At 40.5% G+C, this 288,358-nt stretch overlaps 4 protein-coding genes and 2 long non-coding RNA genes across 17 annotated transcripts in view; 3 read left to right on the top strand and 3 right to left on the bottom strand.

The window, feature by feature from the left end:
- Positions 1-85,429, bottom strand: part of ATE1 (arginyltransferase 1) — an 86,797-nt gene extending 1,368 nt beyond the window's left edge. The window contains exons 1-12 of one of the 7 annotated variants that reach the window (XM_037399180.1): positions 85,287-85,428; positions 83,837-83,900; positions 83,432-83,494; positions 82,621-82,724; positions 81,532-81,804; positions 75,560-75,789; positions 72,622-72,750; positions 60,877-60,909; positions 54,206-54,387; positions 49,438-49,537; positions 22,176-22,296; positions 1-1,733 (exon numbers count right to left, since the gene is read on the bottom strand). The exon at positions 1-1,733 is cut by the window's left edge and continues 1,368 nt beyond it. In XM_037399180.1, coding sequence (XP_037255077.1) covers positions 1,555-1,733; positions 22,176-22,296; positions 49,438-49,537; positions 54,206-54,387; positions 60,877-60,909; positions 72,622-72,750; positions 75,560-75,789; positions 81,532-81,804; positions 82,621-82,724; positions 83,432-83,494; positions 83,837-83,900; positions 85,287-85,374 — 1,566 coding nt within the window. In that variant the 5' untranslated portion in view covers positions 85,375-85,428 and the 3' untranslated portion in view covers positions 1-1,554. Of the gene's footprint in view, positions 1,734-18,825; positions 18,849-22,175; positions 22,297-49,437; positions 49,538-54,205; positions 54,388-60,876; positions 60,910-72,621; positions 72,751-73,801; positions 73,931-75,559; positions 75,790-81,531; positions 81,805-82,620; positions 82,725-83,431; positions 83,495-83,836; positions 83,901-84,893; positions 85,088-85,286 lie in introns of those variants that run through there. The other 6 variants (XM_037399179.1, XM_037399181.1, XM_037399185.1 and 3 more) reach the window with 6 other exon arrangements.
- A 725-nt stretch (positions 85,430-86,154) lies between these two features.
- On the bottom strand, positions 86,155-96,714 carry NSMCE4A (NSE4 homolog A, SMC5-SMC6 complex component). 2 transcript variants are annotated; one of them, XM_037399187.1, is made up of 11 exons: positions 96,068-96,714; positions 94,801-94,881; positions 94,082-94,212; positions 92,866-93,023; positions 90,915-91,014; positions 89,511-89,601; positions 88,956-89,050; positions 88,123-88,171; positions 87,304-87,395; positions 86,661-86,746; positions 86,155-86,324 (listed from the first exon to the last, which is right to left on the bottom strand). In XM_037399187.1, the coding sequence occupies exons 1-10, from the start codon at positions 96,348-96,350 to the stop codon at positions 86,666-86,668; spliced, it is 1,161 nt and encodes a 386-aa protein (XP_037255084.1). In that variant the 5' UTR covers positions 96,351-96,714; the 3' UTR covers positions 86,155-86,324; positions 86,661-86,665. The 2 variants fall into 2 exon arrangements, with proteins under 2 accessions (XP_037255084.1, XP_037255083.1); XM_037399186.1 differs by lacking the exon at positions 86,155-86,324 and having other exon boundaries at positions 86,629-86,746; positions 96,068-96,713.
- A 23,718-nt stretch (positions 96,715-120,432) lies between these two features.
- On the top strand, positions 120,433-250,054 carry TACC2 (transforming acidic coiled-coil containing protein 2). Of its 2 annotated transcripts, XM_037399281.1 has the most exons (21): positions 120,433-120,504; positions 133,110-133,282; positions 143,990-149,761; positions 167,420-167,545; positions 175,230-175,361; positions 205,550-205,713; positions 213,268-214,585; positions 217,996-218,031; positions 219,494-219,554; positions 220,599-220,806; positions 224,649-224,710; positions 225,548-225,663; positions 226,422-226,593; positions 228,030-228,170; positions 234,733-234,876; positions 235,819-235,895; positions 240,374-240,417; positions 246,504-246,664; positions 247,256-247,362; positions 248,456-248,576; positions 249,498-250,054. In XM_037399281.1, the coding sequence occupies exons 1-21, from the start codon at positions 120,472-120,474 to the stop codon at positions 249,561-249,563; spliced, it is 9,234 nt and encodes a 3,077-aa protein (XP_037255178.1). In that variant the 5' UTR covers positions 120,433-120,471; the 3' UTR covers positions 249,564-250,054. The 2 variants fall into 2 exon arrangements, with proteins under 2 accessions (XP_037255178.1, XP_037255179.1); XM_037399282.1 differs by lacking the exons at positions 217,996-218,031; positions 228,030-228,170 and having other exon boundaries at positions 249,498-250,009.
- LOC119153195 lies at positions 229,471-234,724 on the bottom strand. Its single transcript, XR_005106086.1, has 3 exons — positions 231,037-234,724; positions 230,270-230,413; positions 229,471-230,182 (listed from the first exon to the last, which is right to left on the bottom strand). It is a non-coding gene; the product is annotated as an uncharacterized LOC119153195 (long non-coding RNA).
- A 284-nt stretch (positions 250,055-250,338) lies between the features above and the next one.
- Positions 250,339-254,524, top strand: LOC119154164 (CD59 glycoprotein-like). Of its 4 annotated transcripts, none has more exons than XM_037401428.1 (4): positions 250,339-250,470; positions 250,688-250,729; positions 251,573-251,689; positions 252,322-252,435. In XM_037401428.1, the coding sequence occupies exons 1-4, from the start codon at positions 250,395-250,397 to the stop codon at positions 252,369-252,371; spliced, it is 285 nt and encodes a 94-aa protein (XP_037257325.1). In that variant the 5' UTR covers positions 250,339-250,394; the 3' UTR covers positions 252,372-252,435. The 4 variants fall into 4 exon arrangements, with proteins under 4 accessions (XP_037257325.1, XP_037257323.1, XP_037257322.1 ...); XM_037401425.1 differs by having other exon boundaries at positions 250,380-250,470; positions 252,294-254,524; XM_037401426.1 differs by lacking the exon at positions 250,688-250,729 and having other exon boundaries at positions 250,352-250,470; positions 252,294-254,524.
- A 25,238-nt stretch (positions 254,525-279,762) lies between these two features.
- On the top strand, positions 279,763-282,602 carry LOC119153707. The gene is made up of 3 exons (XR_005106197.1): positions 279,763-279,986; positions 280,932-281,030; positions 281,515-282,602. It is a non-coding gene; the product is annotated as an uncharacterized LOC119153707 (long non-coding RNA).
- Positions 282,603-288,358: the final 5,756 nt, after the last annotated feature.

Raw genomic sequence — 288,358 nt, 5'->3', positions numbered from 1 at the left:
ATAAAATTACTCTTCAAAATTATCGTCGAAGCTGTACTCTGTATCAATAATACTACAATGATCAAACAGATACAGGAAAAAAAAAAGTTAAATCTGCAATGCACTTGAATCCCCAAATTCTTACATCTGTTCCACATAAAAATCAATGATTAATAACGTTGACCAAGTGTTTAAAATTAAATCAAGCCCATGAATGATAGGAGGTGTAACCCTCAGAGTAAGACTGAATTTGGTTCCTTTCTAGGGGAAAACATCTACACATGTATCCTTGAATAAGAATCTTTCTTCAAAGGTTAACAGGAAACTTCAAGTTGATTCAAGGTAAATACTAGCTCTCGTTATCCAAGAAGATAAGAAACAAACACACCGGTATTCTTACGATGTCGTAATAAATTACTGAATTACCTAACAGTGTTATTTCCCCAAACTCCCGTAACTTATATGACTTGAGAGGGACACAGACTACTAATGACAACATTCATATATCAGATAATAAAGTGCTTTCATGAAGCATCACAACTTCCTGTATTTCCAACAGAAGTATTTAGTAAAATGTTATTAAAGATGTTACCTGTGAACTACTGCACCATAAATAAAACAGTCAGTAAAAACTCAGGAACGTGATATTTAAGTCTTCCCAAAAAATTCGGCAGAGAAAAAAATCACAACAAAACCCAGCAGTGGTACCTCACGTCTTTTTTTGAGCATAGTTCTGAAATGTGCACCGAAGAGCTATAGAATAAACCTTCCAAGCTCTATTTCACATTAGTGATGTGCATTAAAATACTCATCGTTTTAGACAAAGGATAAGGCTTATACCAAAAAAACACTGTGCCACTTGGCTACATATCTTTGGTATATTTCTAGTGCAACTATTCTGTTTCATCTCTAAAGGGGAAAGTTTTCCAAAGCATTGCATCCCCTGCCACTAAGAATCGACTATGAACTCCTGCACTCACTAGGACCTCAGACACCATCCTACTGCTTTAAACAAATGAAGAATGTGCAGTGAAAATAATTTCTTCCTGTTTTTAAATATGCTATTGAAAAAATTAAACCATGCCAGATTTCACATTAGAAAGCAACAGCACGTTTCAATTCTCTTGCAAGAGTTTAGAAGCGTACAAATGCGAGCAAAAAAGTCATGGCAATTTTGAACGACAGATATCCAAGGTGCTATTTGAAAACATTTCTAAGTTAATTATTGTTTATCTAGATTTAGTCAATGTTTTTCTCTACAAAAAAAGACACCTGTTTTTCATTTTGCTTAGATACTTAGAATTATTCAAAATGCATAGAAAGACTAGAACTACTTAATTAAAATATATTGCAAGCATGTTTTTCTAAATGTATATTGCTAAAGCCTTGCTGTATTGTAAGTTTTATTGGAGTTGGCCTTCAAACACAGTACCATGTATTGACACACGCCTAGATAGATACCTGTATTTCATACTGCTACTTGAGTAGGCATACCGACACACAACTATAGTACATATCACCCAGTGGCAGTGCAATAAAACGTAGCGCCATTGAAATGCCATTTAATGATTTTTTTCAACTTCTAAACAACAACATTCTTTCAGAACAGGTCTGTCCAACCAAACTTGCATATTGCTGAACGCTGGCTTCATCGCTTGGCCCCTTCCTTCTTTTCTTATACACACTGTAAGGCATCACGGTTCTCTTGTGAAGTACCCTCACTCTGCCCAGTTCCTTCATGCGACCTTCATCAACTGCAAAGAGAATCAGAGAACATAAAACCTAGTTATGTATGTTGTCCATATGATCCTAATTTATGCAACTAACTTAAATATGCATAATGAAAAGTATACGAAGTAATAAAGCTAATCTGCAGATGGACAGCAGATGAAAGCAGAGCTGATCTATAGAGCAGTCTTCTTGAATCATGGCCGAAAACAAAACCTAGCTTGCAAAGTAACTATATTTGCCATCTGCAAAAAAATAAATCATGCATCACACATTTCTAATGGTGATATACAGCATTTCTCAAGATAACTCTACTGGTGTATTTTAAAATTCACATTCATTTAATGCTCGCTGGAGCCCACTGCCAGAAGTGAAACTCTATCTGGGAAATACTTTCAAATGCAACCGATCAGAAGAGACTTGCTGTTATTACCATATCGCACTTAATTACTACACCGCTTGCAGAACCCACCAGCACGGAGCCCTCCCTCTCCCCCATTGTGGAAAGTGTATTAAACCCAGCGAGAAGTCTCCGCACTGTTTGCCTTAGGTAAGCATCAGGCAATAAACTACCTTCCCAGGTGAAACTCCCCGGCCCTCCAGCCCCCACCTTTTCCCCCCTCATTTATACAGGTCTATGAGTTTCTCCAGTAGAATGAAGTTAAACGCATGCCCTCACTCAGAGTCTGACCCCCAAGCTCTGCAGACTGACAGAGAGAAGAGCAGTGCAAGCGCTAGCTGGGTGGGCATGACTAAATTCCTCAAGCTTTCAAAGACACACGCACCATAGTTGAATCTTATTAACCTCATCTATAGACCCCTTGTGACTTAATTTAACCAGAACCATACACGTAAGAGCATCGTTGAGCAAGTTAATATTTCCTTATTTTTAAGAATCCAATTGATGCTACTATTGCTGAACAATAATGTTATATAGCCGCTGCATGTCAGAAAAATTGGCTCTGTAATGCTGGAAAACTCTTTAAAGGAAGGGAGAGAACATGCCACACACCTGGGTCCCCTGCAGGATAAATGAAATTAAAGTTATTACAAAATACTGATATAAAATTTGGGGATTTTCTGAACCTCAGGTTTAAAAAGCCACCAAGGTAAGAGTCAACTGAAACACAGGATCTGTAAGATGAGTTTGAGAATAGAATCATATAAATTCAAACAGTAACAGAGAAGAGATGCTTACTAGAACGTCAGCATTTGGGGACGTGAACTATGCAAAGACTCGATCTTCTGTCCCCATTGTCGAGGTTTATCCCCGGCCGGCAACCGAGCCCAGGCAGCTGCTCGCCCGCGCATCCCGCATCGGGGCCAGGGAAAGGATCGGAAGGGTAAAAGTGAGGAAAGCGGTGGGCTGAGACGGAGACAGCGTACCCGGCCAGGCAACACCGCGCACAGGAGCAAAGCAAAGCCCGGCACTGGTTCCCCGCTGCCCGTGGCAGGCAGGTGCTCGGCCATCCCAGGGGAGCAGGGCTCCAGCACGCCCAGCGGGGACTGGGAAGGCCAACGCCATCGCTCCCAGCGTCCCCCCGTCCCCCTTCGTCCCCAGCTCCATATGCCGAGCGTGACGGCGCACGGCACGGGGTATCCCTGGGGTCGGTCGGGGTCAGCTCCCCCGGCTGTGCCCCCCCAGCTCCCCGTGCCCCCCAGCCCGCTCGCTGTGGGGTGGGGGAGGAGCAGGAACGGCCTCGGCTCCGTGTAGGCACCGCTTAGCGGTCACGGAAACATCCCTGTGTCATCAGCACGGCTTCCAGCACAGACCCAAATTGTGGCCCGCACCAGCTATTGGGAAGAAAATTACCTTTATCCCAGCCCAAACCAGCACAGGCATCAGGACATTATCCAGACTGAAGAGCCAGCCCAGGTGAGTATAACCGCTTAACTGCTGCATCACTCTGCCCCAGACTAAAATAGTTCACATGTTCATGTACTTGCTTCGTTTAGGTTAGAGTATTTTAGGATCTGAATGGCATCCACCTACACCGCTCCCCACTCACAACGCCCGCAGCGAAGCCTTCTGCTGATCATCGCTTGCTCGACTCAAAATCAAGCCAACTGCTGTGGGAAACCGGGTACCTCGAACAGCTGCTTCATGGGGAGCACCAGGTTTTATTTGTAAGAGAATAAACAGGGGTAGCACTTTCTCAGCAAGTTTCACAAACGGCAATAGGTGCAAAGTGCCACGGATGTGACACTGCCTCTGGGAAGCAAATTGGTCACCAAGGTCATCAAGTCCTGCCTTCCTCCCCCGCCCCCACCTGCTCAGTAGACTTGCCACACGTAAGCTAAGCAACTCATCCAGAAGAATCTGAAGAAATCCATTTGACAAATTTCTATTCAAATGTAGCCCGTACTACGGAAAAGCTGAAGACCCCCTTTTGGGCATTCTTTATGCTTTAATAAAGACAAAGGGGGTCACAGATTGCTTTTCTTTGCAAGGCATTCTTAAGAACCTGCCCCTATTCATCCACAGAAGTGGTTTATAAACATTTTTCTGCTGATTGCCTGAATTTAGTACGTGCAACACAAGGAAGCCTGCTTTACAAAGTTTAGAATGACTTCATTACTTTTATCTGTGTTTTGATTCCTAACATGAAAGCACAATGTATTTCTTAAGACTTAACTAGGAAAACATGGTTTGAAGGAAGAAAATCTGAACAGTACTTGCTAAGATTGCATTCTCCACTAATTATTGTTGGCAATCGCTATAGATAAACACCAAGTCAAAAACACTTTATGGCTTTCTCTCCCTCTTTGAAATCCTTGAGGTTTTTGATGTGTGGCCAACACCTTCCTGATATCCCAATGGGTTGGTTTTACTACCAGCCCTACTGCCTCTTCTATTGGATCCTCCTTCCATTCCAAATGTTCACCAAGGAAAAATTTGCAAGCTTAGCTTCTGGAGGTGACACAAGTGTAAAGTTATTTTAACTTCTTAAATTGGAAAGTTTATATTTACTGCACCTCTAGGCTGACTATAAGTTTGTGTCCCGCAGTGGATTTGCGCCAAGCCTAGCCTTCATAGCCTCGTGCCAAGAGCACTTTCAAAGCCGTTCACTGCTCACTGTTTGATACTCATTGCTTTCAAATAATACTGAAGCTTGATACTCCGGATGAGTTCATCTTTTGGCTTGTAGCGTTTCTGGCTCCAGATTCAATTTCTTACAGTAACTACAGCTACCGTACCTTCAGTTTCACTATAGCCTTACTGGCTCAGCAGAGCTCTTGTTCTTGTTGCTCAGCATTTACAGCCTTACTCCGCTTTTACTCATTACATCAACCGCAGTCGGCGGATCATCCTCCTTGCAATCAGGCCCACGCTAGCTCTAGCTTTACAGCCTTATGAAACTGTTACTACAACCCAGCGTTTTAGCAAATTTGCTAAGCACCGCAGCCAAGTGTTTCCGGGGAGGAGTAAGGCTTGCCAAACCACGCTGCAGATCAGTCCCTTCTTGGACAGGTTCGTGGCACAGGTTCTCAACACAACCCTCAGGCAGGAGAAGGCTCCCCCAGAGCAGTCAAGAAAATACCAGTATCTTGAAAAAAAAATATATCACTGTAACGTGAATACTTCAGACATGTTTTAAGCTTAACACATGTTCTGTGCATAAACTACACATATAAAGACTTGGTAATGAGTTTATCATCAAGAAAAGTTTAGAGCCAGCTATGTTTGCTCTTAGAAACTTATAAATACATTCAGTCGGACATATTTGTTCTACACATTAAGGTTGATTCCAGATTCTTCAAATAAGGTTTGAAAGGCAAAAAAATAACAGTCCAACGATCACCTATTCTAGTGAACATTTCTCCATTTACTCCCCCCTCAATAAAAACCTTAATGATAAAAATCACCTTCTGTGAAAGTACTTAAATATATCTAACAAACTCCACCTGAAAAAAGAAACTTTTTAGTGAAATGTTAAGTATCAGTAAAATAATCTCAAGTATATAGTTAAGCTTTTAGAGAAAGCGACTAAGAACTCGCATCACCATAATAACAAATCCGCAAGTTAAAATTCAGCCACCTTTCAATTGCTACTGCTCTGGAGGTGACACCATGCAAATTCAGGGAAGTACTCCCTTTCTTCATGATTTAGACCTAAGCCAGAATAGATTTAAGAGCATTTAATAGAAAATAAAAGCAGACCGGGCTCCAGCATTGTTTAAAAAATAAATTACCTTCCCAAAAAGAAAAATTAAGCATCTGTTCCTGCCGACTGGCGCATGATAAAATGTGCTTTATATTTTAGAAGATGCCAACTGAATTCTAATAGGCCTTCTCTGTGTGACTGATGCTGGGATACTGGAGCAATCCCAATCCAAAAATGAGATCATGTGCTGTATTAAATAAAACCTACTTGTTGAAAATAAGAAAAACATCTTTATCAATAAGTATTATTTCCGTGCTTTATTAAAGTAATTTCAGTTAGTGACTTCCATTTCTGGGAAGACTCAGACTGATCAAATAGTGGAGCAATCTGTTAGGGCAACTGTAGTCATTACTGTAATTACCAAATGCAGTATTGTTACCATTAAAAAGCTAAAAAAAGCCTATTTTTCCCTCCTCACACACTTTCCCGAGTCTCCCAGTAACCTCTGCTTCGCCTCACAAGTAGTTAGTGCATTAATTTATATAACCCTCAAACGGATAAAATCACGGGTTTGAAGACAAAATCTCTTTTGCAAATGCATAGTTGTTAGATGCCTCATTGAGTTATAATTTATAGCCAGTTAATTTTCTAAGGCTTGCTTCTTTAACCATCGCCCCAGTCCAAACCTGCACGAGTAAGACCAGACCTTGTGCGCCACCGCTTCAAAGGCTGTGCCACGCAGCTCATGTGGTACGCTGCTTCTTAAGAGTGCTGTAGAAACCATTCTCCTGTAAATGCCCATTTTGTTCACCTAAGCAAATATCACCAGGTCTCAGAACATATTTTTCTGGGTTTTTAATATTTTTTCACCATTTATCTATTTCTGTGCATTTTCCACTGGCGCCCCTGAAAACAGTTCATCCTCATCCCTTGAAACAACTGGATTTGGTGGAAGCGGTTCTGTTAACAAAGCTTTATAAATGAGCAACAGCACTAGAAGGAGTTACAGTACTGCTTACGCCCATTTGAATCCTCAGGGCTTTGCCTTTGTGAAATTATCTTCTCGGGGAGCTGCTGATTAATTGTAGTCCACCAAGGAGACACTGTCCCTTCACATACAAAACAAATAAAATAAAAAAAAAAAAACCACAAAACATAAACTTCATTCAGTTGCATCTATCAATAGAGTTTGGGTGACAGATACATAAAACTAAACTTCAGAAAAATCAATTCTATAGATTGAAAGTACCAGTCATTTTAGGAAACTGAGAAATTGCAGATGCCAACCACCTGTCTTTATAGGAATATACAGGAATAGACTTTAAGTCTAAAGGCTAAAAATACAGCTGAATTCTTGTTGAATAAATTGTCACTTCTCTCTCTTCTCCTCTATATTCCTAAAAAAGCAAATTATTTATACAGCATTCATCTAGTAGAATTTGAATATAAGAGAGATATCATATACAACTCAACCTCACCACTGCGATCCCATAAAAAAATTGCAAAAAGGTGTTAGAATTCTTTGTTCCCACCCCCATAACACTATGAAATGCAGCTCAGACATGGAGGATTTCTTTTCCGAATAAAACAAAGCGTATCAGATATGTTGCTAAGCACTGGTAAAAAAACAAAGTAAAAAGTGTAAGTGCTCTAAAGACCCTCTACACAGCGGTTTGTCTTGGCAGACGTCGGGCAGATATCTGTTTGATTTCGTGGCCCGGCTACACACACCCACCTTCAGCAGCAGCCCAGGCGACACTGCTGAGTGACACCAAGTGACAAGCTAAAAGTAACGGCGGTCATCTCCAAAGGCAGCCTCCTCCGGCCACCGGCCCCTGAAATACTTTTATACTCAAGGGACAAGGCGGAATGCAAAGAGTGGGAAGCCCGGCAGACTCCTCCACAACTCCGTTCTTATTTCTTTGCACAATCCAAAAGCAGCTTCCCCCTGAACTGCCAGCTCCCTCCTGAAACCAAAAGACAGTTTTCAAATACTGACGTGCATTCCTGCTGAAATACCAACATAAAATAAGGAGGAATTATTTTACCTCTTTTACTCACAGTAACAGGCAAAACGAGCATCAGTGTGCTTTTATATAGAACTCCGAAGTTTCAAGTTCTGAATTTTTTTCTTGCAGCATAGGAATTGCTTAGCATCCTTATAAAATATAAAATATAGACCAATAGCCAAATATTTTTTGTTCTCCAAGTGCATTAATCTTTAGCATCGCTACCTAATACAAGCTGAAGTGAAAAACGGCTATATCTGGCCAGAAAGCCGGGTAAGCACGTGCAAAGCCACCCAACTGAGACTCCGAGAGCCAGCCCTGCGACAGCCTGCTGCAACCCAGCAGGCGGGAAGCCAACGCCGCCTTGCAAAAAACGTGTGATGGTTCAAAGGCTTTTGTAGAAAACTATTTCTAAGCCAGCTTTTCGGTGGTGGTTGATTTGGGTCAAGCTGGTTTTGATCAATAGTGATTTGGAAAGACAGCCGGTGGCGGCGGCGTTCTGGACCGCTCCTTAGGCATGCCCGATGGGTGCAGAGTCAACGGTACCTCTTCCCTCAGCCCTTTCAATATGCTCCTCACAAACACGACATTTTTCAATTTACTAGGGGTATAATCTAGAGATGCAAGCGAGCTAACATTTTTTGTTTGTTTGTTTTAAAGCACATTTTTCCCTTTACAGGAAAATAAATTAAGAAATGACTAAAAAATAAGTGACAAACTTACTGACTTTCTTATTTTTTAAATAGGAAAGAGGACAACTGCCAATTTCCACAATAAAACCCACATTACTTACAGGAAAATATTTATTACATTTTCTGCACAGAATGCATTCAGAATTAGTAAGAAGCCTTACTGAGGTCTAGTATATCTAATTAAAAAAAAAAAAATGTGGCTCTCCTGCTAAACTCTGACATGATGCTGTTTCTGATCGTAAGTTTCCGTTTCCTTCAACGCTGCTTAACCCCCTGCAACAAAGAAAGGATTTGGCCACCTTCACTTTGTGCTTCTGCATCCATGCTACGCAGAGAATCTGGACTACATATTTTTTTCTCCATAGCAGGATGAAACAGTGGAAGAAAGAAAGGAAACACGCAAAGAACCAGACCTAATTCAGAATTAAAAATACTTCAAACTGTGCCATTAACTGAAACCTGTGACTCCCTTTGAAAGCAGTCTGTGAAGGAAACTCCCACCTAAATAACTCACATTATAAATTAGTTTCCATTTTGCCTAAAAATCGAATCTCAGAAAAATTATTTTTACTTCTAATCATTAAATTGATAGCAGGGGGGAAGTACAAAGATTAATACTTTAAAACTGCTGTATTTTCAGACTGACAGCCCAAAGGGTGTGCTTGGTTTTGGGTTTTGTCTCAAGTTGTTCTTGATTTTTAATTTTAAATTTTGGAGCAGTTAGGACCCACATAGTTTTTAAAGATGAACACAGTGTTTGCATTTTGCAAATCAAAGAAAAATAACGGGTTTAAAATTCAATTTACAAGGAGTTTAAAACTTTTGTCATACCCCAAGCTTTCAAACCAGGCATAAAAATGATCAAAAGCAGCACCCATCCCTTGCCGGTTACACTACAGCAACATTCACTTGGGTGAGAAACACTACAGCCTTGTCGGTTTTTATTTAAAGAAAAGCTACGTCTGGTTTACGCAACCTTGTCACAGATAATTATCAGTGATTTTAAAACAAACAAAAAAAAAAAACTTTAAAAGGAAGAACTTTAATTAACTCTTCAAATTTTATGACTGAAATAGCGGAGATATTAATTACTGGAAATACAAAATATTTCCACCTCAGTCACAAGTCGAATGTATCTGACCTTTGAATTTAAGCTCATTTCTTACTCAATTTAAAGCATTATTTCTGTTTGTTCACCAGCAAAGCATAGAAATCAACCTCAAAACCAAAACAGACAACACACAGTGACAAGATAAGCCATACTCATTAATAGCAGTATTTCTATAAAACAGCAAGTTGAAATGTGGTTTTTCTCATATTGCTTCGTTCATCCTAGGCTCATACATGAAGAAATATTAAAGACCAGTATGCCTCGGGGTACAAAAACGCTAACTTGAACCACAATAAGAGTACAGTTAAAATGAAGCATAAACAACAACAAAATTCAATGAAAAGAATACTTAATTAAAACCAGAAAGCACAAGTCACAAAGGAAGTTCAGTAAAATGCTCAGGATATTCTTAATCGGCCAACTCTGCAGTTACTCTAACAAGAAATAAAAGAGGAACTCTGGAAAACACTGCTCAAAAAGGGGGAAAAACACACCTTATCAAAGTATTACCAATGATCCTTTAACACAGGAAGACAGAAAAATTAGTTTTACAAGTATAATGTCTAGGGGACCTTAAAATGGGTAAAGACGGGAAGCTGCGACAAGGGCAAATCCTACCGACATCTTCCAAACAAAACTTTTGGGCTTTGTGCCTGGAATCATACAACTGGTTTATGATTTGCAATTCAATCTTGAGAAGCGAGCGCACTAATCACTTGACAAAACTCATTCAAAATCCGCTAACCCTGCTGTGCCGCACGGAAACAATAACTCATTGTGTTTTGACTCTTTATTATTCCAGTAGTAAACATGAACGGGGGCAACGGAAAACATTTCCTGTGAATACAGCGATTACAGCAGCTCTCCTTTGCAGCCGTCATTTGCAGGCTTACCTGCAAATACAATCCGTCGGCTACATTGCCTAACACTAAAATCCAAGCACAGCCTGCTGTTTTGGACACATTTGAAATAAGTATAAAATTCCTGGTTTATTTGTAATGAGCTCTAACAATACAATTATTCTAACCCGCCTCAATTTATCATCCTGAAATATGGTGACTGAGAAGGTTTACAGAAGGGCTAGATTTAAACGATACAGATATTATTCTCCAAGGACTTACTTTTCAGGGATGCACTACAAAAAAACCGAACAACAACAAAAAAACCAACCGAAAAAAACCAACACACACAAACTAGTAGTAGCTGGGAAAACGTTAGTTAAATGAGACTGAACAACTTCCCATTTAAAAACAGTATGAAGTGCCTCCAAAATCAAGACACAGAGACAAACAAAACAAAACAAAAAAGCAACCACCTCTTCCAGAAAGACAGAACTAACTAGTCAATTCCTTGTAAGTTGTATCTCTGACACTATTCTTGATGACTTTGGATATGAAAAATGAGAATGTGAATGGCCAAAGAAGAATATTAATTGCATACCCCAGTGGCTATTGCGAGGTTATCTTTTTTTCTGGATTTAAATACCTAAGGTTTTAAATACCTTTTTGGTCACCTAGCCAACACCGAGTTATGCCTTCAGTTTAAATGTGCCATGCCCGCGAGGAGCAGGAGCAGCACCCAGCAGTAGCACTGGGTGCTGACGGCACGAACCCTGCGCGATGCTGGCTCCCTGCGGGGTGTCTCCCTAGCCCAGGCTGGGGGCTGCAGCACCCAGCAGGCTCCACAAGGTAGTCTTGCAGATCCAGACTAGCTGGGTCAAAGTTTTGCAAGCTCATCCATGCCCCACCTCGTTTTTGCTGGGCTCTGAAAGCGTTTCTAATGCCTGACTCTGATCACAGTGGGTTCTGGGAAGGTTTATTCGCTCTGTGTCAGCACTGACGAGCCTGACCAAGATTTTTCCTGCATCACATGCATCTCCGTGCTGCTCAGAACTTCTGTTAGCCAAGTTTTTCTGTTCCTCAAAGTATCCAAATTATTCAGAACAACAAAAGAACATTCAGTATTTTGAGCCGCTCATTTCTCTTTAGAGACTGAAAGGGAAAATCATGGTCCAAATCCAACGAGCGCTCGGAAACAGCGCACGAAAGCAACTCTAACTCACATGCTAACAGGGAATTACAACTGCACACATCTCTTTCTGGAGTTCAGGCAAGGTACTTACCTCCAGAACATCATTGAAAGTGACTCGGGTACTGTTAGGGGAGACCATTAAACAACCTGTTAAACTTGTGAATTATAGATTAGAAGTACTAAATTAAGGATGCATCTTAAATAGAAAAGATGAGAGACAGACAGCAACTGCCACACAAACACTTCCTATTAGGAATGAATGAAATATTTCATTAATTTCTTATGAAAAACATGAAAACATATTTTTCTTATGTAAACACAGAATGCTTATCTCATTGTTAACTCTAGTAGAACTTTAAAACTGGTAAGTACACTGACATCTCAAACAGAACAGCTTATTCCATCTATTTCCTGAACATATTCTGTACATGAAAAAAGCAGAAACACTACATAAACCGCATTTTAATTTCAACTTTTAACTAAAATACTTGTAATTCAGTAAGACTACCCAAGAAGCCAAATATTGAAATCTACTAAAATCAGTAATTTTCTAACTGTACTAATGAGTCAGTCTAAGTTTTGTCACATGAACAGTGTCTAAGATGTACTGACCTTCGTGGCTGCGTGAGAGCAAATCATCACTGCTCTTCCAAGTATCTGGATTTCTGCAGCTTCCAACAATTGCAACGTTGGCATTTATGACACATAAAAGTGTTTCAGACTTCATTTTTCATGTCAAATAGATTTTATATTACAAGGGCTAAAATGCAGGAATAGAATTATCGCCTCACATCATATATTTTGGAGTCATTCTGCATTGCACAAACAAATTAAGAAAACACACCTTGTCACTTTAATAGGCCATCCTCACCCTCTGAATTATAACCTTGCTTCCAGGGAATTAAAAACATTTTTTATGAACTAAAAACATTAATAAAGGGAATTTTAGCAATTCTGGATAGGATTTTTCAATACTATTTTATAAATGTACTTCCATATATTTATCTTCATCACTTTTATGCAAGACTAAAACATTTTAGCGGCTGGCTTGCTTTTTCTGATGCAAAATCTTCCCATGGGACTGATCCCAAGCCAGCTGATCCTGAAGGGCTATATACAAGGATTTAAGACTTTCAGAAGAAAGCTTCCTAGAAGACAACCCTATTGTCAAGCAGACTGCCAGACACTTTTAATCACAGGTTTTAATGACACTTAAAGCCAACAGCAAAACGCAGTACTGATCCCCAAGCTTGCAATGTCAGTAAACACAATGGAATAAAAGACAGCACAAAAGACAAAATGTAGAGCGCTGTGGTTTAAGGAGTTACAACTCAAAAAAAATGGGATGGCAAGAGGAAAAAAAATCTGAAAGACTAAGAAAGTCAAATACTCCTTATTAAAATATTTGAACTTTAAAGAAGTGAAAATAGCAGAAAGCAGTAAGAGGATCTTTCAAAAAGAAGGGCAAAGCAAAGTCCTTGTTAAGACTGATATAGGAGGAAGAAAAGAAAAACAAATAACAAGAGTCAAGCTGAGAATTACAAGTGCAAGCTTTTCCATGAAACGGGTGAAATTGAAGCAATTGGCAGTAGCTTATCAGCTAAATAAATGAGATTACAGCAATCAATTTACTGGCTAAATTAATTAAAACATGGAATCAATTATGTTCTATGTGAAAAGTCGGGATGATGTCACCAGAGCAGAGAGTAAACACGTTCTGAGGCACCATGGATCGTTACAAAAGGTCTGACCCTGGGAAGAGTTTGCCGCAGTGGCTGGTAGCGTGTAGCTGAGCCGGGACGCGGCACATGCCTGTGGTGGTGCTTCCACAGCTGCTCTAGATCTGCCCCTAATTACAGCTTTTAACTTTTATCACATTTTGAAGCTAATCCCATATGCTAGTTATCCTCAGCATGAAATAAATCTGCACGATCCCTCTACTAATCCCACATTATTTAGTTTTTAATTTCTGTTATTGTGTTTCTAACACCTTCTCTGTATGGAAAATGACTCCTACAAGATTTGGCTGTCCTTGCCCTCTCTTACGTTCCCCTGAATCTTTACCAACTAATGATTTCACTTCTGGTCCAGTCACACAAAAAAAAAAAAAAACCACCACAAAACCACAAAAAAACAGAATTATTGTGCTGCAGAATCAAGTCACAACATCCAAATGGTGAAGGAGTATCTTGAGCACACAACCAGCTAAGATTCATCTCTTCAATGCAAGCAGCATGCCAGGATATCTTGATTTGTCAAGCACAGCTCTCAAAAAATTACATAATTTCAAAATACATCTGCTTGTTACACAATCTGTATGACAGTCATTTTGGATTAAAAATGTATTTTGGGGAATCTTGCAGCCCAAGTCAAACGTTTCGTGAACTACACTGAAAGTCAGACGTTGGTACTTCTTGAGGGGCACTGGTTTACTCTGCTACGTGTATGTCAGGAGCAATTATATTTAGGATATCAATAAAACTAAACTTTTAAATCACAAATATTTAGCAAAATTTGCGATTTGCTAGAACAATGCAAAACAGAGTTCATGTTATGACCATACTTCAAATCACATTTTAAAGACCGTCCTTGCTAATGTTTTTTTTTGGAGATGCTGTTATAGGGCTGACGGTTCAGTGTAATCTCTAAACCACACACCAATTTATGCAGTGCCAGTTGTTTAGGACCCACAAATTACATGAATAATGTTACCTTTTTATTACAGAAGCACTGGAATATTTAAGCATCTTTTTGCATATGAAGCTAAAATCCCATGTCGGTCATTTCAATTTAATCCAAACAAACTAAAAGTGAGGGGAAAATGTGCCAGGCTACACCTTCTTGGCACTGTCTTCATCATTTAAATATCTTGCATGCTTCAAGAATCACACTGGATTTAGAAATATGCATTCTGATGATTTTAAGTGTTTATAAACTTAATTAGAAACAGATACAACCTTGTAAGATGTCTCTTGTCTAGAGGAGCTGCTAGAAATTACTGGTATGTCTGCCTTTTTCTAGGTTACAGAATTCAAATTTATTGCCTATAGCTCTGATAAGATAGCGAAAAGTTAGTTCCTCAGAAGACTTCAGTTCAAAATCTGTCAGAACTTATTTAAACTATTTCCTAACTTGCCAAAGTACACAAGACTATCTTTAAAAAATTGTAAACAGCAGTTGGTTTAGAGCAGCCCAGCAATTTCTCTCTAATCAGATGATTGCACAGTTCTAAACAATTTGTTTAATGTTTTCCATCTGCGATAGTTTTGGGACTACATTTTCATCGTCTCAAGAACTTCAGCACATTTACCCTTATAAATGTTAATCGGCACCACAGTACTCTTATAAACATCAACATATGCTGCTTTTTGCATTAATCCACCTGACTAGATCCAAAGATGCAACGCTACACGTAGCCATCGCTTTGCCAGGGATCTAAACCATCAGACGTGACCAAATGGCAACCGCAGATCACTTTATGGATACAAATATGTCATCATGGTTTGTCTGTGCAGAGGAAGGAGGAATAAGAGCAGTATAGTACACTATACTTTTCAAATATGTCTTAAATTAAACAAGTCTTTGTATTGACAGGGGAAAAAAGAAAAGCAAAAACGAATCAATAAAATACATAATAAATTTAAAGCATTATTACTGGAAATACACCCTTTTTATTAGCATAGAATAGTATCTAAATTGTACAGAAAATTAAAGGTTCTGAAAAGCACAGCACTAGAAATCAAGGTTATTGAAAGAGTTGTGACAGATTATTTTTCTAGTGAAAGCACTATGCACAGAAGTGTATTTTTAAAATAAATACAGTTTTGTATAACAGCCCAAGCCTGCAGATTTCTGGGGAAAAAATTCTAAGTTTTATTTACTAGAACTAATAAGCCTCAGTTTCTTGCAAAAAGCATTAAGATGCATAATCAAATCGCTAATAAGAGGGTTCAGAAGTTATTAAACAGTGGGAATGTTGTTTGCCTTTTACTACTCCAGCTTATTATGTGCAGCAGAATAGCAATACAAAGCTGTGAAAATTTTCATTTTGTATGTAGTGAAGAAAAATGAATTAGTTCTGTAATATGTGAGAAAGATGTATTGCTGAAGGGAAGGAAAAAAAAAAAAAGGTTTTTGATGCTCGTATTCCTAGAAGTTTTACAAATCTGGTAAAAACGTGCAATAAAAGTTATAAGACTACTAAAAAAAATTTCCAGTCTAAGTAATTTTCTTTAGTTCGGTAACTCAAAACCTGGTGATCTGGTGTCAACTCTGTTCATAAGGTAATCCACTGACCGGGTTATCACAGAGTGATTCCTGTGAGCCTGGAGTGAGACCTCCCCCTTCAACCTCTGCATAGCTAGGTGTGGTGTCCCAGGACTCTGGCATGGACCATTGGGCTGATACTCCTGGAGAGGAGAGTTCAGGCACTGCTTTTAGTGTTGTTTTGGTTTTGTGGCTCTTTTTCAGATGGTTCCGACTTGTATGTGAACATGAATATAAGTATATAAGAATTTTTTTATATGTGAGTATAAATATAAGACTTTCCGGATTTCAGCATCTGTCCTGTGTAGGCATAGCCTCACCAGCTCTGCCGGGCTGCAGGGAGATCATGGAAAAGCACAGACAAGACCAGTTATCTCCTCCCCATTCCAATGCCTACTGTCAGTTTAGCTCACACCAGCTGGAAATACTCTAAAGCCTAAATTCTAAGGACTTTCACTCCTCTGCTGGAAGAAGAAAGGTCTTTATCACTGTGTGGAGATGGCAGATGCAAAGCCGGGTCGGCAACAAGAGCAACAAGAGGAAGGTGGTTGATGAACTGTCAGGCACCAGCAAATTTCTGCTGGCATATGACTTTGGCTTCGAGACATGTTCACGTTTTCACTTCTAGTTTTTTCTCCACGGTGTTACCTACAGAACAGCCACTCTTATTGAACTCTACAAACACCTATCTAGATTTTCAAGTTTCAATCCTACAATTACTTCAACAGCTTTCTTCTGTTCAAGTCCTTCTTCTCATCGTTCTACCTACATGAATTACTGCCAAATTTACTTCCCCATTGTCGAGGTTTATCCCCGGCCGGCAACCGAGCCCAGGCAGCTGCTCGCCCGTGCATCCCGCATCGGGGCCAGGGAAAGGATCGGAAGGGTAAAAGTGAGGAAAGCGGTGGGCTGAGACGGAGACAGCGTACCCGGCCAGGCAACACCGCGCACAGGAGCAAAGCAAAGCCCGGCACTGGTTCCCCGCTGCCCGTGGCAGGCAGGTGCTCGGCCATCCCAGGGGAGCAGGGCTCCAGCACGCCCAGCGGGGACTGGGGAAGGCCAACGCCATCGCTCCCAGCGTCCCCCCGTCCCCCTTCGTCCCCAGCTCCATATGCCGAGCGTGACGGCGCATGGCACGGGGTATCCCTGGGGTCGGTCGGGGTCAGCTCCCCCGGCTGTGCCCCCCCAGCTCCCCGTGCCCCCCAGCCCGCTCGCTGTGGGGTGGGGGAGGAGCAGGAACGGCCTCGGCTCCGTGTAGGCACCGCTCAGCGGTCACGGAAACATCCCTGTGTCATCAGCACGGCTTCCAGCACAGACCCAAATCGTGGCCCGCACCGGCGGCTGTGAAGAAAATTAACTCTATCCCGATAAAAACCAGCACAAAACCCAAATCCTCGTCTTTCCACACACGTCTCTACCAGCTGCCCATACCCTGACCACATCAGAACCACCTCACTTCTAAAGCTCTCCACAGTCTGCTTCACCTTCATCTTCTTTCCTAGCACCTACAGGCAGCAATGCAAGCTCTGCCTTTGACTATGGGATCTGGTGTCTCAGACCAGTTTATCTGTTTTTGAAGGAAACTCCTTTGTGTCTCCCCATACCCTTCGTTTCTCCTACACCTCTTCTGCTGTGAAAGTCTTCTCCATTAACTCGAAAAGATAACTAAGGTACTTGCTTAGGTCCCTCTTCGAAACTCTCCTTCACTGTGATGTTTACCAAAAAAACCCCAAAACAAACACCAAACAAAAAATATACAGTCTAGTCTATTACCATTTAGTCTATGAATAGATTACAATTTAGGCTATTATAATAAATCAACCTGACAAACCAGAAGGTGCTTCTCTTTCTTTACAGCATCCTTTTGCATCCATCCTGGTTGGTGTTAGACTATCCCCTGTGGAGCAGAGCGTCTTGTCTCCAGGCACACACAACACCAGCACAGAGGAGCCTATGTGTGCCTTTGTTATCTGTACTTCTCAACATTGGAGAAAGCACTTTCATTTTAATTAATGTATCCCATTTGATTCCATTTTGATTTTGTTCTATTTTTAGATATACAAGATGTTGCAACAGATGTGTATTAGCTCAGCCAATTTATCAACTTCAGCAAACAAATAAGTCAAGGAAAAAAAAAGGTATTAAAGTCCTTTTTGATCTGCACTGTTCAATGCTTGTGCTGAAAGCAGCAGACGCAGGAAGGTGGGAAGCAACTTCCACCACCAAGACTGCCGTGGGCCATGCCTAGCTGGTCAGATCAAGCATAGCTTTTTTCCCTTGGGTAACAGCAGCCTGTTCACCCTGGCTGGCACAAGGTACACCCCACGTTACACGACACAGGCAGGAGGCTATAAAACCATGAGGGCTTTGAAACCACCACTTTAGACTGGGATTGTATCTGCCCTTATCTGAAGTTGCTTCTTAAAGGTCTTGACAGTCCCGTCCTGATGGGAAGAAAGTTTTCCCACTAATTACCAGCTCAAAAGTAGATTTTCTTAAAGATTTTACTTCGTGAAGAAACAGGCTTCTCTCGGGAGCAACAAACTGAAAATCTCAACAGATGTTAGGAAAAAAGGTCATCTCATTGGGTTAGTCTCAGAAAAATGGGAAGTGGAAGGATAAAAGTATTGCCAGGATACCAAGTAAATTACTTATAATTCTTTTCACACTGCACGAGTTCCACAGGCAAAGCTGTTAGTGAAAGCACCAACGAAGTAAAACCCTGAAGACCAGTTTTGAGAGGAAGAAGTTAACTAGCATGACAGACAGACCATGCCAGGATATTTCAGTAGGCGCTATCACGTCACTGAATTCTGCCCATCAGTTGTTGATATGTTGTCAAAGTCACTGCCAAGTACTTACCTGCAGAGCAATCTTTTAATTAACTTCTTTTTTCTGTAACTCCATCTGTACTAAAGTCAATGGCCTGTTAAATGAAGTTTAGCACGATCTCAATTTTCAGACTGCACTAGCATCCAAAGCCTGTGTTACTGCCCTACCTCACCAGCTGCTTATTTATTTTTAAGTAAATGGCTGGCCACTCGTTTATTAACAAACACATCAGAATCCTAATAAACCCCTCACATTTATACAATGATGCCAGGTCTTCTGAATTTTTCAAATTGAACAGACAACAGAAATGAAAGATCTGTTCTAAAGCATGAGTAACTTTGGCAAAACTGGTAATTTATTAAAGCAAGAATACTTGACAAACACGACCTTTCATCTGTGAGTGTTGTCCGAGTATTGTTATGCAATTTTTTTTTCCTGAAGTAACTGATGTTTGTCAACATAAGTTAGAAACCACATGTGAAAAGCCTACTAGCAGTTTATTTAAGTATCAAATTTGAGTGTTTGCTGGCACAAGACCTCATCGTTGTCTCTGTATGACTGGAGTGTTTTGAGGTTAAGTAAGGCTGAATCTCATTACCCTGGCCAGAAGCAGTAAAGAGTTGGACCCAATTCAACCATCAGGCGCCCATGATTTGCCATCCTAAACAATAAAAAGTTATTGCAGTTCCTATGATTGCTTTTTTAAGTTATTAGCTGTTAGACATTTTTTTTTTAGACTTATCTCTGTGGTATAAGGAGTTAAGAACTTTGTTTAGTTCATCTGTCCTCTCTTCTTCATTCTCCAACTGTTAACAAAAGTATTAGATGTCAGAGGAGAAGGGGATGAAAAACAACACACTTTTAAAACTATCTGAAAACACTCAAGGTAGGGACAAACACATAATGTACACCAGGCAAAAATCCTCTGCAAAAACATAATAATATTTTCTGATACCTTAGAAAAAATTTGCTACTTTTTGTGAGCATCTCTTTTTTCTTTTATTTTCAGAATAGAGAAAATAAATCTGATTCTAGGAAGGAGCTCTGCAATGAATGTGTATGGATACTCAGAAACCCTTTCCATAATGCAGAAACTTGGAAGGCCAGAGCCCACAGCCCCCTCTCCTGAAGTAGCATTCATTGCTGTTCTATAATGCATTTTTGTAACCCACAACTGGTAAATTAGGTTATTTTAAAATTTTTTTAAAGGGAGGGAAAAGAAGTTCAAAAATTATCAAACATGATGAACAAACTAGTGTGAATTAGTGTTTCAGAAACTTTCTGACATTACAGACAACGTTAAAAGATGACCCGTGCCAGTGACTGTTTCCTTGCCTCAGGCAGCAATGCAAGTGGCACTGTTTCTCCCAGTTGTTTACTGGATCTGGTTACTGCCCTCAGTTTCTTCGCTGGAAGTCCCACTCCTGATAAATCATGACCTACTTAACTGACATAATTATAGGTAGTATTATAGAAAGTATATTCAAGAGGAAGAAAGCACACAATTATTCCTACTGCTCTTTTTTAAATTCACTGTAACTTCATTAAAGTCCTATTACTGACTATTGCAGAGTAAAGAAGTAAAAGAAGGAACTGACTTTACTGTTGAGAAACAGCTTCCTTAGAGCCAGCAACTATTTAAACCTCAAACGACTATAAGCTCACAGCAGGTCCAGCGCATTTCAACATGTAGCTATGTTTTAATTTCCTTAAACCACAGGACATAAGTCACAGTCCCAGTAGTGTCTGGAGTGAGATATTCTGTGCTGATAATGATGCCAAGTTTTATACCCTGCAGTTTCCAAACGCGTGGTATGCCACAGGAATTTCACAGAATCGAGATGATGATGCCCCTCTGCTGGTACAGGGTTAGCGCCTTCAAAGGCAGTAGTTTAGTTGTCATTTTTGCGCTTAAATGAATGCACTCCCTTCTTTCTGAATAACAAGAGTCTTGACCACCACTGGCCTCCAAACCCATTTCCCTTCTTTCTCCTACCTTTGTAATTTTTTTCCCATTTCCCCTCACCAATCCAATGATGATTCTAGTTGATCAAGACATGATGTGCCACCCGTTTAGATCTCCTACCCACTGAGCTTTTCCCCTGGTGATAAACACGCTTCCCAAGGAGCATCCAAGCGCTCTCCCCAGCCTGACCCACACCACCCTGTGCAGCTCCCTGCACAGCCCCTGAAGAACATTCTCTGTTTGCACAGGGTGCCCCAGGCAAGTCTGCTACTCAAACTTTTCAGTTGGTATCTATATCTAGAAATTTATTTCGACATCATTATCGTAGTTCTAATTATTATCTTAATGTTCCCGTTGAGCAACCAAGTCACAGCATAAATGGTTAACAGGCACAGGATGAGGAAAACCAAGGAACTTCAGCAGCTTTTCCAGAAGTTCACAATCCTGCTTCAGCGGTCATCTCTGTTCAAATGCCTTTCATTTATCTACAGCCTGCCCTGCCAACAATTAACAGTTAAGCAGCTAGTGAATGAAAATTGAACTACAGCCATGAGAAGTAAAAAGAAAGCAGCAGCTGTTGAAGACTGCGCAAACACAGACAGGTAAATCTGTGTTCTGATGGCTAGAAACAGCACGGCATTATGTACTCTTGAGCTCAATCACTGACATCTCTGAATAACGCCACCACCTTTCTGAATCGTTATTCAGTGGAGAAAGAGAAATTTTTAAGAAAAGGATATTCAGCTGTTTGCAATTAATAGAAGTAGTTAATCCATTTTCCCCTTCCACCCAAGCACCGCACCAAGCATGCTCTCACACAGCTCCCTTGGGGCCCACAGCCAGCCCACACGGTCAGTAGCTGAAGCAAGTAGGTGCCTTTTTTGCCATTTGATTGCATTGTTTTACAGTATCACTACTGCATTACGTTCTGGTCTGTAATATTTCTGACCATTCTATGCTGGCAAAACATAAGTGCCTATTTTACAGAATAAATCCAGAAAAAAAATTATGTCCCATCTACTTCAAGACGTTTAAGGTGTTTCTGCTGTTCGTTGGATTCTTCACATTCAGCGACAGATTGTTACATTAAATCTGCCAGTTTGTTTCTTAACAAATGCACCTGATGCCTTTAAGCCTCTCCAGCCCTTTCACTTTCCTGTATCGATTCTAATTTCCTTCCTTCATGCATTCATCCGACTGGAACATAAGGGAGGAACAATTATTTGATTGGTTTTGTTCATGCATAGAATAACAGATTACCTGAAAGGCAGCGATGTGTGTTAATTTTGAACTACATATAGTCTCTCAAACAGAACGTACTTAAAATTTGTATTGCTCATTTTCTGTTAAAACTATCTGCTAATGCTTGCTGGAGGAGCTGTGCAGCAGATGATACCAATACATTTTAAAAACAAGACAGACAATTTATATGGCCATCGTTACCTGTAAACTTACCTGCTTTTAAGTCCTGGTTGAATCGACAGTACTTTGAGTGCTCAAGCAAGGGCAGGCATTGCTCAATAGGTGTCCAGACATACGTCTCTGGACACAACAAGTCAGAAGGCCTGTACTGACCCTGGAAAGGAGAAAAGAAGAAAAAAAAAAGAAAGAAAGAGAGTCATCATATCAGTTGCATAAGAACACTCTGGCTACAACTTTCCAGATTTTTCTATGAACAAGGAATAGTTTTAATCTAATCGGCACCAAATGAGTCAGGAACAGCTTCACTGCAATCGCAGGGTTACTTCTTTAGCAATTGCAGCGTCGCCTCAGAAATACAAACTTAACCTTGGCACTTGAAGAAAATGTAAAATTAACATCGCACATTTTTATGATATCCACGATGAACTACAAAAGTTTTGGCTTTGCTTACTGAAACTCTGTATTTAAGTTATCCTCTAGAGTTCTGCTGAGCTGGTGCTGACACTAAAAAAGTCAGCACCTCCAAAAGCAGCTCATCTCGAGTGTTGGTAGTTCTAGCAAATAATGGAGATGGAAAAAAAATGATCTAATAGAAAAAAAAAACACTTAACTGTATGCAGGATGCTATTTTTATTACAGTAGTGATTGAGCATTTCCTACTTAAATAGCAACATTTTCTTTTTAATTCAAGGAGTTTTTCCTGGAATAGCTTACAGGTAATGATTAGTGAAATTCTACCATTTTTTGTTGATTTATTAAAAAGATATCCTTTGCAGACATTCCCAGAAACTAAACAGCCATAATTATTTTCCCTTCAGCGACACAGAAAATCACCACCTCAGCAATAATAACCTCCTCTAATCAGTTCTTCTTTGATTTAAAGTCAGATTTTTCATCGGCCTGTAACTTCGGTCAAAAGTCTATCTTTGAGCCATTATTCACTTAGCCTATACCCTCTCAACATTCAAAGCTATATGGTGGCAATATCAACTTAATTTTTAAACTGGAAATTCATTACACCTATCAGTTTGAAAACCAGACATACAGTAAATGGAATGAAAAATTTTAAGGATCTCAATCATACAGGTCTTGAAGCAACAGCTGAAAGACTGGGCATTACAAGAAGTCACACTGCAGTTGATGCAATTAAGAGTTCTTCATGTAAATTACTTTAAATACGTAAAGAAGATGATCATGTTGATACAAAGTTGATTTTTTTTCCAATGTCTCCTATGAAAAAAGGCCTTGAAAAAAGTGGTTTTGAATGAGACTGACCAATGTTTGGGAAGGGGCACAGATAATTCCTGTGACTACACCTGGGTGATAAAGATGTAATTCAGAACAGCCCCATTCAAAGTTCTGCTGTTCTTGTAAACACACCCTTCTGTGGCAACACCCAGTTTTGGAGAATCAGAAGAACCATTTTTTGAATGTTTGCAGAGATTCCCAATTCTTTTCATTCTCCGAGTCTTCACAAAATTTACAGCAGAATTAGCTTGGTTTATTACGTATTTCCCACCAACTGTAAATTGAGTAATACAGAAATTCTCTCTGATAAAAAACAAAGTCGTAACTGTCCACAGGAAAGAAAAACAACCAACCAAGCTTCGTGCTGAACCTTGTCACATACCTGACGTATCTTTCTGAAGTCACTCTGTACAGACTGATTTCCTCATTTGAAAAGCATTCAGGAATGGCTTGTAACTACCTTTGTTGGGTTTGGAGTTGTTTTGTTTTTTTTTTAATTAAATGCAAATTTTTAAATTAAATTAAAACAATATTCCTCCAATTCCATGCAGAAGCTTAAACCTCCAGGCCTTGGAAAATCCTCTAAAGCCAGAGAATGGAAATGACATTATTAAATAAACCACTTTGAAATCTTACGCTAACTAAACAGAAATAGTTGAAAGGTATGTGAAGGTAATACTTAAAGAACACTTTTAGTCACCATTATTCAGATGAAACAATTTAAGGACTTGAGGAAAAAAGTATGCCTTTTCAGTCACATTTAAGAAAAAAATAGAACATGATTACTTGTTGATTTAAAGACATTTTCTCAACTGGCCAAGGCGGCAGAAATAGCCAAGTTACCGTATTTCAGAGCTGTCGCTTAAGTGCAAAAAATATAAGGTGGCAATTTCGTCTTTCCTAGTAGCATAGGTATACTCTTGGCTATAAGTAAAGATTACTCAGACACTCACAGTTTTCCTAGAAGATGCTGCACCTACATGTTGAAATTTATCACTTTTGTGAATCCCACCCATGAAAATCATATCATGTAGCCGCATTCTGAATTTCCCGATTACTTCTATAATGTCATATTATGTCATAAAATGGGATGTATAAAATTAACTCAATTGCAGTACCACTAGGTTGGTTATAATAAGAAAAGAGCTGCTTTAGTATTGAGCAAAACAACAACAGGAAAAATTGATTGTCCAATCCATCAGTGTAAACTCAGTATTTATTTTGGGTCTCAACATACCCTACTTAGGAGAGAAAAAAGAAGAAATAGTTCTGAGGTGACTTCCTTTAGATGTTTTCTTCCCCCAAAATTTAGAATCCTGTTAATAAACTTCCCTGAAGGGGTGTGAGGCTGAGGGGTGATGACACATCACTGAGAAGTGACACACAGTGTAATTACAGGTAGAAATTAACCGAGCCGCTGACGCTCTTCAATATCCTCCCTTGTTAAAAGTATTTCCAAACATACTAGAAGTAAGAGATTTCTCCTGTAAAGGCGCGTTATTTACGCTGCTGGTTAAACCCACATCCCATGATTCATTCCGCGGAGGATGTGGGAACACAGAGACATCCCAAGGTGAGTTTCCCAGTGAACAGCACTGACGCCCTGTCTATATTGGTAGAATTTAAAAGGGAATCCACAGAACTTGTTAAATGAAACACAACAATTTCTAAAGGCTTTTCCTTTTCTCCCCCCTCCTCTAAGCACTTACTCTCAATTTACTTACTTTCTTAAAAACATATAAAACCTCAATATGAAAATAAACAACTATGAATCCACCTCGCTCTCCCCACCCCTCATCCCTGGACTGTGAAAAAATCTGAACCTCAGAGCCCAGCCAGATTCTGCCTCACTACAGGAGCTTCTCTACCTTAAGAGAAATGTTTGGATCTTGTTATTCACTCTTAAATATTACATCATCTAAACAAATTGCCTCTAAGCATACTATTTGTATTCCTTCTTATTCTTAACATTGCATTCGCATTATGCACCCAACATAAATCCAAACTAGAAAGGAGATCTGAATGGAACTGCTGCAGAGCTATTTATCACAAAAGAACTTCATCAGATTTGCAAAACTGTTTTAAAAGTAATTTCTTTTTGGCTTCAGATTAAATTAGCATACGTTTCAGAAGTAATCTTGTCTGTGGTAAAATTCCACAACTGAAAACATTTTGCTTTCTTTTATCTGATAATATAAAAGCTCTTACACAGTAGCACTGGTTTTGCTGTCCAGACCATCTTGGGAATACTTCACTACAAGACTTTCAACAAAAAGTATCATCTTACAGACCATCCCTAAGCACTTGTCTTATGTTTCAGCTTCTTAAACCCAATACCACCTGCTGACAAAATGCACCCTGTCAATATACAACAACTGCACATATTTCTGCCTGTGCATCTACGTTTCATTGAGAAATATCCAGCAAGACATAAAATGGGCTATTCTGAAATGGGTTTGGAAATAAAAAAGATACACTTGCCTAAAATGTCATTATTTTAGATGCTGTTTAAAAAGTTCATGGACATCCAGAAACACCTTTCTCAAGACAGAGTACTAACACATTTTGAGCTGCTATAACATAACAGCCACTGTGGGTTATACCAGAGAGCCATGCTGAATTTTGTCACATCTCCCATATCTGACAGCATCAACAGTAAAAACAGTGAAGGCTAAAAGAACAGTATGAGCAGGCGTTACTCTGCCAATACTCTCTTGACCTCCAACAGTTTGCAACAGATCCTTCCACAACCAGATAACAGATAACTTGAGTAATAATGCATTTTGCCATTTGATAATCGTAGTCAACTGCGCTGATTTGCTTCCATCTGCAAATGGTAGCTCATTCCTACCTCTACTACAGAAATGCAGTGAACAATCATTGCCTTATTGCCATGCCAGTCATGACTTTGCAAATAAATATGGTACCTCCATCAGACTGAAGGGACCTAAATTGTTACTGCGTCCTCCTACATAAGGTATTCTAGACCTTTAACCACCCCAGTCAGTCTGTCCTCCTCCCAGTTTTGCTTTGCCTCCTTTAAAAAAGGCAGAAAGGGCCACAGGGGGAAACCATCCAAACCACATCATTCAAGAAGCAGGACAATAAAAGTCATAATAAAGATACAAAGAAGACCAAAAGAGAAAACTGCATCTTTATAAATATTTGACTAATACATCAAATGGCTTGATTAAAAAGCAATACTGAATATTAGCAGAGCTAAGAAATTCCTGAGTACATGGTTACTTCTACCAAGTCAACTCATTGCAATATAAAGGTGACTATTTAATAAAAAAATACCTCCAAGACATTTTATTTTCACTAATGTTTGGGGCATTTTTCCTCCTATATAATATAAAAGAAAGAGCCTTTAAGGTGCTTTCCCTTATGCTATTAGACATGCTGCATTTTAATTGGAAGCTTCTGGAAATAAATTTTACAGTGAGCCTGCCAAGCCTAAATTAATACTTCACACCATGAATTTTTTTGTATTAGTTTCCAAATAAGATTTGACCAGAACTTCACTGAACTTTTGTTCCACAGGAAGGGCAAAGGTTTTAATGAGACTTTAGTCTGGAGATTACTTTTTAAATATTTTGTAAAATCTGAGGGATTTGGTAAGCACTTCAGATGAAAAACACCAGCAGAGTTTGTTTTTGTAGTCTAAGTAAAATTTAAAAGGTAAAACTACCAAGAAAGAGAATAGTCTCAAAAACAAAGAAGGTCAAGAACCAGTAGCACTGAAAAAACAAAATAGGAAGGTTAAACACACATTTATTTCTTTTATCGGGTACCGTTTACATCTGTATTCTATTTTTTCACAATAAACCCATTGATCTTTTATTAAAAGTGAATTAAGACTGCCTTCATCTCCATGTCCAGCCAGCTGCTTTAAGAGAAGCTCCCCGACTGCATAAACAAAGTAACCCCAAATTATCAACAGCCACCCATATCAACAGTGAGGCAGCACCGGCCGAGAAAGAGCGTGCCGGACCACGGGTTTATTAAATTCAGACCTTGCATTGAAAGACAACCCCTCTGGAATGCCATCGGCCAAGTACTACCGCAGACGCTTGCTCCCTGGTTTCGTTACATAAACAGAAATAGACCCCATGGATCCTCAGAGCATCCTTCGCAGTCGCCCGAACCACTGTGCTTTCACAGAGCGGGGCTGCGCTGTGCCCGCCTGCACCCGCGGGGACAAAGAGCCCATCAGAATCTGCTTCTCCATCCAACTGTCCACAGCTACTCACAGGGGATCCTTCTGTGGAAGGCCTGAGAGACTCAGGAAAAAACACAAAAAAATCCCACCCCAAAACAACCCGCACAAATCCACTCCCACCTCATAGTTCTCCCTTTTTTTTTTTTTTTAATCTCTTTAAACAAACAACCCACCCTCCTCCAAGATTAATAGATATGGAATAAAACTTTATTTCTCAACGCGAGATAGCTGGTGACCTCAGCTTTATCACCAAGAAGCATTCAGTGTACCTGAAGGTACACACCCCAGAGGAGTTAGATCAGCCAATGTATACGTTGCGGGTAACTCAATGAGTAAGTAACAACAAGCTGTATTTAACCGTGGGGTTCACATTGCACGTGCAAACAGGCTGCCTGCTACTCCACTGCCAGTATCAAACAAGCCGATTTTATCCGAACTTCAAATTAATTATGCAATCAACTGTTTTAGGACCCCAGAGCTGCATTCTTGAGAGCTTAGCCACCTTTCTGTTTTATTAAAGAATAATGCATTGTAATCCTTAAAAGATGTCGGGAATAATAACCAAAAATTCATTTTGTAGCTCATAGAACTCAAACTACTTTAGGGAAGTATATGAAGTGCTAGCCTTCCCTCTTCAAAAAGCTGTGCCGATTCCCATTCTTTTAGTTACATTATCACAGGCACAAAACCTGTGTCATGGGAATTTCACAGGCCAGCCAGGGAGCTGTAGCGTGCTTCCCAGCACATCCCAAACACAACAACGTAGAGCACGTGCCCACCTTCCCCTATAGTGTTTGTTTCCCATAAGTGAAATGTAAACATCATTTGGAGTTGTATTTTGAACAGAAGTATACCAACACTCTTTTCGATCAGTTAATTTGTTACAACGTGCCTTTTTTGCTATTTGCTTTTTAAACGTGCTCCAACAATCTTTACACTGACTGACCAGCTTTCACCTCTCCTCATCATTTCCCAATTCAATATAAAGTATTAACAGAAATAACTCATGATAAACTGTTTCTAATGAGAAAAGAGTTATGGCACTTATGTCCTACATGGCTTACAACTAGTAGGAAACAAACAGTTTCCTACAACTATTGACTACATCTTCAGACTTAGCTGTTCTTTGCTCAGGTTTTAGTGTCTCTGAAAGTTTTCACAGTGTTCCTCAGGTAAATAAAAATCTCTGTAAGTGTAGAATAGTTTAAGTAATGAGTAAAAGACAAAAAGGAAGACGGCCAAGATTCATGCTCAGTATCCTACAACTATCATGCCTTTATGTGGCCATTAACTGTCCATATGCTCTTAGCCCACCACTAAAATGGAATTAAATTTATCTTCAATTTCACTCAGATTTAAGGTAAATCTCAGCACTTGATTTTCTGATGGTGGTCTGCACAGAAGCACTCAAAAACACACACACACTCCCAAATACTTTCACAAAATATTATCATTTCTTTGTTTTCCCAACAATGCTATACCTAGGAATCTCCTGAATTGTTTGGATTTTGCTATCTTCATAACTCATTGTACACTCTAAATAGCTGCTTTCACCTTGTCCTCTTTCATAAATATAACCTGAAATAGTTACCACGTTCTAGCTTTTTTTTAACACTGGAAAACAGCCAACAGGTATCTGGAAAGGCTCATGGACCACTAGAGAAAAAATTGCTTTCCATTGAGGAAAAAGGGGGAAATTTGGGGACAGGGTGGGGTTTTTTTCCCCATTTTCCTTTTAGTCTCTAACTCTGTCCAGCTTTTCCTCCTTTTATATGCCAATATTACCTTTCCCTCCACTCACCAAGTACCACACGCTAAGGGAGGCTGTGGATGTTCACGTCACAAGGTCCAAGCTATGAAGTGCTGCACATCAACACACAGACATGCCCTCAGCAAGATCCAAGAAGCCAACAACGCGCTGCCTGAGACAGCGTCTATCCATGACCGTACTCAAACAGATCCCGTTATCCCCTCAAACACCACCGTATTAATCAATGAGATAACTTTTAAAGTTGAAACCAGAATTAACAGTAATTAGCATGCTCAAGAGACTTTGGCTTTGCCGTGGTGGGGGGCTGCTACAGCAGAGACATGACAGCAGGCATTTATCACCTCGAGTTTATCAGCTTGGGATGCAACTGCCCAGAGCTACAGATAACACACGCACGGCTCCGGGCACACTCTGCCAACCGCTTCGAAGCATTGCTCTCTCCTCCAAAACTCCTTGCCAAGAGTTTGTTCTTTTTCAATTACAAAGACCATTAAGTGAGAGTTTTTCATTGCTTGTTCTAAGCAACTAAAGCCACTCTATCTGAAGTCACTATATTAAAGCCACTATATTGGGAATAAAGCCTGTGATAAGGCTTGCACAAAAGAGGGAAAAAATCTGTACGTTCAGGAATTACAGCATAAAAACTATACTTCTAACATCTCCTTGGTAACTAGACAGACAAACACATATTTAAATGAATACTTATGAAAAGATAATCTAAAGATAACTTTTGCAGACAGGGCAGTTGTCAGTCTTTTATGTTCATATTCTTTGTATTTTAAAATTTACTGGAGCCAATGGGTGTCTAGCATGCAGTAAAATTACTGAACTTGGACACAAACCATTAAATATCCGTGGCTATTCCCACCCCACATCTGTTCTCACTCATTTTTTTTTTTTTTCTGAGTAAGAAAGATGGATAGATACATACAAGTTCTACATTTGCCTTTCTTAGATTTCAGCAAGCTTAATCTAAACAGTGAGCACTACGAGGCTGAATCTGCCATGTCTAGGGTGTTTCACACCACAAACAGTACAAAACGTTACAAAACGGTCCCTTCAAGACCAATGAAGTGCATTAGTTACCCTACAACAGCTATCGTACCCTGGTTCCAGGCTTTTGATGACAGAAACAGCAAGTTTATGGATTCTGAACTGCCCTAAATTGGCTGACTGTTTATCCAAAGCTGAAATAATATTATCCAAATGACAGACAAGTATGAAGGCAACTCCTGAAACTGAGAAACAAAGAGAAATATTACAAGTATGTCGCTACTCAAAGAAGCTTACATAAAATTAGTCACTTTTTAAGCATGTTTTCTAACTACTTTTACACCATCAAACTGTTGATGTATCTATTTTTCCTTTTGTATTTCACAAGGTTCCTTTCTTTTTTAATTATCATTTCTTTTTTGTTTCTATCCGCTAATTGTGCTGTACACAATGGCATTTTACTAAAACAGACTATTGAAACGAAGCTTAGTTTTCAATGTTCCTACATTTGTTTGGCATATAAAAATAAGAGATGCTAATATGGGGTGGCACTTAGAGGAAAAGGAAAACCCTACTGTACGCTCCTGGCTGGAATTCCATAGATGGCCACCAAGAATATTAAAACATTGCATAGCTTCAAATATTGCCATTTTATATCTCTCTCATCTACTAATACTTAATATCAGTGATACTACACTGGCACAATAGTGACATCCAACACAAAGCTGAAATTCGAAAGAATGTTTCTAATTAAAGGTGTATTCGGACACGTTTGGAACTGAGATTCCCTGTGAATTCAAAACAGACGTATGTTCAACAATTTTACATGAAAAAACATGATTTTGTGATTTTAAATAAAAGATATATAAAAGCAGTTAACATTTACTGGAAATTGCCATTAAAAATCCAGTTGGGAGCAAGCTAATTAAAGATGGTGCCACACATGTACTTCTGAAGCTGAAAGCTAGTACTCATTTTGCCCATAAAGAAGCTACCCAAAAATTCTAAATAAAGTAGCACAGTTTGAGAAAGCTTGAGTGGAAAACAGCAAGAAAGAAGAGTTAAGCTTGTACATTTGATGAACATTAGCTTTTCTGAATGTTAGCCAATTTTTTCAACAACTTAAAAAAATATCAAGTGTATTACAGGAAAAAATGTAATACACGTTGCCTTTTTACTTCAAAAAAAAGGTCTTGGGGAATAAAAATCATATGATTACTGAAATGGAACTTGTTTACTTTAAATCTGCAGCAGAAATTCTTAAGGAGACCCTAGCATTACACTTGGAAAGAGAGATTTTAAAAAGCTATGACAAAAAGCTAAAACCCAAGTAGGGGCCTCAAGAGGAATGCTTCATTAGAGACACACCAACTATGTTGACTTAGGTCTATCTCAAAGGAGTTTATTTTGGCAGCTGTGAGAAGCAAAAGAAAAAAAAAAAAAAAAGTGTTTCAGTCATGTGGATCTCGTATCTTTCTCTTGAAGAGTTGCTATAAACTGACAATATTTTTTTAGTTCATAAAATTACACATACAGAATTAAGTATTAACTTCCTTATACTTAACATAAAGTGAAACAATCATGGGAAAAATACGCACAACTTCGTATGTCATACTCACGCTTTACCCTTACGTACACAAACTTGTCACGCTGATATCAAATAGCTTTAAACATTCATTACTACCTCGCTAGCTCGAGTCTTACCTAAAAGAACAGCATTCATCTAAACAGCTCACAGACAGCCTCCACACGAAAGCTAAATTAACGCCCTGTCAAACAGGCTTCTACTGTCTAGTTATCAAAGTAAAAACACTGCAGACCATGTTTATTTCACAGAAAAAAAGAACCCAACCATCTAAACACAAAATTAAATTGATAGAATTTAAATGAAAATAAACACATTTTCATATATTTTTCCATACAACTGCACAAGGGACCAGAAAATTCACATTCATCAGAACTAAACCACCAGCACAACAGAAATGGGTGTGAGGGCAGAGTGCGTAATTTTGTATTTTTAAAAAAACATTGACCCTGATTATGATGTACCAAAAAGTAAACCGATGCAAGTTAACTTTTAATCCTTTGTGATGATTAAAAGAAAATGGGGACTAAACCTGCTACCCTTGCTCATATGACTCACTTCAGCTCAAATCTGGTTCTTCTCATCTTTTAAAGCCGTAATTCTGAACGATGACACAAGAGAAAAGCAGGTATATTCTACAGCAAGATACGGTATGTACTTTACAAGTATCTATGAATTCTCCAATTTACCCGTTTTATGCACACAACACGTGCGTTGCTCTTGCAGCTTAACCCAGCTGCAGATCCTCAGCTCCAGGACAAACCTGTTCACTACTGGGCTCTACCAGGGCACACAGAAACCTGCGTTTCTTCCTGTCCAGGAACTTCTCTGTATTTGTAATGCTTTGGGCAATTCTTTGCCTGTAAGGTCTATCTTCAAATCAAACTCCCCATTACAGCCGTTGTGTTCTGTGGTTACCTCCAAGACCTTATGCCATCCTCCCCAGCAAGCACCAGTGCTCATCAGCGCCCAAGATTTCCCCGTCTTTCCTAGTGTCTCTCCAACGACTCTCCAAAAAACAAAGGGTTTTCCTTGGAGCCCCAAACTTTCTCTTCTCCCAGCTCCAAGACTCAACCCTTCATCCCACTCAACCCTCCACATGCCCAAGCCGCTCAGAGCACAGGCTAGCACTTGCTGCTCAGCGCCCCTTCTTCTGCTCAGCCTTACACATCACATCCACCTCTGCATCACCGCCTGCACCCATCACGCCACCGCTGGGAATACTACCTCTGTACTAGACCTTCTCAAACTCTCACTTCTGCCTTTAACAGGGTTTCCAAAAACTCAGCCAGAAACACACAGAACTTGCCAAAAATCTATCCAGACAAGACTGCAAGGGCAAGAAAATAAGTCTGGGCTGATGGTAGCCTTACACTGAAAAAATAACTTCATGCTTCACTTTCATGACCAGCTACTGACTCAGTCTGTGAAATATTTGAAGACATAATGATAGACTAATTGACAGCTTTTCAAATGGTGAAACACCGATATTCACAAGTTGAAATACACTCCTCATTAAGAACTCAGTTGCGAGACGTTGGCTTTATATTAAGATATGCTATGTGGGATTTTCAAAAGCATTTATAGTGTTTATGCAATTAAATCACGTTGAAAAATAATGTCACTTAAACTGCCACTCCAGCTTTTTTAATTTCTCTTTGCTTTCACACATCTAAGACTAAGACTAAGACATAATATTCTGAACCTGTATTTCAGAACAGTACAAGATTTTTAACTTTATGGTTTTCTATTAACATATGGTATGATATGTTTTTTTTCATGTCCAACAACAAAAAACCTAGTAAAAGCCAAATAACAGTCAGTCACCACTGCAATGTACACAACCCAGTACTGAAGAAATAACTTCAGCAACAGTGGTACATATACATAACCAGGTATTTACAGTAATCTTAGGATAGTAGAAAAGAGTAAAGTTGTAGGACAGAGCAGAGGAAACAGCACAGGAAAGCTTATTGGCAAAAAAACTTCATTTCTGCTGGATCCTGACTAAAAAATACTCTGAAATTCAAGCTAAGACATCTTTCCACACACAAAAATATGTTATTCAGACTACAAATCCAAAGGAGAAAATAAGGCAATGACACTTCTCAGCATTTAGGTGTCTACAGTTTATATCGTCAGGATAGAGCAACACAGCTCTGCCAAAAAATCTGAACCTACTCGTCTCCATCACATCTGCAGATTGAAAAAAGGAATAAATACAAAGGCTCGTTTTACCACAGTATTCCAAGCATGTGTTAGAAATTAAACCTTAACAGCAAGTAAACCAACAGCTATCTGTACAAAGTACCATCAAGTATCTGTACAAAAATACCGGACTATCAAAAGCAGCGGACTCCGAAAGAAGTTTCTTCTATTGTCCCTAAGTGTGTTTATTTTCATAGGAAATTTTCATTCATGAAACAAGCATTCTAATTTTAGGTTCATTTTGTTTGTCAAGTGTTTGTTAAACAAGCTTGCTTTGTTTGCTGGGAGAGGAGAATTTGTACACAAAGCCTCTCTGTGCTCTCCGAGGAGCCCGCTCTCAGCAGGAGACCACCGCACTCCACCTTGGGACCACCTCCGCATGCAGAGCTCACAAAGCACACATCAGAACTGGAGCCAGTATGGATCTCACTGCAACGGTCTCAAAATGAGACCAAAAAAACCTGTACGGCAAAAACGTGGAAGTTTTGTCACAGTAGAAGAGATGGTACGTGGTCTCCAGAACTGGAAATGTCTAATGCAAAGCAGCCAGGCACAATGCATCCCCTGCCGCGTGCACAAGCATCTCCTGTAAGAGCCAAGAAAACCAGCACTGCAGAAAGCAGCACCTGAACTGCCACCACAGCCCGTACCAGCGTCCATTCATCTTCTCCACCATAACACTTGAAGCTGAAAACCAGGCTGTAGCTGCACCAATCGCCAGAAGAAATCCTAAACAGAGAGCGCCCCAGAGTTTCTGGGCTTCCACGCATTTGCATCCCTCTGGGACCATGCTAAATGTAAGAAAGTGGGGAAAGAATCCAAATACAGGAACACTAAACAAATGTAGGAATAAGACATAGCAAATATGGCTGGGGAGATGTACTGAGTTTTTAAGCTGTTTTACAGGGAATAACAACTGCCTGAGCACATGATACAGTAAGAATATCTGTATCTTTTCAACGTGTCCTTTCTGCCATTGGCTTGTTTTCCAAGTCCTTATGTTAATGAATTCTGTCTCCTTACAATAACTTAAATATTTTGTTTATAATTACTGAAATCCTTGTCAAGTAAGTCAATTTTTACTACACAAAACTGAAAAAAATTAAATTATAGTTGCAAATTCTGTAGCAGTAATTCTGCATGCAGCTTTTGCGTCTATTAGCAATGTAAATACACACATGCGTGCTTGTGGCTCTGTAAAACTGCCCAACACGATTCTCATAGTTGGTTCGAACAGATTCACTATTATGCTTTCATCTGAATTACTACCATTAAAAGGTACACTTGCATGTTTAGGAAAACATACTGTTTAACATTATGTATCCCCAAAGCCTTTGAGCTGAAACATCAACACTCCACTTTTCTCTTCATGCCAGATGTTTTGAAACTGTTTTCTTTATAATGGCCTTCACAGAAGAACACAAGTCTGAAGGCAAACGGGATGGAATAATTAACAGTATACCATATGTTACATTAGGTCTAGATCATACCAAAACCTGGTAATTCAGGAGTATATTAAACATACATCCAAATACAGGATTAGGGGAGTATTAAAATTAGAACTGCACTTAGAAAAATCAAGCACTTTGTTGACATTATCACAGATTATAACCCTTTCTTTGCAGAGTTATAAATAATTAAAAATTCCCCTGGCAATCACCTTGCTTTATTTTAAAATCAGCAAAGCTCCACATGGTATTCGCATGCACATGTATCTTGAAACATGAAAGCAGTTTCATGCATTTCAATGCATTTGTAACGCATTTCTAAAACAGTGAGCAAAGTATAATAAATACCTGTACGCTTAGCATCATATGCCAATAAATACTGACACAATAGTTTAAACCAGACCTACACATCTAAAGGACAGTGACCAAAAAGGTTTCTAAGCTCTTCTGCCTCCTGCTCAGCTTTGGTGGCACCTGAAGCCGTTCCAGCGCCCAGCAGCACGCAGCGGGCACTGGGAGGCTGTGGTGCTGGCGGGGCTTGGCAAAAGCATGGCACTTGCCAGCTCCACCACCCCCCCCTGCAGAAGGTCTCCAGCTGTTCCTTTAGGGAAGTGTTCTGTTGCGTTGCACAGTCCAAGCAACCTAACACAGCCAGGAGCCAAAGATCTGGCTGCAAACCCAGAAAGAGTTCATAAATCTGAGGGAAGGAACAATTCTCTGCAGTTTTAAGAGACTCCCAGGAGAAGGGTCACACTCATTCTCGATTGCTGCTGCTCTAAGGACGTGCAGCCACCATAGGGGCAAGGCAATTATACACAGGATTTAGCTGAACTCGGGATTGTAGACACGTTTGTGGCAGTTTGCAACTTTTCCAACTTAGTAAGTATTGGCTTGAGGAGTATTAGCACCTTTTTTCTTGGATCATCACACTAACTTCTTCCCGCACCACAAGTAAAGGAGGTAAATGTGTATCACTGAAAACTCCATCAGGTGGGGCCGTCAGTACAGGCATCCAAGGGCTAACAGTTCAGTCACCAATGCCATCAAGACAACATTGAACGTAGTTTCTTTACCATCCCCCATTGACAGAGAATCACTTTGTGTTCATAAATCCATTAAACCACCATCAGCAACAAGCAGCAAAACAGATACAGTTATGAGAAAGAAACTGCTTTATCTTCTCAAACAAAGCTTCAGTCAGGGCTTACCAATTGAGCTCTGTTAGAAGCACACAACGATGTCCAAGGCACAATAAAATACCACCTTGCAACACTTGAGGCTGTGCAGGTACTGTCCTTTGGATCCTTTCTCAATGCCACACCTAATTTAGCAGGAATTGTGGTGGAGCAGCCCCAAAGCTTCTCCTTACGGACACCTTCCCACCTGATCGTCCTGCACAGCATCCTCAAACTGACCAAACTGAGGAGCAGCAGGGGCAGAACTTGGGACAGGCTCTCTGGCTCCCAGCCGGTACTACAGCATTTTATTCTGTGTCCTTCACTGCCACTGTATGACATAAGTGGAGGATGCAAAGAGGAGCAAGCCCCCCCCAAAATATACTGTAACAGGTCTCCACCTTCCTCCCCTTCCCCCTGAACAGAAGATAATTAAAAACAATTAATAGCAAGCCACTCAATGCCAACAGGTAAAGACTGAAATGGAAAGAATGCAAAAAAAACCAAAAAACCCCCACATAAAATAAATCATGGTTCCCTACTGACCATATTAGCACTAAGTAGCCCTTCAGAACACTAGCCTTAATATCTTAAATAAATAAATAAAATCAATAGATCTGGGGAACAAAAAGCTCATCTTGTCTTCTGTCCATTCGCAGAACAACAGCACAGTTGTGTTGGGGTGAACAGAGAAGTGGGTTCCTGTGTACTTGTGCTCCACAAACCCATTCTTCTTCCATTAGTTGACAAAGGGGTCATTTTCATATCCTTGTCTTTTCTTTTTTTTTTTTTCATTCTAGCTCAGTGTTATTTGTGAAACCATTTTTATTCCAAACAAGAAAGGGGAAGGAAGTAAACAGTGTAATATTCTATTAAAAAAAAGATGAGCTACTTTCTTGAAACCTTCTTAGTAGAGAATCCTGAAATTATGCCACACATCTAACACAGCACTTAACAGTTTCTTAACGCTACTCTTAACAGTTCCGGTCATTCCTTTTAGAACAGCTCAGTTATTCAGTTGAAAACAACTAAACAAAATAGTTTTTGGCAGTAGTTAACTCTCTCACATGATAAATGGAAACCTCAGGGCAATGTCTGGAAACAGCAAGGGGGGGTTGTGGTTTGTTTTTTTTCATTTTGCACTCCAAAGACAACAGTTCGCCAAGCTTCCAGGTCTTGCTAGGCCTCCCCAAGAAGGTAACCTTTGAAAGCCTCTGGGAAATGATTTTATTAGATTAAGAAAAAGCTCTAAAGAAGCTGTAATAAAAATATTTCACTTCTCCACTGACCCTTCTGCTTGGGGCCCTGCTCTGTGCAACGTCTCAGAGCTCCAGTGCCCTCACGATAGTCTCCACGAAAACACAGCACCATCCGACACCCTGCCAGGCTCCACAAAACTTTGGCTACCACCTCGAATACCAGTTAAAGAGAGCAGAGATTTGTTTTTAAATTACTTGCATCTGAATAATGTTGATGGTTTACCACGTAAGGTAAACTCCTCCCCTACCAGTGATATGCTGGCGGTGCGAAAACACAATTAATTACCATCATCTGCAATCCAGAGCTAACACATCTTTGCTCTGGGTTTTGTTTATTCTTCATTTACTGTTACTTTATCCGAGCTGCCGCTTCCAGCATTTACTATAATAGTATAAATAATAATTTACTATAATAAGGAAGATAAAACTCATCAGAAGATCTCTATAGGCACTGTAAAGAACAACCATAAAACCCTCTATGTTTTGTCACCTCATTTAATGCAATATTCTCTCCTCCAAGAAAAATGCCACTTTTAACAGAGATATAGCTACACCAGGATGAACAGCAGAGAGATTCAAGAGCATACATACATGTATGCTTTCATAGTTAGTCACAAACCTTGACACTAAAAATAACTCAGCTCACATCCCAATTTAGCCTATTCTGAGAACTTTGTAGTCACACAATTCCCATTTTTCATCCTTTCTACCCCTTCTCCTTGCCTCCAGAGCCTACTGTCTTCTTTAGTACAATGAAGGCAATAACTCATGTTATATATACAGATGGGAGAAGCTGACCTCAGCATCTGAGTGCCTTAGACAGAAGGGCTGATTTTAGACATCGTTCTCTAGGACAGAAATGCATCAGTTGATGAATATCCACTAGACTATATAAGGGTGTTGAAAGAAAAAAATATAAATACATAACATGGGGGTTTACGTGCATGGTAGGTAGGCCAAAATGTAATATTCTTGAGGAAGAAAAGTTCAGGGTTTCTGAAAATTAAGAAAAAGAATTTCAATGGCAAGACTAATAAAGCAGAAGAATATATAAGTATATAACCTCCAGCACATGGAGATAAGCTTGTCAAGAGAAGCCTTTGGCACACCTATGTCCGACAGGTCTTAAAAGTTAACACAAATACAGCTGAAACCCACACTGGAGTAAGGGGATGGACTACACAACCCCTCATGGCCCTTGACAAACCTGCTTTTCTATGATTCCACTTTTCCCTCCTGGCTCCAAATCATTCCTCCCTATAGGAATCTGGGACTCTCGTTCCTATTCAAACACTGATGTTGAACTTTCTGCAAACTAGACTTGTTAGAAGCATTGTGTTTAATATTAGGACTGAGAATAAATAACATAACCTCATTAATATCCTTTTACTTGGAGACTCAGTAGAGTCAGCAGCTAAACAAACTCAGACAAAGAAAATCATAATTCAAAATAATGAATTGTCTTCTTGATTAAATGTAACACTTCAGAGAAGTGTACTGTGATACCTCTGTAAAATTAATGAGGTCTTAGCAAAACCAGACCTCATTAAAGTATCCACCATTAAATCTTTCTTGGAAAATTGGAGAAAAAACATCTCTTGTGTAGATTAACTGACTTGTCAGCCAGCTCCTACTGTAAAGACCACAAGGTGAAATACGGTAGAGCCAGGAAAAGCAGGAGTTCCTGGCTTTCAGACCAAATAAATTCCACTTGACAATATTGCCTAATTAGAACTAATATAATCAGCAAAATAGCAAAAATAAGAAAGAATACAGTAAAAGCAATTGGATTCGAAGTTAAATGAGAGATCCGATACTCCAAGTGTTGCCAGATTCAATAAATGTGGTGCATAGAACAAGACTAACCAGTGTTTCAATGACTTACACTCCAGCGACAGATTTAAAGGGCTGATTTTTCTCCAGGACACAAGAATTTTGATATTTTGCCCAATGTTTGAAAACTGGCATGGCTACGAACAACCCTTCACAGAGGCTATGTTAGGAAAAGCTAAGAGCATTACCTTCATCAGTGTGCTTTAACGTTCTGCACCGTGGCATTGTAAGATGTCCATCTCTGCCCATTCAGTTTTACTCACTCTTGGGAATACCCACAAAGAGACAGGTAGAGGGAAAAAAGGCAGAAGAAAATACTGGTAACTAGTGTTTGAGGACCGTCCAGAAATGATTAAATCAACAAAAAAAAAAAAAAATGAAGTGAAGCTGGCAAAGCAGCACTACATTAATTCATTTGCTGTTAGAAACTTTAAAAATACACCCAATTCCATGCATTCTTACACTTACTAGCAAGGACTAATGGATTTCTAGAAATATAATTGGAAAATTCTGAAACATGAATTGTGACTTCATTCCTGAGATGGAAGAAAATTAAAGACACATGAATTATGAAGTATATTATTCCCCCTCCAAAAAAATCCCAACCAAACAAAAACCACACCTCTTGTCTACATATTTCATAATTTACAGTTCTCACTTCAATTGCTAATGGTTGCTATGGAGTCCCCAAATAAGCCCTCAAGAAAGATTTAGTACAAGTCAGCAATAAGCAGTGAATTTATGACATGTAGAGTCATGAATTAGACATGATAAATCTCTACCAACTACTATCATTCAGAAGATGCATTTGCCTCAGGTTTATTAGCATGAGCCCGAATAAATCTTTTTAGCAGCTCCTTTTGACAGAGACCGGTAAGTTACCTCTAATAACTCTGAAAACATCCACTGGTACAGAACCGGCTTACAGTTTAACAAACCATACTTCTTATTCTTGTGCTTTTATAAAGATGAGGTTAGATTTTAGTTTACTTAAGCCTCACAAACACTAACAAAATCACATTTATTAAAGAAACGCTATAGGGAAGTTGTCCCAAGTCAATAAAATTCCTGTAACAAGTAAAAGGTGGAGAACTTACCCCTACTGATGTGCATACATCGGTAGGTAATACCATCTCTTATCACATTTCTATGTTTATTCTTCAGAACATCTGAATCCTGACTGTATACCTCCTTACGCACCAACACATCTTTGTCGTATGCAGAACAAAGAATCTTTACTGATCAATATTAAAATCACTTGTAGCATCAAAATCAATAAATCATCAACATTCAAGTCTGATATTTGAATCACCTCAAAATTCAGAATTACTTACAAGACACAAGTGTATGTATGACTTTGAATATTCCTGTGAAATAAACTGCCTGGGAACTCGCTCTTCAAAGCTTTATGTTGGGTTGGTTTGGGGTGGAAGGATGTGTTTGGGTTTTTTAAAGACTGCATGAAAATAATGTAACCTGACCCAAGCCTCATACAGAATATAACAAATGGATGGTTTTAAAAAGGACCTACTCCTACTTAATAACATTTATCTATCTAGTATAGTGAAGTAAACCACCAAAAAACAAAGTTTACTCAATTTGAGGAAATTTGTAATCAAAGACCTATCCAATAAAATTTTACAGGTATACAGCTGAAGCTGTAGAAAGGCCACCTCACAAATATGACTTCATTCTGAAAATTACTTTCAGATACAATTCCTTCAAGCTTGTACAACATACACCCCAAAATTCCTGCTTTTGGACACGTTTATTTTCTCAAGAGGCAGTACAGTAATAAGAGAGACTTGTTCACTACAGAGGTCAGCTGACACCTATACAACAGATGTTTTCTGCCCTGATAAAAAAGTCCACAAATAATACAATCAGGCATAAATGTACATATTATTTTCACTTCAGTCCTGCTACATTTCAATCATCTTAAATTGCAAGTAAACAATTGAGAAGAAATCCACATTTCCAAAATCAGACAACTAAGCCCCCAGGGACATGTTCACATTTTTTCCAAGGGAGTTGACTGACACAAAAAAAAAAAAAAAGTTCTGATGGCAAATATTTTAAAAGGAAAAATGAAATTAAAAAAAAGACATGGCTAGGATCTGTGTTTCTTTCCATTAGGAAAATGGGATTCCAACTGGTTTTAGCCCTGCAAGCACAGTGTCAAATTCAGCACAGCTTCAACACCTGCACCAAGGAAAAACTGTAATAATTTACCAATTACACAGTACAGAACAGCAGCTGGGTTACCAATTACACACAGTATAGAACAGCAGCTGGGGGGGGTGGGGAGGGGTGGAGGGGGGAGAAGTAATTGCAATCACTGTATTTACCTGACATGAAAACAACATGGAAACTGCTGTTTTGCTTTTAATAATTATATTTTCAGTGGAAATCTACTGTCAGCATTCTGCAATGGTTGTTGCTATCCTGAATGGAGCACCTCCTTATTCCTACTTTTTGATGCTCTTAGTAATGTAATTTTCACAACCTGACTAGAAATGCCTTAAAAAGTAAAGCAACCTAGAAAGTGGCCTCAAACACTTTGTAAGGTGCTGTTCAAAGAAAATAACAAATACTTTTAAATATTTATCACTAGTGCTACATCAAGAACTAAAGAGCTAATAATTTTTCACCCGTGGTATTTTTTTTATTCCACCCCACATTCTCATAGTTGTTTATTCCAACATGTTTATTTCCATTTACTTAGTGTGGGCTCTGAATAGTAAGAGTCTTCCAGATGAGGACAGGTGAAAGGAGAAAGCTTTTATGGAAAAGGAACAAAAGAAAAAAGAAAAAAAAAAGGGGGGGGGGAAGGCAGCAAGCTGTAAGGGACACTGCAATCCTGAATACAGCATACGGCCTGTCAGACCCAAAAAACAGCCAGCCAACCTTCCAGTCAAAACACATTTGATAAAATATACATAGAGAGATAAGGATGTTTTTGCGCTAGCTACAACTGAAGGAATATTAAAGCAACTTGATTTTCAGAAGCATGTACACCGAGTCAATCATCCAAAATACTTTTGGAAGTTTCGGCCAGCCACTTTAAAAGACTTCTCAAAATCCCTTTGGGTTTTAATGCCAAAACTCCAGTATAATTCAGAGGAGTCTTTTTCCCTCAGTCACCAACCCAAACCATTAGAAGAAACACATGGGTTAAGTTCACAGCTCTGAAGAATGTTCAGGTTTAGCTGCTGATGCTAATGTAGAGGAGTATCCCAGCCATTGGGGAAGTCCAGTGAAGAAACAGAAGGAAGGAGGAAGGGAGGCAGTTAAAAGTGATGTTAACAAGACAAAGAAAAAACTGGGGTTTCCCCCTACCATTTCTGTAACTTGAAATATTCAGGGCTTTATTATTATTAATGTATGTTTCTGTCCTTGTTTATTATTTTACTCTGTTTTTAACAGTCTTGCCAAAAAAGCAAAGCCACTGCATTGCTAAAACTTTTATTGCTTTCATAGAGTAGATAATAGTTTTTCAGCGCAGGTGTTTCAGTTCTTCATCACCAAACAGTATTGCAAGCAACAGCTGGCACTCTATAACAAGTATCGACTTTTCAGACTATTTAGTTGACTATTTATCACCTGTTTATCAAAAAAAATAAATCGTACTAATTTGAATGCATATTTATTCCCATAAACTGACAAAATTAATCCTGGAAAAGCCACTAGTACAAGTGCTAACATCCTTGAGCAGTGCAACCCCAGTCCTCCAAAGCACTCTCAGCTTGCCATCTTTTCTGATTGTCAAGGTAAGCCACAACACCAGTGAGAAAAACAGCCTGGCAGCTGGCAGAAACTTCAGTACATGCTGAATAAAAAGATCACACATGGAGTTAGAAAAATGCCAGCTCTTTTTGCATGGAGCCAGCGACACACGTTTTGCAAAACTGTTTGCTGCACAGCAGCAGAACCATAACGGCGCGTGCTTGTAACCCCAAAATCACAAGGGATCACATTAAGTCATGTCACATCAGGTCTCTTTTCCTTCAGACATTTCAGCTTACACAGCAAACCCAAGCTTATTGAAAAGGTTAACTAAATTCCACAGTCAGAAATGCTGGAATAATCAGGACGAGCGAGGATGAGCCAGATGTTTGTGGATCCCGTGGATGTGGAAATCCAGGCTACCACTGGATGCATTTCACTGCTGCATGAGGAGCAATGCTGAAATTCCTGAAAGCAGCCAAAGAAATTGGCTCTTGAGTGCCATAAAATTCCAGGGGCACCGCTTACGACCACAGTCAGTCAGAGGTATTTAGTTTAAGAATGATTAATCACAGTTGAATCAGCCTTTTGTTTCTTTTCTGACATTTCAGAACCCTTTCTAGTATTCCTTCTATCTGAAGTCTGGCCATGCCTTGATACTGAAGGAGACTGTTTGAAATAATTCCATTTACTTTGGCCTGTATACAAGTCTGGATAAAGATTTCAGTCAAAACACCTCTTCACATCATAGAATGGTCTTAAAATGGTACATGGAGATAACACAGCAAAAAGACATTAAATCTCTTACACACTTCAAAGTATGCTGATAGTTATTTAGAGGCTTCGCAGAGCAGCTTCAGGGGAAGCAGATCATTGACCAAAACAAGGAACGACACGTGCTCCAGCTGCAGGCTTTGCATGCAAAGATCGACACTGACAAAAACTCAGAAAACCCAGAACTGAGAAAACTCACGTAGCAAACCCCACCAACAAATCCCTTCCAACACAAGAACTTAGAAGAGAACTTAATTTAAGACCCCAACAGAGGCCTGAATGGCAAACGCACGGCAGCAAGTACACTTACTGTTTACACCAAGCACAAGTCCAAAATCTATTCAGTGTCACCCACCACAAGACCCAAAATCAGTATCAAAGAGCTGTAACAGAAAGAACAGAAAGGATCTCAAAGAGTTCAGCAGTGAGTGGAAAATGTGAATTTAGTAACACAGAGCCATGGAGTAAAATTTTTTACTTGGAAAGATGCAGGAAAAAACAGACAGAGTATCAGTACCGGAAAAAAAATCCAAGATCCCCTCAATCACCTCTCCAATATGGCTGTTGGTTAAAGGTGGTTCTTTTATTTCTGTAACTATACACGTGTTTGTAAACAAACGCCTTTACCTGGAAAGCATTAACACATACAGATACAATACTTAAAATACATGAGAAGCAAGCCCGAGACCAACATCAACCTAAAGTAAAATACTTTCTTATACTTAAAATGTTATCAGACTCCAAAATGCATTAGGAAAAAGACTTTGTATCTTATGAGTCCTGGAAAATTTTCCAGGAGACTGTTTTCCAACATAAGAACTACCACATCTAACAGAGCCTGAAAAGTTTTACCACAAGGTCGTGAATTTCTTCAGAGAACCATTTTAATCTTGTATTACCCTAACCTACCTGGAAAAAAAATGGAACAAAGCCACTGCTTAAGGTTTTTCATAGAATTTTTCCATATTAACATAGTTAATAGGACTACAGGAATCCTTTTGTCTCAATTTAATGTAGATTTTATTTTACCAGTTCATAAATATTAACCCATATATGGGAACAAATCTAAGAGAAGCTGGGAACTACGAAATAGCCTAATGTTGCAATATATTATCCCCTTCCCCCGTCTTAAGTAATTTCACTGGTAGTCCATTGTTTTAAAATCACATTGCAATCAGATGCAAGCTCTTTGGAAACTAAAGGAAAGGGAAGGGAACAGCAATTCAAAAAGCAGCTCTATTTTTAAAAACTGCTGTAATTACATCTGATCTATGGGGTAGATGATACTCTTTAACCATTTATCTTCCTGCCTCATAATCCAGAATTATCCAACTCTGTTACTGATCCACAGAAATCCTGACCTGGGGAACCTCCTTCAGGACACTCAGGCCTCCCCATCTTCCGCTGGATTATACACTATTTATGCCCAAAATTGTACCATTCATGGAAACAGAATCATTCAGATGAAAAGGTCACACGCTGACCCCCCAAAACGCATTCTCTGCCAGTTCATCCCTGTACCTGCTCAGTGGTAGCTAGAAACATTCAGCTTCTGCATGGCACAGTTGCACTGTGGGCAACTGGTGTGACATTCTGGCCGCATCGGAGGTGACTGTTCAAAGACACTTTCTAAGATAAAGATATAGATAGTGTTTGAAGAACTGCATCAAAAGCAGAACAAGTGTATTAGCAGCCTTATTTAAAAATAAATACTTCAACAAAATATTCTATCAATGCCTTGGATCTCCTTAGAGCACACAACAAAACCAAGAAGGGAGAGGCTGTTACTGTATATGGCCCAGTCACTGGTATATATGGTCACCTATTACCAAAGCTTTAAAAAAAAATTTGACTATTAATTTACAACCACAAAAAAAGTCAGAATCCAGAAGAGATGTCTATAATTTGCATCCCAAGAAAGTACCCATGCAGCACAAAGCTTTAATGCTTGCTGTTGGATATCTGTACCTCCAAGTTAGGAGTCAAGAGCATTTAAAGCCAAAGCGTCCAGCTACATCCTCATGTGCGCAACGTTAACCCGTCACTCTTGGATTCTAATACAGCAGTTCATTCACAGATCCCCAATTACTCCAGCCACATCTTGTACAGAAGACTGAGTTTTACTCCATGCAAACTGGAACTCTGTCAAGCTTCTTAAATCAACATCATAAAGTCACTGTTCCTTATACACCCCAGCTCATCAGCTGTCCCCCTTCCGTCAGCAGGAAGAGGGACAGCCGTTTAGCACAAACCAGTAGCCAAGCTCAGGCACCTTTGCTAGAAGTAGTCTAGTACTGTGTTTCCATCAAACACCAAATGCAAACATCTGCTTAGGCATGTCCACTGGTCACAACCTGTGACTAGAAGGGAAATTTTCAAAGATTTCCAAAATCCTGTCACTTCACTGTAAATAGGTACCGCCTGCGTGTGTTCTTCGTAAGATGCTGCTTACATAAAGAAGTGATGTTGTGCATAGCCTCCATTTCTAAACATCTTAGGAGAAATCATTTGCAAAGAAAATTACAAGCAGAGGATAAAAAAAAAAAAAAAAACGTTGTTAGCTTGTCAGCTCCTGCCTTTTCTTTCCCTCATTTAATTTGCTTACCTGACATCAGTTTAGCCACGGGTACCTACAGCCCGCCCTTCTTCCACACCATCACCGTTAAGGGAAGGGAGCCTCCAACATCTCTACTAAAGTGTAATAAAGCAAAGTCTTCAGCATGTAATGCCTCTAAGTCAACCAGGCATTACTGAAATTACTTAATCAGCAAAGTCAGTACTTACCCACCCTACCTTACCACTACCAATCACTTCACAAGAATAATAGCATTATCCAGAGGCATTTCAGAAATTAGTTTTCAAATTTGTTTCCGGCGTACTATTTCAGCCGGGACTATTTCAGTGGAACTACAGTATTAACGTCAATCTGATTTTCAATTGCATTACATTTGGCCATTTCTAAAACAAATATACACAGGAAAAGAAATATAAAAAAAAAAAAACCTCCTTGCAATTAATTTATTGAATTATTACCTTCCCAACACAGAGCATTACTTACCTGCTATTGTGTAGGTTCTAGGTTCTAAATATATATGTATAGGCTTTCTTCTTCTCCCCACCCCCTGCTTCAGTAAATCTCATACTGGGCCACAGTTAATTACCTAAACACATTGACATGTATAGGTTTCTGGAAGACTAAAATGTATATTCTACCAAATCACAGTCATATCAGATAGTCATTAAGTCTAAGTAAGGGAAGAAAAGGAGCTTTTGTGGAAAGGGGGAGGGGGGGTGGGAATTATAATACTGCCCATACAATTTCTTCCATTTCCATTATTTGAGAATGAAAACTGGAAGCATCATGAGTCTTACACTCCTGATGCAATCATTTTCAAAGAACAGCACAAGTCCAACAGAAAAGATACCGTATTATAAGAAATAGTACTATGGTATAGTGGCTACTGGGGCTAGTGCCCAGACTTGCAGCGTTTCATCTTCATAATCAAAACAGTTTGCTGGCTACTTTAATACACTGACTCATATACGAGCTTTGTTTAATCCACAGCATACAAAGTTCACACTTTTATTAAAACTTAGTACAAGTGGCTGAGCCCAAAGTTTCTTAGCAATGACATCTTTCAGAACTGGGACGCTTTTGCCATTATAGTCATATTTGTTTCTTAAGTGCCCTAGTAAACTAAATGCATTCTTTTTGCAAGTCTTGAATTATGGAGGTTGCAGAATAGACAAGGGATGTTCAACCGCAGTGTCACTGAACACATGAACAGATCATCCCAAACTTTTAAATATTTCCAAAGAGTAGAGCAAATAATCAGAACCTATGATTCAAGGTGGTCTCGCGATAGCTTTTAAGATTATTTATATGACAGAGGCAGCGTTTTCCAACTCACCAATTTGCTTCCCTCAAACTTAATATTCTCTTTGTTTGGCCAGCAGGTGTAGATGATAAGTTGGCAAAAGGCAGGGGAGGATGGGGAGGACAGACAAACATATTCTAACAAAAGGAGAGGGAGGGATTTGTTGTTATTTTCAGAAGACTGAATCATCATGGTCACCTGTAGTGTGGGCCAGAATAAAGCCAAAATGGTTTTTCCTTCACAGCCATCACTTCAATGAGCCTCACAATTTTTTGGCTATTTGAAAACTAGCTGGAAACATAGCAGATTTTTAGAAAAAAACAAAAAGGAAAGAAAACACTGTACCTCTTACTCTAGATTTCATGAGCTTTTTGTCTTTCCACATTGTTAACAGATATATTTGGTTACATGAACATGGTAAATGTTCACTACTCTGATGGTAGTGAATGGTACACTAATGCACCATAATATTCAAAAAGCAACGACACATTTCCAAAGATACCACATTCATGAGATCTAAAAAACACAGAGCAGAGACGCCCTTAGGCACTCAGGTCGAAACAGAATTGAAGCTAACCAGGGTTACAGAGGAGGTTTGGTGACACACTGGTTATTCTAAATGTTCCATGGATTCTCCTGAGGCTCTTTTCAACAATCTGCCACCTGGCTCAGAATTGCTGCTAACCTCACTCCTCGTGGTTTGGTTGGCAGAGCAAGTCCCCCATCTCTAACAAAAAACAAAGAGGAAAAACCCAAGTACAGCCAAGACCATGAAGGCATGTTATCACTGCCCACAGTCACTAAGCAACGGTTTCACAAATATGCAAACCTAAAAAAGGCAGAATTTTAGTCTATTGGAAGATATACTGTAAACATGAGATAACAGTTGGTCATTTGGTTACCTGGCTATCTGACAGCCTTGAAAACCTCTCCACGTGAACTGCTTTTAAGCCAACTTGTAATAAATACCACATGCAGCTAAATTTTAAAAAAAAAAAACAACCCAACACAAAAACCACTCAAGCCAAGTTAAATAGTAACCAATGCTCAAATTTAACTGTATAAAGTCTACATTAAAATCCAAAATAACAATTACAAAATATTATATTACTATGAATACTATCAAATGCTTTCAATAATAGTACACTAAGGAAATATGTAAAAACACACTTTACCTTGTATCTCATTTTGGGGCATGAATGAATGTAGAAACCCATATAATAAAAAGAGAGATCAGGAGCTTTTTCGTGAAGTTCCCTAGTAAAAGCAATTTCTCTGTGAAAGGAAAGAAAAGACTAATTACTTCTGAATACAATTCCTACGTTCATTTTACCTCTTCATATTGAAACTTTTTACCGCTACCTGGCTCTTGACCTATTCAAAGCACTAAATTTCTATCAAGTAAAAAATGAAGATAATAAACTCAAAAGTAATACTTAAAAAACCCAAAGATGACAAACTGAAAATTAATGCTTAACAAACAAACAAACAAAACACCAAAATGAAAAACACCGTGTCAGGCATAAAACTACTTCCATTTTCGTGTTTCATCCTGACCACCGACTGACTTGAAATTCAAATAAAAGTGACTAAGAGCCCCAAATTCACAGCTTTCTTGTTAATATTTATATACACTGAAATTTTATAGAAGTCTGGCTGAGTTGTTGTACACAGACTGGCTAACATGGCTCAGGAAAACATCAGAGTATTTCTAAAAAACAAGCTTCAAGAATAAGCCTCTTGTTTGCTCTATCATCTGACTTCTAGCAATTTACATGTAAAAACATTTGCCTTTATGCAACAAAAGGTATTTTTCACCCGTCCCGTGTTTGATCGTACGGTTTTTCTCATCTATTCTGAAAGAGAAGTGTCAATGTATTCCAAAATTAAGTTTGCATTTTATTTCACTGGCACAAGGACAGCAGTATTATCACAGATGCAGCCAGTGTTTCCACTATAACGTTCATTTTTACAGCATTTGTAACTTTGCAGCTCACTTTTGTAAAAAATTTGATAAAACATGGATGTTGGTTCTTACTTTTAATGTCAAAGGGATAAGAAGGTATGAGCACATGCATATAGGAAGCAGGTACCAATACTTAATAATAAGGGTGTCTAAACGTACTGAAAACCTAACATTTCAGGTGCACGCAGTTTGCTGAAACCAAGTTCATGATAACTCTGTATCTATATATATACACACAAAAAGAGGAGAATGTCTAGAAATAAGTTAGTCAAGATCTGAAAATCCAGGTAAATGCAACATATTCCAGAAGCACGATTATGTTCTCTCAAAAATATACAAACATGCACTTCATATACATAAACTTTAAGACATGGCATGAAGGTAAACGACCTTGATGCACATTTTCCTGGACCTAATTAAACAGCTACCTTTCTGCAATTCAAAAAGTTGGAACATGACAGGGAAAAAAACATTAACTTTGCATTTCAGTATCTCTTAAACACTCTTTCCAATTGGACTATACTATCTGATCTAATAAAGTAAAAGACTCAAAGTGAACAGAAAGTAAAGTAAATACATCGTAACGTAATGAGGTAAAAACTGAGCTGCAGCAGCAAGTCTTACCACGGGCAACAGAGCTTCAGGCAAGCAAATTAGCACACATGATAGCAAAGCCAGCTTGCTTAGAACTGCTGCCAGGGTCATCGCTGATACTACAATCTCTGGTGACGTGCCCTAGGTAAAGACCCTGAACTCAAGTTCTTGCTCTACCTTGCATTTCTCTTTTAGGCCAACTCCACCCCAGGCAAAGTTTTACCGGGGGTATGCCAAACCATCCTTCTCGTTCCGCTTTTCAGGAGCATGTGCTGTAATCCAACACAAGAGAATCCTCCAACGCCATCATTTTACACCAGGAGCAGCAATGAGGTGTCACTGTACGGCATAACAAGCATCCACCTGCATTCTTTCTGCCTAAATCTTTCCTACAGAAAAGGGACTACAGACTTGTGATTTCCTTTTTGTTAAATTTTCGGTTATGGTACGTATCTGAAGAGGTATAATGGCTGCTGGCAAAAGTAATTAAGTCAGCTAGTGAGGAAGACATATATCCATTTCATCAATCCACAATTCAGACCGAGTATTTCAGTGCCACATAACCCAATTCCAAAAGAAGTTCAAGTATTTGTCCTACTACTACATAGAGATTATGAATACTACACTTGTCTACTATTCATCATTTCAGATAGTAGGGGGTAGGTTTAACTTTTTCCTGCAAATAAGATTCTCTCAGTATTTCCTGATGATTTTTTGGGGGAGTATTACACAAGTAGCTTCTCCTCCCCTCATTCTTCACTTACAAGCCTATATATTTCAAATGATCTTCAAATCCTACCCTTTCTACAACTCCTCAGCAAAAAAATCTCAAAGTAGCATGAAGTGGAAGTGACAGCACTGCAGTGCAGTTTAACCTCCTCAGAGTAAAATTGGCAACAGCTTTGAAGGTATCAGATTCCTTTGCAACTTCCTAAATCCTCCCTAACTCTCAATTTTTTTCCCCCTTTTTTAAAGAACAAGAAGGTTGGCTCCCTCTAAGACTGTTGGGAACTCATTTTTATTGCCTTAAATGCTGCAGAATTTATAAGCTGCCTTTTCACTAGTTGAGCCACGCACGCATGTTGCGCCGACAAAGTTTTTAATTTATTATGTAGAAAATGTAAAATCATTTCAAGAATTCATAAGCATGGATTAGGTCAGTCTACTCTTACATAAAGTAATGTGATACATACAAATACTAAAACACAACTTTTAGCAGGACAGTATTTTATGTTATATGCTCACCTTGTTCGAGGAAAAAAAAAAAATCAGTTTAAAGTACCTAGCACGTGTAACAAAACAACTTTTAAAAATCCAGACCATAACAGACAAAAAGATTAAATCTAAATCATAGGAGTTCCAACATTTTTTTCTACATTTGTTAATTCTGATTACTTTCATAAAATCACCAGTGCTACAGACTGCCTCAGAAAAATGACAATTCAGACTCTTTTAGACATCAGCCACTGGAAATGCTACAGCAACATCTACATTAATGCTCAGGACAGCTTTGAAGTTAGCCCAATTTGCACTGGAACTGGACCAGACAACATTCAGAAGTCCCTTCTGACCTCAACTCTTCTCTGATTTTACAGTTTGTCCTTCATAAAGAACCGTTCTAGAACAAGGTGGGGAGAGCCAACAGGAAAACAATGTTATCAGCTCTTACTGAAGGTGACATACTTGAGGAAATTGCACTTCAGGACTTAACCGACCTACAAGCGTACCGGAGTGGGAGGAGGTGCTGGTCTCCACTCCCTGCCCATTCTCAGCTGCACATTGTGGCTCCGTCACAACTCTTGAACCAGCTCTGGTATTAACAGGCTCTTCACTGAGCCAACTCAGCTCACTAACCAGGTTGCTAAAGCAAACAGTCTTCTGCTCAGTCAATTAAACTGGCTAAATCTGGGGTTGCTAGAAACCCAGCATGTAGCAGAGACGGAAAGGATGATTGCAGCACCTTGTTACAGCAGCAATAAACCATTAGACTGATGTCAGAAACCTAACAATGAGCTTTGTGGGAAAACAATCTTGACATACGCATTTGAACAACTTACGTAAAGATAATTCAGGAATCACAAAATTCACCACTACAAAGAGAAGAATACACCCAAACGGAAAATAAAAATAAAAAAAAAAGATTCTTAGGAAATCGAAAGACCCTAATCAAAATCTAAACAAACTATGAGTGATTAGACTTCTGAGATTAAACTGCATACTGCTTATTACTTATCATAAAAGTATATAAAGTAACTGTGATAGGGAGAGGTTGCCTAAAAATAAGGTTTAAGCTTCACCTAAATATTTCAGAAGTCATATCGTATGTTCCCATCCTGGTGGGTAACACTAAACAGCTAAGAAGCTCCACCCATAGAACAGGTGATGCCTTGGAGAAAGAAGAAAGCTGGATCTCACCACCGCAGCGCTTCTTTCACACCTGAAAGTGTAGTGCAAACCTCGATAGGTAAAGCCTTTTGCTAGAACTTCTCAGACCCAGGGAAACCTGAAAACAGACATGTCTGGCACGCAGTTCAAAGCTAGTTGCTTCATGAGAACCTCCCCTGGAAAACCACATGTCTGTGACCAGCTTACTTCATGTAAACAGAGAAGCAAAAAAGGGAAGAAAGAAACCCTGATGTGCACAAATATTTCCACTCGTTTAGGTTTTTTCCTTATAATAATAATGGAATCATAAGATTGCTTATAAGAAAAACAGTAACTCACAATTTAGCATACAAGTCTTACTCACCGTAAAAATCTTTACCCACTATTCCTACTCTTTTGCAAGACTAGGCTGATAGTTAATTTAAGGCTTTAAAATTCATAGGATCACTCTCTCCATCAGGCTCTCTAAAGACAAAGATAATGAGATTAACATACCTGAAAAATATACTTGGTGCTGGTACAGCAGGAGACTACTAATTCAGAGGACAACAGGTTTTAGGCACTCTACTATTTACGATTTCAGTGTGCATAAAACTATAAAAGTGATTAATTTCTTTTGGTGACTGGGCTAAGAAAAAGGTCAAAGGAAAAATTATTTCTATTCAAACAAAAAAGGGGCTTTTCCTGCTGAAACCAAGCTATACTAAATTATTTTCAGGGGCAATAAAATATAGGTATTTCATTCCTGAGTGTTTTTTTAATCTCTAAAAGTATTTAGCTAACTAGAAAGATATAGCCCTATTCAACGATGACAGTTAAAAATGTATGTGAATGCAACCAACTGTAGAGAAAGAAAGAAAAAAAACCCCACCACAAATACTTTGCTAGAGAGATAGTGTTACCAGTATATGTTCAGACTGGAACTAAAAGCCCAAGTTTAGGAACAAGTATCAATTCTTATTATTATGTCTAACCAGATAACAAAAATGTCATCTTACCGTAATGCAGAGTAGACTCCCAAAGATAAGAAAGAATAGTCTGGATCATAGTACAGATAGACGGATGACACGCAGTAGGGCAGTATATCAATTACACCGACAGCAATTATCTTCCCATCCAGCCAGTACTGCTGGTGGAAGGAACCATAGCCACAGTCTGGTCCGTTGGGTGCATCCTCTGCCTAAGCAAAAACAAGAGGGATGTAATTGTCTGACGGGTAGACTTTCAGTACAAAAACAATGTTAGAAAGAATTTTAACACTAAAGTAAATACTGTGAAAAATCACTTCTACCCATGTTTAGAAAAAGGAATTTGAGAAGCAGGGAAAACAATGTTAGTTCACTGTAACATTTGTGGCCTTTGCTGTGCTTGTGATTGGTAAACTATACGTATCATGCATCCCAAACACGAATCTGCAAATAGCCTCTGACACCAGCATTTATAGTACTGCCATGATAAAACAATGTGATCCAGCAAGTTATTAATGCATTATTAGACACAAATTCTGCAGGTACTCTTGAATTTGACTTATTACTCTTCAACAGGAGACAAAGCCCAAAGGCAGAAAGGTGAAACGCAGACGTTTCCCTGTGCTGGTGCTTCCCAAAGCTGGCTGATTGCTGAGCGCCCCCAGCACCTGCAGTCACAGCAAGGACCCAACTGTTTCTACCCCCCCATGCCCCCAAGTACTGGAAGCACTTTGGCCACAGAAATCCAGCTTCTCAGAGGGGCCGTCAAAGCTGCTTGAGAAAGGCATTTACAAAAAGAACAGAACAGCTTATTCTTTATGTGAGGTTTACTCTTTATAAAAGTACATTTTATCTAAGAATCTGAAACTCCTGTGTTGCAACAAAACCTGTGGAGCTTCTTTGTCAGCCCACATCAGAGTATCTCCTGCGCAAACACTGAGGAACTCGCTCTTGCTGCGCGCTGTGGTTTTGGATCTGCAGCGAAGAATGTCTCTGGACAGGGTAAAGCACCTAGAGCCAGAAACTGATGCTTCATATTAAGAAGAAAATGATCTCCTAATTTAAACTGTATTACGCAACCAACTTTGGCATGCCATTTTCTCCCACGTCAAGTTTACTTTAATCCCGAATTCCACTGTGCTCAACTTAATTATCCATCTAGTCATGTTTTTCACTGCACTGGCAGATCTTCAGAAAGCTGCTTCTCACTCAATAAATCTGACAATATTGCCTACTATTACCAACTGTTTTGCATTACAACAACAGAAGGTGGGTTTAATCACGTATTTTGATACAGTAGCGCAGACTGAAGAGATGATGGGCAGTAGAAGTTATTCTAATTGGTACCACATGTGTCAAAAGAAATCAATCACGTGAACAAAAAAATCATTTCAAGTGACTTACCCAACCAATAAGTCCCAAAATAAAGGCCAATATAATAAAATGCCTGCATTTTTATATAGCTATATAGCATAAAACTGGATATGGAGCTACAGATACTGTAAAACTGAAATGATCAAACATTTGAGAGCTCAGTCTGCAGCATACGAGGATATTACACTCGAATACCAGCACATTAAACTGGGTTTCTTCTCATTCAGATAAAGCCTACTTATTCAGCAGTCATGGTTTCATACAATATCCTCAACTTTTCGGTAGAGCCAAATGAAATCACATGGTCAGCAGTAAAACTTTTAAGCTGGGTCACAGTCAAGTACGAGATTTTCTCTAAGGATTTCTCAGCCCAGGTTAAGTTCTCTTCTCAGCCATCAGGGTGCAGGCAGTGACAGAAAAAAAAGAAACATCTCCTCCAAGCCAAGGGGAAATGTGGTTGGTAATACAACACAGACTTGCCTAAATAAGTTTCGGTTAAAACAGACTTTTTTTCCTTGTCAAAAACTCATCATACAGAATTTAATGAATGCTAAAAAAAGATAGTCTAAGCCAACATGGAAAAGATTTTCACTCAAAGGAAAGTATTCTGAATTTAAATGAATGCCACGTCTCTGTGTGACCCCAACCCTCCAAACCACAAAGCATGGCTTCGGTCACCAGACCACTGCAACCTGAAGTATTAGCATCAGTTAAGAACTGCTAGTAAAGTATAAACTACAGTTATTTCACTAATGCAATTACAACGAAATGTCACGAACATAAAAGAGGCTATGTTCTGTAACAAACGTAATAAGCACAGCACTGATTTCAGACAAAATGTTCAGGGATCTCCATTACATTAAGCAAATAACATTTTTTAAAAAGAGTAACATTTTTCTCCTTCAGAAGTTTTCATACAATGTAATCCTTTGTAATGCTTTAAGTATTATGTTTTCTCCAATTTCTCAATGAATACTTGGCGGCTTTAACTTGATTTCTCATTCAGCATCCAGGCAATTTGACATGAAACAGGTCTAGAGTATGAAACCTTTTCCCGAAGCAGGTTATACATTTCACACTCCTGACATATCCACCTGGGACCATGTCTGTCAAAGGTGATGTCAAATACACCAGTGACATCAGGTGGGCAAGCCCCACCAGAAAGGGCTTACCTTATCTACCCAAAATTGTACTTTAGCCCTGGAAACAACCCAATTTATTTAAAATTAACAACTTATACTCAAACTTCAATATAATGAGTTATTGTAATCTGATATTGAAACACTCAAAAAAATAAGAACTAAACCCAGGACAAAAATTAAAACAAATATTCTCTCCAATGTTTAACTACAGTGCAGAGAAAAATACAATAGATTCCATCACATGTTAATTCTACCTCTCTTCATATTCTGCTAATTAATGATTCAATTAACACATCTGATTGCTCGTATTTTATAATGCATTATTAAAATCTAAATATTTAATAGCAACTGGTATTACATATTGCCCCAATTAGTACACCTCAACGTAATAGCTCTTATAATTGAACTTCAGTGATGATGAAAGTGCTCAATTTTCTTCCAAGCACATTGGTCTTTCTCTTGACTTTTAAGAGATGTTTTACTACTTTAGTAGTAGTAGTAGTATTGTGGAAATTGCACTTGTTAACCCACATGCCAGACCAGTGTGCAACTGCAGAAGGCACTGCATACTCATCAAACACGGATCCTGACCATACTAACTGCATGATTATTTTTCTCTGGAATTTCCTATTTTGAATTTTTCCATGTGCTGTGGATGGAGGGAGGAGAAAGATGTGAAATCCATGCTACCCCTTACACAAAGAAAAAAAAAACAAAACGGGGGGGGGGGGGGGGGCGGGGGAAGCCAGGAAATCCTTGACTCCCTTGACTTCTACACTCCAGTGGAAATTATTTGCCGAATAAGTGAAGTGATTAATTCCAGCAGTTCCTTTCCCAAAGGTGCGCACACACACACTCCCCCGACCATATGGTAGATTTCTATCTCTTGGTTAGCAACATATTTCCTTTTCAGTACTACGTCCTCCTTTCATTAGAGATTAGAGAAGATGCTGTGAAAGCAGCCTGCAAATAGAGGCTCTGTCAGCAGCGAGGTAGCACCGCATGTTTTCAGTCAAAAAGCCAGCAATGCACCCTCGCCCTGCAAAAGGCCGACAGCAGGTGGGCTGCGAGGCAGAGCACTGCCAGGGGACGGGACGGGGACGGCCAGCGACTCTCCTTGCTGCTCAGCACCGGTGAGGCTGCAGCAGCAGCACTGGGACCAGTGCTGGGCTCCCCAGTACAAGAAGAATACCAACTTACTGGGGCAAAGCCATAAGGGCCAGAAAGATGATTAAGAGGCTCGAGCATCTGCTGTATAACATGAGCCTGAGAAAGCTGGGACTCTTCAGCCTCAAGAACAGATGACATAGGGAGCTTTTATCAACATGTAGGAATACCCGATGGGAGGGAATGAAGATAAGGGAGCCATATTCTTCTCAGTAGTTACCACTGACATGACAAGAGGCAACGTGTACAAATTAAAACACACGAAATTCAATCTGAACAGAAGGAAACTGATTTTAACTGAGAAGGTGGTCAAACAACGGCACAGGCTGGCCAGAGAGCCTGTGGAGTCTCCATCCTTGGAGGTATTCAAAACCCATCAGCCTGGACAACCTGCTCAAGCCGGGGGGTTAGACCAGGTGATCTCAGGAGGTCCTTTACAAACTGCACAATTCTGTGATTCCGTATCAAAATAGAACAAACCAACTCGCTGCATCAAAGTGTAAAGACAGAATCTACAGAGATAACTTTGGTACCTTATTAGAAAAGTAGAGTATTCGAGCTATACTGTCAACTATTTAATCAGGACAGTGATAGCAAGCTTAAAATGCTAAAAAGATTAGTGAAGCTTGAAGGTACAAGGGACTTCAGTAGCGAGAGGCTCTGACTATCCCCATGTAAACACCATGGTGATGTCAACACCACTATAAGAAAAAAACAAGCAACGTCCCAAGTTCTCTAAATCAAATGAGTTTTGATTTAGTCCTTAGCAGCTCATCGAATGTGACTGAAATACAACATTCTACAGGAGGTGATCCTGGGAATTACAGACCTGTAATGGTAACATTTGTCTCCTAATGTCTGTAATGGTAACATTAGATCTCCTAAAAATTAACATGTAACAAATAATGCAGAGCAGAAGATGATGTGCTTTTCAAAGAGCAGAGAGCTAGATTCGCAAACGTCTCTCAATTCTTTAGAATTCAAAAGCATCTCGATATGGATAATAGGAAACAAATGGCAAGCAGCATATTTTCAGTTGTGCTGGGTCTATTATGTCTATACCAGCAGGTGAATCACTGAAAAACAAACAATGTTGCAGCAAACTAAGCTGATGATTTGAGAGTATTCAGGGTGATTAACCAAGAGCTGAGTGCAAACAACTCCAGAAAGATCCCGTAATACTAAGTGATTAAAAAGGCAGAGGAAATATCAAATGTTCGTAAATCCATGGGACATAAATGCATGGAGGAGAAAATTAATATATACAGATCCAAAACTATAGGTATAAATTAACAATTCTCTCAAAAACATGCTTTTGAGAGCAGTTTTATAAAATCATCAAATTAATGCTTAGCATCAGTCAAGATGGAAACAGACTAAAGAGCAATTAGAGAAAGATTTGAAAACAAACAAAACAAAATCATCATCTGACTGCAAAATGCCGTGGGTTTTTGCATCTCATCTGGGTGCTGAGGCTTGTTCCAACTGTACAACGTGGAACAACCTGGGAAGTACAAACGTAGAGGTGACTTTCAGGGATAGCGATAGAATCACAGGCACAGAACACCGCCCTAACTCATTGAGCACCAAAAACTAGGAGCCCCCCTGAGCAGTCCGGGTATCCCCTGTGCCCTCCTTCCATAAACACTCTCCCCTTGGCAACAACAGGGTACCAGGCTACGCTGGGGTTTGGGTATGTGGCTGTATCTTGCGTGCCCTTCTCCTCTACTGAACCCTTCTAACCATACCTCTCCAAACACGGCGGGATTTCCATATGTGAAGTGGTAAAATGGCAAAGGTTTAAATGTAGCTTCTAAGATGAAAGGATGAATAAAAAAACAAAACAACCCAAGTGGTTCTTTCTACATTATCCTGTTTACTGCTAGAAAATTGCCTAGTTTTCTGCTACTATACACTGTATCTCTTTTTTTTAAAAACTATTCATTTTTTGTGCCAGAGCCCATAGCCAAAACAGAAACCAAACAGAATAACAAAATGAGGAAATAAAGACAGGAAGAGTTCGGGTGTTCACACTATTTGCAGCTAATAAAAACATTAAAAATTCAAAAAATTACAAACTGAAATCATGTAAATTTTAAATTTTATTTTAGATTATTTTTATTCAAAAGAGTAAACAGACTACACACTACTAGATTTGCTTGTGGCAACTGTTTTGGAATAAAGAATTTCAAGAATCCCTTGGCCTCTGATATACAACCCCTTTTATTTAACTTCATCTAATTGAAGACATCTGTAGTGGTGCCACACAAAATTCAATTCAAGTTTCGAAATGTCAATAAAAAGTGTCTGTAAGAAACAATACTGGTATAAACCTGGCAGGGAAGTGTGCATCAACATCTACATAGCCATACAAAATTAAGAATATAATGGCAGTCTGCTGCCTGAGTTGACGAGGTGATAAAAGCCCTTTTCCTATAAAGTCTAATGAGCTCTATTACTCTTCAGCTTTCAGGAATGTAAAGGCCAGTGGACTCAACAGAGAAAAGCAACAAACTCCCCACACATGGATTCATTCAAACTGCGACATATCAAATTACCAGCGTAATTACTATAACCTGACAATTTCATTACAGTCACGCAGTGCTTAACTCTTTAAGAGTAACAAGAAAGATGGTGCAAAAATCCACAGCATTTTGCTTACTTGAAATGAAGCAACCGCATCGCTCCAAAATAACTCAGGTTGTAGTCAAGTACAAGCTTAGCAAGGTGTCTAGTAATGCATTATTTTATTTCATAGAAACAAATCAAGAACAGAAGAGAGACAGCACTTTCTGCTACTGTCTCTTAATGCAGTGATATAAAATTCAGTGGTAGCACGTTATCCAGCAAAAGGAATCCGCAGACTCCTTTGCAAACACAGTGCCATACGCCTTACCAGTCAGTGTTGATACCAATACTGCGACACCCACCTATACCATAAAGGTTTGCTGTCTGTACAGGCAGTGGAAAGGAAAGAATACATTCATTTCAAAACTTGCACCTAGAACGAATACATACCTCCAGAGGTGAATCACAGAGGAATCGTGTGAACTGCACCGAGGCAGATTAATCAGAAACACGTGCCCAAGACGACAGTTCAAATATGCAAAGCAGAAAAAGAAAAATATTAGCAGTATATCAGGATACATTCACAGTCAAATACACTCTTTCAAAACCATCTATCTGAAAAACACCATCAGATTTAAGAGTTAAAATAAAATATCCATAAACAAACTCCCATGTTCTATTTCATTTAGAAGAACAAATAGGTATAACAATAAACTATCCAAAGTACTTCCTTTCTCTAAAATAGAAGAAGGTTTTTTAAAACGTGATGTGAGAGAATTACCACCTTGTAATACAGGTTTGTTTCTGGTGTCCTTGATTCTTAATTACACATTACCCTTCCCCATGACTGCCTGCGACAGGGAGTCTTTTCCCACCGTTCCACTGGGACCCACCCCACCACCAAAGCAAGGAGGGGTTAGGGCCCCCAGATCTCTTAATATAAATTGGTTAAGTTATATAGTTTCAAAACTATAAGCAAGCCCATTTTAAGTCTAAAGAGGAGGAAGAAAGAAAAAATAAAAAAATCAGCTTCCTGAAAGTGCAAGTAATTTCAAACCTAGATTCTTTACCCGATACAAAATGATGTGCTGCAGGTAATCAACCAAAAAGGAAAGGTTTTAATGATCTGGAGCTTGTTCAAGATTCTAAGACTAATAATATATAATAGTTATTTATTTGCCATCATTTACTTATTTAATAAAAATACTTCCTTACTGGTGGATCCCACATTAAACATGTTACAAAGTTCTGGTATGTATTTAACCCCAAAACATCCCTTTGTTAAAAACCTAGTATGTGTTACACCATTTAATTCCCCCTCTTGTAATAATTGGATGATGTATTAAGTCAGCAGCTTGCAAACTGCCAAGCAATAGTAAATAGGAACTTTTAGTTAAAAGTTTGATAAAAAGAATATATATACCTACAAAAACCTGATTGTTGTAAAGGCTTCATCGTCAAGAATTATAAGAATTTCTGAGATTAATTAAAGAAGATTATTCTATATACAAAAAATGGGGTGATCACTTGTCAGTCATCCCAGGAAAGGGCAGGAAAGGAAGTAAGGTAACAGTAAAAAGTGCCAATATTGTAAGTTGTTGACTTAGGAGGGAGTTCCATATACAGCCTAAGTAATTAAAGCTTTCTCCTTTCTTCAGAAGGTGCTATAAAGCAGATTTTAGAAATAAAACCACAGCCTCTGGTAGATGTATATATTGACCTGTGAAGATCAACCGCACCATTCTTAATGGAGCTCAAAGTGAACCTACTCTAACACCGTGTCTCTAAGAAAGTGCATCTGCTGATGCTAAAAGAATCAAGGCTTGGCAGGAGTCCCATTTCAGGCTGTTCCCCCCCCAGACACAGAGCAGTGGCTGATCGAGGGAGCAATGATAAACCTCTGTGCACAGGCTTTAGGGAAGAAACTGAATTTCTTTTCTACGAGATGCTGGTGAAGGCAGGAGATTGTGCATTCCCTACAATTAACCACTTCAAATCTAGTCACTAACACTCTAAATTACTCAGAATTTGGAAAAACAAATGACTGCAATATCTTAATTAAATCCTAGGATATTTTTTTTTATATGGAGGATAGGGAGAGAGAACAAGATTTTTTAAAGAAACAGAAAACCAAAACAGATACTATCTAAAGAGGGGAAAAAAAAAAAAAAGTAATACAAAATTTGAATTATTGAGTTATATCTCCATAAAAGAAGAACAGTTACAAATTCCTACACTGCGAGTGCATCAGTCCTCACAGCCAGTGATTTTAGAACGTGCAGGTTTCAGAAAAAAAAAAAAAAACAACCATGTGTTATTAATTTTCTTGTCAGAAGACCCCCAATAGTTCTTAATCTGTAACTTTAGCTTTATAGCGCAAGTTAAACCCTATGGGTGAGAAAACTGAGCCAACACCACTTTTCAAATAATTTTACCAATTCTCCAGGCCCTGCTGTACAATCCCTTGGCTTTGAGGGCAAGGGGGAAATTTTTCAGTGTACCTCCGCATAACTTCTGCCTGCTAGGGAGGATATACTGTTACAACTACCTATCCAGCTGGCTAGAAAATAATTCTTACGTGCACTTGAACTTGTATCACAATGTTACAGGGAAAACAACATTGCAAGTCTGGTTACATACTGTTTCACCTGTTGATACTTGCTAAATTTCTTAGCTTAGACTTCTTAATCAGCTCCTAGAAAAATTCAGAAGACTGTGAATCTTCTCTAGAGGTCACTTAAGAAACAATTACCCCAAAGTCCAAACATTTTCTGTTGCGGGTCTCTTGTTTCGGGTTTCTTTTTGGGGGTTTTTTGTTTGTGTTTTTTTTAAGAAAGAATTTAGTTGACACAGAGAGCTGGAGAATTTTATAAATATTTCAGATCCACTGACCCCTGCTGTTATTTTCTCAATCCTTATTCTCCCCTCCCACTCCCAAAATCCACACCACTTTCATCATAACCCAGGAATACACCTAGACTATACATTTATTTAAACTGTAGGAAAAAGCAAGATTCAATTTCTAAATTAATGAACTCATTATTACTGCAATATTACTATGAACACAATTCAAAAATTATTCAATAAACCATGATAGAAATACAGTCAAAAGCTGGTGCTGCATGTAAAATAACTCAATCTGTCACACAAGCACAATTAAAATTCCTTTCACAAAGTCATGCTTTTCTAATTTTAATTTCAGACTGAATTACATAAACTTTAGTCTTTTAAAAATTATGTAATATATATGAAATACAGAACATTCTTTCTTTGGTGCAAACTAATTACAACTGCCAGAAAGAGCCAACAGAACCACAGGAAATAAGTTTAAACGTAATTAACAAAACTGAGAGAGGAAGACATTACTGAGATTTAAATCAAAGGGGGGCAGGGGAAAGGCAGAAAAATAAAGGGAAGGTTTGGTTCAACCCAAAGCTACGTGCTTGAGTTTACAAGTGGGGGAAGACACTCACATGCTCTGGATGCTAAACCAGAATGGGTTTCACCCAGTGACTCAGAAAGCAAGGGCTACTGACATCACGCAGGGACGTCACACAATGACGTCATAGCCTTCTCCGGAAAAAAAACAGCTCTGAGCTGTCACCATTGGTGATGGTAAAATCCAAGATGTTCAGTGCAAAGACATCACGGAAAGGCATTCATTTGTAACTTTCCCTTTGACAGTGTTAGAGTTTGCTCATATTTGCCATTCCCCATCAAAGAAAACTGAACATTTGCCCTTTTCATTTAAGAAAGGACAGGGTAGGGAACGGATATGGGATTGGGGTTTGGTTTGGTTTTTAAATCAAATCTGTGAATGGGATTAAAATAAACCTGTGGTGTTGGTTGTTTTGGTTTTGGAGCTAGACTGATAATAAAATAAAAAATAGTGTTACGAGTTTCCATACAGCCATACAACCTACAGTTCCAGTGTATCACCTTCATGCGTACCAAGCAAGTTCATCCTCCCTTCCCTCCCGTTTCCAAGGCCAACACAATGAATAATTTGTGGCCAAACAAACCTTAGTGCACTCACTAAAGAAACGAGCCACAAAAAGACCACAATCTTTCTGGAGGGTTCCTGGCATCTTCCCTATATATTCACTTCATAAAGAGTTATTCCTCCTCAAGCAGTGCAATCTTTTAGGTTATTAAGTACGCAGGGAAACAAAGAGCTAGAATCAGGTTTTTCTTCTCTAGAAGCTCCTTTCCAGGTCAAACTTTTCCTTTTTTATCCAGCTCCTCTTGGCTTCATGTAAACCCTGCACAGGTGTGTAGGACACCCTGCCACCACCAAAGGAAGGAGCGATGTCCCCCTTTCACACTCTGTTATTTTCAAGATGTTGGCACTTCTTACAGGTTCTGAATAAATAGGATTTTGCTCTCAAACATTAACTTACTCATCAACAATAACTGTTTCTAAGGCAGTTTATTGTTGGAACTTGGTCTGTAGTCATCAGCACACTTTGTTTTGGCTAGAGAAGATTATTTCAATTAAAATATGGGAGCCCAATGCACAAAAATCCTAACGCGGTTCCTGGGACAGACTGGAATCAATATTAGCCATAAAACTGTGGAGTGAAAAAAAGTAAAAAATAAACAATAAAAAAAATTTCTAACTTTCAGTAAGTCTAGAAGAAGCTTTTAAATGACACACACACTCCAAAAAAACAAAAAAAAACCCCACACACAATAAAAAAAAATATCTAGGAAAACAGAAAGCAGGAAAATGAACAAAATTCTGTTCCTTGCTGTATAAATCAGTAAAATGGGAAAAAATGTATCATGTTGACAAGGAAAGACTGTGCCAAGCTATCCTGCTGCCCTTGAAGTGGACAATATACTGGAGCTAAGTTAGCAGAGGGATCAAAGACTTATTCCAGGGCTCTATTTGGCATTTTCAAAGCGACTTACAAAAATATCAGAATGCTAACAAAACAGCTTCAGAGATATCCACAGACCTAAAGGTGAAGAGCAAGAGCCTCCAAAACGTAGTACATAAGGAGAGAGGGGATTTAGAATTCAAATGCATGTTTGATGTAGTTTTCAGTACAAAAATCAGACTGATGAAATAGAAATAATCACTGATGGGACAACACGTACATTTCTGAATTACAGTTTCAATTCTTTTATGGAGTGACAAGCGTCACTGTGGCTTTGCTTGCCCAGAAGAAACTTACTGTCAAAATAATGGAGATTTGCCAGTCTCACAGTGAAGATTTTTTGATATTATATGGATTTACATAGAGAAATCAGTCAAAAATCAGGAAGGACAATGTAAACAGCGATGCAACAATCAGAACTGAAACAATATGGCTGCGGACAACTTAATTATCTGGACGCCTAAACTCTTTTGCTCTTCTAGGCATTCCAAGAAAAAAAATGCATGAATCCACAGCGCTACAGTCACGAGGGCCGCACAGGTAAGTGGAGGGAATCAGGCTGACACAGATACTCACTCTGAGTCTTTAAACCAATGTTATCATGGACCTGACACACCAGCTCGAGAGCCTATCACCAGATCAGCGCTGCCATCCACTGACATGATAAAAGGCCTAATTCAAGATGATTATAAAAATGTATGGCTGCCAAGGTAACCTACAGAAAGTTAAAAATAACCACAAAGGCTATTGATTTTTCAAGTGTTCTCTCACTAGAAAAATTAAAAAAAAAAAAAAAATCCAGAGGAAACTAGGTTAGTGAGACCTAAAAGTTTGCAAATGCCTGCTGTTAACCAGCTTTTGAATTGATTGGAACGTGCTCCTTGGCATTCCCCAGGCTACTCACACAGTTTTCTGTATTAGTTCAAGTAGATTTCTGGAAGGCAATTAAAAAAAAAATGGGAAAAAAAACACCAAAACACTGTAAATATTTCAGTAATTTTTTGCACCTTTTCGAACAGTTTATCTTTTGTGTGTTGTGAAATTCTTTTCTTCCAAGACAAATATTTAGTTAAGCACAAAGCAAAGAGAGTGTCCAGCTAGCTTTGCAGAGGGAACGGAGACACACATTATTTTTCTACAAGTTTGTAATTATAAAACACTCAGGAGAAGTTAAATAGAACGTTTGCTTCACAAGCTCTAAACAGCAATAAACTGTTCACTCTTGCTCTTTCTGAAAACTACTGTACAATTTTTATGATCTTTTATGGAAATGGTTTCTAACCTGCGTAGCTGCCACATAGTTTGTTTCAGTTATATTCAGCCATGTTTCCTAAAGACAAAAACTACTGTAAAAAGACTTTAAGCCTAAAAATCACATTAATGGACTGGGTGTATTGTATCAGTGTTTGAAACCACCCAGATCAACCATTAAGTTCACTAGAGAAGAGGCAGGAAGAAAAAAAATGCTTAACTTCAATTTTTCTCATGACAATATGTTATATGGAAAACTCAGTTTGGAATGATAAGTACCAAGATTTTTTTTTAGCACAAGAACCGAATACAGCTAAAGAACTAAACTAGCTGCAAGCTTTTATACAGATATATATGCGTGTGCCTATAAAATTTGCTGACAGCTTCCACAATTGACTTTAGGAAGCATTTTAAAAAAGACAACATTAGGTCCGAAATGAAATGCCTCTGATGAGATGATACTTCATTAAGAAGAACTGCTAGAGGTCTCACCTACTTCATCCAAATTAGCTATTGAGTACATCACTGTGATCAAAAAATTTCCTTCTTGGGATGAAAGGGCCAAGAAGAAATGTCTTCACTGTATTAATTTCATTTAAAAACTTTGCCTTCAGAGCTACACAGTTCTACATCTGTATCTACCATTTAAAAAACAAGAAACACATTCTGACACTTCATCTAAAACACAAAAGACATGCAGGTGGCAAAGCTTTCCAAAACATTTACATACACAATTCCACATACTTTGTTAATCATCCTGAAGGCTGGGGTAGAGCTGGATCACAGCATCTTCCAGGCCATTTGTACTCTGCACAGCCTCCCTGCTCTCCTTACACAGAACACACAGGTATTTTTGCTGTTGAGCAAGAGTTAAAACAGCTGCAGATATGGATTGCTCTTAGCAAAGCAGACGACAAGCCAGATCTATTACTAAGCTTCTTTAAATCCAGTGTTGCCACCTGAAGAGCCAGCTTATGCCCTCAGACCTAGTTATGTTTCTATCTTGTTTCCACATTTTTGTACCGTAGTTCTACAAAGCCAGAGCATCAAATACTACCTGGTTACTCTCACAGTCTTGTCTGTTCCTTGAGGTAAAAGCAGAGTAACAGACAGCAGTACGTCTGTCGAGAGCTGCCTCCAGTAGCATTGAATCAAGTGCTGGTGCTTGACAATCGTCAGAGTATATCTGCCTCTTGGGATTATATAAAACACATTAAAAGTTCACTCTCCTGTCGTATTCTCAGATCATCCTTCTATACATTAATCTACACATTTTCTCCCAGAAATACAACCAAATGCTATTAAAAGTTACTAAAAAAGAAAAGGTTCCAAACCCATATTTATCCATTTCTTTGTGCATGAATTATTACAACAAAGCTATTACATTTCTTACAAGAAATGAAAAAAAAAAAAAAAAAATAAGGTGGACAAAACTCCATTCCTACAGCTTATTTGCATACTTACAGTACTCTTGACCTGCTGATCAGCTCTATAATTTGTGCTCCAACTGATCTTTCACCAAAAATACAGGGAAACAACACCCACTCCATGAAAGGATGCTCAGCCTACTACCCCCTCACTGTTCATTAGAGAAGTCTTCCCTTTTTCAGTTTTTCTAAGCTTTCATTACTTCAATTTTTCTCATTTTATCTTGACTCATTTCACAAAATAAATATAACCACCACCCAAGCAGGAAAAAAAAAAAAAAAATGAAACATGTAACTTGTGGACATGTTAAATAAATTTTTGCAATGGGTTACATTTGTGGATTTTTGTATGTTACAGAAACAGATCGTCATACTAAACATTATTATAGTCTTCCACTACTTTAGCAAAAAAACAAACCCTAAAAAAGCTCATGAAAAACAGCTCTATTATATTGGGAACAGTATATGACAACTACCACCATGGACCCAAGATAAAGGTCCATATACTGTACTTTCATACGGTATAGAAACGCATAGAATGTCACAAACACTAGAACAGGTTCTTTCCTCATATATTTTCACAGCTTCCAAAAATGAGCAGTTCAGGGACTTGGCCAATTCAAGAGTAGCCTTGGATAAACTTCTCCAACAAGCAGCAATACACCTATTTTCCAAGACTGTATCTTACCTCATTCAGAAGCTATTTACACTTTACTGCTTAATCACCTGTTGAGGTTCCCCCTAAGTCTTCTGATTTTTTTCCAACAAGTCTTTTTAAGATAAGAGTACCTATATTCCTAAAACAGTGGATGACTAGGCATTTACAGAGCAGCTTAATAATGTTTTGTGTTCCCACAGAGAAAAACAGAAATATCAGTTCTTCTACAGCACTATTTAAGAGCAAGTATTAGGAAGCAACCTTAAAACAGAAAATAGTTTGCTATGTTTTTCCTCAGGACACCAATTCAATTCAATAAAAACATGCTGACATAAATATTCTCAGAGGTCAACAACTTGCATAACATCAGTACTTGACTGCACTCCAAAGCACTGAGACAACCAGGTTAGTGTTGAAGCTGAAATCCTGTAGCAATTGACCAAAGGTTTTTGAGAGAGCTGAGAAGGTTTCCAGGGGAAGTTCAATTTATACCAGAAAAACTAAGAGAAAAGGGGATAATCAATAGTTTAAAAGACTATGCAGAAAATACTTCTAGCTTTTATGTCAAGATAAACACAGATTTGAAAAATTTCACTTGCAAACTAAACTGGTTTTAATTCCAGGAGCAGAGAGATACTCAAAACTGTTCCTAGAACATTAACTTATTTGGCAGATAACAAACCTACTCCTGCCTTACCAAATCTTCTACTCACCAACGAGAGCAGTACTGAAGATTGTCATGATGCTTCCATAGAAAAGGCAAGTTTCATCACCACAGGGTTAATACCAACCCTGGGACTTGAAAAAAGTTTATTCCACTATGGAATTTCTACCTTGCTTTTTATTAGAACAAACAGAAGTCACTGCCTTAACCAGGAATCAGTACTGCATCACCAAAACGCATTGCAGGACTCTTCCCCAGCAAAACCTTAAAGTAAATTCTTTTTAATGAACACACACTATTATTAGGGCTACTTCAGTCTCCATCAGAGATGCAAAAGGAGAAGAGGAGAAAGTAAGGAGGAAAAGGCAAAATTCAAAAAGACTCACCATCCTGAAAGGCACTAAAACACCCCTTATCACTGGTCTCAAAGTGGCACTAACCAAGACAGCGCCCAAAAGTTCAAAGTAATCTCTGGTGTCCAGCATTCAATGGATTCCCTGTCCTGGAAATCATTTATTCCCCCTCCTCACACAAAATGACAATGAAGAGATGTGTATATATTACATAGGTGCAAAAGGAGGACCTTCTTTCACACTCATTGAGCAATAATTGGCTTCATGGTTCACACACCTTTTGTTAATATTGTGAACTGTTTTATAGCTTTCCACATTAGTGTTATTTTCAAATAATCACCAGAATTCTCAATCTATTCCTAAGATTGCCTTTTCATGTAATAAGGCTAATATTAAACTAGTCTAGCAGCTAATATAGGCAGACAATATATTGTAATGCCAACAATGTAAGAATATATTCCAAAACCAAGTTGTTAATATGTCCCATAACAATTTTTGTTAGATTCTGAACTTGAATACAGGCAGGTTTCTGAATATGAAGTGTTTGGCCAAATATAAAATTAAATACTTTTCCTAAACTAGAAACTTTCCAAACACAAAAGTGTGCAGGACTACCCCTGAAAAGGAGTCATCCACCATACACAGATTAGTTTGCACAGATTAAAAGCTAAATTTAATTTTCAGATGCAAAAAAAATCCTGGATGTTTGCCAGTTTAAAGCCCAAAGCAGACTTGTTACTACCCTGATAAAAAGCCCTGTGTATGGGACAGAATTTCATTCTACCTGTACATAAAAAAAAAAACTGCTTGGCTCCATAGAGTCTGTATGATATATTAAAAAATCTGAGAAAGAGGAAGAAGAAAAAATTTGAGGTCTTTCAAATAGCATTTTCCACCCTGCCCCTCAATAATTTGGATCAGTTTTACCTTACTTGGTACCTTCTTTTCTGAAAAGTGACCCAGATAAATATCTTCCCATACAGGTTCAGTATTAAAAAAAAAAAAAAAAAGTGGTTTCTAAATACACAAATTACATTTTATGTAAAGTATTCCTCAGTTTACTTCCTGCAGGGATCAAATACAAAATGATTTTGCTTGAAATGACAGAGCTTTAGTGCCTAATAACTGTGAATAGAAAGACCTCCATAGCCAGACAGCCACACGGACACATGACACAATTTACAGTGCTAAAGGACATAAATTAAAACCCATCAGCATCAGACTGAGTTTTTACATTTACTAGATGCTTCAGAGGTCTTATGTCTGCCCTAGAATATTATATTAAGCCTCCACAAACATGATGCCAGAGAGAAGATAAAGGCAAAGCAGGGAAAAACCTATGGCAAGTACCAAGGAAAACGAGGAGAATAAAAATCCATCAAACTAATAGCAGTAAACAGACACCCACCTCCCTCCTATTCAACAGCAATTCCCATGATGGACTTTACACATTAAGGTGGTGGAAACCTGAACTGTCCTTAATGTCACTTTATAAGCTTTGCTCCCCTAGACTAAAAAAGTTCCACAGGTGATTAAACCCAAGCTTACACCAAGCCATGCACTCTGACCCAAACAGATGTGATGAACTGAGGGCTAACTGCTGTTCAGAACTGAACTGCAAGCAGCCATCATGGGTTTGCCCTTGATTCTTCATGTATTATTAAAAAAAAAAAAACAAACCACAAAAAACAGCATAATTCTAAACAAAGAATAAGTAAGTATATGAAGTTCTTATCACCCCCTCCGCGGCAACAAGATTTTCAGAGCAAAATCATGATGGCATGTATACTATATCTAAGCATTAGGGCTGAAATACATCCTCATAGCAGACCAATAATCAGACCAGGTAATACCTGGTACGAATCTAGTAAATAGCTCAATCCTTCCTGGCACACTTCTGATTTTTACATTATTATAATTAACCCAATTTATGTCAGTAATTATAATAAGGGCAGAGACTACTACTTATTGTTATGAGTCCTATTATTTTACAAAACAAAGTGAAACAATTTTTATGGCTTTCCACAGTAGCATTATGGACATCTCACAAAAAAGCTCTCCTTACACTCTTTTGAACTAAAGCCAAAAATGATTACATGGTTTTATTATGATACCTGGAAAATAGCCACAGCTTGCTAGGTATTACTTCTGCAAGTATTGCTCTCAAGAACAGAAAAGCCTGACTAGATAGCTGATCAGTATTGAAGCCATACTTTTGCAGTAAGTAGAAACGACAGATCTAAGGTAGCAAGTTTATTAAATCTGCTAATGAAAATGTTGTGCCACCTACCAGAGAAATGGAGAATTGCTGCTTGTTTAGAACCCCATGAGTGCTTTTTTTTATTATTATTTATTAGATTAGGATTAGCATCCTGTAAACATCATTTTAAAAAGCAGGCTTTATTCACAGGCAATGTATTCTCATTCAATCTCAGACAATCAGCTAGCAGGAATATTCTGCACTATTTCTACTGCAAAGGTAAGTTCTAGTTGAGAGGTAGCAAAGGCATGTGAATAAACCTGAAATTTTAAAACCTTCACCTATTAAATTAAGCAAGACCAAAAAAATTAAGGACAAATGTGGAAAAGGCACCGAACAGCTATAAAGTAGAAGATGCTTTTGCCATCAAAAAAACAATTCCATACCATTATCTCATTTCCAGTGGAAATCTCAGTCCCAGATCCATTTACAAATCATGTACAAACAGCAGCTCTACTTAAGTCATTATTAACATTAGGTTTTTTAGTTATGATGATGCATAATCCCTCCCTCTTCAGCTCAGTTACCCCTTGGCCAAAGCCTGCAACAGAAGCTTCCTAAAAAACCTAATGCTTTCCCTCCCCAATGAAGATTTCAATATTTTAATATTTGGTATCACTCTCAGAGACACCATGTCTCATAATTTAACTGCACATTAAAAAACAAAGTTTCCATAAAGGTGCATGCAGTGAACTGTACCTCATTTTCGCCACAGTCAGAAGGTGTATCCTTGTGTATAGCCATCTGATACTTGGCAAATAAAGTGGCTGACTGGTTGAAGGATGATTTGAACTGGGGATCCTCAAAGGAGACAGGTACTAACCTCACCTTCAGAGCAAGGAAAATACAAGCATACTGTTTTGAGTGCATATGATCAGGTAATATGCTTCTGAAGGTAAGGCTAGTGAAAGATCTCCTCCTATCCACTTCAAAGCCTCTGAAGTCAGTTTTCTACTTTAAGCACAGTAATTAAAAAAAAAAACCAAAACCTACAGGGGAAAGTCTGACAACTAACACTAGCTCAAACTGACTGCTGATACTTTCATTAAAGAATAAAAATTGTATAACACTAGAAGACTCCAAAGCAGCAGTTTATTCAACCCATCTTTTTGGCCAAGTATCTAACAAATTAACCACAAATTTTATTTTCATTGTACAGTCTCAAGGACTTTTAAAATATATTATTGTTAATGGCACATGACTCATTGCCCTGGTTTAGCAATTACATATTCTTGCTACATATACTATTTCTCCAAACTCCTGATTTTTTCTTTCTTTATAGTACTAGAGAAGTAATATGTCTGACAGTTAACTACCATATTCTGCCTGGTCATTACAAGAAGAAGTAACGATATGTAATTTAGATGGAGTGCACAGATTACATTTTAAAGAGCTTACATTGAAAGGGAAGAGATTTATACAACTTCTGTGAACCTTAAATGAACAGTTTGTACGTCTGATAAATTTTTACTCACATGTTGGCCCTGATCATGCTTAGTTTGTCCTTATGTAAGCATTCAAACCAAAGCAAATGAGTTAGTTAACAGGCTAAGTGTCCAGCTGGTTTTAGTTCCTCTAAGATTTGTATTTATAAGGCCCACCACAACTATCTCCAAAAGGCTCCATCTCTTACCCAACAGCACCTCCATGCAACTTCCTTAACTTTGCTGTGTGCAATTAAGACCAAATATTTGTGGCACTCACGAAGACACATCAAAAGAGTTTGCACTTTCAGGACGTTGATTTTATTTGATACGGTATTTTACATGCTCCTGAATATGTAACGGATATAAAATCCACACTTGTTTCTTCTAGAAACAAGATACATGAAATAAGAGGGGAAGCTGAGCTTTCCATAAAATTAATTCGGCCTTCTGACCTGATTTACAGTTGGTTTATCAGGTGGGTCCTTGTGAATAACCATCTGGTAACGTTTATAGACCTGGTAAGACTCCTGAAATGTGGCTTTGAACTGTGAACTCGGTGGAGATGATCTCACCACCCTCACCTTCAGAAGAAGTTAAACACATTTATTATCACAATATCATGCAGTAACTATATATTTATACATATACAAACCTCACAACAGAGAGAAATTTTGACTTCCTGCATAAGGGTGCTAACAATTTAATTAGTATTAGCCAACAGCCTTCAAAGTCTTCAGCTCAATTTAGGCTATTGAATGTTTTTATATTTACACTGAATAACATAAAGTTTTCAAACTCTAAATTAAGATAGCTAAAATGGCTACAGAAAAACTAAACAAATAGTTTTCAGGACATAACACCAATAAATGGTATGCAGATCAACATTTTAAAGAGATTTTCTGTACTTCTTAAAATCTTCTCTTGTAGTTTCACACTACACTGAAAAATATTTGAAAGACCTGTGCATTTGGAAGACTCTTATCTGTGCTTTTTATCTAAAGATTAGTTTTTATTCCAATTACCTCAAGGGGATTCCTTGTTATTTTTCAAATTGAAAGAGGGAGATGAAACAATGTTTCCATATTCAATTATGAGTTAACTGTAATAGGAAGTTGTCAGTCTTCCCCACCATCACCCTTACACACATGAAAATATATTTTAAAAAAATAAAAATCTATACATTAAAAATTATTCTTAGTAAAAATGACTGCTACCTAACCAAAAACAATGCTGTCACATGAGCAACAGTGCATGTCTTTTCAAGCATATTTAAGGACATGTTCATTTCAAAAAACACATAGTTTTCAGTATGGTTCTGTTTTTACAAATAACATTGGTTCCGATCTATTAAAAAAAAACCAAAACACCACACTTGACAGCCATAGTGAGGAGCAAAGACAATCTGGGAAAACACTGCTGGAATCATCCTCCTTCTAAGTCTACCCGCATCTTCTAAATGAAGATGTTCAGACAAAGCCATCACACTTCTGTTATACAACTTGTCAGAAAATCTGGACGAGTTAGTGAGACGGATCGATTTCATGGCTTCTTGTCAGTTATTCAGAGAATCTTTTAATTTTCAATACCATCATTGATAATCAGTAACTACAGGAAAATAGTTATATTCAAATAGTTTTCCAGCTTCCAGAAAAAATAAAAAGAAAAAAATGAGTTTATGATTAACAAATGTTAGAAAGTCCAAAAGTCTTCCAGATTACTGTCTCTATATTAATAATAGACTTAATGGCAACCAGTATAGTAAGCAAAATTTTCCACCATCACTTTTACTGCTTCCAAAGACATCAACACATACCAATGATGTTTATAAACAGCAGCTACCATCTTATCTGTTTAATTTTATGAACAGTTACTGCTTTTTTGTCAAGATTCATTAGCATAGATAGGTTAACTGTTTATATACTGCAGAACTAAATATTGAGTCTTTCTCATCATTCAACACTCAGTTAATTCAAAGTCTTTCATTTTCAAGTCAGACTGTATGAAATCAATTTGCAAGTTATTTTGGCAACTGTACTGAGCTCTGCTACGACTGACTGCAAGTGCCAGAGTACCCTCTTGTGGTTACACAGAGCTCAGCTGCACCATATATATTCCATAAAGTCACAGATACTAAACACCTAAGCATTTCAAAAACTCCTTAACCAGACTTTTCCTTAATTTGCTTCCAACAACAGTGAACAAGACATTACCTCTAACTTGTGTCGTGCATCATCAGGTAAAGAGACAAAAATGAAGTCTTCAATGGTTTTAGGCTGGTTTGTTTTAGATTTAGAGTTTTGCAAGAGGAAAACTTGATCTGCTTGAAGCTGAGAGCCTTCAATTGTGCACATCTGGTTCTGAAGGAGTTTCTGCAGTTTTCTTTCTTTCCTTATGTCCTTTGCTTTCCGACACGGTGGCTTGCTCAGATCAGCCCCTTTCCCTACAAGGGTACAGGCAAAGAATTAAACACCACATTTTGCACTACACATGGAATTATTACGTAATCACCAAAGAGAAATGGCTAAAGTCACCATTAATTGCAGACTGTGGTCTGAACATAACATGGTCTTCCACATTTACAACTACCGACAATGCCCGATGCCAAGCTAAGTTGCAACGATTCTTCCTCTACAGCTGTTTAAGGCAGCACTATAATATGGAAACACCTTGACCATGATTCCACCCCAGAGCCAAGGATATATTTAAAAACTAAAATGAAAAGACTTCCTGCTAAAGTCTGTCCTTAAATCATTCTGCCACATCCCCCTCTCGGAAACAAAGAAAAGCTCCTGTTTAATGTATGGTATGATGGTGTACTACATTCAAACAGCTACAGGATCAGCTTCAAACACCGAAAGGAGAAAAAACACAACCACAAAACCTTGCAGCCAAATTCACAGAGAATTATTCTACCACATTAAAAACTCAGGTGGCTAAACAACAGACTCCTGCAGAAAATACACCAAAAAAAGCATTTATTTTTTGTCACCTGGAATCCTTACGCACTATACAGAGCTACTGCCAATGCCAGTGCCATTCATCAGTGCCAATGCTACTAACATCATGGAACAGAAACTTAAAAGGCCACATAAGCTTACATCTTTGCTTAATATCACATTCAGACTGGTTTTATGAATTAATTCACTTTTATCAATTTGCTGCTATCTTTAACAGATCAACAATTCATAACGCTCTATTTCTGAAGTGTTATTTACTTAAAAGAGAAGTCAAACCTAGAAAACAAGTATCTCAGCATAGAAAATAGTACATATAAATATTAGAATAGTACACAGAACTATAGCATAGTGTAAGAACTTAGTTTTAAAGCAACACAAATCCAAAGACATGCACAAATGAAAACTGAAGTGGTCCAAACTCTTCAAGTAAGCGGCTAGATAATTTTATACGTTGGACACTGACACGAGATAAAGTGTCAAGATATGGGAATGCCAGTACTAGACAAATTAATACAGAATTTTTTCAAACCAATAAGATACCTAGTCCCCATGCTACCCTCTAAAGGCACTGAAAGGATGGTTACCAAACATAATCTACTTACAAGTAGCTATTTCCCTAGACAGCATGATTTTAATCGATACAGATTGTAAATCCATAAATTCAAATATGTAAAAATTACAAAAAGCAATAAACATTTTCTTAACACTTCCAGTTCTGCCAAAAATTTGTACATCATTGTTGGCTCTTCCATGTAGCACACACAAGTCACTGAACACCTACCTTGCTCCGGCTGAGCAAGAGCTCTATGAACCTGTTCCACTGCTGGAAGAAATAATAAATTTTCAAGGAATAGCTGTCTCAGCTTAGCAGCTGCTGTTCCAAGTTCCATACAGAGTGAAAGCTGTACTCAAAATGGCATAAGCAGCCAGCTAACGTAATACAATGTGACTCTAATTCTGTATCTTTTTATTACTTTTTAGGGCAGTGGTAGATGAGTTGGAGGCCAAAAAAGAGCCACAATATCAAAAATTTCAAAAAGAGAAGAAGAGAGGAAAAAACTAATCCCATACAGGGAAATGCAGTCATATCTTGCACAGAAGCAAAACTGTAATAAATATTTATGACAAATTGCTGAATAAGTCTTTTATGCCATCAGCTTTCTCCTGAACTCCACATATTTGCAAAAGATGCAGCGGCAAGTTTTGAAAGACTTACCTTTTCAAATGGGAAAGTACCCTGAACAGTACTTTCATTTGAAGCATTGGAAAGAAGATACGTTTACAAATCTGTTAATATTTATAACACATCAAGTGGAATCCAAACAGGCTAAGCGGTAGTTATTCCCTTAAATAATTATAATAAATAAATTCCTTTACTCCCTTAAAGGCCTGGAAATTACATGGAAATTGTTTTTTCCAGGATTCCCATGAAACAGTTACATCTTTCTTTCCTCCTCCTCAGCAGTAACTTATTAGCCAGAACTGACATTTTCCGTGTTCTCTACCCGCATCAGACCTTCTCATGGACAATGGGAACAGTGGTATCCTTCTGCAAACTAGAAACGGTGAAAGCACTGGTATTTAGAAAGCTCACTGGTGTGTTTAGAGTCACTTCAACTGTCAAGAATCACAGCCCTCAGAGCCGCTGCCTGCATCTTTCTTTACCAACAGATATATCACAAATTTGCAAAATACTTTATGCTGGGATAAACTTTTAAGTATCAGTAAGACTGTAAACCATTCTTTTTAATGTGCATACCACACAGAATTTACAGAGTTTATGAGGGCACTTCTGGGGCAAGTTAGTAGCAAGCTCTTCGTGGCTCACCCAGAGAAGTCCCAGGCTGGTTTCTCCACATAGACTCCAGGACAGCTGAAATTTGAGAGCATCTCAGGGACTTGACAAGGAGCCGATGCCACTTTGGCACTGTTAATACATCCTACGGTTGCACTAGCAAATTTTATGATCAAGTGTTCTTACCTCTCAGCTAAGGTTTTTTGAGTATTTGTTTCATCCATACATCTGAAATTATTCACCAGAAAGGAACAAATATTATGAGGAAATTACAGACACTATGTGACCTGTCTACAGGCAAACAAATCAGAGGAAGAGCTTATTTAAAATCCTCATGATACATTTGAAGAATGAGTACTTCATCCATACTGAGATCTGTTTCATGTCTCCTATCTTCTATAAGCTGTGTTACCAAGAAGAACTTCTTTAAAATGAATGTTCCTACAGACATAAGCAAACCTTCTTTTCTATCTGAAACTGTGCAGAAGCAGCCCATTATTTCTATAGGACAATGACCTTTTTTGTTTATAAAGGAATAAAAATGCAATTAAACAATCTTATTATGGAATAAGTCTAAGTTTTCCAAGATGAAAACTAAACATCTTTCTAGCTGGAAAATTTTAAACTAAATTTGACCTGTGACACCACTTACCCTAAAAAAAAAAATAAAAATTAAAGATCAGTAAGCTCTCTGATCCGTTTATTACTCACTTTTAAATTTCATTTAAAACCTCCAGAAAGACACACACTAATGAGTATTTCTCCTCTGTAAAACCTTTTTCCAAAACACAGCACAACATTTCAAGCTTTCTTTATCTCTATTTTCAGTATTTAAAGGTTTACCCAATGTTATTTCTAACATAACTGAAGACCATACCTCACCTTTTTCAAAACAATGGCAGGTTACACTCATAAGCTTTACCCAAGACTGCCATCTGCTGTCAATGTCCACTTAATTTGCTTTCCAAATTGAGTTTACATAACCCAAAGGTTTTCATTAATTATTTGCAAAACAAGAGGGTTTTGAAAATTTGCACAACAAATAGAAGTCATATAAACTATACAAGGGCTATAAAAGCTTTGACTGCATTTTATAAAATCAAAATATAAAATACAGTCTAAAAAATTCTGGAGTAGTTTTCCAGGAACATGTAACAGTACTGCTTTCGTGCAGCACTACTGGTTTTCTCATCAAGCATTTCTGAAAACCCTCCTTTTTGATCAGATGCAAAATTGCTTGTTAAGCTGGTGAAAATCTGATCCAATTTGAATGAGTGCTCATTAAGAAAAAAAAAAAAAAAACTATAGAAGGGGACAAATATCTTTGTAAATGACGTTCTCATAAATACCGGCACAACTTGTAATAGGTGAGTGAATTTAGGAATTAGTATGATGGATGTCCCAACACATGCAGAAGCTCTATAACATCCAGCCTCCGTTAGGATTTTAACTAACATCATACGCTATGCATTGGCCAATTGCAGCTCGGAAACTGCCCTTTATTTTTCTCGGCAGGCCATTGTAGAGGCTATGCTAAACTGAAAACACGATCTGTAAGACAAGGCTGCCTCACCTGCAACCTCTGGGCCATAAAGAGCCTGTCAGCAACCCTACCTTCTCTTCCAGTGCTGGCTGTTGGTGAAATTAATTGTTCTGCAATAATCCATCCACACCTTACCATCCTCCTTCCAGAAATCACACATGTCCCACAGGAACGTAGCCAGCTAAAAAGAGAAGCCATAGGAGAGGCAACTCGCAGCACTCTGAGCATATCCTGGCAGCAGTGGTTTCCAGTGCTACTTTTTTCCTCGGGGACCCTCCTCAAGGACTCCCCTGCACATGCAACAGGTATGACCACACCACACAGGGGATCACCCACCAGCTGCGACACAGTCTGCCCTGTCACAACAAGCTACACAAAAAGCTTAACACCATCGCAAGCAGATGTAGATTCCAGGTTCTCTTGCCACACAAAGGGGTACCACAACACCTATCACACACAAAAAATTACAGTCAGATGACTGACAATGAGATTACCTTTTTCTAGGGTAAAGATTTCATGATCAAATTCAGCCCAAAGGCAGCATTTCAGTATTGTAATTGTAAAGATTTCCAAAGCTTGACTGAGGGATAACTTCCATACTGAAAGAAGTGATCATACTATTAAAATCAGTATTATACTAAAAAATATGTTAAAAATGCCACCAATATTTCACGTACTTTTACACAAAAACTGTAGAAATGCTAAGCATTTACCTTCAGTCTTTAACGCAAGACCTGTAGCATTGTATAAATGCATAAGTAGTAAAGAAAGATTGCCTTACTTCTACATATTTACTGCACTTCCTTGCAGAAATGTAACATTAAGTCCACAGAATAAAAAATAAAAAAAAAAAAAAGGAGAAATTACTACATAATTTCATACCCTTCAGTGATAACTGTTCCTCTAATCTCAAGTTAGCCAAAATCTAAAACAAGGAAATCTCCCGAACAGATGAAAAAGCTCACCTAGAAAATGTCATTCTTCACAGAGGACCAGAAGAATCTGTACTTTTTTTTTTGTAAATCACCAGAAAGCTACACAGTTTCCTTTAAGCCTATGAAATACCAACATGACAACATACTGAACGTATTTCCAATGCCAGTTAGATCTGTGGCAAATAGTCTATGAAAGCACAAAAACCATAGTCTTAAACTAGCTATTCACAGGGGTGTATGCACAGGGTGTAAGCACTACAATTTGTATTCCAACAAGATGGCGTGCAGAAATGAAAAAATGTAAAGAACAATAATAGCTCAGGTGTTTTTCTTGGGTCTTAAACTCATCTCCCACTGCTGCACAGAGACAAGGTTAAGCCTTAACCTAACTCAGTCGCTAGCACTGCTGCAGCACCAGCCAGAGCTGTATCGAGCTCTGTCTTGCACAACCAGGGAGTTGATCCTTGATGATCCTTACAAGTCCCATTCAGCTTGAGAAATTCCGTGATTCTACAAGCCATACCTCAAGGTACTTAAAGCCTGAGTCACCACATCCTACAGAAGAAAGGGAAAGCTGGATATACCTCTTATTCTGCCCACAAATGTATCCCAAACTGGAAACTAGTGCCTATGTCTGATGAGATTCAACCACCTTGATCAATGTGACTGCAATCTAAATAGCTTACAGAAAACTACTTACTGAGAATACACATTTACAGCTGATAAAAAAAGAAAAGCAAGAATGAAGATCAATGCAACTTTCAGAAAAAAACTAAGAAAAGAAGTAACATGCAGTATCTCTCAATTTATACACTATAATTCCACAAATTGGGAAGAGTACAAGGAACAAAAAGAAACAATTATTGTTTTACTAGACAAGACAAAAACAAGGACTTCACCAACATGTGCAATCATGATAGTATATTCCAATTACCACAAGAAATTTGACTACCTGGCTTCGGTGGTGCAGGAACAATTTTAGCTGAACGTGATGGTTCTCCAAGGAGTGGTGTATCTTTATCTGCACTTATCTGAGGAAAACCTGATTCCACCTTCTGCACGTTCACCTCTTCTTTTGTTTCTCCTGCGTCCTCATCTTCATACTCTGCCCTCTCTGTGTGATCCACACTCAAGGGAGTCAGTTCAGACTGACTGACACGAGATTCACCTTTGTACGCAAAATCGCATGGGACCACATCCTCTATATGGGAATCCATAGGCTCTTCTGTAAATAATTACATGAGTGAATTTCTGTATATATAACACACAGCTCACACCTTGCACAATTAACATTTTACGGTAAATGAACTCATTTTCAATTTTACAACTGTTTTCCAACAGATAAAGTGACTGTGATAATCTGGAAACAGAAAGCTTCCTTTACAATCCTGAATTACTAGCACCAACTCATTCATGAGAACAGTTTTAACTTCTCCACTAAAACAGAGCAATTAATCTCATGCCATAACTACAAACAAACAACAACAACAGAGATACAAAAAACCTAGCGCGCGCGCACACACACACAAGAAGCAAATTATGATTCAGAACCAACGCAACAAGTTTCACCACAACTGAGAACAGCTACTTTTGGTGTTGGATAAACGGGGTGTAACTGTTCAATCACTTGGAAGAAAAACTCTCTTTTTCCTGCTTGCTCTTCCTTTTCTCTGCCACCCACTGTCCTGCTTAGTCCTCTCCAGATTATTGCTTTTATGACAGAGGTGAAAACAGGATCTAAACCTCTACAGCACCCAGCTAGAAAGTAAGCACGTACCTAGAAATGAAAAAGAAAATAAGCTGGTCTATGCAAAACGTAAGGAAATATATTCTTCAGAAGAGCAAGTCAGCTGCACGGTTTGGTCTCTGGGCTACACAGTGCTCTTGATGCAAAACAACAGTGTAAAGACACAACCTACGTGGACCTTTATAAAAGCGTCCATATAAACATATCGAAGTGTACCAGCCGTTCTATCAACCAAGTAGGTACGTCATCCTTTCAAATATCAACATTGGTTTTCAAACACTAAAAAATTCTTACCTTCACTCACTGCTTTCGAAACATCTCCCTTAGAAATAAATTTCAGCATTTTCTTCAGAACTTTCTTGTGAGATTTGGAAGTCTGAAAATGCAAAGCCTGGCACCTTAAAAAGAAAAAAATTATGACCACTTACTTTGTGAAAGATTTTTTCAGAAGCAAATGTTAAGGAACCGCTTGAAAAAGTTACACTGTATGTTTATTTTCTAATTATTTTTGCATTTCCCTATATTAAGTGGTCAAATATTTAATCAACATTTTTGAGTTAATAAAATCATTTTGTACCACACAATATCATTCTTTATTTAGTGTGTATATCAGGATAATCACTAAAATATGCTCAAGCACTGCATAAAAACGCTTTCCTAGGAGGCAAATACACTAGAATTCTTCAGTTACCTATTTTATAGATACAGCACTGACACTAACTAATAATACCAGAAAAGCATATTTAGAATGATTCATGCCTATTCAACTGACGGCCTCTCTTATTTGGGCTATTAAAGCGGTGTTTGTGGGACACAAACACACAGGTTCACCTGCAACCAGTGAACAAGACAGCAATCACAGAACTCTTGCTTTGGATTGCAACCCAGAAGCAAAAGGCAAGGGTACACACTCAGCTTACAGGAAAACATCACAGAGCCACTGATGCGCCTATGCACAAACACAACAGCATATACTGAGTACTCAAAGTACCATTTCAAGTTGATAAACTTTCCAAGTATTATGTATTTAAAGCAGGAAACACAACTGGTTCAACATATTTGAAGTGGTCAAATCACTTACAGTCATGTATTTTGAGCTTCTTACCTTATCGTGTATTGAGGACAACATGTTTGATTCATGATAGGTTTGTAGACGTATTTTCCACTTCTAAAAACAAGAATAAATATGTATTGATTTTTTGTTGCTTATACTACAAAATAAATGGAAGACAAACCTTTTTTGTTAAAATATCAAAATATTACATGATGAGTAACAAGTCTGAAGCAAGTTCTTCAGCTTTTTACTGCTACAGTAAAATACTCTCCTCCTAAAATAACGTATCTTCCTGTTCAACAGCATCACGTTACAAAAAGTGGCAGAGCAGTGGACAAATAGTTCCACTTCGATTAGTAATAGAAACTAGTTAACTGTTTCCACCGACTTAATTTTAAAACTGGACTCTAAATTGTATCTAAACAAGACAGCTTTGTATTTTCTTTTTAAATTTACCTTCGCCATCCTCTGTCTATGAGATCCTGGTAATCTTGAACTGTCATTGAATGTGCCCACATACCTGAAATAAATAATACAGTAACACACTTGACTGACCACAGTCGTGCTTGAAAATACAAGAAGTTCCACAGAAATATCACTGGAAATCTGAGCAGGTAATGGCAAATAGGTGTCCTTCAAGGATTTTTCCTTGGTATATTTGTAATTCTCACAAATTATCAAGTTCAACACCCACACTGAATATAAAAAGAAGCCACCATAACCAACATAAATCTTGGGATGCAACCAACTATATTGCTCTGGCTGTACAAATTAAAAGTTTATCTCCCCACCTGCTCTCTTTCCCAAAGATACACCAATCAAATAACATACAGTTGCTCCTTAATTTTGTTAAAATCATTCGGAAACACTGGGTGACAAGCCCAAGGTGGCACAGACCATTCCCAGGGACTCCTCAGAGAGCAACTGCCGGGGCAAACCCGGGCCCGCCACCTCCTCAGCGGGCAAGAGAACGCAGCCGGCTCCCCAGCAAAGGGGCTTAGGCCAGCCGTGTCTGGCCACAGCTTTAGGGCCGCGGGGCCGCGCCAGGCAGACACGCTCCGACCCAGGGATTAACCCGGGCGGCGCTGAGGCGGCGGGTCAGGCCGGGCAGCTGCACCTGAGGCGCCGCGCTGGGCTGAGCAAACGCCGAGGGGGAGAGCCCAGCCACAGCCCGCGCCAGCAGCAAGCACAGCGCTGCACCCTCCGCACAGCGCTCCCTCGTTTTTGACCGTTTGCCCTCAGAGCGGAGAAACACACCTACAAAAGCAGACCGGGACGGGAGGGCTCCCGGCACCGCCGCCGCCTCGCCCCGCGGGGCTCGGCGCCCCGCAAGCCCCCAGCGCCGGGCACCTTCCAGAGGGAAGGGCGGCTGCCCGCTGCCGGCGGACGCTACGGCCCCACCGCCGCCTTCACCCGCCGCCCGCAGGCCGCCCCCAGCCCCGGGGGCACCGGGGCGGCACGGCCCGGCCCGCCGCCGGCTGCCCTCAGAGCCCGCCCTGCCCTCGGGCCGCACCGTGGGAGAGGTTGCCGGTCTCGTTCTTGCAGTAGCCGCAGCGGTAGCCATCCTCTCCGCCGAAGTATTCGACGATGCTGGGAGAGCCGCCGGCCGCCGCCATCTCCCCCCGTGACCCCCGCGCCCCGCCACACCGCCCGGCTCAGGACAGCACCCTGCGCGCTGCCCCGGCCGGCCCGGAAACAGCCGCCGCCGCCATCTTTGCTACGGGCAGGGCACGGTCAGCGCCCACAGGAAACGGCGGCCCCGCCATGTTTGCGGCGGGCAGCTGCGGCGGCTTCCCCGCGCGCCCCGGCGAGCTCCCCCATCTTTAGTGAGGGCGGCCGCGCTGCCCCGCTCCCGGGCGCGGCTGCCGCCGCAGGGGCGCGGCCCGCCTCGCCGCCTCCCGCTTACCGGCGGAGACCTTGCCGCGCTCCGAGGCGCAGTAGCCGCAGCGGTAGCCCTCCTTCCAGCCCTTGTACTCCACCACTGCGGCAGGCATCGCGCCCGGCGGCCCCGCTCGCCGCCGCCTCCCTGCGCTGCAGCGCCCCGCCGGGACCGAGCAGGGGGGGAGGCCGCCGCCCCCCGCGGTGCCGCCTGTCCCCCGGCCGAGGCCGCCGCCCGCCTGCCGGATTTGCATGAACGCACAGCCCGCAGTTCTGTTGCTGGTGACCGAAGATGGTCACAGTGTTGCCACAAACCCTCAGAGCCCGGGCACGTTTTGTCACCCCCCAGAAACATGCCCTAACGGCGGATACCTGCTACCCTCAGCTGCTTGAATCAGAAATCCTACCCAGTGTTAAAAGGAAGGAAGAAATCCTAAAAAAACCTCCAGAGACAGTGGTCCTCCGAGGAGCAAAAGGAGGAGTTACCATCAGTAACCGCGACCAAGTCGCCAAACTCAAGCCTTTTATTTCCAGAAAAGAACAGAAAGACAGCATCCATTTGTCCCGCAGCACCCAAGATCATCTAGGTAACAAGACTAAACATCTCTGCCGTGACAACCATTGAAATTCCACCTGCAGGCTGCTGTTGGGGAGAGACGGGATGAAAGAAGGGGGATAGCATTTCCTTTTCGTGAAAGCTTTGAAGTGTCAGTAAACTTCACATAAAGTAGTAAACTAAGCCATAATAAATAGAAAGTATATGGTAATAACCCTGTGATGGGTATAAACAACACAGCTCAAAATGTTCCAATAAAAATAAATTTAATTTTACAACATATACATATAAAAACTTCTCTGAATGAAACACTAACATATTTTCTTTAAGGCACCTAGGGGAAAGAAAACAAGAAAAGGCAATTAAGAAATTAAGATGTGGAACTTACCAAAGAAGTGTTACAATACAAGAACTGAATCCTGTTGTTGAAAGGCTTTTAGAGGGAACCAGGCTGTCTCCCCTTCCTGCTTCCCTACGCCCTTCTTCAGATTACTCCATTAACAACACTGGCTGTCAGTAGGTTAAATAGTACAAAAACTAAGCTATGACTCCACATAGCATCGCATTCCATGTTCAAGTATAAAGTTCCAAAAATTAACTGAAGCATATCACTTAACTGACCATCAAATGTAAAAATAAAGTGGTTTTTTTTCAGTTAATCGCTGCATACGTTTCATTCCATGAAGAGATCAAGAATTCAGAAACGCTTCAGACATTACACAATTACCTGCTTATAGTTTTTCTACATTTTTTTAAGTCACAGGTAGTTTCCCTGCAGTTCTTTCACATGCATAAAGAAGTCAGACACTGTATACTTATTTTGTTTGATTTATTAGAAGAACTTACTTGAATTAAGCTGTGTCCATATCATCTTCATTTTTAAGAGGAGAGCTAATCATGGGTTCTGTTATTTCATATGTTTCTACAATTTCCTGGTGAGAAATGACAGGAGTGAGTACGCAAGTTACAGGAGCTGAACTATTTCAATTTAACTGCAGTTACCACCAGGTAGTAGTCAAAGTCTCTCATACTAAAGTACTATTTCAAATTACCAAGTTTCTTCTGCACATTCTAAGCAAGGGACAAAGGAGGAGAGTTTCTTGTGCTAAAAACTACTTTTTGTGTAAGATTTTATCACAAACAGCGAGGAAACTGTATGGAGAACTTCCCCTCTAGAAGCAAGTATCATATATAAGGGCAGAAACAGAATCCATATTTATGCAGCGCTCATATAAAACAGTAAAGGCAAATCACTGCCCAACTTAAAAGCACTGAAACTGAACAGGCTTCAAGGATCAAAGATAAAATTGCTATCCCAATTCTCAGTTTTCTTGCAGTTAAAAGCACAGATTTGTGATTGTTCTGGAACCCATAAAATTAAATGTAGTGATGATATATACAGGAACACCTATCCTCATCGGAGTACATAACAACATAGCTCCCTGATGTGTTCTTACACTTAAGGGGAAAAAAAATTGAAGTATTATACCTTCCATTCTTGATGGTTCAGAGATATGACAACCTGGTTCCGTTCTCCAGCACCACCATCACCCTCCCTTCGCTCACTGTCTTTTGACGGCTCTGTTCAAAATACAGCATTTTCATAACCTTTACAGCTGTAAAGTCACTTTCCTCCAGGAACACAAATGTTTCACAAAAGGCAAATAAATTGTATATGCTCCACTAAGTTAGTTTCTATCAATAGCCTGTACCATGTATTAAAGAAACTTCTTTAGTCTTCCTCCTAAAAATATATGAACTAACATTTCTCAGAGTCCCAGGAAGACCCAAGTACTTAATCTTTCATGGAATCTCGCCAAAGTCTTAATTCCATTGACATTCTGCGGGAAGACCTCATATATTATATACATATATATATACATATATATACACACATATACACATCTCCTTTTCAACCGTTTTGAAGTTGCAGCACTCCCCAACTCAGGCAAAGGAGACTTCTTACACACAAAAATATCTTTTCTCAGCAAAGCATAACAATGTTCATATTCTTATTAGCAAAAATATCCCATAAAAGGAAGGGTAATAACCTTTTATTTCTATCAATAGAATTAATTTTTATAGATCAGCATAATGGCCTTTTCCTATATTTTGATATTTAAAGAAAGTCCATCCTTTCAGTTCCTCTCATACACCTCTTCACACCTTCAAATACATTCACTGCATATCCCCAAATCTCTACTTTTGCAGCTAAAAACATAGCTCAAACTTTGTGAACACTTAAGATGTAGCTACTTTCCAATGTTGTAACAAAAAACAATCACAGTCTTTTAAAATTAGATCTTACCTATTATTGGTAATTTATCATCATCCAACTTTAATCTTGCAAAACCATCCTAAAAGACAATAGGATTTAAAGTTTCAGAAATTAGAGCCATCTAATTAGGACAGTGCACTGAGATTTCCTATTTTTAACATAATATATTAGATAATCATAAACAGGTACATATATTGATAAAGAATCTTAATTGGCATACCAAATCAGAAAAATTATTTATATATTGCACTTATTCATAAAGCATGCAGCTGATACAGGACAGTTGGCAACTGCTGGATTATAAAAAAAATGTTTTATTAAAAAATCATTATTATTCATTAAGTATACTTGAGTTAACCCTTCATAATCACATCACTCTTCACTACAAACCTAAGTTTAGTCAAAATATATCTGTAAGTTTTTCTGTTTTCCCAAATTCATTTTACTTATCAGACCAACTATGTATAGCTGGATATGCAAATCTACAGACTCAACAAGAACATAAAACACTGCACTGACACACTTTCCTACAACCTCAGTAACTCTTCAGTACTCTGTGAGCACTCTTCTACACTAAAATGTAAGCTAGAATCCCTTTTCAAAAAGTGTATTAACAACAAAAGTTTCACTATTGTTTTGTTGGTAAATTGATTGTAGTAGAAAAATCTTATTTAAAAAGATTAGTCTGTCAACTCTTTTCTATTCATTTACCAAATTATCATACACTGTGTGTTGAAAACAAATTAGGATTCCTAACATTTGAATCCTAATCTGTCAATATTAAAGCCATAAAAACAACGAATCCATATTTATAGATAATTCCAGTATCTAAAATAAGATTTCAAGAACATGTCATGCCTTACCCTTATAATGAAGGACACATGAAAGATGTTTTCCACAGTGCGTGGAAATGATTTTGGATCAATCACAAGATCAAAGAAGGAAATGGGCGTATCAGCTAGAGAAGCAGAAATGGGTTTGTTAAAAAAAAAAACCACAGGTGGTATTCACAGAGCCAGTTACGTAAACAAACACTTAACTCCTTTTAAAAGCTAACAATGTTTATGTCAACTAAGTTACATTGTTGAATTCCTAGTTGCCTACACAAACAAAATGTCTAGAGCATATTTCCTTCCACCTTTTGCCACACACATATACATACGTTACGACTATTTATTGCCTTCTAAAAAATGGCATGCTGTAATAAGAGGGAGAGTAGGATTTAAATTTATTTTGCAATCAAACAGCAACTGACCAGTGTTCATTAAAAAATACAGTCAGCGTATATCCCTTAACATAAGGATTTTTACTTGCAAACTCCACCTAATTTTGTAGTTTAACCACTCTTAACTGTAGAATATTAACAGTATTTATCTTCTCAAATTAATGCTTTAAAAGCTTAGTTGAATCATACTTACGATCATTTTTAAAATGAGTTTGCAATAATCCCAAGATCCTCTCTACTTCTTTTTCTGTAGCTTCCTGATGAGACTCCTCCATTTTTTTTAACTGGAAAAAAGAAACAGTTTCACCTCAACTAACCACTGTTTTAAGACATAACACAAAAGATAATTTTGTCCTCTATGCCACACATGCACAGTTACAGACACACTTATGTAAGCATTAGACAACTTCCAAAGTGCTTTAGGAATGAATTCCCACCTTACAATATGAAACTGAAAGGCCACAGTTTTTGTGGTTTGGGCCTATTTACAGGTCTATGCTTACCTTCCAATAGTTCTGTGGAACTGGGTTACCCCTAGTGGTACAGTCTATGAGTTTACTGAAGAAGTTAACTTGCAAGCATAGAAGGGCGGGTTATTAAGATCTTTAACTTTTTTCCAGAAAAGACACCTAAGTTGACACGTAAGAAACATCATGGCATGAAGTTTGACATGGTCAAAGGACACAACTATTGCCATTTTACAGATTTGTTCATTGCCTGCAAAGCAGGGTACTCCAATCATCCTTCAAGTACTATAATCAGTTCAGTTTTCAAGTACAATCTTCAGGAATCCGTTTGCTATTCCTGTTAGCTAACACTTCCCCTTTGACCACCTTACAATAAAGCAAACTACAGGAACTTTCACACGTAATGATGTATCTAACACAGATTAACACGTGTGCTGGTGTTGACCTAAGCAAACCACAAAGAGCAGTCACTTCTGGAAACAACTCTGGCAAACCCTCCAGCTCCTCTTCCCCCCAGTACAAATTTTATCAGAATAATTTCTATCACTATTTGGATTATTATGAAGTAGGATGTATTTAAAAAGGCATACTCAACATTTTGCCTTATGTCCTGGCATTATCTGCCAGAGGTTCCCTGTAACAATGTGGCTTATTCTTTCAAAGTTTCAAATGTAAGCTTTCCTGTAAGTGTTCTCGGGCTTTTGCCTTTCTGCCAGAGTAAGACAGAGAACATAAGGAAACGGAAACAGGGAAGAGCTCATTAGTTTGATGCTGTTAACCACATTTCTGTGCAAATGCCACACACTGTTAAACACTCTTCAAATAAAGGTTGAAAACATGCTAATGTAGAGAAGTGGGGGTTTTAGTTTCCTTTCAAAACAATGACATCAGAACAAATGAGCTAATTTGAACTTGGAAAAAACCCATCAGTCTGTAAATCCTATCTCCTTCCACTCGCTGAGAAACTGCACTCCATATAAATCAAGAAGCCTGATAATGAAGTCTGAATCCTTTAGTACTACACAGTTCGTAACTACAAAACCCAAAACAACACAAACAGAAAAAGTCAGAAGTCAATTGCAGTAATTACACCATAACAAATAATTAATCAAGATACCACTTCTACAAACCTGAGCAGGCATTGCCCGTTTCTCTTCTCCTCCAGTAGTCTTTTTCTGCCTCTCAATCCGTTGCCTTGGTACAGGAGGATCAGACTTGAAAGATCCCAACCTAATCAAAATAAAGAGAACACATATGTGGAAATACATTTTACATTATATGCTAAGAAATCTATATACTGAGCAGTTGATCGCCTGATAAAGTATAAAGAAATGACTGATAGCTAAAAATAAAGCCTCATCACATTTAGAGACTTCTGTAAACAACCATCCCCAAAAGTTGCTCCCAATATAAGTTGGCAGCCTCATACCAGAATTATCAACAGAGGTATAAAATTTGATGCAATTAATCCAAGTGATTTTATTTCTTTCGAACTGAAAACTTTAAATCTACTTCTCTTTAGTGAAGAAATGAAACAAAGAATATGGTTCATATCCTCCAATATCTCTCTTTGAATTTATTACGAATTTTTCTGTCTGAAAACTCTCTCCGTACAATATTTACCTCTTTTTCATCTATTGTTTAGTTTCTATAAGCTCAGGTTTGCAGTAAGCTCTTTTAAAAAATAATCCACAAATTTTTAAAACACAGCCTATCAATAGAACATTCAGTACACTAAAAAGAGATCCAACATTTCTCACTAAACAATGTGAATGTAATATACGTGCTAGATTTAGGCACTTTCTTGAAGTGCTCACCTCTCTTCATTGACTATACAAGGAACCCAGGCTCCTAACTTGCCTTGCCTTGGATCTCCACCAAGTTAGGTGCCTAAAGGAGAGAGGGTGAATTGAGATTCAATCCAAGTTAGTTCAGCAGGTACCCAAAAATTCTGCAGCACATTTTTCCCTACCTTGGATGAGTTGCAACTGCTCAATTTCAGAAGTCATGGCCTTATCTTGGGGAAAAAACAAAACTCAGGCCTCAGATAATCATAGGTAGAGTCAAAAATAAGTAGGTCTTTTCCTAAACTGAGAACTACACTTTATTATTTAAAATTAATGCTTTGCAAATATTCACATAACCTCCATCAAAAGAAGCTCATCATTACTTAAGATGTCAAAATGCAACTAATGCGAAAAGTCTTTCTTGCAGCCAGTTTTATCTTAAGATCATAAAAGTAATCAGAAAATATACTTATCGTTTAGAGCTTACAGCTTGAAAGTGCAAACAGAAGTTTGAAATATCTCAGTTAGCTATCCAGCATTAAATATCTGCTATCCAACATGATATCATCATCAAAAATGATGAAATTACTATAGTCAGGAGCTTTCTTAAAATTACAGTGATATGCATTTAGGGGTGGAACCAGTTTAAAAGCATAGACAACTGAATAATATTCTATCAGCTCTACTGTTGATAATTAAATTGAAGTAGATCCTGCTATTGTAGGCTGACTTTGAGAGATTTAAATTGGAGTGTTGTCTATAAGCCAGGTGACCAAGGGTCATTTGATAGCAAATAAAAAGGCTCCTACTAAGTGGGTTGCCTAGGCATAAGGACAGGTGATGCTGATTCTGCATAAGGCCACTTGCCAGAAATCAGGCAATTTCTTCTGAAGGCAGAGTCAGAAAACAACACTGTAAAAGGCAACCCATTAACACAGACATACAAGAATTGTTGGGTCTTTTCATGATAATAGAGTCATCATGTAAAAGACATAGACCCTGATGGACTGACCTTCCATAACTGTCTGGAAAAGAGAAAAAAAATCTCTATCCATAATTCTGGCTGCAGATTGTAGCCAAGCCAATTCAAAATCAAAGAGAGAAATATTATAAAATATTTTGGAGACAAGTAGTTCACTGTACCATAATAATAAACACCACACAAAAGTTCTTGTTGACATGACAATCTGCGACCTAAGATTAAACTCTACTGAAGCCCAGGGCATTAAAAATAAGAATCCATTAAGACCACTAGCTTTTGCTGCAGTAAATACAATTTCTTAAATAAACTTACATATAGTGAAAAGAAGGTGCTCTTCTAAAGTACTGTTCTGCTTCTGCTCCCAGTTTATGCCAGGCATTACAAGCTAAATAGCCACCTGAAATGTCCTCACAATCAGAATCACCATCATTCTCTTCTTTTTCTATGCGGTTTATACCCATGAAGGTTAGCTACAAAAGGAAAAAGCTGCAATGAAAATTCACTTAAAAGAAATACTAGTAGCTACATTAATGATGAAATACAGTATTATGGTGTTTATCCTGCAAGATTAATATTTAATATCACTGCATAAGAACCTTGACTTTCCTGAAGATACTGTGCAAACAGAAGAACACTCACATACAGACTTGCTGTGTTCAGCAAACAATGAAATAAAGAGCTATAGGTAAATAAAACTGCCTGCATTCCAAGAGAATTTCAAGGATGTATGAAGTAGCAAAGCATTACTTAAATTGCACTATAAAACTAAGATGTCTCACAGTTTCTGAACACCACACACACACACGCACTTTTCCAGGAAACCCAGCTCCTCAAATACCAAAACACAACTTATTTGGCCCAACTCCAAATCCACCAATCCTGACTTCCCCTGGAAAAACTTCAATAAGGCAACTGAACTGGATGTTGTTTTTATATTGCAGAGCTCTAGACTTGACCAAAGACTCCTTACTAATCTGCTGTAACATCAGAGAAAATTTTTGGCAGGGAGTCTGCTTCAAAGCTGTTCTGAACTGACTCTTCCACCCAGTCACAATAGAGACACAAAACTTGTCAAGTCTGAAGACACACAAGTGATCCAAGCTCCCATTGCATGTCAGTGACACCATGCCTTAAGAATCCAAAAACATATAAAACTGCAGACAGGATAAAGAAACTACTTAGGTTTTGGGAAACTACAAAACAGCGAGTATAAAAAAAGTGCACAAGACTACCTTAAGAGCATGAACCAACTGAACAGTGATAAAAGCATCAGCAACACAACACAATGGGCAAGATGTCTGCATTTTAAGTTAGATTTTCCCCTACGCATACTGAAAATGCTTAATACATAGTTTAAAACTATTAACAACATTAACCAGAAAGTTATTCACAGAAATCAATAGGAAAATTTTAAAATTCCTTCAGAACTGTTATGTGTTGGCTGATAATATTTTTTTTTCTCTGATTCTGTAACAAATAGGGCAAACCTCCAGCAAAATTGTTGATAAATTCAGAGCCTGGAACTTACCAAGTCTTCCGCAAATGCTAGTGAATCAAATGCCGTCATCCCAAAGTGCAACTCACTGGCCTTCTCCTTTCCTAGATTTGATGCTAAGACAAGAAATTGGGCATCCAGCGCAGCCTCTCGTGCACAGGAAACTGTTACAGAAAAGATTTTATGTATTTAAAATTTACTCTATTTATTAATTATGTATAAAAAATTTAGCATACAGACTATCCTTGGTATAAAGCTTCGTAGCTCATATTATTGCAATGACCCCTAACACACTCATACATAATCCTTACAATATTTTCATTAAAAAAAAAATGGAGCAAAAAGGAGAGGATGACACTTGCAAAGGCAAGCATGGAAAAGTAACATGTTATCTTAACCAATAAAATGTGTATTTCATTGATATATTTTCCACCGCTCCAAGAGAAATCAACCTCTCTACACTGATATCTTTTATATGTAGTACTTACATATATTGTTCTAGTCAGGATAAAGCAAGGAGTATTTCTAAGTGCAAACAAACACTAATGATACTTCATGTCTCATATCAACTTATTCAAACAATTCCTCTTCAACTAAACATATCTATTTCAAGTTATACTTTAATAATTCTGACAAAGTACTTGGAACAACTTTATTCTCTTGTCCTTTTTTTGTTTATAAGGCATTATCGCCTCACTCTTGGCCAGCTTTCAAGCAAAGACCTCTAATGAGGACCACAGAATTTGTTTTACCTGCACTAAACAGTTTATTGGCTTCTTCCAAAGCTTCTGTCAGTCTGTTGCTTTTTGAACTCAGCATATCCTCACGATTTTCTGGGAAGGGACACAAATGCAATGCTGAATTACTTAAATACAGAAGCATCGAGAAATACATACTTACACCTTAATCAAAACTGGCTGGTTCATAGCCCATCGCACACACAAAAATACCCAATATAGTTATAGTACATTAATTGCAAGATTATGTAGGCTCTATTTTTATTAATGCTTATGCATGAACTCAGTTTAAACTCATCATTTTCCATTTACTTCAATGGAATAAGATTTATATGCTCAAACTTATGCTAGCATATCCCAGATTCCTCTTGGTTCCAGTAAAGCATCTCTATCTGTGTCAGAGCAGCTACCAGATACCATGGTTTTCTGCATGTTATTCATCTTACAAGTTATTAAAGACTTCCATGAAAGAAACAAATGAGCCCCCACCAAGCATGCATGTTTGCTTTCCAAAGATCACCATGTCAGTTACATGCAACAGCGTACATAACAAGGCTTTCAGATGTTCAGTTCAGCACCACTTGTAAGGTCATATACCATACTCTATGCACTAACACACCACTGTAGTTCTGCATAAACACAGTCTGCATCACCCATAAACTGCATTGTATTCTCTCGTAAAGAAAACCCTACAAATTTAGCAAACATGCAGAAAACAACATGCTGCTGAACTTGGCAGTGCTTACTCAACTAACCATTGTTACGCTTTCATAAGAAAGGCAGCACACTCCAAACATACAAAGGAAAAGTACTGACACACCCATCTAGAGAAGTGCTAAAAATCCATTAGCACTTGCTGTAAAGCCTAAGAATAACTTTCTGGTCCGGGCAGATACTGGTACCTGCAGTTTGAAATGAAAGCTCAAACACCATGCAGCAAAATTTAAAGGCTTTCAGTGTATCTCCAAGGCTGACACTGCTCCGCTGCATCAATGCGATTATATATGCTACATATGGGTAAATCCCTCATAGCCTTGCTGCCCCTGGGCATGCAAATACTTCCCGGGAAACAAATTGCGACCTAACTACTGGCCCAAAAATTCAACACAGTCCAAGGAACTTGGAGTTCCCACGAAAGCTTTAGGAGTTCCTCACCCAACACGGCCAGGTTACCAGCCTAGCACCTAAACGACCGCCACAGCACCCACTCTTGGCCCCCAGACAAAGCCGGCCCCCACAGCATGCTGCATCGCCCCTGAAGGGAGCTGCACCCCGGGCTTACGCTGCACGCTGTAGATGAGCTCCCGGTACTGGTTCCGGATCATCCTCCTCCTGCGTTCATCGCCGGCGCCCTCGGCGCTGCCCGGCTGCCCGGGCTCGTCTTCCGCCACCTCGGGTTCCCTGCCCTCCTCCCCGGAGGCCTGCGGGCGGTGCCGGCCCGACAGCCGCTGCTGTTTGCGCTGGGGCACGGCACCGTTGCGCGAAGTGGACGGCAACGAGAGGCGGTCGCAGCCCGCGCCCGAGCTCCGCGAGGAGAGATCACCGCTTCCACCCGCCTCCGACATCGCTGGTCGGCGCCCTGGGCCCTCACGAGCCACCGCGGAAGAGGCGCGGCAGGCCGGCGCCCCGGGAGGCCGCCGCCCCGGCAGCCCAGCCCCGCAGGAGGCACCGAGGGCGCCAAGACGCCGGCTACCGGTTGCGACGGCGGCTCGAGAGGGCCAAACCCACGGGGCGGGCCCGGGGCCGGCACGGCACGGCACGGCACGCTCCCCTCCCCTCCGCAGCAGGCGCTGCTGCTGCCGCGGCCGCCCCGTGGAGGTCGCTGCCGGGACGTGAGACCAGCAGAGCCCGCGGTGCCTGACAGGGCGGCAGTTCCCTGCCCAGGCGGCCAGGGCCACTTCCTCAGGGCGGGCCGGCTGCCGCTCTCTGAGGCAAAAGGGCGGGAATGCAGCAGTGGGCGGGCCGGCCGCCACCCTCTGAGGTAAAAGGGCGGGAACGCAGCAGTGGGCGGGCCGGCCGCCGCCCTCTGAGGTAAAAGGGCGGGAACGCAGCAGTCGGCGGGCCGGCCGCCGCTCTCTGAGGCAAAAGGGCGGGAACGCAGCAGTGGGCGGGCCGCGTCGAGGCCCTGCTCTCAGCCCACTATCTGGTCCTTGGCTCGTCCGAAAACAAATTGCGCCTGCGTAAATCGTTTCGAATAAAGGTCTATTCACGCATGTTCGAGACTTGGCTTTTCACCTCTTGGATGAAGCAGGTTTTCTGCTTTTAAAAAGCTGAGCAGGAAAGTCCTACCACTTTCATCTTTATTAAGGAATGGAAATATAAAGATGCACCTGATGGTAGCAAGTCTCTTGTCTACTTTTAAGTTCCTTTAAGGAGCAGAAGAGGTTGAAAATTAGAGACGAAGGGAGGGTAGACTTGACTGAGCATCTCTGGTACGTGTATTTCCATACAAATGTATAGACTAATCACTAAACAGGGATCTGTGTTCTTGCAAATAAAAGTAACAAATGTATACTTTGAAGTGGAATAGACTGCTACCTTAGTTAATCATCACCAGTGGCATTGTTTATACAAAAGGCAACAAAGTTAAAGCAATGTTAAATGTAACAATATGTATTTTTTAATTTACCAGGAAGGAATGTACCTTCAGTATTTTAAAGTTATCCACAACCAAGCATTGTAAGTCTGGAAAATCGGCAATATTCAAATTGTCATTTACTTATGAGCATTTTATTACAGACTTAAAAAAATGCTTTAATACATAGTTTCATCTCTCTTTCTATTCCTTTCCCAGTGCCAGTATCATTAGAGCTGAGTGGATCTAGCTTCTAATTTGGTGCAGTGGGCCATGTAACAGCCCTCATTGCCCTTATTTTTTACATAGTTCATCATAACTAGTAGAAGTCTTGTATAAAAATCAGTAGTTTAGGTGTGCTGAGTGCTTATTTCTGACAACCTGGTGATCCTACTCCATACCCCTGAAGTCCTAAAAACATAATCTGCATAGTGTATGTCAGTCAACTTCAGATTTTCTTATACCATTTAGTTGAGCATTAATCCAGAGGTGTGTTGGGTTCTCCTAAGAATTTAACGTATTTGTGAAACTTGAGGCAAAATCTAAATGCACAACTTACCATAGATTGGTACAATTAATATGAAACTTTTTACATGTTTGCAAAAGCTCTGATCCATGCAAAGATACTGTCTGTCAAAATGAATTCCTTGTGTGAATCCATTGACTCCAACAAAGCTATCCTAAAAGGTGATTTTATTCAAATACATTCTTTCAAAGGCAACAGATGCCCCTTAATATAATTCAAAATTATGAGTATAAGGGGTTTATTATAATACATGATCAGAGTAATAATATAGTACATTAAAAGTTTATTTCTAGGAAATTTCCTAGTGACTTTTTAAAAATTGTACATTTTAATTGCAAGGAATCTAGGAATTTACTTGCAGCTTGCTTTGCTTAATTTTCAAGTTCAAATTAATCCTGAAAAATACAAATACATAGGATTTAATACTTTATTGTGTGATTAATACTATTGTGTTGCTTTAATTATTGTGGTGTTTTATTAGAGAGTATTTTTAGCAGGCATTTTAAAACATCTTCATAGATCAGACTGATTCAGTATACAGTCACAGATCTACCTTGTCTTCCCCACGCCAGTACTTCTGCTGGACTACAGACTGCAAGCATGCATAAGCTATCTTCCAAAATATATGTTTAAAATACTTATTTTTTCAGTAAAAAATTATTAAATTATAGTTTGGACTCTTGAACAGTTTTCTATTATTATACTTTGTGTGACTAGTAGAGTGCTGTCAAGTTTGCATTGCAAATTCTTTATGAGTAATATGCTTTTGGACCCTGACACAGAAAGTCTCAAAAGAGGATCCAAACAAGACTGGGGCCCATTGTACAATGCAGTACAGAAACACATAGTAATAAACATTGCCTGTTCCAAAGACTTTGTAGTACAGTGCAAAATGCAAAATGCAGAGCTGGGTGGGAGGCAAAGTGGTAAAAGGTTCAAGATGAGGTGAAAGGTTCAATACTTTGCTGAAGAAATCCTCTTGTGTCCAGTCTCGTACAAACACTAATCTTACGTTTCTGAAGATGATGCTTGCTTTCTTGAAGTCTGTGTTTGACCTTTCTTGGTGCTTAGACAAGTAGGGCCCTTTACCCATTAGGTCATTAGGTACAAGAGCAAAATATCCCACAGACTGCTCTTTGTCTCAACTATACAATATAGTAGCAAACAGTGTTCTTAAAGAGGTAAACCACATTAGCCAAAAATTAAATACTGAAAAGCACAACAAATACCATGCAGAGTATAAATTCACTTTCAACAAGAATGCTGTGCACTATAAAAGGATTTCAACAATTACTGTCACATTCCTATGGTACCTTGTATTTATGTCTGAAATAAGACCACTCCTCATAGATTAGTGGAGTTTAATCTGAACTCAGTTTTCAGTTCATCATAAAGAACTCTTTCACTGAAGTTACACATGTCACTTGGAAGTGGTAGGAATGAGAGGAAAAGCCTACTGCTGCTCTTCATGTGGGCCAGCCTGTCACAGCACACACCACGCAGCTATGTGTGAGACAAAAGGTGGATGCTATCAGGAGTCTTAATTGGTATTCCATCTTCTTGTTGCAGAGAACAGACTGGCAGTTTCCCACAGCATAACCAAGTATGTCATCTTGGGTCATCTGGAGAAACTGAATCTGGAATCACAGAGCGTGAAGAAAGGTATAACTGCATCTTTTTGCAGGAGGACAGAATGTGAGATATGGAAGTGTCAGCCAGCACAACTCCCAGTGTGCTGCTGTCTCATGACTGGAGGGTGACAGAGCCATTATGCCAGCACTGATTCTCCTGCCTGTAGATAGGCACATACATTCTGCAGGCCTGCCTTAGATCTACAAAGATGTCAAGGTTCTTGACTCCTGCTGATTCCAGTAGGAAGAAGTACCTAACTCATGCAGTAACTAGATCCTGTATTTTCAGCTTTTGCTGTAAGAGTTGTCCATAAACGATCTTAGCAAGTGAATGATTTTTGACCTGTGATGTATCAGTATTGTAGACAGCAGGTTCCTGATAGAGACAGTGAAAGGCAGAGAAAAGCAGAAGAATGAGGGCTAAAAGACCATATTTCAGGCTATAGGACAGGTTGTGAGGAACTCTTACCAGTCTCAGCTATAGCGAGGACACATTGTGCATTACTCAAGAGAGTTCTCAGCAGCCTTCCTCTCCTATTCACAGTCATATGGCATCCCACTGACAATTATTTTCTTAGGAAAATATGAGCAGACTGTACAATAAACCAATTTTCAAACATAGTTTAACAGCTGGAAGCCAGAAGCGACATCATGCAACTAGCAGATTCTGCCTCCTGTGCCACTAACTCTGTTTAAGAATTACAGCATTTATCTGAAAATTAATTTACGACACATGCAGTATGACCTCTCATCTCCCAGACCTCACCTTCCAAAATAATGCCATTGCCTTCTATAAGCTGACTCACAACACACAACTTCAGAAAAAGTGGAAATATAGGGGGATATTATTAAGAAACTACCATATATGTTCTTGATGTATGTGGACTTTCTCATCCCAGTGAGTCCAGATGTCAGGATGCAAATACAAGCTCAGCAAATGTGTGTATATGTGAGCTGCAATTTTTTAGTATCACCTGACTATGCTTAATACGAACTAAACATTTTGCAGTTATCACCAGACATTCCCCTGCATCTTAATTTTGAGATTTCTGCTTGTCCAGATGATCAGACTTCTACTTTCCTGACAATTATTGTGCATATATGTCGATTGTTATTGTGACCAGTGAAAACAATAACTTAAGAAAATATTCTATGTTCAGTTGATTGTGAGTTTCAAATTGCTCTTATGCACCAAGACTACTTTTTCATCTAATGTTCACTCTGTACTCACACATGCATATATGCAAAACCTTATTCTCATTGAAATGAGAAGACTTACATAAAGGAATCTTACAATAAATATTTCATATTTATTAGAATAGATTCACTGTATGCAGATTTCACCATTCCCTCTTTTGCCTTCTCTCAGAGTGCAGAAACGCACATAAAGTTTCCAGCATTTAGCAGAGAATCTCCAACTGAATTCTAATTCTTAACACTGCGTGCTTTGTACATAGCATGATAAGCAGCGGTTGATATGGATACTGTATTTCAGCAAGCAATGGGCAGTCTCCATTGTCATCAAATACAGAGCAATAATGGAGGGTTTTTTACGGTGCTGAGACATGAATTACCAGTGGTGTTCACTGTGCATCTCAGCTTGGGAGCTGCTCAGCATGCAGGTGCTTTCATCTAGAACCTATAAACTGTGGATCTACCACCATTCGATTTAGTATCAAATTTAATCATTTGTCCAGTTCTGGAAGATTGGTCTCCTGATGTGAAAACCCCAGAGCTGCTAGCAGGCAGTCCTAGGACTTAATGGGAAAAGGCCTGTTTTTAAATGAGATAGTTTAGTCATGCCCAGGAGTGTTGCTTATGATTTTAAAGCATGAACATTTTGCATTTTCCTTGAACACAGCAAAATTAATGCTGCTATTCAGGATTAAGAGATAAAGCAAGGCATTCATTGTCTAAGAACATGACAACACAGGACCTGTTGCCCACTGAAGGCTGTTCCTGACATAAAGATAATCCTGGTAATCTGAAATGGGGCCTAGACTAATTGAAAACATCAGAAACAAGACATCTGAGATATTTGCCATTCAGCTGCCAGCTCTGCAAGCAAACGCAGATGAGGGGAATTTCTTCTAAATAGATTTAATAAGAAACAAAATATTGTCCTAGCAATGTACAACATACTTGGTTCTTGCAGAAGCTTTTATTTCATAGAATGGTTTGAGTTGGGAGGGACCTTAAAGACCATCTCGTTCCACCCCCCTGCCAGGGGCAGGGACCCCTCCCAGCATCCCAGGCTGCTCCCAGCCCCATCCAGCCTGGCCTTGAGCACTGCCAGGGATGGGGCACCCACAGCTGCTCTGGGCAACCTGTGCCAGTGCCTCACCACCCTCACAACAAAGAATTTCTTCTTAATACCTAACCTATATCTACCCTTTTTTTCCATATTTTCCATATTTACAGATATTTCCGTATTTACAGATAATCCTGTGGGAGGTAAAAATTTGGCACCAGATCCTCTTTCAGCAGAGTGGATTAAGTTACAGCCCACCAAACCACAGTATACATTGTGCCAGTCTAAGAAGGTATTTTCAGAGGTATATGAAAGAACAATTAGTAATAGAACTCTGAACAAAACCTGGGGCCCAATCTGGTGAGATGTCAGGGAAAAAAACCCTTGCAAGATCAAACCCTCATTGGCACCAGGAAGTCTTTAATAACTCAGGGTTTCATTAAGTGAAGGATTGACACAGGATTGCTACAACAACCTTTGTTGTGGAAGTCATGCTGGTGGAGACTAAAATGTTTGAAACTCTTCACTTTTTCCCTAAAATCTAACAGCAATCTCATTTAGGAAAATGAAAAAAAAAATCTTTGTAAGAAGGAGCAGGAAATATATGCATACATCAATGATGCCTCAGAGTGGAGAATAGCCAGACACCTGCTGCTTTGGTGGTCCACCCAGTACATTTCTAATGGAGGAACAAAGGAATTAAAAGCAAATGCAGAACCATGCAAAAGAATAAGCCAATTAGTGCTCTGTAGAGTTATGCCCATATTTTGCATAACTGCTTGGCAATTTTTTGGACATTGACATTTTTATATGCCAATAATTTCCGTATTCCCAGAAAATTCATAGCAATTCACATTTCTTTCTAGCAATCTCTGGAAGTTATCACCTATTAGACATTGCCAAGACCATGCAAACAATTGACTCAAACCTAAGCACTGTGACAGGTTTAATCCTATCACAGCAATCATTTCTTCATATCTTGTGCTAATGTGAATATATTTTTATTACATGTGCTCTAAAGGCCCGTAATGCACAACTTATCATGAAAGAAATATTTTTTTCTTTTCTGAAATAACATATTCCAAGGGAGGATTTTCCAGAAGTACCATGTAACTGAAAACACACTCTACTTAGGAGTCATTTCTATGATTGATGTGGGTTTCCTATTCCAGCGGCACATGCTTTGGGGTTTTACAGTTAAGACAATTCTACACTGAAGTGTTTTTTTCCTGAAAGGCTCACAGATGTAACACTCTAACTTCAAGCACTACATCCAAACAAGTAGTCTGAGGTTCCATCTTACCCATCATGAGAAGAGATGAGCTGCTTTCCCTTTTTTCTGACCCTGTGGGCAAGAGAAAACTTAACAGGGACAAAGGGATGAAGAATGCAAAGGAGGCAGAGTACTTGTTTTTCCTGCTTTCCCTCCTGCCAGGTAATTTACTAGCATTCCCAGACTTCAAATGTTTATTCAGAACTCCAGCAAAGCATTCCTCAGGAAATATGTGGAGCAGTGCAGACTTGCAATAGTTTTCTTAAGGCAGCTATCACCTTTAGCCATACTGTGGTTATATACATTTGTCACATGCTAAACTGATTCATTTTCCCAGATTTCGCTTACTGAGTTAGTCAGGTGAGAAAGACAGCCTGACACTTAGTGGTTACAGTCCTGGAGTGAAAAGCCAGAGGGAAAATTCCAGATATATTGGTGTATCATGGTACTTGTCTCACTGCCTAAAGCAAACAGTATACTAACAACAACAGCAGCAGCCTGCACCCAGTGTACCGGACCTATCTCGGGTTACGCTCATCCAGCAACTGAGAATTCCCGTGAAGAACTGATGTGTCATAGCTCTACAGCTCCCTGGGTCAGATTCCTTACACTTCATAGCTATCCAGCATAGTGTTCTCAAACATAAGCCAATTCACATTAATAGAACACTTTCATGTGATCCAGGGAGAAAGGAGATCCATACACCAGCTAGGAGTGGAGGAGTGCAGAAGGTTATAAAAATCAGGGACAGAGTGGTACATTTTCATTTTTAGTCTAAAGGAAAATTGGGTAAGTGTTTTTTTATTAGTTCTTTAAATTTAAAAATGCCTAGATTCAAAACAGTTTACTAATTATGTTTTAGACATTACAAAAAAAAAACCCAAAGGGAGTGTCTAACAAGTAAAAGAAACTTTTCTCCTTACCAGAAATAAGTTTCTCCTTTGAGGTTCTACAGTTTCATGATCTCTTGTATAACTTGTTTTGCAATCCGTATAGCCTATAAAGTAGTCTACAGGATGATGTCTGTTTAGTCAGTATCTTTCTAAGACCAAGAGTCTGATCATTAAGTGTGCATGTCCTAAAATAGCTGTTTTAAAAACATGTTACAACATTACAGACTGTAATAGCAATTTGCAAATGCTTGAGTTTTTAAGTATGGCTCTCTTCCACTGTTATTCTTTTTTTCAAAAACAGTTCTAAGGATTTGTTTCAGAAAGCATTGCTTGTTGATTTTAAGTTCCCATGTAATGACAAGGTGTGTTTCTCATGCAGAATTTCAGAGATAAAATAAGCTAACTCTTATGTAGATGTTTGACGATGCTCTTAAGTGAGAACTGACTACAATGTTTTGTCCTTTCCTGCATAGCAAAGTTTGCTTCAAACTGTAAAACACAACACTGAACATCTGTAGGCAGAATATTGTCTCTGGTGACCCAAAGCTTTTATAGAAGGTCACTTCTAGCCTTTCCCACTGGGAGAGCTAATCAGATTAAAATAATACCTCACTAGTTTGAGGCTAACAAGAATGTGATTATGTTATTATTTTGAACATTGATGACATTATATTGAAATATGTTGTCAACATGTAAGACCATGGCCACTTCAATTATCTCTGGATTTTTTTAATAAACAGGGTTTATATTACTACAATGTTTTGGTATGTTCTGGAAACTATTTTTCAAGTAACTGCCTTTAAAAAGATAGGTTTATCTTCAGGCAGAAACTAACAATCATTATGACAGACATAAGATGACAATGGCAGACATACTTCTATCTGTATCATAAAGTTGGTACTCCCTGCAAAATCTGATCTTACTCAAAAAATAGCGTGGTTATAGCTTGAATTTGTTTCTGATGATTCAGGTATTCAGGATCAAGCTGCTAATTATCTTAGGAGTAGAACTTTTTCCCTTTACACGTCCCAAGAGATGGGTTAGAAACCTGCTATACATGTCGGAATTAAGAAAAAAAAATCCATCCTTTCATGTCACAACTCTTTAGCTATAGATTCAAAGATTAATTAAGTAGATGGTAATACATATATCTGTAAATCTTATTTTAAAGGGATTTTGGAAAGGAAAAAGGTAGAAGGGCTGGTAGTTGGCCAGTAAAGTCAGATGGGCCTATGGATGGAAGATCTAATCCTTATTGGCTTAGTTTTCAGTAACCTGCCATCTGCATTGACATCTGTATCTACATCTACATCCATGCATTTTTCGGTCTTTACAACAGAGATCTGTGACAATGACAAGCTTGGATACCCTAGCTTAAGGAGATCAGTAATCACTTTGCACATGCTCCAGAATTACCTAGTTAGTATTTTTCATCAAGTGTTTTGACAATCCCAGGGCAAGCTCTGGAAAGCAACCTAGTCTAGGAAAAAGCTGATCAAAGTTATATTATAGCTTGGTTATTTTATCGGTAAAGCAAGTTGTCAATGAGTGGTTGTGCTTGGATTGTCACATGGGCACTGGTTTGTGAGGATGATCAGAAAGGACACCTTTTCAAAGCCAGTCCAACAGCCTACTGCAAATTAAGAAGTAAAATAAACGTCCCCAGTTCCAATATTATACTTCATACTCACAAGTATGCCTGCAAACCATTTCCCCCTTATACAGAAAAATAGTTTACATTGTAAATTGCTTACTGGTTATTTTGTGGGGTTGATACAAATCAAGCAGGATAGAAATAGAAATAGAAGTAATAGTTTGGAGAACTTCCAGAGCAGGCAGCAGAGGAAGGGCTGAGGGAGGGGCATCTCTATGAAGGTTCAGGGTTGTGAAATCTGCAGATTGTAGCAGGGTCCCTGTCTTCATTGGTAACTTCCATTCAGCTGGATGGGGGGAAGGTATTTTTGAAGAATATTGAGTATATTCCTTTCTTACCACTTGAAGCTGTCTTTAAAATTCTCTTATATCTATCATCTATTATGGCATCATTAGAGAATGATCGACCTGTAACATTGGGCTTCTTTTAATCAGTGCTATGCTTCTTTCAGTGAGGGAAGTCAAACCAAGCCTTCATACTGACTGCTGATCTTTTTTCTGGAAAGATGAGCCTTCATTCTGGGGGAGGTGGGAGCGGAAGACTTTCAGATAAGCTTTCGTGTTCTCTGATGCCAGTAGAACAAAGTTTATAGAAGCTCCTTAAGTTCATAACAAGTCCAAAAAGAGTAAAAATTTACCCTACATCTATGATCTAGGCTTAAAACTAAATGAATAGCTTAAAAGCAGTTAATTGATTCTACATGCAATTGCAGAAACTAATGGTTTGAAGACTCTCACTGCTGACAGCTAGTATAAGACTACAGCCATCACAGATCATAGTTTTTATTTTTCATTACATAACCCTTTTTAAGAACTGGCTTCTAAAAATCACATGGTGAAACAAAGTTTGATTTAATTTTTGTATGTTTTCATTACAAGCTGTTGAATGCAGGATACTATGAAAATATATCCGTTGGTCAAGATACATATGCAGAATATACAAGCCTGAGCAAATTTGACAAAATACTGAATTATATATTCTTGCCAAATTAAATTTGTCATAAAATGCCAATTAGAACTTGACAGACTCTTCCACTTATGTGGTTTCACAGCAAACATATAATCCAGCTAGCACTCTTGGTTCTTGGTCAAACCCAAGACTCAGCCAGCTCTGAGTCCTTGCAAATGGATTAGGATATGTTTGTTTGCTTCACGTACAAACAGCGTGCTGCAGAGAATTTTATAGGACTGCACATAAACAAAAGGTAAGAACAATTTGTTTTGTTATCTAGATGAAGTCTGCTTTTCTGAATATAAGGAATCAGAAAAGATTGTTCATGGCAACCTGATTGAATGTATAGTGTAAACGCTTTTTCTTGCTATCAAAACACAATGTGATAGATATCATGCTAATATACATTTTTAAAAAAATATGACTGGTTGCCATATTTTCAACAGAAATATTTTAGCAGGGAGCAGGACTGGTGTAACCGTGAGCAAGAAAGCAGGACCACGAGATAATCTCTCTAGAGACAATGAAAGAAAACAGGAAACTATTCTTGAACCAATGCTATAGCTGTTTCTGCAGAACCGATCTGACTGAGGAATTGATCAAGTTAGACAAATTGGCATATATTTTCAAAGGAATTCTTTGGGAAATATGATTTCAGAATATTTTCTCCCATTCCCGAAACATGCTTCCTCCAGCAGAACTGTAAAAGATATAACTATTTTGGGGAAATAGACACTAAAATAGAGGAGGGTTATGTCCCTCAGCCCTATTTTTGATGAGTCTGTGAAGTGTCAGCCAAACAGCACCATTTCTGTGTGCTTAAGGTTTAATGTCAGGTTTTCACTCGCCCTCCAAAAGAGGCAGAGAGGATGTGTCTAGATCTTGTGAAGCACAAACAATTTTTGATGTTAACAAACTCTGACATTGTTAGCAACTCCTAGTTGATGCCAGAAGCACAAAGATTGCTGCAGTTAAGGGAAAGGGGAAAAGATGTACAAAAAAGCAGTTCGTGCATATCAAAATCCCAATTTTACAGGACAGCTTAATAAATCTGCAGTTTTTACTTTATATGCCTGGATTTTAATGTGCTCCATCTTGGTTTTAGCACGGTATAGGCTGAATTCTCCAACACTTCAGGGGGATACATGTGTGATGTATATTATACATAGCTTTCACTTTTGTTACTGTTAGCCTAGTATAATATGAGCTGTTGCCCTATTTTTCATCCTCATGAAAAAGCTTTTGATTAGACTATAAAGATTTTGCTTTATATTTCTGTATCTGTCTGTGTATTATATATACAGCATATTCATACAATTGGAACTACAGCGATTATCACTAACTGTTGGAATAAGTTGCATGCCTACTTGTTACATTGTCTCCCATTCCCAAAACTCACAGTTTCTATGCCACTTCCAACTGTAAACCGAAAACTATACTTAAACACTTTCTTTATGAGAAAGAGCTGATTCTACCCACACATTTGGAGCATTGCACAGTTTTATTGAACCCATATGAAAATATCTGCATGATGCAAGGGGGCAGGAGGTTTAAATTAATGGTCTTCATAAAGTTGGGTGTGGGGTTTTTTTTCCATTTCTCTGGTGGACTTTTGAATAATTGCAGTGTTCACATCCAAAGGTGATGTGTGGCAGAAACATTGAGCACAGAGATGTTCTTGCATTCTAATAAACTAACCTTAACATTTCTTAATTGTCATACATGAAATAGTCTCTGTATTAAGACTTACCAGCCCAATATTTGAACCGTGGCACCATTAAACCATTCCTATTGCTAAAAAGATTTCAAGAGTTTTGGAAATTGTGCTTATGCCTTTTGCATTAACATATCCTAGTCTCATCGTATCTTTCTATGGCAAGTTCTATTCTTACACCTGAAGTTTAAAGAAGTTTGATTCAACCTATAGGCTATCACGGTTTTCAGAGAAGAATATTACTCCTTTCTAGATGCACAGGACTTCACCCAGTAACCCTTAAGAGTTTGCTCATACAAGAACAAGAGAATCACATCTGGATGCAAGAAGTACCAGTGTTGATCCACTTTAGCCCTTTAATTACAGAAGGCAGTATTTTATATACCTCAACCATACATGAACTTTAAACTAGACAAACAATTGTAGGCCTTATTTTGTGCTTATTCCACTGAACTGGAATATGGTTAGTAGCCACTTTTTGGATATTTGACTGATATATTTGGATAAATATTTGACTGATATTTAGTTCCCTGCATTCTGTCATCATTTTATGTTGAGTAGAAGTTCTCTATTTTTTCATTTATTAATATATCAAAGTGCTTTGTGATGAGTTACAAACAGTTGGTATAACTGGGAGACAAAAATTCCATCTGTGAACTTGCGTATAGCATCATCCTAGGCATTATTTTGAATATTAGCTCCTGCTCTAAGAAGAAAAGGCATTTTTTTGCCATCAAGTCAAGGACATGCAATATAAAAAGGCACTTGGATGTCTAATATCCAAAAGAAACAGTCATAAGGCTTGCATAAACATGCAATATTTCCATCTGAAAGATGAAATCTCAAGAAAAATATGTCAAGCCAGAAGAACTGAGTGTTACTTTCCACTCTGCTCTGGTCTTCTGGCATCATTTAAGATACCGGTGCTGACTCTTGAGATTTTGTACCCCAGTGAATTGTCATATTTACTTTTGAGTCCACATCCATGTATGAATCCAGTCACTGGATTACAGTGATAGTACTGTGTGCTAAGGTTATAGACATCATAGGTGCAGCCGGAAAAGAACTAAGGCAATGCTGCTTATTTCCATCAGTTCATTACCTTCTATTATTTTCTTAGGGATGAAACGATCAATGACAGTAGACATAGATAAATAGTAGGTAAATAGAAATTAACTGCAGAATCAAATTTCATCTGTTCATCTGTCAAGTTCTATCTGTTGTAGTGACCAAAATCAAAATAACTATAGGTGATGTTCTGAACATGTCATTCAATTTTGATGTTAAAATCTTACTGAGATGAAAGGGGAAATTCACATCTTTATGAACCAGACTATTTGCAGACTGAGGAAGCCAATATTGCAGCCATTTGCAGATGATTTCTGAAGATTTTCTTCCCAAATTTTCATTCAGTATTACAATCCCTGCTTAAAAATGTCAATGTAGTGCCTAATTATGTGTAACAACAATTATTTGGCAAGCCTGGTCTCCAGGGAACCTTCTTCAAATCAAAATTGAGTTGCGTTAGAGTACTGTAAAGCCTGCAACTAACATATTCACTAACGATGAAGAAATGCTAATGGAAAAATACACCTGTAAATTAAGAGTGAACTTCTGAAACTGGATATTGTTTATTTTAGTGGAAAATGATAACAGGAATATAAATAGTGTAGACCCAGCTGGACAGAGCAATATGTTATATGAATTTAAATCTGTCATTAGTTGAAGCTGATTAGGTCTGTCTGTCAAAAGGATGAAGACTCGTGACATCTGTAACAACAGTGAGCAGCTTAGTTAACTTTATCTCCACCAGCCACCATGGATCACTAGGACCACTTCCCACCAACATGGTATTGGGTCATGTTTTAAGAAAGCCAGTACCACAAAGGCAAATATCAAGAGCTCCAATTTAGAGTAGAATAATGCAGTACGTCTTTAACTTGACTTGTCAATCTTGTTTTGCATGCCTAGTTAATTGAATCGAAGGAGTCAAGGGGAAAATAGGCTTATAATTTACATTCATCTTAAACATTCATCCGTTACATCATTTTAAACCTTATAAAACAATGGTGATGTCTGCAAGGAAGCATTCTTATTATTATGCAATTAGTATCCTTGGAAAAAAAGGACATAAAAATTATTTTAGCCTTATGTTTTTATTTCCTTTTTTTTTTAATTTGCAATATCTTGAATGATACCTTTGTGATGTTACTGTGCACAAAAGTGCTTTTGGCTGGCCCTTACAAATAAGCCTAAGGAAGCGTTTCAATCGTGATCCCATGAAATGTGATGGGGTCTTTTTGTGCAGGGCTAAATCAGTGTAACATCCTTGAGAAAAGTCCCTAATCCAGAACATATTCCATGTAAAATATGACCTATTCTTTTAGAACAGTAATGCCAAATCAAGCCAGTAATAATTTTCATTCTGTACTGATATTCTGAGGGCTGAACACTAGCCCTAGTTCCCTGCTTAGTCCAGGTTTACACAAGATATTAATGGCCTAATCGTTCAACCACTCTGTGCCTCAATTTGTACTTTTGTAAAATGTCAGCATGTTATCCTGCTTTATGAATTAGTGAAGAATTTGCATAAGTAATCCTACCTGAATGCTTAAAGAACATGAATATAAGCATTGTGCTTACTTAATACAACTATTTTCAAGGTGCAGAAGACTCACCAAGTTTAATTTCAAAGTAAATATTTTTTTCAGCCAACTTCAGCATCTTTCTAAACATGGATTAATGGCATTATGAATACTATCTTTACTACAAAATTATTTCAGAGGTCAGTGACTCAGCTGTCAGAGTTGGCCCTGCCAAGATCTAGTATACTTGCTTGGACTAGAGTCTGAAACCCGATGCCAGTCAGTCTGTTAACAAGTTGTCTTGAGGTGCAATTCTGCTGAGAGACTTCTTTTCCATAGCCTGCCCTCACTACTGGTAGAACATAACGCTTCTGGAGTGAGTATATTGTTCACTGCTAAATATTCAGTAGCTGAGTTTGTACTATAATTTATTCTTACCCAGTGATCAAACAAGTATCATGAAATTGTGAAACACAGCTTCAGACTAAATGGTCTCTAACTGAGGATGAAGGATATAACCTGTAGAGCATATATGCATTTATGTATACATAATATGTAATATATACATGTGTATGTATGTGTGTGAGCGTGTCTACATGATTATGTACCTGTGTTGGGCCAGCACAAAAAATCAATATGTGTTCTCCCCTCAGCACAAGGAAAGTCTCTTAGTGTTAGACACTTTCTAGAAGCCCAAGAATGAGTCCTCCTCTCATGTGATATTTGTGTGGGTATGAAGGGTGTGTTAGCATAAAGCCCAGAAAGCAGCTGCAACCTGCCAACTCTGACATGTCAACACACACACCTCCGAAAGCGGGAGATGAAATACTGCTGCCATCCACAATTAAGGAGAGACAGGTGCTGACAGCTGGTTCAGACTCCACAGCTAAAGGAGCACAAGAAGGAAGGAATCTCTTACCTTCTGAGCAGCTTTATGCCCTGCCTCTTCTCTGCCGTTCTCATCAGCTGTCAGAAAACCAGACCTTATGGCGGCTCCCTGGAAATACATTTCCACTGAGTCTCTTGGCCAAAGGGAGGAGAAAAACCAGAATGCATAGACAGAAGAAATAGATTAACTCTACAGAGAGGAAAGCAAGAATATAGTTTAAAGGAGGAAGGACCTGGAAAGAGGCAGAAAATAATTCACCTTGTGTAGAGGAATTATAGAGGAACGAAGGCAGGTTAATTAACACTGATAATATACAGCTGTGGGCTGGCTGATGTGGATAAGGTGCAGCTGTGGCTGGTTCCTGCTAAGTAGTTAAATAGCTCTAAGGAGTACGGAAGAGAAGTAGCAGATGAAGAGAGAATCAGGAGAAGCAGAGGGAGGGGAGAGTGTTCCCTGGATGTAGGAGAGGCCCTGGGAGAAGAAGGGGGCCTGCATGAGGAGAGGCTGGCTGGAAGAGAGAGCCCTGGATGAAGAGAGAATCTGGATGTAGCAGAGGCAAGTAGTAAGGTGGGCTGGCCTGAAGAGGATGAAGGAACAGCACAGGCAGTAGAGGAACCTTAGAAACTTTGTGGGGGGTTGGTGGCTGTGCTGGGGCAAGATGTGGGAACTACTTATTGAAGTTAACCTGGTCTGGGATGGTAAAAGCCTTGTTGCAGCTGGCTAGCTTTGACAGTGCTGTGACAACCTTGTAAGGTATTCTTCCCATACTTTATTTAATGCCTCTAAAGATGTGTTAAACTGACTGGTCCTCCCCCTGCTTATATTTCCTTTTCTGACTCAACTATAACATGGATTTTTGTCCCTTTGAGTTGTGTCCCACCATCCCCAGTGCTGTGACTGAACACCATGGCAGGCAGACCCAATCGGGTAGCAGAGCACCAGCAGGTGCAGGTTCTGGAAAACCACCCTTTGCCTCAGACCTCCCACCACTGCTTCCAAAACTGCCCCAAGTCAGAGTAGTGTTCTTCCTGTCTCAGCTTTGAGAAGGAACAGGGATCCTTCACTTTGAGTGGATGACTGTGCATTTAGAGTGTGAAAACACACGTGCTGTCTGCCACGTTGGCTATGGACATGAATATACAGTCATATATATCTTATAATACAAGTATGGGGGAGATATTTTTCATAATCAGCTGTATATAAAAGGCAGGCAGTAATTATAAGGAAATAATTTGCAGTCCTGCACAATGATAGGCACAGACCAACCAGGTGAGCTATGTCAGCCAGCTTTCCCTGTAGCTCCCAAGCCCCGTTAGCTGTTTGTGGTGTTAGGAACTTAAATATGAAGCCTTTGTCCAGCTCTCCATAGCCCGATACTGCATGTGGATAGTCAGTGCCGTTGCACAGAGCTGTGAGTTTTGCCAGGATCAACAGCCTTAACTGCTGCATATGGAATCTGGTACAAAACTGCTAGTACAAATGTGGTTTGGAAAGAGCAGTGTTCCAATACTTGGATGCTACTTTTTTGATTATATCTATTTTATGAAATACTTTTGGTGTCACTTTTAAAGACTAGGTCCTCTGCATTGACACCTGCAATCAGTGAAAACAAAAGGGAATGTATATGTGCTTGAGACAGTTGATGTTCAATGCACAAGAGAAAGCTTATTCAGAGCCACAGATGTAGGCAGCGAGCACCATTTTAGACACCCCACAGTGGTGGGAACATCCTTGTGAGAATGGCAGATAAAACACAAAATTTACCTGAGACCCATGCCTTCCAGAGGGGCAGTTAAAGGAGAAGCTGAATACCCTACATGTCCAGTGTGACACTAGATACCTCTTTTAGGCAACAGAATCCCACCTAAGATTTCAAGAATAATTTTTTATTATTGTGTGAAACTCTATAGTATTATGAAAGTTCTGTTAAAAGCTGGAATGACAGACTTATTTTTTTAATGGGGAAAATATTCCTAGATAGAATGTAAAATAAAACTAATTAGCGCATCTATGTTGGTTTAGGAAGGGTAGCTCCTGATGGAGGTTTGAATGACACTGACTCAAATTCCAGCATAGTTTGACAGCTGGAGGATGCTGAGGAAGCCAGTGCTGACATCCTAGTTCTGCCACTTGGTGGTTTTTTTTTCACCTTGGGCAAATCAAGTAATCTCCAAAGAAATATGCATAGTCTTCTACACCTTTTGTGCTGTGAATGTTTAGACTAAAAGATCTGAAGGAGGGTGGAGGGACTATCTGTACAGAGACTAAAACGAGGTAAAGTCTTGCAGGCACTTGATGTCTCTCACTGCTTTCTAAAATAATTTCTAAGGGTACTATGCATAGTAAGGTGGTCACATCTTTCTATAACTTCACCACCATATCAAAGTATTTCATTACTGTGCATACAAAGATATTTTTTTTTTCCAAATATCTTGGCTATATGAAGAGGTTGAACCTCATCAGAAGTCAATATACTTTTGGATCACAAAGTTTTTTTCCAGGTTTCACACTGTAGCAAAGTAATTCTTTTTTCACTTCCTCCCTCAACTCTGTGATTTTGCAGCCTGACCACCTCTGGTGCCAGTTAGACTTCCATGGTGCACTGGCATCTGAGGTGCAAAAGTGCCATGAAGTGCTGCACTGCTGTGATTGGAAGCAACGGAAGTGTGCCAGAGATAGAATTTTACCAGGCCAGGTTGTTATACTGATTAAAAATTAACTAAAAATTGGAAGAATAATTTTTAATTTTCTTAGTCTGTTTTTTTTAAAAAGTTCCTTTGTCTCTTAGTAGTACTTGGAGTCCCTGTCTGTCTCTTCCTTCATACTTAAGTGGAGTGAATCAGTCAGGGCTGGGCTGCACCACAGGGCTGTCTCACTGGCTGTCTTTTAAATCCTCAGTCCTACCCTATCTTCAGGGTTGCGATAGGGAATGTCTGGTTATCGTGGGGGAAGGGCAGCTAAATACTATTTCACAACTCTCACAAAAGGCCAGCTCAGCTTTCTGTTGCCAAGTAACATCACGATTTTATAGCAGATCCAGCTGCTGATGTTGCTAAGCAACACCTTTCCCATCAAGTTGTGCACTTCTAAATTGTTACATGTTTACTAACTCTTGTTATAGGATTATATTTTCCCTCCCAGATCTTAATATTTGCTCTTTCAGTATTTGTTAGAAAACAAGGGCTGAAGGACTATCATAGGTCAGTTGTTCTTGCAGATCTCTATGATATTGTCCTAATATGCAGAAACTAAGAATGATTTTGCGTTAGTTATATCAAGATCAGAGAAGAGCAAAATTCTGAACACCCCCCCACCTTTCTTCTTACTTATTGGGAGTAGCTGGTGCATAATGGTATGCTCAGTGCTTCAGCAGAGCTTTGCAATGCTTTGTAATGCTTTGTGTAGTATCAATAATGTGAAAATAAGGAACATAAAAGTATTTTGTCTTTTTTGGCAGTATTTATACCATAAAGTAAAATGAGCTCAAACTAAATTTTCTTATATAAATACCTAAGGTACCATGTGTTCAGTATATAAGAAACTACCATGTCAGAGTAGTGCGTGGTTGGTAAGTATACCAAACACTACTAGGATTAACTTTGATCACTCGTGACAAATTATTTGGATCTTGCTGAAAAGCCTAACTCATTAACCTGGTACATAGCTTACCAAGTCTGAGCTGTGTTTTCCCCCTAGTTTGAGTCTTCCAGTCCTCCTGGATTAGATCCTCTTTTGATCAAGACAGTTTCTCCCTGGATGAGCATGAAGTGTGATTGAGAAACTGCAAGGGAATTCCAGCAAATATAACAGTAAAGCAGCCTGATGTAAGTACTATTTCTCCCATCCCTAGCTGAGGAATGCTCTCACAGTTAGTGGTTTGTGCAAACTGCTTTTACTTCATCCTGAAACAGAGCAGAAGAGCAGCATCTGCATAGGTGGGAACAGCTTGCAGTGGGTAGGTGCTGATTGGGATAGTTGGGATAGGACCTGAGCATATCTGAATTCAGATGTAGAGTGGGTCAGGTCAGAAAACTGACCCAAAGATATAATGTCGGTGTTGTCAGACAGAGTTGTTCTAGGTCCAGAGATCAGAGAGTGTGGCTGCTGTCTGTTAGCATGTATGTTGCTGCCCTCATTTCACATGACTTGTGGTTCTGGGAGTAGTAAAGAAGTTGTCTGCATGGCTTTGCAAACCTTGCACAAGTTAGCCAAACAAAGGGATTCTCCTTTGCACATGTTAATAAAAAAAATATACAATCAGAACTCGGTGAACTACCAGAAGGTTGTTTTCACCAAAGTATGTGCCAGACAATTGTTTTGCAGGGCAGCTTCTTCATTTTCTTTGTGGCATTTTCAGGCCTTGGCTTCAGAAATGGAACAGCACCAAATACAAGTTCAGTTTTTGTTTATGAGCAAATAATGTGGCTAGCAGAAGTGAGGATATATTACCAGGCTTGTGTTTTCCTGAGCTCCCACAGGATCCCTGTTCTTAAATTCATGGCAGAGAGCCTAAACAAAAACATTGCATAATATGTCTATAGGCAATGAATTTTACAATGGCCCTCTTAGTGTGCTTTTCCTTAGAAAACAAAAAACTTTGATTTGATGAACTTTAGTTTTTCTATATTCTGAAGTAGGCTGGGGAGACCACGGAAAAGGGGATACGACAACTATTTTCACATCTTCTAGGTTTTGAGCTTCACTATAGATCTTGGCTTTTCCATCTTGAATTCTTATCTGAAATAAACCAGATCTATTTCACATACCGTATTACTCACACTGCCAAATCTACTCATGTACTTTACTTTATAACCTGAAAAAGCTCAGAGAATACAGGTAATTTATTTCTGAGCTGTGGAATTCTTCTTTGATCAGTAACAGTGGCTTAAGGTGGTATAAAAATGCTGGAGGCTTGGATTTCTGGACCACTAACTTCATAAAGAGAATAAAAAGGCAGGGCTACTCATGCAGTCCCTGACCTTGCAACTGTTCACTCCAGCTCTTCACATGCCTGATGTTTGTAGATCAAGACTCTGTGGAGCAGAGAACAACCACAGGAAAGCCAGCAGACAATGTATAGCTACCTATGAAATCCTGCCTCTTATTCATGTCGGATAGGAATTTTCCATGCTAGAGTCACTAATGCTGCCTCGCAGCTCTTCAAGGTGCAGTGAACTGACAATTGACAATTCCTTTGCCATGTGCCACCAACAAGCACCCCTGGTGTTTACAGAAACTTGTTAATCACTTGGGGTTGCCACTAATGATAAACACAGTCTTTTGTTATCAATCCTCTTTCTGAACACCCTTTTGTGGAAGCACTGCTGGACCGGACAATAAGAATAATAACAATTAGCTTGCCCATAAACCAGTACTTCTTGCAACATCACATTTCAAAGGGTTTTTGTCATGTCTCCACCCTTCAGGATGATTAAATGGGAAATTATTTCAGCATAACCTGAACAGGAACATCAACATTTGTTAGCAGGTATTTTGAGAGCTTTCAGAAGTAATATGAGAAAATGAAAGACAAACTTAAATACATAAACTTGAAAACAAAATGCTGAATAGATATTCCCCTCAATGCTAATTTTGCCTGGAAAGCACATACATAACTTCAGTGTATTGTTGATACTGTTTGACTGCATAATTTCTATAGTGCCAGAAGCATTGCTTATACCATAAAGCAAGAAACAGTAGAAATGAAATGTGTTTTAACCAAAATCTATGTTCTCTGGAATTGCTGTTTTGAAAAACATTAGAACTCAGTTTATGACATGCAGAGCCGTAATGATCTTGCAGGAGCAGTGGGAGGCCTGGGTGGAGGAAGTATAACTTGTTTTCTTTTTTGCCTGGGGTGGAGGCAGGTTGGTTGTTCAGCAGGTTATGAAGGTGGGTCCCTGAAAGAAAAGCCTACATTTCATGTCAGTCTGAGGAGAAGTAGGAGGAGAATAAGGGGAAAACTTGTGAAGTGAAGATGGAAGGAATGGTTTGAAGACATGCTCTAAAAGTGTCAGTGAACCCAAAGCTGCCAGATTAATCCTGGAATGTAAGTGTAAAGTTAAACATTTGTTTGCTTGCTTTCAGGAAAGCAGTTTTACTGTACGTGTACAAACGTCTCTATAAACTGAACAGACCAATTTGGTACTAGTGAGCAATTTTTAAAATATGTAGTGTTAAAATAATTTTAATAATGACATGCAAATTATAAAAGATAGTCTAGAAAGATTATAAATATTATCTTTTGGTTAACCTATTTTTATTTAATGAATGGATTTTTAGCATGTTTTTAATGTTTATTTGAAATTCTATACATATGATTAAATGCTTGTAGTTTGCAACCTAAGTAATGCTTGTGCATTGAGAAAATGTTTTAGAAATGTATGTAAAAAGGATTACAATAACACTGTAATCTGAAAAATTATCTTAGCTACTCTGCAATGTAATTCATGCATGATTATTATCCCTTGTCTCATTATTGGGGACTCTATAACGACTTTATTCCCTATTTATAACATTTATCTTCATTATTAAGCAGATGGTAATAAAAGAATTGTGTGACTTATGAAATTTCATACTCTAGGGAAAGGAAAGAGTAAGTAGACAACATAATATGATATATTAGTGGAGATTTGTGATAGCTAGCACTTTTGCTGTGCTTTTTTAATTTTCTACTTTGATTCCTATACATTTTAATAAGAAACTAATTTTTAATAAGGAAATAAGGTACTTTTTTCTTTCAACTTAATATTACAAATTTGGCCACTATTAGCAGTAGCTCTTCTTAACAGTCAGTATTGCTGAGTTGGTGCATAAGCACAGAGAGTATATTATGCACTGGAGTGAATTTACTCTAAAATAGAGCAGCATTGTCATACACTGGCTGATCTATTTAAGAACTTAATAAGCAAAATTTACATTGTGCACAACTGATGTACAAGACCCCACCTCAATAAACCAAGCAGCTCCATTAGGACTTGGAGAGTTTCATTTATTCCCCAGCTTATTACTGCAAGTGCTTGTCAGGGGACAGTTTAGAGAGCTTTAAATTTCCTGGTGTCTTCACATGATGTCTGTGGAAACAGAAAAAGAGCTGGGAAGAGAAAAGCTCATTAGGTCAGCGGCACAGAAATGCCAGTATATACACTCCCAGGGAAATGTGCTGGCTGTTGAGGGAAGCACACTGCTATGGCAAAATTATTATTTCTCTCCTGTGCATTGAAACCTTAGTCAGCTGATCTAACAGTGTGATGATAGTCTTTTATATCAATACACTTAAAATATTATAATCTTCATCTGTTGTTTTGGAACATTTCACTGAGCTGGGTCTGAAAAGATTTGTGTGTGCACTACTTCGTGGTGGAGTACTTTGTACTTGGGGAATAGTGATTTTGAAAATATTACATACAGTCTTCAATTTAGTTCAGTACTGGTTTAAAACAGTAGAGGATTTGGCAGTAATCTCAACAGATAAAACCTAGTGCTGCTAATTAATCACTAAAAGGGCAATCGTTGCCCCAGTGATTTCAACAGGAGTGAGTTCAAGCACCAATATATCCCTTGAAGACACTAAAGTCAAACAGCATTGCTTAAAAGCAGTGTTGAATTTCTTTCTCTCTCCAAGCCTCCTGTGAAGAAAAATAATCTTTCAAGTTTAAAAAAGTGTACTGTAGTAATAAGTAATAACATTCCTTAAAAGCTTTTATGGTTTCCTTGCCTATCAAAGTGCAATATTTCTTTTACAGCCTGACTTTAATGAAGTTTTTCTTGACAAATACTGCAGACCAATCCCACATTCTTTGGAAAAAATAATTGAAGAGTGTGTATAACTTTCACCTATCCAGTAATAAAATACAGTGAATTTAAATGCCTGAGTCCCAAAATATCTAGAACGCAAAGTAAATGTTTATAAGTGAATCTCTTATTATGTACTTTTACTATTAAGTATCCTTTTCAAAAAAAATACAGAAATTAATGATGCCTGGGGAGATAATAATTCTAGAGCTGATGTTTACAGTTCTAATGCTTAGAGGATTTTTTTGAAATTAAATAATTAGGGTTGAACTAGTATAAAACCAGTAGTAATTAAGGTTGGCAGATTGTGTTAAGTGTAAAGAAAATGTGGTTAGGTCATAATATTGTAAGCAGAATAGTGCCTTAGAAAAGCAGATTACAATTCCAGTGATAAGGATAAAAAAAATCATTTACTCTTTCTTAAAGCTGAGTGCATCTATAGGAAATTGTTTCTGTTACAGTAACAGTCAGGTTTAACATTGTGGTTCTGACAATGTGGGCATGCAGCTCAGCCCAGGATCTCCAAGAAATAAAAGTAGTTTGAATACAGTTAAAACAATAACATTTTCATATGGGCTGTCCATCCAAAGTAACTTTGGCAAGGAAAATGTCTTTCTGCTCAAATGACATGGGATAATCCAGAAACAGTAATAAAGCTATTTCAAGGAGTGTGTTTCAGCATAAGTGGAGCCAGTGTGGGGAAGACAGCAGAGAGACACTATGAAATAAAAACATTAGGAGTTCTTTGCCTGATTTATGACTCTAAATCTTTGTAGGACTGAATGTCAGGAGGGGCAGCTGATATGGTGACTGAGATGACATTCCTCAAAAATTTCCAGGGGGTTTTGTTGGGTTTTTTGTTGGTTTTTTTTTACAGAAGACTTAGAACTTTTTTTTTCTTCCAGTGATCTTTCTTTAATTGCTGTTTGATACTGGACATCAACATCAAAATGGGCAATGAGAACAGTAGTGTGGAAAATCAGGTGAGTGTGACAGTGTGATTGCATCTTCTTTCCCTACTAGCCTAGAGCAAATTTTACAGAAATCAGTTTCACCAGTTGCTTATCCCACATTTATCTTCTGCTCCCAGTTACACTCATATTTAAGGCTCATTTATCATAATTGAAGGCAACTTTTTGTTTGGCAATGATGCTACTACATGGCGTCAGGGCACTATGCAGGTGGTTGCTCCCTGGGGGACAGGAGCCACTGAGGATCCCCACAGGGAGAATAGGGCTGCCTAATCCCACCTCCCCAGCCTGGCAGCAGGGCAGGCAGGGGACGGCTAGGGAGCAGCCTGGGGCAGCCCCAGCCCCAGGGCATCAGGCAAGTCCCTGAGGAGGACAGGCCAAGATGGGGCCGGGATGGCAGTCTGTGGGGGGCAGATAGCCAGGCAGGGCAGGACCGTGCTTGAGCAGGAGACCAACATCCTATGGCATTGCTAGGGATGATGTCCCTGGGAGAACTGAAATAGCATCCTGGGCCATGGGCAGGGTTGGGAGAGGCCCTGGGAGCCAGGCAATGCCTACGGTGCCCTCAGAGCTCTGACACACAATAGCTTTTTGTTGAGAAATGACCTTGCAATGTATGCTGATCCAGGAGTTTACAGCCATTTCAGAAGGGTGCATTGTCAGTGCATGTTGTTTGGTGATTTATTTTTAGTCTTGAAATGAAGGGATCCTGTATGGCTATGGGTAGTGGTGTACAATTACATTATAAGTTACTATGTTGATATAAACTTGAATAAAAATTGCAATTCATTGATTTCAACAGTTAAAATATCAGGACATGTTTCATTGTCTCTCCTGCCATATATTATGGTAGATGACAAAATGCATTAGGGTTCATTTTGCTTCCACTTCAGGTCTCAGCAGATGTGCTGTACCTTGTGCAATGCAAAGTGGACCCTCTCAAGGGAATCACTATTACAAGTTAGATTTTTTTCATAAAGAATTTTTTAGAAGAAAAATCTTCCATAATTCTTAATTGTTCAGGCCAAGTTAGCCCAAGGTTTGGTCCTAACTTTTTTCAGAGGTTGGGAAGAGGGGAATATGTTAGTTCCCATTACTAAGTAAGTAATGAGAATTTCTTCTCTATCTAAGCTTTCACTTAGGAAGTTTTTGAAAGTCAAATATATTTATTCAGGAGGCCTCCTGAGGCTGAGAAGACTTTACTTAAAAGTTATTGAAATTAAGAAATCTAATAAGTTCTTATTTTCTAATAAGGGAAGTAAGCTCTGTTCTCTTTTTCAGACTTTAAAAAACCAGCTAAATCAAAATACCACCACTACCACCACCCAAAAAAAGCCCACAAAAAAACCCCAAAGCAAAACAATAAATGCTAGAAATCCAAATTGCATTAAAAGTCACTATTAACAGAGAAATAACAAGAAGTATTAATAAAATCTTAAAAGCCACTTAAGCTGCTGAACAGCTATTGAAAAAGTATTGCTTAATGAATAGTGAACATTGTTACAGCCACTGAAATGTTTAAATACATTCATTTTTAGTCAGAAGTTCCCAAGGCAGATAGTCATCCTTATACCACCAAGCCAAGGAACACCGCAGGTAGCGGATGATGAAATGGGTTTGCATGGTTTGCATTTCAAAATGTTAGCATCAGGGTTGGCCGTTCCTCTTTTTATGTATCTGCTTCTGGCCTTGGAGTTTTTTGACACTGACTGCAAATTTGCAAGGCAGCTTCATTTAAGTTTTCAGCAAGTTGTAAAAAAAAAATATCTGTTTTTTTAACTTTTTTCTTTGATAGCAATCTCTGCTTTAGAGAAACAGTCTGTATTTGACCCCCTTTGCATGCTGCCTTCCAACTCTAACACAATTAAAATAGCTCAGTGGGTGGTGTTCTTATATTCAGTACCAATTGACATGAGTTGTTTTTGTATTTATCAGAGAACACCATTGCACAGCGCTAGCTCTCAGCTGAGTCATTTGGAAGCCATACACATGGTTTGCATTAAAGATGGGAGAGCCTGTGCTAAGTTTAGAACTCATTTACGAAGAGGGAAGGTCTGTGGAATAGATGTGCTACTATGAAGGATGTAGTAGACACTAAGAGAAAAAGTAAATACCCAATCTGTCTTGTAAAGATCAGCCTCTGAGGAAAATATAATCTAAATTTAGTCAAAATGAGCAAAGATAATATTTGGATAAAATAAGGCTGGGGCCAGCAGTATACTTAACAAAGTGATTTTACATATACTAACCATGTTGTGTTTCACTGTAACAGTACACAAAGTCCAAACTGCTGAAAGATTTTAGATTTGTAACCGGCCCTTTTCAGATAGCAAAGCTTGCTTCCAAACAAGGGTCTGTCAGTGGCACAGCTTGTTGGCTTATGCTGAATTAAATACAAGCTATTTTTGACATGCATTTTCCTTGAAAAGCAAAACTCCACATGAAGAGAAATGTGTTTAAATTGAAAAAGAAACAATCTAGAAGAACAGACATTTTGACCCAGTTTGACCCTTGAGATCCAACCTTTAGCAGGCAAAATACAGGGGTAGTAAATGAGGTATTCTTTAATGGGAAGCTATGAGAAGCACTGCAGTTCATGGAAGTGTCAGTCTCAGCCATTGTGGTGCCCATTAGACACCTTTATTCACCCAAATGCACAGAGGAATGGCAAGGTCTGTCATCAGGCTTTTCCTTGGCTTTTCTGGACAGCCAAATGTTCAAAAATCATCTACATAGCCATAAGAAAAAGAAAAAGCTCATAGTTTCATAGAGACAGATGTGTCTACGCACTTACTCAGCCTTAGACCTCTTGATAGTCTGGGCACAGATGCCAGCTAATAAAGCCACACTTAGAAATGAAACCAAGCTGACTAGAACCAACAAATCTGTTCTCGAAAAAGTTTGACTGAGGCATGTGGTCTGTGTGAGGGAGCATGAGCCCAGCATACTAGCTCTGCACCCCAGCCATGCCCACACTCTTCCAGGGGTTTGTGCAGTTAACTCAAGGACCAGCTCCCAAAATAACTATGCATTAGAGGATTATTATTGCCTTTCATGGCTGGTTTTTATCATGGCCTTCCATTTACTAGAGGGGCATCTGCTGAAGGGGAGGGTGGAGGATGTTAAAAAAAAAAGAGCTCTCTGTCATTGGAAACATGAGTACAAAATTCTCTAAAGCTCAAATAGGCTGGATTTTCTAATATGTAGTAATCTTAACTGAGGTTTTTAACTCTTGCCACTTGGAGATCTGTCATCTTTCACAGCCTTTCTTGTGACTAAAGTCAGTTACCAAGTAATTGTAAAGCTCTTTGAAGGTGAAAACTGCTGCTGAATTGAAATTCTAGCAGTGCATATTTTATCCCACAGTTGAAAAGAGAATTTCAAAGTCAGTTAGACATAACTTATTTCTATATATTTTGTTTTATCCTTTCTTCTATATTTTCTGAATAAGTAAATAGCCAAAGCTGGTTATGCCACATTTGTTATTGTCTGTTTCTTTTTAAACAAATATCTTAATGTGTAGTTATCTTTTTTGTTCTTGTTTTCTGCTGTGAAATGTGTAAGATATTCAACACATGCATACTTTCCAAAGAGGCCACAACTTTTGAAGAGTCTATTTCCTGAAGCATCAAGCGTCAGTGTTCCTGCTAGGATTTCTCCATTTAGTTCTTACGAACAAATCTGCTGCACATTCTGCAGTTAATATTCTGCATTATTATTTTCCCATATTTCAACTTCCTTACGTCTATGCAAAATGACGGAACTAGTTAATTGGTACGGCTTTTCTGCCAGATCCCAGTATTATAGGGATCAGCAGAGAATGCACTGGGCACATGAGCAGCTTCCCAGCCTTCACTCTTCATTCCCACAGATGATAATGGGGCAAATTCCTCTGAGCTTTGGTGTTCATACTGTGTGTTTACATACTTTTTGAACAGTGCAATAACATTTGTATATATTCCATTGTTTATATTCAATTGGGAATAGAAATACATTCCCAGTTTTCTGCATAATAATTTTGCCTATGGCATTTTAATGAGGTATGCTGTTACCCTACATGAGCTTTTCTTAGCGTTTGTTGTGTCCACCATGATGCACCACTTTTATCTCAAAATTATTTTCTTTCATTTTTCCTTCTATTTCATCCATTGCAGATCAGGAATGCACAGGGCAGCAGAATGCTCCACAGTCGATGGCCAATGGCTACAGGCCAGTGTGCCCATTACTGCTTATGTAGTTCTAGCCCACCTCCAGTCACAATATTCATTAATACTTACTTCCAATGATAATTACTACTGGTCCAGTATTCTATGGTGAGTAATACCAAGTACTGGCTTGAATTTACACAAAAAGAACATTGTTTTCAGAGAATTATATGTCCATTTATGCAAATGCAGCAAATTCTGGGACACTTCTTACTGCAATGAATAATTAGTATACTTGTTCTTCCCTGTGAATGAAGGAGGGGGGATGAAAGAAGAATAAAATTCAAAGTTGTGGCAGGGTTCTTAATTTGAAAGCATAGTGAAAAGGAGGTTGGAAGACTGTTCCTTCTCTTCTGAATTAATGGTTAAAATTGCCATCGCATCTGTAAAGCTACTAGTATTTATAGTGGGAAATGCACACTTATGAGTACAGATGAAAAGGAAAAACATCTTGTATTTATAAAGAGCTTCTATAATTATTTACTACATTTCTCTATTTAGAAATAGTATGAAAATGTTGGACCTACATTTTCCACAGACAGGGGCAGTTAGAAATTGCTCGGTAAGCAAACTCTATTGACTGGGGAGCACAACAGAGTTTAGAACTCAACTTGGAGTGGATTTTCCCAATAGTACTTCATATGAATCTAACAGTATTTTCTCAAGTGTTTCATTGTTAAGCTGCTGAGAATCACTAGTCAGAAAGCTGCTCTAGCTAAAATTATATTGACTGACGATTGCAAGTTATGTGGTGAAGATTTTTTTTTTTTCCCCAAGATCATCAATTTTATTCTCTCTCTCCTGCTGTATCGCATACACTTGCCATCCTTAAGAAAATAACGTAGGTACTCATCAGGCCTTCACCCAACTGTCAGGAAAGGGACAAAGTAAAATAAGAAGCTGCAGCAAGACTAGTGGAGTTGCAAAAGAAAATTCACAGGTTATTCTTGTCTCCTGAACATAAATCACATAAACGGATGGAAAGACTAGGTTAAAAAGAACCATGAAGCCAGTTACATAGCTATGCTTCACTTAGCCCTGTGCAAACTCATGCTACGTAGGTTCAAACTTAAGGCTTAAACATAGAAGCAAGTTGTTGAAAAGATACTTATGTTGACATTATGAGGCTCTGAAGATAAACAGCTTAGTGCCCTCAGTGGATTGGAAGGGTCATAAACACAAACAATGAAGCCTGAGGGTTTGAACTGCTCTTGCTGTAGCTAGAAGTTGTGTGTTTTGTGAAGAATGCTAAACCAAGGATAAGATGGTGACTGTATATAAATAAACTGACTATATATAAAAATACACACGGACAGACACACACACCCCACCACCACTTGCCACTGTTTATTTTTATCTTCACAGCACAGGTATTTCTCAGGAGGGAAAGCCACCTTTTTTTCCTCTAAGAAAAAGTTGTAGGTACTTAGGATAAATATTGTTGCCAGAATTTTTCAAATGCTGTTGTTACCACATCACACTTTGCTTCTTGTATTTGTAAGAAGCAGATTAAATGTAACTTTCACCAAATGCAAATTTTTGCATTCCTGTCCCTTTTAGGATTTTAATCGGAAAAAGCATGAGCTTAAAATTTTACTCCTGAGAGACAAATCAAGCCAGAACAAATAGCATTTTACACAATTACTGATTAAAGAAAAAAATTACTGTAATTGCAAAATTCTGTATGGAATTTCCCTTAAGGAAAGAGTCTGCTTTTTGCATCTGATCATGTCATAATTGCATCCAATTAATTAAGCAGTCATGATGTTTGGGGGGAAAAAAAAGTGGTCCTGACGGTCATCCCCCTCTCTAAACTCCCATACTCCAGCCGCTCTCAACAAGGGGCAGGCACTGAATAATGCAGGTTCCTGCACAAGTTGTTTATTAAGATCAGAATTTAACTCCTTTGCAATGTAATAAAACCAAATTTTAGTATAGTTATTGAGATCTTAACTGTCACGTGGAGTTCAAGCTTGGCCCAATAAGTCAGGTACCAATTTGTTACTGTCCCATGATCAGCAGTTTTGCTGACCAGTGTTTGCTGGTTTGATTGAAAAGTTCTGGTTGTTAAAGCAATATCTACTCACTATCTAATTTTTGTCTATTTTGGTACAGTTTCTTCAAATAAGGGAAAAACGGTGGTTCTCCAAGAATATAAAGACTGGAAAATCTAATTTGCTACTCAGTTACTGTACCTGCAGAACAACAAAAATAAAAAGCCAGAGGAACTAAAAGGTAGCTCCTAAAACCTGCTCTGTCTTTAAAAATTGCGACAGCCATTTTAAAACTATGATTTCCCAACTATGTGTCCTGTGCAATTTTGATTTTAGGAAATGTAACCTTTAAAACTAGTCTTTTTTCCACTTCTGTGACATAGACTGTGTTATTCATATTTCATTGGTATTGATTTCTAGTAGGAAATTCAGGAACTGTTTCAGGAACTCTTAAACTTGATAATTTTAAGAATCTCAGCAAGCCATTTTCTGGTGTCTCAATTCTGTTTCCAAGGAACAGAATTAATGCTGAAATACAACAAAAATAACAAAGAACAGCCTATTGATCGAGATTGTGGATGAACAACTTTTCAGTCCCTTTCTCTGCAACCAGTCCTGCAGCAAAATGAGCAATTGCTGCAAAGCAGTACAGAGAAACCTTTCCAAAGACCTCCATGTGCATGTTTTCCTGCTTGATGCTAGCCTGCTCAGCCGTACACGTGTGAGGTGTTTGACTGAGGGCACATGTGGCCAACTGCCCCTAACGGGGACCATGTGTCCGTCCTCCCAGTTCAGCCAGCTTGGCAGCTGATCTGAAACTGGAGCCCAGGTGCCACAGGGCTGACCTTTGCTCTGCGTCCCAGCATTCACCTGCACCGCCACTGCCTGCTCCCATGCCTGCAGAGAAGGAGGCACCTGGGAGTGAACAGTCAACACTTAGAGCAGGCAGACTTTAAAAAAAGCTATTAAAAAACCCTGAACTTTTAGTGGAAGATATGGAGAAATATAAAAGGTAAGTTCTGGTTTACTGATTGAGACTTGTAAAGGATCATTCCAGCTTCCTCCCGCGCCCCCCCCCCCCGGTAACCAGAGGGAGTTGGAGGGAATGGAAATTCAGTGTAACTTTTCAAAGTTTACTTTCAGCTAGTCAGAGCTATGGCATGTTCCAGCAACTGCTATAAAAGGATGCGTGTTTAATGGAGGAATGTTGCAGAGGGCAGATGTAATAGGAAGCAGCAACTTTTATTGAGTGAAAGGAGAAAGGGGAATCAAATGAAATTCACTTATTTGAAGGGGCTTGAGCGTGAATGCTAGGCTTTAAATCCAGACCCAGTTTGTGCTTTGTGATCAGGAGTCTGGTGGCTTGTTGAGAAACACGAGGCTTCTTGAATTGCTGTAACACAAGTCTGTGGCACTGCCTAGTGCTGTTGCTATGGCTTTGAACCAGGAAGGGAGAGACAGTGTTTTGGGAGCCGAGCTGTCAACAGGCTCCCATGTAGCATTAAAGGAATTTCTTTCTGGCATGATAACTGTAGCCAGAGTACAGCAGCACAGGACACATAATCCTTTTGGCTACAGTGTTAATGGAGTTCTCCTGGTTTGGTTTTGTTTTGGGTTTTTTTTTGGGTTTTTTTTTTTAAACTTTTAAGCTCCTGTTCAAAGTCATCAGGCAAATGAAGTGATCCTGTAGATTTACTTTGTGCTCTTGCAGAGTCCACTGCTTGTGGAAAGGTTTAATGCAAATTATATTGCATATTTCAGGAGAATCAGTTTTATTTTATTCATTTAAATAGTATGCTGTCTTAAATGAAAAAAAAAACCCTGTAAACTGTTTAGTTTTCCTTCTGTTGTTTTTATAATCTCTCTGACAAACTTGGTTTGTTTGTTGTTTCTTTTTTTAATTAAACCTGGGCTTGAAGAAAAAAACTTCTGAGAACCTCTGTATTCTGGTTCTTAATATAATTGTTTCTTTAAGTCTTTCAATAAAATAACTTTTTATAATCTCAGAATCCTTTTCAAAAAGGAGTATACTACATTTGAAATGAATATAGAGCAAACTTAGCTACAGGCTTCTATAGTAAATCACTTTAGAGGCTGTGTTGAAACCTCAAAAGTAATTTATTTAGCAGCAGCTTTCTGATGATGCTTGTGAACAAAACATAGTCTTTCTAATTGTTTTCACAGATGTTAATTAAAAATAAAAGCATGCTCTGCAAAGCTAGTTCAACACTCGATTTGCATAACTAGCTTAAATTTGAAAAAAATGGAGAAATTGAATTATGTTTCTCTGCTGGCTGGCACAGATTCACAGAGCATATTCTTTTATGATGATTAAATTAATACATTAAATGTAGACCAATGCATCAAGCTTTCCTGTATCTTGGAATATTAATAGTTCCTTTTACATTTAAATATCTACATCAAGACTTATTTTAGATTATTGTTAAAATCCTCCTTTGAGCGTCTTTTGAAAATATACTTTCCTGGCCATGTGTGTTCTTGCCTTACTAGGTAAGCGGGCAACTTTGCTTTTCCTGACAGCCTGTAAAGAAAGAAGAGTGTCAACAATTCAGACTCCGCTCCAACATTGCAAAGTTTGTTTTAATGTGGGTTAAATTTGATCATGTTTGGAAGTGGAAGAATGAGAGTCAGATTTTTCTGTGGCCAATGATAGTTGCTAAGGGATGGCTGGGAGATGAACTGTAACTTCTTAAACATAAAAATATTAGATCACTGAAAGCACAAAACTATTTAAAAGCCAAAAAAAGTCAAAACCAACCAAGCAACCAAAAAATCCCACCAGCACCCCAACCCCCCAAACAACCTATGGAAAATGTTAAAAGTAGTCTTCAAAACAGTGCACGTGACTACCCTGTTTTGTTGTGATCACTCTACTTGCCTTCTCAATCTGCCCCTCCCAGGGTGTGATATTAAGACCTAGTGTAACAGCTGATAAAATCACTGGGACATGGGTGCTCCCCTGCATCTAATATGGGAACATCCTAGTTTTGATAAGATGAAGTGTTCAGGTATAGCAGGCACTTAAATGTCTTTGTGATATAGTTAACTTGTGAATTATGAGGATGAACAGTAGAAGTAAAATCCAGCAAATTTTAACCAAATTTATTCTGGCCCCAAAGTGTTTTGTGGAGTGCCAGACTCAGGGAGCCAATGACAAATGAGCCTGACTCCATGTTACAGTTTCAAATTGTCCTGAGCTGATTGTACTGATGGCTTCTAAGTACCTAGGAGATGTAACCACTGACTTAGGTCTCCTTGTATTTGTTAGCGCTCTGAGCTTTGGTGGCAATGTGCCTTTGGGTTTATTATACAACAGTCTGATTAGTAGTGTTTCTTTTTAAAGCCGTAATGGAGCCCGTGTTGTTGATTAAGTATTTGTTATCATGTGGCTCATGGGATTAATGGCTCTGGTGGATGGCAATCCAAAGGATACTGGTTCTCTGCACAGAAAGGAGTTTTATTTTAGAGACCTGTGCACAAGTGGCATCCCTATTATGCTGTGGCTCCAAAAGTGGGATGACTGCAGGTCAGTAGAACAGAGGTTTGTAACCTAAAGGAGCTCTTTGAGTTAAACATTTGACCTTGTGAAAGAGAAATTAATTAGAAGCAATGTGTGGGTACTAAGTGTGCAGCATGTAAGTGCAGTAAGTTAATGACTTAATTATTTGCTGTGCTCCTTTCTGCTGTGAAAGGTGACAGAGGCTTCAGAAGAAGGAGGCCAAACATGTAGCTCTTCATCTTCTGAAGAGAGCTGTGAGTTATTATTCCTCCTGCCTAGCATCCAAATCAGCTGGAGCAAATTTGAGATGGTGGTAGTAGAAAGAAGGAATAATAAGGAATTGGTTCTCACTGCTCTTGCCAACTGCTGGAGGCATCTGGACAAATTTGTAAATTGGCCTAATTTCTTGGGATTCTTTGTGTGGTTCTCCCTACCCTCCCTGCCCTTCTGGGAAAGGAAAAGAGGTCATTTTTGTCTGCAAGTGGCCTAAAAATTATTCTTAATTTGGCTGCTACTGTGAGGCATTCATTTTTGGCCCACCTCCCAGACTGATCCAACTATAGCTCTTGCAGTTGGACATGATACATTGACCAAGTAAGAGCATGCTACCATGGCTGCCTCGCAGGGCTTGATGTGAGTTTACCAACCTGCTGCCTTGCTCTTGTCTTTCTTCCCTGGTGGGCCAAGGCCAGTGCATGCTCTGAAGACTGACTCTTCTTGGGGTTGGGCCCATCTAGTTGGAGGAGTTCCTTTTCTGCCAAGATACAAATACCCCCACCTTGGCTTCCTTCGTTTTCTAAAGGCTAACTGGCAAGTGGGGTAGGCTCTGGGGTGTGGGTATAGTGGTAGTCTGTGAGTGGCAACTGGGCCATGGACGTGCTCCAGCACGATCATGTATGGCCCCAGAAGTCACTGGTTTTGTTTATTGAGTTTTTTTCTTCGTAATGTAATAACACATTTTTTCATAGTTCTTTCTCTCTGCACACATATTTACGTACTGAAATAAACTCTCCATGCAAACTTTCTCATGCAAACAAAAGCAAAGCTGCCCAAAACATAGCATCAAAAGCAAAACAGAGCCCTGTCAGCTAGGTAAGATCTACTTTTTTCTTTTTTCTTTTTTTTTTTTTTTCTGGCTGGAAGAAACAAATTTCCTTGTATAAATCTTGATGTTCTAGTATTTTTTTGCTGTATACTGTGGTTTTGGGGCCAACATCTATAGCTAAATAAATATTCCAAATGCCAGATGTCAGCACATGCTGGGTAAGTGCTTAATAATCATGAAACCAAGAACCCTTGGTCTATCCCAGCGGAAAGCGGTGTGATAAAGGAGACTTCTGCAAACAAAGCTGTAGTGAAGGGGTTCCTCCAGGGGAAGGCAGAGGATATGAGAGTTAATCAAATTTGCCTTAAGTCTAAAGGAAGTCTTTTTCTATTTTCAGTATGCCCTGACCTTTTCAATTGCTCATTACATGGGCTTGTTGTGTCCACCGGGTGTCCCTCACTCCTGGCTCTGAACACAAGAAGCCTTTGGTTGTATGAAAGCACACCATGTTCATGTCCAGAAGTGTAATTTTGTGAACAATAGCTTTCTGCAATTTATTGACTACTTCTATAACAAAATAAACCTAAAAACTGAAAGTAAAAAAGCCCAAGAGATCAGGTGGAATTGTGTACTATGCTTTTCATCTATGACATCATTCTGAAGCAGTTCTCCTGTTGTCAGTCTGTACACTTATGTGTCTTTACATTAAGTGTGCCTTAGGCTTTTTACAGTTACAGTCAATAATTAAAATAACAGTGCCTGTATGTTGAGGGTGATCCGATGAAGCCGTTTTCCTTCTCTTTCACTATTGCTTGATGTGCCAGAGGATTTGAAGCAGAGCTTCTTCATTCAGGTGTTATTTTTGCTTTACACTTAATTGTTTCTCGCCAGTTCTTTTGTTGTACTTGAAGAACATCCCCAGCTACTCTTCAAAGCAGCTCTTACCAGTTCTTTTTTGCCTTCTGAAGATACTTCTGCAAAAAATAATAATCACCAGGAAGATGCCACTACCTGTTGTAAGCAGCCCCATAGGAGTATTGTAGAACCACAGGGATTTGCAGACACACAACAAGTGACAGTCCCGGCACTTGCACAGGACTCTCTTCTTCCCTGGAGCAAAACCAATAGTTTGCAAGAGAAACAAAACAAAACAAAAAACCAGAGTCATGTTTACAGACATGTAAAGGCTTATCTTCATGGATGAAGATCCATCACCTTTAAGAAGAGGTGATGAAGCATTGCCATATTTGTGTAATAGCATTTCCGTAGCTAGCACTACAAAAACTGCAGCATTTCGTGTAGTAGTTATTATAGAAAAGCAACATGGTGAAGAAACAGGCCTTCCATTGCAGTTCAGAGGCATTCTGAGCTTTGTTGAAGTGGGAGAGAGAGAATCTGGACTGGGATTCAAGTGCTGGGTCTTGACTGACATTGGCTTTATCTTCAACTTGACTCCAAAGATACTGCTAATATTATGAATGTCAAAGTTTATAGCCTTTTTCCATACTCTCTCATTTTAAATTTGCTTAGCAAGGTAGCGTTTGCCAGGCTTAGAAAAAGAGAAGATGATACCCTCCTTGGGTCAGTAAAGGCCTTGGCTGCTTTAGAACAATTGTTGCATTCTTCTCTCCCCCTTCTTTTCCTAGTACTTATTTTTGGCTCAACCACTTCCTTCTGTTTTTCTGTAGTTAAGAAAAAAAATGGCTTGCCTTTGGAACCTGTAAGTTCCATTGAAGTAGTGAAATCTACCACAGGAGTTTTCTGTCAATGGGCAGAACAAAACTCCTCAAGCTTATGTAGTCTCAAAAACAGCAGTAGCTATTTAAATTGGGTTATTTTTTCATTCATTCTAGAGCTCTCTACAAGATTCAGAATTAGACCAACCTCCTGGTAATGGGCATGGTTTAAAAAGGGCCCCTCAGGAAAACAGCACAGAAAGATCTGGAGGTCAGGACATCCCTATTCTTCTTCCTGCTGCTGTGCAACATGATGAGAGCATATCCCCATCAATTCCAGGACCTACAAGGTAAGAAATCAAGTTCCTTCCTGTGAATAGAATTGAAGCCTTGCTGCTGTTGACAGCTGGGAGCTGTTCATTAAGTTTCTGTTTGCCTGTAACTGATATTCAAAATCTATCATCCTGATGGATGATGATGATGCAGTCTTCAAAATAACCTGATAAAACAAGACTACTTACTGCTTACCAAACTGACTTTCTTGCCTTACTGCATAACTATAAACAAGACTTCAGCTGTTGTAGTAACCCTTGATCTAAACTTTCTATTCTTTTTGCTCATACTAATAAACTCTCATCTGACAAAGAGAAACATTGAACAGTCGTTTGTAGTCATGTATAATTGTGAAGATGTAATTGTAAACAATTGCGAAATGCTGTGCTCAGCTCTGTATAACAACCCTACTACAAAACACCAACCCAGCTAATATTTATTAGCATTGCACTCTTCTAAATGTCTTAAAATTTACCTGATTTGGTGATATACATATATATGTATGTATAAAAATACATAGGACTACTTTCAGAGTTAAGGTATTCCTCAGTGCTATTAAGGATGGCAGAGGGTAACATAATCTGGATTTTATTAAATATCCCAAAAGGAGTATTTTCTCTGAAGCACTAATACTTTTTACTTGAATGCCTGAATTTTCCCATGCTACTAGGGTTTTCACCTGCTGCAGTGAAGAAATTCTCTGATACCAGCACGATTTTAACATAGGGCTGAATACTTTCCAGATCATCAGTGTTACCTGGGATAGAATGAAAAATACAGCTTCAAAGGAGTAGCAGTAACTTGCTGATAAACATGTAGGATTTTTAGGCCGTGGGTATGTTTTTAAGTTTTTTCACAAATTTTCTTTAAGATTGGAGAAGTCACTGCAGAAAGATTTGCCACATCCTTTTCAAGTGGAGTATGTGTGATTTGGGCCTTTTTCTGTTTCCACCCATGCTGGCTACCATTTCTGATTGCCGCTGATTGAAAAATGTAAACTTGAAAAATGTAAACTTGAGAAATTAAAAACAAGAACAAACAGTAGTCAAGTAAAATATTTAAAATGCTGTTAAGTTAATGCTGTCCCAGGAAATAAACTCTTCTCCTTTTTCTACAATAAATTATGAAGTTTAATCCTTTCTTTACCAAGAAAGTGGTCAAACGCTGGAACAAGCTTCCTAGAGAGGTGGTTGATGCCCCAAACCTGTCAGTATTTAAGAGGCATTTGGGCAATGCCCTTAACAGCATGCTTTAACTTCTGGTCAGGCAGTTGGATCATGGTAGGTCCCCTTCCATATACTGTTCTATTCTATTTGATTTGATTCTGTTCTGTTCTTTCTGTTTTATTTTAAAATTATTGATATGCAATAGTTTGTGGCAGTTTAAGTCCAAATGCAGGTATTAAGATATTATTGACCACATCAAGGACATTTCAGGGAAATTTAAAGACGTGACATAATCTGAAAAGATTTACCAAGAAAAAGCAGCTTCCTTTCTGGAAGAGACAGTTTGGCTGGGCTGTGCAGCTCTTACCATTCAGTAGATTGTCATGCTTCAGTACACACAGAGGAAGATATTTGCTATTAATTTTACTTCTGCCTGCAACTAGAACATCTTAATTATCTACTGAAAATAATGAAGTCTGAGTAAGACTAAGACTGCAAGGTTAATTTACAATGATAAAGGTATTTAAGGCTGAAGGTTAAAGTGACAAAATGTTGCGCTTCTTTCACAGAGATGTATGACTCTCTCTTCTAATGTGGGATCACTTTCCAGCACCAGGTCTATACCTGAAACAGCTCTTCCTTGGATGAGTTCCTTATGTCTTTGAGAGTGTGTCTCCATTTTCATGTCAAATGAGGAAAGCCATAGATGTCATTCACACTAGTTAGAAAAAATTGAGTTTGGAATTGTGATATAAACTTGGACAGGGTGAGAATTTTAGATGCATATTTTGTTAATCTGTTATTTCAGTTAACAAATACTGCATGTATCCTCTAGCTTCTAGTTTATCTCAACAGTTCTGTGCATAACATTTGTGTTGTATGTGTGTGTAATAGTGAGTAGCCATGCTGTCCTAACTGAAGAAAATATACATTTCTTGTAAGCTACTTAAAACGTGATGCATTCTGATTTGTGACAGTCAAATAGTTACTTTCCACTATTCTTATCGGTATAAAAGTTGTATTATGGGAAGAGGAAAAAAGTTAGAGAGAAATAATGAGTATTACTAACTGCTGAATTTTACTATAGGCCTATCAGGACTAACATTCCTGCAAATTAGAGTTGCTTGTGAAACTGCAAAATGACAGGTATTAGACTATGTACTTAGAACTGCAACACCTGTACACCCTCTGATTGACAGCATTTGTACCAGCACTCACCTAACACAGTGTTTCCATCAACTGCCAAGGCCTGCCTTACATACTGCCTCTATCCTGCTAATGCAGCAGCAGCAGAATTCACCTCAGAGGGCTTAAATTGTGTATCTTCTTGTAGTTTCTCAGAAAGCATCTTTGTACAATTACTTTCTTGTCCACATTTTAAACAAGATTTGTACACAGCTTTCTGCAATGGCTCCCTATAAAGGGCCTTCTAACTAGCCACGAGGAGTCTGATAGGGAGTGCCACTGTGAAACACAATGGAAAATTCATTTTTTAGAAAATGAAATTTTCAAACAAAAAAAAAAGTTCAACTCCTTGAACTAACACTAACTCCCAGGAGTGAACCTTATCAAACTACTAATGTATCTGAATTTAATTTTCTGCACCTGCAATATGAGTATAGAATATACAGTGTAGTATGTTAAAGAGCAAGAGATTCTTAGATGTTGCCAGAAAGCAGCAAGAAGTATGCAGAGACTGACATTCTTGCTGTATTCATTTGTGGAAAGGTAAGGAACTCAGGTACACAAAATCAGAAGGGCGTCACCCAAGAGCCCTGAGGAAATAGCTCTCCATCACTTCTGTGATGTTTGGTTTATTTATAAAGCTCAAAATATATAAAATCAAGGAGGAGACTTTGAGGGAAGGCAGGTTTTTTTACCCTGATCAACAAGAGGAAGGTATTCCTCTACTTCTATCTCCAAGAAAAAAATAATAGGTGGCAAAATGGTATCAAGCAGCCAGGAATGAAGCTGTATTCATACATGCAGCAGGATTTTGTTGCTCTCACCCAACCATTTGGTAAAAACCATTCTTGATAAAATGCATGTGCAGGCACAGCTAGGAAAGAAGAGGGATGCAAAATTTGGGTGGGTTTTGGTGTTGCGAAGGAGAAAGCATGAGCTTGGAGTTTCTCTAGTCGCTTAGATATGGGAAACCATTTAATACAGCCCACAGACAGATCTGTATCATTGTCAGTACTGGAAGGACATGGTAAACTTCTCAGCGCCTCATCACCTGAATATTTGACCTGAAACTTCTAGAATTTCTCATCAGTCTTGCATCTACATACGGATGGACCTTTGTATCTTCATCCTGTGGGCAAGGTTGGGCAGTCCTGCCATCAAAAATGGCCTCTGTGGGAAACAAAGCTACAAGGTCTTGGCTGAAGACATGACCATGGCTTTTAACACAAGGAGTGGCCTGTTTTACTGGTGGAGTCTCCTTTGAGAATGCAGAAATCTACTAAATGCATTGCAAAACTTATAAGCACGTTCTGGTTTTTTGTTTGTTTGGTGACTTTGGTGTAATACAATTTAACCCTTAAATTATTGTGTCTATGCTATTCCTTTCCAAAACGTGCCATTCTTCGTGACGAGACTTTAGCATACTGTAGGACTCAGGATAGTAGTTTTCAAAATATTCTTTTTTAACTGCAAAATAGCAAGTATGTCTCTTCTTCCTACTGTAGTGATGGTAGGGATAACTGGTTAATAGAGTCTGATCTGAAGCCAGAACTTTTCTGACAGAGAAGTGGGCCAGATAATTTTTTCTCTCTGGGTCTGGATTTTAGGTGGAGGCAAAAGTTGAGGCTCCAGCTATAAGCAGGTACAGGAGTATTAACCAGGAATGGAAAACTAACGAACACTGGAGCTGAGATGCGGTGTGTGATGGTTTACATTAGCATCAGCGCTTTTTGCATATAGCCTCTTGGAAGACTTTGTTAACTGAAGAAGCAAGTAGTTACACACTGATGTGGTTTGAAACAATGAACTGAGTACAGCTGATTAACACAAGGCTCTACTGTCACCCACCCACCACATTAAGCTATCCAAACTGGTGTTCCAATGGGCCAGCAGTAGTAATGGAGACCGTGCAGTGGGGTCTCCTATCTTGGATTTTGAATATTGGTGGTTTGGCTTGTCTTTGGCAAGTGCAGTCTTGAATTTTATTTTATTTTATTTTAGTATTAGTCATATTATACTGTTCTGTGACCAATTTACATTTTGCAAAATGCGTTGCTTGAAAATAGTATAGCTGCAGTTCTTTAGGGGTTCCTTTGAAAAATGTGAGTACCAACAACACTTAGACTTACCTTCTAGCTGATTAAAACAGCTTTATACTTCAGCATGCAAAATTGTAACTCATGTGAGATGAATGTTACACAGATGAGTCAGCTTGAAGGGATTCATAAGATTCCTGTTTCAGGAAATGTATTAGATGGGCACGAGCTCAGGCAATTACTTTTTATTTAGCCTTACTCCTGAGACTGCTGGCACATTCCTGTTTTGGGTGGCTTCTAAGTTATATCCTGCCAAAATAGAAGCGAAGACAATAAACGGAAAATCTTTGAAGCTTCAGATTCCAGGCTGTTTATTTTTAACTCACTCCTGTATGCTGCTTTGAATGCACCTTCTCCATCCTGAAGTGAACTCTTACAGGTCATACACTCTTACAAAGTGTATGACCTGCCATCCTCAGATGGAGTACCTCTGTGTGGAAAATGACCATGTCCGCTTTTTTCCAGTCTTCTGGGTGGGTGGCTTTCTTCCATCCTCCACAAATTCTCAGAAATTGTTTCAGTCTCTTTCAAATTCATAAGTTTTGGAATTCAAAACGTCTGTGACTTATTTTAAAAAATTCTGTTCCAGTCAAAATTTTTTTACCTGTTTCTCACCAGTTCTGTATGGTGAAAAGTAACACTGGGCAGGAATAAATCTGTAAACTTCCCTTGTGAAATAAAAATGCTGCTGAACTATAGTTAGCAAGCGTCAGGCCTTGCATTGGTGTCTGTGTGAGATGTAACCATGCCTTTCTCCTGATGCACACGCACAGGAAAATGCCTGGGAATCCTTAGCTGGACAGCTCTACCTCCAGAGAGACATTTTTTTCTAGCATGTTTAGGAAGAAGCAGAAACAGCAATTTAAAAGGTACACACCCAGAAGCAGTTCAGGGGAATAAGCACTCTTCATAGATGAACTTGGCTGCTCTCCCACCTGGAGTGCTGCACACAGATCCTGTGGGACCCACAGAACCGCTGCAGAATGATGAGCAGAAGCTGCCACACATCCTGTGGGACCATCTGTGCGGTGCCATGCTTCCTGCTGACTCTCCAGATACCTCAGATGGAAACCAGGAGCCAGTTGTGGAACTGGAACTGAAGATCTGGCCATGTTTACTTGCTGCAGCAGTAGTACAGCTTACTTTTTTAATGTTAGAATAATTTAGTTTTGTCATACTTAAAATATTGCAGGCCCTGCATTTCATTCCGTATGGAACAAGGAGGTGAAAAGTGAATGGGGGTGGGGGGAGAAGGGAAGGACAGTTCCCAGGAGGATCATATAGGTCATTATTCCTGCTTCACTTTTTCCTGAAAGCTTAGATATACAGGGAGGGTGGGGGAAGCTGGCTGCTGTTAGCAGCCCTTTAGCAGTGATGGATTTCTCATGTGTTTGTTTACCCTCGAAAGTTCAAATAGTGGCTTGCTCTGCCTCTAAAACTCTGAGGGTTTTTTTCTTTTTTCTTTTCTTTTTTTTTTTTTTTTTTTTGTAAAGAGAATGTGGAAATTATTTCCATGTTCCTAATTAACTTTCAATACCTCTTAGGGACAGAGTAAAATGCTGAATTCTTTAAGTTTACTCAAGTCCTCCAGTACAGTGTGTCCAAACGTATAAACCCATCTCTCATGTGTCAGAGGAAACAGAACAGAAACATTTGAGAAGCAGCTATACACGTGCCATGGCTGCAGAGCTGGCTGTGCATTTGTCCCCTTCAGTGCTTTCTAAATTCATCCTCAGATTTCAGGCTTTCATACTTCTGGGAATATAAGCACTCAAGCTCTGAGTTACATCAGTGTGGATGGCAACCGTACATGACATCTGGCTTTCATAGGCTTCAGCCCTTGGTGTTTTTCCCTCACAAGTGTGACTGGGTTGCAAAGGCTGCCTGTCCTTTCAGCAACTACTGCCTGTTTTAGAAGGAAAGCAAAGGGATAAGAAAGGGAATTATAAAATTACCTATGATTTTCTGTAGTTGGATTATCATTTCTTTTTTTTTATCAAGTAGGATTAACATATTTCGCCATCTCTACTCCCTGCTCCTCCCCACCCACCCACCCCCAGATAGTAAACACCAGAGAACTTGGGTCTAGCTGCTGCTGGTTTTATCTTCTGTCCCCTTGCCTTTGCTGTGGATGGAGAACAGAGTAATTGAAGTTGCGGCTTCAAGTGTTAATGGCTGGTAAATTGAGTATGGCTCTTAATCTGGAAATATTTATGGGAGATGCACATAAGTCATCAATTTCTTAACATCCTTCGTAGCTTCGCACCCTAAACACAAACCAGGCAGTGCTGTCCTAATAAACATCTTAGTAACGGGGCAGTACTCTGAAATTGTTCCAGGATAATTCAAACTTGCCACAATATATTCTGAAGGTGGAAGAGCTTAACTACAGGCATTAAAAATTAATTGGTACATTTGCAATGTGCTTCCAAACAAACAATTTCTCAGTAATTATTTATGCAATACAAACATTTTAGACATATAAAGATTTAACTCATTGTTATTTGATGTTGTAACTGGAAGGACAGCATTCATATGAACAGTATGTTAGGGCCTTGAACTTGCAAATCCTTAATTGTGTGCTTAACTTCTAAGTAAGGGAAAAGTTCTCTTTGATAACTCCTGAGTGTAGAGGGACACTTGCATATTTAAAGTTGCACATGCATCTTGGTCTTCGCATGACTGCATTTTAATTTTTTTTAACGTATCATCAATTATATGCAGCAATTATTCCTAGCAAAATTATTCTTTACACAAACTATGAGGAACTCTAAGGTTCTTTCATGCTTTGTCATTTGCATGTTTTCTTTTAAATATGAATGATTTTTTCCCTTAATAATATCAAGCTAGTTCAGATCACAAACAAACAAAAGAGATCAAGTAACCACAAAAAAGAACACATTTTATTTTCCTGTATTTAAAAAAACCCCAAAACTTTTAGGGTCGTAACTTTATGTTGATTGTATTTAATGGGTTGTCTGAAAGTACATACTCCCTGAAGGTAATTATTGATTGCTAATACATTTTCGTGTAGGTTGGATTTTACTCAGGGTAATTACCTTCAGCATGCAGTGTCATTTCCCTGTAGTGTTATTCCCTTCAAAAAGAGTGGAAGATAATGGGACTAGGTGTAACTTAAGAGATCAACTAGCCGGTCCTGCTGTCCTCAAGCAGGATCAACTGTGCTTAAATCATTCCCAACAGATGTTTGTCTAACCCCAGCAGTGTCTTGCAGACAGAAAAGCAAGATTACAAAAAATGAAAAGGAAGATGTAGGAAATGTTGTCTATATAGTTTCCCTTGTTACCCACACCAGAAGGAGAAACATAAATGGAGATACCCAACAGGTCAATCTGGATATATCTTATTATGACTGAAAACTCAAACCTTTCAGTTCTGTGTTATGTCCTGAATAAAACATCGAACAAGCTGTAGTAGCACAGATGATGAATGTGTACTACTTTATTCTAAGAATGATAGTTTAAGCTGCTGTCACAGCTTGTGCCAGCACTGTCATTTTAATTCTGTTGGGCATACATTAACTACAAAGTTCTCCCAATTCCTTCATCTACTCCTGAGTAAAATGAATGAGTTTTCAGCATTATCAAATACCAGAAAAATTCATTTAGTTGATTCATAACAGTGAATAGCTTAGTTCATAGGATTGTCATCTGCCCTTGAACCTGCTAAGTCACAGATTTACTACTATGTCTCTTTACAAAGTTGCTACCAGCATGGCAGTAAATAGTTCATGGGTTTAGCAATTTTATTCAAGAAAATTTAACCACTTCAGACATGTTTGGGACTGTTTCATAGTTGATAGCTGCAAATAGAAGTCCAACGTAATAAAGAAGTCATGTCTGTAAAGGTCTTAGAGAAATTTAGTTAGCTAGAATCTGTAAAATGCAGATACATAATGATACATGATCTGTATGATGAACATTACCAACTTTCATTCCCAGATTTATTACTATGCTTTTCCCAACTCAGTTGACAGATGGGATTAACAATGTGTAAAGAATAAGGGGCTAAAGATAAGCAATAAGGAGAAACTGCTGTAACTGTAGGTGATGTTTTCTACTTTTTCCAAAGCTCAGTTTCACAGAGGTTAGAGGGCTTCATCACCTCAGCCTCCACCTGTGCTTGTTCTTCCCCTGACCACCATATCTCTGACAGGAGCATGCTTCCAGTCTGAAGAACCCTGGGCACACAACTGCTAATGAGCAATTTAATCAGTAAGAAAATAAACCTGCAACTGGAGCAAAAAGCTGGGCTGGCAATTGACTCCCACTTTTCTATCCCCTCCCCATTTCAGTGTTGTGGTTTCGGCTCCTCTTTAAGCTTCCCTGAGTGCAAAATGAATGTCAAATGATAAAGTGTATTCCTTCCTTAGGGAAAGCCTCCTGGCATCTGCTTGGGTTTTGTTCATGTCTCATCAGGCCCCATGTTGTCAGTGATCCAGCAGATACCAAATACTATATTGCCATCTCTGTTGTTCCCAGTGTCAGTAAGTTTTATATGGATAGGTGTTTTCAGTGTGCTAGGAAAAGAAAAACTCCTTTGAGCAAAACAGTTTTTTCAAACTATTGGTGTTCCAAATTAAATGCTCAAACTGATGCCAAGCATTGCTGAAACTTGTTTAAACCTCATACAAATTGCATGTTATAGATAATTTACCTTAGATTTGAGACTTACCCTTAATATAGGCAAATTTCAATAGCTCTTTAAAGACTAACTTATTTTCCACTGCAATGAGTCTGAAGAAAGTTTTTAGGATCCAAGACAGACTCATGTTCAGTTTCACATGCAGCCCTCTCATAAAGAAATTGTTTGTTGCATTGAGCAGTCCTCAGTGTAAGGAGGGGTTTTGACCCCACCTGGAAGTGCATTTTGTGCACTGCAGCACAGCCCAAGCGTGGGGCTTCAACACTCCTCCAACACTTACTGAAGGGGCTGTGTTTGCATTAAGACAGACCTAAACTGCAGGGACCTGAGAGCTGGTCACTGACTCACTTCTCCATCAAGTATTTTGTGCACAAAACTTGGGCAGAGGAGGGGAGAGAGGCTTCTCGGATTTCTGGAGATTACTTACATCCAGTCTGTGCTTGGCCTTACAGAAGGTGTTTTAAGCATCTTTTACAGCTCCAGTCTGTAGGGCACTTTGAATTTCTGAATTGTTTGTGGCAAAGCTCCAGTGATGGGCTCACTATGAATGACCTGTCCCTGTGCAGCTATGGAACCAGAGCGCACCGCCATCATGCTGACTTCTGAGCATTTGACAATGTGCTGTCTGTGTACCTTGCTTTGGATGGGGGGTGTGGGGTGCGTGTGTGAGACTTATTATTTCATATTAAGTAAATGATGCCCCTTCTCCTCGGTACAATTCTGCATTCAGTTTTGAATTGATAACCACTCCGTGTTCCCTAAGGCAGTGAAAACATGCCCAGGCTTTCCAGGGGAGGTGAGGGAGAGAACAACGTTAACCTATTTCATGACCTACAAACCTAGGTGTGGAAACTGAGGTCCACACAGTGCACGTGAAAAGTATTAGAAATAACTTCTCTGCACTTAATGCACCCACATCATCTCTGTTTCCATTATTTTCTATCTTATCTTTAATGGGTGGGGAGAGAGATCATACAAACGGTTATAGATTATATGCACTGAAATCAAACACTGCAATAAAATGACCTCATAGCACAGCTATCATTGTATGGCAGCATTGCTGGGCCGGGTGAGACCTTTGACCTTTTGGTGAGAATAAACTGTGCAGATTAGTTGGAGAAAATATTCAACAGATGGGCCCTTCTTAATCTTCTGCTACACAATAAAAGTATAGCCAGATAACAGCAGTTACTGTGGATTGCATGGTCCAGCTTTTTGCAAAGTAGACTCATAGAAACAGAAAAGAAAAACTTTTCTTTGAGGTACTGGTGTTTTTTCCAGTATTTTTTTCACTTGTTCCCATGTTGCTCCTGTAGTCTGTTAGATGTGTGTCCTTTCCCCCACTTAACTAAGATTTTAGAATGGTTAAAATGAGCATGGTGGCTGTCAGGTAAGACTGGGGACATATTTTCCAGAGCAATAAGCATTTAAATCGCTGTAATGTATGTCTGATGTTTTAGATCCTGAAAACAGATTATCAGTTTCTCAGTGCATGTACTGCATGGCTTTGAAACATCAGTGGCACAAATTGGTTTTATTCTTTGCTTCATTTGCTTCATATTCTTTGCTTCTTGATTGACATGAAACAAATAAACATTTCCATTGTTGGCAGCATCAGTAACGAAGGCATCAGTAGCTACAGTGCAGAAGATTTATCCAATCCAAATTCAAGCGTGGTATCTTCAGAGGTGACAGGACAGAGCACTATCTTGCAAGAGCAAGGAGGACAAACAGACTCTAATTTCTTAAAGCAGGCTGCAGAAGCAGGAGAGAGAAGTCTGTCTATCTCAATGCCTTTTGCAGACTGTGCTACAGAACATGTCACAGCAAATCTTACAAGTAGCAATGAGAAGTTGCCAGCCTCAAATTGCAATGAAGCAGTGCCATCGCCAGGTCCAGTGAATGGCAAAGAGAGAATACCATGTGCCAAATCTGTGGACAGAGGCCCGAAACGTGACAATATTGCTGCCACTTCTATGAGAAAGGGTGAGAATGATCCCAGAAACACAAGCCTGGAGTCCAGCCCTCCTGCAGCAATTACAGAAATGCAAGGGGTCGCACAAATGAGTTTGAGTCAATTAGGGTCACTCTGGCAGAGTGAACAGCTGGGTGGCATGAGGGAACCACATGTCAGCACATTTCCCCAGGGTAAAGAAGCAGATTATTTTACTGCTCAGGAGGCCAAGCAGGAGCGAGGAGTTTTGGAACTAGGTCAGCCTCAGACTGTAATGCAGCAAGGTAGACAGAACACAGATGGTGGAGAGGGTCTGCTAATGAAAAAGGAAACCTTAATCCTAAATTATCCAGCAACAGGAGGCTCAGACAGTGAAAAATTTCAAGCAATTGTGACTGCTCAGGGCTTCACTGAGATCAGTGAAGTCTGTAATCTACAGATGGGGGCTGTAACAACAGCTAAGGGGAATGAAGCAACTCCAGCTCTATCTGGAAGCAAAGAGGAGCAATCAGAAGCCTGTGCTTTAATGTCAGAGTTGCCTTCTAAGCCTCCAAATCTTTTCCTGGTACCAAAGCCTAAAGAGCCTTCAAGGGAATATGTGTCTGGAAATGACTCTCAAGATCCGGTGAGGAGTGAAGCAGTGAAAATGGCCTCTGAAAAAAACAAATCCATTTTTCAAAGAGAGCTTCAAAAGGAGGATGAGCTTGTTAGTGCCGAGCATTTCAGTGTGCCTTTATCATTCAAGAGAGAGGAAGAACAAAAATCAGCTGTCACAACTGAAAGCCGAAAAGATGAAGCCAGTAGCAACAAAATTATAAAAGCTGATGATGTGTCTAGAGAAAGCACCACACTTTCTGAAACAGAAAAAATTATCAATCCCAGAACAGAAAATTCACTGATAGATAAAAGCTTATTACCGGAAGAATATGCATTAAGTACTTCTTTGAGCAGATCCACAAAGCTGAATCAAAAAGAAACTGAGGTGGGCGTAACAGAAGAAAAAAATGAAATCAGAACAGAGGAGGCACAAGTGACAGAAACCAGTGAATTACCTGGGGGGTCAAGTGGGGCACAAAGAGCACTGTTGAAATCTGTTAGCAGCCACTGCCAAGACACAGGAAACACCCACTTGGAGGACAATCCTGAAGAATTCAGTCTTTGTGAAAAGACTTCAACAGGTGATCTAGGTGAAGAAGCTGGGGGAAAGCCTCTGAATTTACACAGTGACTTTAAATTGCCCAAAGACAACTCACAGTCTCATGGTTGTAAACCTGAACAACAAATGAGTAAAGAGGAAACAGCTGCCACAGATGAGCTGGAGAATAAGCTCGTGGTTTCACCACAGTTTCCGAGGGAGGAATGCCCACTGAGTTTTGATTGCTTTAACACCGAGGCAGAAGGCAAAACTTCGGGCCAGCCAGGCTGTAACGGGACTGAAAAAGTTTGTTTAGCCAGTGCAAACAGTTCACTGCTCCTCCACTCTGAGAACAATAATATTAAGCAGAGTAAGCAGGATGAGTCCTGGGAAAAGGCTTTTGCTAGAGAAACTGTATTGGAATCTGAATGCAAAACTGATAGTCAAGAAAAGCCTGAGAGCTATAGCAAGGCAGAAGAAAGTGCAAAAATGTCCAAATCAAAACTCGAGCTCCAGGGCTTAAATGAGTTGGCAGGGACTATGGATCGCGTGGCTGTACAAACTGAGGCGGCCTCATGGGTTTTAGAAGCCAAAGAACAGAACGGTCACATCACTGAAGTGCCTTGCAGCAGTTCAGAGCAAGGCCCTGTGGCTGTAACTGCACAAAGCAGTGCTGTGGATGGTAAAGAAAATGAGGGTATTCAACAAGAGAAGCACCAATCTGCTGTGAAAAGTTTTGTGGAAGATGAAGATTTGGCGCTGAAAAGTGAATGCAAATCCGATGTGGTGATGCAAGCTCAGCTGGAGCAAGTGGCTGCAGAAAGTCACAGAAATACGCAGATGGCTTGTTCAGAAACCTCCCAGGCTATAGTCAGTACTTCAGGACTAACTCCTCAGAAAGTTCACGTGGAGGATGGGGGTGACAGCCAAATCAGTGAAAACAACTGCCTCTCTGAGAGTGACACATGCACCTCTTCGGAGGCCCCGGAGTGCAGTATCAGAGAGCTGCAGGAAAATGCAGATGTTCCAACCGCTTTTCCCCAAGCAGAGCAAATGGAGAAGTCAGTGTCTGTTGCTGGTGACGGTGGCTGGATTTCAAATACAGGACTTGAACAACAGAAGCATCAAAGCAGTCTGACAACTGTCACGAGAACAGATGACCAGGAACACAAAGAAAGGGCACTAAAACCTGAACAGCCATTGGACCTAAATAATCACAGCGACATACCAGAAATACCTCTAAACATTTCAAACAGCCTTAACGAAGAATCTTCTGTGCTAGGTCCAGAACCAATACAATGCAATTCTGACACAGCAAAAGAAAAGGACAAGGACAAAAGCAGTGCCATGCTGTCAGAGGCTCTGTGTAGCAGCGAACATGGGCAAAATATTTCTGGTGTGACCACGCTTAATTTACAGGATTGCAATGAGCAAAACAAAACTGGTCTCAAGGCAGAAGAAAACTGCTACAGCAAGCAAAACTCAAACAAGCCTGAGCAGGATAATAATTCTTTGATCTCAGCTAGTCAGCACGAAGCAGTGTGTCATAGCGATACATTTTCTAAAAAATCTGACAAGAATGAGCAGCCAGGCAGCATACGCAGGACAGAGGATAATACTGAAAGCCAAGCTGCTGCTATAAATGCTCTTCCAGGGACACAGAATTCAGCAAGTGCCACTAACGTATCACAGGCTTTGCCAAGTGATACAGAAATAGCACATACTTCTGATAATTCTGAGAAAAATGATCCTCCAATATCTTGTCCAGAAACTCCATGGAAAATGCCATTAATGGCAGAAAACTCAGAAAAGGTTCTGACTAGTGATGGAGGAATCATCCAGAAAGATGGAAGCATGGAGATATGTTGTGAGGACAGTGCTTCTGCCACAGAAACAAGTAATATGATGAGTGATAAAAGTCCAGGGTCACAAGGATCTCCTTCACCATTGCAGGCACATGGGGAAGTAATTCCCACTGATAAGTTGTATAAATCGATCTGTATTCAAAAGACAACAGAGGACCCTGGTTATTGTCAAGCAGATTTTACAGCCCTGTCTACACAGACCTCTGCACTCAGCCATCCCAGCCCACAGCCTGGAGACAATGCGAACAATGGTACTGGGGCAGAATTACTAAATAATGAGCTTGAAGTTATAGCCTGCCAAAATGCCTTAGAAGGTAACTCGAACTTGCAGATTGCTGCAAGTTCTCAGGCATCTGTGCACTCAGGTCCTTCACCCAGGGCAAGCACAGGTAAACCAGCAAATTCAGAAAACAGCTCTGCAGCACATACGCATGTGAAGGAAAAAGATGTTCCAGACCAAAGTTTTCAGGGTGATAGAAACAGAAGTTTAGCCCTGCCAGAGACCTTAAATGTGGGGCAAAGTACTGGAAACTTATCACAGTTCAATTCTGAGAAGCTGAAGAAAGAGATATCTGCAATTAAATCCAAAGAAACAAAAAGTGAGGTAAACTTCAAAGAACAGCAAAGTGACAGTTCAGCAGAGTCTCTGTTAGCTCTCCCTACTCTAGAAGGGAAGCTGCTGAGCCTTTCATCATCACAGGGCTGTAATGAGGAAATTGCAATGAATATCTGCGTAGATGACAAGTACAGTAAGATCTTAGAGAAACCTGGGAATTCAGAAAAAATGGAAGAGCTTTCAAAAGAGAATAATAACATAACCAGGGCAGAGATCAGTATTACTGAGCAGTCTGCAGACAACTCTGGAAAGGAGCATGACGCTCTGACTTGCAGCTCTCTGGACATCGGCTCCAGACTCCCAGACTTTAGGGAGCATATCAGCCAGATATTTAAAAAAACTGTCCACAGCACACTGAGTGATGAATTACCCCAACTTTTGCCTGAAAATCATGCAGGCTTCAAGCAGAGTCCAGTGGCCAAGGATACAGCAGAACTGTGCGGTGCTGAGAACTTCTCAGAATCAAATAAGGCGAACAAAGAAACTCCCAAGGGCACCCCAGAAGCAGAGGGGCAAGAGTTGTCTTTAGCTACTGAGACTTCCTGCAAAGCTGACAAAGGCAAACCTCTGCGACAAGAAAACATTGTGGCAGAGCTGCCACCAGCAAGTCTCCAGGACGCTGAGAAAAACAGGCAGCCCAGTAGCTGTTCAGAAGTGGTCCCTAGACTGGATGATGCTACACCTGCTGAATGTGCTCTGGAAAATCTGCAAAAGCCAGACAAAACCACTGAGCATCCAGAGAGCAGTGAGATGGAAAGAAAGGAAGGCATGTGTGCTAGTGGGGTTGATCCTGAATCGCTAATAAGCTTAGAGGTAAAGAAGCAAGGACTGGCTTCATTTGATGGGGCAGCAGCTGAGAACTTCCTTGCATATTCTGACAGCAAGCAACAACCCACTGTAGCTGTTACCTCTACAGGCGATGTACAGAAGAGTGACTTAGAAGATGCTGCTACTGCAGAGGGAAATCACTTCATTAAAGAGCGTAACGCAGAACCAGTTTCATCTGAAGAGGATGTAAGTCTTCCTACTGAACAATGCCAGGATCCTAAGCCAAATGAACAGGAGAAAAGTGAGTATGGTGATCCAGACATTGCTGAGAGCATCTCTGACATGGCAGCTTCAACACTTGTCCCAGGAGGATCTTACAATCATGAAAAATTGCCAGACAATTTTCATCTATCACCTGGGGAAAATCAGGAGACACACATTTGCAGCGATTTTATGCATGACATTAAGTCTCAGAATGATGTGCAGTTGATACAGGGTGATCCAGTAAATAGGAAAGGCTTGGAAACATTGGAAAATTCACAAGATGCAGAGCAAGAAAAGAAAGTGACCGTGCATGGGTTAATAGATTACTTGAAAAACGAAGTAAGCCAGGATGATTGCTTGCAAGCTGACTCTAAACTAGAATCTAGCAATAAGACTGAGGGAGACGGAAAAGAGAACAGTGACACAGTGTTAAGTACAGCAAAGACAGGGAATGAAAAAACCGGCAACATCCCTGAAACAGGTACTGCAAGGATGTTAGTCACTGGTGAAGGTGACTTAACTATAAACACAAGCACAGAAGAGCAGGAGACAGACCTGTACAAAAATCACTCTCCAACTGTTCCTGTGATGGCGCAGGGTGAGCGTTCTGCACGTACAGATCCCACTGTTGCTGAAAATCAGCCGAGCAAGATCAATTCAAAACATGAAAGCTCACTTCGGGATCTCGAAAGGAAGCTACCACCGCTCACATTAACTGTGCCTGAAAACCCTGACCTCAGTGAGCTTCAAGACATGGCTGTGGCAGGATTGCCTGCTGAAAGGTATTTACTTTAAATTACTATGTGAAATGGTTGTCAGGACCCTGGGGCTTGATAGGGGTACAATTTGCAAGGCAGATGCCTGTTGTCTGGGTGGTTTGGGAGGGCATGACACTTATTCTGTTCTTAAATTTCTATTAAATTTCTGTTGTTTCCAAAGGTGGAGTATATGGAAGAAATCTGAAATAATTTTTAAGGGCAGAGGGGACCTGAAAGCTGAGGAGCACAATTCTTACCTGTTTCATCAGCTGGTCCAGATTCCTGCCCTTACCTGTGTGGATTTGCTTATGCTTCCCAGTGTTCACATCTCATAGCCTAAAGTTAGGCAAACAAATAGCACTTCCTAGCCTTAAGTTAGTAGGCTTTTGCCTAAGTTTTGGTGACCCAGTTAAATGAGACCTGCAGTGTTCACATGGTGGATTGCAGCATTTAAAAACAAGCCCACAGTATAACCCAATTACTCACACTGTTAGCTGTCTAGGCCTCCCTCTTATCCTCCTGTATAATATAATTGTATTGACAGTGCCTTTGATCATGGTGTTATCCAGTGTTTCTAATGACATGGAGTTGTTTCAGATGTGAATTCTTCTTAGCTGGCATTTGTGGAGCCTAAGACTTGTTTGGGTTTTTTTTATTTTCCAGATCTAGCAGTAACTGCTTTAACAAAGTTAAGACTTTTTTTGGAGTTTCTACTTTTCTGTCTGAATTCTCAGTTTGATGTGCAGTTAGTTCAAAAGAATTAGGATCTTAGAACAGGTGCTTTCCCTTTACCTAGTCATGTCACTGCTTCACATGTAACCTCAGCAAGTTTTTTTGCACGCTGTCCCTTTCCTTCTCATACCAGAGGAGGCAGCTATAGCTGGAACTGTGAAGAGACAACAGCAGAGCAGAAGGGTCAAGTGAAAAGCTGAACTATTTCAGACAACATCAACGAATGGTGTGCATAGATAGAATCTAAGTATAACCAAAAAATCAGATGATACTAACTGAGTAAGGAGGAAAAACATTTCAGTGCCACATTCCTTAGAGGTTAAAATGATAAAACCGTATTGTAAGTGAAAATACCTCAAGTGTTTCTGTTGTTGTGAAAACATGGGGGCGTTCATCCTATCGTATGTGAGTCTGGGACAAAGGCTGAATACGGTCCAATTGTGTGAGCAAAATGTACGTTAGAAGAATACTGGAAGTGCTGGAAGTCTGAACAGCTGTATGACTTTCTCTTTAAGGATCTGTTTATAAAATGACAAGGAAATTAGACCCTGTTATTTCTCTCTAGCTCCTTTTTTTTCTTTTTGTTTCCCTTTATATGACGGGAAGCTTCACAGTGGGTAGCTTTGAAATTACCAAACAAATTGCTGGCATGGCCTGGTTCAGAAGCCTTAAGGGACTATGGGTCAGTACATGCGTATGCCTACACATGTGTTTTATATCAGGGTGGGTATCATACTTTAAATAATACCTGTGGCAAGCAGGGCAGGGTTCTTGAAACAGCTGCTGGCAATTCATGGAGTAGTTGCTTAATACTTGCATATGGTTTAAGAATTCATTATCACCTGTTTTTCCAGCGTGAGGGTTTGTATCAACAGACAGCTGCTACATTTGGACTGCGGCTGTAAGTGGTGTCACACACATACCAAGTGTGCATACACATGCAAGAGATATGCATGCAGAGCCGTACGTGATTACAGTATTGTAGATTTAAACACTGGGGACTCTGAGAGGTGGTAGAGAGGAGTCTCTGCTTCTGATCAGACTTGTTTCTTAGAGGAATATGCATTTATAATACAAAAAAGAAATAGAAAGCATTAGTTGAGCGGTCTGGTCTGTCTTTAGCAGGTCCAACATGCTGACCAGTCCAGTTTTTGCTTGAGCTTAAAACTGGTTTTGTATAATTGAATTTCAAGCTGTATTCCATACCCTGTATACTTTGGTCACAACAGTTTTTGCTGCAGGGTAGTTTCCAGTTTTTACTGCCCTTTAATCCTTACAGAGGATAAACTACAATAGCTGTACAAAAAAAGGTGCACATTTCTAAGAGCTGACTGTGGGGATCTGGGTGTGAAGGAAAGAACTCCAGCGAGAAAGAATCCTCCCCAGCTTTCAAAATAAATAGTAGTAAGAAGTATATTATATTTAGGAGAAGGAAATGGCATGTTCTGAATTATTTCACCATTGTTTTCTCCCCCTCCTCTGCTTCTGTATATCTCCATCTCTTACAAAACCTTTATGTTGAAACCTCACCTCACTGTGGGTGAGGGGGCAAAGCTGTGTGATCTGACTCTTAAATCCTTGTTAGGATTTCTTCCTGTGGAGGAAATAGAGGTATTTCTTTCCTTTGTGGCTATGGTACTGGGAGGAGGCTGGTCTTGGGTTGAACCAAGATCCAAGAACTGTCTGAAGTGACTCCCGCCCCACCTCCCTTAGGGGTGGGACAGCGGCCAACTAATAAGAAGAGCCTTTGTGTCTGAAGGCAATAGTACAGCACCAATAACTTCCCTTCAAATCTTCACTAAAAAGGACAAATATTTTTGGAAAGGAGGTAGTGGCTGAAGGATTAGCCCCACTTTCTTGTGGAAGTACAGTTGTGCAGAAGTAGGGGAGGGTTGGATTTTGGCAAACCTGTCTGTCAGCACTGAAAAGGAGTAAAAAATAACCCATTATTTGATGGTTTTGACATTTCTCTCTCTCTACCCAATCTGTGACTGAAAACCTGTGTTTGTGATGGCCATATCTGGACGACAAAATGTTGCCCTTCCCACTTCCTTTTGGGCATCCAGCTGCTCCATTTTGCTGTCTGAGTTTTACTTGGAAAGAAAGATCAGGACTTGAAGGTTTTTGGGGGTTTTTTCCTCCTTTTGTAATGTCTACACCCATACATCTTCATTCTTTTATGGAAGGAGAAGGAATGTTCATGTCCTTATACCCTATGCCACTGAAATGGTCCTCTTTGCATCATGACCGATGGCAGATGTTGAGCAAAACATGGAGCAAAATCAGAAATTATGGCAAAATTTTAGGGATGTTTAGAGGTCACGTGGAGTTTTTTGATAACTTCCTGTAATTCAGCTGGCTGGTACATACAAACTGACATTGCCTCTTGAAAAAAGTGCTGAGAGAGCTTTTTCAAGTGGAAGCTCTGAAGTCATTCCCAGCTGTGCACCTGTAAGGTACGGAGAAGAGATTGCATCATTTGCCGATTCTTTGGTTTGGCAAAACCCTCGAATTGTTAACAGCCTTTTGGGTGTTCCAGGGTTGCAGAGATACTCACGGACGCAGCTTGGGGTGGGTGAACACTGGAAGAGGGCAAGGAGTCATAAGCTTGCTGCAAGCAATGACACTCACTTTGCAATAAGGTGAGGTTCTTCTCTGCACCCCTCAGCAGAACCAGTTTGCTGCGCAGAGCAGAATGGGCTGTGCTCGCTGCAGTGCCAAGCAATATGCCCAGTGCCTTCACCTGCTTCTGATGCAGGAGGGCACTGTGCAGGCCTGGCGTTCCCAGAGCTTCTGCTGCTGCTGCTGCTGCAGATTAAATTGGCTTCTTCTGGAGCTTACACAGCAGAAGCAATCCTTATTCCAGCCTGTCTATGCAAATCAACAGACAAGACTCAGTGCTTTCATAGCTGTACTCATGCAAATGCTCATTCTTCCTCTGTGGTGCCTGAACCTTCCTTGCCGGCTGACCTGCTTTTCACTATATGAGTAGCACATAAAGCCAGATGTAAAGGGCAAGGAGGCTGTGGCACTGCACTGCTTTGGAGTCAAGTGTTTCTTAACAGTTTTGGCACCGCAAGGAACTTCACCGGGAGGGCCCTTTCCCAGCTATAGCACTATATTGTAGGCGCTCTCCTGTCGCTGCCAAGGGTTTTGCAAGAATAGAGGTCTGCTGCATTGACTCACATTACTTATAGATCTAAATAATATTCTTATATGGGAAGTACGTTGCAGCAGTTGGCATCAGCAAAGCTACTTGAAAAATGTTCTTTATGTCCTATGCACAGATCAGACAAGATCTTTCAATTGGTCCAGACATACTTCTGGATTTGCTTCATGCCTTGTTCTTGCCATCAAAAATTGGCAAGTTCAATAAGTCTGAAAAGAATATTCACTTCTTAGTAAATACCGACTTGGTCTTTTTTGTCTGTATAACAAATACAGTATTAAATATTTTAACAGTCTTGGTGGATGAGATATGGAATGTAGAACTGCTTTTCAGATCAGTCAAGTGGGTTTTGAGCACTAAGGCTTTGTGTTGCTAACATCTGAAAACAAGAGTTTGGAGTTAAAAGGAAACATCAAAATAGTGATAATGCAGCTGGCTTTATTTCTTCTTTTTTTTTAAAACTTCAAAATTAACTCAGGTGTGCAGCATCTCAGGATCACAAACAAAGGGAAAAACTAGCTGAAGGTGATTTTCACATAAGTGAAATGTACAAAATTAATCAGGCTCTTTGTCTCTCTTGCCCTTCTTCCTTTGCATCTCAATTCTTTCTCTTTATTTCCTTCCCATCCTACTGCCATTCTTATCCTCAGTAGGTGCAACTGTTAGTACAGTTGTGCTTTTGGGGATGCAAGCAGTTCAGCCTGCAGTCCTTAACTAAATTACCTGTATGGGGAGTTCTGTGGGATTTTGTCTGTGTGAAATCTGTGATATTGAATTTTGGTATTTTTCTATTCGCGGAAGAGTAAAATCAAGATAACTCCACTGTTATCCAACAGACATCTCACATTGCTTTCGAAGACTTACTCCAATGGATACCTTTGACAGAATTGACTGCTGTTTTAGGCAGTGTCTAAGTCAGCATAAAGTATTTATAGAATGCTGATTTGATCATATCCCTTGTTGTACCCAAAGCACATGCCAATGGAAAACCAGGTATGTGATACCGTGCTGGTTATTTTTTTATTTTATTTACATATGCCTCTGCTATACAAGAGTATAGAAGTAAATAATCTCTGGTCCTGCCAAATTGCTGATACTTCTTGCAGTATTGAAAACATCCTGTAATACTTTTGAGAACCATAGTCACATATTCGTAAGGTAGATATTGACATGGATGGGATACATGAATTGCTGTCTTCACACATCCCTTCTATGTTTCTCAAGAAATTACATTTATTCAATCAAATACAGGCATTTGCTAAAGGAATCCAGCATGGACACTGTAATACTTCGTCCAATAACTGGACAGGCAGTTTAGCACCAATTTTTGTCTTCTTTTCTTACTAAGTTAAAAATTACTTTCAGATTACTTTTTTTTTTCCCTGATTAGCTTTCCCGAGATGTATTTTTCAACCTTGCTTCTTCCAAGTAAGCTGCCTATTTTCTCAAAATTGTTTTTGCATATCCTACAGATCCCCATATTTTGTCTATTCTGACTCTATCTTCTGGCTTCTTGCAAAATTGGGTACCATGAAGCTAGTTCCACTGTCCCTGCTTGTAATAGAATATGCAAAGCAGGATTAGCCCCAGCTTTGAACCCTGCTCTGAGAACAGCAATTACAGACACGGGCATGTTCTCCATGACTTGGATGTGGCTTCCTTCCAGTTCTTCTGCATCTTGGCATGCTTGCATTGCACTAGTGCTTCTCAACCAGGACTACTCTGGAGACATGTCTGAAGAGCCAGAACTCCATAGTACTTGCCTCCTCGTCCTTTGCTTTCTGTTTTTTCTCCTGCTGTCTTTTATGTTGATGTCCTTGAAGCCTCTCTTATCAATATTGGTCCAGGTATATGGAAACCCACATGTGCATTGCTATTAGCAGGTGGGGCTTACTTAGATATTGCTATTCCTCAACATTTGGGAACTCTGAGAATGTCAAAAATTGTTAGATGGATCTGTTTGGGCCTGTTCATCTACATTCAGCGTGACTGGTTAATGCTTATAGTAGAGTCTCTCTGGCCTAAAAGAAGCTCTGCATCTCAAATTGCAGGAAGTGTGGAAAAGTTAATTGCTCCAATCAAAGGCTTAATTGTTCTGGATTCTAAGGTCACTCTGAAATGCTGAGTGCCACCATTCTGTGCTGTTGACAAGAGCCAGCCCTAATATGTTAGTTAATCTTGTTCTCCTTGCTGAAATTTGCTTGGGATCTCCTCCCAGACTAAACATTTCCTGATGAACTCTTCTTTATTCACCCAGGCTTAGTTCTTCCTCTTCCTCTCCATGTTAGGTACCTGCCCCATTCATCCATGGTCCTTAGTAAAATAACTGGCTGTCTGAAAGCGCCCTAAGACTCTGCAAGGTTATTTCCAGTTTAATTTCATTAATTTACTTTTTTTTTTACTTCTTGGTACATTCCTTTCAAGACAGCTGTGTGAAAGAAGGCTACAGCTGCAGCCTACCCTTAAAGTCAGTAAATGCTGGGCCAAAATCTCTGCTCCAGTGGAGTGATATCAGCAAAGAATTTTTGCCCTGAGCCTCTAACAGATCAGCCAGGGAGAATGCTGCACAGATCCCTTCTCACCCAGAGCGTCCTACAAGCACTATACTCCCAGTTATCCTGCTTTGCTTAAATAAGGGGGATAACTAGATTTTTCAGCTGATAAAAAATTGAATTAGGAAAATAGGCTGTATGTAGACAAGCAGGATTTAAATGTTTCATTGGCCTGAACTACCTGGTGTTTTCCAGCCTCAGACCTGTAAAGCTTGGCCTCTCTGTAAATGATGCTCTGAAAAACAGAGAGCACTTGGTTCATGAAACTGAAACTCATCAAACTGCTTTTTTGATTCTTTTTCAGCCCCGTTTTCCGTAGCTCCTCTGGCTAGAAACACAAACAGTGTAATCAATAAGGCCTTTTTTTTTTTTTTTTCTAAGGCACTCAAGAGCTTATGTAAAATCTTTGGAATTTGTTAGCATGATAACATTGTTATGCTCTCCTAGTTGATAGAAATATCAAAGCCAGCTAAGAATAACTCTGCAGCAGACACAAAAGTATGGATTTGTTTCCTGGAGTGAAAGCAAAAAACATGTATGCATTGCTCAGTTTCTAACAACTAAGGAAGAAATTGTGGCTGTCATGAAAATAAATGGACACTTAAAATTCCCATTCTTAACAATGTCATTAAATGAGTCAAAATACAGAGTTAGTTTTGCTGAATATTTAAAAGTCTCCAAGATTTTCTGTATCTTCTCTTTTTTCTTTTTCTGAATGCGATGGTACCTGAAACTTCTGTTGCACGCAGCATTCTTCAAATCTTGTTCTTATGGTAGAAACTTCAAATAAACTTGGTTTGCAAGAGAAGTTATCACTGGAATTTGTAAGGCTTTGAGTCTAGGAAGGGGTTTCCTAAAAATAAATCTTACTTGTTTGGAAATTTGCAAGATGGCAGTTTCCCATCACTGTGATCCTCCAAAATGTAATGGGACAACATTAAACTTCCCTTTTTGTCAAGGGAGAAAGTTAAACTAAAAGTCTGGGAATTTAAAGAGATGGCCATCCTAAAGCCTCACCAATAAAAATTGCTGGAAATTGCACAACCTGATTTTCAACCACCACAAACAATGGTTGTGGGCAATTTCTACATGGAAAGTAGTGGAAATACAAGGTTCAGGTGTTTGTTACAGAAGTGGCTTGGATATCTCAGCCAGGCTGCTCTGCAGCTAGTTGGGTCTGTGGTTTTGCAGAGTGTATGACTATGAACTTCTGATTAGGAAATACAAAAGAGAAACTCCTCTTTAATTGTAAACAAACAAGTATATTTACATTGTTTCCTTTGTTGCAAATGGCCTTAAAAATGGGTAATAAGTTTTCACAAAGAACAATTTAAAATCACCCCCCCACATTTTCTTAAAGTTTAGTCCCATGATGCAGCCGTATTGTTCAGAACAAACATAGGCATTGCTGTTTTGCCAGCTTTTTCGCAAGTTTATCACAAATATTGTAGTATTTGTATTTGCTTATAGACCTGTAATAACCTCAGTTTAAAGAGCTGGAGAAGCCTTTTTTTCATGCTTACAGGGAAAAACTTGACAATCTGATCTGAGTTTATCCTGTATTCTCAAAAACCAGAATTCAAATTTAAAAGAAAAACTGTGTGGGTGTTTTAGTTTGGGTTGTTTTTCTTTTTTTTTTTTTTTACATTTGTTTCATGTAACATTCTTTCTAAGCCAATTTCATGGGTTTTTCATAGTTTTTTTAATGGCTTACTCATTCCCTCCTCCCTGCCTCCCCCGCCGCCCAAGTGCTTTGGTTTGGCAAAAGTGACATGGTTTATGGGGAAAACCCTCTGAGTGAATTCACAGGAGCTGGGCATAGCGGGTCGGCATGGTTTCCATCAGGAGCTTTCACCAGGTGTCCACCCACTGTCTTAAAGCACCCCGACTATGGAGCACAGCCTGAATGACAAGGTCTCTGATGACATTTCTCAAGTCATAGTCCATCTGAAAACACAACCTAAAATGATGTCCTGGATTCTAGCACTTCTGGAGGTACTGAACTTAAGTACCTTTAATTTTCCTGTAATTCAATTTCCCATCTTCTTGAGTGTAGGGTTAAAATATGCACCACATACACCTGGAGAGAATATTCGTGCAGTCCTGCAGTTAGGAGCAGCGCGGGATGTGGAAGCTTGGGTGAAGCATGTATATATGTATATAAAAGCATATACACATATATATTTTTATATATATATGCTCTCTGCCTTCCAGCACCATGTGCCTATATCATGTCAGGTAACTATGTGTCACCACAAGAACTTTGTTGTACCTGTGTTGTGAACTACTTGGTATTGCCAAATGAAAAAGAAGATTGTTTCATTTAGGGTTTCCTCAACCCTTAAGATTGCAACCCGACTTCTCACATATAGCTTGGTAAATTTTATTTTCATGGGCACAGCCATATGTAAAAAAGGAAAAAGGGGGGATCTGGCAAAGATAAAATCCTTCGCTCGAATGCAAACTACTGTTGTTGTTTAAAAAAATTTAAAAGCATTAAAGAAGCCCTGCCACTCCCCCTGGTATAAGCCAGCCTGACGCCTTCTGCCCTTTCCTTGAGGCTGACTGTTCCCTGGGAGCTAGGGAAGGGCCCAGGCTCCAGCGGGGCCATGCTGCAGGCTGTCTCCTGCCGCCGAGTCCCTCTCATCAGCACGCTCAGCGCTCCCATCCAGCTCCGGCCCTCCGGAGAAGTCTCTTGCGACACTTACCGCTGCAGCGCTTTGATGTGCGGGCTCCTCGCCTCAGCCAGACGGCCTGTCACTGCCGGCTGCAGCCCGAGTCAGCCCTCTCCTCTAATTGTCTCCTCAGTCTTGCTGGGAGGTTGCTTATCTCTGGTTTTCCTGTTGCTTTTCAGCTTGTTTCCTCTCTCCTCCCCCCAGCCTTCTATTACCATCGTGCAAGCACACCTTCGCGCCGTGTTCCTGGGGTTAGTTCCTGCGTATCGCTTTTGCTATGTTTAAGTAGCAGAGGACACTGGGAGGAAAGTGGAAATGTTTTTGTGGCAAAGGTGGGTTGAGACTGGGTTTCGGTACAGCAAGAGGCTATATTCATAACAGGGAGAGGCATGTTATTTCAGAAAAATGACCATTTTATTCCAAAAATGCTTAATTTGGGTTTGCTAGCTGGAATGTAGGTAGTCTGTGTCTGTGGCTTTGCGCCAGACTGAAATGCTGCTTGCAAGAAAATCAAAATTTATTTTAATGAATCTTACTCTCTCCAGGGTTTCCCCCCTCCCCCCCCCCCTCAGGGCTGTTATACCTGCAGAAGCTATTTCTGAAATGGTTTCCAGATGGCAAAAGAGTTTGGTTCCCCTCAAAATAAGAAGGTGGCTGAAGGCTTGTACCTGTATCAGAAATCACAGGCACTTTTTCCGCGCCCGGTTTCCTGCTGCTTGGGAGGCAGGATATGTGAGACCTGCTCTCCCCAGAAACTTTAACTCTCAGCTTGATCCTAATTCTTGCCATCAGAGCGGATACTACTGGCTACTGGTGCTGTAGCTAAGTGAATTCTCCACGTACATGCCTGGTGTTTGCCCCTCAATAAGCCATACCTTGCAGCCCAGGTGATGTTGGTAGTCTACGTGTTTTACAGCATTTTCACCCATGACAGTATCTGACTTGGTCTACGGTGGTCATTTGGTATATTCTTCTATTTTCTGTACAGATACCTGAATTGTTAAAAGCAGCAATGAGCGCATCTAGGGGAAATCCCTGCCATCTGCTTTCAGACTAGATGTGAAAGTTCTCCTGTAACACAAAATTTACTTGGTCAAATATTTGTTCCTTCCTTTTGCTTACAGAAAATTGAACAAGGGCTAGAAGGAAAAACCGTTCAAGAGTAAAAAAGAATATTAAAAATTAGTATTAACAAATTGATTAATAGCTTTTTCCACCTGAGGCTCCGTTCTGAATTGATGCTTTGAGAGGTCCAACTGGTATCATTGCTGTACCCTAACATTACAAGGAGATGCACGGTTCTGCTGAGAGCTGGGCTGAGTTCTGAAGAGGAAATGCTAGTTTTGTCACCCAAGCAGGTGCAGCTGGTACCACAGTTGAATGTCCAGAGTTTGGGCAGAGAGCACACAGAGTCAGCTGGGAAACTGAGCTAAATGAAGTCCCTGTAGCCTTCATTTTACATTTTACAGTACAGCATTTTACCTAAAATATCTAAACTAGATATTTGGTAAGCAATGAACCTACCTGACTGTCTTGCTGCAGGATAGGTATTGTAGACATTTTGTCTATAGTTATTGTATGACATGTTATAAACACGATAATGATCTCCCTGGGTAGAGACTCAATTAATTCCTTGGGTGCTGGCAACTTGTATATGCAGTTTGGTGCATCTCAATGCAAAGGCTTAATTACCTGTAAAGCCATTCTTTTGTGTAGTAATAAACCTGCCGGAAGCCTAAGAGATTAATAAGGGCACACAACTAATTAAAACTGCTCCATTTTCTTATAGGTAGAGAAACCTACAAGAAAACCTGTGTGACATTAGGAGCTGGAACTTAACACAAGAATTAGACTAGGAATAAAAAGGGTTGCTTTGTGTTTACAGCTATAAAGTTTCTGTGAAAGTTGTGAGGAACTTTTCCTGCATCCTGAAACTTTAAAAAAGTTATCTCTAAGGTTGGGCTAAACACCATTCCCGCATCCCGAGTCTTTAAGAAGTTGCCAAACACCATCAACAAGGCGAGGCTCCGATGAAGTGGTTTTTGACATGTCAGGAGGTATCTGTGCGTGCTGTAAGCGCTGCACACGCTGTGATTTAATCCCTCCACATCCCCCACCGCGTGCTGTGCAGCGGATGGAAACTCCGAGCAGCCACCGGGCTGCCGTGACTCAAAAAGTCCTGGAAGACATTCCACCGCAAAACCAGGAGAAAAAACCCAACAACGACAAAAAATAAAAGCAACCCGAACCAAAAGCAAAGCAAACCCCACGTGGGATCCCCGGCTCCCCAGCCGGCAGCCGTGGGGCGGAGGCGCGGCCCCGGCCCCCGGAGCGGCAGGCGGGCGCGCCCCCGGGCTGCCCGCGCCACCCCGGCCCGCCGGGAGGGGACGCGGGGCGCGGCGGGCCCGGTGGCTGCGGCCTTTCCTCGGGGAGCCTCATGGGAGGAGCCTCCGCGGAGCAGCTCCGGGCTCCTGCTCATCGGCCTTTTGTGCGCTCCAGCTCGCCCCAGCTGCCGCGGCCGGGGCCGGGCTTGGCGGGCGGCAGAGCCGCTGCTCCCGCCCGGGATGGTGGAGGTGGAGGGGACTGGTGTGAAAGCGGCGGCCTGCGGCGGGCTGGCGGGCTGGCACCGAGGATGACTGAGAGCAGCAAAGCTGGTGATTATTTCCTGGCCTTGGTAAGTAGGCACTTGTGAGGGGAAAGTTAGCCGAGGAAATAACAAAAGCATTGTGCGGCTACGGGCTGTGTCAGAAGCTGAAAGGTAGCTGTTGTTTACCACCGCTCTTCTGCCTCTCAAAAGATTATCGCACTTTTTGTTTGTTTGTGTTTTTTTTTTTTTTTGCCTTTGAACAACTTTTGGAAAAGTAACACTTCGCCGAGCAAAATGCCCTGCTGCGCTCCCAGCTGCCTGCAGCTCTGGGCTCCGATCAGCAACCCGTGCCTCCGGGAGGGGGGCAGTGGCGCTGGCTCCTGCCCTGGCTTGTGGTCAGGTCCCGCCCGGCTTCGGGGGTGAGTGCGGAAGGCACCGAGAGACTTCAGGTTTCCTAGCTGGAATTTGGCAACTTTTAAATTCTGCGGCAGTGACATCAAGGACGTGACTGAGAGACCTTCAGAGAAGCTGGATGGTGGTGACGGTTATGGGCTTTTTATAATGATTGACAGTTATTACAGCAAATATGCTTATTCATCCTGTACAGGTGTGATTTATACTTCCAACACTTTTATGTGGCTTTCTGTTGTCCCTCTTTTAGCTTGTGAAGGAAGTAATACTGTAGCGCATGTTTTGGTCCCCTTAAGTCTTTTAATCTAAAATAATTGTATTTGTTTAATGAAATAGCTCCCCATAATTTTTAGGTTTTAATGTGACCACAGTAATGTAGAATACTCAGGCAAAAAAAAAAAAAATCCTGTTTCATGGTTATGTCTAATCACATTAATGATCAACACGTGTTACAAAAATTAAGGGACTTCTAAGCAAGAAGGGTTGGGTGAGAGAGGAAGTCCGAGCCCTCAGGTAATGAGTGACTAAACACCATCCCCTGCCAAGATAACTTCTTTATCTTGTCAGGATTTCCACAAGCACTGCCAGAAAAGTATTGCTTCTGCGAATTACTTACTCTCCGTTGTCCCGTGCCCAGATTGCCTGACAGCGATAGCACTCTTCCCGCTGGCCAGGTCACCAGGAGTTACCTGCACGGTTTGCCAGCTGCTGTGCAGGTACCTTTCTGGGGCTGCTTTTTGTAGGTGGGGTATTGCCTTCAGGAAGTCTTTTAGCAGATGCTTTTATTTCTCCAGAATGCAGTTTCTGCGTTTGTTTTCCTTTCTTACTCTGTTCATACGGCAGTTTGCAGTACGTGAGGGGTCTGTTGGTGCTGGAAGCACAGCCGTGTGCCGGGAGCCAGGCAGCCGCACGGACCCGCATGGACTGCTGGCAGCCCACAGCCTTTGAGAGATACAGCTGGCTCCTGTTGCTCAGCCGGGGTGCTGGCAGCTCCCTTCCCTGGGGACAGGTGTGACTCAGGTGCTGCCCAAGCTGCTGTGGGCTGGGCTGGCTCTCCCTGGGTGCTCTTAGTACCATTAGTCAGCATCCAGACCTGTCCTGCTCATTGCTTGAGCCTGGCTCAGAGGAGGAACATGTAGATCTCAGACACTGGAATTAATTCCCCCGGGAGCCAGTTCTGGTATCTTGGTGGTGGTGTCTTTTCCATAAGTGCAGAAATGCCGTGCAGAGCACATCAGACTCTTGTGTCCCCTGTATGACAATCATTTTATTTATTTAATTAACGCATGCCAGTTCATCTCTTGGATACCTTCATTGCTGTGTTTGTACAGCACCCGGCTCAGCAGGACTGAGCCTGGCTGAGGCGTGCAGAAGGTCCTGCAGTGTGAATACAAATGCTGATACGAGGCACTTAAGGCATAGTTTCTCCTTCAGAGTACAGAAGGAATTTGAGAGATTTTTCCAAAACCACATTTTTAAATGCATAACTAAGTCCTTGCTGGGCTTACAAAAGGCAGCATCTTTCCCAAAACTTGAACTTTTGACTGTGAACGTGTGTTTAGCTGGTAAAAGTAAGTCCCTGGTTGTATCTATGCATAGTGACCAGCAAAAGTAACCAGTGACCCCAGTCATTGTTACGTCTGAGCTTTGAAAGCTGTTGCTGGCCTATGGACTTGCCCTATGGGGACATCATTTAGTTATATGGATGTCCTCTTAGTTCATTGGGAAATAAAGCCAGGTTTCCCATTTCAGTCTTAGCATCTTGTATTTTTCCTAAAACTCTATTAATTTAAAAATTGATTTTAAATTACCTCACAAGAAGTAGGGGGGGACGGGGGGAGAAAGAGCGGTTTGTTTGCTTTTAATCCTGTGCTGGTATTTTATGCAGCACTTGGCTGAATTGCTTCCTGAGCAAGATTAGGTTTAGTTTCTGATGCCAGTAATGTTGATTCTAATCTGAGAAATAGCTTACCTCCTACTCTGCTAAATCATGTTGACAGGAGTCCCAACAATCATGAAAATATTTTTGAAGAAGTACCAAAAGTGCATAGAGTTGCTATAGCAGGTGATTGTTGTATTTTCTACACATGAAGTTTATGTTGATGAATGTGGCTAGTGTATGAGGTAAGCTACAAAATACAGTATGAGAAACTAAAAATTAGTATTGTGAAGGAATTACTTAATAAAATAGATGAAATTTTGTAAGGTGCAGTGTGTCTGAATGAATGAATTTGAACTGATGTAGATGCTGCTAGATCTCTTTCCCTTGCAAAGAACTGCAGTGTAAGTACTTACCAGAAATAGCAAATCCTGTCAGTGTTTTTCTGTGATTACTATTTTTTTCTTGCGTATGCGTGAATTGAGGCTCAAAAGTTTGACTCTTTGGCCCAAGTTATTACAAAGCCAAGCATGAAATCCAGAGGGTTTTGTCTGTATGCCTAGCTGTACACCATGAGCAACATCTCATATCTGGAAGAAAACAAAATAGCGGGTGATGAGAGTGCTGAGAGATCAGTCCTGCCTTGTGGTTGTTGGTGTCATTTTCCAGAGGTTTCTGGAGAAAGAGCAGGATGTATAAATCTTACTGTTATCTCATTAAAAGCAACCACATGTTTGGGACTAGGAGATAGCAGGGCTTGAAATGCTTATTTGTTTCCCTTGGAGTAAATTGGAGCTGTTGTTGACTGTTCAAAGGGAGCCACATCCAGCTCTCCTGACTGGAAAAACTGCTGTTGGGGGGTTGGTGCCGAGGAGCTGACCCTGGTTGCCTCTGTGTCCGTGCATGTAAAGCTGTGCTTTTTAACGTATTTTAAATACATTTCCTGCCTTGGTTTGAAAGCTTCTTACAGAGAGAGAGGTCAGACCTGCTGTGTTTAAACAGAAGAAATTACCTAGGTTTATGCAGTTATTTCTCATTCATTCATTGGTATTTAATGACGACTATGGGTCAAGCTTTGTCTGACACTTGCTGTTTGCATACCTGCCTTCTAACAGTGACTTGGAAAATCGCTTTTCAAGGATAAGTAGAGGCTGTAAAAGTGAAATGATGAAACTCAAAAGCCTAGGGACACTTGATGGGTAATGTCTTTCACTTGTGACACACTAATAACAGACTGAACCCCTTGCTCTTTGGGCTGAATTTAGTCTGCTCGTTGCAGCTGTTAGTAAGCAACTGCTTGTTAAACTGTGAGGTATTTTCCTTTGAAAAGTATTTCAGTCATGCTTGTCATAAGTAGAATTTGGAAGTCATTTTAAGTAGATCCTCTTCTAAGACTTGACCCAGAACTTGGGCAATGGAATGGAAGAAGGTTGTGGCCTTTTTACAGAGCTCAATTCTTGGAACAAATTGGCCTAAAGGGCTGCTGGCAGCCCAGGACTTAGAGCAGGGAACTGGTGGCAGGCACCTGTGAAGGAAGAAGGTCGCGATGCCCAGGAATGTCAGTGGTAGAACTAGTTTGAGCAGCTTTTGGATAGCTTCATTGTTTGTCCTGCACAGAGCGGGGTGGCTTGGCAAGGAGCAGCTTTGTCGTCACCTCCCCTAGCCCAAGTTTTAAGTTACATTGTTCTTCGTAGACTGTATGAAAATCAGTCTGGGAGTTCATCACACAGGAAATGTGAGTGGTAGTGGGCAAGTGCTTCACTTCTCACCAGACTGGAGCACACTAGTACAACAGCTTCAGCTGGGGTTTTGGTTTTCACTGTACTTTCTACACGTTCACAGGAAATGTAGCTTTGTCAGTAGCCAGTACAAGACCCACCCACCTGTGTTTTACTCCTTGTGTATATGAGCAAAAAATTGCAATGTCCTGTTGCCAAGATCTGCTTTCTAAACACTTGTTTTAAGGCAAAGCAGAGGGGTCACCCCAGTTTGTGGTTTAAATATATGCAACTCTTAGCAATGAATGAAGGCTGGTCCTTTTACACTAAGAAGAAGGGCTTAAGAACTTGTAAACAGCTCAAAGGTTTCTACAGTAGACAGGGTCCTGAGGTGTGGTTAAACCAGAGGACATGCAGACAGTTAATTGCTTAGTATTGTAATTAGATAAAAGTAATACTGCTAAGCTTAAAAAATAATCAAATGTTCTAGGCTGTTCTGAGACCTGCACTCAGTGCAGTGGGTTGGTCCCCCTCTTGTTAGTGTTGGCATTAAGGAGAGCGGAATGCTACTTGGCCTGTCAGGGATGCCATGGACAAATAAACTGCACTGAGTGCAGAATGATGCTGTCATAACTCTGGAAATTAAGAGCAGAAACACTGGCTTACAAAGGATTACAGATCCTTTTATTATCTATAGTAAAAGAATTAGAAAACAAGCTTGACAGATCATTTTTCCTGTATGAATGTGTTACAGAATCCTTCAGATAGACTTACACTTCATGCATGTTATTCAGACGGTAGCCTTCACTCCTTACCAGAATAGCACTGATACTATTCTAGTGCAGTTTAATTAACTTCTTTTGTTCTTTGAAGCAAAATTAAACTACAATAGAGAATCATACTAGATCTCTGGATATGGAGTTAGGTAAGGAAGTAATCATTTAGAGTTAAGGTTGAATTCTGTGATTTAGGGCTTTTCATTTTTGAGCTGAAATCCCAAAGGCTGAGTGACAGTTTTAAGTTTATACTCCTCTGCTCAAAGCAATCTGTGTATTGTTCCATCCATCTATTTCAACCCCTGTGCAGGGTTGTGTTCACTTGGTAGTACAGGAAACAACATGGACAGAAGGGGGGTCAGGAAAGCAGCGTCTTAAAACTGAGCCACTTCAGTGAACCTGCAATGTGAAACTGGAACTCCAATTAAAGGTCACATTTTACACTTTATAAAAACCTGAGGATTTTGGGGAGTTTTAGGGAAAACAGACACTTCCAGGGCCCTGGTCTCTGGGTAACCACATGGGAAAGTCAGGCTGAAGTAGGCAACAAAAACAGTTTTCAGGGTGTTCCCATGGTTTGGTGTCTGTTAAAAACAAAAAACCCCTCACCCTTCTTCAGCAAGGCTCCTTTCCTTCTTGATTCAAGGGTGTGTTTCCAAACTGTTTTCTTTTACAGACATAGTGCTGGTGCTCAGCTGCACCCTGCTTTCCCCAGGTATGGGGCAAGGCTGGGTGTCTCCCTCTGTGTGCTCCCTGCAACGCCTGGGACACCTTTGTCTGACTCTGTACTCCTGCTGATGAGCCCTCACACAGCTTCGTTGGCAGGGGAAAGTTCAGAAAGGTTTCTGAACAAGGAATTCTTGCCATTTATCTTGTTCAAGCAGTAGCTAGTTTTCTCATTTGCTTTGTAAAATCAGAATGAAAATCGGTATAATTTGCCATTGGATTGTACTGTCTCATTGCTCCTGCAGTTGTAACACAGACAAAAATGCAGTAACTTCAGTCTGGTGGGAACAGTAGAGCTGTGTGCAAAAGCAATTTATATTAAAAATGCCGACTTTTGCTGCGTTCCCTAATGCACAAGTTAGCATACGCATGCTGAAGTCCGGGGGTTCGAACAGGCGAGTTCTGCAACAACTCAGACCTCTAAGGCTGCCTTTTTCCGTGTCTTTTCTCTCCGCAGCCCTCCTGGGCCAGGTGATGACATACAGTTGGCTTCTCCCCTTGACCCTTCCGAGCAACCCTTAGCTCTTCCTACGGCATATGGAAGTGTTGACCCCGTGGATGCTGCTGAGCTGACTGCAGCGAGGTATTGTACAGGGCCGTTGCAGCTGGGGCAGTGGGAAGCAGCTGCAGACCACTTACTGATGGGGGCGGGTGGCAGATCACAGAGGTCAGTGCTGGCTAAGAAATTGCTGTCACTCTTCTTGGATGGATATATTTCTGGTATGGGCAGTTGCTGATGGGTTTGCTGCGTCCGTAGTCAGTGGGGCATCTTTCAGTGGAAATCTTTACCAGAATTTAAATCTCCCTCTATGAAAACCTTCAAAGGAAGATGCTGTTTAACCTTTCCCTGAGATTGAATCACTTTGGCACATAGGCGGGTCATGCCATGTGACGGTGCAATGTATGCCCTATATTTTTTTAGGTGCTTTTACTTTTCTTGGAGTAGTACAAGGTAACTGATCCTTTGGGCATTTAATTTTGAGAAGTTCCTTAACAGTATAATGCTGATTATAAAGCATTCAGGTATCTCATTTCTGTTGGACACCAGGCTTTTTATCTGCTTTTAATTGCACTGAGAAGGGAAACTGTTGCTTTATATCTGCTGGTGGCAGTTGAGTCGTCAGGATCTTTGGCCACGTGAATTTGTCTTAACTGCCAGCAGTAGAGGAGGCCTTGTAGGGAGTGTTTACCCTTCAATGTGAATTCAGTGGAGTGTAAACATATACAATATATTTAAGCTAGTATTAAATTGGTTAGCTGAAGTAGCAACAATATGCTATCAAAGGTAGAAAGGAACTTGTGTGGTTTGCTCAATCCACCTTAAAAGCTGGGTGACTTTGCTGTTCAGCCGGTACTGGTCTTCCGTCAGTCCCCAGGCTGGTTAGTTGCTAATGCTGGCTGAGTGCATCTGTGAGAAACAAACTTTTTCCTACAGTCAGGGTAAGATGATCTAGAGGAGCTTACAGTAGGAAGCTAATGATGTGGAGTTCTTCCAGTTCTTGTAAGTTTTTACTCAAAGAGTTGTGTTTCATTGTTTTTAACAAATGTAATTGGGTTACTGGTGAGTGTTTGTGGATTCTGCTTTTTCTTGCTAATGGATTGTTGGCCATAGTAGCAAGGCAGTTAGAAGAGGATGAGCAGTAATTGAGGTGCAGCTATCAGCTATTTTCTGAATGTGGAGGAATGCAAAAAGACTAATGCCAGAAGTGCCAGGAAGATTTATATATGGTCTCTGGGCTACAGTCTAAAATAGACAGTTCAGTTGCCCTTGGGGTGATAGTTTGCTGTTTGTAGAGAAAAAGTCACACAAGCTGTTTATGATGAAATGTCACCTTAGGAAACATTTAAAAAGAGCAGTCAGAGTATTTTAATTTACTGTTTCTTGTAAAACTCATGAATTCACACTGTTCACATTCTTATCTGGATCTGGAATTTCAAGTTAATTATAACATACCTATTCTTTTGCTCTACTTCAGAACTTCTGTTTTTAGTATGTTTTTACTGTTAATTTCCAAAACTTAGTCTAGGGGTTCCTTGCTTCATCCCGGTTGCGTAGGCTGTGAGTGCTGGTGCTGAGCTGCAGTTAGCCCATACAGGGCGGCTGAGCCCAGGAGGGGTGAGGGCACACAGGCTGCAGCAACCACAGCATCTGGCTCTTATTTCCATATCCTGACCTTGAGGAAGGTGCAAGGATTTCTGCAAGGGTTCAGTGCTAAAAGTTGCAACCAGGGATGTTCAGCATGGAAGTAGGTAGTTTTTTAGTTTCTGAAACAGGACTGTGGTCAGCTAGAGTGAATCTGGCTGCAGATAGTTCTTCTACGTTTATTTGTTTTAATTTTTTTTGTTAATTTTTAAAAAAAGCTGCACAAGTTCACTCTTCATAGAATGGTTTGGGTTGGAAGGGACCTTAAAGACCATCTGGCTCCACCACCGTGCCCTGGGCAGGGCCCCCTCCCCCCAGCCCAGGCTGCTCCCAGCCCCATCCAGCCTGGCCTTGAGCACTGCCAGGGATGGGGCACCCACAGCTGCTCTGGGCAGCCTGGGCCAGCGCCTCACCATTCTCACAGTAAAGAATTCCTTCATAATACCTAATCTGAATCTACCCTCTTTCAGTTTAAAACCATTACCTATTGCTACAGCCCCTACTAAAAATTCTGTCACCATCTTTCTTCTAAGCCCCCTTTAAGTATTGAAAGGCTGCTATAGGGTCTCCCCGGAACCTTCTTTTCTCCAGGCTGAACAACCCCAGCTCTCTCAGCCTGTCTTCACAGGAGAGGGGCTCCAGCCCCCTGACCACCTCCGTGGTCTCCTCTGGGCTCGCCCCAACAGGTCCGTGTCCTTCTCATGCTGGGGGCCCCAGAGCTGGTCGCAGCGCTGCAGGGGGGTCTCACCAGAGTGGAGTAGAGGGGCAGAATCCCCTCCGCCACGCTGCTGGGGAGGCAGCCCAGGATTCAGTTGGCTTCCTGGGCTGCGAGCTTCTTGTCAGTATTGTTTGTTTTTCTTACTCCTTTGTTTTGCATCCTTGTTCTGCTTTAGACCTACAAGCCTACCGGTTCTCCTTGCACCTGTTTTTCCTGTCCAGGTTGTTGTTGCTTGTCAGTTTCTCTGTGAACCTTGCAAAGGTGTTCCATGTTGTCCTAGCAGGAGAAAAGCAGTATCTCCCGTGTGTGTGCCCACACACAGATGCAGCTGCTCGGCAGAAGAGGGGTTAATATCAACACAGGTGGACCCCTGCTTTAGACCCCCTGTCTGAGACAGGCATGGTGCAACTCTCTTCCAGCAGTAGCAAACACTGCTGACTTCTCTTTGATTTGGTCAGACCTAAACTGGTAACAACATAATGTTAGTAGCAAGTGAAAGTAGTATTCTTAAAATGCATTGGATTATGCTCACAGTGAGAATCAGTAGAAGGACTGGGCTTTTCTTATCGAAGGGAAGAGTTTTAGTGATGTTTCTTGTTTCAAGTCATTGCCTTATCCCTCATCTTTTCTTCACCTGTGACATGAAGCAGATTCTTGCCTTTGTAAGATGATCATACTAAAGCCACTGCTTTTTTGACATTTTATGTAGAAGTACTGCACCATTGCTTTTCAATGTGACTACAAAAAATGCTCTAATGCACACACACATGATGTCTCTGTCGATGCCTACTGGTTATACCTCAGAGCTATACTTTTGAAATGTTACCAGGGCTACTAGATGGCATGATGCTATCCCAGTCTGCCTGCAATAAAGTACAATTATAAAGTGGTTTTTCCCCAATATATTTAGTTATTTACTAATAAATTCCTTTTTTTCCCATGTATTTTCCCATCAGGGGTGTCACATAATGCAGATGCTGTGTACTTTGACAAGGAAAAATAATGGTTTGTATAAGGTAGGGGTCAGTTTGTGCTAAATGTTTTCCAGATGGCAGTGCATAATAAGAGTTCAGGTGGTCCCTCCATCTGTCCAGTCAAGAAATTGTATCTTTGTTTTGCATCTTGAGGATGACTGCCTCTCTCCTCTGCTGGTAATGTATTGATCAGGGACATGGTATCATGGCATCATCTGTTCAGTAAGTAGATTTTATTTACTGTATCTGCAGAGGAGTGCCCTGAAAAGAATTAGGTAAAAAGCTCACTGGCTGTCCTGCCAAGCATTTTTGTTTAGCAATGAAACTGAAAGGCCACGTTCACTCTGATTTGCCAGTACGCGTTGCACTAGGAGAAATTTTGGCTAGACATGTCTTTCTCTTTATGCTGCAGGTGCAGAGCTCTGCAACAGGACTTCTGTTTTATATGAGGAATGTTTAGGTTGGAAGGGCAGAGAAGGCAGGTAAATGCCCTGGCTGTACAGGAGCACAGCTTGGCCGGGCTCCATGGTTAGAGGTGCTAAAAATTTCTGAGCTATGTCTATCTGTTCCCTGCAACTTGCTGCCTCTCTCATGCACAAAAAACCAGCAAGTGCCCAGGAAAAAATGGCAGCTTGGAAAGCACTTCTTGTATGAGTTGTCTTTATGGTCAGGCCATAGGTAACAGGCAGGGGAGCCCAATCTGGTCCCCTCTACATGCTGAGGGAAGCTTCTGCTCTTGCATTTAATCTCCAGCTGAGGTTGCGGAGCTGCAGCACGGTGTTTAGTCCAGACCAGACAGAGCTGTCACAGCTCTGTTGTGACTACTAGGGAACGAAAGCTGTTCTAAGCCTGAGCTGGTGTTGGAAAACGTTGTTACCCTGCATCAGCCCCTCTCCCAGCTCCTGTTATACAGAGGGCACATAAAGCTGTCATAAGGGAATTTGTGATAGGTGACGCTGGATGCACTAAAAGCTGTGTTGCTTTATCTGCAGATGGCCCTTCCCTGGTCGCGTCGTTCACAGCCTGGGGACCTGTGATGCTCTCAGGGTGCTCCTCAGTGTTAGCAGCACAAGCAGGCAGGAATACTCAGGCTTATCTGTATGCGCAGATGGTCAGAAAGTGACTTCTGAGAATTACTTAAACAGACGTGGAGCTTGAAAAATGTTTGTTTTCTAATCAGCTCGACTCTACAGGGTAAAGACTGGCCAATGTATAGTATATAAAAATAATCATATATATTATTATTTATTATTACTATAGTAAATAATATATATATAAAATATACATGTGTAATATTGTGCACTGAGAAGACTTGGCCCTTTGGGTAGTATGCTTGCTACAACCATTAGAATATTACTAGTTGGAAAACTATTTTAACGGCAAATCTTGTTTTAGTAAGAGCTGTGGAGAGGCAGAGGTTTTAATATAGCCACCCCATGTCTGAGTTGATACCAGCAGTCGATAAAGGTACCTGAGTTGATGCAGACTCAGGCTGGAGAGTTTAGTGGACTCAGAGCCTGTGTTTTGGACAGGGTCGCTGTGCTGTGCTACCCTGCCTTCATTTGTGCAGCCTGTACTGTTTCTGAGCTGTTCTGCTTCTGCCTTGTCCCTTGTGAGCTTACTATGCCACCAGTGGGCAGCACCCATCTGCAGGTAAGGCCCATCTGGTAATGGACAGTAACCAGCAGCAATACTGTTGCATTTCTACCTGCAAACCATACTGAACAGTGCCAAAATTCTGATGTGGCATTATTAACCCCAGAGCTGGTGTGATTAGTTTTGCATCCTACTTTTCATGGCCTTGCTCAACACTCCTTGGTACTGTTGACCCCATGTCAGAGCAACAACAGTGGGGAAAAGGAGTGGAGGCAGCCAGGTGGGTACCTCCTGGTACTTGTGTTGGTGCTAGATGTCAGAGAAAGTAAGTGCCAACCCCATCTCTGTCGTGTTCCTTTACTTGCACAAGTAAGGCAGCTGACACTTGGCAGGAGTGGTCTTTGTGGAAATCCAGCATTTGAGGGTTGAGATGAGGCTCGGAAAGATGAAGGGAAATGATTTGTGGATTTTAACACACACGGATACTATAGCTTATAAAAGCGTAAACCCTGTGCTTTGTGAAGGCTGGGGAGCAGAGCTCTTCTGAAAACGCTTGTGTTTTGATAGCCAGTTTTGGTTTGCAGAACGTGTTAGGAATGACGTTAGTCAAACTGTGCCTCTGAAAATTTCATTTTATGTGGAAAGACTTAAAGGGGGAAGCCGAAGGGCTGCAGATGGGCAGTGGGGCCTGTGCAAAGGGTGTGGGTGAGAGGGGAGCAGGTGCTACTGTAAGCAATTAACTGGGACAGTTTGGTGTATGCATAACATAAGGTCCATAACTTTATGTGTGTTTGGTATTCTTGCTTGGCTGGGCCCTCTTGTGAACTGTTTGGGTTTTGCAATTCCTTGTTTACTCTCCAAACAGATGTTCATCATTGGCTTATTTTTAGTAGTTTACTTTTTGCTTTAAAACCTTACTTTCTCTAATCTTCGTGTGACCCTATATAGGCACATCGCCTTTGTGTATGTTTGATGCCATTACTATATTAGGACAAAGACTTTTTTAGCAAAGGAAAAAGTCCTTTGCATGAAAAAGGAAACGGCTTATTTATTTATTTATTTTAACTTGACGTGACTGAAAACTTAGGAAACCTATGCCAGTGTCAGTCCAGTTTGGACAAACCGGGGAAAGCGAAGGAAGGAAGGAGTGCATGAAGCAGAGGTAATTTTTCGGAAGAAATAACTGAGTAGTTATCCCATATGGCAAAAAGCAGCTTCATAGATATGAGCTGTCAAGATAAACCCCTTCCGGAAAGAGCTTTTGTGATCTTAGTAAGTTAGTGGATAAACACTTTGGAAAATAACTGTGCTGGTGCTTATAGGTACTGTAACTGAAGTTAGGGATGTGATTTATGTTTGTCCTTTGTTTGTGTACGTTTCTAAAGAAAGGAATAGTCTGTCCCTGAACCTTACTAACTTACTCAGTAACACAATTTAATCTGCCTTCTACAATTACAGTGTAATTACTGGGGGGGAGGGGAGAGGAAATTTTAAAAGGAATGGCTAAGATAGCTGTTTATTTTTAGTTCAGGAAACCTAAAAGAAGCTTCTCAGCAAAGGCCTGGTTCCAACATTTCGTTAAACGTTTGTGTCTGGATCTCTGGAAGCAGGAGCTGGCACAAGCATAGGCTTTTGTGTGTGGCTGCTACCCCATGACATCTGTGTCCCTCTGGTATGTCAAAGCTGCCCTGGAAAGGACAATGTGGTGTGACAGGACCCTGTGCTGCTCCTGCTTTTGAGACATGAAGTCATTGGTTATATAGCTCCTTTTCTGTCATTAGTTTAATGAGTGTGGCCGAAGCAGGGGGAGTAGTGTGGTTGCCAGTGTGCTTAAATGAGGGAGAACGCAAGTGAGCTTCTTCTGGAGTGATCTTTTGGATGCACGGGTGATTTACACTCTTAAACAGCATGAGAAGGCTCAGGAGAGAAGTGTTTTATTTGTGTTGCTGTCAAAAACTTTTTTTGCTAGTTTGAGTTTTGCCTAAGAAAACAGAAAGTTAATGGAGCTGCAATGGTGCATTCTGCCCTGATCTGCCTTGAGGAGAGAGGACGGCAAGACTGCCCTCCCCTGCGTGCCAGGCATCTGGGCAGATGGCTGCTTCCTCCTGGACTCTGGTTGGTGTCTGTGTGCAAGAACTCCTTTCCTGCAGGGACCAGGAGTGGGCATGCCTCCTCATAGGCCCCACAGTGCTTTCCCTTGCTCTGAAGAAACTCAGTCTTTCCAATCTGTGTTTACACGCTCTGGAAATCATTACGTGACTGTCAGGCTTCTGAGCTTCAGTCTTGTGGGGCTTTGCTGAGCCGAGGGACCTGTAGGAATTAACCAGTATAACAGTATTACAGCCCTGTAATCTTAACGTTCATGTCATGAGTTCAGGGATTATTGTGCTTTTAGCATTACAAGAGAGCTTTTAAAGTAAGAGAATTTTTTAGTCCCAGATTGCAGGTTTTTCTAAAAGGCAAGTCACTTAATTGAATGTTTGTGTTGTACACAGAGGAGAAAGGGCTGTTTGAGAACTGCAAAGTAGTCATTAGTGATTTGTTTTACTAATTTCACGTACAGTTACATTCCTGTGGCAGTTAATATTATGGTCTATAAGAGCTGTCAAAACTTTGCAGTGTTACTGGTTATATGGTCATCTGAGAAATCAAGTGAAATAAAGTTTGTAGGAAGAAGTAATTTGTGGGAGGTGGGAGAGAGGGAATGGGGGAGGGGATGATGTGCTCCTTGGAGCTCCTTAGTTCATATCCAGCCAAAGTTCATCATGAGGCTTCACTAAAGCTTCAATGAGCACTTCTGAAATTTGTCAGCTTATTTTTAATAATTGTTTTGCAGCACTTCCAAGCCTGATAGCTGTGAAGAAGTTGATAAACTCGTTTCTGAGGATGTATCTTTGGCTGCGGCCCCTGGTGATGGTGTAGAACTGCCTGTGCAAGAAACTGAAGGTTTCACAAGGGAAAAAAAGAGGTATTGTGCGATGTTATTTCATATGTTACAATAAATTTCCACGTCTGTACATCCTTTGCTTAAGAAAACATAACTGTTGTGAAAGAGGCTGAATAACTTTTAACAGGTGATTTGTTATGTGCACACTTTGTTGCTAGATTTTGAAACCAAATGGTAAACTATCAAGAAAGACCTGCTTACTCCAGTATGTTTACTCCAAAAGACCAGAAGAGGGAGCTTGGATTACACTGGTTATTACTATGACGATCTTCCGACTATTTTTATATTAATAATTTTAAAAGTTTTTTTCCAAATATTTTCCTTTCCTGAAGTTCAAGTTTGGTTTTGTTGTTGTTGTGTTGTTTTGGTTTGATTTGGGTTTTTTTGTGAAACTGTGCAAGACGAGATCGTATTCAAGAGGACTGTTCTACTCACCCCCCTTCAGAGGCTGCCTGCTTCTTCCCCACCCTGCACTACTGATTTGCATTGTAGTTGTCGGTACTGAAGGAAGAAGTTCAGCTTGGTTTTGCTCTTGCTGAAAAAATGTTGAATTATCTTGATTTCATAGTTAAGTGTTTCCTTCAGATTTGCATTGATTGGTGCCATAGTGTTTGGTAGATGGCTTAGCGCATTTTTGCTTGGAAAACCCCCAAACTGAGTCATCCCACCTCAAATATAGTTAAGGCAAGACATGTGCTTGGATAGTCATGTCAGAGCTTCAAGACGACGCCTGTCTTGTGGGTGATTAACCAGTATGCTGTTGTGGCTCGGCAATAAAGGCATGCCCTTATTGTGACATCTATTAATGGAAAAGGTCACAGCACAGCTGAGAATATTAAATGGGCACTCCCTGGAGAATAACATTCTCCACCCTACAAATACAGATTGGCAGCTTGTGACAAGTATGATACAAGACAGGAGTCACCACAGGAAATACAGTTATTCCACTAAAGGTGTCTTCAGAAATGTCAAAAGATGCTGCTGTCAGCAGCAGGATGCTCTGAATCGCGAATAAAAATGTACACAATAGACACGTTCTGCTGTGGAACAGTGAATGAATAGCTATCAGCAAATGCTATTCAAAAAAACATCCACAGTATAATACCTAGGAAACGTGTTGGTTAACTATTTGTTCTAAAGTTCTGATAATTTTGTCACAAAATGGCATCCTCACCTCTAGTGCATGTGCTTACTGCAACACAGTTAGGCCAAGTCTTCTGTTAATATTAGTTCCTCCAGAATACTGTAATGAATTCACACTTTTTAAGCTGGTGGGGAACAGAAGTGCTCAAAGGTCTGTTTTGTGCCAGTATGCAAGTTCTGTAGTCTGGAGAGAATTTTCTGAATGAAGGTGACCATGCTCATTCTCTAAAAATGGAGAGAAATGATCAGGTGAGATTGTAAGTTAGCAAATACTCTCCCCAAGATGTTGGCTCTTTCCAGGAAATCATCCAAAATTTTTTGAACCTTATGGATACCTTGGGCTGAATTTCACATTGTGTGAAATTTAGTACTTTAGTGTAGTCACAGATGACTATCATTTACAAATCCAAATGGAAACCGTCAAAACACAAGGTGGGTTTTTTTTCCTTTTCACTAGAATTCAGCGTCAAAGAGAGGAGAAATAATTTTAGAACTCTGCAGACAAGCAGAGCAGTTGTGCTCACATATTTAGACTGGCTTGTGCCTCTGAAGTTTCTGTTCGGTTTTGATAATGAGGTAGTGTGTTTAATAATGTAAATGTCTGTGCATAAGAATCTCTTGGATGGGGTAAACAATGGTGTAATTAGGTAATTTTAGTAGAACTGTTTAGTGCAGAATCAAAATCCAACCTAGGGTGTAATAACCAAAATGTATGCTGGCAAGCATCCTTGTTATGCCTTGAGAACAGCAGTCTTATCACCCACAGCCCTCTTTCTCTAAAGCTGAACTTGCGTGTTTGTGCTTTTTTTGACATGAACACAGACTTTAACAGATCTGAATGGAAATTAAGATGCATGCAGAGGTAAGAATTAGCGATCTATCTGTGGGACAAAAGATAATTCTTGCATCCTCTTGAAAAGCAAATATATTACTGTCTAAATAGCTCTTTGCTAGTATAATTAGCCCTTTATGTAAATATTTCTTGGACTGTCTTGCATTTTTATGTTGATTCCTGTGTATCAAGTCAAATCAGCCATGGGAAATAATAGCATGCAAATTGGGTTGTGTTTTACTTTGTCACATTTATGGCTGGACGGCATAGGTGCTAAACTTCTGCAAATGCTGTGCCACTGCAGAGTTTTCTGCAAAATGGATCCTTGAGGCATTTTAGTCTCCTCTGTGGTTATGACGGTCACATTATGAACTGTCACAGACACTTCATAATTTGGGAGAAGTGCTGAAATATTGCTAATGAGTGTAACTTGTCCTTTATGGAAGCCCTACAGATAGAGCTGGAAAGACTCTGAAGAGCTGATCCATGCGTTTGATTGTCCTATGAGGAAGTGAGATGGGTATAATCGGGTTTTTAGAGCAAAAAGCAAATGCTGTCTGTTGGGTTTAACCCTAGCCAGCAACTGAAGTTCTATGCAGCCATTTGCCCACTCCCCCCCACCAGTGGGATGGGGAGGAGAATTGGGAAAAAGGTAAAACTAGTGAGTTGAGTGATTCAATAACTGAAGTAAATATAATAACAACAACAATTGTAATGAAAAGGAGAGAGAAGGAGAGAGGAAAAAACCCCAAAGGGAAAAGAACCAAAACCAAGTGATACACAATAGAATTGCTCACCACCTGCTTACTGATGCCCAGCCAGTGCCCCAGCAGTGATTGGTGGGCCCTGGCCAATGCCCCCGGTTTACATACTGAGCATGATGTTCTACGGTATGGAATATCCCTTTGGCTAGTTCGGATCAACTGTCCTGGCTCTGCTCCTTCCCAGCTTCTTGTGCACCTCCTCATTGGCACAATGTGGGAAACGGAAAAGTTCTTGACTTGGGGTATGCGTTACTTAGTAACAACTAACACATCAGTGTGTTATCAACATTGTTTTCATACTAAATCCAAAACACAGCACTGTACCAGCTACTGAGAAGAAAATTAACTATCCCAGCCAAAACCAGGACAGTGTCTTTGTGCATATCCTCACCTGTAGCCTCACTACCTGCTTTGAAAGCTACACCTGTGCTTTTAAATGTGGCTGATGTGATTGGAGAGGTGTATTCTTGTTGTCAGATACGGGGTCAATTTTCTTTCAAAAGCTAAACCAGACAGAAGTTGGATCATTTTGAGAGGCTCTGCTTAGATAGGAAACTTCTGCTGATAGGGAGTCTCTGAAATTAAATACACACCTAATTTTCCTGAAATGAGCCTGAAACCAATTGGAAGCACAGCAACAAATCTTTCTATCTGAAAGTCAAAAGTCACAACAGTATTTACAAAAAGCTCCGCTTTCTGCATTGTTCGTTTCCAAAAGGTGGTTTCATAATACTTCCCTGAGAGGAAGCTAAGCTGAGTTACTGGTGTCACACAGACAAACAAGGTAAGCTTTATGACTTCTGGCTTTTATTTTCTTGATCATGTGTTGAAAGCAAGTTTTCTCCTTTTGCCCACCTTTGCAGAGGCTTGAGGTAAAACTAAGTAAATAAAACCCAATGTATTGCCTTCGTTTATGACCAATACTGATAATCCTAGACTGAGTTGCTTTTAAGGATGTAATCAAAACCAAGAAGGGATTAAGTGGGATTCAGAAACACAAGGCTTTTTTCCTTGAGTGAATTTAACCCTTTTGAAGGGGATGTGTCATTGTCATTACAGTAAGTTTACAAGTGCAGTGAGCAAGGAAGAGCTGGGAAATAGAAGTGAGGGATGCAAATGCAATCTGAAGGACTCAGTTTCCAGAGTGTGGGGTTTTGAGGTTTTGGGGGTTTGTTTGGCAGGGGGGAGGTGGCGGGTTTGGTTTTTTATATGTATTGTATGAATGGGATAGTACTATACCTCTAATATATGTCTGGACTGACTGGTGCAAGTAATGTTTTTTTGGTGAAGTGATTTTTTGTTTCTATAATAGCAACAGAATAAAAGCATTGAAATGAAGTTGCTTAGGTCTTGGACACTAAAACCTAAGGATTTTTCGTGAGGCTTTGTGGCTGGTATCTTGAAAAGCATTCGCCATCTTCTGAAACACAACATAAAAAAATAGATACCTTCCATGTAATCAGCCAGTCTGTAACAAATGGACAGGAGTGAGCCACAGTCCTGCTCTTCATTCATTTCCCCCATTCCAGGTTTTTAAAGATATTGTGTCTTGTGAGTGATGCGTTCAGAACTGCTCAGCCCCGGGTAGGAGGATGCTTTGTGTTGCTCAGTGTAGATCTCAGCCTGTTACTGACTAATGGCATCAAATTCAGGGATGTCTGCTTTGTTTCAAGCCAAAATGTTGTCGACTAAGTGCATTTTCTTGTAGCTGATGGTGGGATTGGTACGGTGAGATCCCCAGATTAGGGACTGGATCCTGCAGGCTTCTCTGGGTGAACTCATGACTGGAGGGGATGGTCCTGGGTATGAGGGGCAGGGGGCCTGGAGACCTCCATGTTGTGTCCTCTGCCAAGAGGACAGCTTCCATAAAGCAGCAGCAATTCAACAAATAATAGCTTCCAGTAACTGCACTTTTAAAGGCAAAGCATTAATGGATGCTTGACAAAAGTGGGAAATTTCACCCATTTTCTAACCATATCTTTGTCCAGGGGTGCATCCTGCCTGCACGCGTATGCTCAAAGAGAGCAATTATTTGTGTGTGTTGTAAAGCTTCTCTCTCTATGTGGCAGTGGACAAAAGGGCGATGGTAGCCCTCTGTTTACTTGTTATTACTGTGTATTTTACAGGTTCCCTCAGGCAATATATGGTAATTGCCTTGCTGCTAGAACAGGTTCAGCAGCATGAAAATGAATATGTCATTACCCTAATTAATCCATCCACAAGGAATTTTAGAATGGCATTAATCATTTTGCATCTGTCCTACAAAACTGTGGCAGTACAGGTTCAAGACGGAGATTATGCACCTGGATTGGGTTGCCGTTCCCTCACTGTGGCATGCATGGTGACAGCTCCAAGGGCACCAGAGGAGCCTGGCACTGCCAGGAGGGTAGAGGACTTGCAGGGGATCACCTCTAGTCCTAGAGCAGGTAATATATAGGTTAAAACATAGATTGAGTCAGGTGTATTTTCTCAATAATCAATATTATGCTTAAATATGTCCTGGGGCACTGTACCCTTAATGCTAAATCTTTTAAAAACAAAAGCAAAAAGAAACCCTGGAAAAATACCAAAAGTACTTCAAAGCAATTTTCTGTTAACTCTTTTGAAATCAAATTGAAGCTGTAAGCTAACTTCTCTAAGAAGTTACCCAGTCATCATTTGACCACCCATCCTTGGCAGTCAGAGCAAAGACTTGCACCAGGCAGGGATTCTGTTCTTGTCTGATTTGTTCATCCTGCATTTTCATAATCTAATTCTTCACTTTGGCCCTGAGGCAAAGAAACCTTTGGATTCTCCCTTCTGAAATCTCCTGCAACAAGGTGCCCCCAGAGAGCATTGTTCACACTGATCTTGTCTGCTGAGGGCAGAGGCATGAAAGCCCTTAAAAATGTCAGTTCCCTCCTGGTGTTAGGCAGCACCTTTCCTGACAGGCCTGGCTCCAGCTGTCTTAGGGATCTTACACCTTGGGATGTTCAAAGGCTTAGAAAGAAATACGGAAGCAAGACAAGATCCCGTGGTCTGTGACGGCGCTTCTGTAAATCTGGTGCGTGGAAATGACAGTGGAGCTTTGGGCATTTGGCTCATGGATGTGGTCTGCAGAAGCATGCTCAGCAGTGAAACAGTACCCCTGCTTTGGTGTGGTTATGCTTGTGGTCCCAGCCTGAAAGCTGGGCCAGAAATTTGGAAAACAGGGTTTAAAACTTTGTTTGTGATCCAGTGAATTTAGGCCTGGTTCATACAGTAGTAGCATGGTACAGATGAAATCCAAAATTGAAGTGTCTGTGCCTCAGCAGGAGGGGAGAGCAAAGGAGCAAATGACAGGCCAGAAGTTACACAAAATTATGTGGGACAAAGAGCGTTCATGGGGGTTTGGCTGCCCTTGAGCCTTAACTTGGGTCTCCTCTGCAGTCTGCATAATAGACAGACCCCCTTGTTCCTTCAGTGAAATCTCTGCACAGCCACCATGGAGGCTTCCACACTTGAGGGTGCGCTCAGCTCTCAGAAACCTAATCTCCCTGTTTGTATGGCTTCTTAATTTCATAAAATGCTTTTGTACATGGAATGTTCTGATGCGTTTAGTTCTCACGTTACTGATCGTAATTCACTGCCGACCTCTGAAAGACTGTAGCCCCCCTGCCATCCTGAATAGCACTGTGCAGAGGCCCCTTTTGTTATCTTTGCAGTGGTTTCCCATGCAGCAAATTTCAATAACTAAGCAGGCATCTTGGTTATTCATAACTCTTAATGCCATTAATCTCACTTGCAATTTAGATTAAGCAGTGACCTTAGCAATTTAACAGTGATCAATGGGGGTGGGGTGGGGGGCACTTTCTTATTTTTATTTCTACTTCTATTTTGAAACCCATTTTAGTGTTCATTTCCTGTGAACTGCAGCGTCCATCCTGCTTGCATCATCACTGGTCACTCCACTTTTCTTTGACTTAGCAGATGGAAATACTCTGTCGGTGTGCTCAGGCTTAAAATCCTGAGACATTGTGCTTTTTCATGAACAGTGTACCAATGCAAATAAAGCACTTGCACTGCGTTAATCTAGATAAATGGTGGAGTAAACAATGTGTTTATCAAAGTATTTGATCTATAAGAATAAGTTAAATCTGTGAAGCTTTACACCTAGTGTCTCCTCATGTTATTTTGTGGTGTATGATTTTATATCATGGTAACACAGGTAGGGCTGTGTTATGCCAGGAAATGTACAGAGGCAATTGAACTAATTACTTCTATTTTTCTTAAAGAGTATATTGAGAAATATTGCACTGATTTAACACTCGCTGATTATTTTAATGCTCAAATTTCATTTACACTCTCCAGTCATGAATCAGTACCCCACTCTAAGCCCATTAAAAAACCCCTAAAAAAACCCAGCTACAAAAAAAACCAAAACCCCAAAACCAACAGGACTGGTTTCAACCTGAAGGTCTGCCATTCTTACTTTAGGGCTGAATTTCTGATTTCTCTCTCTTGGAATGGGATTAACTTAGAGATAACTGGATCTTTGAAGGATGGTGATGAATGTGTCTTTAAATTGCTAATTATAGACTATAATCATATATTAATTATACTGTGGACATGAACTGGACTACATGCCTATTACTAGGCACTACTGGCACGTAGGTGTTACAGTTCATGTTAATATTTTACTGTTTTTTTCCAGTAAACCAAAATGGGATACATTTGTTGCATGTGTGAGGTAACTTTTCATACTTGGTCTTTCAGTTGAAATAGCACAAAGTTGCCACATAAGTGAGAGAAGGAAAGAAACCTGCTTTTCTTCCACTGCTCTTTGCTACCTGGTAGCAGCAAATGGTCATTCCTTCCTTTGACAATTTGCATGACCCTGCAGGAGGAGGTTTTGCTTAGGTTCTCTCTTTGGGGTGTAACTTTTCAAAATAACAAAGAATTAGTTTTAAATGGTGGTCTGAATTGCACCTCTGGGGACAAAGAGATTGAAGGGCTTGGGTTGCTTTCTGTGCTTAGATGTGACTTTGTGAAGGATTTGATGACAGCACAAGCGTTACGTATTGCCACTGTCCCACTGTCCCTCTCCCACAGCGGTGCAGGAGTGCAGGCAGTGAGCTGGATCATGGAATGACTTGACTGGAAAAAAACCCACAAAATCAATGTGATCTTGCAAAGATTCCATCTGGCACATCTCTGAGCATAATGTAGGATTAGAGTTAACCAGATAAAGTGAAGAACCAAGGTGAAGGGTAACAAATGCTTTGTAGTGTTCAACGGCAGCTTTAGCAGCTCATTGCTTGAGGATGTCTTTTAAGTGATTCTTCTCAAGGCAAGTGGAAATTACAAGGTGGATCCTCTCTTGATCACTTTAGAGAGGGAGATAAGACTAAGGAGCACAAAAAAAAAAAAAAAAAGGAAATTTTAGGTGTCCTAGGACTGAAAAAATGTGTAGTGAGTAAAGAAGCACAGAAATATACGTAACATGTCTAGAGCCATGTATTTTTGTGCAGCCTATAATGAAGAAAGCTTAAATTCTTCCAAGTCAAGATTCTACATTCAAGTCCAAGGTTCAGTTACAGCTTATCTTTTTTTGAAAGACCATCGCAGTCTGGACTCTTAAAATTATTAAATATGTTCCCTCCCCATTGAGGTAACTGCACTCACTGGTAGGAATTTGCATGTAATGGCTGATTTGATTTTGTTGTCCTAATTTTGGTTTCTGTCATTGTATCTTCTTGATGCAGTACTTGGTCAGAGCTGCCACTGCTTTTGAGCATGTAATTTCTCTTTGTGCAGGTGCCCTTGGGTATAATGGACTAAGCTCCTTCCTTTTCGGTCTGAAACATTTTCCTAAGGCACCAAGCAGCTCTCTTCTGGCCAGTCAATGAAGTATTGACACTAAACTGACAGCAGCACGTCCATCAGGATCTCACTAGTGTTACAGCTCATGTTCTTGTTTTACCAGTACTCCAGTTCACATTGCTGTAATTGAGCTGCTTGGATGGTTATTTTTCAAAGAGAAGAGTTAAACCCTGTCCCCTTTATAAGCAGGGGCTGCATAGAGGCGGTGAGCTGTCCTCGTGGTGAAGCTCTGAGCTGTGCCGTGAGCTGTGCACATGAACTGGGGTGAGAGGGAGGGGAAAAGGAGGGAATACCTTGTCTGTGGCACCCCTCAATAGACCAGAGCCTCCTGCTAATCTGGACGGTCCGTGCAAAGAGACCAGGGGCGTAGCTGGGCCCGAAAGGCTGAAGCCTTTGATCCTGCACTCTGTCCGTGAACATGTTAACCAAGACCTGCGATTTCTAGTGGAACTTGAATGTCTGTTGCATAGAAGTGTTGGAGAATGGGATAAAAACTTTCTCTACTATACAACTCTTGAAAGGACCATGCTGACTCAGAACAGGATTCAATGCAAGCCTTTTTTTACTGGGACTTTGTTTATTTGATAGATAAACATGTGAAACTTGAGGGAGTTGACACAGGCATTTTAAGTGTACTTACACTTCTTAGGAAGATGCCACAATATTCTTGTTTCTCCCTCCCCAACAGGGCAAACAGTGCCTGTGTTCTCCGTCTCGGCTTCCAGGTACCTGTTAGGGCTTTACTTTCTCAATATGGTGTTTGCCTTCCTAGGGAATTTTTTCCCCCAGTGTCTTCCTTTTCTCTGTAACAAATGAAATCCAGTAACAAGCTCTTATGATATTCAGTAGACCTATGTTCTGTAGTTCAGTAGAGCTACCACAGGCAAAACAGAAGCTGAGCTGTAACCTCAACTAATAAGATCTCTGAATACAGCCATGTAATTTTAGCCTGCTGGCTGGTACCATTTATTTCCCATATTGGATGGCAATACTGGAGTTATTAACCATTTCAAATCTACTGCCAGAGTGTACATGATGCTTTTCATACACTTTCTTCAAATTCTGTGGTTTACTTGCTTGGGAATGTTCCTGACAAGTGTTTACCTGACAGTACGTTAAAATTTTGCACACTGGGTTGTGGTTTTATTTGGCTCTGCTGATTTGCTGTCATTAACAGAATTGTCCTGTTCATGGCATTTTGGTAATGTATGTTCATGTTTGTTTGGTAATGTTTGGTTCATGGCATCCTGGTAAATGTCTGGTGAACTAAATATTGCTGTAAAGGGACTAAAAAGCAGCCTGTGTTTTATAGACAGAAGAGGTGCAAACCTGTCAACTGACAGTGTCCTGTGTTTTCATCTCTTGCTCTGAGAGCTGCAGAGTTGTGACAGTGCCTGGGACGAGTCTGGTTCCTCATCTCCTATGCAGTGATGGCTGGAAATGACTGATTGGGCAGATTGGGCTGCCCAGGTAGCAAAAGCCTTCCTCTGGAAGCTGGCAAATACAGACGGTGTAATAAGCTGCCACTACCTTGACAAGAGAGCATCAGCGCTGGGCTCTGATGCAGAGCTTGGGAGTTAACCGTGTCTCAGGCACCCAGCCAGGCACCAGAAATTCTGAAGCTCAGTCTCCCAGTGAGGCAGTGCTGCTGCTTCTATGGGGGACTTGAGATGAGGGTTGAGCAATGAGACACTACTAGAAACAAGGGTTTGGCTTTCACCAGAAATGAAATAACCCCAAAATTGTAAGTTGCTTGGAAGTTTGTGGCTAAACAAAGTGCTGGCTCACTAGCTTTTCCCGTTAGTTTAAAAAAAAGAAACAAAACAGAGAAGGCACGTTTACTTTGATGCTGTTCATAAAACAGGATTTAATTTTAGGCAGTCTCTGGAAATGAAATGTGCTTCGTGTTCACTGAGCATCTTTGTTTCTTCTTATCCCAAGAACAATTTATTATGGGTCACCCAGAGAGACAGAACCTTGCACATGTACACAGCAGTCCTTGTTTCTGTAAAGTAAGCAAACCCCACTGGATTTTCCATCTTGCAAGCAGAGAAAAAAAACCCCCGAAGCTGTTTAAGGTGTGAGTCTAGTAAGGCCTCCACTGAAACATGAAAGCCATGCTGTAGTAGGTGTTTAGAACTTAGTCTCTTTTAATATTTCTGTTAAATTTATCTGATCCTTTTGACCTCTCTGCCCTGCACGTATCCACAATTGTTACATAGCTTCAAGTCATTTGTGTCCCTAGAGTTTAATTCTCAGTGTAGATGGTAGTGCAACTGATTTTTTTCTTCTTCAGTGATGCGATACATAACTTATATGGAGCATCTGTTATTTGCTAAAGATGGTGATGTGGAGAGTGACGGTGCGCAGCCCTTTCAGCTTGTTGAATTCCCAGTACCCCGATACCTCCATGGTGGCAAAAGAATAAGCTTATTTGTAGGGTTGGGAATGCTCTTTGCTTGGGCTTGTGCTTTCCGGGTTTAAAGATCCTCATCACAAATCACATCCATATTAGATGATGAGCATCCCCACAGTTCTCCACCTCATCGTCCAGCAAGGAAGGGGGTCTGTGCAGGCAGAAGCAAGGCAGTTAAGTGCACCGATCTGTTGGATGGAGCTGTGCTGAGTAGGGTCCGCTCCCACATTGGCTTGTTTACCTTGGCTGCTCATGATATTCTCCCTACGTTCCTCATGGAAGATTCCATTTTTGCAAGAGGGATGAGCTCATTTGTTTAAAAGGAAAAAAAAAAGAAGCAGCCGTTCTGCTTGTTAATCCTCTCTGCAATCATCCCAATATGCACAACTTGCCTGTTTTTAGAGGAAAATGTATGCATGGCATCCAGTGCACACGTGCATTTGCATTTCAAATCAGCTGAGTCAACACAATATAATGGTCCTGCCTGTAGGTCCTTAGGGAGCCACAGTAGCTGACAATGTGTGCTTAAAGGGAGGGTCTGCTTTTCTTCTTTTTTTTTTCTTTTTTTTTTTTTTTTTTTTTTTTCCAAGCCAGTTTCAATAGCCAATAGTCCTGTGTTAGAGGCGCTTGCACCGTAGCTGTTTGGACCACTGATGTTTAGCAGATGATTAGCCTGTCACAGTGGCTGGGATTTGATTTTATTTTATAAATACTGTTCATCTGGACAAAAAAAGAAAAAACAACCCCAAAACTGGCAACAGTTCTGAGAAGAGAAGCTGCTGCTGAAGTGTTTCTGCTTGTGCTGCCACTGATGCAAGCAGCTGTTTCCATCTGCACTGCAGTATCGCAGCCTCTGCACAGTCAGAGCTCTCAGGGCTCCTTGCTGGTGGAATTACGGAGGAAGCTGGCCTTGCTCGTGTCTAGCTTCAACCCAAGGGCACGCTGAGGATGGGAGGGTCGCAGTCTCTGCAGCAGGCAGAGACAGGTAGCCTGAACCGGGAACCGTCAGAGGCCATGTAAGTGTGGATTCCCTTTGCTCTCCTCTTTTTTTTTTTTTTTTTTTTTTTTTTTTTTTTTTTTTTCCCTCTGTGCTGCTGGGCCTGCAGCCCTTCTGCACTTAACCTGTGCGGCGCGTGAAGGAGCTGACTTTGCTGTCTGAGGCCTTTGTTTAATGCTAACTGTGTTCAGCTGGAGACATAGTTAAGGTGTTGCTGAATATTGCGTGTTATATTTTATAATGCTTTCCTAGTATGAAGACACCTGGCTTGGACTGACCGCCTTGATCTGTTTGTGTTGAGCACTAGCTGTGTACCATATGTTTTGTCTTTTTATGTTTTGGATGCATAATCAATCAAACACAATGACCATTTCCAGTGAACAAAAAACCAGCCCCTTCCCCCCTCCTAAACCCACCACCTCTGTGTTTTCTATTTAAAATGCACAGCGTGAGGCTGCATTTCACTGTTTTCTCAGAGCTTCTTTTTGCTTTTCTCTATACAGACACTATTTTTCAGGTCACATCACCCTTGTCAGCACCCGTCCCTGTCATGGTATTATATCCTCTGATGAATCATAAGCAAAGTGTCCTTAGATCTCTTCTCGCTGAAGGCCAACTCTGAAAGATTCGCTGGGGGGAGGGAGGGAGGAAAAAGCGAACAATTAGTGCTTGTTCAGAACAAGTTACTGCTTTTTCAGTTGGCTAAATCATATATGAAAGTGCACAAATATGTATGTGCCTGCAGAAATAGCAGAGTCATTTCCCATCTGTAAATAGGATTTTGTCATTTATTGGTTGAGGATTTACTAGCTTACTTAGGCAACAGTCTTTTCTCCCTAACCCTCCACCCCAAACTACTAAGCTATCATGCTAGAGCATGGACCTTACCTCTGAATGGATTTTAGAAGAATTGCCTTGTCTCCTATTGTCATTTCAGTTACATAAATCACATTTATCTAACACGTCTGAACACAGAGTTAATTTCTGATAGTGTAAGTTTTAAGTATTTATCCACTAGGGCTAGTCTATAAACTAGCTTCAGATAGGTCTCTTAAATTTTTTTTAAATGTAATGTCTGCTTGTTAACGTAGATCTGATTATAGTTGAGACATCATTTGTACGTTTGAGATAAGTGCTTCAGAGTCATTGGGGAATGGTGACTGATAGTTTTGCCTCTATAATAGGCCTTACAAGTAGGTATATGCTCCGTATTGTCATATTCCAGTATATCAGCAGATAGCTTTGCTTGCTACTGTCTTGTTATATTTGTAAGATACAGGCCTAACAGCATTTCTGCATCCTTTGTTCCTTTGATGTATAGCTTCACCAATTAAAATCTTTTTTCTATATGCTTCTATCTTACATAGTACTGACATTCCTATATACAGCATCTATTTTAGTAATACGGTGGAATAAACTGATGCCTCATTGTCTTTAAAGTCCTGTAAATTACATTTTCATCTGCACAGATTGGTGTTGATTTTTAGCAGTGATCCAAGGAGTAGGTAATAAAAGAGATGTAGCTAAAGGAGGGTTCAGTGGTTTTTATCTCCATTTTTCACAGCTTTTTAAGAATACATTCTGTTGAAGAACATATCGATCAAGGTATATATATGTATAGATTTTGGGGGCACATGAATAAATTATATTGTCATCTCTTTCAGTGACACCTTTTCTATATAAGTATACTAACCTTTTGCAGTGAGTCATTCCTGTGGGGTTTTGGTATGATCTTTTAAGGCCCAGCGTAATCAACAGATACACTTTTAGCACAGGCATCATTCAGGAACTGTTGATGTCCTTTGGAAGAGTTTGTGAAAGATATTACTAGTCTTGTATTAAACAAATCACTGTAAGAATGTGCCATTTTCTTCACTCCAACTAAGTAGTCTCTACAATGAGGTAAGAATGGAGGGGTTTCTTTATCCTTCAGAGAGTACGGGTCTGTTTTCCAAAAACAAGAAGGTCCTCGTAGGATATCATGGTAATCAGTTCTGGTCTGAGGTTTTGACTTTATAACCTAATCACTGTAACTTTTACCAGTGCTTTTTTAATGATGTTACATTTAACTTACTTTGCACACACAAGCAAATTCCTTAATGGCAGTTACTGTTCAGAGGCAAAAACATCTGGCCATGTCCCAGGCAAGTTGGGTAACTGCCCATACAGTTACAGCATCCCAGAAATCACCATTCTAGCCTTCAGCAGAGGCCGCCTGCCTGGTGGAGACAGCTTCTTAACAAAGGGAAAGCAGGGCTGGGTTTGGATGCCCTGAGTTCATTAGAGGGGTGTAAATCAGAAATCATTACAGGAATAGATTTCTGTTAGCATCAAGAAAGTACAGAGAGAACAAATTCTTTAAGTAGCTGCTGGTTTAGGAGTTCCTCCAAAGTGTCCTATAATGGACTTCTTTGCTGAACACTAGGGAAAGTCATAGAAAGGAATTAATGGTAGAATTGATGCTGGAAAGGGGTCTAGGTTAAGATTTTAGAGTGTATCAATGACTAAGTATGCTCTCTTTGCATGTGTATGCCAAATTCCAAATTTTAATGTAAATTTGTTTCAGCCAGGATAAAAGTATTTGTAATAAACCCCATATTGATACTGACAGTCTGGGGTATTCTGTTGTTCATTGTGGACTGTTAGCGACTCAGCCACTGGCAGTTGGCAACTGTCCTTTTATTTAAAGAAAAAAAGAAAAGTCAATTTTGAATGATAAAAAAGGGAAAGCCCAAGGGAAGCCCGTGACAATAAAAGTTAACAGCAGATAAAAGTAGTGTGGTTCAGACCTTGCTGTTGACATTATAAGCACTGTCATGTGCTTTGCAAATTGCAGCAGGCACCCTGGTGGTCACAGATTTAGCTAAATCAAGTGCACATTTCAATCAGATAATAGGACTGACTCGGTTGAAATAAAAGCAAATGACAGTATGATGATGTTTAGTGTGCGTGAAATTGTTCAGGTGCATACATGCTCACATCTGGTGCACTTGTGACTGTTTCCTTGCATGCACTGTTTGTGCTACGCAGAGCCACCAGTTTTGTCCTGCTGAGGATGTGAACAGAATTCAGCTTGCCAAGTGCTATCACCTATATATCAGTGTTTTTCTTTTTAGTAGCAATATATTTCTATCTCTTGGAAATACTTTTTAAGTATTTGAAAGCTGGAAATGTTGCTAGGTTTTCAAGTGTTGGTAGCTTTTCACCAGATGTCATCTCTGAATGAATAAATTTTTTTTCTCTGGTGGAAAGGGTTCCTTTCTCCTGAACATGAACCACACCTTCCTTTTGTGGAGCATTATGTTTGCTGTCCTTGCAGCAACTGGGCAGGATTTACATTCAGTGCCCATTTCTTCATCAGCCAGAGGGCTGATGATGTGTTATTTCCTCCCATCAGGAGCTCTATGCTGCATCTCTAACATTTTCATCCCTTGCCAATCCAAGAGGAAAATGACTGAAGACTGAGCCAGCTCCTACTGAAGTTGATGGTGAAATGCCCACTGACTTCAGTGGGAGCTGGATCAGGCTCCAAGAAAGAAATTGAATGTTACTGATCGTTGGTAGCAGGCCAAGATGCTGGTGCCCTTGTGCGTTGTTTTTCAATATTTCTTCTGCTCCATGGTCTTTTCATTTGTTGTTTGATTGCTGGAAAGACTCAGAGAAATTTAAACTGGGTTAACTCCACCTTGTGCATGAGATGTGAGCAGCTGTTCTGTGTGTGCATGTGTGTGCACACATGTATATATAAAAGTTATTTGTGCATACGTACAAAACTGCAGCCCTTGCTTGCTACCAAGTTTTTTACTTTTCTATCTCCCAGACCTAAAGGTCTGAATCATTCTTAAAAGTCTGAAAGAAACCAGGCTGGTAAAATATTTGCGTAGTTTTATATGCTCATACATAGGAAAGTCATGTTGATGTATATATACATGGAAGAGTGGGAGATATATATATATATATAAATATATATAAATAATTGGAAATAATGTGGACCTTGGGAGGATGGGAGGCTTCTGTTACTGAATTGGTGTTTCGTCTGAGTTAATCCCTTGACAGATAGTACTGCCTATTGTCAGCATTCTACGTAAATTTGTTTTCTTCTTCCTCTTATTGACAGTCATCAGTAAGTAGGGCATACTCTATCTACTAGACTTGTCTGCTGAACAGGGTGAATTGCTGGAAGATGTGGGGGGTGTTTTACTCTGAGAGAAAATGGACCAGAAGTAACAAGAAAATTCTTCTGTCAAGCACCCCTGTCTTTTATTCCAGCCTCCCTCATTTGAGTCCAAAGGATCGCATCTCTGAAGTCAATGACAGCGTTTCCTTTGATATGAGAGTTATTACATCAACTGCTACATCTGTCACTAGAAGTAGGCAGGTCATGTTTAAACTTGAAAACAAAATAAAAAGACCCCAGAATCACTCACCATTCCATTAGCAAGGCAGGCCACATATCTGGAAAATATGTGTATGTTATAAAGCTCTCTATACTGAATGGTGTGCCCTATGCCATGCATAATGGCGCTGCTGTCATCTATTATGTATTATGACATACGGGCAAATTGGAAAATACAAACTGATGTGAGGTAGTAAAAACATGAATGAAAAGGTGTTCCTGCACATGCATTGTGGCTGTCACTTACAGTCAGAGCTGTTTCCCTGTCTGCTTTTGCTTTTTGCTTTGCTTGACCCAGCAGTCAAAATAACTGCTTGTTAAATTTAAATCAAAGATGCTTTTCAGTCCTGTGTGTTTGAAGACGTAATAGTCTGGGTGCTTTTAATGTTTCTCTAACATGATTATAGTACATAGAAAAGTGGTTCTGTCTATTATAAACACATTTCCTTTGTTTTAAGACTTTACACCCGTAGAGAGTTTTTGTATTTTACTGATGTCATAGATACCGCTCCCTTGTCCATGTCTAATGCTTTGTAAGGATTTAGCTATGTAACAGACTTCTTATTTAGTCCAGATACGCAGGCTTTTCTGTGGCAAAAGGCAGAGTTCTAATTATAGCTGAATTTCAATATAGTTTGCATTTTCTTTGAGGAAGTGGGCGTGTTTGCTGTAATAAACAAACAAATACTGGTTTTACTATGGAAAACCTTGTAAGAAAAAAAGGTATCCTTTCCCTTTAGATCCTTAAAGGCATCTGAATATAGTAGCAGACTGGATTTCACATTTTGTACTCCCGTTAGCGTCAGAGAGCCAGCTCAATGGGAAAAAAATTGAATTAGTTTCCTTTTTCCACCAGTCTTAGGTTTCAAAGGTTTCTTTTAAGGCACATTTTGGCCTGAGAGCCTTCATTGATGGTGATACTAGACAAGACAGTAACATCCCTCCTTAGCTCTTGAAACCAAAGTGGAGTTTGCAACGTAGACTGTCTAAACGTATAGCGTGTGAACTGAATTTTGGTTTAAGCAACTGTAGATATCTCTGAAACAGACCTCAGGGTAATTGTAGAGCTCTATTAATTTTGTTTGTTGCTTCCACACAGTACTGTTTGCCACAGCTCCTCTCCCTCTGCTAGGAGGACTGATTAAAGAGATGAATGGGTGCTTGGAAAGCCTTTTGCTTTCCGGGGGAAGAACTGGGGCCATTGGTTCTGTTGGGATAAAGAGTAGACTTTGGGAAGATCTGGGGCTTTTCGTTTCAAGTTTATTTTATTTTGATTAAACAGAATCCATAGAATTATGTTCAGATGTACAAGACAGGGTTTTCCTAAACAAAATAAGCTTGTTTCTAGGGCTAAATATGGACCAGATTGTATGTGAAACCTAGTAGTAGTTAGAATCACATGAGCTCCTGCTTTTCGGTTTTGGTTTCCTTCAGCATAGAAACCTTGCATTTATTGGTCTTGTTAATAACAGTTCATTGCTCTCATTAGAAATGAGTCCAGTGTTGTGCTGGAAAAGGGTTTGGTTGCTAAAGGAGGAGGAGGCTAAGCAAGGAATTTGAATCCCTTTGTTTAACTTCCCGAGTGCAGGAGTGTCCCCTTCCAAAGCAGGAGCCTGGGTAGGGAAGGTTCAGTGCTGTTGTTCCTCACCTGGCAGAGCTGTGGGCAGTACAGCTGGCTGCCAGCTGGTGAGGTGCCATTGCAAATCAGGGATTGCTTTTTCCAGGACGCTGTTGTGCTGAGTCGGCACTTCCCTGAGCTGGGCGTTCACGCAGCACCCACCGAAAGGCACAGTTTGAGAGCTGGAGCAGCACAGTGCGTCTGCGGGAGAGGTAAAGCCGCAGCTCTGCTGAAGTCAGTGAGAAACCTCAGCAGGAGGATCACACCCACCCCCAAGTCAGGAGATGCAATTATTATAGCCCAATGAGAGATTTTTTTGCTGTTGTTGAGGCTGAGACTTTTTTGGTCCTTCGCTGCTCTTGCTTCCTGGCCATGTTTCTATCCATGCAGCCCCTTCATGCGCTGAAGTAGAGGAATAAGGGGTTAGTGAGGTTCTGTGTAAAGCCTGCACAGGCTGTGCAGGAGTAAAACTGGCAGAATACGGAGCAGGTTGGGTGCGGAGGGACTCTTTTCTTCCATCGTTCCCTTTTATCAAAGGGATGCCCTGCCTCCCTTCTTCTCCCCCTCCATGTAGTCCTTATCTCCTTTGTGAAAGGCAGGACCATAAGCATTACAGGGGCACGGTCTTATTTCCACATCTCACTATTTTCACAAATCTCCATGCCTCTCAAGATAAACTGGTCCCCCAGGGATTACGGGTGTCGTATATTCATCTTTGGCCTTCACAGTTGCTGTTCTGTCCGCAGCTCCGGCTTTTGAGCTTTGTGGCAGAGCAGAGATGTGGCTCTGGAAAGCCTTGTTACATTTAAAAGGTAGTTCCAATAAACAAAGCCGTTTCAAACCTATGGCTCTGACTCCCAATGAATTATTGATTGTTTTCCCTTGAAGCCATTGCGTGGTGCTGTATAGCAGTGAGCACAGGCACCTGGGTGCTTTCTGAGAAAATAGATAGCAGGATGTTGTTTCCTGGATTAAAACTTTAGAGCTTGGTGCTAAAGGCAGAGCAAAGATATTGCCATGGGCATGAAATACTTCAACATCAACTGCTGATTCGAATACCAATCCCTACCTACTAGGGTGAACAAAGGGTGACTGGGATTATTATGTGTTAACTGGTTATAACTATATTTGTGGTAAATATTTTCTGCCTTGGATATTGGGGTATCCTGCATCTTTACTGTTTCTTCTCATCTCTTAAGAGATTTATGTGTTTGAATATTTAGCAGCCTCTGGTGATTCAGGGACACATTACTGTATTTGCTGTTGTGATGTCTGAAGATGAGTGCCTTTAATTAAGTGGTATTTTCTTGTTGTTCCTCTGAGAATAAAGCATCTGCCTGAAAAGAGCATAGGGATTAAAAAAAAAAATCTTCAATTCTGAGTCCTGTTTCTGTAGCGTAAATGTTTTCATTATTCAGATTGAAGCCAGTAAAAGGGAAAGCAGGCTGGCCAGAAAGGATGAGGGTTCATTTCATTATTCATTTTTATCAGTAGTGTTGAAAAACATACCCTGATAGATCTCAGGAGAAGGAATAAAAAGGATAAATTTAACATGATTTAAAGCAATATGGGGAACTTCTTGCTAATCAGTTAGAAAAATTATTTTAGTTTTAAGTGCTGCTGCAAGTATGTTATGTTATATCCCACAGTCTTTTTTCCTTCAGATGTGGTTTCCCACAGCTTGAGACATTTCTTTTTGGTTGCTGTGTGAAAGCAGGAAATGGCTTTTGTTGGGGGAGTGTGAATTTGGCTTCTGCACAAAATGCTCTCAAAATTGCTGCAGAAAAAAAGCAGAAAAAGCAGGAAAAAATAATTCCTTCTTCCCATATCAGTTATGGTAGGAAGATTACTTACAATACAATAGGCTAAAAACCAAAAGTCAACATTATTTTTAAGATGATTATGCTCTTTTAATTCTCCTCCACTGCAGTTCTAATCCTGTTCTTGAAATATAACCACCGTGTAAGGAAAAAATGGCCTTTTTATAGTAAGTGATTAATGTTTAAAGGATTCATAAGTTTCTTTTCACAATCTATTCTAGAATATACATTTCCAAACTTATCTGTGTGGTTTGGATAACATACAAGATACTATTTTCCATTGCTGAAGTCCTACAGAATGATTTGAAAAGGGAAGCCATAGCACTTTATTTTTGTTATCTCACCTACATAAAAAAAGAAAATCCAAATTCTTGTATCTCAGCTCAGACACTAAGCTGTCCAAGGACTTGATGTTGGAGGACAAATGTTACTGGAAAAGCAATGAAGTCGCTCAGTAACGTTACATCAGCAGTACATAACTGAGCCATATTTACCCATTCACACCAAATTTACACTGGTGCAAATCATTAACACTTCAGCTGAACTGCCTGAGATGGGCTGGGGCAGCAGAGGATGTTACACCCTTGGCGTGGAGGAGAAGCAGAAAGCTGCACAAAGGAGGGAAACGACTCTGGCTGCTTCTGCGCACGGTGCAGCATGAATTCCTCCCTTGTGTCCCTAAATGAAATGTTGTGTCTGTCATGACACATCACTTGTGGGCCAGGAAGTATCACCTTCATGTAATAGCGGTTATTTTTCTGGGGAGCCATGTTTGCCATGGCTCTTGTAGGAATGTTTGTGCTGAAATAATATTAAAATCCTTCTCTGGAGAGGCATGCCTGCCCTGCTTTCTGCACACATCAGTGTCAATATGAGTTCTTGTGTAATTGCATTGCACTAAAGTAGGTCTTCGTCGTTTCAGTGGAATGGGATTTATTTCCTTTAAAAGCTTTATTCTTAAGTGAGAATTGCAAAGGATGCTTCGCTGGTGCATTGTAGCTCAGGCCATAAAATGAACGTGTGACATTTATCCTGCTCTTATGTCAAGCAGAATACCTCTGCTGAGGAAGAAGCTGTGGATGGTTTTGTGGAATATTACTTTTGCTGCAGAAACCCATAAATGCAAAACATAATTCTGTTAAAACCAGCTTTGATATGTTCTTTCACAAAAACCTTTTTGAAAAAAATGCTATCTGTTTTTCTGTCCTACAGTATTCTTTCTATTAGGGGTTTAATGCATCGGAAAGACAACAGGATAAAGAATGAAGATACCTAGGAAATTATCTTCATTCCAGTTAAGGGATTTCTTCTATAAAATGTTTTTAAATTGCTGTGATTAAAGAAGCTGGAGTTGTACCTATTTCTCATTGAGCCATATCCAGTTTTAAAGCAAAAATAGAGAGAAGATCTATAGGCCAGCAATGGTGAGTGCTACAAAGTAAGACTACAATTATTCTCCAGCATTATTAAGCTGAAATAATCCTGTGATGAAATTACATTTTGTTATGATGATCAGACTTTGCAAGTCAGAAACCTATGAAACAGGGCACCAACATTGCATTGCAGGTGAGTAAGGTAGCGCAAGGTGTAATTGCCTTTTCTGGTACACATATGATCCATATTCTGTACATATGCCATACATACCAGATAGCAGACAAAAGTATTCCTCCATAAGGTGATGTATTTGCTTAGTATAGACTTGTCACTAGAACGCTGTGAATTCCCATTGACTTCTGGTGTAGTCTAGGGCATTTTGCATTTCATTGGAGCAGACCCTCAGAGACTGGTACGCTCTGGTTTTCCTGTGGCTATCCTGGGGGTACCAAACGTTATTTTATTTTATGTGCAAGGCTGGATTCTCATCATGTGTGCACAAAGCAGTGGTAATGTTCCAGTGAGACAAAGTTATCATGCCAGCAGGAGCAGGATGTGAGCTGAAGACAAGGCTGGTGATCCAACTGTTTCCTTCTCAGCATCCCCTTCTTGTGACCCATTTTGCGGTTTGTCTCCTCACAGTATAGGTTTGCTGTGAATTTATTTAATCATAGCATAGATGATCTTGTCACTGAATACCCTTACAACACTGTGAGAGAAATCCATTAATAGTTAATGGTCAGAAATATGTCCCTAAAGGAACTGTCTTGTAAATGGAGTCTGGTGACATCTAAGTGACATGTTAGTACCTCCCCCAGCTCCTGATTCAGTATGAGCATCAGATTCAGCACTGAGAACATTCCCCATGGGGTGAGAGGCAGCAAGGCAGATAATTTTCAGTGAATGGTCCCTGAAAAGTCACGCACCCTTGAGCTGTGGTAGGCTAGGTTTGCTGGTTTTGCTGTTCTCTGAGCAAAACATTGTCGGAGTTGTCTGTGCTGTTGAATTCTTTTGAGAAGGTCTATCATTTCAATGGTGTATTTTATCAGAGAAGGGAAATACCGTTTCTGAGGTTTATGCCTTATATTTGTGTTGTTTTTTAATATTGCATGTTTTGATGCTGCGTTTGAATAGGTAGACTAATTCAGACACCAAATATTAATCTTGAATACCTAAAATAGCCTACCGTTGCATCCTTGTTTTCTCTATGTTGCTATACAAATTTAATATTAAAATTTAAAATCTGTAAGGATGTTTCATATTCAAAACATGTAGGTAAAGAACGACATAGCTAACAGTCATCGTGTTAAGAGAAGCTAATTATTGCGGAATGTCATGTTAGTTGGAATTCACTGAGTAGGCAAATAACTTTGCAAAAATAATAGCACACAAAGTTGATGCATCTTTGATATTATCTTAAACTAGTGCTGGGATGAATAAAAATGACCTTTTGTTGTAGCTATGGAATATTCTTGGTGCTTGTGAGTAGGCCCTCGGGTCAGCTAATGGCTGCTGGCCTAAATGGGTAACTTTATCTCCAGGAAAAGAATTACCATTTGGGCTCTCACGGTGGTTTTGAATTATTATCCAGAATTATATCTGTAAGAGTCTGAAGAAAAAAATAAAAGAGGAGAGATTGTATGTATATCTGTGTTACGAATTTGTGTAACTGCAACATGGGCGATACCACAAGATGAATTACGAGAGACTGTCAGTTACTGAATTGTATATAAGCAGAAGGAAAACGCCCTCAAATATAAAGTGTACTGAGCAGTATTTTTTCCCTCACTGGACTCTGCACGCAGAACAGCAAGAAGCCGTTCGTGCCATTAAGAGATCCCGGCCTAAGGTGGATGCAGAAGTGAACGAACCAAGACCAAAGCTGTGGGTGCCCCATCCCCGGCAGTGCTCAGGGCCAGGCTGGATGGGGCTGGGAGCAGCCTGGGCTGGGGGGGGGGGGGCCCTGCCCAGGGCACGGGGTGGGACGATCCGATCCGATCTGTAAGATCACTTCCAACCCAAACCATTCCATGATTCTATGATGATTCTATGTATGTGCAGCTGTTCAGTGTCAGAGCTGAGAGTGGGATTCATCTTCATCTGGAGAGATGCTTTGCTGAAACATCCTACCTCAATGTTCGGTTTTTTGTTTCGGTTTGGTTTTTTTGTTTGTTTTTTTTTTTTTTAAAAAAAACAAACTATGGAAAAATCAGTTTAACCATTGAAAATGGACCAGGAAATCTGAAAGGATTCAGACTGTTCACAGTGAAAGAGCTTTGACTGAAATTAAGGTGCATCTCTGAGTGTCTTGCCTCTCTGGCTTCAGAAACTCTAAAGCTTAAAGTTACTGTCTTTTCAAATCTGTCAGCCTTTGTGGCTCTTGCCAGTGCACTATATGTGCCTGTTTAAGTAACATGCAAAACAAATTGACCCCACAAATAGACAGCCAGTCCTGCATCCTTGTCTAAATTATTCATGTAGATTTTATGAGGATCATCTCTGAAAACGATTGATGGAGGTGAGACTACAGAACTTACTCCTTTTTATTTCCAGCTCATCTCCCAACTGGGTTTACAAGAATGAAAACCTAAATTCATCTTCAGTACTAAACTGAACGTTATAAGAAGTTAGCTTTTTTTTATTATTATTTATTTAGATTTTTCTCACAGTGTATGATAAATTGTTTGGTAAATACTCATGTGAAATTTATACCTTAACTTTATAGCAGCTACAGATGCTTTGGAGGGCCACGTCTGATGGAATCTGTGCGTTGCCTTTAGGTGTTGCCCCAGGTAGTGCTTTTATACCAGCACTTGCTCATGTGGGTCCACACCTTTGGACTCCCCATTTGTCTCAGAGCCCTGCTAGTGCTTCTGATGCACAGAAATCTCAGTACGGGAACCAGGCATTGCTTGATGTCCTTCTGGTAACAGATGCATGTGCCTTGTGCATTCTTATTTGTCCGTTTATTCTTAAGGCCCAGGGAAACAGATCTGCAGGTAACTCAAGTGTGGTTTTCTGTGGCCCAGAGATGATGGATGTACTTGGACAGCTATTTCCCCCTTGAACTGCAGCTCTAGCCAGTTGTAAAGAATGTGTGGATCTAAAGATGAGATGGAAAAAAGACAAAATACCCATTTCTGTCTTGTCCCCCTCAGGGAGTTACAACTGTATCTCAGGAAAAGACTTTAGAAGTTACTGCCAGTTAAAATTGATCAGGTAGGAATTGCTTATCATCTGAGAACAGTCCTTAATGTCCGTAGGTTTCCAAACATCCTGACACTACAATTAGAGGGCAACCTGTAAACAACAGCTCTCCAATAACGCTTTGGAGTCCTTGCTTTTGTTTCATTACCCTCCAAGCAGTCTTGGGTGGTGACGGAGCACCACAGCTTGGATTTGTTGTTGTGTGCATGTTGTAAGATTATCTGACTTTTTTCCTCCCAATATGTTGTATTTCCAAATACTCCATGAGAACGAAATTATTGCCTCTGGTATGATGTCAATAAAACAAAGGTACATAGAGACAAAACAATTAGTGGATAGAGTTTTTGGAGTACCAGTGAGAAGGATGAGTTTATGGAGTGCTAGCTGGACATCAGTGATACTGCTGACAGGTATGAGAAACCTCAGTTAATCTGGAACATGTTTCACTAATAATGCAAATTTAAAATACTTCTTTATAAGTGAACTTCTCAGTAATGCAACTCCAGCTCCTGGCTTCAAAACTTCAAAATACCACACTCGTGTTCCTCTTCCAACTGTCCGTATTGCACACCAATAGATTGGTGCTCCATGAAGTGGTTAGGCATGGGGTTTTGGGTGTGGTTTTTTTTCTGAAGCAGGCTATATGCTAAATAAAAATTCTATATAGATTGGACTTTAAGTGAAGTAACTCTGCTAAAGCTCTGGGGAGCTCCCTTGGCACATACTGGTTCCAGATTTGCTCCCTTGTAGCCCTCCACAGGAAGTGTTGCTGCTGACCTCAGTCCTTCTGTCAGAGCCCTGCATATAAATTTCTTTTATGTATCAGATATCCCTTTCATTCCTGTGAAATGAAACCAGAGTGCACTCTCGCACCGATTATACTGCTGTAGTGTAAATACCAGAAGAACCCGAGACAGGTGGCAGGGTCCCTGATGCAGCTGAAGGGCACAGCTCTGTTGCAAACTATTTTTTAAAGAATCAAGTTTCCAGGTGGCAAGTGGGATAACCTCACTTCAGTGGCTGTGGTGCCCAAAGAGGGCAGACAGTGAGGAGAGGCAGTGGACCAAAGAAATCTCATTCTTGCTTATTGAGTGCCTTCTAGCTACAGTGACAAAAAGGCAACTTTTCATTGTGAAATGGGGGAGGACTTAAAATTGTAAACATCTGCGCTTTACAAAAAAGGTAATGTCAGTTGCGAGGCTGGATTTCTGCAAGGCCAAAGGTGAAGAAAAGTCAGCCCTAGTGACTCCGTTCAGTATTTCCTCGAGAGAGTTATGGAATGGGCTGGGCAAGACCTCAGAGTTGCCGGGTGAGAGTGGAAGTGCTCCTGCTCCACAAGCTGATGCAGCATTGCCAAATTGTATTGGTCTGGTATGATTCTTGCATTTCTTGGTTCTCCCTGCTTCTCAACCCCATCTGTATGTGCTATATTTACTGTTTACTGGCTATCTTTTGAGAAGGGAGATGAAAGAGTGGACTGAAAGAATATTTCTGGTAATTTGATAGTCTGTTACTATCACCTAATCATTTTGTAGCTGCTACAATCTACACTTTTTTGCTTGTTATGTACAAAACCCAAAGGGTACAGATGGAACAATATGATGTGTTAGAAAGACAAGCTCCCACTAATCTCCCAAGCTGGCCAAAGAGAAGCATGAATGTATGTTCTTTCCTGTAGCTTTCCCTTCATCGCTGCCCCACAGACTGGTCCTGGAGATTCAGACTTCGCACTTGAGCGCTCCATCTCCACAACATTATGAGCTGGGGCCAGCAAATGAGTTCTCTATCTCTGAAAGCCATGAGTGCCATCTTGTTACAGATTTTTTATTAGTTAGAATTAATTAACCACATTTGATTTCATAGAAACACATTTGATTTTATAGAGTTATTTTAATAGGAATATAGAGTTATAAGAAATCTTTTAATGAAACTTGTATTTGTACAGCAACAGCTGCTATGGAATCCTCTGTACAGCCCCGTAGCAAGGCCGGAGGAATTGGTCAGAATCACCTAGTAGGAATGTTTAGAACTTAGATAACAGACTTAAGATTCAAGATAATTGTTTATATGTAACCTAGGAGAATGTACTAAAGTGTCAAAATGTAGAATTAATGGGAACTGGGGAGAGTCGAGTGAAGCAACTCGTAGTTACCTGCCAAGAAACAGTTACCTTAAGTAAAAAATAATTCCGGCAGGGGGAGATCACGACCACCAACTCATGGACCACCTACCCAAATAATACCCCAGACCCATTTCCAGACCTTTCTAACCTTTACTGCGCAGAATCGGATATGGGAGGAGAGTATGTTAATGATTTTCGGGAAATACTGTGTTTATGCATGAATATTTAATGAATATGTATGAACGAGTTCTATATAAGCTATATGATTTTGAAACTTGGTGTGCTTTGGTCGTGAGAGGACTCACTCACGCACCGGGCCGTTAATAAAGAAGTGTCTGCTTATCTACATCACATTGGTGTTGATAAGTTCTTCATTCCGAGGTTTCAGTAACAATTTCATCCTGCTTCATCCTTGGCTGGAGCATCAAAATAATATTGTAGATGATACAAAGGGCTCTTCCTTTCGTGAGAGCCTGCCCACAGCTGGATCCATGGTGGCTGCTCCTTGTGCAGCCTTGCGTCGGTGCCAATTCTCACGGCATATCACAGTTTGGCAATCTGTTTTACACCGTGAACTTTGCAGCAGCATTATTTTTTTTGTTGTTCTGTGTATTCCCTGTATTTCTCAGAGAAGAGACATTATGAATAGAACTGGCTGAAATATGTAATTTCCTTTTCACAGGATATCCTGTTGTTCTGGGAAAATCTTTTCTTACTGTTTGAAAGTAGGACTGTAGTCTTAAGAGAAGTATCCTATGCAAGAGAGACCATCCGTATTTTCACTAAGGAATACAGAACACAGGACCTAATTTTTCCAGGATATATGTAATGTAGACCTTGTAGCATAGTCCTGGTATGTGCTTCCAGGCTTTATGCCCTCTCCCAGATCCCAGGCTGTGATAAGGAACATTTTTCTGGTATCGAGCTTTCTTTGTTAACCACCAGCATGATTGCTTCTTATAACAAATGCAGCAGCATTTGGGTTACAGTTAAGACAGTTCTTGATTATACTGCTGCTTATGGAGGGGTGCAGCTGAAAATTAGGAGTACTGCATCAGAATCTTTTGGGGATTATTAAATACTAGCAAAACAAAGCCTTGGGCTGGAGCTCAGGCACCACAACTGACTGTCCATGGACTTGAGATGTTCTTTAGAATGGAAGCTCATACAATGAATAAAAGAGAACAGACATTTCTCTTTACTTCAAACGCTTATGCCCACCTCATCCAAGGAAGAGACCAAGTAAACAAAGGTAGCTCATTTAAAAGGGAGCTAAACATGTGCAGAGTTTTTCCACCATTTAAATAAAAGAGGACACAGAATTGCTCCATCAAACCAGTTTGACAACGCAGTTACAAACACAAGTAGGACATGAAAATAGAGATATTTTTTTGTCAGTTTCTGTTATATTACAGGTATATATATATTTACTGTATATGTTATATGGGCTATACAGACAATTTGGAAAGAAGAGTCTAAATGTTGTTCTGTCAGTATTACAGAGCAAAACTTTGAGTTCAAAATGAAGAGAGTAAAACACTGATTAAATATAGCACAATGAAGAATTATCGTGAAAGCCTAAGAGGTATGAATTACCTTTCATTTTGTTGGTTTAGATGGTAACTTCATAGGTTTATTTTTATGACACAAGAATCACCTATCTGCTGGGAGGATATCACACAACTCTGTTTCTCTTAGATTCTTCAACTTAAAGTTTCCTCAACTGGCTCTGTGGAAGGAGGAGAAAGCGTTATTTTGTTGAATACCTATTGTGCAGCTTTATTTATAGAAGCTCTTTGCAGCTAGCTGTTCTTAAGCTTAAAATATTTTGAACTTAAAACATGGTGCATCTTTGAAGGGACATAATTTAAAAGCTGCAGCCTACCTCTTCCAGTGTGACTGTTTTGTGGCCTGATGACTGAGTGTGGTTTAAACAATGACACAAAGAAGGTATTTTGGGGAGCTGCAGCAACAGATATAATCAAAAGCCAGGCATGCTATTTTTGAGCAGTTCCTCAGGCAGTGATGTAAGTTTTTTTTGGAAAAAAAAAAAGTCTCTAAAAATCCCTGAGGCAAATCTCTGAAGCTATTTAGCTAGTAGAAATCCTTTTGCTTTGCATAGGAGTAGAGGTGATGAAACGGGTTGGTGCTGAGCCGTGGCGTGGCCCTGATGGTGTGCAGGGAGGTGGGAGCTCATTGGGATTCTGCGGAGGCAGCTGGGGAGAATCGGGTCCAGTGAGCTCCTCAAGTTCTCAGGGGTGACTCTGAGGTCTTTTCTTCCCCAGCTCACCAAAAGCTTCATGCTATGATAGATTTAGGCAAATGTAATCAAATGCAAATCCTGTACTTGTACTTCTGACATCGAGCTGCTTAAAATAATCGTGAGCTTCAAGAAACCAAACAGAATGTGGCAGCTCAGAGTTGTCTTTTAACTTGAACAAAACGAGAGAAGTCCTTGATTGAGGATGGCTTGTAGAGTGCTTCTGGGGGATGAAATGGTTTTCCATTTCATGGCAAATTTTGTCCCTGTTGCACTGGCATGCGGAATGTGGACAGCCGTGAGGAGCAGTGGAGACTACAGCTGTGCACGCAATCATGGATAGAGGCAAATCAGTCCTGTCCTTTCAGAAACCGGCGTAGTCAATTAACTTTATTACAGACCAGCAGCAAAAATCTGCATCTGACCAACAGACATGCTTATTGAACATATATTGAACATATGTTGAGTGCATATTGAATATGGCACTGTTGTTACTGCATTAATTGTTCCCAAAGGCTTCAAGAAGAAATGTTTATAAGCTAAAATTTGGTCTCAGTTCGGTTTAAGAACAAACGAGATCTCTGGTTTTCAGATCTAGAACAGTTTCCTAGCACTGTACTCCTGTAGGAGCAGATGGTACAGTTGCTGCCTTTCAAGCCTGCATTTCATTTCAATGGCTCCATTTTGGGTGCTGCCGTTTCCTTGCTGGGCTGGCACCAACCCACTGGGGCCCGGTGGGGTTTGTGCCCCTGTGAGCACATGGTGCTGCAAAACGATTGTTGATAATATGAGGACTCTGCATTTTACAGGTTGTCTTACCTTGTGTAAATACCATACACTTACCGTTTGAAAAGGGCTAGGGTAAAATTCTGCTAAAAATAGAATGTAGTACTTCTGTGGGAGAAGGATACACAACCATTTGCTGCACCTGGCATCTCCATGTCTGCTTTCTCACCTGTAGGAGCACACACAGAAATTTGATGCTATTTTAGATGATTTTTTTTTGATGAAGCTATGAAAGTCTCTTGAGATGGTCCTATTTATTTATTTTAGTTGATTTAGGTACGCTTGTGCCAAGGAGAGTTTTAGAGACTGACACAGGAGTGTCAGTGTTGTCTGTGTGGTTGAGCCACCTTCACACTGGAAAGCAGGCTTTGCAGGGTGGATTTATTTCCAAGTGTGTGTTCAGTTTTGCAACACAAAGAATTCATAATTGACATAAATACTTGGATATGGAGAAGACCATACCCATGATATTCTGCTCTGGATACTATAGTGTCAAATCTCCTTTGGGAAATACAGAGGTAGCCTGGTAGCTGAGGTCTATGCCATCAGCTCAGAAAGCCCTGCATTTCCAAATACGACCCGCAAACATCAGTCTTCAGTCTGCTCACTAGTCTCTCATTTGATTTTCACCAGGAGCTCTGACTCTGAAGAAGCATTTGAGACCCCGGAGTCCACTACACCAGTAAAGGCACCACCTTCACCTCCGCAGCCACCCCCTGAAGCAGCAGCGGCAGCAGCAGTTGTAGCAGACATAGCTGAACAAGAAATAAAACCCCAGCTGCCCTCGGAAGACACAGGTAATGAGCATGTAATGAGCAGGACAGCTTATTAAGGAAGGTGAAGCTGCAGGGAGATGTTTCTGTAAGCACAGGCAAGGAACTGATGCTAATAAAATTCCTTCTGCAAGATAAGTTTGTGTGTGCTGGGAGTAATGCGTGCTGGGAGGGAAAACCCTGTTGCCTCTTGGAATAAAGTACTGGAGAATCTGTCCATTACATTTGATAAATATTAAAGATAAGAGGAGCTTTCTAGAAAAACCTTTCTTCCTTTGGATCAAACTTCATCCTGCAGGATCTTTACAGAGTCAGATGAGTAGGAAAAGCAGGTATGAGATACCAATGCAGCTACCTGGGTGAGCACTGTTAACTGACAATTAACAAAACGTTATGTTCAAATGTATTGTCACCTGAAACAGAAGGTGAACAAAAAGCCCGTTAGAACAGTAGAAATACTGATACTAGCTATATAGAAGGGATATGGGAGTATGTGTGAATGTATGTATAATATATGTACATAAAAATTGGTATATACTGGGAAAATAGCCTTTAAAAAGGGACTATTACATTTTAAAAACCAAAGAAATCCTTTCCCTCCAAAAAGCGGTCTTTGTTCTCCAAACTGAATAATGGAATATAAGGGAGTACAAAGCACTGTTAGCCCAGAATAGCTTTGTTTGGGCTTTCGGGTGACAGCTCAACAGTTTAAGATTGAATTCCCTATTATGCTGTCTTTTTTCCATCTGAAAGTCAAGTCATCTCGATCACCTGGATAAATTATATGAAAGTGATTTTATCCTCAGCAGACTAAAGCTCACTTATATTTCATTTGGAAAGGTGCATATATAGCATTTTCAGGCAGTATTTTAAAACATCCATTTCCACTTTAGAAGTGACTGTTTAGCAGCAGGCAATATGATGTCCAAGGCTGGTGTGTGTATTATAAAGGCTGTCCAGCTTTGACTTAAACCTTTGAGAAAGTAACTACTAAGTTTCACAAATGTCTTGAGCCACTTAAAGCGTTGCTGGGAGTTATGCATTAAGGAATGCTATTTTAAGATCATGATTTATGAAACAAGTTTATAAGAACCTAGAAAGTTGTTCAACAAACTGATTTGACAAAATAAAAATGAAATATTGGGACATCCTGACATGTTTTTCTTTCTGCTGTTGCAGTTCCTTCTTCATTGTAGGAAAACATGTTACTCATTCTCCATCTTCTTTCCTTTTTCTCATCTTTTGCAATCTAATGATTAGGAAGTAAGTGCTGAGAGAACAAAAGAATGCATATGCTAAACAGGATTGGAGTGTGGTTTTAATTACTGCAGTAGATTATCTTAAAACCCTTGATTACACATGTGTTTCCCTGGCACATGTGATTCTTGTCTCCCTACATCCCAGATCTCCCCCTCCTTTCTTTCAGATATTTCTGAAGAAAGGTAGGAAACCGAATATATCTATTCATAGCCAGTGTGAACTGTACTGAAGGCCATTACATGGCAGAGATGAAAGCATTTCATTTGCAAATAAGATCTGTCCATGGGAGGCAAGTTACCACAAACAGAACTATGTTCAGCATTCCAAAATTATGCAAAATGCGGTTATACAACAGGGTATTTGTTTGAGAGAAAGACGTGTAATGCAGAAAAAATCCAAATGTAGGAGGGCAACACAAAGCATTCATTTGCTTTGGAAATCTTTAGAAGAAAATAATAATATTAAGACTATAGCTTAGGTGTTTGCATGCTTCTTCAGAAACGTGAACAGCTAAACGTTTTGTACCTTATAAACCATTTGAGTAACAGTTATTTTGTAGTTTATTTACCTCATAGGTTATGCATGTGACTGCACACAAAGGGAACGAGTCCCTTCCTAGGGGGTTACGGGCAGCTGAAGCAGAGTTCCTCGGTGGTCCCATACAGCTAAACACATCGGTTTCAGTACAAGAGTAAGGAATACGGGCACCCGGAGAGCCGGGCACACACAGGGAGAGGCAGCAACATCCAGCTGGGCTGCTGGTTCACCAGCTGCGGGGCTTTGTCTTCTACATGAGGCTGGTGACGGAGCGTGTGTTTGGGTGGAAGGAGGAAGCATAGTAAGTGTTTAAAGGATTATTTCATCTATATCTGATAATAATTACTCACGCAGATGGCTGCAGTTGTGCTGCATGATATCATTAGCGCAACAGCTGGACCCTGCTGCAGAAAAGCCAAGAAGAGAGTTTTTAATTAGGTTGACTTCAACACCAGCTTAATAAATATGATGAAAGTGAAATATAGCTAGACTCATCCTGGGTTTGCGCCAGCTCCTGGTGGGGTAAAACCTGCTGCATGGCTCGAGTCCATCAGCAGTAGAGCAGAAGAGGGGAGTCAGTCAGCAGGCGAGTCTGGAGGGCAAGTAGTGACAGAGCTGTATGGAAACTACCTGTGAACCCCAGAAAGTGTCACTAATGAGCCCCTCCATTCCTCCTTAAATACTGTTGTGTGGAGCATGGGTTTTACTCTCAAGGTAAATAACTTTGAGGCTGCTTTTTATTTTTTTAGTAATATTATTTTGGTAGTATTTTAAATTATTGTTGCGTGCTCATCAGCTTCTCTTAACACCATCCTTTTGTCCTTGTTCCAGCCCCCTGAGCACCAGAAAGTACCCCAAGCCCTTTCTTCCGAATACTCCCTGTTTCTGGCCAGGAATTCCTGCCCAGGCAGGGGCCTTTCCTCTTCCCCCCACCCTCCACCTTCCCCAATTGATTAGTGAATTCAGATTATATACACAGGGGAGATGTGGGAGCTGGATGCATTACAGCCCACTGATCAGGACGGGGGACCGATATTCAGGTCCTTCTTGTGCCGGGGAAATCGAGGTCATGCTTTCCAGCAGAGAGATGATGACCCACCCAGACAAAAACAAACTGAATTTTTGGTATGGAAAACATTCTTCTTCAGTGTTTTTGCTTTTGAAGCCTGGCAGGGAAAAATTGAAAATAAACTATATATACAAAGTTTTCTCCCAGAATGAGAGCAGTATTTTTACAGAATTTTTTTTTGGAAAGCACTACTAATTGATTTCCTAACTTCAAAGGCTTCTCATAACAAGCAGGAACTTGAAATACAGTGTTTCAAAATTTCTAATATTAGGTAATTCCAATTCCTATATGCTTTCAACAAAGTGTACTCTTCTCCCAAGTTATTTTCTTGTAACAGAGTATGTGGGGTGCATGCTGTATGCGTTTTCCAAGAGTTTGTTTGCTTTTCTCTAGAAAACAGAACTAAAATTTAATTTCTTCTGTATTTGCTTTATTAAATCTTGTTAAATTTTGTTTCTAAGCCTTTCAAAATAGTGTTTCATTCTGTTTCCAGCTCAGCAGTGTTATGGCTTATTTTCAACCTGTTCAGTTTCGCTTTGTTTTAGAGATACTTCAACAAAGAAGAAAGTGCTCAGCTGTCCTAGTGCACAGTGCAGCTCCACCACTAGAAGAATGAGTTATAATTTAAAGACAAAAATATTTTTAAATCGCTAGAAGTACTTCATATGTTCTAACTCCTTAATATATTTTCGTTATTTATTAAGATATAGTTCAAATTCAGATTCAGTAAGCTCATAGCTTGGTGCAGCTATTTCTTTTTCTTTAAAATATCTTTAAAACAAATCTGAAGTTCTGTAGTTTTTGGAAATGTTTCTTTTTGTGAATGCATCCTGGGAAAGCATACTACCTTTGCTGTGGTACGGGGTACCCAGGGTGCTGCACCCTGTCCCACTGGTACCGCAGTGCTCAGAGGCGGTGTAAGGCACAGAAAGGCTCCACGGGTGAGGAAGGGATCGGTGGTACTGCATCAAAATGAAACAGTTCTGCCCTTGCCGTGCCTACTTGTACAACTACTGCCACTGAGTTTCTTAATTTCTTTCCTAAGGCTGTAAAAAGACGTAAATCCTAATACCCATCCTGGTCTGAATCTGAGTGCCTCCTATCCTTTCATATTCAATATAAAGCAGTGGTTGCAATTTCATTAAATTTGGTGTCAGTGGACAGTTTGGGCCACATGCCTGGGATTTGTTAGTGTTCAGGTCATTTATGGATCTTTATTTAAAGAAGGCTGAGTTAAGTGAGGTATGTGTCCACCTCACTGTTCTTGTGGGACATCGAAGCTTTACTAGGATCTGAAGTGCCATCAAAATCTTGGTATTTTGTAATGTACACAAAAAGATTTCTGCAGTTGACTAGAAAAGCTTTCTGATAATTTTTTTTATTCCTTTTATTGATACTAACAACGAAAATCTGTTTTGTTTATTGATGCAAACAGCCTCTTATAATATCTTTCTAGCAACTTTTGCTTCTGCCATAATAGGTGACAGGTGAAAATGCCAAGCAATAAACATGTCACAGAACTCTCATTGAGAAGTCTTATCACCTCAATACAAGAAGTCTGGGGTTTTTTGTTGCTGGTTTTGGTTTTCAGACATGTTTTTCATGTTTTTCTGAAATCAAAGGAATTTACTTGTGGAAGGAACAGAACTTGGACCTTCTTTTTAGTGAATGGAATGGGAGGGGGTTTTCAGGGATTGCCTCTTTTTTATGGCAATGTAAGTTTCCTGCTATCACTCCTGTTCTTGGAATGCTTTATAAAACTTAATGTCTACCTATGGGCAGCTCTTACCAAGATAAATTGTGGGCGACTGTCAGTGCCAATAAAAGGTGTAATGTAAACCTTATTTAAAATGTTGTGCTGGCTTCTGTCTAGGGCAAGTCCTGCCTTAATTTTCATAGCTTGTGTTGTAGTTCCTTTGCAGTCAAATTGCGTTTTAATGAAATACCGTAATTGGTAATACTTATTTGCTTAATTCTGTAATGTAAAAGGACAAATGGCACTGCTTTCCACATAGGCTGTTAATGTCAGGAAAGAATGGTCTTCATATCTCTTTTGTAGTAATAAAGCCATGCTGGTTTGTGATTGTAAGTACTGTTCATACCTTCCTTTCCAGCATTTCTGCTGTTACTAGCATTGAGCCAATTCTGTTGTAGTGCCAGAAGAGTCTAACAGCAGCATTTCACTTCTACCAAAAGCAATGTTTTCTGATACAGTTTCACATATTGTTTCATAAAGAAACAATAAAAATACCACATCAGCCAGTCGAATGACACTCTGCAGAAATCTATAAGTAAAGGATTTGACTAGGAGAAAGTTGTGAAATAAGCAATTGAAGAATATTAAAGCTCTGCATTATGTGGAACACAGCAAATTTGAATACTGTTTTGCTTTGAGTAGCTGGAAAGCTTTGTACACTCTCTTTGCTGCTGTGATGCATCCCTAACCTCAGCTCTACCGTGCCTGTTATTTACAGTCCAAGTCCTGCAGGGCATTGGTTTATTTTATTTTATTTAAATGTGTGTTAGTACTGACTTTGAACAAGGGACCTCAATCCTGTTGAGGCCTCTGGTGCATGCTGGAATGAAAACAGTGCGTAATTGCAGATGACTTCTTGTTCAAATCCCTCTTTCATTTCATGCTGACCTACATTTGTACTTGGCTGACATACTAGAGCTACGCCAGTGTTTATTGTAATGTATTCCTGATAAGTGTCTTCCATTCCCATTTCAGTGTATAGATTAGTCTAATGCTGGAATTTTATGGCATTCTTTGAGTCCCCTTAGCAGAAGTCCCATCAGCGTCAGAAAGTGAAGTGTGTGTGAGGTGAGCACCAGCTTGGCTGGCAAATCAAGTCTAATTAATGACCTCCCAGCCAGGCTGAAACCAAGCCCAACCCAGTGGAGATTAAGGAGAAAAATAAACTGTCTTGAAGTCCTGCCATGTTATTAGCATTCATTTAGCAGAAAAACACATTAAAATATTATTTTAAATGGTGTAACTTAGTAAACTTTCGCAGTCTTAAAAGACAAACTGTGTAGCTGTCATTCTCTGGGAATATGTGGTGCCACTCTAAGGTACTGCTTTGGGAAACCTGTCCAGTTTCTGTAAATCCTTTCCGTCCATACGTAACAATTCTTGTAATCTCTGTGCAGACATATGACTTCCTCTGAAACAAAGGAAAAATGTTTTTTTCTGTTCTTAATTCGTTCATAGCTTCTGACTAAAAGTAATTATGATTGTCTGTATTGCTTTTATCAACAACATTAATGAACGTTAGGTGGGCAAAATGGGAATTACTTTGCAAACCATGTCAGGGTTGTAATGAAAAAGATGTGTAGAAATGTCTCTGAAACTATTTAAGGATGAGCAAAGCATTCATTTTTGTTTGACTGTTTTTCTTTATAATCGTGTAATAATAATAAAAAAAAAGACAACATGAAGAATGCTGTGTTGCTTCAATAGGAAGCACTGGGGCGTTTTGCTCCAGTACATACAGTGAGAGCTCAGAGCAGCTGGCTTACCCCAGCTTGAACTGTGAGCTGGAGAGATTTCACAGACCTCCGGTACCCTGGTGGGGACACGCACACGTAGGCAGAGGTGACTGTGTGACATTCAGATAAGAAGCATTACAATAACAGCAGGAACAAACCATATTTGGGATTTGTAAAACATTTGAGTAATCAACTTTAATGAGCTGGAAGGCAGCAAGGGCCATCATCTTAATCCATTCTTAACTATCTATTTTCTGGGTTTTTTTGATGTGCACTGTACCTTTTTCTACTTTGTCCCATGTAGCTATTATATCCCAAGTCAGGAGACTTCTAGAAATCATTTTAAGGTTCTATTCAATATGCAAATCTTTGATTGCAATGAAAAGCTGCTCAGATGAACAGTTTTAGTGTATGATCCTCTCTATCAAATTTTCTTTTCATCAATGAGTTAGAACTACACTTGGAGAAATCTGTTTTAAATATCTATGGGGAGCTTCTAGTGGTCCTTTTAAAGGAAAATTTTCAATTGACAATGTTAGTTTGGTTCTCTAATTGACTGATTTTTTTACCTTTACCATAATTTGTTTAATATGAAATTCACAGTGATTCATGTCTCATTATAAACTTGGAATTATGAGGACAAAGTAAGTGTATTGACTGCTTGGGGCAGATAGAGGAGTGGCATTGATGGTCTGTGGAGATGTTCCCATGTTCCTCTGGGAAAACTGGCAAAAATAGCACATGGGAAACAAAACTTAAGATCCACATGTAATAGCTGAAGTACCAGTCAATTGCCAGGGTATTAACTGCATAAGACCTCTGACACAATTCTGCAAACTCTTTGTAATAGTAGAAAACAGGAGTAATAAAGTGGTGTTCAGTTTCTCTGGTGTTTGGCATATTTAGCATGTTTTGGTAATATCTACCCCTTTAACTAAGAGGTGCTCCAGAGGCTATTGCAAATACGTATTTTGTGTTTTCATGAAACTTGCCTTGAATCCTTTTCTGGGGAGAACAGAACTATTTTTTCTTTTAATCTAGTTCATGTATTGGAAATGTCGCTGTGGTTTCTATGTCCTTTAGTCATTGCTTAGCCCATTTGTATGATTTTAACCCTGGGGTTTTTTATCACTTGTAACATTAGATCATATTAAAACTTATTAAGCTCCAGTTTTAAAAATGTGTTTAAAATTCACTGAGTTTTCTGTTTGTTCCCACAGGATTATGTCCAGAAGCTGTACCTGTAACTGATGTGTCACACAGCGAATCGGTTGAAGAAAGCCCTTTCCGTCCCCCTTCCCATTCTTTTTCCACTGTCTTCGACGAGGACAAGCCAATAGCCAGCAGTGGAACTTACAACTTGGACTTCGATAATATTGAGCTGGTTGATTCTCTCCATGCCTTAGGACCGAGCTCTCCAGAATCGAAGAATCGTGACCCCAAAGCAAATGTTCGAAGAAAATCTACTGATTCAGTCCCAGTTTCCAAATCTACATTGTCTCGCTCTCTTAGCTTGCAAGCTAGTGATTTTGATGGAGCATCTTATCTTGGCAACAGTGAGACGTTAGCGCCAGCAGCAGATGTGTATGGTACTGGTTCAAGTAGTGCTTCTAGTACCCTTAAAAGAACAAAGAAATCCAGACCAGCTTCCTTAAAGAAGAAGCAGTCAGCAAAAAAATCTCTGGATGCTCCACTGGTAAAGGAAACGCCACAAGAACCGTCTGACCTTGGCCAAGCAGCTTGTGCCCCAGGTGAGGATAAAACAGCATCTGAAGTAAAGGCTGACTCAGAAAAGCCTGAATGTACCGAACCTTCTAAAATCTCTGCTGAGAAACAGGAGGCCCCACCTGTGCCTAAAGGATCCTACCCTTTGGATCCAGACAGTTTTGAAGGGATTAGTGCATTTAGCACTGAAGGCAGCAAAGTACAAAACTCTCCCCCTGCCAATAAGAAAACCCTACCTCTTACGACGGCACCGGAGGCTGGGGAGGTGACTCCGCCTGACACTGGAGGACAAGAAGACCCTCCAGTCAAAGGCATCGCGGTGAGGCTGGAGTTTGATTATTCTGAAGAAAAAGGGGCGAGTGAAGACCAGCAGGAGAGTACTCCTCCCAAAAAAGCAGGTAAAAAGCCTGGTGCTAAAATGCCACTACGGAGGCCAAAGACTAAAAAGTCAGTGGAAAAGCTTGACAATGCTCCAACCACACCAACCAAGTCACCCACTGATCCAAACGAAATCCCTATCACAAAAGGCTCTTACACTTTTGATATTGACAAGTGGGATGATCCCAATTTTAACCCGTTCTCATCTAGTACAAAAATGCAAGAATCTCCCAAACTGCCTCAACAAACCTACAGTTTTGAGCCAGATATGTGTGAGGACTCTATTGACCCTTTCAAGTCTTCTTCTAAGATAGCCAGCTCGCCCTCTAAATCTCCAGCTTCCTTTGAGATACCAGCCAGTGCCAATGAAACAAACGGAACTGAAGTAGACAACCTGAACAAACCTGCAAAAAAGAAGAAGACGCCACTGAAAACGTAAGTTAAAGGGCACAGGTGTTTCTAGATGAGAGGCGGCACATTCCTACCCCTTAGCACAGTTACACCCAGTTTATATTTGAATAGGGAAAGGAAGATGACATTGAGTATTAGTAGCCACACAACTGGACTCATGCTGGGGGTCTCTATGTTCTCTCCCTCAACCTGTTTCCCCAGTAGCTTGATGTTTCCAGGCCAAAGGGGAGAAACAGGGCTACATCAAGCCAGATCAGGCCACTGGTCTGGCAACTGGATTGTTGAAGTCTTGGGGCTCAGTGTAGCTTTGAATCTGATTAAGTGCAAATTTTAGCGATTTTGTGCCAAATTTTCTGTGACCTCATCTTGGGAATTTGATACTGTTTAAGATGATCAAAGTAAAGTACACACCAGTAAAGACCATTTTATGAATCACAGATTTTGAGAGTGGGATGTGAAATAGTAAGGGAATGACAAATCTCGTATTGCACACAGCAGGAGGATGGTTTTATCCAGTGATTTATGGTATTTAAAAGAAAATTACTTGAAACAGAAGAGTGCAGTACTGAAACATATTTTTTTTAAATACAAGACTAAAAAATGTGAGAATTTTCCTTTCTGTGAAAGAGGTTACAATTCTGCAGAAGGGATTAAACCTCTAGACTACTACACGTTGGGGAAATACCCAGCTTTTAGGCACAGTTGAGAAATTGCAGGATAAATTTGGTAGCTTGTTGTATTTAGATATTTGGTTAAAAACTTTAAATGGCTAGTTGCATTGATTCCATGGTTAACTTGCTGGCGTGCATGTTGCCTTATCTGTTCAGACATGGCTATTTTAAGTAGGTAATCAGTAAGTTTGCATCCGATTTATCTGAAATTGATATCCTGTGTGTATCTATAAGAAATTGTCTCAGTGCATGTCCCTTTATGGTTTAAACGTTTCAGCTAGCTAACAAAAATATGACTGAAAAATTTAAAAAGCCTGGCAATTTGAAGATGACATGGTTAATGTAAAACAGTACAAAAGATGACCTCCCTTACAGAGTGAGATGGAGATAATTCAGTTCTTGTTGAGCAACCTGCTGCCCTCAGGGTTAGAATTCACATCCTTTGCCAGGTTTGAGGAAGCTTGTGCCGTTTTTTTCTTTTTAGAGGCATTTCTGACTTACGGAAAGTATAGACAGACAACTGTGTAGTTGTTTTTTAAGGAAGAGCCTGTTATTTCTGATGTTGCTTTTTTTTTTTTTTTTTTTTTTTTTTTGAGATATGTCTGAAATTTAGTGGAAAATAAAATGGGAATTAAGTTAAGGTAAGCTGACATGTACTCCAGTGCCTGCAGTCCAAACTGGTCCAGTCCAAACCAAGAAGATGCAGAAGTCTGGCTGCAAGAGAGGAACAATTTGAATCTTACTGAGAAAGTGCAATGGGAGAGAAGGGAATTTTAATGTCAGCAGACCCTCAAGACTGATGTTTGCAGCCAGCCAGAGTCTCCTTGTGTCTTCTCTAGCTGCAGTGGAGTTGACAGACCCCCACTATAAACTTCTTGGGTCCACACCTCTGCTATGAATATGAGAATGAATTCCAAATTGTTAATTTAGGGGCAGCATGAGTTTACAAAGTTTGCTAAACCACGTTCATCCCTGGGGAAATCCATTGTGGGAAGGCCCTGTCCTACAGTCAGTCACAAAGTTCACTGATGGTCTTTATCATGGTGGAAGAAGTGAAACTACCCTAGAGCAGGGCTTAGAGGTCCTTAGGTCGGGAGGTTTGCAGGAATTCCCAGCCCTTGCTTGGGACTGCTTTCACTGCCGTGTGTTATGTGTCAGCTTGCTGCAGCCCCATAACCTACTTTTGCAAGTGGTTTCTAACAAAGAAGAGAATCTGCATATTAATACACTGTGCAGCCTGCAGCCATAATATTTTCTAGAAGAAAATTAGCCTGAGGCTTGTTGGAGGATGCCCGGGGAAGCAGTGGCTTTATTTGTCTCTTCCTGTCTGTGGTCTCTCTCCTCCATGAAAAGGGCTCTCGGCATGACTCCTCCATGAGGTCCAGTGCAGGAGAACCCCTTGCTGGGCAGGGAGACGGGGTGTAGGACCCTCCTTAGCAGTGCTCCCAGTGGTGGGACAGGAGGGAGAAGCCAGTGCAAAGTGCTTCAGCTCCAAGGGGCAGAAAGGAGGGTGCTTGAATTAGGAAATGATACTGTAATATACCAGGACTTTTTTAAATTAATGGACAGTTTTGCAAAGCCAGGAGTTTTTATTAGCACTGTTGAGGCATGCAGAAATAAAACTCTTACAGACCGGTTTGAAAATGTGTTCCTCCTACAGAAAGACCGCAATTTCTGGGTGAGGCGTAAGAGAGGTGAAGAAGCCAGGCATGAGTTTAAGCCATCGCTAAGCTTGTACTACTTTGAATCTGTGCCATATGGTAGTTCTTACCTGGGTTAAATCAATAAAAATAGCCAGCATTTATCCTTGAATGAAACCTGCAGCAGTCTTAAGTGTTGACCTCCATGTGAAAAGATGAGAGATGTCAGCTCGATGCAAATTACTCTCTGGTCGTATACGGAAATGCTGAGCTGTTTTGAGAGAGATCGTATTGCTCAGATGATGCTGAACAAAGAGCCGCTGATGCCTCTCAAGTGCCTGCTTATAGTCACGAGTAAAAACAGGTGCTTGTGCAGACATTGCTCTCGAAACTCTTAGGTGACTGGGGACTGTGTTCAGAAATGCAAGGTGCCAGCTTTCAAGAGCATTGCACATTAAAACAGCCAAGCAGAAGCTGCCAAACTTATGAATAGATGAAATTTTTTCTTATCCTTAATTGTTTGGCAAGGTTTGCTTCTGATTTTGGGGTAATCAATTTGTTCTGTCGAACACAAAGTTAGGTTTCAGTGAGAGGCAAAGTAGATGAGATTTAAAGAAATGTCATTTTCTCTCTTGATTTAGGTAAATGATTTGTAATGGTCAAGTAGCTTTTTCTGAACTGTTGTAACACATCAGCAGACATGACCAAACCATGCACCATGCATAACCGTGCTCTTGCCATTCAAGAGCATTTCAACATCCCATATAATAACAAATACTGTGTTTTGAAAAGAAAGCAGGTGGCTACCATCAGGGAAGGCAAGGACGGTTAGTGTGTTGAAAGGAACTTAACTCAGAGGTGTCAGCTTTGAAAAATGTGTTTTGTAAGATGAAAGCATGTCAGAAGTATAACATTGAATTTTAAAACATTGAAGGACTTGATGAATATTTTTTTTTCTCCCCATGTATTTTGCAATAAAAAGTATGGGTTAACATTATGCAGGTAGAAAATATGCATGATCAGTTTGCCATAACACATTAACATTAACAGAGTATTTGTAGGTTTATCTTTTTTGTCAGTTCCTTCTGTCTGTCTCTCTTTTTCTTTGTCTTATTTGTCTTAGGATGGTAGAAGATGTGATGTCTGTATGTTCTCTGTTGTAAGTAATTCTCAGCTAACAGCTCAACTTTCCTCTTTGATTTATGGGCTTTTTAATTTTACTGATTTATTTTGCAGCATGATCAGTTATTATTCAGCATGAAGCTTTTATGTTAACTATTTCACTTCACTGGCACATATGAAAACTGTTTTAAGTAAGATGCCTGACTGGGAATGAGTTTGAGGAATCTATTGCCTCATTATCTGTCTGCCTATCAAAGAAGATCCTCTTTTAAAAACTATATAGATTTTGTATCCTTGAGCTAAAATACGGAAGTTGTATTTCAGCCATTGTACAATCAGTCTTTTGTAAATAAATTCTTTCTCCTTAAAGGAATAAGTTATCCTAATTACTTCTAACATTATAACTAGATAATTAGTAGCATCAAACACACCAATATTCAGCTGTCCAATTTATTCTCCCCTCTGAATGTGGTATTGATTTACCCTCTGCTGATTGAAACTCACCATTATAATTTCTAGTGTTGATCTTGCCATCATTGATCAGGGATGAGCTGGTGAGCAGTAATTTTTGCCACTGCATCTCAGTTCGAACATTAAGTCTTTATCAGTGAGTTTGCTGTGATATTTTTCTCCCTTTTCTAGTTAGTGAATAAATGTCTTTGAATAACTCTGGCAATATGCATCAAGAAAACAGGTAGATAATTGGTTTATTTCTTGTTTAGAAAATATTTTTAAACAATAGCGACTAAACATAAAAGCAACATTCATAATTATACACCGAGACATAATTATGTTCTTCATTCCTTTTGCCTGATTGAAACCTGTGGGGTTTTGAAGGGCTACAGTGTCCGTGCTCCCAGTCTGCACTATGAGAACCCTGGGGAACTGGAAGCAGAATTGCCATATTTGTTGTATTTGTTTTTAAAAGGGTCTGTTGTGCACATTTGTAATGATAGAGCTTTGTTCTGGCCTCTTGGGGAACAGCATCTGCCTCAGCAGCTTTTATGTAGTTCATCCAAATGTACCAAAGTGGTTTATTTTTTATTATTTATTTATGGGGTCATCGGAGCTTACTGCCCAAGTTGATCACAGTTTTAATTCTCAGGTAAAGATGTGTTTTAGACCTAATTTTCATATGGGAAACGGAAACAGACAGAAGCTAAATCATTTGCTTAAGGCCACTGAAGATGTCTGTGGAGGAGCAGCGATTTGAATTGCAATCGAGCAGCAGCTCTGTTCTGTAAATGTGTCAGTAGTTAGCATGAAAAATATGGCAATCCCGCTTTTCTCAGCTTTTGGGGAGTCAAGGCCTGTTCCACGTGCATGACAAGATTATGTACCTATGGCATGTTTCTCTGTGGTGCTGCTGCCTAATGGATGGGATTTTAAAGCGGACCGGCTTACAGAGGTTGCATTGTCTGTGGCTGTCTCTTGCTAAGTGTGAAGTGACCTGATTCTTGCTGGGATTACCATATTAACTATTTTAACTTTATTTTCAGTGATACATTTAGGGTGAAAAAATCACCAAAAAGATCCCCATTATCTGATCCTCCTTCTCAGGTAAAGTACTGCCTTATTTTGGTGCATGTAATTTATGTTCTTGTAGGGGCAAAAAAGGGAAATTTTATTTATTTAATTGTAGAATTGTACGTTTAATAATAAAGAGGTTTTTGTAAACAATATAAGCATATTGTTGTCCAGGTATCGCGCACTGGGCTATAATCATAAGATACTAACCTTTTGGTCTCTAGAAGTGTGTATACAACATCTATTAGATCCAGTATTTTCTGTGGAAATTCCAGTTAGACTATTAGTAAATGTACTGTGGAAGGCCGTATGTTACAATGGAACGACGATATGAACAAATCTCTTCAGTCAGTTGTCTGGAAAACTAGACTTAACTATCCACCCTGGTTTTTTTAGATTAGAAAGTAAGAAACTAAATACATCAAATTGGTGGGCTGGAAGGGAAATACAAATAAAACAAGTGGGCTGGTCTACCAAGAACATGTGCTTGGATGGTTTTATTCATTGTTGTAAACTGCTGGCAGGTGGTTTTCTTGGAAGAGAAGTTAGCAAAAGCTGTTCTGCCTAAAAGGCCTAACTGCTTTGATGTGGCACAGCTCCTTCCATGCTGCTGTTCATTCCTGTTATCCATCCTACCCTTTTATGTGTGCTGCTGGACAGCATAGAAGTTAAGGAAGGGTTCGTGACCTCGCAGACCTACAGAGGTTTTTGCTCCTATGAGGGAAGCCTAAAAAGTCAGGTTTGGTAGTCAAAGACTTTGGTCATGGGTGATGTGTGCCACCTGCATCGAGTGCCTAACATTTAAATGGCTCTGGATTTCCTTTCTTCCTTATTATCGAGGTAGCTTTGCAATATGAGTGTTTATCATTGAAGAGTTTAGTTATCCTGGGAGAACTCACTGCTCGTAGAGTCCTAGATGAAGTACTTCAGTATTTTTCATTAAGTATTTTGTACGGAACTGTGGCTAAGAGGGCAGAATTAAAAAGATGGCTTCGGTTGTGCAGAGGAATTCAGAGCCTAAACTATTTGATGTGTTAATGAAAGATAATAGAATTAATTTGCACTTGTTTTCTGCAGGATCCGACTCCACTGCCTACTCCAGAAACACCTCCCGTCATATCCACGGTGGTTCATGCGACAGATGAGGAGAAACTAGCGTCTTCAGTGACCAGTCAGAAATGGACCTGCATGACTGTGGACCTGAACACGGATAAGCAGGATTACCCACAACCGTCTGATCTATCCACATTTGTTAATGAGACTAAGTTCAGCTCTCCTACAGAGGGTATGGTTTGTAAGGGACTGTCTGCAATCAGCTAATGTTGCGTTTATTGAGGGGGGGGGGTTGGTTTGTTGGAGGATGTTGGTGTATACTTTGCTGAATGCAAACTGTATTATCTGGGAACCCTACAAAATTAGGCTCTTTGGTGCAGCCCGGGGAGCTTGGCAGTTTTGGGGAGCTGAATGTAAGACCCCAATAGCCCAACCTCAAGTTTTCAAGAAAGAGCAGAGAGGAAGCTTAGCAGAAAATGAAAGGGGCCTTCAGAGAAAGGCTTTTGCTTCCTTTGTATGGTTAATTGTAGACATGCTGTGTTCTTCTGTGCTTGCTACCTGTTTTATCAGTGCCTTCATGGGAGACTCGGGTCTGATACTGCTCTCGGTTAAGTGTTTGGGATCCAGAGCCACTGAACTGGAGATTTTGCCCGAGCCTGTTCCACTAACGTGAATGGGAGAAGGTCCCAGGTTAAAATTCTGCTCCAAGTTTTTGTATTGCGTGAAGACTGTTAATGTGCCATCTCTCCCCCAGGTTCCTAGGATCCAGATATCTTTATGCATAACGATGTGCAGGATATCCCCTGTGTAAGATAGTTGCCATTCACATGCCAGATAAAATTTCCTTCTAGATCAGCTTATTAAGGTTTTTCCCATCATACCTTCCTAAAAGCAGTTGTGAGCTAAAGCTGGAAGTTTCTGTTACAAGAACTGTCATTCCAGATCTGTGAAATGTGGAAGAGACAAAATGTAGAAAATGTGTGTGTGGCCTTCCTTGGTGTTCCCAGAGGGAATGCTGCTTTGCAACACCTGCTCCGAGAGCAGATTTTCAGCTTTGTGGGTGGGAAGAATGTAGGAGTTTAACTCGGCTTAAACATTTTCTTCCTTGGCAGAATTTTTTTTTTCCCCCCCCTAACCTTTCAGTCTACCATTAATGCCACTTTATGCCATTTTAGACTGGGTCTGAGGAGTTTTTTGCCTAATTAAAAACTAATTTAAGAACTGCTAAGCTTTTAGATCAGATGTGTTTGACATTAAAAGGCATGAATAATCACGCTGGTTTTAATGAAACCGCATATGTTCATATGCACGTGCTTGTGGGTTTGTGTGGCCTGGGCTCTTCGGAAATCTATTGAGTCTCTGTGCAGATAAGTATGTCAGTCTGGATAAATCCATTTGGTATTATTGTCAAATTATAAAATTCAGGCATCAGCTTTGCCTAATTTGAGTTTTAAAAAAACAACTTAACAGAAACCCTTTTTAGAAAAAAAGTTCCCCAAGTCTGGGAAAATGGAAATTATATGGAAGGAAATGGAACAAAAAAGTAGTGAGAGATACACTAAAGCAATCATTTTAGCTATCAAAGTGAGTAGAAGAAAGTGAGCAAAGCTCCTAATTAAATGCTAATTGTTGTCTCATGTGTGCTGAATGGTATAGTCGAAGTTTCAGATTTCATGCTAATTAAAATCAACAATGCTTCCGCTTTTCAGATCTCTTAAAAATAATATATATTTTTTCCCTTGACAGTCTTGGTCCTGTGGCGCTGAGACATTTTTGAGTAATTCCAGGGCTGTCTCTCAGTGCGAATATTTTTACCCCTCCCAGACTCTAGTGTGAGTGTTTTCCTGTAACCTAACACGGCTTTTGTACAGATACAGCCCAGCTACTGAGTCAGCCAGTACATCCCGCTCTCATCTGTTGCATGCGCTGCCTATAACTGCTGCCATTTTCGTGTTGCACAGACCAGGAATAAGCAGTAATTTATAGCAGAAAATTCTGCAGCTATTTGTAGGAGGAGTTGGAGGACATCGCTTAGTAAGTCTGTTGTATGTATTTATAAAAGATAATGATCTTACTCCATGGGATATCCTGGGCATTTGTAATTTTGAATATATAGAGATAACCAGAGCCTAAGGTTTTGGAGGGGAGATGATGTCTTAGAGGAGATACCTAGGAGAGGAGATAGAGTCTAATTATGCTGGAAACTTCTGAGAGCAATGAGACTAAACAAACTGCGTTTAGCGAGCCATGTTACTCCTTTTGTTTCTGGTTGAAGTATTTCCGTCTGCATCCTGCTGTTTTTTCAAATCAGTAAAGTTAAATACGTGTTGTCCCAAAAGTCAGTTCGGATTGCAATTGCAAAGCCGCTACCAGCCCAGCAGGCAGATGGAAGATCACTGCTGGCTGTGCCAGCAGAGGACAGTGCCGATACATCTCCTGCCCCTGAGCATGCTTGTACGCTCGCTCGGTAATTGCTCTCTGGTTTCATAAAGCTGCCCTATAAAGATGCGTGATGGACCTCATGGGGCTATGTGTATATAAATGAAATACAGAAAGGCAGTTGCTAAACACTAGGTGCTGTTATCTGGTATTTCATGCTTTCTCCTACAATTCTGCATCTAGTAGGTGGTTTGAATCTCGTTTCAGTTTTGGTTTTGCTTTCACTAACAAGAAGCTTGTATCTTATAGCAGGAGGTTGTCTATCTTGCCTGGCTTCCCGTTACCATTAAAAACTTCTGGTGCTAGGAATTTAAATGTGAGCAGCCTGCTATTATAGTGTTCTCTTCACTTAGACATTTTACTGTTAAGATCTCCCACCTGTCAAGTACTGAGAGTTTGTGGCTGTTCCTCTTCAGTGGTTGTTTCACAAAACACATAGACTTGTGGGATTATAGTGCTTGTACTCTACAATGCTTTTTATCATAAAAAATTTTTGAGCATTGTAAACTCATATTGCACCCTTTGAAACTTTTTTTTTTAAATGAAACACTTAAGAGGTTATCTTTGGGGTTGGTTTGTGTAAAGAACGAATGTCTTAGCAACAGTTGCTGTTTTCCTGAAAGCCGCCCAAATCTAGAAGAATTTTAGCACATACTTTTATCGTAATGTAAATGCTAGTATGCCATTCATTAGAACTTATCTATAACAGAAATGAAATTATACAAGTGGTTTATTGAATTAACTCATGGAAACAGAGTAAAATACAGCATTAGGACAATTTAGTTACATTTTCAATTTTTAAATTAAGGTGTCATTGCACAAAGTCTTTGCTTTTATTTGGGTGCAGGAAGGTATGCTCTTTTTTCCATTTTGCTGTGTTTTTTCTATCTGCTTCTATATTGACTACTGGGTGACCATGGAATGAAAAGAAATACTGTTTATTCCCCCCAGTGTAATTAGGAGATTAGAAGTGGAGAAACAGTAAAAATTTGCATTTTTATTAGGGTTTAGATTTAGGGTTCTTCGTAAATCTTTCTGCCTCAGGCATTTCCTCCAAAACTAAAATGTGAACACAGCCCAGTAAGCTGGGCTGTTGTCTCACCCCTTGTTCAATGAGCATACAGGTATTTTATATTTCTTTCCATCTTAAGTGATATCACAGTAGTCCCTCTTAATTAAAAATTGTGTGATAAAGATTAAGAAATAGAAATTACTGCGTTTCTCAACAGCTTTTAAAATCTTTTTGCGTACATTAAAGGAAACTGCTATCAGCATTACCAACAACTGAAAAATGTGTTTTCTGTGATAAGATAGAGGAAAGTTATCTGTGCTCTGAAAGCACTCTGAAAGTTTCTTAATATTCTGGCCGCTGGGGCAGAATCTTCAGCAAACTGATAAAGCTGCAATTCTTCAGGCAAATGAATTTGCCTGAAATGTGTCCTAGTTCTATTGTTGAAAATCAGTGAAAATCAATGTACCTTCTGCTTTCTCTCTGTATATTCTATTTTTAATACCTCATAGAAAAGCATTGAGCAGAATGGGAGTGGCCCTGGTAAATAAGAAGAGATCTCATTTACTTCTGCAAAAGTCATTTCATGGCACATATTTAATGTTTTTTTTTTGTTTCTGTTGCAGAATTGGAATATGGCAACTCATATGAAATAGAATATATGGAGAAAATAGGCTCCTCTGTGCCTGTAAGTTCTTATTCCATTTCCATTCATTTGCATTCCCTTGTCATAATATACTATCCTGATAATGCCATCAGCCTCACTACTCCTTAAATTAATTATAACGTGCCTGCAGCAGATCTGCAAACCCAGTTCCTTTAAATTGGCATAACCAGGGTAAATTGCATGTGCTTTGTTGTCCTGTATCCTGTAGAGCTTGTTCCGTTTTATTATTTTATTTTTAAGCTAGCATCATAGTAGTTCTTTCTGGAGATTAAAAGCAAATCAGTATTTCCAGCAGCGTAGAGTACAGAGCTGTCTACACCAGCTATTGAACTATTTTAAGAAACTGAGAGTAAAACTTTTAAGAAGATGGAGGGAAATCAGGAGACAATGCAGAATGAATGCGAAATATGGAACACAGTACTCTATGTTATCCGTTGTTTTGTTTTACTTCTATTTAATTCATGGATTTGATAGCTTGAGTAGATCCAAAGGGGGTATATCCACTGGGGAAGTTAGAAAAATCAAGCATGCATGTCAGGTGCTTAAACTGATTAGAAGTTTCAGCGGATAGTTTAGTAGCACTTCTGGTCAAGGGATGCCTCCTGCCTCACAGGACCAGAAATCTGATTAACGCCAAAGTGGGAGAAGAGCCATGACAAAGAGTGAGCTCTATGGGTTTTGTTCTTTAATGGTTTCTTCCTTGAAGGGATCATCTCAGTGTCAGCATAGACTGTATTACAGTCCTATATTATTAGTTGTCTGTCAAGTCATTTGGTCACTTAAGGCTTCAGTGACCTGAATCAGCTGTAATGGAGAATGGTTGAGTTGCTTAATGAGCCTTTCTTTTCCTGTTGCCAGCAGGATGATAGCACCTCGAAGAAACAGTCTTTATACCTAATGTTTGATGCACAGCAGGAGAGTCCAGTCAAATCGCCTCCCATCAGACTGTCTGATTCCACAACGCCATGCTCAGGGTATGTCACTGCAAGCAAATTCAGCAGTGGAAAAGGGTGTCGGGGAAGCGGGTTAACATCATAGCGTGTACACAGACAGTTCTTCCTCTCTGCCGCTGAGTTGTTTGCTTAAAAATAGGCTCCCATCTGTGTACGCGTATGATAGAGGGCAAAGAGACAGAATTTTATAATGGGAAGGAACATGGGAGGACATATATTTCTCCTTCATACTCGTACTCAATAGTCACAGTGGCAACTATTTCACTAGACAGTCGCTTCCTGCTTACAGTCTTTTTCGCAGATACTGAGGTCGTTTTCATGTCAATCTAGAAATCTCCTGATAGCCACTTTTCACTTGGCATTTCCTAGATATATTTTCTGAACAAGAAGTCTAGTTCTTAAGAACACAGGATGTGGGGCTTGTGTTTACTTCCAAAAATTTTGCTTGTTGAGGACATCTGTTCTGGTTGGTGAAAGTTGTTTGTTGGGAGAGAGGTAGGTCGCAACGAGAAAGGGGTAAAAAGGCAAGCGAGAAATATTTAAGGAATGTACGTAACATTTCTGATGGAGCTGGCTTTACATGACTTTGGTGCATTGCTTTGAAAGGATATTGCAAAGTGTTATGAAACATAATGATATGAAGTTGGGTGGAAACAATGTGTGTGTGTATATATTCTTGCATATAAACATATACACACACACATGAAAGTAATGAAGAGGACTTGTTTTATAAGGGCCTTGTGCTCCACCCTGAAAGCAGGTACACAATCTTTTTACAGGTCAAGTTTTGAAGACCCTGAAGCCCAGCAATCTTCTGGAATAAAAATACAACATCCAGCTTCCCGAGTGCTAGCTGCCAGCCAAGAGGCACACTTACAGCCACCTGACAAGTCAAAGCAGAAAGACCTAGAGCCCCTGACCCTAGGAACAACTCCAGAGGCTATTGAAATAGTAAGCAATTTATGATAAGTTTGGGAATAATTTTCCCGCAGAGATTTCTCACGTCATATAAGAGGTAGCAAAGGTGGATCTCAGAAGCTGAGTGAAACTCCACCTGACACTTAAAGACCTTGGTAGCAGCATGTGGTAGTACCCAAATGAGGTAGGTAGGTTGATGGATCTGATGGAATTCAGAAGAATTTTCTGAATTCTTACCATAGTTCAACATGGTCTTGTGTTAACTTATTCCAGGTTGATACTTTGAAGTGCTTTCTTTCTCACACAGGCTTTTTTACACTGTGCTTTAACCCAATATGTGAAAAAATATTTTATATATAAAATAAGGGGTTTGATATTTACAGAGAGACATGATCTATTCTGTTGCATGTACTGTAAAATTTAAAAATTTTGTCAGTAAACAACAGGTGCCCTTTCACATTTTCGTATAAACTGTCAACTCTATTGTTATCACCTGATACTGATAATGTAAAATTCAACTTTATGATCATTAGAACTCATTCCAGTTTCAGTTAAATCACTTTTTTCAGTGGTTTCTCTGGGTCACATTTGAATTGGCAGTGAGCCCTTCCTTGATTCCAGCCTGCACTGCATACAGACTTCAGAGCACTGGTTCTCAAATTCATGAAGGTTCCCTCAGGTCCTCCATTTTTCCAGGAAAACTTGTTCCACAAACGCCTGCAGCATTAGGCATGCTAAGCTATAGGACAGTATATTTACTGAGGAGTCAAAACAAGAGCTGCAGTATTATGCTTAATTGGTATTAACAATGCTGTTGATACCATCTCACAAAACGTTTTTTATGAGCTTGAATACTTTTCTCACAGCAGAAAGTGTTGGGTCCTCAAATCCCAATGGTCTTGTTTTTGTCATTGGAATTCTGTCCACCCTCATCTTATGTATTTATTCTGATCAGGTTATAATTGTGAACATAACTTAGTTTATCCCCAGTAAGCAGCAAAAGACTTTGCAAAGACTGCAAAAAGGGTCTTGCTGAGGTTCCCCTCAGTTTTAGTGGTCTTCAAAGCTTTTGGACTGCCTTAGAGATTGCCTGAACTGAACATAAGCTATTCTACGAGCAAAACCTGTGGTAACTCTTTGAAAACTATTGATGAAGTATCGAGAGTGGGCTGTGGTCCACGGTTTGAGAGCCATTGCTTTAGAGGTCCCAATATTACTTATTTCATGCTTTAGAGGTCCTAATATTACTTATTCGATGTTAGTGTTGGAAAATATACCCAGCTTTTAAATTCGGAAGAATTGTTCTTGATGTTTGTCTGTTACACCTATGAACCATGTATTCAAAAGTATTCTTCAGTGGGGCATGAAACTGCTAGGAGTCAAAGATCTGCAGACACGTATGTTGCTTTTGGCCTGAACTGCTTGGGCAAAAAATCTGTTGCTTATGCTATATCCTCCTTGCCCTTCAGACATCTCCTGAAGACTCCTTTGTCTCTGCTGATGCTCTTCTCAATAGGATATCTAAGAAAACCTCAATATGTGATCAGTCTGAATATCTAGATCCTGACTTAGCAGAAAAGAACCCCCCAGTATTTGCTCAGAAACTTCAGGTTTGTAGCAGGAATATAAATGTTGCTTTTCTTTAAGTTTGTCTGTTCACAGGTAGAGGAATGCTTTGCCTCATCTGAAAAGGGTGGGGGGAGGCTTGGAGAGAAGGTGGGAAAGAAGCAAAATAATGCTTTGATTCTTTCCAAAGTAACGTTGGCCTTTCAGGAACTTAAGGAACAGGAAACAGACACTTACAGCTATCCTATACCACTGATGGATATATTTTGCAGAAGTCTTTATGATGCAAATCTTTTAAGATTGAACACAGGACTTGATGTGTGGAGAGTTGTCTTGACACCTGGCCTTAGTAGGTCTGTGTGTGTAGATTGGTTTTCAGAGGTTTAGGCCCTAATTCTGCTGAAATGAAAATTAGGCTTTATTTTTCTAGTAATCTGTCTAATGCAGAATTTGGCACAGCTTCTTCTAGGAAAAGCAAATTGATCTGCAGACCAGTTCTGTATGTCAGGACATATTTTCTAGAATATTTATAGTGAGATTTTAAAACAGCAGAGGTTGAATTGGGAGTGGCAGCTGGCATAAGTTCATGTAAAATGAAAACAAAAGGAGACAAGTCTGTGAAAAACAGTTTTAGCTTCAGAAAACATTTATTTTACCTAAAGTGTTGTTCATATTTACCCCCCAATAACCATTGTTTGTCTATACAGCTACCTCAAAACTAACCAAAAACTGAAGGTTTGTATCAGTGTTCTCAACGTAAAAGGAATATGGATGTGTTTGTCACCCAGGAATTGCCAGAATTATATTTTAAAATATAACATTCCATTTTTGAATGTGTTAAACATTTTTGCTGTGTTCTTAATACATTTTTTTTCTGTGGATTGCTCACAACCAAACACTTGACAGGAGGAGTTAGAGTTTGCTGCAATGAGGATAGAAGCACTGAAGTTAGCCAGGCAGATTACCCTGTCTTCTTTCTGCTCCAAGGTATCTGTTTTGTGCCTGCCACGTGTGTGTGAGTGTGCACAGACTAAGAAACCGAGTGCTGCTTTTTCTTTAACAAGGTAACTAAGGCTCTCGGGGTGCAGTGCTAAGCTGTGCACACCTCAGTGTGACACCAAATAGCATGCTGAAAGCAGTACTGCGCACAGAAGTGCTGTCGCCTGCTCCACTCACAGAGTACCGCTACATCCAGATTAACAAAAAGCAAATTTGAAGGCAAGAAGCAGACACATACCTTTTGCAGGAGACAGATTCTGCAATCCAGGTGGCCATTTGTCATTTGTCTACAGCAGGATTTTTCCTAAAAGGTTTGATGGCAGAACAATACCAAACCTGCTTCTCATAAAGATGCTATAGATTTTGACTTTAGGGACATTTTCCCTTTTGTTGGTATTTTCAGCTTGAAATCAGACACCTTAACGGAGTTTGGAAGTGAGACATTCCATCAAGTCTGCCTTCAGGCATCTGAAGAAAGGGACTACAGCAGGTTTGGAAGGGCTATAGAGTCCCAAGGAGAAAAGGCCTCCCAACACAGTGTGTCTTGTTTCATGAAGTTCTAAACTTTTTTTTTTTTTTTTTTTAATTGCTGCTTCCAGTTGTGCTGACTAGTTCCGCCTCAGAGTGATGCTTTGCACTGCTTTAGGGATGCATGTGGTCCTCACTGTGTTTGGAATGGGGTGGAAGAGCTTGCTCGGATGCGCTGAGTTTGGTGGTTAACCAGTTGCACAGCCAGTTTAAGATGCCCTTCATGGTACTTATCAGCAAAACAGTCGAGCCAGAAGCGTTAGTGGCTTTTTTGGGAGGTGGCATCAGCTGAATGGGATGCGGATGGGATGGCAGTGTCCTGTTGCAATGAGACATACTTATTCCAAATGAGGGGACTGCTTCTGATATGTCCTCCAGTGACCTTCCTCTTCTTATACTGTCCATTAATATGTCAGTGGGAAGTTGTCTGCCTGATCCTATGTCATCTTGAGTTCATTGCCTCGTAACAACATTCAGGCTGGTTGTAGGGTAGAATTTTTTGGTGCATTAAAGATAAGTCATAAAGTAGCTAGTTCATAAAAGTAAAGATTAATTTTTTTTAGATTAACTGTACTTTTATGAAAAACAATGCTTATATTTGATTTATTTTGCTTACCTTAAATAGCCCATGAGCCAGCTGCACTTCCCAAAGTAAACTCATTCCTTGCAGATTTATAGGTGTTTAAAAGTATGTTGCTATAATCTTCTATTTAATCAAGAAAACATGTCGTTGTCTTCATTAGAAACCAAGCTTAACCTTCTAGTTAGGAACAGAAAGAACAAAGAAGGAAAAAATAAATGCCATTTTCATGTGTGAGCGCTGGCCTGTGTGTGTCCCCTCGCTCTGTTGCCCTGAGTGGCGAGTGTCAGAAGAGGGTGAGTGGGATCCTCTCTAGATCCCCTCTACCTCATTCTCTCTCTACCTCCTTGTCCTCCCAACGCTGCTTAACATGCAGCAGTCAGGCTCTCTACCACCAGGAAACAGTCAAGATTAAACCAAGATGCTACAGGTTACACAAAAGACTTCTGTTACACATCTGCATTTTTACTACCAGCCAGCAATTCAGAAACACACAAATTGTACTATTTTAGACTGAAAAGAATAAGTTTTTGCGTTTGTGAATCCTTGTGTGTTATCCAGGGGAAGATTCTGAGCTGCAAAAATGTTCTAATATGTATTTGGTTATGTGAAGTTATATTTTAAAGATGCTTTTTAACATCATTACAGCATTTTATTTTATTTAGAACAAGTTTATAAACTCCTTAGAACTTAGAAATGGGGAGTGGATTTCATGTGATTTTTAAAAAATGCCATTAATCTGTATAAGAAAGACAGCGAAAAAGATAAGCAGCGATGTGGAGAGAAAAATAAGCAAAACTCACCCTCTGACAGAGAACTGGCAGCCACACGTTGTCCAGTCAGTCATAGGAATGCTTTTAGCTCATTACAGTGGGTGTCACGTTAGGCTGGGGAGGACTTTTGTCCTTGTATAACTTTACTATTTCAGTGGGAGGTTGCTAATGTTAAATTGGCCTATGGTGACTACTCTTGTGACCTGCAGTGACTGATGGCCTGGATTAAGTATAATAGAAGCCACCAGATGACTGCAGTGACTTAAATTCAGACACTAACTGGCAGATTCCCTTCTGGTTGGTTGGTCTCCATTCTTTTCTTAATGTTGTATAATTACATTTAACATTTGCAAAACCACGTTGGGATGGGTAACGAGAATAGGATGCTAAATAAAGACACAAGCGCTTGTTATGGCAAGTTAGGTCACCTAAAATAAAGGTTAAGTACAGGCATTTTCTGCTAAGACTAGGTCTGAGAATAAGGATGTGCAATGTGTTGTTCTGACAGAGGGAGATTATTTGGCCACTCCCAAACTTCTTGTCACAGACTTCAACAACAGCAGGACTGGTCATCTGCTTTTACATCGCCAAAGATTTCTGTCTTCCAGCACTGAGATAAGTTACTGCTCCTCTGTTAGACAAACTCCATTAGGATGTCCTGTGGGCGTTTTTTGTAGGTGCAACTTGAACAGAAAGCCAAGAGGGTTTGTGCCCACCACCCTGCAGGTGCTGAGGTGATGTAGACTTGGGTGTGGAAATAAGATCCAAGGAAAGGGAAGAAACTGAAAGGAAAAGCATCCGCACAAATGGGATTAGTGCATCATAGCTTTGGGGGGCTCTCGTGGTAGCGAAGGAAGAATATTTCCTTCAGAGACACCATTTTTTCTAGTAAAATTTTACAAGCAGAGAATCTGCCTCATACAAGAAAGGAATATGCTTGGATTTTACTTGTTTTTCAGCACATACAAATAGGTCTTGCTTTGCCTCCATTGACCGGTCTGCAACCACATCTGTTAAAGCGTACACCATTTGATACGCACCCAAGCAATATTTGAGTGCTTGAAAAGGGCAAGCTAATTTTCAGCAGGGCTAAATACATACTCCTCTAAACAGCATGAATAAAAACTAGTTTTCCTTTTCATTCCAGTGCCTTTCTCTGTTTTCATTCAATTTGACCTTCTTGAAGCGAGGTAACTGCAGCTGGTTAGTCGATGTGCATTTATTCTCCCTCTGGTCAGATACCTGGTTTCGGTGAAAGATGCTGGGAAGAGAAGCAGCAGTGCACTGGGCTTTCAAATATTTACACTGAGATTGCAGTGACCTACATTTAGTAGTAATTCCCCTGCAGACTCTAATCTTTCTGTGCGAGGTTCAGTGACTTACAAATCCCTGTGCTTATTATTACCCCAATTAACTGCTTACCTTCTCAGCAATTAGGTGTTGAACTTAAAGCATTGACAGAGTTATTTTGGGTAATACCATCATCGTGTTGGTCAGGTGATACTATATTTTCAGGATAGGAATATTTGGAGGCAGCAAATAACAGTTACTGAATTGCGCATCAGTTTTGAGCTGTGTAAAATTGTCTTGAAGTAAAATTGCAGTAAAACCATGAGGACTTTTACTGGTTGCTCCTGCCAAAGAGCCTGGTTGTGACTCATGTGAAGTGTTTCCAGAATCAGGGCAATACTGGTCGGACCACTGCTACAAGCATTTCTGCTCGATGATTAAATTCCAAGGGTTTTTACAGTCATCTTTGGAAAATTTAAGTTGTTTTGCATTTCATTATTACTATTCATTCAAATGCAAGAGATAACTAGAGAAAACATATTAGTGAAGTGTTGAGCGCTATGTAGAAAGTATGCATAAGTATGTATTAAATGGTTTAAATATTCATTTTTCCTTAAAAATGTTCATCATCCTGACAGTTACTTTGACACATTTTTATGTGAGCTTGAGGAAATTTGTGTTTCTTTTGGCACAATTAATATTTTCCAGCAATCTCTTTGTGAGATCTAGCAAATTAAGCTGCAGGAGGCTTTTGAAATCTGATACATACAGTTCAACAGATTGATCTTCTGGATGGCCTTTCTTCTGAGGACAGCTTTGATGATCTAATGGCTCTTTTTCATCTCTCGGTTATTCTTGCCTTATGTTTGAGGAGGAATTAAAGTACATCTTTTTTGAAGTTGGGATACTGAGTTAAGCCAGCAGCAGTCTTATTTATTGACTGTTTCACCTTTACTCAGATCTGTGGACAGCACCATGTGGTTTTGTATCTATGTGTTTACATAGGTGTCTGAGCTTGTGTCCCAGATGTATTTTTTCCTACGTAGTTGTAAATTGGGAGATGCTTTCAAGAATACAGGCTCTGAAATGTTGATAGATCTTGTGATGCATTTTGCTCAGGTAGGGAAGTCCACAGTATTTGAGGTTGCACCTCCTAATTGTATTGGAATTGATCATTATTTTGTGTGTTCATGATTAAATGTAGTAAAACAGAGAAGGGATGGCCTGCTCCATAAACAATTTTTTGTGACATTTCAGTTCTCCGGCCTTTTTTATTCCAGTGTTGTAAGGAGGCAGTGTTTTGGTGATGGCTGTGGTGTCAGTACTGTCTGCTCCTCTCCTCTCTGTCCCTAGTAATCCTGATTCCTTTGGCCAGTTTTGTGCATATTTAACAGAGGAGTGGGACATTAAACCCCAGCAACACGAGGGTTTATTGTGTGACCCACCAGCAGCTGAAAAAAAAAAGAGTATTTTGCTTCCCAGACCACCACAGGCAATACCCAGGCAGGCAGGCAGCATGTGCATGTGAGCTGCTTGATGGCAAGATGCAAATCATAGGTAGGGGACGCAGGGACACACAGCTGTGGAGGTGCACTTGCTGCAGAGGGGTCTGCTCTCGTGGGGTTGCTACAGATCATGTCTCAAAATGCAGTGGGGTTTTTTTTGTTAAGTATCTTCCTAACTGTCTTGTATAATCTGTTTGGTTTTTAATGTGCTGCAACTTGGATTATTTGTATATGGAATTGTTTGCAAGACTTATGCAGCATCTCAGTGTCACGTACCTCTTTTTTGCTCTCTTCCTCATTTCACATGCTGCTCTCCCTCTGCGTTAATCTGAGTCGCTGACACGAGCAAAATTGGCATCTGCAAATAAAACCTCATTTAACTTACTAATTGCATGCTAAATACCAGTGGGGCAGCAATGTCACTTGTATATTCACACTTTTTATGTAATAACATTGATGATAGATACAGTATGTTGGCAGGTCAGACCTAAGAAAGTGAGTTGTCCTCTTGCTTCTGTTTTCGTGATCTATTTTTGAGGAAGCAGAATTTCCCTTAACAAGCTCCCTGCCTCCAATTCTAATTTCCTCTGCTGACGTGCATTTCTTGTGGATGGTTTGATGAAATTTCTGCATCAGCAAGTAGTAAATTTTCTAATATAGGACCTTAAAATATTGGTGGCAAAGTGCTGTCTTTATTTTCTCTCTGTAAGGATAATATGGCTCTCTTGGTGCTTACTGTGGCTCTAAAATGTGTATTTTATGATTGCTAAACTCAGAGTTTCTTGTCAGTGTTACTGCTGTTATAACTTAGTAGCGCACAGGATTCTGGTTCTAGCTCAGGACCCTGGTGCCTACCACTACACCCAGAAAACATGAGCTAAACACATATTTAATGGTTCATTTCTTTGTATTTAAAAAACCAAACACACAGAGAGAACCTGCTATCCCAGCAGATGTTTCCATCTCTAAAAGTGCATTGTACTCCCGGATCGGCATCTCGGATGCAGAAAGCACCACAGGTCTTCTCTACCCCCAGCAAGACTTAGACTCTGCACTACGACTTGCCAGAGCAGAGGTAATTTTCTTCAGAATTTTAAAAAGGAAATAACATGCCCCTTGTGGTTTCCTTTCTTTCCTATTTTCTCCCAAGTGATTCATATTATGAACACTTGTTCTATTCTTGAAACCATCCTCAGCCATGCTAAAGCCACGCTAGAGGCTACCAAAGCAAAAGGTGCTACACTGTAAGTTTTACTTTTTTTGACATGAGTGAAAAGCTGAAAGGATAGGAATCATAGGAAAATAGATCTTTATTGTTTTTAACCTTAAATGTACTCTGTGCTTCTTAACATTGCTACATAATTACATAAAAATATAGAAATGCTAGAAATAGGAATAAAATTATGTATTATAGAAAGCTACATATAAGATTAGTCTGGCTAATAATAAGTATTTTAAAATGGGTACAATCCAGTGTTAGAGTATTCCAAACTTTCAGATAGATTTTGTGCACAAAAGGAGCACAAAGGTACACAGTCCTTTGAGTATAAAAGTTCATGGACAGTCAGCCCTAAATATGCACGCAGCAGCAGGGGAACCCCCCTAGAGGACAGGCGAGGGGACCAGCCATATTCCAAACCCACGTACAGGAGCGTTTCGGGTTTGGCACCAGGACAAATCGGATACCGTGTACTGTAATATAGTATTTCTGGAAAAGTGTCCTTGTTACAGTCAGGAATAGGACATGAAACAAGAACATTGCATCTACTTTCCTAAGTTAGTTTTTCAAAACTTGAGTATAATTTCACATCCAGGCTTTTTTAATTGCACCTTGCAGTCTGAAAAAGAAGAAAATCACTAGAGATGCTTACATTTGAACCCATTATGCACTTGAAAATTACACAACTGTTAATTAGAATTTGATATTAAATCAAATATTGTAAGTTATTTAATTTCCTCTTTAGTGGATCACTTAGTTTTACTGTTGCAGATTTTTCCTTTGCTTTCTTTGTCTCAGATTGTGGCCAAGGAAAGAGAAGTATCTGAGTGGAAAGAGAAATATGAAGAAAGCAGAAGGGAAGTGATGGAAATGAGGTGGGTTATTAACTTGTCACTGATCACACTGACAGAGAGTCTTGTTTCAGATTGTGGGTAGTGCACAGAGTACCATGATTGTACAACTGTTGTGGCTAGCTGCATTTGTTCTGTTAACTTTAACTGCAGGGTTTGGATTGATCCTAAACTGATACTTTGTCTTTGCTCTGCTTGGTGGGCACCCCTGGGTCAGGGTAATCCTTGAAAACTTCGATGTTGCTAATCTCATTTACATCCTCAAAATACTGAGATAAGAGAGGTCTTAAATCTAGGTTAATGTAAGGGAAGAATTTCCTTCAAGTTTTTGCTGTGGATTGCATAGTGATGTTTCTATGCCTGACTGAATGAGTCTGCCTGCAGAACTGGCAGAGGTATGCACGTGCTAATTTAAAATTCACTCTTCACACATAGTTTTGCCAACAGAAGAAAGGATGTGAATGTTTGCAGACAGGTACAAGTAGTACAGGCTCCTTCCAGGACATTATTGTAAAAAGTTTTTTTAACAATAGAAAACAAAAACCTAGTTGCCAGTAGAAAAACATTTCCTGCAGAGGAACCAGTCTGGCCTCTGAGTGTTGACTGTCAAGGAGATTCTACACTCTTTTCTTTGAAATGAGCTGATTTTTTAATTACTGCGTACATTAAGCTTGATTTTAGTTAAGTAATAGTTATCTTGGATTCTGCTGTTCCATTTGAGAGCCATCAGAAGGACCCTGAGCTTTTCAGTTTATTCTAGTTGTATCTGTTCTGTTCTATTTCTCCTTGCAAACCTTCTCTGTTACATTACATTTCTGTATACTGGAACATAACTGGTTTGACCTTCTTTCCCAGCCCAGGTCCTACCACTTGCAAGGATGACAACAAAATCACTGTAGTAGGCGAGTTGCTCAAAGAATCACTATTGCTGCCCCTTTAGTCAGTTGAAAGTTTCAGCCTTTCTTTGTTTACAGTAGTAATACCATAAGAACAACATATCAATGAGCTTGACCCACTTATCCATCTGAATCTGAGAGAGTCATCAACTGCAAAAGAGAATGTATAAAAATATTTCATGGAGTCTTTAACGCCTGTTGCTTTTTACCTTCAAACAAACAGAAAAACTCTCCCCCCCTTAACTCATAAATAAAAGGAAACTGTCAGATTATTTTAGCGCCCTTCTTTTAAGTAATAATTTCTGCAATCGCTTCTGAGACTGAATTTTTCTTCAGAATCGCTTCTGTTCTAGCACCAGCTTCTTCCCAAAATGAAATGCCTCGGTGGCTTAAAACTAAAGCCGATGAGCTGTGTCGAGTGATGACCTGCATATGCAGTTATCCTGTACTTGGGGGAGTCAGGGTGAAAGGGAACAGTGGTGCAGAACTCAGCAAATGCTAGCATGGATGCCAGGAGTCGCACATGGCGTATTTGGATAGCGGCAGCACAGGGCTTTGAGCCAAAGCATCTTAAGAGGAGCATCTGCAAAAGGCAAGGGCAGCCGCTTTATTTCTTTCAGAAAACCATCTCCAGTGCCCAGCTGAATTCTCTCACCTCTCTTGCACTCTGCTTGGGAAAGGAAACAAAACCCTGGCATATCCCACAAATGCATAATGAGGCAAAATGGAGTGGAGCTGCTGCAAGCAGTCAAACCGAGGAAGCAAAGCAAGGAATGAACAGACTTAGGAATTGTGTAAGGCAAGTCTCAGTGTTCAGCACACGCTTCAGTGCAGCACTCGGTCTGTTCTTTAGAAACTGCCTGGGTGCACATGTCTGCTGGCTGCGAGCGGGCACAGACAGAGGTTACTTATTCCTTAATGAAAGGAGAGCAGGGGGTGACACAGCAGTTGGCACCCTGTAGATCTGTACCTTCATCTTCCTCATAGTAATTTGCTTGTGTGCCTACACTCAATAAAATGTGAAAAAAACCCACATTATCTAAGCCATATTTCCTACAGGCACATCCCTAGAACACATGGGTGAAAAAAAATATCTGACTAACATGGTCACAAAATGATGAATTATGCATGTGTGCACGAAGATTTTTCTTGGAAGATTAAATGTTGAAGCAGTCTGTGTATGGTAAATTAGAGATGCAGCAATTAGGTACGACATAATGATACGCAAGGAGTGAAGGGATTATCTAGAGTTGCAAGCACAAAAGCATCAGTTTCACAGAAGGAGAAGCAATGCTTCTTTACCCCAGTCACGCATACTCTACCTGGAATAACCTGAGTTCAGCTAAGTTTCCAGAAGAACGTCAGACTGGAGGGAATTTCACTCCAGACAACAACAGCCAAGATGAGAAGTTGTAATAACGTAGTAACTATTGACGAGCTGAACCAGGGTGGGCTATACCGTAATCCAAGGGTACAACAGAGGCAGGCAAGAAATACTTAAATGTGGTTATTTGAAGGTCTCATGGATTATGTCTCAGTAGGGGAGGTCAAGCAGATGAGCTCTGAGACCCTTTGTAGCCCTGGATTTTGGTGGTGGTATGACTTCTGAAATTGCAGGAAGTCAATAAAGAGACTGAACGTCCAAGTACAAGGAGTCAGGCCTATGCAGCATGTCAAGCTAGGGTTCAGACGTGCCGTCACAGAGAGGAGTGATGTGGCCAGCACCCTGTGCCTCCCCAGCCATGGTGACCTTTATGTGGGCTGCTTGACTGAAAGAGGCCTTTGACAGGTGAATCTGGAGCAAGAGTTCACTCGACTGCCTTGCTTTCCAAATCAAATATTATTAAAATTGATATGCTATTGCAGTATCCGCTTCTCTTGAACAGCTGCTGCATGATTCACAGGGCTGGATGATGCAGAGAATGTGGTAGCTACCTGAACTAGTCTAAGCTGGTAAAAATAAGAAACAGATAATGTTATTTCTCTTTCCTGCCAACCTGGGTGGTGCAGCCTAGGCTGGGTAGCGCTGTAGTGTTGTAACTGTGTTTGATGTCACGTTCATTGTCCCGAGTCCTTGGCTTAATTTTCTAGGATGATAAAAGTTCCTAAAGGTGCCTGGTGTTAGAAGGATATGACATGGCTTTACAATCCTTATTGCTTACAGCAGGCTTTTGAGGTAATCTTCTTTGTACATGAAACCAATCCCTTCCTTTTAGAGGAAAATCCCAGTGGCTATCTTTGCTCTCAAAAGTGTCATTTATGGTTGAAAGAAAAACAAGAAAAAGAAAAAAGCCAATTAAAACAACAGGATTGACAGCAGGGAAAGCAGCATCGGAGCAGATCCCGGTGGAGGCAGCGGCCGGAGGCACGGCGAGCGGTGCAGAGCCAGGCTCCAGCCGCAGCACGGGGCACGGTTTCTGCCGGCAGGCTGGGCGATGTCCGCGGGCGCGCGGCTCTGAGCGCCCTGCTCTGCGCAGCGCTCTGCAGCGCCAGGGCGAGTGAGGCGCGAGCGACCCTTGGGCAGTGGCCTCAGGGGTTCCGGGTCTGTTTGTGACTCCGATGTGAGACTGGCAGTGCTGGAGTTACTGCATTAGTTTTTTGGGAGCTCTGTTAGTTTCTCCTTTCCTTACTGACTTTTGTCTCAGAATTTTCCCACATCCTTTCTGTAACCTCACCAACTGCAGCAGACTTCTCTAAAATGGAGAAAGTGAAAGCGAGCTAAGACTGCAAAAGGGACGTATTCAAATACCAGTGAGCTGTTTTGAATACCCGCTTCAGATGAAGTGTGGGGTAATGTTGGTTTTTTGTAGGCAGTCCTACGTGGCTCGTGAATCAAAGCACAGATCAAGCTAGTCTCGCTTCATTAGCTTTATTTGGCTCTGGGAAGGGGATGGATCATCTTTCTAAATCACATTTAATCTGCTTATTTTGGCTAACCTCTTTTCGAGAAGGAAATTCAAAGCCTACCATGAATATATGAAATAAGTCCTAAAGGTAACATTTTGCCGCCTCTGTTTCAAAAGCAGATTTGGGGAATAGGACACAATGGATTTTGTGCTACATAGTTGAATATTTTGGTCTTGTTCTCTTAAGTGCTAGTGGATCATTTAGTCACATTTGGAGAGTGGAAGATTAGATGTATTTTGGATGATGGCCAACTATACTTCTGTTAGGTTTACCTGCTACCAGTTGTAACTTTACTTAACATTTACGTTAAAAATAAGCAAACACAGACATGTGAAGAGGGAAGGAAGTTATGGAAAAATCGGACTCCATGTAACTCTTGAATTAGTCCAATGTGATTGTGGTTATATTTAAATTGTGATTGGTCATGTACTTTGGGCGTGTTTCAAACAACAGAACTTGTTTCAAAGCAATCCCTTTTCCCTCCCCCCACCTATGCTGATCTATAGAGAGTTAAAAATCGGGTGCAACGGTTAAGCTGTCAGTTATATTGGTTACTTATGTAATAAGAAGCATATTAAAGTGTGAAGGGGTTCTGCATCTCTTTTAAAATACCACAGTTATTAAGTGGCATTATTTTCCAAATAAGCACTAGAAATTATGATGTTTGTGAAAAGCTCTTCTTTTTTTTCCCTCTTACAGGAAAATAGTTTCAGAATATGAGAAGACGATTGCTCAGATGATAGGTAGGTGTTTCTACTCTGAAAGACGCTATCCTCCACTCTGATTTTCTGAAGCGAGCCTACAAACACGGTTGAAATCTGTGGGCTTCATTTTGATGCTAGCTACGTCTGCTGATGCTGCTGGGAATTGTAACTGCATCTGTGGACGTCAGCGCGTGCTGCCAGGTTCTGATGAAAAGCTAGGGCGTCATTGTACAGGGAGCCCCCGAGGCAGGCCAGGTAATACAGAAAGGTCAGGGCTTTTGCTTCTGCATCAAAGCAAACTGTCCCGTAGGAAACGTGTTCAAATGCTTTGCCCAGAATTCATGGGTATCTCGGGGAGGCGCTTTCAGTGACCTACAAAACCTTTATTCATCCACTCATAACTCTTTAATGGGAGGTACCAAACTTAGCTCTTCACAACAACAGGGATTATCTGTGCTAAGTGCATTGGTCAGACCAAAACCTAGATTAACTCCAATCCCAGCTGAGAGATTATGAGTGGCCAGACCACCTCCCCAGTTACTTACTGACGTAAGGGTGTCCTCTAAGGTCTAAATTATGTTTTGCCTTACAATAAATAGAATATGCCTTTGTTAACAACATGCCCCCAAAATGAAAAATGTTATGTGCAGTACCATTTCAAAATCAGAGGTTGCAGAACTCATGTGCTTCCTTGGTGCGGGAGGTCGGGCCCCTGGGATGTGAATTTAAAGCCTCCTAAGATTTCCAAAGCTCTTTTTCTTAGTCCGGCTATAGGAAGCATTGGTGGTTTGTGCTGCCCTGTACTGCTTCAGCTCGAGCCATCTCCCACAAAAGCGAATGGCTGAGGGGGGTTGTGGGTTCTCTATGGCCCAAGTTGCTGGGAAGAGCAGGAAAGGAAGCGGCGGGTGATGAGAAAGCAGGACCGAGTTCATCTGGACAAGCTGGAGTGAAGCAGCAGAGAACTGTGAAATGTTGTTAAAAGCCATCGGGAGTGACCTTCAAGTTAAATCTGGGCTGTGAGGTGCAGGAGAAAAGCTAGCCTAGCTCTCGATATCCGCGAGCAGGGAGTGTTAGGAATCCAGGCTACATGCACTGTGTTTATTGAAAAATAGAAAGAAATTATCCCTCTTACCCCCCCTGAGAGAACTGTCACAGACAGTACAGCGTGCCAGGAACACAACAGGTATACCTGCACCTTTCTAAAAGGTTTTTAACAGGGAAGGATTTTTATTACAGCTATAAACATACCCTATTGTTCTGCCCTTTTTAAAATCGGTGGCTTCCCCTCATCTGCAGTCTGTATTGTGTGACCCCCAAATTTTTGGTTTCTTTTAAATTGTTTTATTCAGTTAATGCTTGAGTTGTGTTTACATACGTTCGTAGGAAATTTGTTAATTTTTTACCCAGAGGAGGGGGGAGGCAGTTCAATGTGTGATGCTTTTGCTGCCTTCCTGCATTTCTCAGCCGCTGGGAGACACCCCAGCCTCCTTTCAAGGGAAGGGAAAAACATGTCTATAAATAAATAAATAAGCAAATTATTATTATATTATTAATAATAATACCCATAATAGTACAATATGAAATAAAATAAATAACAAAATATATTAGAATAATATACAATAATAATATGCCTGGCTTCATTTTCTATGGTGTTACACCTCCATTGCCTTTTGTATGTACAACTGAGCAAATCTGCCTGCCTTCTGACATAGCGCCTGTCATTCTTGTCGTGCAAGTGTTAAAATAGGAGTGAGCAGAGTATGCAAAGAACTCAGTTCACTTTGGTTTATACTGCTCTGGTATGGCTTCATCCCTGAACCTGGCCGTTCATACGGACAAGCACAGGACTTGTCCTTTTGTCCCAAGCGTATGCATACAGCTAGCAACAGAAGATCCTTTTTGGTAATGAATTCAAATTCTATTTTTGAGAAACAGATCTTTTTTTTAAAAAACCCAAATTGTGAGACTGCAGTGCAACAAGAAGGTATAGAATAGGAGCCCTAAGGCACAGGCACAGCATAAAATTCTGTAATTGCCACTTCCTCTTGTTGCAAAGAAATGCAGCGTAATTAAAACATTGGGCCACGGACCACTGAGGAAATAGAAAGATCTTTAAACTTCAAGTTCAGGGTATCAGTCAGAGTCTTTCAAATGATCCGTGCAGGTTTTTAAGAGCTATGGCTATAAATCATGTAATTCGCTGGCCATTTGCAAAGGAACTGAAACAACAAAACAGTGACACAGAGAGCATGTCTTAATTAGAGCAGTATGCAAATTCTGCAGCATGGTTTCTTCTCCCTGCATTTAATGTAAATTTTTGATCTAATTGTCCCACTTTCTCCTGTCATTTGTCATAAGTTACTGTCGCTTCTGATAAAGGAATTCGCTCATCCAAGTGCCGTGTAGTGGTGGAAAATGGTTGTCTGTGTGCTATTTGCATATACCTCACAGAACTATTATCACAACAATGCCTTAGCGCTAAAGCAAAATAAGCACTTTAACAAAGGAAATGCCTGTGCTGCTTCTATTTATGATTTAACCCTTCTGAGCTATTTATACAGCCCTGTTGGGAGGGCATTGCAAGTGAACCAATTTCACAAATCCCTTTCATGAATATGCAGTGTGGTTGATAGGTCCTGCTCAGCTTTTGATAGGTTGTCGTACGTGTGTATAACAAATATTGAAAATACTCCGTAATAACAATATATGATTGTGTATGTTTTCCTGTAAAGGCACTGCAAACACGCATTGCGAGCAGTAGTTGCCTTTGATTGCAAGGGCTGTGGAAGGTCTGGTATTCGCTGCCACAGCTGTGCAGAAGCCAGTATACCCGACTTAGCTTATGCAATTAGTTTCGTACCACACTGTGCAGCCAGAGCTCGCAAGCTGTCGGTGAAGAGATCCCTGCTAGTGGCTCTTTGCCTATTTTTTTACTGGCGCTTTAACTTTTTTTCCTTTTTTTGTTATACACTTGCCTCGGCAGCCCCTAACACATTCTTGTTTTTACTGAGGAGGGAGAAGAAAGAACAGGCGTCCCAGGCTAGCCTGCTGCTTGTGCTGCTGCTTTGCTGACCGTTGCCCAAGTTTTGCAGCTCATGACTGCGTGGCACTGACAGCCCTATGGAACGGAGCCCGCGTAGCCCCGACGTTCACTGCACCCCACCCTACACACACCTTGATCACAGCCGCCCACAGTTCCCTTCCAAAATCCCTGTCGTGTATTTCCTTCTTGTTGATGGATTTGCAGTGTTGGGGTTTTTTATGTTAGAAATGTATCCTTATACTTGTACATTTAAATACATAATTAAATTCTCATTATGAAAAACAAAGAGATGTTATGCTTTGTGCATTACAGGTTGTTGCATTACTTATTTTCTGCTTTCCTAACAATTCCTGATTTTCTGTTTTGCTTCCGGTTTTGTTGCTTCTTGCTATTTGCTTGCAAAAACAAAACAGGCAAGCCTGGTAAGTAAAGCTTTTCACCAACTTTCACACCAGCATTTTGCATTTTTCATTTCTTTTGCTTTTGTTCTCTGTTTGCTGCATTCCCATTAAGTAATGTAAGTAATACTGAGCTGAGCCTGAAAGCGGATCTGCTGTGGTGGTGCTCTGATTCTGTCAATTTGGATAGTGTTAGTCCTGAGCATACTGCTGTTATTGTTGGTGAGTTGCGGGCAGTGTGTGTTGCAGACATGGAAGCCATTTAATTAAAATATTTTAATTGCATAACCTCATAATATCTTTAGAAATAAGTATCTGTAACTGCTTAACTTGACTGGCAGACTTATTATCAGCACGGTTCCACTAAGCAACCTTTTCATTAAAGCTAAATCATAGTCTTAGGAAATATCACGTGGATCTTCTAGTCCCTCTCCAGCCAGATGCCAGTTTCTGTTTTCTGTAGTGTTTAACCTCTTTGGTTTTAAATGTATTTTAACTGTTATCTGAGACTACCAGATGCCCCGTTCCTAAAGCTCACTGGAAAATTTTCCTCTTTTCAGTATAATTGTCACTCCCCCAGTATAAATTCCTGTGTTCCCCTTGGAACGAGAGCCTCAGCTCGCAGCCTGGCCCCTGGACAGCCTTAGCACGTAGAGGAAGGGAGAGGAGCAAAGGAGCATTGGCTGCCACTTGCCCTGAATTCCCGTGGGCAAGTTGAAGTGGGGCTGGGGACGAGTGTGCGAGGAGCTGGTCCAGCTGAGGGAGAGAGAAGGGCACCACGATGCACAGGAAGAGGAAGAGCTCGGTAGCTGCCAGGGAGTGAGTCATGACTTACTAACTTTCTAGACTGCCCTAGAAACAAGTAAAAAGGAAGTTGCTACAATACCACAGGCAGCAGTCTCAGAAAAAGTAACGTTGTGACATTAAATCAATTTGAGTACGTTACGTGATGATGCCAATGGATCCCTTCCCCTGTGTGGAGCTGCAACGACAGAGGTTTTGCCAGGAAGTGTTCTGCAGTTAAGGTGGACGGTGTGCAATCTCCAGTGTGAGCAGGCAAATCTTGTGCTGGAACACAAGGTGACAGCTTCTCAGATTTAGAAAAATAAATGAAAGTTGACAAATGGTTTTCTCATTTTGCTTGGGAATACCATCATTTTGCCATTACAGGTGATCACAGAGTGTCTTTAAGAAGGAAAATAGAGAAGAATGTTTATTTTTTATGAATGTTAAATGGTGTCAAACTGATGTGGCATTACAGGGCTCTGGGTTTCTCAGTTCTGCCATGTGAAAGCTGTTCATTCACCACTAAAATAAAGGTGTTACAGCTTCCAGTGCTGCAAACTCCGTGCAGGTCCTGAGAGCTTCTCTGGTTCTTTCTGTCTTCTGCATCACATAGAGCAAAAGAAGCTCAAGTCAGGCTCTGCCCCAGCAAGATGCTGGCAGGGGGCACGCGGCGGGGCACAGAACACAGCCAGCATGAACTGACACACAGTGCGGAACCCTTGCTGCTCTGGGCTTAGTTAGGCTAGGAAAAAAGTGTATAAAAGGAATGAATATGCAAAAGGAAGAGATTAATGCCAGTTTGGGAATTGACAGTATCAACTTTGACATTTCAGAGCTGACCAGCACTATGAAATACGTAATTCAGATGAAGTCTTCTATTCAAATTAAAAAAAATAAGCTCTTGTTTAGTTCTTTATCTTCCAAAATAGAAAGGCCTGAATGAGAAGTTGTAGATTCAGAAATGCCACGTGTTTTTTACGTGGGAGAACTTGCCTTATTTTAGTTTCTGTCATAGACAAAGGAAAATGGTAATATAAAACTGCGATGTTCTGCGGGTTCGTTTTCATTTCCATATCTTTCAAAGTAGCCATTAAAACACGGACACAAGGATCGTATCTTAGGATATGAAACAAACAATGAAGCATTTTGGGAGACTATGCCAAACCTTTTCTTCCAGTGTTATACGGGTATTCCAATTTATTACTATGTCAGCTCCTTTGAAAAGTTCTCTTCCACATGGATTTGGACTCCTGTCGTGTTCTTCCCCCCATCCCTACCTTAAATTTAACTATACACAGGAGAAGCTTGGAAGCCTGCAGAAAGAGACCAGAACTTAGAAAGCATGTCTAATGTTAGATCTCCTTTCTGCCACTTGTTACAGTAATCCTAAGAGTGGAAGTCTGCAAAACACTGTTTTTCCAAGGGAAGAATTTGGGTTGAATTCCATTAAACAAAGTTCTGCCTTTGTACAGGATTAGAAGAGGTGCCAGGAGATGACAAGCATGTGTCAGCAATGGCAAATAATTGATTGCCAGTGCTAGTAATATGCATAAATGTCCTTCAGCTAGTGGCACCTTCAGGCAAACAAGCAAAACCCAACACCTGCCTTTTTCATGGGAAAAGCTGAGTTCAGCGTGAAATAAATCATCAGTACAGAGAGAGAATCACGTTTTTCCCCAATGTCAAGATACTTAAATATCACTGTATTTAGCAGCTTTTTTCCAAAACAGGATTGTGTCTTTGTATAAAAATGGCTTTTTTGGATCCCACAGACTTACTAATACATAACGTAGAGCACAGTATAGTAGAAACTATAGCTGATAGCGAAATCGGTGTTCTTACTGCTATTACCCTTCTGAAAATCACTTTTCTTCCTACCCCTCTCTTCTTTCTAACAGAGGATGAACAGAGAGAGAAATCTGTCTCCCATCACACTGTTCAGCAGCTGATAGTGGAGAAGGAACAAGCTTTGGCAGATCTGAACTCAGTGGAGAAATCACTGGCAGATCTTTTCAGGAGATACGAAAAAATGAAAGAAGTATTGGAGGGGTTTCGGAAGGTGAGTCATGTTACAGTCTCCTGCTTTAAAGAGCAAAGCTGGGCAGGTGGCCGTGTGTACCGCGCTGCCTAACAGAAGTCGCGTCTGATTCCAGTCAATTCTGATGTACTGCATCAGGCTGCCGAGTGCTGGGGGGAGGGAGAGCATAAATGCTTATTTACGCTTCTGTTTTGGAGCAGCTCTTAAGAGATGAAGATTTTATACAAGAGTAACTTGCTCCCATCTGTGTCACTGCAATTTCAATAGATGTCACATAACTGTGGGACTTAAGCACGTGTCAGGGCTGGCTTCTGGACTGAGCATTCCGTTAAAACCTGGGATGTGAATTCCTCAGGTCAGAGGTTATGCCTAAAGCGTGTGACATAACATAATCCTCAGATAAAGGATTGCAGCCATGTTTCAACTGCAAACAGAAGAATTGTAAAGCTTTTTTACATTGCGTAATACTGCTTCAGGTGGCCTCTGTGTGGTGGTCTCAGTATTAAAATAAAGGTGCAGCCCTTAAAATACCTGAATGTGACTCCCGCAAATAGGCGCCTGTCCTACACGTCAACCTCTGGTATTAAATTTACTGTAATCTTCTCATTTAAGAATGAAGAAGTGTTAAAGAAATGTGCACAGGAATATTTATCCCGAGTAAAGAAGGAAGAGCAGAGGTATCAAGCGCTCAAAATTCACGCTGAGGAAAAACTGGACAGGTAATGGATTGTACCCATCTCTTTTCAGGAGTTCATGCTGCGGGAAGATTCCTGTGGCTGGACCTTGCATCCCAAACCTGCTCCTTCAACAGGCAGAGCACAGGCTGCCCTGTGATGGAGGGTGGAATTAAGTGCCCTAACGGGAATTTGTGTAATGTGCTGGTGTTTCTTCCAGCTCCTGACCACATAGAACACCTTACATTTCTGTCTTTATCAAATGTCTCTGTTTCTTTAACATATTTTCCAGGGAAGATCAAGAAAGAAGCCCTTAGTTAGGTTTATGCAGCTGTGGAGGGCTGTGCTGCACCTGCAGCCAGAATTCCTGCCCCCAGAGATTTGCTCTTGCCCCTGTGCTGCGTTACTGCCCCCGCATCAGTCAGCAGAACAGAAATGGAAGTGCTGCTCCGCTGTTCCGGCACAGAACCAGGCAGGCAGTCTCTCCCTGAAGCTGCATCCGCCCAACTTGTGCTGAGGGCGACAAGGAATAGTTGCACAAAAGTTCGTACCAGCTGTGCGCGGGCAGTAACTCCTTAAGCCACTGTTAAGGAGCGAACATCAGATTGTGGCTCAAGAGAGGCAGTTCTGGCAGATTTTTTTTAAATATTTTTTTTCTGTGTTTTCATGTAATGACAAATTCGATATTTCTAGGAATTACATTCAGGACTCATATTACAGTCCCCTAGATGTTTTCAGAAATGTCACTAGGATTGATCAGTGCCTGAAACAAAGTAAGACTTGGATTTGCTTTCCAGCTGTTGTCCCAGCTGTTGGTCTAGGCTGTAAGAACTGGCAACCGGGTGTAGAAACTGCCGTAGAACGCTTCCACCCAAGTGATATTTGTGACCCCAGCACAGATATCTGAGAGAAGCATGAAGGGAACGACACAGGCATTAAGAAAAGACCTTGCAGCCTCCACTGAGCAAGAGAGCGAGTCATGGAAAGTCTCTAGGGACAAGTCTCAGAATACTTTCAAAGACGGGCAGAAAGCAGCCCTGCCCTCACCACCCACCGGTTAAGCTGCAGTCCATCCTTCAGTACCCACCGTCCTTTCCCGTAGACAGCCTGAGGTGACAAAAATCCGGTTTTTTTCTAGAGCCAATGCTGAAATTGCACAAGTGAGAGGCAAGGCTCAGCAAGAGCAAGCGGCGTATCAGGCCAGCCTTCGTAAAGAGCAGCTGAAAGTGGACGCATTGGAGAGAACACTGGAACAAAAGGTACATGGCGGTTCAGCTCTCTTAACGCAGAAGTCAAGGAGATGACCAAAGTTAAGCGAAATTTCCCCAGAGTGGCCGCATCCAGCTCTCCTCTGGAGCTGGGACTGCAGCCAGGGTCTGCCTGAGGACCTCTCTTGCCCCTCACCCGCAGCTGGCCCGGCAGCTCCCTGGCCCCAGGGAGAAGAGCAGCGTTGCCCGAACCTTTACAACATCAGCTGCGCACACAGGCCGTTCAGGGAAACGGACCCTTCTGCCGGGGGTCGGGGCTGATTCGGTCAGGCAGAGCTGCCTGTGCCCCCGCACAGTCTTAAATCTTTCTCAAGTTTAAGATCTTGGTTTAGTTCTTCTTTCAGTTTTTGTTTCCATTTTTAGTTTCATCTGCCATTCCAGTGCTAGCTTACGTGCCTTCACTGTTAACAGAGGCAAAGTGATCGGATACAGGTCTGCGCAGCTTAGGGAAAAGGTGTCTGTAGGAAATCCCTGTTTATATCTCACGCTCCGTAGCTCAGCGGAGGAGCTTGTCAGTACAGTACGGCTCGCCCTTGCTTAGAACCCCTGGAAAACGGTGAGAATAATGCTGTACAAGTGCAGCCTGGCAACAGGTTTGCGCTGTGTATGATTGTCTCGTGCTAGGAATGACTGCTGTAAAGCTGTCTGCTTTAGCGCTACGCTGTGCTTACTGGAGTGGGAGGGGCGGTATGTGGAATTAAGTAAGCATACTGTTTGAATGCACTGCGCATAACTGTACTATGTATGGTATATATCTATGTATGTCTCTCTCTATATAGATACTCTGTTGTCAGTATTGGAGAAAAGTTAATTGTCCCACACTTCTCCCAACGGTTGGATAGTTTAAATAAAATACTCACCTTAATGCAACATTATTTTTCGTAATACTTAATATTGCCTTTTATTTTCCAGAATAAAGAGATAGAAGAATTAACAAAGATTTGTGATGAACTGATTGCCAAAATGGGGAAAAGCTAACTTTTAACCAAACTTCTGGACTTCGATTTTGAGTGCAATATGACCATTGGCACACTGATGTCCATACATTTATGTGGACAGGTTATATTTTCACTTTTTCGTATGCACTACTGTATTTTCTTTCTAAATAAAGTTGATTTAATTGTATGCAGTACTAAGATGACTATCAAGAATTTCTTGCTATTGTTTGCATTTTCACAGTATAATTCATAGCAAGTTGATCTCAAAGTTCCTGTATCAGGGAGATTGTCAAGTTCTCTAAGAAATTACAAATTGCTGATCCTAGCCTTCCCTTTGTACATGAGTTCCCATGTTGGATGTCTTTTGGATTTAATATAAACATGTATTACTTGCATGGGGACTCTTGCCTTAAGGAGTGTAAACTTTATCTGCATTTGCCGATTTGTAAAATAAAATGAAAAATGAAAAAAAAAATGCATGTCACTTAAATGAAATTCTCTATTGTAAATAAATTTTTTTCGTTGAAAGTTGAAGAGAAGTATGGCTTCATTTTATCTACCTCACTTGCTTACTTCACATGCAGTGCCAGATACAGCAGCTCTTACTAATGAGTTCCTTCGCAGAAAGCGCTTCATGGGTCGCTGCTTGGAGCTCTCCGTGGGTCACAAGAATATACAGCTTATGTGCACGTATCTGTGTCTGTATCTTCTTCTCTTTATACATATATATATATATATATGCTAGATTTGAACCGCTCTGAGGTCTCAGGCCTAGGCTTAATCCTCCGAAATGTTTAATACTCTAACCCTGATCCAGCAAATCCCATAGGCGAATGTAACGAGGCTGCTTGCACGAGTTGAAGGCTGTGACATGCGGTGGTGGGATGGTGGGTTTTACGCGTATCTATCACCGAAAGGTGGCCGCGTTTCCTTCTTCCTGCTGCTGGGTGAGTTTGCCTGCAGGGTTTGTGGAGATGGAAAGACGTGTGATTAGAAGTACAACCAGAGTAAGCTAGATAAGTAGCATTCTCGCACACCTCTTTATCCTGTAAGTTATCCTCTGCAGAGGATTAGCTATGTAAGATAAGCGTTAAGGCTTCAATAGCAAACAAACTGCTTTCTTTGCCTAATGGTACATCTCTTGGATCGTCATGATGTGGACAGTCTTCAGCCTGGTTCTTGTCAGCTCCCTTTTTGTACTCAAAAGTAAGTCAACTCCCTTTTCTTTCCTTTGTTATTTATTTTTCATTTCCTACTTGAGCGTGGCTGAGCCTCTTTGCTGTTCCGGGCTTCTCTCCCGAGGCTGTTCGGTTTCAGTTTATTTTGTGTATGTGGTTGGCAGTGCAGAATTTCACCAGTGCTATGAAATGTAAACGTCAGTATGTAAGGTAACGAATTTAAATGCATGTGTCCCTATGGACCGCGAGTGTGCTTTCTGCTCTGCAGGTCTCAACCATGGTATCTTAAATAATATTTCAAATTCATGCTTGCCTTTGAAAATGCCTCACAGTTTGAACAAGGAAAAGGTACAGGACTGAGTTACGGTTGCAATGTTTAAAGAAAAGCAAAACTTAAGAAACACTGTTGTGCCAGCCAGCCGGAGTGGTACTCTAGGAGGAACTGAAATACGGACCACAGTGTGATTTCGCACATGTACAATGACTTTTTCGTGGTACTGTGGACCAAAGATCATGAGGGAGGGTGGGGGGAAACATGATACTCCCAACTTGTTACAGTGGACTCTGCTCTGAAAATGTTGCAAGGAGGTGTGGATACAATTACAGAAGATCAGATGTTCTTGGATTATTTTAAGTGAATTGTAACAACTAATATGTGGCTGATTATTTTTTATGTTTAAAATCAGTATCTGGACCACTTCTAAAAAAGAAATTATGATAGAAATTGCAGAATCTTCAGATTTTTTTAAACCTTTGCAATTTTTTGCATGTGCTTCCAACAAAATTAGAAGGACTCTGCAGCTGATATTTTAAAATATTTTTTGTAAACTAAACACTACAGTGATAAGTGGTCTTTCTTCTTTAATGCCAGGTGAGGCACTGCAGTGTTACACCTGTGTAGGTTCTAGTGATGAAGACTGTAACAGACAAGGAACTCAGCAATGTCCAGGGCATTCAGATGCATGTGCGGTCATTAGAGGACAAGGAAGTAAGTAGTCACAAACAGTTCAGACTCATTACATTTTTAATAACAGAAATAAATAATCAGTGTTGGAAAAATAAGAGTGTATGGTAAGCTAAGGAGAAAAACAAAGGTAAATATTTCCTCTCAAAACAAACCCTATTAATAAATCTCAATCCCTAATTTTATTGGTTTAGCAGCAATCTAATACAAAATCCCGCGGAGTGTGATTTGTCAGTGTGCTGTGACGAGCTTTATCCGTGCTGTGTGAAAGCTGTAAAAAAGCACTATAAGTATTGCCCGCTTCTTATTTAAATCTATCATTTTAAAGTGAAATGACTTACCTGGAAATTAGGAAGGAAAAGCAGCTAATGAGGCACTGAACTTGAGCACGCTCAGAGATATTTAAGCTGTATCAGTTGCATCCAAGATAAATTGCAATTATTTACCTTGAGTGGGAACTCGTTAGTGTGCTGTAATCTGATGCAGTTATATTCGTTTACTTGTAAGGGACAGCCAGACCTAATGTTGTTCAATATTGGACGGTCGGGTTGGTGCTGAGGGCATGTGGGCAGGAGCAGGTGGCCATGAACGTGCAGGTCCCTTTGGGTTCAATGTGGCTCTGTTCCAGGTGGCATTATGAAGTCCTGTTCGTTCAGGTCCTTCTGCGAGCGGGCCAGGAGGGACGGATCCAGAGCGCCTGGAGTGAGCGTTCACTGCTGCTACTCAAACAACTGCAATGCAAAAAGCTTGGCTTCGAGAGTCACCACCTCCACGAGCTACTTCTCCCTCCTCATCTTTACATTGCTGTGGCATCCGTTGTTGAAGCTGACATGAGGGGCTGGGGGGGAAGACTATCCTGAAGCAACAAGTCTGCCTTCTCAGAAAGGGATGATTACATTTCCTAATTATGTTACTCCATGTACCATATTTCTCAGTAGGCAAAAAGCAGTAGGCAGACCTGACAGATGTTCAGATAAAAATTGTTGCATCCGTTTAATATGTCTTGAGCTATATGTAAGAAACGCTGTCCTCTTCTTGTTTATCATAAGGGGTGATTGTGCGTATATGTAACATTTTCCTACAATTTAAATGTTTGTATGTATCTTAGCTGCAAGTAGCTTTCCAGGAGGATAAAGGACCAGTATCTTCCAAATGCTGTTTACTGTTGGCAGACATTCAGAAGCAAGCTAAAATTTTCAAGCACAAAGTGACTGAAAATTCTAGCAAGCATTTCAGAGAAAATTTGCAAATTAGACAAAGCCAGAAAACTCAAAATAAAGATGATTTAGTATTAATACAAACTGGTAAGAGAAGGTCATTAAGAAAACAATGCATGGAGGTATGTTATGTATATTTCCTGGGGGAAAAAACCAAACTTCCAGTCTTCTCTTTTCTGATCCTTTGAGAATCATACCGCGGCACTGGAAGAAGAAGGGAAAATGAACTTTGAAGTTATTTTGAACTGGTCAGCTCTCTCCAAAGGTCAGCTTGTTCTATCTCTACTGCTGGTTTTGAGAACAAGTGATTAATCCCTGTTTTGTAGGCAAATTATAACTTGAGTAATAAGGTTTTCATTTATCCAAATTCTTCTTGTGGTTTCAACTATGTAATTAAATCTTCACTGTCCTAAACTTCATTCTTTGAGAGTAAGAGTATGTATCTCCCCCTTCAATGACGTGATTGAGTTGATCTGTGGTGGTTTACGTAGCCTTTTCATTTTGCAAAGTGAGCGAAATTGCTTGGAGATCTTTAGAGATATAAGGAACTAAATCAACATTTTCTATAATCCCATTCATTGTAGTCTCACCAAGTAAATGATCCAGAACGGGCCACATCACAGAAGGCACTGTGTGCCACTAGCTGGCAGGCAGGTGGTCCTTGGAAGCAGTTGTGTTGAAACCAGGCAAGACGAGAAGTGACGTAACGCATGATGTGATAGCGGTCTATGATACTGGGGAGCGGGGTGGCACCTGCTTTGCTTCAAACCTCAGAGGGACAGGCAGGCAGAGGAGTGGGATCTGTAGATTTTAATGCCCGGCTGTGATGACTGGTCTGATCTCTGGCACACAACACCCACAGGACTGGCTTAAAGTCCAGCTGGTGTAATTGAAGTAGAGGTGGTCTTTCAAGTTCTAGTTTTAGTTGTCCATTTGGAGAAAGTCTGGTCATCAGGTTTATGGAACTCACAAAATATGTGGCAAAGTAGTTTTTTCACTAGCTTTGTGTCGTGACTTTTTTTCAGTATAATTCTTTGAAAAATCAGTTCCAGGCAGTGTGTCATAGAATTCTGCACATTCACAAAACTTTTATTAAGGCTGCAAACTTTAGAGAGCTTCTTCAAGTGAAATCAGTGAAACCTACGTGTAGATATAACCCTAGCCTGCCTTGCAGTTAGTGCCTGGCACATGGGCAACTCTGTCTCCTTGTTTTATTGTACTCTTTGCTCCGTGTGGATCCTTTCATCAGCTCAGGTAGGTTGTGGCTTCAGACTGGGACTGTTCTTCTGGGTTTTTGTTTGCACGGGCTCTCAGACAAGGCGATTCTGGTCTGTGCTTAGTCGTTAGGCATAGGTCTGATAAAGCTGTTGATTGTAAAGATTGCAACAATGCAGCAGATCCTGGCTGAGAATGTTTATTTAGACTTAAATGTCTGTGTAAAAATCACTTATGTTGGTTTAAGTATTGCTCATTTCATTCTCAGCTTAAATCAGTTCCTTCAATATCTTCTGCTACGGGAAATACTATTGATTGTATCTTTGTTTTCTGATTGTTCTGTAATGATAAATCTGTATTGAATGTGATCTCTGTGTATGCTCAGTGCATTTTCTTCATGAGAAAATAAAATACAGGCAGTGGCTGACAACGTCTCTTGATAAAAAAACTGCATCTTTTAATGGGGATTTCCAGTTGCATCTGGCAGTCTGTTTTCCAGCAGGAATTCTGGAATTTTTTTTTCAGTGGGATGTATTTCTTAAATCTGTTAGATAAACTAGTGAATGCTGATAGTTTTCTTACTGTGATATTTCCATGATAAAAATAAGAAGGTAAGGCTCTATCCTCTTGACAAACACCATCTGTCGTTCCTGACTAGAGCCAGGACTCAGAGCTTCAGGCAGCTCCCAGCCTCCCAACCGCCTCCGTTTGATTCTGCCACCCGGCATGTGACGGGCTGTGTTTTGCTTTTTAGGGTCTGACATTTTTCCTGCCTAATTATGAACCTGAAGTGTGCATGCACGTATGGATCTAGAAATGATAAACCCTATTCAGGGGTTGATGATACCAGAGGGGTTTCACAATGGTGCTTGGCATAAACATTAACAGAAAGACAAGCACAGAAAAAAATGGAACAAAATAGAAGGAATATTTTTTAAGCTCTATTAAAAATACAGAAAATATTTTAAAGTTTCCATGACTGTGCAGAGCTATTCCCAGTCATATGTAAAATAGAAAGTAATTGTCTGTAGTTTGGTTGTTCTGAAGTCAAATCCTTCCTGGTGGCGCAGTGGCATCCTCTTTCTGTCTTCCTTAACATTGACAGACAGTTGAGACAAAAGGAGCAGAGTGATAATGAAATGCCTTCTGCTGCAACTGGGCATGATACAGCTTCTTTTTTGTCTGTTGTATTAGTTGGGTCTGTGTAGTGGATCAGTCAGGTAAGTAACTGGGTTTGAGTTTAACGCTACCCATGCACCTTCAAGAAAGGATCTCAAAAGCAAGAGATTTCTAATTTCTGATTTATAAGTGAGAGAATTATACTCAATTATAAGTATAAATTGTAAGACTTCTAGATAGCCCAAAATCATAATTTCCATCAGTTCTTGATATCCCTTTGGTTTTGGCAGTACAGACAGCGTTTCCTTATTTTACCAGCCTTCTCAAAGACAGTGAGAGCCTCTGGGACCTACCAGGAGTGCACATCTGCACGAAGTGCCCCTGCACTTTCTCAAAGAGCATACACACAAATGTACAATTTAATTTGTGTCAATATTCATCCACGCCTGACTTTTCCCGCAGTGAGAGCAAGGTTCCAAGTTGTCTCTTGGCCTTGGTAAGGAATAAGCAATTCTGGAAGCTTGTGAGCTTTAAAATCTAGATCAGAGAAGATTACCTCAATGCCACCTGTGATATTTAATGAAGTTTTAAATACGTCTTGGTGTCACAGATCACAGTTTCTTTTTTAACCTTTTTTTCATGTGAAATGTCAGTTGTGGGCTCTGTTCAGTAGGGATTAAAAAACCCCACCCTTGTACCTTGTGCTGTCATGTCTTTGTGTGCAACAAAAGCCCAACTGTGACAGATTTCATTTTAAGCATCACTCCAAAGGGTCTCAACCTTTCCGGACCCTATGGATGTTTAGGATGTAGCCCAAAGCTCTTGGCTGTGGCTGGTGACTGCCCCTGGGAAGGAGTTCCATGCTTTTGAAATCAGAAGTCCTGACTGCAGTTCCTGGAGCTCCACGTTGCCACCCTGCACACCCATACACTCCCTCTGATCATCCAAAGCCAGCAGCGCATGAGGGGCATTTTTAATTAGGAAATTTATGACATGCTCAGATGTAGCATATTTACTCACAACAGAGTGGAAAAAAGTGGTAACAGTGTTCATCCCAGTAACTGTGTGTATAAAGAGCGTAGCTAGAAATCCATTGCGTTGGCGGTGTAGGTACAAGCAAACTTTGTTAGCATCTGAGCAAAACAAGGGAAAAGCCACTGTGGGATTCAGTTCAGAAAGAACCACAGAAGCAGCATGCAACACTTGGCAACGTGGCTTTATGGAAAGTAGGTCTTGTCAAAAACATCTCATTTGAGGTTACAGATTTTTGCTGATAAAAGCAAATACATAGATTTTGCAACACATTTCAGATAAAATTGCAGTCGTGGTGTACAGACTGAGAGTTCAAGAGTTAGAAGAGTGAAAGACTGCAAAAAAAAGTTCTCGGTAGAAAATCATCCAAATGGTGTCTTGGACACAGGCGATCTCACGTCATCTTTCTGACAATCCCAGGATGTTGCCGTAAGAACTGTCACAGGAAGAAGGGGCTGTCAAAGTACCAGCATGCCTGCATCCAGATAGCCCTATATGTTGCCATAGGGACGGGTTCCCAAGGGAGAGAGGTAATGCACGTTTTGGGAACAAAAGTAAAGCAGAGGAATGAGAGTGGGGGGATGGAGCTGAGCAGCCACCCAACCCTCCCCTGCTCTGCACTTGGCACCAGTAATCTGTGAAGGAGTACACTGTTACTCAAATTGCTTACACCTTTTCTAGCAACCTGATTTAGCCCAGCCGGCAACACTTCTTTCAAAACCTGCCCTTTTAGCTGCTAGCCGAAAAGACTTGTAAGTATGAGATAACATTTGAAAGGTGAAGAGGAATCTCTTACTTGAAATCGTTTCCCTTTTCTGAAGACTTCCTGCCCTTCGTCCTCACCAAAATATTTTTCATTTTTTGGTCTAAACACTCAAGGGGGGAGGTGTTGGCACACCAGCAGAGACGTGGCCAAAAAAATGAGGCTGTTGTTCAAGTGCAGACACTGGTTCCTACCACCTTCACTTGAGATGGCTCATTTTAAGCAGTGACAGTCACCTTCAGTTTCTGATTTTCAGTGTGAAAAGGTCAGTGTCTGCAGAACCGGCCTGGAGCTCAGACGGACTGGCTCGTTTCTCTCCAGCCAGGCCAGAGCCTGATTTTGTTTTAAAACAAATTTTTGATGCCTGGCTTTGCTCCTGTGCTCTCCCAGTCTTCACAGAGCTTTTGTGATATGTTCTTGAGATCCTGAGGATGTTCATCTCCCTTTAGCAACTTGTTCTTAACCCCTTTTGCAGCTTTTGGAGGACTTTCATTTAAGAAAAATAAAAATCCCCAAAAGCATGTATTTATTAATTTCAAGTTCTCATATATATGTGGCACTGGGATGACATTTCTAATAGCATCATAATCTCTTAAGTTGCCTCTCCCAACTTTACGATGATGATTACTAGTTTCAGCCTTTAGCAGCATGATGGGTTTCACTCTATTTTATTTTATCCCGTGTATGAAGACTTATTGGCTAAGGCTCATATAACCAGCCCCGGAGAACAGCTCCTGCCCCACTGATAGGCGTGCCAGAAACCCAGAAGCTGCTTTTAAAGCAGGAGCCATTTAAATCACAGTCAGTTGTGAGAGTCAAGCCTTGCTGGGGCTGCAGAGCTGGGGGTTAAGACACACTTTTAAAGCAATCCACTGTCACAGAAATGAAATAAGAACCTTTGCAGTATCAAATGGCCTCGGTGCTTTTTTTGTTCTCACCTGTGATTCACGACATCTGTGAAAGGTGCTGCCACCGGCTGTGCGTAGGCAGGGAAGAGCAGCTAGTGACAAGCCCTGTCTTCACCTCTCTACTTGTTCAGTTCTTCTAAGGGTTAAGCTTTACTTTTGGGAGCTGTCTTTTTGGACATTTCTTTTGCACTGTACTGTTACCAGTGCTTATGAGCATTTGGCAGTCTCCATCACTTCAGTTTCCACATTCTCCCAGCCAGCTATGACTCCTCATATTGGATAAACATGTCTGGTTTTGTTAAATATTCAGTTTCAATGAATATAACTCTGGAAAGAGCAAATCGGTTACCAGGATGAAGCAAATCCATGAGCGGAGCAACTGGCTGAGCCAGGAAAAATGTTCATCGGGAAGTCATCCGAGCAGGGCTGTGCCCGTGGGGCTTTGGCAATGGGTTTATTAGCATTCCTGTAATCAAGTGTAGGAGGAGCTCATGGAGAGGAGAGATCTACCAGGCTGCTTTTCATTTGGTGATGTTTCTGCGGCAGATGAAAACGAATGGTTTGTCCCTGGGTTGGTTTGTTTAGCGCTCCCCAAGGTTTAGGACTGAGAGGAGCTTCTGCTAAAGCATGTTGCTGACGCAGCTCTGCTCTGTTGATTTTTCCTAGATTTAGTAGATCTTCCTTCGTAATCCCAGCACAGCCGTGGGGTCAAAACCCTGGCCCAGAGATGGATGTGTGCAAGAAAAAAGTGTCTGCGTTTGGAGTGAGGTGTTCGTGAAATGAGGGCGCCTTTGCAGTCAAGCGGGTTTCACCAATTGCTGGCAATTTCAGCTGTGATATTTTAGGAACTGTGCAAGCCCATGCAGCTTTCAGAGCTGGCCTCGATAAGACTCTTCTGAGGAGGGTGAGAGGTGTGGGGGGGCGGGAGAAAACTTTGATTTGATGCCTCCCATTAATGTTAGAGAAGCAGTCCCTGAAAAAGCCATCTTCTGCCTGCCCAAAGATCAGGATCCCTTGTGGAAACTGAAAGTAATACTCATGAATGATCAGCAGTATACTGATCTCATCTGACCTTCACTTCAACATGGCTTATCCAAAGCTTTTTATGCTTATCCAAACTTTGGCTCCAGACCGCGCAGCAAACCCAAGCTATTTGGGGCAAATCCTGGTGACCTGTCCTTCAGCTTGCTTTCATCAGGAGGATGAAAAGAGGATTAGTAGCCCATGGATGGGGTGTCCCAAGCCAGCAAATAAAACAGTCCTCCCCACCTTGGAGCCGATTTCTAAGTCATGGTGTGCTTGAGGATCTTTCTGTGCCCAGTCTCAGAGACCAGTTCTTCAGAAGACAGATGGCCTGCGGGCTGCTTTGGGCTTGAGAAACACAGAGTCAGCCACAGCATTTAAAATACTTCTTAAAATAGTTCTCTTTTTTTTTTCTTTCTTTTTTTTTTTTTTTCCCCTGAAAAATTTTGCTGCAGATTTGCCCAGCAACTACAGAAGCCTCTTCATTCATCTTATTTTCATAACTGGGAAACTGAGGTCAAGGTGGCCACAAGCCCCCAGTCAGGCAGAGGACATGGGACTGGAGCCGATGCCTGAAATGAGGACAAGGTTTAGTGATGTTGCTGCAGTTGGAAGTTTGCCCTGCTTGAAGCGAGGTGCCTGCAGACAGACACCGACCCTCAAGTGTCTCAGCCCTGTCTCAGCTCCAGGTCCCCTCTCAGAGCTGGCCGTCTGGATGGCAGCTTTGTCCTGCTTTCCTGCCGGTTGCTGCTGGGAATTTGGATGCATTTTAAATTGGATTAGACTCTGCTAGTTCAGCACAAAAAGTCTGAAGAGGCTGCACTGACAAATCAGGGCTCATTTATGGAGTTCTTGTTGAGCATCAGTGTGCTCATTCATTCTTCTTTCTGCAGTAAAATCACCTTCATAATTTACAAGAGAAACTCCTTCAGGTGTCATCAACATACTTCTGTACTTGTTTTTTCAACAGAAACCTTGCCTTCAGCCCCTTAGCTGAGGCACACCGGAGCCTCCAGGCAGTACAGCAGGTCTGGCGTCGGGGCTGGGACGTACAGGGTGAGCTCCTCAGAGGTACGTACCACCGTGGCCTCCAAAAAGGGCAGCATGCTGGACAGGTGATACAGGCACATCTTACGGTTTTGCTACCTGTATAAACCCAGAAAAATTACACAGGAAAAATAGACATTTATAATAGGAAAAAAAACCCACAGTACAAGTATGTTTAGCTTTGGATAACACTTTCAGCAGTGACAGACTAAAGGCAGAGGTGAGGGAAGCTTTGAGGGGAGGTGGGAGTCTTTACTGAGGCCAGCTAAGAAAACTGGAGAAAGAAACAGGCACATAAGTCCTTCTACAGTTCAGAAAACTCTTAATATTTGAGTTTTTCTCCTCTTTTTTTCTTCTCTAAGGTTGTATACCCAGAAATCCCATCCAAAGGAACTCTTTTTACCCATGTGCAGAAGATAACAGAAAATGCTGGTCCAAGTCAGAAACAGTGACCTGAGAGAAGTTCTTTGGAAATTGCACTTTATTTTCCCTGATCTGAATAGTGGGACTTATATGCAAGCTTTTTCTTTTTCCTTATGTGTTCTTGAGGTGTTGAGGCTTCCTGTGGGATCCTCATTGGATCTATTTATTTAAACCCAGGAACTGTTGGAGCTTTTTGCACTGCTTGTAGACATGCTCCTGAAAGCTTGACCTCAGTCTCAGCTTCTTAGGGCAGCAACAGGAGTGGACAGGGAACGTCGGACACTGCAGACCAAGTGACCCAATGGATGGTTGCCACCAAACTCCCTCTGCCATCAGCCTTACCGCACTGCTGCTGCTGCATTTCTGCTCTTCTGCAGCAGGGCAGTAAGACATCAGGAAAATATCTCCTCAAAAATGGAAAAAAATCTGGCACCTTAATTTCTCGAAGCAGTTCAAGGGGGGCTAAAGCAGGGCCGAAACAAGAGAGAGAGAGGACCACCCATAAAAGCCATGCCTCCATAGGCTCTCCTACACCATTTTATTTGCACTATGAATGCAGATGTCCATATGAAGGAATCACCACGTGTTTTGTCTAACAAAGCTCATTGTGGTCTGGGAAGGCCCATTCAAGTGTGGTTTTGGTGGAGGTTTGGTTGTGGCAGGTTGTGATGTGTCTTCTGCTGGAATATTGGCTGCAAGTCATATCAAAGGCCTGCTGTTGCTCACCATACTGCATTATCTTCAAGTAGAATGGGAGCAGCCCTGCTTCTCACACCTACAGAAGGACAGGGTACATTAAAAAAACTCCAGAGCTGTTAGCTGCATGTTTGACTTGCTAATCCTGAATACTGGGCTGTGATAAAACCCAGGAGAAATAGGGCTGGGAAGGAGTGGGGTGGCACTGAACTGCAGCCCTTACAGATCGTGACCAGGGCTGCAAGGCAGGACAAAATGAAAACAGCTTTCAGCCACGCTGGCTCTGGTGAATTCAGGTAGTTCTCAGGAAGAGCTGTTTGCTTTGTAGTATTTTTCTTACCGTAAAACGTAGTTCAAATACACTTGCCTGAACTAGAATTGCATCTCTCAGTGGAATCAAAAATGCTGCAGTTAGCTGAAGGTAACCACCTTGACTAGTAGAGACTCATGGGAGCGTGCTGGGCGCTATCACTCAGCTTTTTAATTGCTTTTTAAAATAGCAGTATACACAAAGCAATGCCTTAACCCATGAAAACTCAAATGATCTCACTGATGGCAAGGGAACAGCACACACACAAAAAATGCTGCAGGGGGACATTTATGGCAGCATTAACCAGTTTTCACTTACCCATCACTGTGACGGGGCTGGCAGGCAGCAGGAGCTGTGCTAGCCATTCATTTGCTGCTCAGCATCCATGAAATGCTTTTTCCTGGACCGATTCCCTAGCAATACGTCCAATTCTGCAGCCAAGCTGTTCTCTCAAGATAGCTGAAGCATGTAATTTTATATATGCGATGATATAGTATAGCTCTGTTCCGTTGGTAAAGCTAGCCCTGGAATGAAAGTAGTCTGCAAAACTATATCCCAGGCAGGAAAAGTAATCCCTGCTGTAGTGTGTGTTCCTCTCAGCATCTCATGCTCTATATAGTAGGGATGCAATGTCTTCTTTCTGAAATCTGGGGATCTTTTGAATTATTTTTTTTTAATTAATTAAGGAAAAAAAAAGCAGCAGCAGAAGGAAAACTGGCATATTGTCAAATTCTCTCCATCTACAGTAATTTCTCACTACAAGGAAGGGAATGAGGTGATCTATCGTGTGAAGTGGAAACGCTCCTGTGCACTCTGAATCCAGTGATCAAATTCAGATAAAACTTCAGACTTTCAGCTTTTCACAGTGCCTGAATTAGGTTGAGAAGGAGCCTATTTTTGCATAGTTTACCATTACAGTATATGCAAAATTTCTTGCCAGTCTGAAGAACAGTTAGGGCATTTTACTGTGCTACTGTCAAGGAAGGTGTCTGTCACACGTGTGTGGGCATCCTTCTTCCTGGGAGCCCTCTTCAACATAACCACGCTAAATCCAAGTGAATATGAACAGTATTTATGTAATATTTGAGCTGACATGGTTCTTCCAACTAAAATGCAGCCAGGAGGCTGCAAATTTGGTTGCCATCACACATGTGATATTTTTTAGATATCGCTAACCCTAAAAAGCAGATTAGGCTGCTGCTACTTGAACCATGCTAGCACCTCTGTTCTGTTGTTTACTCACAATAGTGACCATGGTGACCAAATGGCATTTTGACCTGTAGCCCAGATTTTACTTTACTGTCCTTTTCAGGGGTTTATTTCCACCCACAGCATTTTCCACAATGAGAGAACAGCAACAAATTATTGTTTCTATTACCTTGCTGCAGCACATAAAAAGAAATATTGATCACAGGCATGAACCAAGTCCCCTTGGTTTAGTATTTAAGCTAGAATTAACACATAAATATTTAAAATGTTATTATTTTCCATGAATTATTGGAGTACAAAAACCTCTTGGCAAGCAGCAACCAGATAAAACTTATTTTACAGACAGAGATTTTTAGCATCTCACTTTTGTGTATCTGTATTTGCCTTATTTGATTTATTCAGCTGTCTGGTTTGGGAACCTCATGTTTGCACATTCAAAATAATGACAGCAATGACAATGATTGACAGGAATTTTGAAATTTAAGAATCAAAGCCACTACAATTTCATCTGCAGTCTCCTTCTGTTGATATTTAAGTGTCCCTAAATCATACTTAATTCACGCATTCATGACTTGTTCCTTTGACAGAGCAAGATATCAAATAGCAATAGAGAACTGACTGATTAGGACCATCAGCAATAACTTTTTTTTTGGTCCATTAAATTACTCCCCAGCTGCCTTATATTATACAAACAGGAGAAGTATTAGAGAGGCTTTCATGCTCAAGTCAGTTAAAAAGGAATCAGTCCTTCTGAAGGAACATACATAAATACAAGGAATATATGTACAAATATGGATACCTACTGATACCACCCAACAGGCTGAAGAACTGGAGTGTATGTCTTACCTTTTCATACTAATGAAATTTAAATTGAGGAAATAAATTCTGATGATATCAAAACCAGGCAGATTTTTTTACAAGAGGTCATGTATCTGGTCCTGGGAATGTAATCCTATTTTTTAGAAATAAGGTCATACAATAATTAAAGTGCCTTTCAGCTGAGAATGTGGAAACCTTTCAGACAAACACATTTCTCAAACATCTTTTCTTCCCCCTTTCTCTGTTTTCCCTAGAATTATGGAGGGCATTAGCAGCTGTCTTGTTCTGGAGCACTGCATCTCTTCCCTCAGCTCCTTTCTTCTTACCCCTGGTCACTCTGTTCTCTTCAGAATCACTAAATATTTTTTTTCCCTTTTCTTTTTCCTCCGTATACTAAAATAACGGGACCATCACTTATTCATGCCCCTGTCACCCCACCTTACCTTCAGAATCCTTCTGAAAACTGCTTTTTTCTCAGGAATTCCTTCCTTCTTCCAATTGGCAACAGTGCTTGGTCACTCCTCAACTGTTCCCCAGCTGCTGCCCGTGCTTGGCCTGGCATCTGGCTCCCACGCAGGGTATCAAGCTTCCCATGCTTTGCTTACAATAATAGGAAACTTAACGCCCATTCTGGAGACCGTTAATGTGAAAAGATTTTTGGAGGTTTCCTCAAAGAAATCACCAGAGAATGATGTATTGGCAACCAGCTGTTAGCGACCAGAGTCCTCACCACGTTCCCATTTAACTATTAAAATTACCTTTCTAACTCACATTTCTCGACTTCTGGTTACAAAATAGAAACATTTCTTTTTATATGCTTTAAAATTATTTTTTTCCCTCTGTATCGCAGGTGTCAGTCCGTCACGAGGTGTGGCGTTTGCTCAGCTAGGCCTGTAGCTGCCGGCCAGGTGAGCCAGCCATGGCTGAGCTCTGGGGACACTCTTTGGTTCGGGAGGTGTCACGGTGACACAGCTGGGGACCGGCTCGGGAACTCCCTCTCTGCTGTTAGACCCCTCAGAGCTCCTGGGGAAATCCTTTCACACGCACCGACGGGCATACAGCCTCACTGTATGTGCCGCCCTGTTCCGTTAGGTGACAAAAATCGGGCTTGAGACCTGTTAACTGTGGCACCTACCCAAATTTAAGTCGCTGAATGATTTGAATAATTGATTTACGTCTGGCTAGGGTGAGATTTTGTCAGTCAAAGCATTTCTTTTCTGCAAAGTTTGGGGTTTATGAGCATGAGGAGGTGAGGACCGGCTGCGAGAGCTGTGCGCCCTCAGCCCGGAGGAGACCGGCGGCTCTGCCCATGCCGGGCAGGGCCGGGCTCCCTCCAGCAGAGCCCAGCGACAGGGCAAGGGGCCATGGGCACAGGCTGCGACCAAGGAGGCTCCTTCTTACTACGAGGAAAAACCTTTTTACCTTGGGGGCGCCCGGAGAGGCTGCGGAGTCTCCTTCTCTGGAGACATTCCAAACGCGCCTGGCCGCGGCTCTGCGCAGCCTGCTCAGGGGGACCTGCTGCAGCAGGGGCTCGGCCGAACCGAGCTCCAGAGGCCCCTTCCAACCCCGAGCGCTCTGTGACTCCCTGAAATCACCTTGACACGGGAATCGGCGTCATTAAAGCCCCGCCGAGGGCCGGGCCGGAGCCAGGCCGCAGCCGCGCTGCCCGCGCCCGCCAGCAGATGGTCCCCGGGACTCAGGAATAACGGAGCCCTGCCCGGGCCCGGCCTCCCCGCCCGTCATTTACCCAGCAAACAGCCGGCCTCAAGAGACATACTAAATAAATTGAAATAAACCTTGTTCCTCAGCCCCCTGACAGCCTCACCTGGGAAACAGCCCCGTATTTAGTGCCTTGCGTGCTCCATCCCCCGGCTCAGGTTGGCTTATAAGCCGCCCCTTCCTTAGGTGTGACATTACATTACTGTCCTCAGAAGGAATGCTTCCTGCTAAAATATGTCGCGACTCCACTGCAGTCAGCAAAAGCCACAATATCTGCTGGGGACAGGTGTGTCACCCTGTGGGGAGGCCGGGCTGGGCCTCCTGGCCTGAGCACCGCAGCCGGCTCCCCACAGGAGCTGCTTTTCTAGACAAAAAATCCTAAAATACATACGTAGGTGTCCATGCTTTTTTTAGGAGGACGATAATAACATGCTACATCACATTTCTCTGTGCCCTTGGGTGACCTTGCAAGCATCCTCACAGAAACCAGCTCTGAAGAGGGCCAGACCAGCGAGTCCCAAGCCAGGTGCCTGCGGGTTTGGTTTTATTACATGTCCCCTGCTGGGGCTCCCTGTGCCCACTAGGCCTTCATCCCGCTTCAGCTGCCCGCCCCCAGGACAGAAGGGATGGCATTTCCCTGGGGATGGGGTCGGGGGTGCTGGAGCGGGGCTGGGACGTGCGCCCGCCTGTCCCCGCGGGGTAAGCCAGCGCGCCGGGGCCTCGTCCTGCTCCTCTGCAGAATTCCCGCCTCCCGAGAGACGCCGGGCCGTGTCTGGAGCAGTTAGGCTCCAGTTTTCCACTTAGCCAGAATGACTCCACCTTTATGCCAGGGCAATAAAGCAGAATCAGGCAAATACGCTGTCGAATGGCTAAAAAACCAGATCAATATGCGAGACAGGTGTAATGGATTGTGCTCAAAGTAAGAACTCTTGCACTGCACCGATGGTAGTATCTTACACTCCCCCCCCCCCCCCAAAAAAAAAGAAATATTTAAAACCTCTTTCTTTCTCTTTAGCTACTTTACCCAGATCTATTTCAAAACCCCAGCAACTATTCTATGTGATGCTGGCATCGTTACCAGTTTGTTATGAAGACTCTAAAGTTCATGGTCACATCTTCCAGCTACAGGGGCAACCATAAAAAACCAGTTCCAGGTCTACCCTGTCAACATGACCACAGCGACCCAGAGCAGAGGGAAGGCTGATGGGACGAGGCTCTGAACTGAACATCAGGCTTTCACACCCAGATACATAAATAGCTTATTTTTAAAAGATAGCTAAATCTTTCCCCACAGATTTATAAACATTCTTCCATGTCTGGAAACAGTGTTGTAACATAGCATACCATGGCCGCCAGTGAAGTGGAGCATTTTAAAACAAACAAACAGCAAAGAAATGACGATGGGCATGAAAACATGAAAGCAAATTCTCTGGAAGGTTTGTTGTTGCTGCCCTTTTAAAATGAAAGAGTCTGTAGATTTGTAAGAAGGTTCAAAATATTGACAGTCCAACCTCCCCAGCTTTTGTTTCTAAGCTCTTCCACTTTCAGCCACAGCGCAATTTGTTGATATTAAGTATAATTTCTAACAAAACGCCATCTGTTTAATCCTGTTGCAGTAGGAAAGAAACTCAAATTTAATGAAAATTAACAATGATTAGAGACTGCCATCACCTACTCATCACCAACACTGACTTAGGATAAACATGATGAAGGGCTTTTCCCCTGCAGCTTCCTGATTTTAATAACTAATGATTATCTGAAAGTCAATAAAACTAGAATAGTCTTGATAGGTAAACATAACTAATGCTCTGGTAAGCAAGAGCCACTCCCTACTCCATGTAATACTCCCATGAGTGTTAACTAACTTGAAATTAAAGAGTAAGCTGTAAAACTTTATAAAAAATGTAATACAGCGTCCTTACTGATCTCTCAGTGATACCTGAGTGAAGACCAATGCTAAAGCAAAGTTAGCTTCTTTACTCATTCACACTTACCATTTACCAGCCACTGCTTTTCTTCGCTGTAATGAGGGGTGGGGGCCTCCTGCAGCCTCATGCTCCACTGGAGCCGTCAAGCGTGGGTTACTGTAATCGCAGGCAATTACAATACGGTTGTTTAATTCAGAAGGACTCAGTGTCTTGTATTTTTATCTACAACTTGCTGTGCACCACCCGATCTTTCCTTTGCAGTGGTTACCATTTCTTTCAGACTTTTAAGGCATTAGTTACCAGTTATACTAATTGCCTTTTACTTCCCAAACCACATTTACTGCTTTTAATGTCAAGTGTTAAGCAAAAACAGAAATACATGGCTCTTCCTGTTAGACTCCTCCACTACAAAGTGTGCTTTTCCGATTTCTGATGTAACTCATCCTGACGTCGCCTTTTCCACTGGAAAATCAGTACTTTTTCCTTTACACCAGCTGTCATCGCAAACACCCATGGCCACTGGATTCCTCCACGCATGCACTCACCTTTCGAGCGGTCTCCTTGGCACGTACGTCTTCTCTGGCAAGGCCTGGTTTCCTTCTGGTCAGCCAGGGATACTTTCTGTCTTCTGGCTTGAAACTGCTCGCTCAGAAAATCTGCTCGCTCAGGCTCAGATGAGTTCTGCCTCTTGAGTTAGTGCTGGATATGGACTACAGAGCTCCTAGCATCTCATCTCCTGCAGCCTGAGCTTGTTTCAGAGCCTCTCTTCTGCAGTTCTCTGTATCCCCCCCATGCCAAAATGCACTACCCATAGCCTGCACTCTTCCTCCAGGCTGTCGGTGCTCCCCAGCTGACCTGAAATCCTCATGTCCTGCAACAAGTCATGGTGTAGGTCTCACTGCTCCAACTGTTTCCCTTTGCTTTCTAACACGTAAATAATCTGCCACTTCTCCCTATGAATCAGGTGGTTGCTATAGAAAATAAAAATTATTTCTTGTGTTGAAGGAAAACACAATTTAATAAGCAAGGAAGGTCAGTATGTCTCTAGTAGTTACAAAGGCACAGTAGAAATCTATTTTATTTATCATTTTGATAAGGACATGATGAAATAAGCTTCTGGTCTCAAGACTCAGGTATTTTACCCCTCTATAAGCTCTAACGCAGCAGAGTGGTCAATGGGCCACCAGTGCTGCCGTGGGCACCAAGGGGATGCTGTGAGTGACATTGCTGTAGTGCTTTCTGAAATGAAAGCTTTGTTATCCCTGCTCTTTCAGTGTCTTCTAGCAGGCGTTTTCACCCCAGAAGCCAAGTAAAAACAAGACAAGCCAAACCCAGGAAAGCACTCGGTGCTCACCTGTGGTCTGTGAGAAGCTGCTTGGGGCTGGAAAGCTTTGTGCCCAACTGTAAGAGTAGTTTGGATGGTTTAGACCTTACCCTGGAACCTTCACAGACAGACATATGGTGAGAGATCAGTCCTTTGATCTGTATTACATCTTCCAGGGCAAAAGTCACTCTGGATATACAGATTTCCCAAATGTTTGTAGAACTCCAGTCCATGACTCCCCTCCTAGTGCTTCCAAATGTATCCTGGTTTGGAAATGGTGGCTTAGGGCTAATTTCTCCCCAGCACGGTAATACGGAATAAATAATTGATGCCAATCTGTTATTAACAAATCTTTTCTTCCTGCAGGTTATTTACACTCTGTGAATTTCACCTATTGACAACAATTCTCTGGTGGATCTTCCCCGGGATAAATCCAACTATCCATATAATTCCAGTTTGTGAATGAGTCCTGATGTATTTTAGCAGGTAAAGAAGGAAATAAATTCCATTCCAATTCAAGCTTTTTTTGAAATACAAATCTTAGTTTCGTGATGCATTTTCCTACATCACCAAGAATTAACTCTTAATTAAGCGTTCCATAGTGCACATTTTTATTTCATCTTTTAAGTGTTCGTGGAGAAACAGAGAAATCTGTTGTATTTCTTATAGCAATCATAGTATATAAATGTATACGCCATTTGCTGTAGCATCCCTGCGAAGAAAAGGTGCTGAACAGGAAACTACCCTCAGGCCTCACATTATGTCTTGCTGGAACCTGAATCACATTTTTTTTGAGAGCTCCTAAAACGCGTGGGAGACAGTAATGATCTGTACTGAGATAATACAAATAATTTTCTTAGTCTTCACAGACTGAAATTAATTGGTCCTGAGCATGGCTTTAAATATGTGACAGTAAAGAAGCACATAGTTACCCTACAGGAATAAGCTACCCTACATTTTAATGTTGCGTCATTGTCTCATTTTGTATTCCTGGTCATGTGATACTGACTTTGGAACAGGAGGCAAGCTGTTTTAATTACACATAAATAATTATGTAAATGTACATAGCAATGCTTGTTGAAATTAATCATCCATTAGCACTCTGGGAAAAAAAAAAAAAGAAATGGAAATCAGATGAGATATTGCTGCTGAAAGCTGAGTTGAAATTGTTTCATTTCACAATCAGCATTCATGAAATACGCTTGATGAATATCGATTTACCTTGCTGCTGAATAAATCTGCCTGAGGGAGGAGACACTTCCCAGAGAGGGCAAGTAATTGTAATAATTAAAGGCGCATCAAGCGCTTGCAGAGCAGCTTATGGAGGAAGGTAAAATGCTTTTATTCATATTTGCGAATAAGGAAAGAGTAATGCAAAAGAGACACTTGAGTAAAATCACTAAAAAGGTATTGGACATTAAAACCCCAAAAGAATAGAGGGTATCTGCTGGCTCTGCAGCGTACCTCCCACCACGGATCACTGCCACATCACTTGCAGGGTCAGCTCACAGGATTTCACACCAGGGGCAGCCTATGGGCATGCATGGAAAAGAAAACATCTATTCCCAGTGTCTTGTAAGATGGTGTGAAATTAATTAATAAGTCCAGTTTTGGCTTCTTTAACCAGTTGATGGGCTTAGGCTGGCCCTTGAGCTGTCCCGTGGTGCCACACACCTTTCCCTCCTCTCTAGGGTGCTGCCCCTCTGATACCCACCCTGCCTTGGCAGCTGCCTGGGTTGCTCCTAGGGAAGAGCTACAGCATTTCAGGGCTGGAGGATGCTGTGAAGACCACAGGAGCAAAACAGCTGAGGGCCTTTGCTGACCTTTTGCCCTTTACTTGATTGCCTGTTTCTTTAAAGTGAATTTACTTTTTTTATTATTATTATTTAGTTTTTTCTCCTACTATCCCCATGAGGCATTCTTTCCTATGAGTCATGCACACCATAAAGAAATTACTGTTTGGCTCTAAGTTCTGCTCCCATGCCTGGAATCAACATTTTTTCAGTGAGAGATAGGAAATGAGCTGAATTTATGGGTGATTCATTATTTACTATTTTGACCTGAGATGTGTTTTTACCACTGGCTTTAAAAGAAAAGAAAATCATACAATAAAATCCCTTAAACACAAGGCCAAAGCTACATGTGACTCATGACACTAAACATGCTCTTTAAACATTCTTTACATCTTATACAGTAATAATCTTTATATCTTTTGATGTTGATTTTACATTCTATCAGGATTATTAATGTGATTAATGTTATTCCAGAATAGTATCTTAGTCATTTAAAATACCCTTCAAGAGTATTTTTTCTCATATGGCTCAGAAACATAATATTGTTCATGTATTTATATTCTTTTGTGTGTGTATGATGCAACATAATAAGGCACTTCCTAAACACCTGTATAGCCTGGATGTAAAAATCATACAGATATAGATAAACAAAGCAGTCCTGGGCACTGAAGCCTATCTAAGCTCAGAACTCCAAATTTGGAATAAAACAGAATTGCAGATGATAAAAGAGCAAATCACACCAAAACCTGGCAAAATCTGATGCAATACCCAGAGGCAGAGCCCCAGGAGCCACTTCCATTGGGGACAGTTGGAAGGGCCCCCACAAAAAGGTTAAGAATTGGAGGAACACATGGACACTTTCTTATCAGCAGGATTTTTAAGGGTATTATAGTGGTAACTCCAGGTGGATTATAGCCATTTCCAGTTACCAGACAATTCCAGCAGTGCTATTTGCCTGAGCTCCAGCCCAATGGGCAGACCCCAAAAGCAGCCCAGCCTAAGCCACCAAAATCCTCCTGGAAGCCAAGAAGGTGAAACCTAACCACTGCTGCCTGTAGTAGGGATTTTGCAATGTTACGTAGAATCATAGAATCGTTTAGGTTGGAAAAGGCCTTTGAGATTGTCAAGTCCAACCGTTAACTCAGGACTGCCAAGTCCACCACTGAACCATGTCCCTAACCACCGTACCTGGAAAGGTCTGTCCTGGGATCAAAAGCAATCACAGACTGTCCAGAGATGGGATTTCTTAAACCATATAACTGCTGAAGGTTTGCTAAACACCAGGGTTTGCCCATTTTCCTTCAACGCTGTCAGGTGGGGTGTTGAAATGTATTTTCTCTCCCTACAGGCTTGTTTCTCAGTATGTCAAACCACTTGCAGCTTTGAGGGGTTGACCCTCCTTCATCTCCATCACCAACAGTGCTGATGTGCTTCTCTGAACATGTTGGGGTCTTGCCCCATGCAGGACTGTGTATGGGTCACAGCTCTGCTTCACTTAGGACCCCACCATGGATCTGTAAATCAACAGCAACTATGTAAACACCATGAATCAGCTCTTCACTTAAAGGAGTGAAAATAAAATCTGGATCAAGCTCTGAAAGCCTTGCTTGAACCCTTTGCAAGTCACTTCCTAAAATTAGATTTAGACATTTAGGTCATTATAAAGCAGATGCTGCCACCAAGTTTGTTTGGATGTAACTCACTGAGGCACTTTTGCCAGTAGAAACAAATTAGAAAATGCTGGATAGCTCATCAAATCCTAGTGATTTATTCATTTCAAATTAAAGCAGTTGCAGAAAGTTCTTAAGTAGTGCATTTCCATCCTTGGCAGATATTTATGAAAAGGGCAATGATTTTAATTTTTACTGCAGGAAATGGAACACATCTGGGATCAAGGAGTCTCTTTTATAGTGGCCATCCCTTCAGGTGGGAGGGGAAATTAAATTCCCAGAAAAAGTCACAATATATTTTTAAAAAATATATAAACTAAAATACTGTTCAGAATGATTTCTCTTGGTTGAAGTGAACATTATCCACTCTGTTCTCCCAGGATAGCTTCTGGATTTGAAGATGGTTTTTTACAGTGCAACTGCCATTTCTGACTTGACTAATATTCTCGCAACCATGCAGGGATAAGATTGCCTGGCAGTGAGATTGACTTTCTATGCTCCGTGCAAGCAGATGGAGGAAAACAGAAGTTACCAGTGACCTCTTCTGCCCTAAAAGCCACCCAATATATGCACGGTGTCACCAATCTGTGATTTTTTTCACGAGTCCCGTGATTTTTAGTTGGGAGGAAGAATGGGTTTAGAAGCCTGGAAGCAGCTAAATTGGCATGTGCCACCCTAAAATATCTTGAATCACAGAAAGCTGGAGTTAAACAGAGGCCCTGAAGTATAACTTACAATCAACACAACATTTTAAGCCATCCCACCATTTTTGGAGTCTGATTAATGAGTCTGAATGGTGGCATGTACAACCAGCACACAAACAGCATCTAACATTTTCCTATTTCTGCTTGGCTGCGACTACTTTAAACAATTACTTCAGAAGGGTTTGACGTCCAACTGGGCATATACTGTGCTGCTTGTGGTGAGGAGACCAGGGGCCTGTTGACCATCGTTGGACACGTCAGGGACGATCTCTTAATTACCAGACACGTTGAGGCTGTTCTAGCTGCAGAGATGTCCTGCGGCTTTCCTCCTACCCTTGGTCAGTTGTAGAGGTGCGGGGATCTCTGCTCCCCATTCAAAGGGACTGTCCGCAGCTGAATCTGCTCAAGCTGTTCGGGCTCTTTCACTAATTAAAAGCAGGCCTATTTTTAGTCTTTTTCATCTTGAATGAGTAATTTCGGGAAGATGTAGCAGATCTTACAAACCATGATGCTACTCAAACCCGACGTAGGACTGCAGCGACTGAAGCTCCTGCAAGCCGCCGCACAGGAAGCGAGATCTCAATGGCATTTCTGTCTCATTTCTGGAGGAGCCCAGCCCCGTTTCTCTTCCTTTTCAGAACATGAACAATGTGTAGAACAGTATATATATTGCTCCTGCAAGCTGGGGTTTTGTTCATTGTTAACACAGTGAAAAATACAGACTTTTCACACAGTTTTCTTTGTAAAGCCAACAGTTGGCTACAAGCAAATGCTCTGCAAGCACAGGATGCACGTTACAGGGAGGAATGCTACTGCACTGGCAAAGTCAGGTCCACAAAAGCAATGAAATGACATGATTAAAACTTCCTGTGCCATCTTAATCCGGGGCCCTCTGGCATAAGCATTATAAGAAATTATTGAAGAACCATTTTTGTCATCACATCTTTGTTGCAGAGTGGAAAAGTGTTCAAAAATGAGGTGTCTGCATGTTCTGTCTTCCTCTTTTTGCCTCCTGCATCTTGTAATACGCTGTTTAAACACTTTTTTGAAGACACGATACTTAACGTCACCATCAGGGTCATGATGGTTCTCATCTCAATCTTGCCCAGTGAACATCCCAGATGTTTATTAATAATGTGCTTTCTTACCAATTTGAGGTGTGAAGATTCAGCTCCTCTGAACTATCCCTGCTGGGAAACAAGGACAGAGGGAAATGGATATCCAAGGTGCCCACCTCTGCTCAGCTGCTGCCTTGGACTTGGGGTTCTTTCAGAGGATTTAGAGGTATGGAGCATTTCATTTATTTGACATGCAACTTCAGCTGACCCCAGTCAACAAGTCAGTGACAGCTCCGGAGCTCTGAATCAGAGGTCTCCAGAAAGTAGGGCATTAATAACTGGTGACTATGCAGGGAACTGATTAACTATCAAAGGCACCAGGTGTTACGGGCAGCCCAGCCTCTTTTCCTGAACCAGCCTGATTCACACCCAGACAAGGTTTATCCTCTCCAGGAAAACAGGCAGGTGTCACACATGAAAAAGTATCATGGAATTGCTGTTCACTGGGCTGATTTATGTGAGGCTGCTCTAAGGCTGCACAAGTGCCCTTTTGGGATATTCTTAAATCATTTTCATGTTTTAATGTGCCTTTGGGTATAACTTCCCCTATGTCTAGTTGTGCTAACCACAGGAGGAGAGGCAATGCTATCCAGATGGACTGCGTCATCTTCAGTTTGTGTACCATTTCCCACTGTCAGAGCTACAAGAGCGCACATTCTGGGTTGAAAAGAGTAAATATGGGAAAGAGTCATCAAAAGCACAGCTGTTCTATAGGGTTCCGTGCTGAGTAGACAGAACGGATTTGTGTTTGGACATAAGACCTGGAGTGAAATTTAGCATTATGGTTCGGAGGGGCTGGTTCAAAACAAAAGAGAAGGAGGATCTGGGGCTTTTCCAGTGACACTCTTTGCTGTTGCAGTATTTTAAAAGGTCATAGTGAAAAATCATTTGCTGGATACTTGTCTGGGTTTCCACCACAACTCACTGGATGAGGGAGTCCACATATTTTAACGAATTTTTGCCTTGGAATTGACGTCTACTCAGGAGACTGAACTGCAGAGCATTTCAGTGTATTTCTTTCTTGGTTTTCTTAGGCTGACATTTTCCAGCATGGCTGCATCTTTCAGGTGTGGCACATTATTTGTGTGAGACCTGAGGTGGGATTTAATAAAAACCAGCCAAGCCAGAGACACAGTGCACCTCAAAGAGGAAAGGTGCTATAAGGCATTAATGCTTATTTACCCTGGAAAGAAGCAATTCAAACAACATGTTTTCTTCCAGAGTTAAGATGAACTTGCTGTTTAACTCTTTTATTGCCAAAGGCTGCTGAATTCCCAGGCAACAGCATGACTGGAACATATCACCCTTTCCTCTTCAAATAATGGAAATGTGTACAATTGTTATTTTTTCTCTTTTTTTTATTTCTCTCTCTCTTTTTTTTTTCTTTTTTTTTTTTTTGTGGGTAAAAACAACTCCTGAGTTCCTTTACCACTCTCTGAGCTGAGATACAATGGGGCCCTGCCAACCGTGACCTTTCACAATATGGGGGAGGAGATATGATGGAGTTATAGCTCGTTTCTCATTTGTAATGATCCCTTTGCAAAATAGCACCTGTGTTTCCAGGACCCACGAATACACAGCTACTAAGAGAAGCAAATGACGAATCTTTTTCTTTCATTTCTTTCAGAAGCTGCCACAGTGGCAGTGTTCAGCTGACCCATAAATAAATAAATATATGTACTTTGCAATCAGAGCGTTTACATCACTTTAAAATGCATCAGCAAAAGGCAGCATATGGAAAATTCTGACTGAAAACATATGGGAAGTTGCATCAGAAACAGAGACTTTTTTCTCTTACCTTCTGCGGATGTTGATTTGCTCCACTGTCAACTATTTGGGGAAATAGCAGGGAAAACACATTTCCTTTTTTTGCTGAGTGCCATCTAAGCCCTGTGGACTGATAACTTCAGTGTTACTGTAATCTCTACCACATTCTGCCAGCTGAGAGACTTCTCTATCCTGAATCGCATGTTTCCTATTAATAATTACTCGGCAAAAGTTTAGATATGTATTATTCATAGGGGATTTTTAAGTCATTGACACAACTTAACTCTGAAAACCAGTGCTGAATCAGCTTTCACAGATCTCCAGCAGAGCTGGGTGTCACCAGATGAAAAATACAACTATTACAGTAAAACTGTTTTTTTACTTTTTTCCTTCCTAGAACTAATTGTTTTAATTATTTACCACTTCATTTCCTACTAGTGACCAGCAGCTATTTCTTGCCCTGCCTGTAATTGTGTTTATTTGTTAATGGCAGAGATAGAAAGAGAAGCTACTGCTGTGAGTGGAAACAATCTTAAATCATCTGCAGTCCTGGCTTGCATCTGGCACAGTCTCATCACCAAACAGAGGCTGTATGGGTTTGTAAATCAGACAGGGGCCTACATTCTCTCACCGACAAAAAAATCTAAGTGAATCAATCCTATGGACTCAGGAAACTCAGTGTTAATGATTACAGAAGGCTAAATGCTGACATTACATGTAGTACAGACTCCCTTTCATTTACATCCCAGGCTGCTACAATTCATTAGTGTGAAGAGCAAAATCTTAAAATGTACCTTTCATATAATGAAAAAAATAAAGGTCCAATTTAAGAAGAGTGGCTTATTCAATTTCATTTTAAATGTTAAAGTTTTAAAGTCACCAACAAGAAAAAACCCAAGAAAAAAAGACTTGATCTGGCAAAGGCAGGATGGCCAGTATCACGGTGTGTGTGCCTGTGCCAGGTGCTGCTCCTTCCAGCACAACAGGAAAAGACGGCTGCAGCCTGTGCCGCTGGATTTATAAGCACACAAAGATTTTATTTCATTTCAAGCCTTCAGATTTTGGTTTGTAACAAAATAGGGACCCTGGGTGCCGGGCTGGAAAGCCATGTGGCCACAGAAGCTCCCCATGTGGCAGGGCTGAGCCAGGGCAGGGGGCTGGAACAGGTGGGTCTTGGGGGGCACGTGATGCAGGAACATAGCCTGAAATTACCTTTTCTAGCCAGTCTGTCAATGCATTTGTCATTCCCTTTCAATCATTTTACTTGCATGGGATTAAAGACAGTGTTTTCTCTAACATTAACTTCAGGCAGTACTTAAAGGCATTACTTTTTACTAGTACAAGTTGTGATTTTTCATTTTTTTTAATTTATGTGCTTAAAAATTGTTTCCTTTATTTCCTTCCTCTTCTTCCTCCAGTATCACTGGACTGAGGTGAGCAGCAGTCACTACTTAGTCATAGTTTTGGTGATAGTTTGGTAACCTGGTATCTTCTTACCCTGGAAAGACTTGCACCACGAAGACAATGCAATTCTCAGTTAGGTACGAGAAGCAGCACTTTGTTGTGGTCTCCAACCTCCCCAAATTCTTCCATCCAGAAGAACTACTCGCTCTCAATTGTAGAGGGTTTCTAAATGTACTTGTTACCCCTTTATGCTCATTCCTTTATGCTCATTCCAGAATATATACACCTTGAGCTGACAGCAGTGCAAATAATTTCTGGCCTTAAAGGTTTTAGAAAGGCAAAGACAGATGGGATGAATAAAGTTTTAAAAACTTTCCAAACCATTTCTCAGATCATTTTTTTTCTGTAGCAGGAGGCTGGCAGCCGTGACCTGTGCTGGGAAATGCTTAGTGCACCAGCGTGGCCTTGGTATTTGTAGGCTAATTTTTGTTTTGAGTATAACTCTTGACTCATGGAAAAATAATCTAAGTGTTTTGGGCTGGTCCCTGACTTGATCTTCCTTGAATTAATGACCGTCTGTTTCAAAATAAGCGTGGAGAAGCTTTTATGATAATGTTTTTATCCTCTTGCTCTCTCCCTCGCCTGCTCTTTGAGAGGCAGAAGTCAGTGGAAGGCAGTTCCCAGCAGCTCTTCACTATGTGGGTGGTTGGGCTTTTCCAGCGAGCAAAATTCAGCCATCAGCTCTACCAGACTCCTGCTGCCACTCCAACACTGCCGTCTCCAAACATGAAGTGACATTTCATGTTAAAAATTAATGCTAAGACGTGAAATTAAATCAGCCAGTTATAACAAGAGTGCTACAACAGTTGCTTTAGGCAAATGGCAAACATCCCTCCAAAAGTCAGTACATTGGGAGGCACATACACCAAACAAAATCTGAACAGCTAAATTTAGTCCGGATAGGAAATTAGCTTGAGGTTAAGTAAAGTTTTCTGCTACTTTGTTTTGTTTTTAGATTACCCAAGAGATGTTCCTTCCTGGAAAGGGAAATAGGACGGAGATATATAGCTGTTTTTCAATCCCTTCATTTACATGGACTCATTTCAAGTACGTTTTATCATGTGTTTGTGATTTAAACCTTACTGGCTCCTATTTTCAGATAAAGATTTGAAGTGACAGTACTAGGTCTGTGTGCAGCCCAGCTCCTATCAGTACCTCTCTCCTGGGCAGGGGGACACCCTCCTTCCAAACTCTTACCTACTCTGAACACGAGTGGACAATGTAAAAGTCTATTTTTTAAAAAATCCTTTGTATATAGTAGTTAGAACTGGTATTTACTGCAAAATTGTATTTCAGAACAGATGAAAACTTATGAGCTCTGCTATGTAATGTCTAAGCCGGAGGAGACACAGTTCTTCAATCCAGCAACTCCAGCCAAAGCTCAGTAAAATCTAACCCACAGGCTTTCTGGATACATATTTTATGTAGCCTACCTAAAATTTTTGCTTTAACATAATTTTGCTTGGAGATGATGCTTCTAAACCTACATCCTGGCACTAAGCAGCCACGGCTGGCTGTGTGTTTGCATACATCAAACCAGATCTATAATTTCTGATCTTTTTCATTAAAGATACCATTTTCTTTGTATAATTTTCTCCTGTTTGTTTTGCAATAATCAGGGCAGAAGTAACTGTAGGAAAGCATGGAGTTATGGGTTTATTTACTGAGCCAGGATATAAAGCTAGTTGCTTAAGCAAACACAAACTGTTTAAACAGTTGTTTGAGCAAACATAAAGGATGAGGTACACTGGAAAGGATTCTGAAAATGCTCTGAAAGTGGGGGCTTGGTGGGGTTTTTTGGTTATAACAAGGTTATACCATCACTTCTTAAAACTGCTGAGATGATGATAGGAGAGGAGGAGGACTCTCAGCACTTGTATAATGAGGTTTTTTTGTTGGTAAGACTTCTACCTGCGCTGCTGGGGAGCCCTCGCAGGGAACTCATACTCCCCAAGCCTCCTGCAGCCCAGGGGTGGCAAAAAAGTGTGCACAGGGGAAAACTAGCCCTGGCCAGGGCCTCCCCCCTCCTCCTTTGCTGGAAGCATGGCTGGATTGGGATCTGTAGGAAAAAACTGGTGAGAAACCGCTTCAGTGGCTCTGCATGCTCGGGGACTTCCAGAGCTGCGGCAAGCCAGGCTAAATAGTTCTGCAGTGGAACCTCCCTTTGAAGGCTGCTATTTACTTACTCCAAAGTTATTCTTTCAGAGGAAGTGATAGGAATGTACAGCTTCAGAGCAGGAAATACCACTGTCTTAATAATACCGTGCATAGGAACACAGGGCGTTAGGGTGGCATTGAGCTGGACAGGCAGCTCTTGAAGCAGTCTTGCATCCGGAGGGCTTGCAGGAGATTCCTCTGCTGGCAGGGTCCTAGCCAAGCATTGCCGCGCAGTGAGATGGAAGAATCATTTGCAGAACAGAAATAGAACATGTTGGAGGTTATTCCTTGAAACTCAGATTACTTCGTTTTGTACCGCATCCTTACAAAATGTCTTGAAGTCCTAGTCAGACCTGGGCCAGAGGAAGGGTATTAGAAACAACCTCTGAACTGCAAAGCGGTTGGTTCCCTGTCGCATGTATAGAATAGCTTTGGCGGTACACCTTGCGATATAAGGTACGCTGTAAATGATGCTAAAAAGTAGAGGACAGAAAGGCGTTTTTAGCTTAGCGGATAGACTACTGTTATCCTTACATGCACTTCATAAATATTTTTTTGACTTTTTGGAGGTTTCTGAAGAGTGCATTATTCACAACACCCAGCTATCCCTCCTGAAAAGGAGTGTGCTCCCTGGCATCTTATGAAATGCTCACTGTGTTTAATAATATTTTTTCAAGTATCTATGAGTTTTTTCTATTCTGTATAACATGTGAAAGCTCACCTCTCAAAATGACAAGAAGGAAAGATGGAGCTGAGGGTCGGCTTGGCCATGACACCTTTCCATTGCATTTCTTGCCAACCTCCCTCAGGATCCTTGTCACGACAGTCTGGTTTCATCACAGCATTTTACTCCATGGCTCCTGATGAAGTCAGTTGAGGAAGCTGCTTTTAAAAAGGTAAGGAAAAAAAAACCCCAAGTAGAAAGTAATTACTGAAATTCAACACTGAATCAGAATTACATTATGAATTTCCTTTGCATGTTCTGGCTTAGCAAAAAGCTCTGTCCTACAGCTCCCAATACTCCATCTCTTTGGGCCTTCCACAGTCCTCTGTGCCACTGGAAAATGCCATTACAAAATGGCACCATTTAGAATCATTTTCTTCCTAAGGTGCTGTTTTGCTGATTGACTGGATACCAAGCCAAAATGAATTCCAAATCAAATATAAGAATAAATGCAGTTTATTTTATTACAATATAATACATGAAAAAAGCATGCAATATGATAAAAAGAAACAGCACTAGTTACTATGCACAATATGATAAAAGAGCTATAGGAACAAAGCATCAAATCATTACTGTGAAGCGTTCCAGAGACTTAGAAAAGGATACCTCACCAGTTACATCCTTACCGTCACCCCGGCCCACCCTTTGGCTGGGAAGCCCCATTGCAGCCAGCACCAGGAGTCTCTTGGTAACTGGGAAAATTCCCGTGCGGTGCATCCACCCGTAGGTGAGGCTTCTGGCCCAGCCCTGGAGCTTGCCTGCCTTTATACTCAGTGAAAAGCAAAAATAGTTTGCACACGCAGTGTATGTAAGCTTTTAAGTTTAAGCTAAGTGCAGGCGTGCACTGTCTCATGATTTGCAAGGTTCACACACGCCAGGGACATGGGCCAGACGCCTGAGCGCAGTGGCGTTACACCATGACGCAGCTGCACACAGTATTTATTGTCTGGACAGTCCTGCTCGTATCTGGCTTGTTCAGGGAGCTCAGGACAAACACTACCTGCTCATTGAAGTTGTCCTTGAGCTCCCTGAGCTCCCTGTCCAAGTTAAACGATTCCTAATTAAAGACAAAGACTTTGTCATAAGCAGTAATTGATTTAATAAATTTTCACCACAGGTGCAACTACTTTCCTTTCAGCTGGAGAATGCTGATGGCACAAGAGACGGCAAAGATTTTTCCTTGCGAGCTGTGAGGTTCGGTGTGGTCTTTGAACAGGTACGTAAAGCACAGAAACAGAAACAATATGGTACAAGTCTCAAGTTTTAGCGTGTTTTTCAGAAGGTGCCAATATGCTACATGTGTAATGTGCATATTTCTGGAAAATTATGAATCACATAGTTTTTTCCTGTAAAAATGACAGCTGTTTTCTAGGATGTCAAATCTGTAACTCCTTCCAAATAGCAAAACAAATTAAGTAAGACTAACTAAAGTGGTAGGCAGAATATTTTGAAGAATGGGAAGCAGAGTGGATAGCACCCGATTTTGCAGCACATCTGTGATGAGGAAGGGAAGAGGGGCCATCTCCATGCCAGCACTGTGCGGATAACGTGGTCCATGCATGGGACCGATGCATGGTAACAAAATCCATTTCTTTTATCGAACACTAGTTCATTCTGGTGGTGACTGAACATGGATTTTACTAAGCATGCAGGCTTCTTTTATAGGCAATATAATTCATAGAATTCCTTTTAATTTTCAGCTTCCTGTAGATTTTCCTCCTGCGTGCGTTGGATTAAGGCTACAGTAGATTGTCGACAGCAAAGCAGGTGTAGCATCAGCTCCAAATGGGCAAGGACCTTCCAGCAAACAGCATCTGTCACCCCAAGCATGAATGAGCCATATGCCAACAGTCCCAAAGAGCATGTGTTGTACAGACAGGAACGCTCATATATACTTGAAAATGTTTTCATGGCCTTTCCAGTGCTACAAAAACCTGTTGCATGTTAATTTCATTGTGATATTTGCCCTTTAATGAGATTATCTGGTACCAGTGTTTTTCTTCTTTGACCATCTTTTAGAAACCAAAATTCCACAAAGGAATAATTCACATTTATGAACTCTCAGATAAAAGCAATTAAACATGAAGCTTCATCATACAGCTTTTACACTGGAGTAAGAATTCCCATAGCAAAAATGGTGTTTCTGCTTGTTTGTGAAATTACCTTCATTTAAAGTAGTAATTTGATGTTGAGAAGAAAGGCAAACAATTACAGCAAACACTCTCTGTGGTACAAGTATGTTCATGCTTTTTCTGCCATCTGACTGCAAAGACAATATTTACATATGCATACAAATCATATCACATATTGAACCAGTTTTAGAACTGCAAATATTAAAGCTGCAATGATATTTTGTTGATATTTTAAACACTTGATGATGAGGAAATGCCAAGGCATTGACAAAACAGCTGGTTGTCAGGTGTTTTGCAGGGCTCATCTTCAGGAAGTCGATTTCTGAACATCTGCAGATATTAAGCGTCAGGAAATCTATTTCATCGGCTCCTTTCTAACAAAGCCCAGTATCACCCAACAGGGCATGACAGAGAGATCCATCCTGGTAGTCAATGTATTTTTTAATTATTTTCTTCCTGAGGAGCAGATAATGCTCTAGGAACATAAAGAGCAGCACAGAAAGTCCCTCTGCTTTCAGTAGCAAGTTGCATGTTGAGATGACAATGGAGACGATTATCACAGTACACATGTTGTTGCCATTTAATTATTCCCCTTCCTGTAAAAAGTCTGGCTTTAATTAAATGTCAAAATAAAGTGAGAACTTTTCTCCAAGCCATTTTAAAGTGCTCACTTCCTCCTCTGTGTTCTGCGGTTTATTAGATTTGAATGAGTAATGGGGTGGTTTCATTTGTTTAGTAAAATTAAAGTGGTCAGTAACAATTTCCTGTCTGAGCAAACTGTGGGCTGATTAATAATATCGGTGATGGTGGTGAATAGGTTTTGTTGGGTTTTTGTTGTGGGTTTTTTTGGGTTTTTTTGCAGCACACAGGTTGTGCTGCCAGCCTGCTGCTGCTTGGGGGTTTCCAGAGCTGCCGCCACTTAACCAGGCTCAGTCTCAACCCTCAACGAGACAAATGTTGTGCTTACAGGGTTGGGCTGGCACAGGAGTAGTTCAAAAGGTGCCTTCAGAACTGAACACCAAAGCAGCGTGGAGGAGACATGTTTTGAACCAAAGCTGATCTTCCTTCTTACCCAAAGATTTAATAATTTGCATTTGCAGGGCCAAGTCTGGGCGTGGTACGAGCGCTGCAAAGACCAGTGAGGTGTCCAAGTTTGGAATGTACATCTCTCATTCAGGGTGGCAGAGAAAGTGTTTGCCTGGTCCTCTCCAATGTGTTTTCCAGCGCTGCTGGCCGGGTTGGTCGTCCCTATGAGGGAATCTCTTTACTTTTCACAGAACCACTTTCTTCTTTAACCTACATGTAGCAGTTTTGCAGAACCCCACGATCCTGGGTCAAAACTCTACAACATGCCATTAATTTGAACTAACAGCAAAACTGGTAGGGAAATCAAACGCATTGTGCAAAGTTTGGCATGGAACTCAGTATTTTCACCCCTGCTGAAAATACCTTGGAAAACTATCTCTGTTTATACCTGAAAACATCCACATGTAACCAGGGGCTACAGTCTCCCAACCTAAATTGCAATTACCAGTTGACACAAACAATATTTAGCAGTTGGTCTTCCCACATGCATTACAGATTTTTGCCTGAATTTTATTCATTGCCTCTTCCGAGAGCCAGACACACAGATGGATACTGATCAGCTCACCCAAAATCCAGCGTGACACAATCCTCTTGCAAAAGGCATTTGGAAAAGGATGAAATCTACTGCAGCTATTCTTGCTATGTCTAAACACTGATGTGGTATTTGTGGCAAGCAAGTGCTTACTGCATGTAAAAGAGCTTGGACTCTGACATGAAACAGAAGAAAAAAAAAAATAAATAAGGCATAGTCCGTAGATTTTAAAACGTGGTGGCAGACACGGAGTACCAGAGAAATGTCAGGCTTGTTGCAACACCTATTGAGTCTGTGACAAAAATGCTGTCTCCAGTTATTGCTGTTCAGTTGATGACAAATACAATGCCTTTGCCATTAGTAGGCAAACACAAGGGCCTGTCAGCACCTAAGACTTCAAAACCCTACATTGACATCCAGGAGTTTGTTTAAAGAGCTGATTCAACAGGCTGCTGACGTGGTTTTTTGCTAGACTTGCTTCTTCAGCCTTTGCCCATCGATCCTCAAGTCTACATATGACCATTAGCTAACTTGGCTTTTTCTAGAAGCTGCAGGGTGTTTCAAGGGTCATGGTTAGCTAGAGGGTTGACACAGATTCTGCAAATAATATACTTTGTACATCAATACTAGTGCCTTCTGCAAGGGATGCCTGAGCATGTACAGCCTCCACAAGAATCGCTCCACCCAAGGTTCAGTTCTGGAGTGCTTGAGTTCCCTTAATTTTTACTGACATTGGTGTCAAAAGGAGATGCTTAGCACTTCAAAGAAACTGTTGGTGGCACACGGACTCAAGCCTTCATGGAAAATGCTAGTTGGTTATCTCAGGAACACAACTCACCGAAAGCAAGGTTTTCAGCTTAGAAAAAGGAAAATTACTTCTGTGAAAGGAAAAACACATGCTAAGTAGATATATCTAAAAAACTTCAAAAAGAAGCATACTTCTTTCCTTAATCATACTTCCTAATGCAGATAACACCAAGCCTGTGCACAGAAAGGAAGTCAGAGAAATGACGCTGTTCCACATGAACAAGCAGGTTGCGTGGGTGTAACTGAAATCAGAAATTACACTAATAAATAATGTCTCTCCTCTGACAACCCAAAGTGCTCTGCAAATGTTGTTTCAGTTGAGCAATAGAGATGGGCAAATATTTTATAGTTTTAGAGCTAAAGGTTCAGAGAAATGTAACAATGTGTCTTGCTTGAGGTGAGACAGAAGGCTAACGAAGGGCAGGAACAGCACGCCTGTGTTATGACTTGTAGACCTGTGGTCTAACCACCAGACAAGAAAGGGCTTATTAAAATTAACAGTATTAGAAAAGATTATGCTCCCCAGCAAAATACCAAGTTCCTGTGAAGACCTGTGAATCGCTTGCGTAGCTTTTGCGAAGTTATTTGAGACATCGTCTGTGGTTCCTCTGTGTGCATCTGTGTCAGGACTTTTGAGTAGTTACTCAGAATTTAAACATGCTTCTTTTCACCTTGTCTGCAAAACTAAGATTTCAGGTATAGATTACACGCTGTCTGCTTCACAGCGGGAAAACAAAGTGCCTAGAGCTACCCCTTCCTCATTTAAAAAGAAACTTGTCTTTTTGCTAGAAGTTCAAAGCAATGAGATTGCAGTTATTTTGCCAAAGCAAACGCTTAGCCAGAAGTCATCTGAGAATTTTAAATTACTAATAAATTGGACCAATTCCTCCAATATGGATCCTGGTTTGGGTTTGGGCGTAGGTGGTGAAGCATGGTTCCAAGCTATGTGACACATACTCATCTTCTTCCACCTCCTTGAGTCAGTCATGCCCCAGTGTTTCCTCACTTGAAGAACGGATTTTAGCACCTGATGGGGGTGGTGAAGCAGGAGTGATCAGTTTAGCCCACTAATCACGTTTGTCACAGAATGAAAATAAGCAACTGCAGCCTTTCCTCCTGTCATACTCATTTGAAGGATAAACTCAATCAACAGCCCATTTCCATTACCCTAGGTTCTTGCTGAAAATGGGTGATTTCCTCTGTATTGAGCCATGGGCTCAGGTGCCAAAACCTGGCTCTAGTCTATAGGAAGAGAAAGTTTGGGGCTATTAATGTCTCAGCTTTCCTGCAGTTCTACACATATTTTCTAATTATTTTTTTTTTTTGATTGAACAATATTTTCCAAATGGGCTCTTTACAAAGTGGGCTTTACTTTACAAAAAAATGTGAATGAGCCTAATCTAGATCACTTGTGCAACTGTTTCTGCAAATCCTCATGAGTTTACACGCTGCTCTGTGCCCTTTCTGACCCTCTAGCCCATGTCCCTTCCCCCTACCCCACTTCTACACTTTGAATTTTAGTGCACAGCTTTGGCAGCCTCTGGTCCCTGCAGGTCTGCCACATGTGCGACCCTGCTGACCCCAGAGGGGACAAAATACAGCCTGATTCAGAGCAAGGGATCTTGTTTAATGCCATTAGAACCACACCTTGGGTATAAATTGTTCTTTCCAGCATGACTCTATTCCAAAATTTCTGTGTTACAGCTGAAATATTGTGCAACACGGTGATATACGGAGAGGCAGGCTCAGGCCAGAACTGATGCAGCAGTGCCATCCTGTACCCAGGTTATGATTAATTCTGCCTTTCAGCACATGAAACATCAGCTATCAATCTCTTTCCCTTCTTCTTCTGCTTTAATAACAGCAGAAACACTTCCCAAGATATATTATGGTGCCATAAAGGATGCCGATTATTTATTTAGAATAAATGAAATGTGGTTTAACGGAGCATGTGTTAGGCTTGGAGCCAGTGAACCAGGTTCTGGTGTTCTGGGCTTCAGTGCAGATGTTCTATAATCAGGTGTTTCAAATGAAAATCAGTGTTAACTCATGAGCACTTGAAAAGCTTTCCTTGGCTCTACCCCAGCTCCAGTGCTGATTGAATTGCAGCCCTGTGCCTGACTCTCCCATCACTTGAGATGGGAGAAAAATGGGGTCCAGCTCTCGATGAGCTCTTTACACCTTGCTGGACTCCAGACAGAGGGTTCTCAAGATTTCATGTCCAGGCAAGGGAAGCCTTGCCCTTGGGAGCCAGAGCTGCCCTCTGAGCAAGCATTTGGAGTGGGCACCATGGGGGCACGATGGATACATCAGAATAATGTTTGCCCTTGCCTAAACTCTGGGGGGTGCAGCAATCGCCCCCGTGCTGGCCATCGTGCAGATTCCTGGGGTAGGTTTTGCTCAGCACTGGGCATCCCTCCCATAAATATGGATTGGGATGTCATAAGGGATTTAAGCCGAAACTTCAGTTTCCCATGTCTCTCCGAGTTCTCACTGTGCTCTCCAGCAATCCCACCACCAAGGGGATGGTGCAATGGTCAGAGATGAAAAGCAGCATGTATCAAAATGAAACCATGCCGCTGGGGATTAAAGTCACGTAGCTATGGGAAAAACATGTGTCTGTGAAGACCTCCCTTGACTTTAACACACACATTTTGCTCATTATAAACTGTCTTTTTATATAACTTGGCCTAACAACATCTGCAAAATTCCTGCCTTTTTGAAAGAGCTATGAATAGGTCACTGTTTATTTCTGATCAAGCCTGATTCATTTATCATTCTGGTCAGGCTTTCATTCCTGTAAATACATTTACTCTCAAGATTCTCTGTATTTAAAATACATGTTTCATAGTAATTCTGAGGTCACGAAAATCGTCTGCCAAAGACCATGTGCACATTTCTACAGCATGAAGTTTATTTTTTGCTTGCTAAAGAAATGGCAGTGTGCTTGCACTAAATCATGATTTTGAAAGGAAATTTAAGGCAATAATTTCTGTAAAAGCTTTAGCAGTTAACGGTTGGCTGAGTGTTTAAGTGTAAGCTGTTCCTAGAGACAGTTCAATAAACCCCCTGTTCAATTAGTTGTACAATTATAACATTGACATACTGTAGGAAATGTAAGACATTTAGGGATAGCCGTTGGTAGATGAATTCTATAGGTAGAAAGCTCCCGAGCTCACACACATCATTTTTCATGTTCTTATACAGAAGCTGATTTTAAAGTAGAATTAAGGCTAAAATACATTTTGTCAAAATTCAGAACCTGCTGGCTAATTAAAATCAAATTTGCAAGAACCTAAGAAATCCTGAAGATAATGCCATCCTTGCCCATATGATAAAAATTGGCAGGGGGGAGGGAGAAGAGATGCGTGTCGGGATGCTGGTGGAGAGGACACATGGTCCTTGGCTTCAGTCCTGCCCATGGGCAGCTGCCCACAGCCCAAGCGCCCCCCCAGAGGATGGCCAGAAGGACATGGGAAGGAGTCGGGAGCCCTGCAGTGGGTGGGAATAAGTGTCAGGCACAAACCCATAACCTTGATTATTTGGCCATGCAGAGAACAACTTGTTTCTTTGCGAAATTTCCACTTGAGGCTTTGACCTTGTGGTTTCCGTGTATTTCCCAAGTTAATTTTGTTTCTTGCAGTGGTACCAGGTAACCCCAAGGGATGCCCAGGAGGTGAGCTGCAGGTTGACCCTGCTGTGGGATGCAAAGCGGGACAAGCTAGGAGCTGCTCCAAGGACTCAAGGGACTTGTTAATACCCAACCCCCAGCCTCAGCTTGTGGCCATTTCACAGGTTTCTGCTCTAGCTGCTATAAAGCCAAGCGACCACATCACTTCTTCAGCTGGTGCTGGACTAATTTTGTCCTGACGATGGAGGTAAAAAAGGGTTGCCTCTTCTCTGCACAGCTGCACTCTGATCTCGTTATGATTTCATCTGTATTTCTAGAAATCTAGACGTTTCCAGAAACATTTGACTATGTAATCT

This window comes from Falco rusticolus, chromosome 9 (assembly GCF_015220075.1).
Source record: "Falco rusticolus isolate bFalRus1 chromosome 9, bFalRus1.pri, whole genome shotgun sequence".
NCBI lineage: Eukaryota > Metazoa > Chordata > Aves > Falconiformes > Falconidae > Falco > Falco rusticolus.
This window is presented reverse-complemented; position numbering and strand designations above follow the sequence as displayed.

Coding starts and splice junctions, on each gene's coding strand:
- NSMCE4A (XM_037399187.1), bottom strand. CDS start 96,350: ATGTCGGAGGCGGGTGGAAGCGGTGATCTCTCCTCGCGGAGCTCGGGC. Junction 93,024..94,081: donor TAGCATTTGCGGAAGACTTG/GTAAGTTCCAGG, acceptor TTCCTTTTGTAG/CTAACCTTCATGGGTATAAA. Junction 89,602..90,914: donor AACGGGCAATGCCTGCTCAG/GTTTGTAGAAGT, acceptor TCTTTTTTCCAG/TTAAAAAAAATGGAGGAGTC.
- TACC2 (XM_037399281.1), top strand. CDS start 120,472: ATGGGCAATGAGAACAGTAGTGTGGAAAATCAG. Junction 225,664..226,421: donor TCCACAACGCCATGCTCAGG/GTATGTCACTGC, acceptor ATCTTTTTACAG/GTCAAGTTTTGAAGACCCTG. Junction 234,877..235,818: donor TACGACTTGCCAGAGCAGAG/GTAATTTTCTTC, acceptor TCTTTGTCTCAG/ATTGTGGCCAAGGAAAGAGA.
- LOC119154164 (XM_037401425.1), top strand. CDS start 250,395: ATGCGGTGGTGGGATGGTGGGTTTTACGCGTATCTATCACCGAAAGGT. Junction 250,730..251,572: donor CTCCCTTTTTGTACTCAAAA/GTAAGTCAACTC, acceptor CTTTAATGCCAG/GTGAGGCACTGCAGTGTTAC. Junction 251,690..252,293: donor GGTCATTAGAGGACAAGGAA/GTAAGTAGTCAC, acceptor GCTCTGTTCCAG/GTGGCATTATGAAGTCCTGT.